Source organism: Oncorhynchus masou, chromosome 18, assembly GCF_036934945.1.
Source record: "Oncorhynchus masou masou isolate Uvic2021 chromosome 18, UVic_Omas_1.1, whole genome shotgun sequence".
In the NCBI taxonomy this organism is placed as follows: domain Eukaryota; kingdom Metazoa; phylum Chordata; class Actinopteri; order Salmoniformes; family Salmonidae; genus Oncorhynchus; species Oncorhynchus masou.
Window position 1 is genome coordinate 29,788,827 of NC_088229.1, and position 229,042 is coordinate 30,017,868.

Consider the following 229,042-nt stretch of genomic DNA (forward strand, 5'->3'; position numbering starts at 1 on the left):
AAGACAAGCACACACACTGTTCTGCCAGTCACTTTGTAGGGCACGAGAGGCAACTGAAATTTTGCCAGTGAGAGAGGATGAGGAAGCTTGCTTTGAAGTGTTGGGCATATTGTTATAACATGCATTATCTGAATTAGGCCCACAGAATTATATCTACGAAGGAGCGTCTTCTATGGAGGAACTTTGAATGTCTTTCCGAGTTGGTTTAACGTTGGACCAGAGCAAACGTTAGCTAGCTAGCTAACATGCTTGTGTGTGCAGAGCAGCACAAGAATTAAAAACACATCTTACCATTTTAAAGTTAATAAACGTGATTACTATAATATCCTTAACTAGCATTGAAAATGTTAATCCATTCTTTTAAACATCTCTCCCTAATTTCGGAATCATGCTTGTAACGTTGTCTGTAGGCTACAATAACCTATGCTTCAGAGGGGAGAGAAAGGTAGCCTACACACACACCCACTGACACAGATTTCCAGCTGGCAGGCAGACGCTGGAATAAGTTTTTTTGAGTGAGAGTAAGGGCCTTGCATAGGCGCTGTGTTGCGATTTTTGTGGGACTGGAAAAAAATGCCCGGAATGTAAAAGAATGTTATTAACCGGTTCCCATGCTTTTAAAATAACAGTTCTGTTCCGGAAGAGGATAAAGCACTTTTTTTCCATTTTGGGTTCTGTTCCTCAAATAATTCCTATATTTTCTGTTTTTTGGTTCTGTTCCCTCAACCGTTCCAACCTTTGGATATAACCAAGCCCTGCTTAGCTATGATATTTGTCACTGACTATTACCAATTGTGCTATCGTTAGAATGATTGTTGAGAGATCTCCACTTAAAAATGAAATAGATTCACTGTTGCTATCGAAGTCATTCCAAAGGGTAGGTTTAACAGACAAAATGAAATGTGACCATACTTTATCACTCATATATCATTAATTATGCTATTTAGGCAGAAGATGGAGACATGAATCCATCATATCAATTATTAATTCATAGACAAACTGGAATTAAAGCCAGACTAAGTCAGTGGCACAGATGGAACTATCAAGTTCAAGTTTATTTATTTGTCATATACACATACACATACGGTGCCTTCAGAAAGTATTAATTTGGGACCTCCCGAGTGGCGCAGTGGTCTAAGGCACTGCATCGCAGTGCTAGAGGAGTCACTATGTATCACAACAGGCTATGATCGGGAGTGCCATAGGATGGTGCACAATTGGCAAAGCGTCGTCTGGGTTAGGGGAGGGTTTGTCTTGTGGGGCTTTACTTCTCTCATCACACTCTAGTGACTCATTGTCACTAGAGTGACAATGAATCACTAGAGACACTGTCCTTGGTCTTCAGTTGAAAGTTTCCTCCGACACATTGGTGCAGGAAGGGTGTTAAGAAGCGCGGTTTGGCGGGTCATGTTTTGGAGGACGCATGACTCGACCTTCGCCTCACAAGCCCATTGGGGAGTTGTAGCGATGAGACAAGATCAAAGTTGGGGATGTAAAAAAATATATTAAGTCTTCATTCAAAACCCCTTGACTCATTACAAATGTTGTTGTGTTACAGCCTGAATTCAAAAAAGATTCAAATATATATATATATATATTCTTGCCCACCTACACACAATACTCCATAATGACAAAGTGAAACCTGTTTTTAAAAATGTTATCAAATTTATTGAAAATTATATACAGAAATATCTCATTTACATAAGTATTCACACCCCTTTGCTATGACACTCCAAAATGAGCTTAGGTGCATCAACTTTCCTTTGATAATCTTTCAGATGACTCTACAAATGAATTGGAATCCACCTGTGGCCAAGTAATTTGCCTGGACATGATTTTGAAAGAAACACACACACACACACACACACACACACACACACACACACACACACACACACACACACACACACACACATATATATATATATATATATATATATATATATATATACTGAGTGTACAAAACATTAAGAACACCTTCTTGATACACATGGGAAACTGTTGCGTGTGAAAAAACCCAGCTGCATTGCAGTTCTTGACACAAACTGGTGTGCCTGGCACCTACTACCATACTCTGTTCGAAGGCACTTAAGTATTTTGTCTTGCCCATTCACCCTCTGAATGGCACACATACACAATCCATGTCTTAATTGTCTCAAGGCTTTAAAAAAATCATTATTTAACCTGTATCCTCCCCTTCTGCTAAACTGATTGAAGTGGATTTAACAAGGGATATCAATAAGGGATCATAGCTTTTACCTGGATTCACCTGTTCAGTCTAGGCCATGGGAAAAGCAGGTGTTCTTAATGTTTTGTACACTCAGTGTAAGGTCCCACAGTTGGCAGTGCATGTAAGAGCAGAAACTATACCGTGAAGTTCAAGGAACTGTCCAGTTTGGTCAGATGGCCTGACTGCATAGAGCTTGCTAAAGTTCCAAAGTCCAGTATTTTGACATGTCCCTCTGTGACTTCTTGGAAGATTTTAACCCATTTATCCCTAACATTTCTCCATGTTTTCACCATAATTGTAAAGTCCTAGTTATGCCCTAGTCATTTTGTTGATTTGACAAAGTCATTTCTGGAGATTATTACTTATTTACTTATTAGTGATTCATTTCTGTCAGTCCCTCATTTTAATGTCAACCCTGTTACGTGAACTGAATTAACATGTTAATATGGATAATATAGAGCTGGCGGGATTTTCCATGCAACGGCAGAACAGAGAAACTACGTCTGGTAAGATGAGGGGTGGGGGTGTGTGTCTATTTGTCAATAACATCTGGTGCGTGATGTCTAATATTAAAGAAGTCTCAAGGTATTGCTCGCCTGAGGTAGAGTACCTTATGATAAGCCTTAGACCACACTATCTACCAAGAGAGTTCTCATCTATGTTATCCGTAGCTGTCTATTTACCACCACAAACCGATGCTGGCACTCAACCAACTCAGACTGCACTCAACCAACTCATTAAGGCCAAAAGCAAACAAGAAAATGCTCATCCAGAAGCGGCGCTCCTAGTGGCCGGGGACTTGCAGGCAAATGCAGGCAAACTTAAATCAGTTTTACCAAATTTTTACCAGCATGTCACATGTGCAACTAGAGGAAAAAAAACTCTAGACCACCTTTACTCCACACACACAGAGATGCAGGCAAGCAACACCGAGAGCACCAGCTGTTCTGGATGACTGTGTGATAACGCTCTCTGCCAATGTGAGCAAGAACTTTAAACAGGTCAGCATTCACAAAGCCGTGGGGCCAGACGAATTACTAGGACGTGTACTCAAAGCATGCCGGACCAACTGGCAAGTGTCTTCACTGACATTTTCAACCTCTCCCTGATCGAGTCTGTAATACAGTACCTACATGTTTCAAGCAAACCACCATAGTACCTGTGCCCAAAGAAGCGAATGTAACCTGCCTAAATGGGGCTGCAGGTAACCTGGTGGTTAGAGCGTTGGGCCAGTAACCGAAAGGTTGCTAGATCGAATCCCCGAGCTGACAAGGTAAAACTCTGTCGTTCAGCCCCTGAACTTTTCCTAGGCCGTCAATGTAAATAAGACGTTGTTCTTAACTGATTTGCCTAGTTAAAAAAAAAATGTATTACCGTCCCGTAGCACTCATGTTAGTGGCCATGAAGTGCTTTGAAAGGCTGGTCATGGATTCACATCAACACCATCCTTCCGGATACACTGGACCCACTCCAATTTGCATACCGCCACAACAGATCCATAGATGACGCAATCACCCTCCACACTACCCTTTCTCACCTGGTCAAAAGGATGTGAGAATTCTGTTCATTCACTACAGCTCAGTGTTCAACACCATAGTGCCCACTAAGCTAAGGACCCTGGGACAAAACATCTCCCTCTGCAACTGGATCCTGGACATCCTGAATGGCCGCCCCCAGGTGGCAAGGGTAGGCAACAACACGTCTGCCATGCTCATCCTCAACACGGGCCCATCAGGGGTGTATACTTAGTCTCCTCCTGTACTCCCTGGTCACCTATGACTGCGTGGCCAAACACGACTCCAACACCTTCATTAAGTTTGCTGACGACACAACAGTGGTAGGCCTGGTCACAGACAATGATGAGACAGCCTAAAGCGAGGAGGTCAGATAACTGGCAGTGTTGTGCCTGGACAACAACCTCTCCCTCAATGTGAGCAAGAAAAAGGAGCTGATCGTGTCCTACAGGAAAAGAGGGTCGAACAGGCCCCTATTAACATCGACGGGGCTGTAGTGGAGCGGGTCGAGAGTTTCAAGTTCCTTGGTGTCCATATAACCAACAAACTCTCATGGTCCAGTTGTGAAGAGGGCATGACAAAACATTTTCCCCCTCAGGAGACTGAAGAGATTTGGCATGGGTCCCCAGATCCTCAAAAAGTTCTACAGCTGCACCATCGACAGCATCCTGACCGGTTGCTTCACCGCCTGGTATGGCTAACGCACGGCAAGCGGTACCAGAGTGAAAGGCTCCTTAACAGCTTCTACCCCCAAGCCATAAGATTGCTGAACAATTAATCAAATGGCCACCGGACTATTTACATTGACACCCCCAACCTCCATTTCATTTTTACACTGCTGCTACTCTCTGTTGATTATCTATACATTGTCACTTCACCCCTACCTACAGTACATATACAAATTACCTCAACTGACCTGTACCCCCCGCACACTGACTCAGTACCGGTACCCCCTCTATATAGCCTCGTTATTGTTATTTTATTGTGTAACTTAATTTTTTTTAAAACTTTAGTTTATTTGGTAAATATTTTCTTAACTCTTCTTGAACTGCACTGTCGGTTAAGGGCTGTAAATAAGCATTTCACAACAAGTCTACACTTGTTGTATTCGGCAAAATTACAGTTTGATTTGATTTAAACTATTACTTTTTTTCAAAATAAACATTGAACATTAAATGGTGAAATCATAGCTAAAAGCAGGTGAGCTTGTTCTCCTCTTTTTGGCCATTTTGTAGTGTTTTGTGGTGGATGAACTGAGCGGTCAACTTAACACGTCAACCGTGTTACCCATAGATAGACAGGCCCGAGATGTTTTATCAATGTAAAAAAAAAAATACGTTTGCATTAAATTGCCCCTCCCTTTGATTTAAGATGTAATCATCAACCCTGTTACGGTCAACCCTGTTACTTTATTTGGCACTTCATAAGAACTTACTATAGTATTTTTTACATTTTACCTCTTGAGATGGGATTTTTTTTATTAAGTTGAACATGTACGCTTTATGACAGAATGTTAAAATTAGGTGAAATAACACATTTTGTTTACAAAGTTACACCCAAAAGGTACTCAATTGGTGGAACAACCCAATCTTCAACTTAACAACAGCATCATTGCACCAATGATATAACAGGTATAATATTTTTCATCAGCTATGTTGTATCGACTGGAGTATACATTGTATAGACACTGCTACTGTACCAAAGTACTGATAAATCCCAGTCATAATTATCCCATACGGATATTCTACAGTGGCAAAAAAAGTATGTGAACCCTTTGGAATTACCTGGATTTCTACATAATTTGGTCATAGATGAAGATCAGATCAAATTTTAAGTCACAACAATAGACAAACACAGTCTGCTTAAACTAATAACACACAAACAATTATACGTTTTCATGTCTTTATTGAACACACCGTGTAAACATTCACAGTGTAGGGTGGGAAAAGTATGTGAACCCTTGGATTTAATAAATGGTTGACCCTCCTTTGGCAGCAATAAACTCAACCAAACATTTTCTGTATTTGTGGATCAGACCTGCACAACAATCAGAAGGAAGTTTGGACCATTCATCTTCACAAAATTTTTCCAGTTCAGCATTATTCTTAGGATGTCCGGTGTGAACCGCTCTCGAGGTCATGACACAGCATTTTAAATCGGGTTGAGGTCAGGACCCTGACTGGGCCACTTGAGAAGGCATATTTTCTTCAGTTGAAGCCATTCTGTTGTTGATTTACTTCTGTGTTTTGGGTCATTATCCTGTTGCATCACCCAACTTCTTTTGAACTTCAATTGGTGGACAGATAGCCTAACATTCTCCTGCAAAATGTCTTGATAAACTTGGGAATACATTTTTCTGTCAATGATAGCAAGCTGTCCAGGCCCTGAGGCAGCAAAGCAGCCCCAAACCATGATCCATGATGCTCCCTCCACCATACTTTACAGTTGGGATAAGGTTTTGATGTTGGTGTGCTGTGCTGTGCCTTTTTTCCTCCACACAGAGTGTTGTGTGTTCCTACCAAACAACTACAATTTAGTTTAATCTGTCCACAGAATATATTGCCAGAAGCGCTGTGGAACATCCAGGTGCTCTTTTACAAACTTGAGACTTTTTTGGACAGCAGTGGCTTCTTCCATGATGTCCTCCCATGAACACCGTTCTTGTTTAGTGTTTTACGTATCGTAGACTCGTCGACAGAGATGTTAGCATGTTCCAGAGATTTCTGTAAATCTTTAGCTGACACTCCAGGATTCTTCTAAACCTCATAGACAATTTGTCTTACTGTGGATTGATGAACATCAAGGCTTTTAGAGATACTTTTGTAACCCTTTCCAGCTTTATTCAAGTCAACAAATCTTAATCTTAGGTCTTCTGAGATCTCTTTTGTTCCAGGCATGGTTCACATTAGGCAATGCTTCTTGTGAATAGCAAACTCAAATTTTGTGAGTGTTTTTTTATAGGGCAGGGCAGCTCTAACCAACATCTCCAATCTCATCTCATTGATTGGACTCCAGGTTAGCTGACTCCTGACTCCAATTAGCTTTTGGAAAAGTCATTAGGGGTTCACATACTTTTTCCAACCTCCACTATGAATTTTTATAATGTATTCAATATAGACAAGAAAAATACAAGAATTGGTGTGTTTGTCTATTGTTGTGACTAAGATGAAGATCAGATCAAATTTTCTAACTAATTTATGCAGAAATACAGGTAATTCCAAAGGGCTCACATACGTTTTCTTGCCACTGTATATTTAACCTGTTATATCTAAAATGGAGAGATACAGAAAATGTATTTGCTACAGTGTTTCTCATTGGAAATATCATAGGGATCAACAATGCTTTGGAAATGAATTTACTTGTCACGCCCTGGTCTTAGTATTTTGTGTTTTCTTCATCTATTTAGTCAGGCCAGGGTGTGACATTGGTTTTTGTATGTGGTGTGTTTTGTCTTGGTTTTTTTTCACATGTATTGGGATGGTAGCTTAGTGGGGTGTTCTAGGTGAATCTATGGCTGTCTGAAGTGGTTCTCAATCAGAGGCAGATGTTGATCGTTTGTCTCTGATTGGGAACCATATTTAGGCAGCCATATTCTTTGAGTGTTTTATGGGTGATTGTCCTTATTGTCCTTTTCCTGTCCCTGTTCGGTGTTAGTTTACACCAGTATAGGCTGTTTTCGGTTTTCTTGTTACGTTTGTTGTTTTTTGTATTTTGATTTGTGTTTACTTGTCACGCCTTGGTCTTAGTATTTTTGTGTTTTAGTTTATTAGTTGGTCAGGCCAGGGTGTGACATGGGTTTATGTTGTATTTCGTATTGGGGTTTTGTTGGTATTGGGATTTGCGGCTGAGTAGGGGTGTTGCATAGGTTTGGCTGCCTGAGGCGGTTCTCAATCAGAGTCAGGTGATTCTCATTGTCTCTGATTGGGAACCGTATTTAGGTAGCCTGGGTTTCACTTTGTATTTCGTGGGTGATTGTTCCTGTCTCTGTGTAGTTTCACCAGATGTAATTAGGTTTCACGTTCCGTTTTGTTGTTTTTTGTATTTGTATCAGTTATTTCATGTACCGCGTTTGTTCCATTAAAAAACATGAGTAACCAACAGGCTGCATTTCGGTCCGACTCTCTTTCAACAAACGAAGAACGTCGTTACATTACTTTTGTTTATTAAACATGGATCGCAAACTACACGCCGCATTTTGGTCCAACTCTCCTTCGCACATAGAAAACCGTAACATTACTGCATATATTTACAGAGAAGCCCCAACTACTGTTTTTTTTGTGACAGCACAGAACAGAACAGAACATTGCCACAGTGTGTTGTGTTAAATTGGACAGATTCCCCATTCAAGCAAGCATGGACAGATCTACAGTATATTCCTTAGACATAGAGAATCATGCAAGGATATATGCCGGTGTTGGAGATTTCAGGGCTCTTATACTGTGGTTGAAAATGACAGTTTTTTACAATCGCTTTCACACTAAAAGTGGTACTTGAGGTATACTCAGTGAAACCATTAACCTCTTACACTTATGGTGGCGCTATTTCATTTTTGGAAGAAAAACGTTCCCGTTTTAAACAAGATATTTTGTCACAAAAAGATGCTCGACTATGCATATAATTGCTACTGTTCGAAAGAAAACACTCTGACGTGTCCAGAAATACAAATATCTTCTCTGTGCGTGCCCTTTAACGTGAGCTTCAGGCAAAACCAAGATGACTTGGCATCCAGGAAATGACAAGGATTTTTGAGGCTCTGTCTTTCATGATCTCCTTATATGGCTGTGAACGCAAGAGGAATGAGTCTGCCCTTTCTGTCGTTTCCCCAAGGTGTCTGCAGCATTGTGACGTATTTGTAGGCAGATCGTTGGAAGATTGACCATAAGAGACCACATTTACCACGTGTCCGCCCGGTGTCCTGCGCCGAAATTGGTGCGCAAAAGTCACCTGCCAGTATTTTTCCATGGGGCACAGAGAGAGAAGCAAGCTTCCATGAACTGCATGTCAATGAAGAGATATGTGAAAAAACACCTTGAGGATTGATTCCAAACAACATTTGCCATGTTTCGGTCGATATTATGTAGTTAATCCGGAAAAAGTTTCACGTTGTAGGTGACTGCATTTTCGGTTCGTTTCGGTAGCCAGGCGCAATGTAGAAAATGGAACGATTTCTCCTACACACAGACGCTTTCAGGAAACACTGCGCATTTGGTATGTGGCTGGGAGTCTCCTCATTGAAAACATCAGAAGCTCTTCAAAGGTAAATGATTTTATTTATTTGGTTATCTGGCTTTTGTGAAAATGTTGCGTGCTACATGCTACACAAAATGCTATGCTAGCTTTGCATACTCTTACACAAATTAGTCAATTTCTATGGTTCAAAAGCATATTTTGAAAATCTGAGATGACAGTGTTGTTAAGAAAAGGCTAAGCTTGAGAGCAAACGCATTATTTTAATTTTATTTGCGATTTTCAGAAATCGTTAACGTTGCGTTATGCTAATGAGCCTGAGGCTTAGTCACAATCCCAGATCCGGGAAGGGGAGTTTCAAGAGGTTAACTCATGTACCTAATCTTCAGACCAAGTCTGCAAAACCGCAAGCACATCATCTGCTTTACACTGAGTTTGCATTTGTAAAACACAGTTTTTGCAAAACACTAAACACAGTTCTCTACATTAGACACATCATTCAAAAGTAACAGGTCTTGGCTTCCGGTGACGCAACTTAGGAAATGGCTGCCTAGTTTTTCGTACTGCACATCGGTTGGGTATTTCCCCCCCTAAATTCAAGCATTTACTATGAGCATTATAATAACTTACGCAAAATGGAAAAGGGGAAAATAGGAAAAGGTCGCAGAGCTACAACAACAGCCCGTAACAAGACAGCAGAAGATATAAACGTTGATGAACCCGAAATGGCTAATGCTAGCGCAAATAAGATAGCAGCAGCAAAATAACCCTCATTTCGTTAGGTGATGAAGGAGGAACTTCGAGAGGATGTAAGAAAATAACTAAATGAGTTCAAAAAGGACATTATCCAGAAACTGGAAGAAAACAAATTACAACTTCACAGCATATCTACAAGAATGGGGGACGCAGAACAGCACATTGGGGAAACGGACATATAGAACTCCGCAGTCAAGGAAATACTTGAAGAGTCACTGAAAAGCCAACACGCACTACAGGCAAAAGTGACAGAACTCGAAGGTTTCTCACGTCGAAACAACATTAGACTTTATAACGTAGTAGAGGGCGCAGAAAAATACTCTCTGTCCAACTTCATGAGGGTCTATTCAAGGGCATACTTGAAGACAACACTGACCTGGGAATCGAGAGAGCACACCGAGCTCTGGCCTCAAAACCCCCCAGCGGCGCCCCACCAAGATCCATAGTAGTACGGTTCTTAAAATTCTCAGTCAAAGAGAAAGTCTTACTTGCAACCTGGAAAAAGCCTGTTAACCTCCAAGGCCAACGGGTGTTCTTTGATCATGACTACGTGTGAGAGATACTGAAAAGAAGGAAAGAATACACCCCCATTAAGAAAGCGCTTAAAGAGAAGGGTATTCAAGAAGGGTATACGAACATGCAGACGAGGCGGCTGAGGACCTGAAGTCAAGTGGCTTCCCAGTGGAGTATACCGCCAGGAGAAAGGCGACATCACCAGCGGAAAGACTCGAGCAAGCTCTCCCATGGATCATTGTTGACAAGCAGGGTCATGGAGAAAGAGGGAAACCATCTCGGGCATTTCCAACGGGAAGATGTAAGAAACTGAATCGGATTTAACAGAATTAATAGTTACCGCGAGCAGTTAAGTCTTTGGGTTTTTACGGTTGACATTACAATAGGTCAAATACATCCCCTATTTTCCCCCAATGCTGAACAAGGGTGAGTAGCCAAAATCATGTGTTCTTTACGAACACACTAAGTACCGTCACGTTAATAACATATATATTAGCTAAGGATTAATGACACATTGACAACGGGCGACAGAAGGGCATATCGAGGGGAGGATTCATGATATCCAAGCATGACCGATATAGTTTTCACCTGTAATTAACCGATTTGTATAAGCGACGAAATAGGAGCCCTTATTATTTTCGGTTCCAACAGGTCTTGTTTGTGACTACGTCACGCATTTTCATATCTGAGCGTGGGGCCCATCCTGCGGACAGGCTCATCTCCTCAAACCCCAGAGGCAAGAGACAGTCCTCTGACATGGGAGTCCAAATACCAAAGTATTTTCCCACTTTGGTTTACTTTTATTATCGTTATTGATTTTTGTTCATTTTTAGGTTCATGATAAGCAGGCAGATATGTTGCACAGGGTTTTTTATTTATATCGATGCATCATCGGGAATTTAAGGTCATAAGTCTCAATGTCAACGGACTGGGGAGTGCCGTCAAGAGAAGTAAGGTAATAGCAAAGATGAAACAGGAGAGAGTTGACATACAATTCTGTCAGGAAACTCACTTATCCACACCTGAACACGAGAAACTCAAGAAAATGTGATATAGGAACACATTTTTTTCTTATTACAAAATGGGTAGAAGGGGAGTTGCAATCTTGATCCCAAATTCAGTTAATTTTGAGTTTGTCAGAAATATGTCAGAAATAAAAGACAAGGAGGGTAGATTTATACTTGTTAAATGTCAACTGGATAACAAGGAAGTTACATTATTTAATGTATACGCACCCCCAGGGAGTGACATGGTCTTCTACGGCAAGGTGTTTGATTTAATTGCCACAGACACCACTGGCACTCTTATCTGTGGAGGGGACTTTAACACAATTCTACACTCAAAATTGGACAGCACAAACCAAATTAGGAACATGAGCCTAGTCGCCAAAAAGATCAATAGGATACTGCAGGATCAAGGACTGCTCGATGTATGGCGTGACACAAACAAGACCGATAAGGAAAATACTTTTTACTCAGCCCGCCACACTGAATACTCCAGGTTAGACTACTTTTGTATGTACAGTGCAGATAGACACAGGCTTAAGGATTGTAGGATAGGGCAGAGCGACTTGTCATAATGGAGTTTACCTAACTCTACACCTTGATAGCAAACCAAGAAATACTATATGGAGACTTAATACAAGCATGCTGAATTATCCAGCATTCAAGGAATCAATAAAGACAGAATTGAACATCTATCTGGAGAATAATGATAATGGGGAAGTATCTCCTGCTATATTGTGGGATGCAGCTAAGGTGGTTATTAGAGGGAAGATCATAGCCACATCATCTCTCAAGAAAAATATTAAAGCACAAAAACTGCTGAAATCACTGGAAACCCTAAGAAACTTAGAACGATCTCATAGTCAATACAAAGACTCTCTTATATTACAAGAGATTCCAAAGGTAAAACAGGAAATAGACCAGATTTATAGAGAAGAAGTAGATAAAAAGCTTAGGTTCCCAAAACAACGATATTATGAAGCAGGTTCAAAGGCAACCGAATTACTAGCATGGAGACTCAGGAAACAACAAGCACAGAATACCATTATCAAAATAAAAGACCCCAAAACAAAAAGGATCACATACAAATGAGATGAAATACAGAATGCATTTGAATCATATTATACAAATCTGTACAAGCAACCAGAGAAGGCAGATGCACAGACAATAGGGCACTTTTTGAACTCACTTGATCTCCCCTCAATTGGGACAGAGCAAAATGATAGACTAACTTTAGAATATCCACCGAAGAAATTGATAAAGCAATATCTCAACAAAAAGTCAGCAAGTCTCCAGGCACTGATGGCTTCCCTTCAGAATGGTTCAAAACCTTCAGAGAACAATTAGCACCTCTATTAAAGGCCTGTTTTAACTGGACTCTGGGGGAGGGGGGTCTCCCACCGTCATGGAGAGAGGCCATCATATCACTAATCCCAAAAGAGGGTAAAGATAAGAAAGAATGCAGTTCATATAGACCTATTGCAATTCTTAACACAGATTATAAACTATATGCATCAATAATAGCCAAAAGAATGGAGAACATAATCCCAGAATTGATTGACGGAGATCAAACTGGTTTCATACAAAATAGGCAGACACAGGACAATATAAGGAGAACACTACATGTCATGAACCACATTACTCAGAATAAGACAAGTGCAATATTAATCAGCCTCGATGCAGAAAAAACATTTGATTCCGTGGGATGGGATTACCTATTCCAAGTTATGGAAAGATTTGGTTTCAACAAAGAAGTGATACAGTGCATCAAAACACTGTATTCATGTCCAACCGCTAGAATAAAGATAAATGGACATTTGACACGAACGATAAAATTAGAGCGAGGGGCAAGACAAGGCTGTAATCTTTCACCCACGCTCTTCTCCTTGTACCTCGAACCATTAGCACAGGCAATAAGATAGGACCCAACCTTAGAGGGAATAACAATAAGAGGCAGTGAACATAAAATATGCATGTATGCTGATGACGTTCTGTTATTCCTTAAAGACCCAGGCTCAGGTGTACCCAGATTGATGGATGTTTTACAAACATTTGGAACATATTCAGGGTACAGTATGTGCTTAACATACACAAGACCCAAGCCCTAGTATATAATTATACCCCACAGGAAGAGCTGAAGAGTAGGTATAACTTCACCTGGACCTCTTCATCCATTAAATATCTGGGAGTAAATTTACCAAAAGATACACCCAAACTTTATTGCATGAATTACGATCACATTAACAAGAAAATATATGATGACCTAGACAGGTGGAATTAACTTCCCTTAGATCTTAGTTGTAGAATTGAAACAATCAAAATGAACATCCTGTCAAGGTGACTGTATTTGTTCCAACCACTGCCCATAGAAATCCCGCCTAAACAGTTTAGGGATAAACGGAAATCAAGGTTTATCTGGAACAGTAAGAGACCAAGAACTAGATATACAACATGACAGTTACCAAAAAACTGTGGGGGTATGGCCTTACCAAACCTAAAATATTATTATGTGTCAGCCCAATTGAGACCTCTGGTGTGTTGGTGCAATTCAGAATACGAATCCAAATGGAAAGACATCGAGACTACTTTTACAGAGACACCCATACAGTCGGTTTTGGGAAATAAGGACATGGTAAAAGAAATATACAATAGACAAAATCAGTGGATTAATTTCTTTCTGAAGACATGGTTTAGGGTAGTTAAGCAAAATAATTTAGACAGAGAGATCAAACTGCTGAGTTGGCCCGCATACGACCCCAGCTTCATCCCCGCAACTCAGGACAGCAGATTTAAACAATGGACGCAGAAAGGCATCACATCATTCAGTACAATTATAAGGAATGGGAACCTAGATAACTTCCAGGACCTAAGTAAAAAAAAAACATGGCTTGGTTAAACAAGATTTTTACAGATACCTACAAGTTCAACACTATTTCTTAAGGGAGATAAAAGTGACTGACCCTCGAGCACATCCAAAATTAATCCAATTATTCACTAACGCATACAACTTGGAGAGTAACAAAAATCTCTACTTGGGTATTCAATCCTCAAAGAAACATTCTACGAACTATATTAAAAAGAAGTGGGAGGAGGAACTTAACATTGACTGAACTTAACTGATGAAACATGGTTGAACATATTAGAGACTTAACAAAGCTCCACCAACTCAAGGTCATGGAGAGAATTCTGGAGATAATTCATAACACCTAAACTGAAATCAAAACAGACTGGCTCACTTCACCCTTGTTGGAGAGAATGCGGTCTATTGAGGGCGGACCACTCTCATATCTTTTGGACTTGCCCCGCAATCGAAACTTACTGGGGAGAAATAAGACCTATCATTGGAAAAATAATGGGATTTGACATAGAACAAACATTCATTTCTTTGTACATGGGTGAAATACCTGATAACTTACACAATAGAGAAAAGTACCTCTTGAAGGTCCTACTGGCAGCCAGTAAAAATGGCTACAAAAAGACCCTTCCACAGTGACACAATGGATAGACATTGTAGAAGAAATACACCACTTGGAGAGTATGACCTTTGCTTCAAGAACTCAACAGGAGAGAGGTCAAGAATACTGGGAAAAATGGGTTTCGTACTTGGAAAAGGTCTAATTCAAAGATGTCAATGTAACTATGATGATATGATGATGAAGGTATGAAGTGCACTGTAACTGCCAGATATTTTTTTGTTGTTCTTTTATTTGACTTTATTTGTACTTTCTTTGTGTTCCTACAATAAAAACAAAGTATTAAAAAAAGTAACAGGTCTTGTGATTTGTTTGGAAAACATTGCCTTTCAAAATGCCACACTCCTTTACCGATTACCTACACCCAGAGCTCACGTGTGAAAACACTTATAGCTAATTTATTCGCTTAGAAATCAGAGCTTGAGCACTATAAAGACAGGCTTCAGGTTGGCTGTCTTGGTTTGGACAACAATGGAGGCCCATTTTGAAGTGAGAGTTAGAGGAAGAGGGGGGTGCGGACAAGGACAAGGGGGCATGCCAGGGCTGGATACGCTACTCCAGATGTTACTTCCCCTGCCTATTTGTTTATCTTCTACCGTATTTATTTTGTCTGTTACTGTTCATCCCGAATTCTGGATGAAAATAAAAAAAATTGAGCAGGAAATACATGTTATTTCCCCCCTTTCATTTCTGTTTATAGTGTAAATATATACTGAATATGCATACATACTGTATATATTTGTACACATACATGTACGTGTGAGTGCTATGACAAACTGCCTTGGACTCCACTGCACACTAAACATGCAAAAGACACAAGATAGTAGTGTTTTACATTTTTCACATCCGTGTGTAGTTGGTGTGTATAAGAGCTAATCATTTGATAGTTTGTGTGTAGTTTTGATGCAAAAACGAATTAAAATAATTTTGAATTAAGTGTTTGGTTTTGCAAGAGATGTGTGACACTTTGCATATTGTGTGTGTTTTTTTGTGTGTGTGTAGGCATAGAAAAGGAGCCAGAGTTTCAGATATCATGTGTAAGCAATTGTCAAACTGTCAAAATTGTCAAACTGTATGTCCTCTCCTTTGACACTGGTCTGAGAAATAGAACAGTGTCCTCTGGTGGATTGTAGTGAAAGTACTGTAGAAGACTTACCCTTCAATCACACTGACAGCGTTTGCATTTTGGTACACCAGAATTGAATTCATTTCCAATGAAACGTTATGTTTGCCTTGCAGCATTGCGTTGCAGGGGCAGTTGCAGTGCGTTCTGTGTTGGATTTATCAAACGTATGTGTCAAACTGTATGTGTAGGCGACTTGACAGAAATGGTAACAGAAGGTGAATGTTGAACTTTTGTTGCATACATATCCAGATGATGCTGCATACTATTTTGCGCAAACGCATTGGTGTGTTCGAACGTTAGGAGGACAGTAGTTCCTCCCATTCCCTGCCAGACCATTAGAATTGGTCCTTCGTGGCTTAGTTGGGATAAGTGTAATGATAACAATAATGTTGTGGTTTCAATTACCACAAGGATCACTTTGGAAAAAGGCAGCTAAGTTGTATTTCATTCCCTTGCGGCCAAACTGTCATTATAGTTTATATATAGCTCTGCCTATGACCATGTATTAGTTATTTTGGAAGGCAGTATCCAAGCTCCAGTTGAAGTCGGAAGTTTACGTACACTTATGTTGGAGTCATTAAATTGACTCTTTCGAGTCAATTGGAGGTGTACTTGTGGATGTATTTCAAGGCCTACCTTCAAACTCAGTGCCTCTTTGCTTGACATCATGGGAAAATCAAAAGAAATTAGCCAAGACCTCAGAAACAAAATGTAGACCTCCACAAGTCTGGTTCATCCTTGTGAGCAATTTCCAAACGCCTGAAGGTACCACGTTCATCTGTACAAACAATAGTACGCAAGTATAAATACCATGGGACCACGCAGACGTCATACCGCTCAGGAAAGAGACACGTTCTGTCTCATAGAGATAAACGTACTTTGGTGCGATAAATACAATTCAATCCCAGAACAACAGCAAAGGACCTTGTGAAGATGCTGGAGGAAACAGGTAGAAAAGTATCTATATCCACAGTAAAGCATTTCAAATTGACTGGAAATGTCACTTCTGTCTTTTTGGCACCAACAAAATCAAGTACTTTACTGTAACCTCATGTCTAATCACTTTTGCTAATGTCTAATCACTTATGTCACATCACTTTTGCCCTTTTTGCACACTGGGTCTACATGTTGTTACACTATATTTCTATATATATATTTTTTGCCTTTATTGCCTTTTGCCTCTATAAAGGTAAGGATTTCAGAATGGTCTTTTTTTCAGTGGATCGAGCTCACCAAGAGCATTCCAGAGCCAGTGATTATGACCAAAGCCTTATATTTTTTCAATTAAATGCTCTGGTCCCATACTCATAAAGTGTCCTAGAGTAAGAGTGCTGATCTAGGAACAGGTTTGCCTTTTAGATGATCATAACTAGACCGGGGGACCAGCGCTCCTAATTTGAGACACTCGAAAACCATACCTGATGATGACAATTGGTTTTAGAGTTGAATGGTGTATAGCTGTCTATGGACAACTGATATCACTAGAGGGCAGAGTTGTACTACAGGAGAATCAGTTGTCTGGTTGGTATTCTTACATAGCCAGACATTCTATTTCCCCATTTGCTCTGCATCCTGGCAAGCAAGGCTATCAAGTTGATCATAACCTTGCTTCATCACCATGACAACAAAACATTCTATGCTGTACGCACTTTTCATTTTGAACATGATTTGAGTTATTTGCTTTACCTCAAGGATGACAGGTCAGCTTTAAACCAGAAGAGCTGTACTTGTGATGGTAGAACACCGTACGAATGTAAAATGGTTTTTCCTGCCATAACTTTTTTATCCCCGCGCTGCTGACGGCTATTTTGGTCTGCTCATACACAAGTAATAAAGGCCCAGTGCACTACCGTTTTGGTTTAAAATTCTGATTCATCAGGGGTTGCTGCAGCACCCTCAGCACCCCTACTTCCTGTGGCTATGTGTAAAAGCTCTCTTTTCAGAGGATAAACATGCTGCAGTAGAACACAAGTATTTTCTAGTAGTAGCATCGTCCCCTACTCTCTGTATCCCCTTGTATCAGTCTCCCTCTATACAGTTCTTTCCGACTGTCACTGTCTGTAACATAGAGCACACTGAGGCAGGGATGCGGATAGAAGAACAAAGTGTATATCTGAGGACATGGGTCAAGTTCAAGTACAGATAATCTCCTGTAGTAATTAGTAATAGCTCCACCCTCAATCACTCCAGGTAAATACATGTATATGCATGACACTGTCCCTCAACAAAACAAGTTTAAAAAAACACAAAAAACCCACAAATGAGTAGTAGATTCCCATCCTTGCTAACAAAATTACTATTTAATATTGATAATGCACCAAATAATATTTAAAGTTTTAAAGCCCTGTGTTCATGGTGGCCCATTTTGATGATTTCATGGGTTGATTTTAATTCTGTACTGAGTGGTAAAAACGGTTTAATTGAATGTGACTAATATGACTAAGTAAGTCTCTCTCATCAGTCATATTATATATTTGACATAGGAGGGCTATAACGTCGCTATAACTTAGGTAAAGAGAGCTGTGACATCTGTGTAATATTTACAATATCTCTTCATCCTCTGTGCTCCGAGTGAGCTTAGTCCTGTAAATTAAACAAAGTTATCTGTCATTGACACAATTCATAAAATAAACTGTATTCTATGGAGTTTGAAAATGTGGGAGCCTATGAAACTAGATTGCTGTCTATGGACTTATTCTCTGCGATTCAAAGTCAAATAATTTGTCATAGAACGTGTGCCACCTCAATCATCTGGTAAGAAGCGTGTCCTTTGTCAAATGCCATCCTCCAATTATTCTCTGTGAATTGAAGTTACTGCAGTATTCGTTGAGATTAGATGAAGAAAATAAATGTCCAGCCAGTATGTGAAATGTCTTTAGATATGTGGAGAGGGCAATAGCATGCCTGACTGAACAATGATTGTCCTCTATAATCACCAATAACACATGGAATTGGAATTTATAATGAAGTTTAGATCTATTTTATTGAATATGCAGTATGCCATGTGTGACCATCCAGGGTTTGAACCTGATCTCCAGCACACCACAAGACTGTATTAGCATGTTGAACTAAAGCCTGGGCACTAGCTTTGGAAGCAAGCAAAATGTTTTACATCTCAGGCAAGGACAAGGTTACTCATCACACTGAAGTGCTTTTTTTGATTGGTATGATAAAAATAGGGTTTTGGTTCATTTAACTTATTATATTAAATTTGGCAGAAATCAAGTAACGAATTTGACAGATCAATGTGATTTTGGGATTTGAATGAAAGCTTCTAAATTGCTTTCAACACCCCGTGCGCAGGCACATTGCACAGTGGTGGGGGAAATATATTGCCAGCTGCCTATACATTAAATATTAGTTTATATTTACCAGTATATTATTTAATCACGTGGGTACCAACGGTACCTGTGATGGTGCTGTATATCGATCTGTCTAACCAAAAGCTGAACGCAATTATCGCAGTTTTTCTCTACAGTTTGCATGACAAGGAGTTGTATTCATTTGTTTCCGATGTATAAATTATGCAAACGTTTGGGTCATTCTCTTGACAACCGGCAAAGTGATTTATGGGGCTAAACTCTGGGGGAGCGCGAGCTCGCTATCATCCAAAGTTGATTGAAGCACCACATGCAAATCATCATTTACGTTGGATTTACTTTTTACTACTAAGGTAAGTATTATTTAACATGCATGGTCTATATTGAAGTGTCAGTGTGATCCTTTTAAAGTCTAGATAATACGTATAAGGCGGTCATCATACTGCATATGATTTTTCGCACAGACTGAAAGTGTTGTATGCGAGTTTCACATTCACAGAACTGTTCGGATGATGTATTATTTTTGTAGCATGAATATGTTCGAACAACACCCATATTGCTGTTGATCGTGCATTATAACGATACGTGTAAATTTGTCATGGAAAATGCACAGTTCCTTTTGCCCATGCCTGTCCTCACGAGTGACTTTATTCAGAGAATGAAACCATCGTGATCTACAGCTGTTGTCGGTTGACTTTTATGTTTGTTTTTTTCTGGGCAGGTTTTTACATGTAATGTGTCACATAAATCTGAGTTAACTTGGTTCTTGCGCAAGTTCTCCACCAAAGGCTTCTTCTGCTTTTTCTCTGTTGTCCCTCTTCATAGGACTATGTGTTTAAATGACCAGTTTTGTTGGATGATATTCCATTCATCCAGCTCAATGTAACATCAATAGGTTTAGGCCACTACATGATACTCAAAATTAAATACCACCTTGCACACTCTTGCCTGCATCTAGCTAGTCTAGGGTGTAATCATTAATTCAAACAGTTGCAAACAAGAGTTTCTATTGGACAAATTCAGGTAGGTTTATCTCTGTTTCATTCTGTTTGCTTACACCCCTGATCACCCACGCACACACAGTTCACTTTCATAGTAGGCTGATACAAACAGCGCTATTACTTTGCTCATTGTTTAATAATTCCTTCTCGCATCTATGCCCCCTCCTCCTCTCACCTGTTACCCTTCACTTGTGGACTTCAGTGCACAACACAGAAGCAGTCTGTGACAAGGCGAAAAAAACTTCATACCACATAACCACTAACCGCTACACACAGCCTATATAATTGTCAATGTCATCATATTAGCTAACGTCATAGTCAACATAGCTACTAGAACTAACGCGTTAGTAATCCCGCTACAATCGTGCAGTACAGTGTACAGCAAGCAGTTTAGCAGTTACACCGGCGGGCCCCGGGTTGAAATAAATGTATAAAACCAAAAGCATACCTTGACTTGGAAGAGTTCCAGTGTTGGATAGCAATAGCAAGTTAGGTAACGTAAATAGCATTCCTTCATTTGTTAAAAACTGTTCAACTATTGTCGTTCTCTCTTTGTCAACGACTCACCACATTTTATTTAGGTTGGAGGACATCCTCCGGAAGTTGTCATAATTACTGTGTAAGTCTATGGAAGGGGGTGAGAACCATGAGCCTCCTAGGTTTTTGTATTGAAGCCAATGTACCCAGAGGAGGACGGAAAAAAAGCTGTCCTCCGTCTACACAATGGTGCTACCCCAGAGAGTGCTGTTGAGGCTACTGTAGACCTTCATTACAAAACAGTGTGTTTTAAATCAGTTATTTGATGACGTGAATATATTTAGTATAGTTTAATCTAAAAAGTATAACTTTTTTTAATGTGTTACTATATTTTTATTTTCATGAAATTCACTGAGTAGGATGGTCCTCCTCTGAGGAACCCTCACTGGTTTGTGTTCAAGCTGTGTTTTCTCTCTATATCTCCTTCAACTGAAGGAGAATAAGAGGAGGTTTCCCAGGGCATTGGCAATGGTCGGTCCTCTGAAGCTTGGCTATTCAGTCCACTGCAGCTTTATACAGGGAAATGGTTTGAGCCTCTTTCATTGTGACCCAACTTGACTGCTATTGGGTAATTGGGGAATCCAGGGATACTCAAACTCCCCGCTGTGCTGTGATGTTGGAGCCAGCGTTCAATTAATACATTTACAGCACAGCACACCAAACTGCTACATAGGAATTAATTTTCATCCAGTCCTGTCTTGCAAACTTCTATCATAGTTCACACGTTGGTATGCTCTCGCAGTTCCTTTCATTGTCATTCATTCACAGCAAACACATAAATCTGCACACAAACACTGTTACAGACTTAGTTTTTTCTCTTGATTGCATTTTTTGCAGTTGTTTCTCTTTGGATGTGGCATACTGATTGGAATCATCCTTGTTGGTCAGGATGTGTTGCACCTGTGCTAGCACAGCTGATATGTAGGGGCTACTGGCCCATTGCTTCAGTTGGAAAAAGAGATGTTGGAAGAGCGACACCTCTGTTTAAGGTTGTTTAACAGAGCCTTTACCTTATTTGTTTTCCCCAATTTTGGTTTCACGAGCTAAGTTGGTGTGTTTTTTTCTTCTTCTTTTAGTTGGTCTGATATCAGAGAAATCCAGTTAGTGTCCATGATGGGCATCTTTTTTAAGACCCAACTGGAGTTTCTTGGTGAGCACTCAGTAGGCCCTCCATGGATGCCTTTCAGAACCCATTTTAAAACCCCACCTGTTTCATTTCGGTTGTCAGTGGCTCATTTGTTAGTTACCTTTTTCTTTGGAGCAAAGTTTTTTTGGTTTCTTATTGGGGAATGTAACAAAATGGGGGCTTGTGTCCCAGGTTTGTTGTTGTCGCTCAAATCACTCTGAAACAAGGGAAGGTTGCATAAACACTAACAAAAAAATCATGGGGTGGTTCTCAATATGCCTACAACCATGCTCCAAGTGCTTTCCCCAAGGATGTTTTCTTGAGTACATTCTTGTGAGAACGAGAGTGTGGAGAACACATAAAACATTACATTTGAGAAGCACTCACGCTCCCCCTGCTGTATTATGTCACACTGCACCTCCCCATTCACTGAACCGAAACGAGATATACACAAAGCAAACTTTTACTTCATAATTATCAGCTAGCTACAATGCATTGCAAAACTATTCATCCCCCTTGGCGTTTTTCCTATTTTGTTGCATTACAACCTGTAATTTAAATGGATTTTTATCTGCATTTCATGTAATGGACAAAATAGTCCAAATTGGTGAAGTGAAATGAAAAAAAATGACTTGTTTCAAAAAAATAAAAAAAGGAAAAGTGGTGCGTGCATATGTATTCACCCCCTTTGCTATGAAGCCCCTAAATAAGATCTGGTGCAACCAATTACCTTCAGGAGTCACATAATTAGTTAGATTGCACACAAGTGGACTTTATTTAAGTATCACATGCTCTGTCACATGATCTCAGTGTATATACACACCTGTTCTGAAAGGTCCCAGAGTCTGCAATACCACTAAGCAAGCAGCACCACCAAGCAAGCGGCACCATGAAGACCAAGGAGCTCTCCAAACAGGTCAAGGACAAAGTTGCGAAGTACAGATCAGGGTTGGGTTAGAAAAAAATATCAGAAACTTTGAACATCCTACGGAGCAGCAATAAATCCATTATTAAACAAATTGAAAGAATATAGCACCACAACAAACCTGCCAAGAGAGCCGCCCACCAAAACTCACAGAACAGGCAAGGAGGGCATTAATCAGAGAGGCAGCAAAGAGACCAAAGATAACCCTGAAGGCGCTGCAACGCTCCACAGCGGAGATTGGAGTATCTGTCCATAGGACCACTTCAAGCTGTACACTCCAAAGAGCTGGGCTTTATGGAAGAGTTGCCAGAAAAAAAGCCAATGCTTAAAGGAAAAAAAGAACACGTTTGGTGTTTGCCAAAAGGCATGTGGGAGACTCCCCAAACATATGGAAGAAGGGGTACTATAGTCAGATGAGACAAAAATTGAGCTTTTTGGCCATCAAGGAAAACACTATGTCTGGAACAAACCCAACACCTTTCATCACCCTGAGAACAACATCCCCACAGTGAAGCATGGTGGTGGCAGCATCATGCTGTGGGGATGTTTTTCATCGGCAGGGAATGGGAAACTGGTCAGAATTTAAGGAATGATGGATGGTGCTAAATACAGGGACATTCTTGAGGGAAACCTGTTTCAGTCTTCCAGAGATTTGAGACTGGGACGGAGGTTCACCTTCCAGCAGGACAATGACCCAAAGCATACTGCTAAAGCAACACTCGAGTGGTTTAAGGGGAAACATTTAAATGTCTTGAAATGGCCTAGTCAAAGCCCAGACCTCAATCCAATTGAGAATATGTGGTATGATTTAACCCTTTCATGCGTGAGTTCCAACTATTTATAATGGTCGCCCCATTGTGAGTTTTTTTATGCACGTGATGTTAGAATGTTCTCTCCATTCCAGAATGTGATTGATACGTAACAGTACATTTTATCCGCGCTGCCCTCAAACTAAAGCACGCAGCCTGTTTATATTTATAGGCTGTTTCAACTTCAATTTCAAATGATTTTCTAACACGTTTTTATTCTAAAAACAGTTTGAATTTAGGTGTGTTCCGCCTCCTCATTCATTCACATAAAAATAGTAATTTTTACTTTTGCGGCCAATTCCATTTTTGAGACATTTCTGACACGGACAAAATTCCCCAAGCACTTCCCAATTGTTTGTGCAGTTCACATCTGCAGACATTTGCTCATCTCCCATCAGGACAGGATCTGCGCACGTGTTCACATTCTCCATTTTCCATTCCACATTTCTATTGTAGCGTACTGTATGTATGGATCATAATATATTTGTGTATTTTCTTTATAACCGTGGACACGTGAGGTAACGTTACTAATTTTATAACCTTTATGGTGTTATAGTCAATCGTGCTTATGTAGCTACATTCTTCTGTTAGCTCTGTAAAACAATGATAATTCCGTCAGAAGTATTATCTTGTGTTGTATTTTGAAGCTACATGGCCTTATGACTCCCAAGTGGTGCAGCGGTCAAAGGCATAGCACATCCGTGTTCGAGGCGTCACTACAGACTCCCTGGTTCAACTACAGACTCCCTGGTTCAAATCCAGGCTGCATTTCTATCAAAGTAAGTGCCTTATTACATTATATTAGTTTCCATATGCCATTTCTGCTGTAGCTTACTGTATGTATGGATCATAATATATTCCTTATAACCGTGGACACGTGAGGTAACGTTACACATTTTATAACCTTTATGGTGTTGTACTCAATCGTGCTTACGTAGATACATTCTATTAGCTCTGTAATACAATGCTAGTTGCGTCAGAGAACTATTAGCTTGTGTTGTATTTTGAAGCTACCCTGGCCTTATGACTCCCAAGTGGCACAGCGGTCTATGGCACTGCATCTCAGTGCTAGGCATCACTACAGACACCCTGGTTCAAATCCACAACTGGCTGTGATTGGGAGTCCCATAGTGCAGCGCACAATTGGCCCAGCGTTGTCTGAGTTTGGCCGGTGTAGGCCATCATTGTAAATAATAATTTTTTCTTAAATGACTTTGCCTAGTTAAATAAATAAAAAATATGGCAATGGTTTGTTTATTTGGTCTATTCAGCATAGCTCTGTTCTGCCCTGCTTTGCCCCCTTGTGGAGCTCAAAAGTTAGTTCCTTACTGTTATAACTCAAATCTGTGATTTTGTCAATGCAATAAACTATTTTTATTATAGCAGTGTTTATTATGTTACTTCTTTGTAGTATTGTTTTTTTGCTATATCCTTATATTGTATTCTAATGAATAATTCCTCTTTATTCTGTACTTTCAGAAACCACAAACATTATTTGCCGATATCATAACTGGAGCTGGACATCTTTGGAGCTGACTGACTGATCACCACCAGCATCTTCAAAGGGACATGCCACTTCGTCAGTGGACAAGGGAGATTCAAATTCAGGGTTCTCAATGGCTATAAGATTGGGGGGCAGCTCCTCACTGTCACTGTCAGAATCTGATTCCTGACTTTTATACTCAGACTCATTGTCAGAATTTTAAAAAACGTGGTTGACTGCTGGCACGGCCACTTGTATCAATAAATCACTATCAGAAAATGTTTTGTGGCAATTATTTGTGTATTTACTGTTTTATTCACGTTTTCAATTCTAGGTGACAAATCATGCATTCTGATTCTTGCACAGATTGTAATGGGCACATATTATGTGTGTAAAATGCTTTTTTGAAAGTTGTACTGATTATGATGAGCTAAGCTAATTCCAGCTGTGTAGCCATGTTTGTTGACATACAATGCATTCTGGGTTTTGCGTCTGTTTGACCGAAGATGTTATAACAATGAGGTGAGTAAGAGTTCACAAATTATTTTGAGGACTTCCGGAAATTAATGGTGGGATGTGAACGACGGTAGATGACACACCCCTTCAACATGCATACTGTAAACAGACCAAACTCATCTCCTCTTCTCTTATTATCTTCGGTTTCTGTGAGGAAAAAATGCGTGGCGGCACGCTGAAACTAATCGTCGGTTTACTTTCGATTTCTATACAGTGTTTTACCTAGTTATTTCGCTTAATGGTGAGCTCACCCGTGATGTGATTAATTAAACATAGTAATTGCTATTAGCTAATTCATATTGTAGTTTGTCAGCCCAGAGTTAGAAAATATGACTGCTTGTGTTGGGTCAATCTTTCCTCAGTTAGCGCTAGGACAAATGTAGCCTACATTTTTCCGGTTAGGATGATTGTGTTATGCTATATATACTTCTGTGAATATCTGAACATTGCATCCAAAAATAAACTGCTCACATTCTGGACATAACTTTGTAAGGACTGTGTTTGTGTAAATAGTTTCTGAAAAAAAGTGGCCAGCTCAAACGCTGATTGTTGCGTCATTTGAAACTGGCCGTTCTAAACGAGCATTCTAAATGAGTGTTCTAATCACACGGGGTGTGTTCGTACACTTCAGGGACCACTGTAGAACGATCACACCCGTGTGATGGTACGTGTGAAAGGGTTAAAGATTGCTTTACACCAGTGAAACCCATCCAACTTGATGGAGCTGGAGCAGTTTTGCCTTAAAGAATGGGCAAAAATCCCAGTGGCTAGATGTGCCAAGCTTATAGAGACATACCCCAATAGAGTTGCAGCTGTAATTGCTGCAAAGTATTGACTTGGTGGTGAATAGTTATGCACCCTCAAGGTTCACACCCCAAAAATATTTTGCATCTTAAAAGTTGTAGGCATGTTGTGTAAATGATACAAATCATACAAAACCCCCCAAATCGGTTTTAATTCCAGGTTGTAAGGCAAGAAAATAGAAAAATGTCAAGGGGGGTGAATACTTTGGCAAGCCACTGTATATGTGAATCGTTATAATCTAGCTAGCCAGCTAGTTAAACAGGCAAAAATGACCTACAACTAATGGTATTTAAGGTAGATGTAACGTTTTCGTGGGTAGCTAGCTACCCATTCTTCATGGATAGCTAGCCAGTTAGCCCTATTGACTTACTATGAACTTACTCATTCACTGAACATTCTTCCAGCCAGGATAATGGCAATAGATATGATATACACAAAGCAGATGTTTTATTTCATAACTATCAGCTAGCTATATGTGAATCTAATAATCTAGCTAACCAGACAGTTTAACAGGCAAAAATGACCTAAAACAAGTGTTATGCGACAATTCTTTGTGGGTAGCTAGTTAACTATTCTTCATGGCTATCCGGCTAGCTAACAGTAGTAGCCCTATTGACTTGAGCTTGCAATCTACTCAGACTAGTGGGTATTATAAGCAGGTAAACATGCCAAAATTAACACAGCATGTATCATGATCAAATATTGTAGTCAGGCAACATATGAGATGTGAATGGTTAACATTTCATTCCGAAGTTGGTGTTTTTTATTTTCTCTAGCTTCAGCTCAAATAGTGGCTGCCATTGATTTCAAGAAATGTTGCATAATTATTTTTACGTGTGAGTCATATTCTGTGCATACTTTCCATTGAAGCTTTCATCGTCGCATGCTTCAAAATATGTACAAATGGTGTACGCATTTGAAAAGTGCCCTCCATGCTCCGTTTTGCATACTTTGATTTAGACTCATACTCCGAACCTCTGTGATCCAATTTGCGTGCTCAGGGCATGGTAGTATGCTTTTTGAGAAACACCTGTGGACTTCGAATGAAAGTATTTGAAGAAAAGCCCACTTGGGAAGTACTAGACCGATGTACCAAAGAGGATCTTACTCTCGAGAAACATGCAGTCCTTGCAGATGAGTTTGTGTTGACGCTTTAAACTACCTTCATAAACAAAGTATACAGTAGTGATCCCTACACAAAATCAATCTAGAGAAGTTCAGCCTTTTCCCCCAGTGCCCGAAAAATATTAGTCAGAAAGGTGGAAACGAAGAACCAGTTATTTGTCATTACTGTCATGAGAAAGAACACATTAGCTGTGTCCAAATACCCATACAGTACTAGTGCACTATGACTTAAACTGCATACCATTTACTCATCGTTGCATACTATTTAGCATGTACTGTTTAGTATGCAGCATGAAATGGCCACAACACACTAGCGGCTCCTGATTGGCTGAGTAGGTGGGGCAGGGCTGAGTGCGGGTAGGGTTTTCCATATTCAACAGAAATGCATTGCATTAACCATTTCCAATTTGGAGTTATAGGCCTACTCAGGCTCGTTATAGGCAGACTATCACATTCAACCTATACTGTAGTAGACCATATAACCTATTTAAAAGTACTGAGACAGGAACCGATAATTTGGTTCCATTTCAACATATTTATTAGTCAAAAGGCACTCGCACAGCTGAGATATCTTTGTTGCAGATGCATGGTGACAGTTGAATAAGATAAGATAAAATAAGAAACCCACACACTGCTCTTGATAGTATCACTGCTCTTTAATAAGCATTAAGTATCGGCCTCAAGGCCTTCGTCAGAGCTTTTGTGAGTAAAAGAAAAAAAGTTGCAGACATAGCTCCACCCACATCCGTTCCATGCATCAAATGAGGTTGGAGTCTAGGGAAATAAATGTTACCAAATATAACAATGCATTTCATAAATATTGTAATAAAGTGTGTACATAAAACATATTAAACACGTCTGTAAAACCACAATGAGGACATCGACCAACCAAGCAAGTTTTCATAAATCATTGGGTACAGTGCAAGAAAAACGTCAAGAGTAATCTGAAATGGTGGCATTAATTAATTTTCACATTTACAACATAACATACATTTCATTATTAAGACCTTGAGGAAATAATGTCTGGAGGGTGAAAATCCCAAAACATTCTCTTTTGCTCAGAGTATTATTTAAATCACCTCCCCTGTCTGATATCTTAAATTTCTCTGTGCCACAAAATCTAAAGGTAAAAATGGTCATTAAAATGTACTGCGACTGGATAATCCCTGTCATTTCTACTGATTGAACATTTATGTTAATTCATTTCTGTTTGCGAGAACGAGAGGTTTTACCTACATAACACAGCCCACATGGACATTTTAATAATTTAGATAACATGGGTGGTGGAGCACGTAATAATGTAATTTATTTGGAACCGTTTTCCTGTATGTGGGTTGCCGAAATATTCACACTTCATCATATTGTTGCACTGTGTGCAACCTCTGCATCCATGGCTACCATTTGGGAGAGGGTGTAAAAGAAAGAGCCTGGCTGATTTTATTTTGTAGCTGGCAGTTGGCGTGGACCAATTTATTGCAGAAATTGCGACCTCTCCTATATACAATAAGTGGTGGATTCTTAAATCCAGCTGGCTAAGCTGGGTCCGATGATTAAACATGGCAGTGTTCCTTGACAGCATCTCCCACTTTGCGCGAGTTGAAAGTATACAGTACCAGTCAAAAATTTGGACACCTACTTATTCCAGGGTTTTTCTTTATTTTTGACTATTTTCCACATTGTTGAATAATAGTGAAGACCTCAAACTATGAAATAACACATATGGAATCATGTAGTAACCAAAATAGTGTTAAACTAACCAAATATATTTTCTATTTTAGATTCTTCAAAGTGGCCACCTTTGTCTTGATGACAGCTTTGCACACTCTTGGCATTCTCTCAACTGGCTTCATGAGGTACAGTGGTTCTTCCTCTAAAAATTGTGAGCTTATGCCATGGGATTTAGAGGTCATTTGTGGTTTAGTACGGTACCCTGCGTCACCACTTCATTGCTTCAGACCAGCAGAAGGGGGAGTTAGATCACTGATTTTGCTTTTGGGTCCTACTGGGTCTATAACAATGATGGGCGACATAAACCTAAATAGAAACTGATAATTGTGCTCGACTTCAGTATTACTTATGTCGTGTCTTTACCATCATTAACTGAAGATTGATCGTTTTTATCAAAGATTCTCTATAATTAGTTACTGTGCGATCAACTGATTAATCATGTAACTAATTAACTAGGAAGTCGGGGCACCAAAGAAAAATATTCAGATTACACAGTTATCATTTCCTAAAATAACTTATTTTATCAGATATTTTCTATCTGATCAATTAAATAGTTGGTTATCTGCACGAACCCAGTTTTCACTGTGTCATCCATACATCAATGAAATTTTATTTATTACTAATTCTGTAAACAAACAAACAAACAAGGTAAATGTAATGATAGGAAAATGCAGTGGGCGTTAAACAAAAAGTCTCATTTAAAATCCTTTACGTCATCAATTGCAATCAATATATATATTTACGCTCAGTGTGTCGTCTTGATCGCTGATGAAAAGTTTGTGTCTTTCGTAGAATTGCCCGTCTCTCTCTCTCCCTCTCTCTCTCTGTCTTGGTTAGAGGGGATAGTTCAAAGTGACATTCGTTATAGAATGGGTGTTTCGGGGGTTGTCGTTCTTCGCATTCTATGATACCGAATTCCTAGCTGCAGACTAGTAATTAGTATCAAAGACTTGCTCTTATTCGGTCGGTATCGATAGTCTAAGAGTTTAACTACGTGGTATGGTTAAAAGATTCTGCAACCTTTAGCCATCTCGTAATTGAGGTAAGCTCGGTCTGGTGATAATTTCTCAAAGTTGGGTTTTATTCGGAATGGCAGAAAAGGTCTGTCCCAGGATGTCTGACCCTAACTGGGCTCAGGGGCGGTCCTCTGATTTAGTTCAAATCCAATTCCCTTTTTGAGTTTTCCTTCATTAAACAGTCCAAAATCATATTGTGTAAACAGTATCATACTCACTCATTCATCTTATACAACAATTAGATGTAAACCTTATATCTGGGGCTATAATATAAACAGCGTTATGGTAATGTGGCCACACCGTCTCCCATGAGCTTCCCAAGTTGTGACAAACGGACCAGTCGTAGCTGGATTCTTCACCGATCTTTTACACTTTCTTCGGAACATGAAATTTGTTCGTACCTCAAGTTCTGTGAGGTGGAAGGATTTCCTTTGTCCTCTGTGAAAGTTTACCCTCTCTCTACTATGTGGCCATGTGGCAGGGTCTTCTCAGGAATTTATGACCTCTGACCACAGATCCATAATAAATTATTATGGGAATAAATATCACTGAATTACAGAAATATCCTCCAATCCTCCATATGTAATTGTCACTTCATATTTTTTGATATACTGTAGGCCTACCGTAGGTGACATGAGTCTCACTAGTGTTGAGTAATGTGCTGTTAAAAGTGGTGTAGGTCTTAATAATTTTAAGGGCATTTTGAAGTTAGAAGCAATAGGATTTGAAGCAATAGCCTACAACTACTTCAGCACCGTTTCGCGCTGCCCTGAGACAACCATGGGGACTGGTCTTGATAAATCAATGAGATTTTTATGTTCACTGAATCTCCCTTTGGGTATTGGTTAGACTAGAATTAGAAAATGATGGTGTAAAAATATTATGCTCTTAGTGTAACCATTATTTAGTTAGGCAAGTCAGTTAAGAACAAATTCTTATTTACAAGGACCGCCCACTCCTTCCTCCCCGTCGGGGAATTGAACCCCGGTCTCCCACGTGCCCTGCCCTCACGACACGGGGATTATTTAGCTAAATAGCACAGTACTGTACTCCCGACCGTCACATTGTACAGCTCCAACTTTTCCATTCTATCCTAACGGAAACCCAGAGGGTTTTTGGTTTTTCTTGGAATAGAAACACCATAATATTAATTAAGAAAATACCATTCAAAGTTAATGAATTGAATTGATTTCAATTGACTGATGAACTGTAAATCAGTAAAATCTTTGAAATTGTTGCATGTTGCATTTATATTTTTGTTCAGTATATTTTTGTTCAGTGTACAGTATATAATGTGACCATGAATTAATTTGATTATTCCTGATTGTTTGAAATGCAGTGTATTCACTGTTAATTGCTCAACATAGCTTATTTAGAGAAAACATTAAAATTGAGATACTGTATATATCATGAATCGCCCATAAGTAAAAAAAAATGTAGATAGGATTTTTAGGCCATATCGCCCAGCCCTACTCTGTAGCCACATGCCATGCAATCTTTGTCCCCACCCTTCCACCCAGCCTGCTAGATAGCTAGAACAGCTAATTACCCCTTAGCTTCCCCACATACTGTAATTGTCTAATTGAACCCTGCTGGGAAGGGTATAGAACCTAGCCAATACCTGACTTTGTAGATGTGGCAGAGGTATTCCATAATGTGCCATTCCAATACCCCAATCATTATACTAGGACTGCATGAGTCAAATGCATTTCAGGAGAAATGCTTGAAAGAATGCTTACATGTGGTGTGATGGTGACACAAAGCTGCAAATGGTGATATGCTGTCAATGTCACAGCCTGTATTAACATCCTTTTTTGTTAGCCATTAGGAACAGCACAGTGCTCTATAAGAGCTTTATCAGGCAGAGAGGTATTCCTGAACCACTTATCAATGTAGCACGGGGAGGGGGGGTAAAGCCTCGTGCCAGTCCAAGATAATCAACACTACAGTGGAAACGATCTGCAGGGCAGGCTGTGTCAAGCCTTAAGATGTTTTCTGCTGAAAGGATAGCGTCTAAATACCCAAAAGCCAGAATAATCCAATTTACTCGTAAAATGGAACTATCTAGATTGCAAATAACCTTGCTTCTTCACCCCTACTATTTCAGGGGGGGATTTCCCAGAGCCTAATGTCTGGGTTTAAATTATGCCAACCGTTTCAGTCTCCCAGTCCCTGCCACTGAAAAACATCCCGAATAAACTGATATACTTGCTGGACTAGTTTGCAGACATGTATTTATTCCTGTAGAAATGTGATTCCAAATAAATGTGAACGTGCAATGAAGATGGCAGAATTCAGATATGACATTGTTTTAGCACCACTAAGTTTTTAAACTACGGCGAGCTATACGGTTCCATGTGCCAATAAATAAGCACAATCTACTTTTTCAGTTTTTCAAATTGCCGCTGTCTTGAAGCTAAAATGTGTATATTGTATACTCTGCAAATGACCATACAGCTAATGACCATACAAAAAAAGAGTAACGGAGAGCAATGTACACTGAACAAAAATATAAACAGAACATGTAAAGTGTTGTTTTATCAGCTGAAATAAAAGATCACAGAATTTTTCCATATGCACAAAAAGGTTATTTCTCTCAAATTGTGCACAAATTTGTTTACTTATCTGTTAGTTTGCATTTCTCCTTTGCCAAGATAATCTATTCACCTGACAGGTGTGGCATATCAAGAAGATGATTAAACAGTATCATTACACAGGTGCACCTTGTGCTGGGGATAATAAAAAGCCACTCTAAAATGTGCAGTTGTCACACAACACAATGCCACACGTCTCAAGTTGAGGGAGCGTATAATTGGCATGCTGACTGCAGGAATGTCCACCAGAGCTGTTTCCAGAGAATTGAATATAATTTCTCTACCATAAGCTTAGATTTAGATTTAGAGAATTTTGCAGTACGTCAACCCGCCCTCAAAACAGAAGACCACGTGTAACCACACCAGCCTAGGACATGCTCATCCGGCTTCTTCACCTGCGAGATCGTCTGAGAACAGCCACCCGGACAGCTGATAAAACTGAGAAGTATTTCTGTCTGTAATTAAGCCCCTTTGTGAGGAAAAACTAATTCTGATTGGCTGTTTCTGGCTCCCCAGTGGGTGGGCCAGGCTTCCAAGTGGGTCAGCCTCTGCCCTCCCAGGCCCACCCATGGCTACACCCTGCCCAGTCATGTGAAATCCATCATATTTATTTTATTTCAATTGACTGATTTCATTATATGAACTGTAACTCAGTAAATTCATAATGTTTTAGCTTGTTGCGTTTAGATTCTTGGAAAATACAAGGAATTTGTGTTGAGTGCATGGGGGCCACAATCTTTATGCACCTCTGCTATTGTGTTTGACATTATCGTGCTTGTAGAATTAGGTGCAGAAAATGGAGATTATGCACTTGCCTAGGTCACAATAAATCTCTCACTTTTGGTGTGAGCAGGCATCACAAAAGGACTTAATGTTTGAGAAAAACAAGAACATGACCAATGCAAAAATGATTGCTTTCCCAGAGAGTGCATTTGGAAAGTATTCAGACCCCTTGTCTTTTCCATATTTTGTTACCTTACAGCCTTATTTTTAAATGGATGGGGAAAAAATCCTCAATCTACACACAATACCCCATAATGACAAAGCGAAAACAGGTTTTTGAAATGTTTACAAATGTATAAACAAAAAAAAAGATAAAGAATCCTTTTTCCATTGATCATCTTTGAGATGTTTATAGAACTTGATTGGATTCCACCTGTGGTAAACCCAATTGATTGGACATGATTTGGAAAGGCACACAACTGTCTGTGTAAGGTCCCACAGTTGACAGTGCATGTCAGAGCAAAAGCCAACCCATGAGGTTGAAGGAATTGTCCGTAAAGCTCCGAGACTGGATTGTGTCGTGGCACAGATCTGGGGACGGGTACCAAAAAATGTCTGCAGCATTGAAGGTCCCCAAGAACACCGTGGCCTCCATCATTCTTAAATGGAAGACGTTTGGAACCACCAAGGCTCTTCCTAGAGCTGGCCGCCCTCCTCAACTGAGCAATCGGGGGAGAACGGCAGCACTCCACCAAACAGGCCTTTATTTTGTTAATATTTGATATCAGTCCTCATTTAACTAGGCCTAAACTGGATGGAATCCCCGAGCTGATGAGGTCAAAATCTGTCGTTCTGCCACTGAGCAAGGCATTTAAACCACTGTTCCACGGGCGCTGAAGACGTGGATGTCAATCTAAGGCAGACCCCCGCACCTCTCTGATTCAGAAGGGTTGTGTTAATTGCGGAAGACACATTTCAGTTGAAGACATTCAGTTGTACAACTGACTAGGTATCCCCCCTTTCCCATTATAAGTAAATGAAGCAGACATAATGGAAATCATGGTCTATACAAATAAACTTCCCTTCCCTCCTCCTTCTTCTCCTCCCTTCCCTCCTCCCTCTCTGCGGATGACTTTGTCAACCACACTGGGTCATTACAGTTATTGTTATTTGTGGCCTTAAACATTATTTTGAGTTAATTCTATGAGGGGGAGGGTGTGCAAGGGTAAGGTCATGTGAAAATATTTTTTATGTTTGGGAGGTGGGTGTATTTTATTTGACAGCCTGATTCTCAGCAATCCAGTTTTCAAGAAGCAAAGTGTAGGATGCCACGTCATGAAGCCTTTTGCATCATATAATGCACCTGTATCTTGAATATTACTGCTGACATGCATACATTTTGGGACTGTATCAACACTGGACTTGGAATTCAGTGACACTCTCTCTAAATTTGAATGTCTCAGCCAACCTCTCTGGCCAGTGGCCTGGACCGCTGTATTCCTGTCACTATGGTTTCTGGACTCCTGCCTGGCAGACCTGTCACCTCCTAGAGAGCCAGGTCAAAGGTCTTAACCGCGCCAACCATCCACTGATTAGTAGTGTAATAAGCACCTTATACAGGCACCACAAATAACTCTGAACCCAGTTGAATAGAGATAGAGACAACCATAGTCTCTCTGGACCAAGACCACCTGGGGAGGGAGAGGAACTGGAGGTTCCGGGTTCAAGGACACCCACGCCTCTACTGTCCAAACCACCTACTCCTCCCCTCTGAAACACCATTGTTGCCTTTCAAGGGGCGCGGGCACCCGCTCAATAGACAATGGCCTGAATTCCTCCTCGCTAGTGAGTAACATGGTTTGCTTGCACTTGAAATGCACTTAAATTAATTCAGCTGAGCTCTTGCTTTTAAACAGTGCATTCACTGTTAGGTCTCCCTTTTTATAGACATCCATCCCTCGTCTCCTCGTTCCATGGTAGAATTGTACTCCCTGTTGACAGTGTGTCTCGACAGTCACGGAGTAAACAAAATCTCCACTTGTGTCCCCTCCCCCTGCCCAATTTTCTCTTGTTGTAACTGGAGTTCGTTGAGGAAAAACCAGATAGTCTTGTTACAAAAAAATATACTAACAGACCGTTTATATCGTACACACGTAGAAAAACACGATAAGTGCAGAATGAAGAAAGAGGGGGATGACACATTGATGCCATGTCCGTACATGTTTCCAGGCTGCTAGGTTGGCTGCTGTGGATGAGCAGAAGCAGGTCCATGCCTTGCACTCAACCCTAATTTGCTTGAACAGAAAGTAGATTTATATTTTGTTCAAATTGGTTTATATAGTACATTATATAGAGAGATGGGACTAAGTTATGGACGTTAATCTTTAGTTGTGTGAACCCCAAAACCCCAGTGCACATACAGTATGTCACAAATTACCTGAATCATAGCTTTTATTGAATTTCACCAGAGATGCACTATAAATGCCTTTAATCTTGTATTTTTTTAATTTCTTTATTTAACCTATATTTAACTAGGCAAGTCAGTTAACCTTCTTATTTACAATGATGACCTACCAAAAGGCAACAGGCCTTCTGTGGGGATGGGGGCCTAGGAAATAAATACAATGTAAATATAGGACAAAATGCACACCACAACAAGAGAGACAGCATTACATAAAGAGAGACCTAAGACAAAAACATAGCAAGGCAGCAACACATGACAACATAGCATGGTAGCAACATAACAACGACATGGTAGCAACACATGGTAGCAGCACAAAACCGTACAAACATTATTGGGCACAGACAACAGCACAAAAGGCAAGACGGTAGAGACAACACTACACCACACAAAGCAGCCACAACTGTCAGTAAGAGTGTCCATGATTGAGTCTTTGAATGAAGAGATTGAGATAAAACTGTCCAGTTTGAGTGTTTGTTGCTGCTCGTTCCTGTCGCTAGCTGGAGCGAACCGAAAGAGGAGCGACCCAGGGATGTGTGTGCTTTATGGGCCTTTTAACAGAATGTGACTGGCAGAACGGGTGTTGTATGTGGAGGATGAGGGCTGCAGTAGGTATCTCAGATAGGGGGGAGTAAGGCCTAAGAGGGTTTTATAAATAAGCATCAACCAGTGGGTCTTGCGATGGGTATACAGAGATGACCAGTTTACAGAGTATAGAGTGCAGTGATGTGTCCTATAAGGTGCACTGGTGGCAAATCTGATGGCCGAATGGTAAAGAACATCTAGCTGCTCGAGACCACCCTTACCTCACGATCTATAAATTATGTCTCCGTAATCTAGCATGGGTAGGATGGTCATCTGAATCAGAGTTAGTTTGGCAGCTGGGATGAAAGAGGAGTGATTACGATAGAGGAAACCAAGTCTAGATTTAATTGTAGCCTGCAGCTTTGATATATGCTGAGAGAAGGACAGTGAACCGCCATACTCCCAAGTACTTGTATGAGGTGACTCTCTCAAACTCTAAACCTTATGTGGGAAGAGGGGCATTCTTCTTACCAAACCACATGACCTTTGTTTTGGAGGTGTTCAGAACAAGGTTAATGGTAGAGAAAGCTTGTTGGATACTAAGAAAGCTTTGTTGTAGAGCATTTTTCACAAAACCCGGGGAGGGGCCATCTGAGTATAAGAATATCATCTGTATATAATTGGATGAGAGAGCTTCCTACTGCCTAAGCTATGTTGTTGGTGTAAATTGAGAAGAGTGTGGGGCATAGGATTGAGCCTTGGGGTACTCCCTTGGTGACTGCACTCTTTGAGAGAGCTTGTTAGTAAACAAGGCCAAAGATCCTCCTTGACACCAATACTCCTTAGCCGACCCACAAGAATGGAATGGTCTACCTTATCAAAAGCTTTGGCGAAGTCAATACAAATAGTCGCGCAATATTGTTTAGAATCAAGGAAAATGGTGACATCATTGAGGACATTTAAGGTTGCAGTGACACATCCATAACCTGAGCGGTAACCAGATTGCATACCCAAGAAAATACTATAGACATCAAAAAAGCCAGTCAGTTGATTATTGACAAGTTTTTCCAACACTTTTGATAAACTGGGCAAATAGAAATAGGCATATAACAGTTTGGATCAGCTTGATCTCCCTCCTAAAATAAAGGACCAGCTGTGGCTGCCTTCCAAGCAATGGGAACTTCCCCAGAAAGGAGAGACTGGTTAAAATGGTTGGCTTGGCAATGATAGGGCAGCAACCTTCAAGAAGAAAGGGTCTAAACCATCTGGCCCAGATGTTTTTGGGGTAATGTTTAATAAGGAGCTCCTTTAGCACCTTGAATACAGTGGCAGGGAAAAACTTTGTAGCGGGGCAGGGGAAAAAGAGGGAGAAGCATCGGGGATAGTCGCATTAGAAGGGGTGGGAGATGGGGAAATGTTCGATAGACAAGGAGGCATGGCTGAGTCAAATAGGAATCCTGACTTAATGAAGTGGTGATTAAAGAGCTCAGCCTTGTGCTTCTTGTCAGTAACAACCACATAATCAACATTAAGGGACATGGGCAGCTGTGAGGTGGAGGGTTTATTCTCCAGGTCTTTAATCATTTTCTAGAACTTCTTGGGGTTAGACCCACAGATAGAGATCTTAATGAGCATTTCTTAGACAATTGTCACAAGAAGGGATAATAATATTTATTTTGCCGGCTCTCTACTTAGTCTCGGGCCTAACACCATACTTGCCAATATATCCTCCAAACCACGGTTTCTCTGGCATTATCACTTAAATATTGTACTGGGCAAGATGTCAAACTGTGAAAGCAATTTTGTGTTCTATAAACAAACAATAAAGCAGGATGTTTGATGTTGTAGAACAGGGGTATCAAACATCTGACCCGTAGGCCCAATCCGGCCTACGGCTGGTTTAAGAAAACAAAAACAAAAAAATAATGTAGAAATTATAATGGACGTACATTATATTCATAAGGTTTCTTGACTGTCCAGCTCGCTAATAATCACTGTACACAATCAATGGACCTACATTCAAATTTAATTAATTTATTATTATTTATTTTTTTTTACAGTTTATTTAGTAAATACTTTCTTAACCTTTTATAACTAGGGGGCAGTATTTTCATTTTTTGATAAAAAACATTCCCGTTTTAAATGGGATATTTTGTCACGACAAGATGCTCGACTATGCATATAATTGAAAGCTTTGGATGGGAAACACTCTGACGTTTCCAAAACTGCAAAGATATTGTCTGTGAGTGCAACAGAACTGATGTACAAGTGAAACCCAGATAAAACTCCAATCAGGAAGTGCCGCATTTTGTAAAACCGCCTGATGCCAATGACTCCTTATATGGCTGTGACTGAGCTACGAATGAGCTTACGTTTGCTACGTATTCCCCAAGGTGTCTACAGCATTGTGACGTATTTTTACGCATTTATGTTGAAGAATAGTCGTAAGGGACCACATTTTGCAAGTGTTCACATGATGGCTCTGGCAGAAAATCTTGCGTAAAGTACACAAGTAGCCATTTTTCCAATCGCTTCTTATGAGAAACCAATTGTCCCTACGGATATTTTATTGAATAGATATGTGGAAAACACCTTGAGGATTGATTCTAAACATCGTTTGCCATGTTTCTGTCGATATTATGGAGCTAATTTGGAAAAAGTTCGGCATTGTAGTGACTGCATTTTCCGGTCGATTTCTCAGCCAAACGTGAATAACAAACGGAGCTATTTTGCCTACAAAAATAATATTTTTGGAAAAAAGGAACATTTGCTATCTAACTGGGAGTCTCCTGAGTGAAAACATCCAAAGTTCTTCAAAGATAAATTATTTAATTTGATTGCTTTTCTTATTTTCGTGAAAATGTTGCCTGATGCTAGCAGAGCCTAGCCATAGCATTATGCCATGATAAACTTACACAAATGCTTGTCTAGCGTTGGCTGTAAAGCATATTTTAAAAATCTGAGTTGACAGTGTGATTAACAAAAGGCTAAGCTGTGTCTCAATATATTTCATTTGTGATTTTCATGAATAGGAACATTTTCTAGGAAGATTTATGTCCGCTGCGTTATGCTAATTAGTTTGAGGCTACGTTACACTCCCGCATGCGGGATGGGTAGTATTTGTTTTTCTTAACTGCATTGTTGGTTAAGGACTTGTAAAATAAGCATTTCACCTATTGTCTTCGGGGCATGTGACAAATAAAATTTGATTTGATTTGACTCTCCAGCTCGCTAATAATCACTAGACCAGTGGTTCTCAACTGGTTTTGCCTCAGGACCCAAATTGAACCATGTTGTCTCAGTCGTGACCCAAAATTCACATTGCGAAAAAATACAATCTGGAGAAAAAAATTCATGCTGTATTGATAGTAAATGTAGCAATTATATGCCAAGGGAACAACATTCCCACCTCTTTCATAGTCAGTAATGACATTTTTACCATGTTTTTGATGTTGGCAGCTTCATTAAATAGTACCCGCAAAACACCAGTCCCAACATCAATAGTGAAGAGGTCTTCTAGGCAGAGTTCCTCTGTCCAGTGTCTGTATTCATTTCCCATCTTAATCTTTTATTTTTATTGGCCAGTCTGAGATATGGCTTTTTCTTTGCAACTTTGCCTGGAAGGCCAGTATCCTGGAGTAGCCACATCACTGTTGACATTGAAACTGGTGTTTTGCGGGTACTATTTAATGAAGCTGCCAGTTGAGGACTTGTGAGTTGTCTGTTTCTCAAACTAGACACTCTAATGTATTTGTCCTCTTGCTCAGTTGTGCACCGGGGCCTCATACTCCTCTTTCTATTCTGGTTAGAGCCAGTTTGCACTGCTCTGTGAAGGGAGTAGTACACAGTGTGGTACAAGATCTTCAGTTGCTTGGCAATTTCTCATATGGTGTAGCCTTTTTTCTTCTCAGAACAAGAATAGACTGATGAGTTTCCGAAGAAAGTCCTTTGTTTCTTGACATTTTGAGCCTGTAATCAAACCCACAAATGCTGATGTTCCAGATACTCAACTATACTCAACTCTAAAGAAGGCCAACAGTTTTCAGGCCCCATCGAAGCAGCGTTACCCATGCAGAGCAAGGGGAACAACTACTAGAAGGCTCAGAGTGAGTGACGTTTGAAACGCTATTAGTGCGCTACCTAGCCATTTCACTTCGGTTACACCAGCCTCATCTCGGGAGTTGATAGGCTTGAAGTCATAAACAGAGCAATGCTTGACGCACAACGAAGAGCTGCTGGCAAATCGCACGAAAGTGCTGTTTGAATGAATGTTTACGCGCCTGCTTCTGCCTATCACCTCTCAGTCAGATACTTAGATACTTGTATGCTCAGTCAGATTATATGCAACGCAGGACACGCTAGATAATATCTAGTAATATCATCAACCATGTGTAGTTAACTAGTGATTATGATTGATTGTTTTTTATAAGATAAGTTTAATGCTAGCTAGCAACTTACCTTGTGTTACTGCATTTGCGTAACAGGCAGTCTCCTTGTGGAGTGCAACGAGAGAGAGGCAGGTCGTTATTGCGTTGGACTTGTTATTGCGTTGGACTCGTTAACTGTAAGGTTGCAAGATTGGATCCCCGAGCTGACAAGGTGAAAATCTGTCGTTCTGCCCCTGAACGAGGCAGTTAACCCACCGTTCCTAGGCCATCATTGAAAATAAGAATGCGTTCTTAACTGACTTGCCTAGTTAAATAAAGGTGTATATAAAATATATATATTTTTTAATTGATTTAAAGTAAGTGTTCATTCAGTATTGTTGTAATTGTCATTATTACAAGTAAATAAATAAAAATTGGCCAATTTAATTGGTATCAGCTTTTTTGGTCCTCCAATAATCGTTATCGGTATCGACGTTGAAAAATCATAATCGGTCAACCTCTAGTTTGGGCACATAAAATGTTTTCTTGAGGCAAGCCGAAGTCATTAGCCAAAGTCTACGCCCCTTCGTCGGTGATTGGTCAACAGCAGGGATTCTTCAATAAAGTCTTTGTTGTTATTCAACAAGAGACAATTTGTTTTCATGCACAATTTTTCATTAAGAAATCCTGCACCAAACATCTTAGTTAGATGTAAAATTGCGCAACTAAGATCTTCTTGGGAAAAGCACCTAAATTAATGACAGTTATCTTAGATTAAATCAGACTATTTTGAGGAAGTGTCTACTGACGACAGCGTCTCAAAATGGAAAAACAGTACTATTTTCTAGTTTTTTTTTCAATGGTTGCTAAACCCAAGTAGAGAAGCATGACAAGAGAGCCCTGTCTATTATTGTAATTATTATGGAAGTGAACTCCTGTAAGTATATCTCAAAAAGCTGGTGCATGTTCCCTTTCGTTCTTCACCAGTGACAACATGCCCATAGAAAGAAAACTCTTGAAGCTATTACTTAGTGGACTGACACTGGTCATAAATCCGTCCTGAGTCAGCGCCCACAGGCTGTAAAAAACTACAGGCAATAATTTGATTTATCAACCAATCTAGAAAGAGAGAAAATTGAGAAATGAATGCGTGACCCCTAATAGACTCTGATCATAGAGATGAACACTGAAACACAGAGTTAGTACAGAACAGCGTTCAACTGCACCTTGAGATTTTGTTGACAAGATTGTATCTGTACAGTTCTAAGGTAATATGAAAAATAATTTTCGCTTCTTTGTCACCCTCTTTAAAGGATTATCTTGTGTAATTTATGTTCATGTACAGTACCAGTCAAACGTTTGGACACACCCTCTCATTCAAGGTTTTTTCTTTATTTTTTTACTATTTTCTATATTGTAGAATAATAGTGAAGATATCAAAACTATGAAATAACAAATGAAATCATTTAGTAACCCAAAAAGTGTTCAAATATATTTTAGATTCTTCAATGTAGCCACCCTTTGCCTTGATGACAGCTATGCACACTCTTGGCATTCTCTCAACCATCTTCACCTGGACTGCTTTTCCAACAGTCTTGAAGGAGTTCCCACTTATACTGAGCACTTGTTGAGTGCTTTTCCTTCACTCTGCAGTCCAACTCATCCCAAACCATCTCAATTGGGTTGAGGTTGGTGATTGTGGAGGCCAGGTCATCTGATGCAGCACTCCATCCCTCTCCTTCTTGGTCAAATAGCCCTTACACAGCCTGGAGGTGTGTTGGGACATTGTCGTGTTGAAAGACAAAATATAGTTCCACTAAGCATAAACCAGATGGGATGGCGTATCACTACAGAATGCTGTGGTAGCCATGTTGGTTAAGTGTGCCTTGAATTCAAAATAAATCACTGACAGTCTCACCAGCAAAGCACGTCCACACCATCACATCTCCCCCTCCTCCAAGCTTCACGGTGGGAACCACACATGCGGAGATCATCCGTCCACCTACTCTGCGTCTCACAACCAAAAACCAAAAATCGCAAATTTCGACTCATTAGATTTCCACCGGTCTAATATCCATTGCTCGTGTTTCTTGGCCAAAGCAAGTCTCAAATCAAATTTTATTTGTCACATACACATGGTTAGCAGATGTTAATGCGAGTGTAGTGAAATGCTTGTGCTTCTTGTTCCGACAGTACAGTAATATCTAACAAGTAATCTAACATTTCCCCAACAACTACCTTATACACACAAATCTAAAGGGGTGAATGAGAATATGTACATATAAGTATATGTATGAGTGATGGCCAAGCGGCATAGGAAAGGTGCAATAGATGGTATAAAATACAGTATATATGGGTAATGTCAGATATGTAAACATAATTAAAGTGCCATTATTTAGGGTGGCATTGTATAAAGTGAAGAGTGATCCAGTGGCCAGTGATTGGGTCTCAATGTAGGCAGCAGCCTCTCTGAGTTAGTGGTTGCTGTTTAGCAGTCTGATGGCCTTGAGATTGAAAAACAGCTTCTGTCTCTCGGTCCCAGCTTTGATGCACATTTACTGACCTCACCTTCTGGATGGTAGAGGTGTGAGTAGGCAGTGACTTGGGTGATTGATGTCCTTGATGATCTTTTTGGCTTTCTTGTGACTTCGGGTGTTGTAGGTGTCATGGATGGCAGGTAGTTTACCCCTGGTGATGCGATGTGCAGACCACACCACCCTCTGGAGAGCCTTGCGGTTGAGGGCGGTGCAGTTCCCATACCAGGCTGTGATACAGCCCGACAGGATGCTCTCAATTGTGCATCTGTAAAACTTTGTTAGGGTTTTGGGTGACAAGCCACATTTCTAAAGTCCCCTGAGTTTGAAGAGGCACTGTTGTGCCTTCTTCACCACACTGTCTGTGTGGGTGGACCATTTCTGTTTGTCTGTGATGTGTACGCCGAGGAACTTAAAACTTTCTACCTTCTCCACTGCTGTCCCTTCGATGTGGATAGGGGGTGCTCCCTCTGCTGTTTGCTGAAGTTCACGATCATCTCCTTTGTTTGTTTTGTTGACATTGAGTGTGAGGTTGTTTTCCTGACACCACACTCCCAGAGTCTCATCATTGTTGGTAATCAAGTCCACTACTGTTGTGTTTGCAAACTTGATGATTGAGTTGAAGGCGTGCATGGCCACACAGTCATGGGTGAACAGGGAGTACAGGAGGGGGCTGAGCACATACCCTTGTGGGGCCCCAGTGTTGAGGGTCAGCGAAGTGGAGATGTTGTTTCCTACCTTCACCACCTAGGGGCGGCCCATCAAAGTCCAGGACCCACTTGCACAGGGCGGGGTTGAGACCCAGGGTGATGAGCTTGGAGGGTACCATGGTGTTGAATGCTGAGCTGTAGTCAATGAACAGCATTCTTACATTGGTATTCCTTTAGTCCAGATGGGATAGGGCAGTGTGATGGCGATTGCATTGTCTGTGGACCTGTTGGGGCGGTATGCAAACTGAATTGGGTCTAGGGTGGCCTGTAAGGTGGATGTGATATGATCCTTGACTAGTCTCTCAAAGCACTTCATGATGACAGAAGTAATTTACATTTACATTTAACATTTAAGTCATTTAGCAGACGCTCTTATCCAGAGCGACTTACAAATTGGTGAATACCTTCTGACATCCAGTGGAACAGCCACTTTACAATAGTGCATCTAAATCATTTAAGGGGGGGTGAGAAGGATTACTTATCCTATCCTAGGTATTCCTTGAAGAGGTGGGGTTTCAGGTGTCTCCGGAAGGTGGTGATTGACTCCGCTGTCCTGGCGTCGTGAGGGAGTTTGTTCCACCATTGGGGGCCAGAGCAGCGAACAGTTTTGACTGGGCTGAGCGGGAACTGTACTTCCTCAGTGGTAGGGAGGCGAGCAGGCCAGAGGTGGATGAACGCAGTGCCCTTGTTTGGGTGTAGGGCCTGATCAGAGCCTGGAGGTACTGCGGTGCCGTTCCCCTCACAGCTCCGTAGGCAAGCACCATGGTCTTGTAGCGGATGCGAGCTTCAACTGGAAGCCAGTGGAGAGAGCGGAGGAGCGGGGTGACGTGAGAGAACTTGGGAAGGTTGAACACCAGACGGGCTGCGGCATTCTGGATGAGTTGTAGGGGTTTAATGGCACAGGCAGGGAGCCCAGCCAACAGCGAGTTGCAGTAATCCAGACGGGAGATGACAAGTGCCTGGATTAGGACCTGCGCCGCTTCCTGTGTGAGGCAGGGTCGTACTCTGCGGATGTTGTAGAGCATTAACCTACAGGAACGGGCCACCGCCATGATGTTAGTTGAGAACGACAAGGTGTTGTCCAGGATCACGCCAAGGTTCTTAGCGCTCTGGGAGGAGGACACAATGGAGTTGTCAACCGTGATGGCGAGATCATGGAACGGGCAGTCCTTCCCCGGGAGGAAGAGCAGCTCCGTCTTGCCGAGGTTCAGCTTGAGGTGGTGATCCGTCATCCACACTGATATGTCTGCCAGACATGCAGAGATGCGATTCGCCACCTGGTCATCAGAAGGGGGAAAGGAGAAGATTAATTGTGTGTCATCTGCATAGCAATGATAGGAGAGACCATGTGAGGTTATGACAGAGCCAAGTGACTTGGTGTATAGCGAGAATAGGAAAGGGCCTAGAACAGAGCCCTGGGGGACACCAGTGGTGAGAGCGCGTGGCGAGGAGACAGATTCTCGCCACGCCACCTGGTAGGAGCGACCTGTCAGGTAGGACGCAATCCAAGCGTGGGCCGCGCCGGAGATGCCCAACTCGGAGAGGGTGGAGAGGAGGATCTGATGGTTCACAGTGTCGAAGGCAGCCGATAGGTCTAGAAGGATGAGAGCAGAGGAGAGAGAGTTAGCTTTAGCAGTGCGGAGCGCCTCCGTGATACAGAGAAGAGCAGTCTCAGTTGAATGACTAGTCTTGAAACCTGACTGATTTGGATCAAGAAGGTCATTCTGAGAGAGATAGCGGGAGAGCTGGCCAAGGACGGCACGTTCAAGAGTTTTGGAGAGAAAAGAAAGAAGGGATACTGGTCTGTAGTTGTTGACATCGGAGGGATCGAGTGTAGGTTTTTTCAGAAGGGGTGCAACTCTCGCTCTCTTGAAGACGGAAGGGACGTAGCCAGCGGTCAGGGATGAGTTGATGAGCGAGGTGAGGTAAGGGAGAAGGTCTCCGGAAATGGTCTGGAGAAGAGAGGAGGGGATAGGGTCAAGCGGGCAGGTTGTTGGGCGGCCGGCCGTCACAAGAAGCGAGATTTCATCTGGAGAGAGAGGGGAGAAAGAGGTCAGAGCACAGGGTAGGGCAGTGTGAGCAGAACCAGCGGTGTCGTTTGACTTAGCAAACGAGGATCGGATGTCGTCGACCTTCTTTCCAAAATGGTTGACGAAGTCATCTGCAGAGAGGGAGGAGGGGGAGGGGGAGGAGGATTCAGGAGGGAGGAGAAGGTGGCAAAGAGCTTCCTAGGGTTAGAGGCAGATGCTTGGAATTTAGAGTGGTAGAAAGTGGCTTTAGCAGCAGAGACAGAGGAGGAAAATGTAGAGAGGAGGGAGTGAAAGGATGCCAGGTCCGCAGGGAGGCGAGTTTTCCTCCATTTCCGCTCGGCTGCCCGGAGCTCTGTTCTGTGAGCTCGCAATGAGTCGTCGAGCCACGGAGCGGGAGGGAGGACCGAGCCTGCCTGGAGGATAGGGGACATAGAGAGTCAAAGGATGCAGAAAGGGAAGAGAGGAGGGTTGAGGAGGCAGAATCAGGAGATAGGTTGGAGAAGGTATGAGCAGAGGGAAGAGATGATAGGATGGAAGAGGAGAGAGTAGCGGGGGAGAGAGAGCGAAGGTTGGGACGGCGCAATACCATCCGAGTAGGGGCAGTGTGGGAAGTGTTGGATGAGAGCGAGAGGGAAAAGGATACAAGGTAGTGGTCGGAGACTTGGAGGGGAGTTGCAATGAGGTTAGTGGAAGAACAGCATCTAGTAAAGATGAGGTCGAGCGTATTGCCTGCCTTGTGAGTAGGGGGGGAGGTGAGAGGGTGAGGTCAAAAGAGGAGAGGAGTGGAAAGAAGGAGGCAGAGAGGAATGAGTCAAAGGTAGACGTGGGGAGGTTAAAGTCGCCCAGGACTGTGAGAGGTGAGCCGTCCTCAGGAAAGGAGCTTATCAAGGCATCAAGCTCATTGATGAACTCTCCGAGGGAACCTGGAGGGCGATAAATGATAAGGATGTTAAGCTTGAAAGGGCTGGTAACTGTGACAGCATGGAATTCAAAGGAGGTGATAGACAGATGGGTAAGGGGAGAAAGAGAGAATGACCACTTGGGAGAGATGAGGATCCCGGTGCCACCACCCCGCTGACCAGAAGCTCTCGGGGTGTGCGAGAACACGTGGGCGGACGAAGAGAGAGCAGTAGGAGTAGCAGTGTTATCTGTGGTGATCCATGTTTCCGTCAGTGCCAAGAAGTTGAGGGACTGGAGGGAGGCATAGGCTGAGATGAACTCTGCCTTGTTGGCCGCAGATCGGCAGTTCCAGAGGCTACCGGAGACCTGGAACTCCACGTGGTTCGTGCGCGCTGGGACCACCAGATTAGGGTGGCCGCGGCCACGCGGTGTGGAGCGTTTTTTATGGTCTGTGCAGAGAGGAGAGAACAGGGATAGATAGACACATAGTTGACAGGCTACAGAAGAGGCTACGCTAATGCAAAGGAGATTGGAATGACAAGTGGACTACACGTCTCGAATGTTCAGAAAGTTAAGCTTACGTAGCAAGAATCTTATTAACTAAAATGATTGAAATGATACAGTACTGCTGGAGTAGGCTAGCTGGCAGTGGCTGCGTTGTTGACTTTGTAGGCTAGCTGGCAGTGGCTGCGTTGTTGACACTACACTAATCAAGTCGTTCCGTCGAGTGTAATAGTTTCTACAGTGCTGCTATTCGGGGGCTAGCTGGCTAGCTAGCAGTGTTGATTGCGTTACGTTACGTTAAAAGAACGACAATAGCTGGCTAGCTAACCTAGAAAATCGCTCTAGACTACACAATTGTCTTAGGTACAAAGACGGCTATGTAGCTAGCTAGCTACGATCAAACAAATCAAACCGTTGTACTGTAATGAAGTGAAATGAAAATGTGATACTACCTGTGGAGCGAAGCGGAATGTTGACCGGGTAGTTGAAGTTCTATTCGGTAGAGGTTGGCTAGCTGTTGGCTAGCTAGCTAGCAGTATCTCCTACGTTAAGGACGACAAATAGCTGGCTAGCTAACCTCGGTAAATTAAGATAATCACTCTAAGTCTACACACTCTAAACTACACAATTATCTTGGATACGAAGACAGCAAAGACAACTATGTAGCTAGCTAACACTACACTAATCGAGTCGTTCAGTTGAGTGTAATAGTTTCTACAGTGCTGGTGGACGTTAGCTAGCTGCTTAGCTAGCTGCTGGGCAGATAGCAGTGTAGACTACGTTAGGACGACGAAATACGATAATTACGCAATTATCTTTGATACAAAGACGGCTATGTAGCTAGCTAAGAAGAAATTGCTAGGATTAGACAAATCAAACTGTTGTACTATAATGAAATGTAATGAAAATGTAATGAAAAGTTATACTACCTGCGGACCGAAGTGTAGATGCGACCGCTCGCTCCAACCCAGTTCAGTTGTCTTTGCTTTCTTGGGTACAAGAACAATGGTAGCTATCTTGAAGCATGTGGGGACAACAGACTGGGATAGGGAGCGATTGAATATCTCCCTAAACACCCCCGCCAGCTGGTCTGTGCATGCGCTGAGGTCGTGGCTAGGGATACCGTCTGGGCCAGCAGCCTTGAGAGGGTTAACACGTTTAAATCAATATGCTGGGCAAATTTAGGTAGCCTTGTTCTCAAATTTGCTTTGTTAAAATCCCCAGCTACAATAAAAGCAAATTCAGGAAGTATAGTTTCCAGTTTGCATATACTCCACTCGCCAGCACCTCGCCTAAATAGGTGTGCGTTTCTTTTTCTTCTAGACCTTCCAGTTTGCATATAGCCTTGTGAAGTTCCTTGATTGCTGTCTTGGTGTCTGCTTGAGAGGGAATGTACACCTCTTTGACTATAACTGACGAGAGTTCTCTTGGTAGGTTAAATGGCCGGCATTTGATTGTAAGGAATTCTAGATCAGATGAGCAGAAGGACTTGTCCTGAATGTTGTTATGGTTACACCATGAGTTGTTAATTCTAAAGCTTACACCCCCGCCCTTCCTCTTCCCAGAGAGGTGTTTATCTCTGTCGGCACGATGCATGGAGAAAAGCCCAGTGGCTGGACCGATTCCGACAACATATCCTGAGAGAGCAATGTTTCTGCGAAACAGAGAATGTTACAATATCTGATGTCTCTCTGGAAGGCAACCCTTGCTCGAATTTAGGCTACCTTGTTGTCAAGAGACTGGACATTGGCTAGTAGTAGGGGCGGTGGGCGATATGCTCGTCTACTGCGCCTGGCCAGGTGGCCACTTCGTCTGCCCCTTCTGCGGCATCGTTGTTTTGTTTTGGGTCGACTACTGGAATTAGATCCAATTTCCTGGGTGGTGGTCCGAACAGAGGATCCGATTCGGGAAAGTCGTATTCCTGGTCGTAATGTTGGTAGGTTGACGTTGCTCTTATATCCAATAGTTCTTCCCAGGTGTATATAATAAGACTTAAGATTTCCTGGAGTAACAATGTAAGAAATAATACATAAAAAACGAAATACTGTGTCATTTCCTAAGAACTCGAAGCGAGGCAACCATCTCTCCTTCTTATTGGTGTCCTTTAGTAGTGGTTTCTTTACAGCAATTCAATCATGAAGTCCTGATTCAGGCAGTCTCCTCTGAACATTTGATGTTGAGATGTGTCTGTTACTTCAACTCTGTGCATTTATTTGGGCTGCAATTTCTGGCTGATAACTCTAATGAACTTATCCTCTTCAGCAGAGGTAACTCTGGGTCTTCCTTTCCTGTGGCGGTCCTCATGAGAGCCAGTTTCATTATAGCCCTTGATGGTTTTTGCGACTGCACTTGAAGCAACTTTCAAAGTTCTTGAAATGTTCTCAATTGACTGACCGTCATGTCTTAAAGTAATGATGGATTGTCATATATCTTTACCTATTTGAGCTATCTTGCTGTAATATAGACTTGGTCTTTTACCAAATAGGGCTATCTTCTGTATACCACCCCTACCTTGTCACAACACAATTGATTGGCTCAAACGTATTAAGAAGGAAATACATTAAACAAATTTACTTTTAACAAGGCACACTTAATTGTATTGCATTCCAGGTGACTACCTCATGGTTGAGAGAATGCAAAGCTGTAATTACGGCAAAGGGTGGGTACTTTGAAGAATCTCAAATATAAAATATATTTTGATTTGGTTAACACTTTTTTGGTGAGTACGTGATTCCATATGTGTTGATGTCTTCACTATTATTCTACAATGTAGAAAATAGTAAAAATAGTAAAGGTGCATTTATATTGGTCCAACACAGACCAATTAAGCGGTCGATTATATGGTTGCGTTTACACAGGCAGATTCTTTTCACATCAGATCTTTTTAATGGCTGATCTGATTGGTAAAAAGACCAATTAGTGCACAAAAGGGCAGAATTGGGCTGCCTGTCACTACCTATGTGAATTGAAATACGGAGCAGTCTGGACTGGAGTCGGATGCTTTTTTTGTTGCCAGATTCCCTTGTCACACTAGGCATGTGCCATGGAGGGTCTTAATCGTCCATATCTAATTTGCTGGTCAGGTGTTGTGAGGAAAATCCTGAGGTGTTGGGATCTGGAGCTCTTCTCCCAACTCCCACAGGATTATGCAAATGTACCCTAAATTATTTGGAGTAAAACTATTGACTAATTGTGAGAACAAACAAGGAGAGAAAATGAGATGAGTGAAATAGTGTGTTTCTGCAACACATCAATAAATTCCTCTCACGTGTGCAGTTAAACCGTATAATATAAGATGTATGAGCTGGGGACATTTTACTGGAAGGCAGCGTTGCAGATATATGAGCTCCTGAGTGGCGTAGTGGTCTTAGGCACTGCCTCTCAGTGCAAGAGGTGTCACTGCAGTCCCTGGTTCAAATCCAGGCTGCATCACATCTAGCCATGTTTGGGAGTGTCATAGGGTGGTGTATGCTTGGCTCAGCGTTGGCTGGTGCAGGCTGTCGTTGTAAATAGGACTTTCCTAGTTAACATTTATTTCATTATCTTTAAAAAATATATATTTTTTAAGTGTTCTGTTTATTATAAAGATTACACAAATCTTTTTTTATTGCGCATAAAATTAACTATTATATTGGAAATCTAATGCAGATGAGAATGAACTATGTCGGCCAAATCTAGTGCAACGTTTGTTGTACCTGGTCCCTGTCAACGACACAAAAAAATAACTCTACACACTTAATCAAAGTCAATACATGCTCTTTGATTTTTAGTTATTCCTACAGTTTTTATAACCACAAACAAATAGGATAAATGGACACAGTCCTGGAACAGATTCCTCTGAGCAGGCCTTTGAGTGCAGTGGGGCCTAATATCTGCAGCACAGGAGAGAGAGAGAGCCATGGGAAGGACTCATTGGCATATGAATCAGATTCCAGATCCAGGAAAAAGGCCCATTGTTAGGAATACCAGCAGTGTGTGAGTGAAACCAACGAGTGATGTGAAGGACTGAAGGTCAGTTAGCACTCCCATAGTTCTCAGGAGCCATGGGAAAATGTGACAGAATATCAAACAAATGCTTAAGTGTGGCTGTGGCCCCTTCTAGACCTAGCTTGTTCTTGGCATTTGAGACTGGTGGGTAGTGTGGGTACACACACTAGCCTTAAGGCATCAGCATGCTTCAGTTCGGCTGGCGGCTAGCCAAAGTCAGATAGGCAAACCGAACGAGTGTGTTCGCAAACTCCCTTTAGGTTAGAATTAGAATGGAATTTGAGTAAAGACGTAAACTTTGAAGTAACTCTTTTTTTAATCATTGCTGTCTTACATTTATTGATAGTGGCTTCAGGCGATGTTGCAATCCCTCATCAGGATCTGTATGTGAGACTGGTTGCCCTCTGTCTTTCTTGAAACATTTATTTAATCCATTGGACGTTCAAAAGTTTGGGGTCAGTTAGACGCTTTCTTATTTTTGAAAGAAAAGCTACAAAAAATTGTCCATTAAAATAATATCAAATTTATCAGAAATACAGTGTAGACATTGTTAATGTTGTTGTAAATGACTATTGTAGCTGGAAATGGCAGATTTTTACACATTTAATATCTACATAGCCGTAAAGAGGCCCCTTATCAGCAACCAAAACTCCTGAGTTCCAATGGCACGTTGTGTTAGCTAATCCAAGTTTATCATTTTAAAAGACTAATTGATCATTAGAAAACCATTTTTACAATTATGTTAGCACAGCTGAAAACTGTTGTTCTGATTAAATACGCAATAAAACTGGCCTTCTTTAGACTCGTATCTGACCTTCTTTAGACTAGTTGAGTATCTGGAGCATCAAATCAAATTTTATGAGTCACATGCGCCGAATAAAACAGGTGTAGACCTTACAGTGAAATGCTTACTTACAAGCCCCTAACCAACAATGCAGTTTAAAAAATGCAGAAAAGAATAAGCGGTAAACGTAACAAGTAATTAAAGAGCAGCAGTGAAATATCAACGTCAAAGCCATGAAGTGCTTTGAAAGGCTGGTCATGGCTCACATCAACACCATCATTCCAGAAACCCTAGACCCACTCCAATTTGTATACCGCCCAACAGATCCACAGATGATGCAATCTCCATTGCACTCCACACTGCCCTTTCCCACCTGGACAAAATGAGCACCTACAGTGGGGAGAACAAGTATTTGATACACTGCTGATTTTGCAGGTTTTCCTACTTACAAAGCATGTAGAGGTCTGTCATTTTTATGATAGGTACACTTCAACTGTGAGAGACGGAATCTAAAACAAAAATCCAGAAAATCACATTGTGCGATTCTTAAGTAATTAATTTGCATTTTATTGCAATACATAAGTATTTGATCACCTACCAACCAGTAAGAATTCCGGCTCTCACAAACCTGTTAGTTTTTCTTTAAGAAGGCCTCCTGTTCTCCACTCATTACCTGTATTAACTGCACCTGTTTGAACTTGTTACCTGTATAAAAGACACCTGTCCACACACTCAATCAAACAGACTCCAACCTCTCCACAATGGCCAAGACCAGAGAGCTGTGTAAGGACATCAGGGATAAAATTGTAGACCTGCACATGAGCTACAGGACAATAGGCAAGCAGCTTGGTGAGAAGGCAACAACTGTTGGTGCAATTATTAGAAAATGGAAGAAGTTCAAGATGACAGTCAATCACCCTCGGTCTGGGGCTCCATGCAAGATCTCACCTCGTGGGGCATCAATGATCATGAGGAAGGTGAGGGATCAGCCCAGAACTACACGGGAGGACCTGGTCAATGACCTGAAGAGAGCTGGGACCACAGTCTCAAAGAAAAGCATTAGTAACACACTACGTCTTCGTGGATTAAAACCCTGCAGCGCACGCAAGGTAATCCTGTTCAAGCCAGCACATGTCCAGGCCCGTCTGAAGTTTGCCAATGACCATCTGGATGATCCAGAGGAGGAATGGGAGAAGGTCATGTGGTCTGATGAGACAAAAATAAAGCTTTTTGGTCTAAACTCCACCCCAAGAACACCATCCCAACCGTGAAGCATGGAGGTGGAAACATCATTCTTTGGGGATACTTTTCTGCAAAGGGGAAAGGACAACTGCACCGTATTGAGGGGAGGATGGATGGGGCCATGTATTGAGAGATCTTGGCCAACAACCTCCTTCCCTCAGTAAGAGCATTGAAGATGGGTCGTGGCTGGGTCTTCCAGCATGACAATGGCCCGAAACTCACAGCCAGGGCAATTAAGGAGTGGCTCCATAAGAAGCATCGCAAGGTCCTGAGTGGCCTAGCCAGTCTCCAGACCTGAACCCAATATAAAATCTTTGGAGGGAGCTGAAAGTCCGTATGGCCCAGCGACAGCCCCGAAACCTGAAGGATCTAGAGAAGGTCTGTATGGAGGAGTGGGCCAAAATCCCTGCTGCAGTGTGTGCAAACCTGGTCAAGAACTACAGGAAACTTATGATCTCTGTAATTGCAAACAAAGGTTTCTGTACCAAATATTAAGTTATGCTTTTTTGATGTATCAAATACTTATGTCATACAATAAAATGCAAATTAATTACTTAAAAATCATACAATGGGATTTTCTGGATTTTTGTTTTAGATTCCGTCTCTCACAGTTGAAGTGTACCTATGATAAAAATGACAGACCTCTACATGCTTTGTAAGTAGGAAACACTGCCGATTTTGCAGGTTATCAAATACTTGTTCTCCCTACTGTATGTGAGAATGCTATTCATTGACAACAGCTCAGTGTTCAACACCATAGTTCCCTCAAAGCTCATCAATAAGTTAAGGTCCCTGGGACTAAACACCTCCCTCTGCAACTGGACTTCCTGACGGGCAGCCCCCTGGTGGTCTAGTGTAGGTAACAACACATCTGCCACGCTGATCCTCAACACAGGGGAATAGAGTGACGAATAGACTGACAAGTTTCAGAAGAATGTCCTTTGTGTCTGGCCATTTTGAGCCTGTAATCGAACCCACAAATGCTGATCCTCCAGATACTCAACCAGTCTAAAGATGACCAGTTTTATTGCTTCTTCAAACAGAACAACAGTTTTCAGCTGTGCTAACATAATTGCAAAAGCGTCTTCTAATGATCAATTTGCCTTTTAAAATGATAAACTTGGATTAGCGAACACAACGTGCCATTGGAACACAGAAGTGATGGTTGCTGATAATGGGCCTCTGTATGCCTATGTAAATATTCCATAAAAAAATCAGCTGTTTCCAGCTACAATAGTCATTTACAACATTAACAATGTATACACTGTATTTCTGATCAATTTGATGTTATTTTAATGGACAAAAAAATACTATTTTCTTTCAAAAACAAGGACATTTCTAAGTGACCACAATCTTTTGAACGGTAGTGTACATACTACCTCAAATAACCGGTTCCCCGACACATTGACTCTATATCGGTTCCCAACTGTATATAGTCTCGCTATTGTTACTTCACTGCTGCACTTTAATTACTTGTTACTTTTCATCTCTTATTTTTATTTGTATCTTTTTGAAACTGCATAGTTGGTTAGGGGCTCGTAAGTAAGCGTTTCACTGTAAGGTCTACCTGTTGTATTTGGCGCATGTGAAATATAACGATTTGATTTGAAAATAGCAATCGCAAGACAATGCTGCGTTGAGTTGTTGCAAGTTGGATTTTTCTGTCAGATTTTTGCAGTTCGTTTGCACGTGACATAAGACATACTTTACAAACCAACATACTTCCTTAGAACTTTCTCCCTTGCACTTTCCTCCCAGCAAGTACAGAACTTCCGACCCAACTTGGAACAAGGCGTAGAACACTACTTAATGGACTCTTTCAATTGAGCACACAAACTAGAACAAACACGTTCATTCATCCCCTTTCCAAAATGCTAATGTGGCAAGGCCTTGAGCCTTTTTAAGGGGCTACCCTGTCATGATACTGTGTAAGGCTGTAGGGAGGTTGCCATTTGTTCAGTAGCCACACAAGGTGATGTCCTCACGGTAACCATCCCATGCTAGTTAGCAATTAAGACTTACCAGGTCGAGTGAGTTTCCTCAACCACCATTGGCAAGGAGCCATCTGTAGCGTTAGCATGACTAGATATAGGAGGGCATACTACTAGGTGAAGCAACCAAATCAGATGCTTGACAATGGCAAGTGCCAACACTGTAATGTTGACACACCTGTCAACATAAGTGTCACTGGAATGCAAATCAACAGTAATGCCATTGAAGCCATTATAAGTCATCTTATCAGGATTGTGGTAGTTCTTTGGAAAGCACTTGGCACTATGTCAAGTACTCAAGTCTTATATACTATAATGAAGAAAAAAATATCATATCTCTTAAGTGTTAGTGTGTTGTCTTTTTAGCAAATTGAAGTCTGACAGTCCAGATAGAGTACAAGGAAGGCTCTTGTCTTGTTTACCTCAGTTAAATGTTTTGTGGCGACCCTGTCAGAGCTTGCTGTAGATGGGGTAATATTTGAGGAATGTGTGTGCTGGTAGGGTGCACTTTGTGGTATAGGGATGACCCTGTGCCGTTTCCAGCATGTTACAACAAAGGTTTTAATTCCCATTAACTCCTAGCTTGTCATAAAAGTGTAGGAAGGATATGTCATCTACCGTATTTAGATGAATATCTGTATTCATTGATTCATCAGATTTGAAATAATTTAATTACTCCATTTGAGAGCTTGTACAATATCAATAAGGTAGGACTTAGGGTACTATGGGGTGAGACGCCGCCTGGGGTAAGAAGCCCCCCCCCTAATTCTCAAACACAATTTGTCACAAATCCTTTTTTCAACAGTTCCTCTGGCTGCTTCTAGTCTTGATCAATCTGTTTCATCAACATTTTTATGTAATTTCCTCAATGATTTTGAGGTAAATGTTTAACATTTTTGGTCATTTAGAAAAAGTTGTAGATATAATCCAATGAAGTTTGATCCTTATTTTTGTTATATATACACTGCTCAAAAAAATAAAGGGAACACTATAATAACACATCCTAGATCTGAATGAATGAAATATTCTTATTAAATACTTTTTTCTTTCATAGTTGAATGTGCTGACAAGCGCCTCCATGCTCTGGACACTACGCTGACAGACACAGCAAACCTTCTTGCCACAGCTCTCATTGATGTTCCATCCTGGACGAGCTGCACTACCTGAGCCACTTGTGTGGGTTATAGACTCCGTCTCATGCTACCACTAGAGTGAAAGCACCGCCAGCATTCAAAAGTGACCAAAACATCAGCCAGGAAGCATAGGAACTGAGAAGTGGTCTGTGGTCACCACCTGCAGAACCACTCCTTTATTGGGGGTGTCTTGCTAATTGCCTATAATTTCCACCTGTTGTCTATTCCATTTGCACAACAGCATGTGAAATGTATTGTCAATCAGTGTTGCTTCCTAAGTGGACAGTTTGATTTCACAGAAGTGTGATTGACTTGGAGTTACATTGTGTTGTTTAAGTGTTCCCTTTATTTTTTTGAGCAGTGTATATATACATGTAGTGAAGCGTAAAGATACATCATTGTCACGTTCTGACCTTAGTTCCTTTATTATGTATTTGTGTTAGTTTGGTCAGGCGTGAGTTGGGGTGGGTAATCTGTTCTTTTTTCTATGTAGTATTTATGTGTTTGGACTGGTATGGTTCTCAATCAGAGTCAGGTGTCGTTCGTTGTCTCTGATTGAGAACCATACTTAGGCAGCCTGTTTTTCCCACTTGAGTTGTGGGTGATTGTTTTCTGTGTCTTCGCCATACAGAATGTTTCGTTTTCGTTTTGGTCTTTCACTTTGTTATTTTGTATTTTCGTGTTCAGTGTCTTCATAAAAAATGACGAACACTTACCACGCTGCACATTGGTCCGATCTGTCATACTCCTCGTCAGAGGAAGACGAATTTCGTTACAATCATCCACTTGTTTAGAGAGAAAAATGTTGATTTTGAGTAAAGTAGTAATATGTTAGGTTAGTATGTTGGACAAGATGCCCCCCCCCTCCAATGGGGCGATCTAGCCCCTTTATGGTTGATAATTTGTTCCTAACTGTAATTTAGGCACTGGATAGCCCAGTTACCTAACTAACAGAAAGTCTGAGGTGAAATAAATTCTAGCCAGCTAGTTAGCATAAGCTAATGTCTGATGGCATAGCCAGCTAGCCCCCAGTTACCAAGCTAGCAACCGCACTAGCAGAAAGTCTGAGGTGAAATAAATGCTGGCAAGCTAGTTAGTGTAAGATAATGTCTGCTAGTATAGTTATCTAACCCCCAGTTAGCAGGAGAAGGATTAAGAATCAGAGTTAGAATAGGGCCATGGTTAGGAATAGATTAGGAGTTAGCATCAGATAGGGGTTAGGTTACGGTCAGAATATGAGTACATTTAGGGTTAGATTAGGGGCTAGTTCTCCACCATTATTCAGATACTTAAAAATATAGTTTAGCAGAAAATATATGATCGTGGTGGCTATGGCGAAGATGCGTCATCATGCGCTGAATGCTATTGAAAATGGACAGGGCATTAAGACAGCTGCCCATTGTTGTAACTTTAATGTGTTACAGAGTTAATGTTTAAGTTAATTCATTGAGCTGTATCTAAAGATATTTCTTTACAGTTATTTACATATGTAATTGTATTGGTTTGTATTGAATTACGCTTTTTGACTGCAAGTTCCAGAATGCCTTTGCGACAGGAATCAGAGAGATAACGCGCCAGTTATGTGCAGGTGCAAAGTGATTAAGCTGACTTTCCGATAGCATCTTACCTGCATTACTCTGTAGTATCTAAAGTTGTTAAATGTAACGTGAACAAGTATTATTACTAAAAGAAGCTTTCATATCAAACCCGACGTCCCGAGTCATTACTATGAAGTCAGTTAATCTAAAATTTGGTGCCGAAACCCGGAATATGAGCTGCAGCGAAGAAGTGGCTGAAATGGCTGAGGAGGAACTTCGGCATGAAGCAGAAAGAATGAGACGAAAGCGGGGTACCATTCGAGGCGCCACAACATGGATTTTGAATCAGATTGACGTGGAAATATCCCAGTCAAATCCGGATACCGATCACTTGCGTACATTGTTGGAATTGCTATCAGGAGGACAGTTCGTTGCGAACAGAGTGGCGGAGATCCAGTCCTTGACCAATCCAGAGTCATGGTCACATATTGAAGGGAAAACTAATCCAGCTGACCTCCCTACAAGAGGACAAACTGTTCGAAACTTGACACAGAGCGAGCTATGGTGGAATGGACCCAGAATTCTGACATCACCCAATCAGTCCGAAGAGACTGATGATAACAAGGTTCCGGAAGAGGTGAATATAGAACTCAAGTCCAGTTTCCAGGTTACTGTCCAACTCAGGAGAATTGGTCATCCATTTGCAGAGGTCCATGCCTGCAATCGACAGCATTCGCTTTGCAGTTGTTGTCACAAGGTAAGCCTCTTCAACATTGCGTGAACTTGCAATGAAGTCATCTACGTAGAGTGACTCTCTCAGTATCTCTACAACTTCTGGTTGTTATGTTTCATATTGTTTCAGGTGCTTCCTGATTGTAGCTTCCAGCAAAAATGGACTTGGGGAAGCTCCAAATACCACTCTTTTCATCCTCAGCACACGCAGCTCCTCTTTATTTTCTCTCCTTGGTGGGCCTGTGAGCCATAGAAATCTCACGGCGTCTCTGTCTCTCTCTGCTAGGGATATCTGCAGGAAAGCTTTCTTGATGTTTGCCATGAATGCGATCTCATGTAGTCTGAACTTTATCAGAACGCTGAGCAGATCCGGATTCAGGTTCGGTCCTGTGAGTAGACAGTCATTGAGAGATGGACAGCCATCTTCATGGGACGAGGCATCAAACACCAGTCTCAGTTTTGTTGTCACCTTATCTTCTCGGAGTACTGCATGGTGAGGTAAGTAGTATTTTACATTGTCTGCACTTGATGCATTGTCCTTGGGCACGTCCTCTGCCATATCTTGTTGTAAGTAGACCTCTACTACTTCATTGTATCTGCTGTACAACGTCAAATCCTTCTTCAGTCTTTTCTTCAGACCTTCAAACCGTTTCTTGGCGATTCTATAGTTGTCTTGGAGTTCTGGCATTTCTAGTTTCCATGGCAACTCCACATGGTATCGCCCATCTTTGAAGGTGGTTGTTTCCTCGAACCTTTGTAGAGCCTCGTTTTCCTCTGGGTTCTGTGTTTTTTTCGCTTAGAATACCCAGAGACTCAAGCTCCCAGAATGCATGCAGTTGCTTGGAGACTAGTGTGTCTTCATCAAGTGGGATGAACATGCAGGTTGCCTCAGCGACACTTGACATGGACACGGGTCCCTGCACCGACCATCCAAAGGTGCTCTCTAAGCAACTAGCGTCTCCGTCAGTCGCTCCACTCTGCCTGATACTATCTGCCAGTAGTAGTCTGCTCCTATCAGGACAGAGAGTTCAGGATCATTGTCATCTCCTGGAAAGTCTGCGAGCTGCAGTCCCCTTTACTGAGCTCATGCTGAATCCGTTCACCAGGAACCTTCATCACAGCTGTGCACACTTGTGGGGTTTCAATTGTTTCTATCTCTATTCTCTGCTGTTTGTCCCAGACATTCTCCAAGATGACTTTCACTGTGTTGCGTTGGGACGTTGCTGGGGCAGAGGAGCCAAACGTGTGAAGAGTGAGTGCCTCTTATCCGATTACTGGTAGCTTCAAGCCCTTCACAAGGTTTTCATGTATGAAGCTTCTCTGACTGCCTCCATCTAGTAAGCAACGAGCTATCTTCCTGCCCGATGGACCTTCTACCCATGCCTTTGCCGTTTGTAGCAACACAGTGTTCTGTCCATCTGGTTTCATCCTCACTGAATGGGGAATAACTGAGGAAACAACAGCATCCACAGAAACAGTAGGGGTTGCACCTCACTCCTCTTACTGGTACACACCGCAATGTGATGTCTGCTTCCACATGTTGCACATGACACATCTTTGACTTTACAGAATTTTGCTATGTGTCTCTGTCCTAAACATACAAAGCATCTTCCCATATTCTTTAGTTTCTCTTTGCGGGTAGCAATATTGTGGTCAGTGCAGTTTTCTGATTTGTGGTCTGCACTGTCACAGAAAAGACACGTTTGTTGTTCCTTCTGGCTGGCTGTATGCAGTGCTGCAGCCGAGGGCATGTTGGGTCTTTTTGTTTTCATTTCATTGGAGAAGCATGACTTGTTCCATGGTTTGCTCTCTTTCTGTTGGTTGCATGATCTTGTCATTTGTAGCGCTCTCTCCCTGCTCTGAACCTCTTTCTGCAGGAAACTGATAATATCTGACACTTTCCATTCATCATCTACTCCCCTCTGATGACTGTAGTCAAGAGCTATGTCCTCTGGAATCATCTGCAGTAAGATGGGGCATAGTAGGCTTCCATAGGTTTCTGACACTACACCCAGTGATTCCAGGCTCCTAATCTGAATTTCACATTCATCATATAGCTGCTTCAATGCATTTAGATCCGAGGATTTCTTCACAGGTGTGAGATTCAGCAGCTTTGACATATGAGCACTAATCACAAGATCTTTCCTTCCAAATCTGCTCTTGAGTAGAGCGATTGCATCATCATAGTTACTGTCTGTTAATATCAGTCCTGCTACTGCCTTTGCAGCTGGTCCAGTGAGATATGTTTTCAGATAGATAAACTTCTCTTTATTACACAGTGAATCATTGTTGTGAATAGCAGTCTCATACTGGCTCCAAAACTCCTGCCACATACTGACATCTCCATAGAATTTCTCAATAATCAACTTTGGTAGCCTTACTGATTATCTCTGTGATCCGTTTGAGTTAGCATCACTCACCCGTGCTGGTAGTGGATTGACGTCCTGTTTCTTCGTTATCACTCTTTGTGCACGGCTCTTCAGCATGATAATGCGTTCTTTATAATCCTCCGTGCATGCAATCTCTGCCTCCAATCAGTCCAAAGGCGTTAACTGTTCAATTCCACAATCGAGTTCAAACAAACTGTCCTCCTTAGCTGATAACAATTCCAACAATGTACTCAAGTGATCGGTATCCGGATTTGACTGTTGAACTGTTTCCAGGCCGAGATGGCCTAGTTAGATCATGTTCAGTTCGTACTGCTTCAGGAACTTTGTTGAGGAGACCTATTCAGTTGATATACTGCCTAGAGATTTAGATGAACACAATTGTTCATGGGGGGGGATGTTGTAACTTTAATGTGTTACAGAGTTAATGTTTATGTTAATTCATTGAGCTGTATCTAAAGATATTTCTTTACAGTTATTTACATATGTAATTGTATTGGTTTGTATTGAATTACACTTTTTGACTGCAAGTTCCAGAATGCCTTGCGACAGGAATGAGAGAAATAACGCGCCAATTATGTGCAGGTGCAAAGTGATTGAGCTGACTTTCCGATAGCATCTTACCTGCATTGCTCTGTAGTATCTAAAGTTGTTAAATGTAACGTGAACAAGTATTATTACTAAAATAAGCTTTCATATCAAACCCGACGTTCCGAGTCATTACTTTGAAGTTAGTTAATCTAAAACCCATGCAGCAAAAACCCCAGGCCACAGCCATTTGGGTGGGTTACCAGTCTTCACTGGCTCTTTTGAATGTGACCTGGTGAGTTATGTCCATGAAATGGAAAGAGTCCTTTTCGGACTTAAATCATGGGATGCCCGAAAACTTGCCTTTTGACTTGGTGTCACAAACGTCGAAATAACATTCGGACCAAGGCGCAGCGTCATATGGGTACCACATCTTTTTATTCATGAAACGCAAAAAAACAATAAAGAGCAAACTACACGTGAAGCTATGGAGTGCTCACAGGCAACTACACATAAACAAGATCCCACAAAAAACTGTGGGGATCATATTTAGGCAGCCATTTCCCCAATCAGAGACAACGCTAAACAGCTGCCTCTGATTCGGAACCATACCAGACCAACATAGAAATAAAACAACCTAGATTACCCACCCTAGTCACACTCCGATCTAACCAAAATAGAGAATAAAAAGGCCACCCAAAGGTGCGGACTCCGGCCGCAAGACCTGACTCTATTGTGGAGGGTCCGGGTGGGCATCTAGCATCGCATCTGTACTTGGGAGGAGATCTTGGATGGGAAGGGCATCGGTGGCGGCTCTGGTGCGGGACAAAGAACCCGCTCATCCCGCGGATCCAGCATCGGTGGTGGCTCTGGTGCGGGACTTTGCCCCAGCCAAGACCACGGGTCCGGTCATGGAGCTGGGTAGAACGCCGTGCCCGGACATGGCCTCAGCGCAGAGGGGGGCCATGGAGCTGGGTTGGTCGCCGCACCCAGACTGGGCACCGGCACCGAGGAAGGCTCCTGCCAGAGAGCGGGACTGGATGCCGTGCCTGGACTGGACACCGGCGCAGAGAAAGGCTCCTGCCATAGAGCGGGACTGGACGCCGTGCCTGGACTGGGCACCGGCGCAGAGGAAGGCTCCAGCCTTGGAGCTGGACTGGACACCATGCATGGACTGGCCACCGGCGCAGAGGAATGCTCCGGCCTTGGAGCTGGACTGGACGCCGTGCCTGGACTGGGCCCGGCGCAGAGGGAGGTTCCTGCCATTGAGCGGGACTGGACGCCGTGCCTGGACTGGGCTCCGGCGCAGAGGAGGGTTCCTGTCATGGAGCGGGACTGGACACCTTCCCTGGAAGCTCCAGACTGTGGACCGTCGCCGGAGGTTCCGGACTGTGGACGGTCGCCGGAGGTTCCGGACTGTGGACCGTCGCCGGAGGTTCCGGACTGTGGACCGTCGCCGGAGGTTCCGGACTGTGGACCGTCGCCGGTCCTGTCCTGCCAGGATTTCCTCCCAAGTCCAGGAACCCTTCCCATCCAAGATCTCCTCCCAAGTACAGGATGCCTTTTCCTCCTGGGCACGCTGCTTGGTCCTGGTGTGATGGGATCTTCTGTCACAAACGTTGAAATAACATTCGGACCAAGGCGCAGCGTGATATGGGTTCCACATCTTTTTATTTGTGAAATGCAAAAAAACAATAAAGAGCAAACAACACATGAAGCTATGGAGTGCTCACAGGCAACTACACATAAACAAGATCCCACAAAAAACAGTGGGGAAATGGCTGCCTAACTATGATCCCCAATCAGAGACCACGCTAAACAGCTGCCTCTGATTGGGAACCATACCAGGCCAACATAGAAATAAAACAACCTAGATTACCCACCCTAGTCACACTCCGACCTAACCAAAATAGAGAATAAAAAGGCTCTCTATGGTCAAGGCGTGACACTTGGCGGAGAGGTTTGGAATCCAAAACACATTCAATAAAGAAAGGCAGGCAGTTGGTTTTATTCCAATAAATTTGCTCTTGAAATTCATTTAAAGAGCTGGAATTTAAAATATTGCCTTATTCAAATGATAATGTGTTTAGTTTAACTGTACATAATGGAGTGTAAGGAAAAGGTAAAATAACAAAGTTTCTTTATGTGCAGATGAGGTAAAAAACATAGGGACACTTCTGTGAATCCCTATGACGTAATCTTCTATTGGGGTAAGTCGCCCCCAGGGGTTGTTGCCGGTCAGGCTGTGTAAGGGCTGTTTGACCAAGAATGAGTGGGATGGAGTGCTGCATCAGATGACGTGGCCTCCACAATCAACCCAATAGAGCATCTTTGGGATCAGAATGGGCGGTTTGCAGCATGAATGTACCACCTTTCAATCTGCAGCAACTGCTTGATGCCATCGCGTCAGCATGGACCAACATCCAATTTCCGACACCTTGTAGAATGCCCTGAAAGATTCAGGCTGATCTGGAGGCAAAGAGGGTCCGACCCTGTACTAGATGGGTGTATCTAATAAACTGTGTGGTGAGTTGTTTCAAGCTAAACTATTGCTGATAGTGAACATGAACAACCAAAATAAAATCTAATGTAAGCCCAGATGTACTGTAGCCAGATGAGACTTGTCTCCGTTGCTACTTTTATTACGGTAAAACACCATTTTCAACATAGTATATGATAAAAATAACCTAGCAAGTTACATTGGTTGACACTCAACTAATAATGCCTAATATTGCCCAAGCCATTTTATGAAGGTGACATGCAGATGTGCCAAATCAGGAATAGGCCTACTTCTTGTTGGTCAACGCGGGAAGCTATGCACAGCACACAGTTTGACTAAGCTACTGATATTGCCTGGGGTTGTTCAGCATGCAAAATCACTTGTAGATCAGTTACTGTCAACATGCTTAGTTCAACATTGAAGGAGAGGACGCAGTTGTCACAAAAGATGAGCAGTATGGGCTCCCGAAAAGAAAGTGGGCTCCGGATGGGCTCCAGAAAGAAAGTGGGCTCCCGAATGCACAGCGGTCTAAAGCACTGCATCACTACAGACCCTGGTTCGATTCCAGGCTGTATCACAACCGGCCGTGATTGGGAATCCCATAGGGCAGCGCACAATTGGCCCAGCATCATCCAGGTTAGGGTTTGGCCAGGGAAGGCCGTCATTGTAAATAAGAATTTGTTCATAACTGACTTGCCTTGTTAAATAAAGTCACTTGAGCAACAAAAAGTCAACGTTTGTATTGATTTTCTGAACAATGCATGCTCCATTTAGTTCGGTTTGGGGTGACAGACCAATGCACTCATATCTTTAACATTTGAACTGGGATCGATGCAAATTGGTGAATTGTTACATCCCTAATAATTACTATGGCTTTCAAATCTGGATTCTGTCAAGTTTTTATAGGTAGCAAGGCTGCAGGTATAAGCCATTTGATGAAATGAGCCTAACGATCTGTCCATTCAATTAGGTCGTAGTGCCTTCTTTACTTTCCTTTGTGCCATAGTTTGAGCAGTGGTGTCATCTCCAAAGTGTGTGTAAGTGGGACAGTGGGAGTGAACTGTATGTGTGTGTTTTGTAAGAATAGAATAGAATGGTTTGATTGCATCCTTTGTCTAAGCCCCTTGATTATGAATCGTAATCCACAAGGATTGAGAAGGAGATCCAACAGCTGTTCATTTCAAACTGGATAAAAGGTTCTTGTCGTGACCTGCCACTAAAGCCCCGGACATCCCTGGAACTTGGCGGCTCCTTCGTTCCTCTGTTTCCTTCTCCTCCTAGCTGATGAAAGGAAAGAGATGAGAGAAAGTGAGTCAGATGCCGTCAACGTGTCAACAGGTATATTCATGTTCAGTTCTCTCCTCTATTGCTCTGTTGTAGAGAAAATAAACCACCAGGAATTTAGAGTTGTAAACCAGTGTCTAGTTATTTTACCGGTGCTACTGTGTTTTGAGAAAACATTTACAGTACATAAAGTGCATATATTGTAAATAACTGAGAAATTGTTGACAGCACATGGATGTTTTGTCTTAAAAAACAAGGGAAACCAAGTCAGGATTAAAATGGGCTAAAAAAAACAAAGAAAATGCTAACAACACAAGCTATAGGATATAGAGTAACACTATTTGAAAGGGGTACATAGTTTGTTTATTTAACTAGGAAAGTCAGTTAAGAACAAATTCTTATTTACAATGACAGCCTACCCAGCCAATCCCTCCCCTAATCCAGACAACACTGGGCCAATTGTGCGCCACCCTATGGAACTCCTGATCACGGACGGTTGTTATATAGCCCAGGATCGAACCAGGGTCTGTAGTGATGCCTCTAGCATTGCGATGCAGTGCCTTAGCGCCACTCAGGAGCTGAAAGTCATTCATAAAGATATCATGCCTGTTTTTAAAAAGGTTATGAAAAAGGTGTTAGTACAGTGTTACCGGATATACTGCATTAGCTTCTGGTATTTGTTGGGGGAATCATTCCCTTATCTCTTTCTCAGCACTGGGGTGGAAAGAGCTGAGGTGTGAAGTGGGTTGCCAGTAGACTCCGAAAAGGGGTCTAGTGTCACCGAGTTTGAGTGTCACTGTCCATATCCCAGTTCTTGCAGCAAACTGATTTAGCTGCTGAATGGCCCTTACATTGTCACTCTCAAGCGCTGCCAAGTGATGAATTCCATGTAGGGGAGATGTGAAAAACCATTATAATTGTTTTGTAAAATGTAATTCCATTGGGGAATAGGATATAACGAAGTCTGAATTCCTATGTATATCCCGAAATGTTTTGTTAACTGTTACAGCTCACTTGGATTATTTCCATATTTATTGTAAAGAAAGAAATCAACAAAAAGGGTAATGAGTGATTAGTAGCCTATCCAAAGTCTTAATTTCCCCCCTCAGAGACCAAGTTTTTGTTTGGTGGTTTAAGTGTTGTAAATACAATACTGTCCTTGCCCAACCAATCACATGCTTCAAAATGAAATTGAGCAAACGGCTCTTCCCATGTCCTCACACAATCCACTAAACTCTTAACCCCTGACTGAATGAGCTCTTTCCCACTCTACCGAATGACACTTTTCACAATATGGCGGGACCAACAATGAGAACATTCACTTTAAAAATAACGGCAATGACAATGGCAATGTTGAAAGGTCAATTGAAAGCATGAGAGCTAAGTTTAGTACTTTAGCATAACAACAATAGCAGTAGCCCTGTACTGTATTCTTTGTCTCTCATTCACTCACCTCTTCAAATGACTGTACATTTGGCATGATTTAATTGAAAACACAGATTGACTGTGGACATGCCCAAAATCCCACAATCGATATTGTCATCAGCTGCAGGTCAATTCAAAAAACTGGGAGTCGCACCAAAAGGGGAGTACACTAATTAGTTGGCTCACATAGACTTCCCCTGTGAGTACAATACACTAATGTTATCTAACAATGCCCACGTGCAGCAGCGTCTCACTACAAGTCAATGTTTTTGTTTTTCCTTTTGAAAGGAGTCTTTGAAATGTGAGAAGTTTCTAGCACGCTTCACTGTAACCTAACAAGTGTGTGTGCGTGTCTGTCAAGTTACAAACCCTGCCCTTACATAATACCGGTAGTACAGGTTGGCTCTTGAAGTCAGAGAGCTGCCAGGTGCTGTCTGTTAGTGTGGAATCGAGGCTGTGGCTGTGGTATCTGTTTAGATACGCACTCCTTTTGAGAGGGCACAAGGAATACATGTTAGGTTTGGCAGGTATTGACCTCAAAGGTAAGGCCATGTCTCTTTCTGACCTTTGCCGGTTATGACACATTGAGAGACTACTGTTCGTGCTGTTGAGAAATGCAGTGCTGTCCTGTAATGTATCCCTTTTCAGCAAGGCTCAATGGAAGTGTTACCCAAGGAGCTTAGTTTTTTTCAGAAATATGAAGGAAAAAGGTATCCTTGGAAACTAAGTTAACATCCAGTGGTGTGATCTGAGGCACCCTCTTTGTAACATTTATAACAGTTAATTATTTTATTTGCATTGCTCTTGTTGACTGCATAAATTGATAAAAGAGATGGCTAAAGGGATTAGTGCTTTGGCCGCATAACCATAGATCAAATGATAAGAGAGTCATCTTTAATTTTACTTACCACAGTGAAATATGCCAAGATAGCAGAATCTCACTGGGATGTGATTAACATTTGCAATCAGTGGAAGGGTCGTTCCACCAATTCGGTGCCCTTTTGAGAAGTGTGACTTGGTCCAAATTATTATTATTATTTTTTAGATATCCCATCTCAAGAGATTAAATACAAAATTACTATAGTAAGTGCCTATTAAGTGCAGATTAAAGTAACAGGTTAGACTGTAACAGGGGTTGACAATTTCTTCTTAAACCAGCAAAAAATCCCCTTGTGACAGGGAGAAAGGAAACTTGTTGTGTGCAACAGGGTGTGGCAATTGAATGTAACCTGAAATGGAAAATGAAATTGTTAAAACATTTCTAGCCTGTCTATCTATTGGTAACAGGGTTAACGTGTTATGCTCGACCAGCTCATTTTCCCACCACAAAACACCAGCATAAGAAACAATGTCTTTTTAGCGTTTTTTTCCCCCTAATCATAGTCACACACCTCATGTAGCCTAGACCATAAGCCTATAAGTTTGATACAAACCTTATTAAAACACAAGTAGCCAAATAAATTCTTAAAATTAAGCACATGAATCTGCTTCACAAGTGGTGTAGAGCCTAACTGGCATACATAAGCAGTGCGTAAAAATAAAGAAAAACACTTGAATGGGTAGATGTGTCCAAACTTTTGACTGGTATTGTGTATCGCACAGCTGAGAGTCAAGTGGAGGCAGGTTGCTGACAGGTGTATAAATAAATCACAGCCATGCAATCTCCATAGACAAACATTGGCAGTAGAATGGCCTGTACTGACGAGCTCAGTGACTTTCAACTTGGCACCGCCATAGGGTGCCACCTTTCCAACAAGTCAGTTTGTAATATTTCTGCCCTGCTAGAGCTGCCTCGGTCAACGGTAAGTGAAGTTAATGTGAAGTGAAAACGTCTAGGCACCACAAGTTCACAGAATGGGACCGGCGAGTGCTAAAGCATGCAGCTCATAAAAATGACCTGTTCTCGGTTGCAACAGTCACTAAGTCACAAACTGCCTCTGGAAGCAACGTCAGCACAATAACTGTTTGTCGGGAGTTTTCTGAAATGGGCTTCCATGGCCGAGCAGCCGCACAAGAGTAAGATCACCATGCGCAATGACAAGCGTTGGCTGGAGTGGTTTAAAGTTCGCCGCCATTTCGACTCTGGAGCAGTGGAAACATGTTCTCTGGAGTTATGAGTCACACTTCACCATCTGGCAGTCCAACGGACTAATCTGGGTCTGGAAGATGCCAGGAGAACGCTACCTGCCTGAATGCTAAGTGCCAACTGTAAAGTTTGGTGGAGGAGGAATAATGGTCTAGGGTTGTGTTTTTTATGGTTCAGGTTAGGCCCCTTAGTTCCCGTGAAGGGAAATCTTAACTCTACAGCATACATTGATGTTCTAGACGATTATGTTCTTCCAACTTTGTGGCAACAGTTTGGGGAAGGTCCTTTCCTGTTTCAGCATGACAATGCCCACGTGCACAAAGCGAGGTTCATACAGAAATGGTTTGTCAACATTGGTGTGGAAGATCTTGACTGGCCTGCACAGATCTCGGACCTCAACCCCAGGCCTAATCGCCCAACATCAGTGTCCGACCTCACTAATGATATTGTGGCTGAATGGAAGCAACTCCCGCAGCAATGTTCCACCATCTAGTGGAAAGCCTTCCCAGAAGAGTGGAGCAGGTGTCCACATACCTTTGGTCATGTAGTGTATGTTTTTTTAAACCGTTGGTATTTCTAAACACCCAGTATACAGTATACCGCCCAAGCCTAGCTGATATTGTGTAACAGACAGCTCACAAAAAGGCCCATTATGTGTTGATGATACAAGTAGCCTATTGTGCCTAAGTTTTCAGACATGTAAAACCATGCAGTTAGTGCAATGTATGTCCTTCTCTAACAACAGTATCCACCCCTCAAGCCAGTGCAGTACACAACTACAAAAGATGAGGCTTGATGAAAGCAGATGTCATCCACCGCTCCACTCTCTTCAATGGAGCGAAGACCCATTTGTATTATAATCATTAAAATAGGGTGGGTGTAAATGGGTGTCATCATGCACATGTTTAGTGAAGGGAGGCATGGGGTGGTAGTGCAGGGTGAGGAGGGGTATGGACAGAGAGGCATGCCTGTACTTCCTCTCCCCTCATTCTTTAATGCTCTGTGAATAGCCCTGTGGCTGTGGCTTTGTCCAAGTCATTGTCGTTCGGCTTAGGAAGCCTCTTTGCCAAGTGAGAGGCTTTGCCGACATATGTCACTTCAGTGAATCTCCCATAGCTCCTTTAGCCGCTTGAGTGGAGGGGCGGACGAGAGGCGTTCACTGGGCGAAAAATAAGCAACGTAAAGGGTGAGCTGGAATGCTCACTGTCTGTTCCTGTCCGGTGTGCCTGAACTTGCACAGCACAGATTTCTGACGCATTTAAATGGACTTTCAGTGCAGGTGATTTGCTCACAGCCTATAGGCATCCACAGTTGAAAGATTTCAGTGAGTATACTCTAATTTCCATGCCATTTACTGTATGTTGTTGCTCTTTTGGAAAGGAGTTTTTTTTAATGGATTGATGATTAATCGTATGTTTGGAATTTCAAGTCAGTAAGTAATGAGGTACAATACAATGTGTGTTTTGAGTTGCTGTGGTAAAGGGATTAGCAGGGTGGTGGACCCACACTCATTCCTCGGCTGACTATTGGTCATGTAAACACAATCCCTGGCGATTGGAGGGTTCAATATCCTGACGTGGTCTGGTAATAGATCCCTCTGCTTCCAAACAAATGTTGGGAGCATGTTACCTGTTTATATTCCAAAGCCTTGCGTTTCTTCAATACTGCAAGAATGGACTTTATCACGTTAATGAATGAATTGACGTTTTATTTCATCCAACTTTGGCTATTTGAGTCAATGTAAACTGGGAGGTTGTTGCATGATCTTCCATGTACATACTGTACCCTGATGAAGCCTAATCATTTTCCTAATCCAAAAGGTTATTTATGTATACAAAACAGAGGCTTTGTTTAGCTTGAATGAGTTATATCCTTGGTAAGGTCAGGCATGATGTTGATTATTTGGTGTCAGGATCAACAAAATCTGGAAAAGGGTCAAATTGTTAATTTAAGCAAGGTTGCCTGCATTTTATGGACTGTTTTACACATATATATATATACAGTGCCTTGTGAAAGTATTCGGCCCCCTTGAACTTTGCGACCTTTTGCCACATTTCTGGCTTCAAACATAAAGATATAAAACTGTATTTTTTTGTGAAGATTTCAGGTCTGGACTTTGACTTGGCCATTCTAACACCTGGATGTTTATTTTTGAACCATTCCATTGTAAATTTAGCTTTACGTTTTGGATCATTGTCTTGTTGGAAGACAAATCTCTGTCCCAGTCTCAGGTCTTTTGCAGACTCCATCAGGTTTTCTTCCAGAATGGTCCTGTATTTGGCTCCATCCATCTTCCCATTAATTTTAACCATCTTCCCTGTCCCTGTTGAAGAAAAGCAGACCCAAACCATGATGCTGCCACCACCATGTTTGACAGTGGTCATGGTGTGTTCAGACTGATGAGCTGTGTTGCTTTTACGCCAAACATAACGTTTTGCATTGTTGCCAAAAAGTTCAATTTTGGTTTCATCTGACCAGAGCACCTTCTTCCACATGTTTGGTGTGTCTCCCAGGTGGCTTGTGGCAAACTTTAAACAACACTTTTTATGGATATCTTTAAGAAATGGCTTTCTTCTTGCCACTCTTCCATAAAAGCCAGATTTGTGCAATATACGACTGATTGTTGTCCTATGGACAGACTCTCCCACCTCAGCTGTAGATCTCTGCAGTTCATCCAGAGTGATCATGGGCCTCTTGGCTGCATCTCTGATCAGTCTTCTCCTAGCATGAGCTGAAAGTTTAGAGGGACGGCCAGATCTTGGTAGATTTGCAGTGGTCTGATACTCCTTCCATTTCAATATTATCGCTTGCACAGTGCTCCTTGGGATGTTTAATGCTTGGGAAATCTTTTTGTATCCAAATCCGTCTTTAAACTTCTTCACAACAGTATCTCGGACCTGCCTGTTGTGTTCCTTGTTCTTCATGATGCTCTCTGCGCTTTTAACGGACCTCTGAGACTATCACAGTGCAGGTGCATTTATACGGAAACTTGATTACACACAGGTGGATTGTATTTATCATCATTAGTCATTTAGGTCAACATTAGATCATTCAGAGATCCTCACTGAACTTCTGGAGAGAGTTTGCTGCACTGAAAGTAAAGGGGCTGAATAATTTTGCACGCCCAATTTTTCAGTTTTTGATTTGTTAAAAAAGTTTGAAATATCCAATAAATGTCGTTCCACTTCATGATTGTGTCCCACTTGTTGTTGATTCTTCACAAAAAATACAGTTTTATATCTTTATGTTTGAAGCCTGAAATGTGGCAAAAGGTCGCAAAGTTCAAGGGGGCCGAATACTTTCGCAAGGCACTGTATATTTTCTTCAATGAAAAAAATGAATTAATCACAAGATTTCAGTATGTACAGAAATATTGGAGTCTTTTTTGTGTCTTTTTTTGTTGTTGAAATATATGTGGTACATCGTGTGATGCTGTGACAGTTTTACCATACCGTAGTTGCTTTATCATGAATTAGGTTTATTTCTGTCGCAAAAAGGCAACGAACTATTCAATTCCAAATGAAATTCAATTCACAAATTGAAAACTTAACCTCACTGAGAATATTGGACAATTTCCAATGTGTTACTTGACTCTCAATTCCATTGTTGAATTAGACTAATCCTAGCCCTGGTGTACAGTAATTGCCAAATTAACCTGCATTTACCCATATTACTAACTAGGACCAACCGGCAACGTTACACTCCATTGTGGGAGGTTGGCGGGAGATACATCATTGGTTTGTGTTTGGACAAGGCAGACTCCCGCTCCTGTGACTGAGTGATTCGTTTGTAGAGTGAGCACTTTGGCAGTGCCACTGTTCCCACAGGCTGAAACCCACAATACCCACAGGCTTACTACTATATACAAACTTAAGTCTACCCACTCTAGCAATCATCCATAGCAGCATCTTATATTATGTGCCAATAAGGTTTTCTGTAAGCATGCCATTTGATGCTGCCATCCCAGTTTTACAATCAAATCAAATCAAAGTTTATTTGTCAAGTGCACCGAATACAACAGGTATTCGGTATTCACCTTACAGTGAAATGCTTACTTACAGGCTCTAACCAACAGTGCAAAAAAGGTATTAGGTGAACAATAGATAAGTAAAGAAATAAAAACAACAGTAAAAAAGACGGTGATAAATAACAGTAGCGAGGACAAAATTCAGATAGCCTGGTTAGCCAATGTGCAGGAGCACTGGTTGGTTGGCCCAATTGAGGTAGCATGTATAGTTAAAGTGACAATGCATATATGGAAAACAGAGAGTAGCAGCAGCGTAAAAAGAGGTTTTTTTTGGGGGGGACACACAATGCAAATAGTCCGGGTAGCCATTTGTTGACCTGTTCAGGAGTCTTATTGCTTGGGGGGGTAAAAACTGTTGAGAAGCCTTTTTGTCCTAGACTTGGAGCTCCGGTACCGCTTGCCATGCGGTAGTAGAGAGAACAGTCTATGACTGGGGTGGCTGGGGTCTTTGACAATTTTTAGGGCCTTTCTTTGACACCACTTGGTGTAGAGATCCTGGATGGCAGCAGGTTAGCTCCAGTGATGTACTGGGCCGTACGCACTACCCTCTGTAGAGCCTTGCGGTCGGAGGCCGAGCATTTGCCGTACCAGGCAGTGATGCGACTAGTCAGGATGCTCTCGATGTTGCAGCTGTAGAACCTTTTGAGGATCTGAGGACCATGCCATATCTTTTTAGTTTCCTGAGGGGAATAGGCTTTGTTGTGCCGTCTTCACGACTGTCTTAGTGTGTTTGGACCATTCTAGTTTGTTGATGTGGACACCAAGGAACTTAAAGGTCTCAACCTGCTCCACTACAGCCTCGTCAATGAGAATGGGAGTGTGCTCTGGCCTCCTTTTCCTGAAGTCCACAATCATCTCCTTAGTCTTGGTTACGTTAAGGGAGAGGTTGTTATTCTGGCACTACCTGGCCAGGTCTCTGACTTCATCCCTATAGGCTGTCTCGTCGTTGTCGCTGATCAGGCCTACCGCTGTTGTGTTACATTTACATTTAAGTCATTTAGCAGACGCTCTTATCCAGAGCGACTTACAAATTGGTGAATTCACCTTCTGACATCAGTGGAACAGCCACTTTACAATAGTGCATCTAAATCATTTAAGGGGGGGTGAGAAGGATTGCTTTATCCTATCCTAGGTATTCCTTGCAGAGGTGGGGTTTCAGGTGTCTCCGGAAGGTGGTGATTGACTCCGCTGTCCTGGCGTCGTGAGGGAGTTTGTTCCACCATTGGGGGGCCAGAGCAGCGAACAGTTTTGACTGGGCTGAGCGGGAACTGTACTTCCTCAGTGGTAGGGAGGCGAGCAGGCCAGAGGTGGATGAACGCAGTGCCCTTGTTTGGGTGTAGGGCCTGATCAGAGCCTGGAGGTACTGCGGTGCCGTTCCCCTCACAGCTCCGTAGGCAAGCACCATGGTCTTGTAGCGGATGCGAGCTTCAACTGGAAGCCAGTGGAGAGAGCGGAGGAGCGGGGTGACGTGAGAGAACTTGGGAAGGTTGAACACCAGACGGGCTGCGGCGTTCTGGATGAGTTGTAGGGGTTTAATGGCACAGGCAGGGAGCCCAGCCAACAGCGAGTTGCAGTAATCCAGACGGGAGATGACAAGTGCCTGGATTAGGACCTGCGCCGCTTCCTGTGTGAGGCAGGGGCGTACTCTGCGGATGTTGTAGAGCATGAACCTACAGGAACGGGCCACCGCCTTGATGTTAGTTGAGAACGACAGGGTGTTGTCCAGGATCACGCCAAGGTTCTTAGCGCTCTGGGAGGAGGAAACAATGGAGTTGTCAACCGTGATGGCGAGATCATGGAACGGGCAGTCCTTCCCCGGGAGGAAGAGCAGCTCCGTCTTGCCGAGGTTCAGCTTGAGGTGGTGATCCGTCATCCACACTGATATGTCTGCCAGACATGCAGAGATGTGATTCGCCACCTGGTCATCAGAAGGGGGAAAGGAGAAGATTAATTGTGTGTTGTCTGCATAGCAATGATAGGAGAGACCATGTGAGGTTATGACAGAGCCATTGGTGTATAGCGAGAATAGGAGAGGGCCTAGAACAGAGCCCTGGGGGACACCAGTGGTGAGAGCGCGTGGCGAGGAGACAGATTCTCGCCACGCCACCTGGTAGGAGCAACCTGTCAGGTAGGACGCAATCCAAGCGTGGGCCGCACCGGAGATGCCCAACTCGGAGAGGGTGGAGAGGAGGATCTGATGGTTCACAGTGTCGAAGGCAGCCGATAGGTCTAGAAGGATGAGAGCAGAGGAGAGAGAGTTAGCTTTAGCAGTGCAGAGCGCCTCCGTGATACAGAGAAGAGCAGTCTCAGTTCAATGACTAGTCTTGAAACCTGACTGATTTGGATCAAGAAGGTCATTCTGAGAGAGATAGCGGGAGAGCTGGCCAAGGACGGCACGTTCAAGAGTTTTGGAGAGAAAAGAAAGAAGGGATACTGGTCTGTAGTTGTTGACATCGGAGGGATCGAGTGTAGGTTTTTTCAGAAGGGGTGCAACTCTCGCTCTCTTGAAGACGGAAGGGACGTAGCCAGCGGTCAGGGATGAGTTGATGAGCGAGGTGAGGTAAGGGAGAAGGTCTCCGGAAATGGTCTGGAGAAGAGAGGAGGGGATAGGGTCAAGCGGGCAGGTTGTTGGGCGGCCGGCCGTCACAAGAAGCGAGATTTCATCTGGAGAGAGAGGGAGAAAGAGGTCAGAGCACAGGGTAGGGCAGTGTGAGCAGAACCAGCGGTGTCGTTTGACTTAGCAAACGAGGATCGGATGTCGTCGACCTTCTTTTCAAAATGGTTGACGAAGTCATCTGCAGAGAGGGAGGAGGGGGAGGGGGAGGAGGATTCAGGAGGGAGGAGAAGGTGGCAAAGAGCTTCCTAGGGTTAGAGGCAGATGCTTGGAATTTAGAGTGGAAGAAAGTGGCTTTAGCAGCAGAGACAGAGGAGGAAAATGTAGAGAGGAGGGAGTGAAAGGATGCCAGGTCCGCAGGGAGGCGAGTTTTCCTCCATTTCCGCTCGGCTGCCCGGAGCACTGTTCTGTGAGCTCGCAATGAGTCGTCGAGCCACGGAGCGGGAGGGGAGGACCGAGCCGGCCTGGAGGATAGGGGACATAGAGAGTCAAAGGATGCAGAAAGGGAAGAGAGGAGGGTTGAGGAGGCAGAATCAGGAGATAGGTTGGAGAAGGTATGAGCAGAGGGAAGAGATGATAGGATGGAAGAGGAGAGAGTAGCGGGGAGAGAGAGCGAAGGTTGGGACGGCGCGATACCATCCGAGTAGGGGCAGTGTGGGAAGTGTTGGATGAGAGCGAGAGGGAAAAGGATACAAGGTAGTGGTCGGAGACTTGGAGGGGAGTTGCAATGAGGTTAGTGGAAGAACAGCATCTAGTAAAGATGAGGTCGAGCGTATTGCCTGCCTTGTGAGTAGGGGGAAGGTGAGAGGGTGAGGTCAAAAGAGGAGAGGAGTGGAAAGAAGGAGGCAGAGAGGAATGAGTCAAAGGTAGACGTGGGGAGGTTAAAGTCGCCCAGGACTGTGAGAGGTGAGCCGTCCTCAGGAAAGGAGCTTATCAAGGCATCAAGCTCATTGATGAACTCTCCGAGGGAACCTGGAGGGCGATAAATGATAAGGATGTTAAGCTAGAAAGGGCTGGTAACTGTGACAGCATGGAATTCAAAGGAGGCGATAGACAGATGGGTAAGGGGAGAAAGAGAGAATGACCACTTGGGAGAGATGAGGATCCCGGTGCCACCACCCCGCTGACCAGAAGCTCTCGGGGTGTGCGAGAACACGTGGGCGGACGAAGAGAGAGCAGTAGGAGTAGCAGTGTTGTCTGTGGTGATCCATGTTTCCGTCAGTGCCAAGAAGTCGAGGGACCGTGTTGTCTGCAAACTTAATGATGGTGTGTGTGTTGGAGTCATGCCTGGCCATGAAGTTGTGGGTGAAATGGGAGTACAGGAGGGGACTGAGCATGCACCCCTGAGGGGCTCCAGTGTTGATGATCAGCATGGCAGATGTGTTGCTACCTACCCTCACCACCTGGGCACGGTCCGCCAGGAAGTCCAGGATCCAGTTGTAGAGGGAGGTGTTTATGTTGATTGCATCATCTGGAGATTGCATCATGGATATTGCATCATCTGTGGATCTGTTTGGGCGGTATGAAAATTGGAATGGGTCTTGGGTTTCTGGGATAGTGGTATTGATGTGAGCCATTACCAGCCTTTCAAAGCACTTTATGGCTACAGATGTGAGTGCTATTGGTCTGTTGTCATTTAGGCAGTTTGCCTTCAGGGACTAAGGTGGTCTGCTTGAAACATGTTGGTATTACAGACTCAATCAATCATGTTGAAAATGTCAGTGAAGACACTTGCCAGTTGATCAGTACATGCCCAGAGCACACGTCCTGCTAATCCGTCTGGCCCCGCAGACTTGTGAATGCTGACCTGTTTAAAGGTCTTACTTGCGTCGGCTACGTAGAGCGTGATCACACAGTTGTCCGGAACAGCTGATGCTCTCATGCAAGCCGCCTAAGTGTTGCTTGCCTCGAAGTGAGCATAGAAGTGATTTAGCTCTTCTGGTAGGCTTGTGTCACTGGGCAGCTTGCTGCTGTGCTTCCCTTTGTGGTCTGTAATAGTTTGCAAGTCCTGCCACATAAGACTAGTGTTGGAGCCAGTGTAGTACGATTCAATCTTAGCCCTGTATTGACACTTTGCCTGTTTGATGGTTCATCAGGGGGCATAGCAGTGTTTCCTGCTTTTTGTTTGTCTTACATAAGATATTACAGTTTTTGATGTTCCGTTGGTAGGATATTCGTGATCGTACCTCATCTAATCTAATCAAGGGTAATCCCAAACCACTGGCATGTTTTACAACAATGATGTACCAATGAATTACACCCGTTGAGAGAGGATGTGTGATATGGGACATTACTGTTCAGAAGAGAGTAAGGAAAGACATGGTGATTGCCTAGCCGGGTTGCTTCAGTATTTGCTCGGGCAATGGTGCTGTATTTAGATTATTTTAGGCTGTCTGAGGGGTAGTCTATCAAACTGTACCCAGTGCATTTTATATATGATTTTACTAGTACATATAGGCAATTTAACCATTTCGCTTCCGTTTATTTACTGATTTGTATAGGCAAAGCAAATTGTCCCTCGGGCAATTCAAGATTTACTTTTCTACACTAAAAGTCAGTATAGGGATGCTGTTCATGTTGCCGAAACGGTCTATGACTCTGTGATACAGTACACACTTTTATTTTTTGTTTTCCTAGGCTACCTGGCAAAAATGCTTGCTCACGAGCCCAACTTCCTTTCATGAACAATGATGCGCCAGGCCAGCTAGTTAACATCAGCCTACTACATCTAGATACATATTGAACTTCCATTCTCTCAGGCCAGGGGCACAATGTAGGAATTCATGGTTGGATCAGAATTACTGTTTATAATCGTTTGCCAATAAGTAATACCACAAGTTCAAATCCCTATCTCCATCCATGGCTAATTTAGGAAATGGACGATTTTAGTTAGCTAGCCACCGGAGGACAACGGCACAACAAGATGTAACAATTAAAGGTTGACCGATTAATCGGAATGGCCGATTTAATTAGTGCCGATTTCAAGTTTTCATAACAATCGGTAATCTGCATTTTTGGACACCGATTGTGGACGATTACATTGCACTACACGAGGAGACTGCGTGACAGGCTGACCACCTGTTATGCGAGTGCAGCAAGGAGCCAAGGTAAGGTGCTAGCTAGCATTAAACTTATCTTATAAAAAACAATCAATCTTAACATAATCACTAGTTAACTACACATGGCTGATGATATTACTAGTTTATCTAGCTTGTTCTGCGTTGCATATAATCGATGCGGTGCCTGTTCATTTGTCATTGAATCACAGCCTTTTTTTAAATGTTTATTTTACCTTTATTTAACCAGGCAAGTCAGTTAAGAACAAATTCTTATTTTCAATGACGGCCTGGGAACAGTGGGTTAACTGCCTGTTCAGGGGCAGAACCAAGATTAGGCTGGCAATACTAAAGTATCTATTAGAACATCCAATAGTCAAAGGTATATGAAATACAAAGGGTATAGAGAGAAATAGTCCTATAATAACTACAACCTAAAACTTCTTACCTGGGAATATTGAAGACTCATGTTAAAAGGAACCCCCAGCTTTCATATGTTCTCCTGTTCAGAGCAAACTTAAACATTAGCTTTTTTACATGGCACATATTTCACTTTTACTTTCTTCTCCAACAGTTTGTTTTTGCATTATTTAAACCAAATTGAACATGTTTCATTATTTATTTGAAACTAAATTGAGTTTATTGATGTATTATATTAAGTAAAAATAAGTCTTCATTCAGTATTGTTGTAATTGTCATTATTACAAATATATATATATATAAAAAATTGGGCGATTTAATCGGTATCAGCTTTTTTTGGTCCTCCAATAATCGGTATTGGAATCGGCGTTGAAAAATCATAATCGGTCGACCTCTACTAACAATTTAAGTTTTTCTGTAAATTCCGTTCTACTTTTGATGTGATGTGATTGGTGTGAAGACAAGTCCAAACTCGCTTCCCTTTTAAGTTTTATTTTGGTGCACCAGGACAATTCACAGTTGAGCTCACTCAGTTTAGCTCAATGCTGATTGGCTATTATTATTATTTTATTTTTTATTATCAAGGGAGGCTAAATGCTGGCTGGCTTCCGTTGCATTCAATGAGGCAACAATGTCATTCTCAATTTTACCAGACAGCATCAGATAGATGGGATACACATACTGATGCTTTCTCCAGTGAGATATATTCAGCCTCTCGCAAATTGAAGGAACATGACTTCCCTTGCCTCCATGAGTACATACCACTGGGTTACTGACAGTTTTTATAATTCCCTGTGTCTCTGCACATCTAGGTCCTATCCCTCTAAGTGTTGACAGCTATCCGCTGATCTAGTGGGTCAAAGCTGTGGTGCTGTCAGTAGTGTCGCCTGCTCTCCTGGACAGTCTCTGCTCAACGGCGGTGGAGTGATGAGGTCGCTGTGGAGCTTGGGCCTTGCTTTCCTCTTGGCCTTGACCTCCAGGGCCGGAGGACTCGATATCCCCCTGGAAGGTAAAGTGCAGTATTGGCAACCTACACTGAGTGTACAAAACATTAAGAACACCCCACCCTTTTGCTCTCAGAACAGGGATGCAGCTGTGTCAAGATGGCTGGATGTCCTTTGGGTGGTGGACCATTCTTGATACACAAGGGAAACTGTTGACTGTGAAAACCCAGCAGCGTTAAAGTTCTTGACACAAACCGGTGCACTTGGCACCTACTACCATACCCCAAAGGCACTTCAATATTTTGTCTTGCCCATTTTCCCTATGAATGGCAAACATACACAATCCATGTCTAAATTGACTAAAGGATTAAAAAACCTTCATCTACACTGAATGAAGTGGATTTAACAAGTGAAATCATTAACGGATCATAGCTTTACCTGGATTCACCTGGTCAGTCTATGTCATGGAAAGAACATGTTCATAATCTTTTGTACATTCAGTATATTTCATAGTCTATAGGGGCGGCAGGGTAGCCTAGTGGTTAGAGCGTTGGACTAGTAACCGTAAGGTTGCAAGTTTGAATCCCCTAGCTGACAAATCTGTTGTTCTGCCCCTGAACAGGCACTTAACCCACTGTTCCTAGGCTGTCATTGAAAATAAGAATTTGTTCTTAATTGACTTGCCTAGTTAAAAAAAAATAGGGGAATGTTTTAGACACACCCTATGCCCATGATGGACAGTGAAGAGAGAGTATATGGTCCAGCTGTCAGAGACATGGACTGGCTAACTAAATTCATGCCTATGACGGGTCATTTACTTCAGGCATGTGTAACATGCAGTGCAAGATTGTTGGTTTAATCGCTGTCTGCACTGCAGTTCATTATTAGCTAAGACATGTGGGCAAATAGAGCTAGTTTCTCAATATTAATCTTCCAACAAGCATAAGTTATACATTTCCTGCTGTACATTGCACAAAACATGACCAAATCCCCATAATGGTAGTCAAGTTGTTAAAGTGTTTGATTGATGAAAGCAATATGGAGACAAATGTATGATTTCTATCTTTTCATCCTGCAGTGGAGCAGCTACCGACCATAACAGTGCAGACCGCTGGCCCTGTCATTGCCTTACCCTTTGAAGGCAGTTTTTCCATGAGATGTGAAGCCAAAGGCAACCCACAACCAGTGTAAGTGAGATGACTGCGATTCGTCCTAGGATCTTCCTGTTTTTTGCCCTTATGCTTATGGATTGTTCACACTATCAGCATTAACCCAATGCTTATTGTTGCATCTCAAGCTAAATATCATAACTGTAACCAAGCATTACAAAATGCTTCATTGCCCCAACAGATACAGATGGACAAAAGATGGCCAGGCCATAGATCCCCTCTTCGACTTGGGGGTCAAAAAAGAGAGAAACAATGGGAGTTTTGTGATTCATAGCGGGCTCCTTGCGCAGTTCCAGGGGATGTATCAGTGCTACGCTTCAAACAATCTGGGAACAGCAGTATCAGAGGAAATTGAACTCATTGTACCAAGTGAGTGCCACTCTCATGTTGTAAGAACCTAGCATAGTGAACAGTTTTGCATCTTACAGCAAGACTGTGAGTGTTACATTTGGAATCCTATCTAAAGGTGTTGACATGAGTAAAACATGCCTAACCATTGCACAGGTACCCCAAAGTTCCCCAAAGAGAAGATTGCCCCAATAGTTGTTAAAGAGGGCCAGCCTGTGATTCTGGAATGCAATCCACCACAGGGGATCCCTCCACGAAAGATCTACTGGATGACTATTGGTGAGAAAATAGACCACTAGTTCAATCTTTACAGCACCATCCAACTGAAACAGTTTAGAAGGAAATATGTCACTTTATACACATTTCAATTGAAATAGAGTACAGTAACACTTTACATTAGGTTGCTCCTATACCTTTGTTGTAATATTGTTATAATATTGTTATTACTCAAGTCACAAAATAGTATTGACATGTTCTTATGTAGTAATTCAGTAGTTGTTTTAAATTGGCATAGTAATGGGAATGAGCTTTTTTGTTATTACACAAGAAGAATTAGGGCCGCTCAACATAGATCCCTTTAAATTTTGACATTTTGTCACCTTTTTCTCACCATAGCCAAAAGAGGGTCTAATGACATTACAGCACTGTATGAAGTAGTGCCTCAATGGGGATAAGGCCATATGCTTAGGCTCTCAGCCGTTCTAGTTCCATCTAGCCAAATCACACACTTTTCAATTCGGCAAGGAGCTCAAAAAGAAATGCTTGTTTTTTAGAGCTGAGAGCAGCTTCTCATAAAGTGGTCCAAATAAAAGAAAGAAATTAAATAAGAATTCTAAACTAGAAATTAGAAAATGAAATTTCATGAAGAAAATCTAAGGTGAGTCAGTCTGTACCAGAGCTAGTTAATGCGGACCAGAGCTAGACCAATGATCCAAGCTATGCCCTGGACCAGAGCATTGACCAGAGCTAGTTAGTGCGGGGACCAGAGCAAGCTAGGTGCTAGTTACGCCCTGGATCAGAGCTGGACCAGAGCTAGTACGGATCAGACCTAGACCACAGTTAATTCTTGTCCGCTCTAGTTTTGGGCCAGGTCTGGTCCAGGACTTAGCTAGTAGATAGCTAGCTAGCTAGTCACTATTTACTATTGAAACCACTGGAGCGTTTATGCACATATTAAATGGTTATCGTTTAAAAGGCACAAACTCAGCAAAAAAAAGAAACGTCCCTTTTTCAGGACCCTGTCTTTCAAAGATAATTCGTAAAAATCAAAATAACTTTACAGATTTTCATTGTAAAGGGTTTTAACACATGCTTGTTCAATGAACCATAAACAATTAATGAACATGCACCTGTGGAACGGTCGTTAAGACACTAACAGCTTACAGATGGTAGGCCATTAAGGTCACAGTTATGAAAACTTGGAACACTAAAGAGGCCTTTCTACTGACTCTGAAAAACACAAAAATTAAGATGCCCAGGGTCCCTGCTCATCTGTGTGAATGTGCCTTAGGCATGAGGACTGCAGATGTGGCCAGGGCAATAAATTGCAATGTCCGTACTGTGAGAGGCCTAAGACAGCTGATCGTACGCCCAATTTTTCAGTTTTTGATTTGTTAAAAAAGTTTGAAATATCCAATAAATGTCGTTCCACTTCATGATTGTGTCCCACTTGTTGTTGATTCTTCACAAAAAATACAGTTTTATATCTTTATGTTTGAAGCCTGAAATATGGCAAAAGGTCGCAAAGTTCAAGGGGGCCGAATACTTTCGCAAGGCACTGTAAGTTTGAACATGTCAACATTGGTTTGGTGTTTGTAGCTTTAAAGATGCACTCCAGCTATTTTTGAACTTGTTGACAACAATATCCCACATATAAATAAAGTAATCATCACACACACAAAAAAATATGTTTTCAGCATAATAGTGTTTTTGCAAACTTTATGGAGTAGGCCTGATTTGGCCCTCTGATGACATCGGCCTTCCCCTGCTTGAATTTTTCCCATTCAATTATATGTCAAAAACTATGAATGGACAGACCAAGCCTACTTCTATAACCCCACTCTTACCTAATAGCTATCCAACCAAATACTCTCCCTACATTGCTCTATAAAGGGAAACACTTGGGGAAATCGTTCTTAATGGCTGCCATATTTAAAGCCACAGTATGGTCAGTCATGTCATGTGACCCTAGTTCTTCCTTTACACTTCCAATAAGAAACACACATTTTCGCCTTGTTCAATATTAAACACTAATTGTCGCTTTCTGTTGCAAAACATTTTCCATTGTGTCTTAATGAAAACGATATATTGTTTCCTCCAGGTCTCCAACATATTGAACAGGATGAGAGGGTGTCCATGGGCCATGACGGCAACCTCTACATCTCCAACGCCCTGGAGAAGGATAGCCGGAGAGACTACTGCTGCTTCGCTGCATTCTCCGTCATACGGACCATCGTTCGGAAGACAGCCATGTCGGTGGTCGTCAAGAGCTGTAGGTTGACAGTGTAATGCCCTACATCAATGTTTCTCAACCTGTTTTATACCAGGAACAGGCAAACTATAGTCCTTCCTCTAAACATTAGACCAAGAGGACATCCTCATATTCTAAGTGCAACATTAAGGCTCCGATACACTTACATTACAAGTAGCACTTAATCCGAAAAAACGTATTAAATAGGTGTCTGTAAGACCGGTCAGCAACATACTACTCCCAGGTTGAAATCCCTGCCCTACATGTTGAGTATGCATTGAAAGGGCATGTTCAGGACACTAGATGCAGTGATGGTGTAAGGAGAGGGAGGAGTGCTGTCCCCACACATGTCAAAGACAATTGTCAGATTCAAAAGTCTATCAACATTATATATGGTTTTATTTTACAAACGTGCAGTGTGTAGGTGAAAAAAGGTGCAGGCATGTACTTCAGATCAGAGGAATAGACATGGCTCCATTGGATCAAGGTGGGTCTTCATATTTAGTTTACATTTCAGTAAAACCTGCTTGTGAGTTAGATGACTGAGAGCAGTGGGGAGTTGCTTTAACATTATATTTGACTTTAACGTGAATGATAATATCCCATTACAGTTCACAGTATTTGACTGACTAAAGGCTCAAACGTAGTTATAGGAAAAGTCAATACATGTTTAATATGCACACGTTGAATGAGATTCATCTATGTAATTTTATCAGTACCAGTCAAAAGTTTGAGCCACCTACTCATTCCAGGTTTTACATTTTTTTAAACTATTTTCTACACTGTTGAATAATAGTGAAGAAATCAAAACTATGAAATAACACATATGGAATCATGTACTAACCCAAAAAATGTTAAACAAATAAAAATAAATGTTATATTTGAGATTCTTCAAAGTAGCTACCCTTTGCCTTGATGACAGCTTTGCACACTCTTTGCATTCTCTCAATCAGCTTCATGAGGTAGTCACCTGGAATGCAGTACAATTAACAGGTGTGCCTTGTTAAAAGTTAATTTGTGGAATGTCTTTCCTTCTTAATGTGTTTGAGCCAATCAGTTGTGTTGTGACAAGGTAGGGGTGGTATACAGAGGTAGCCCTATTTGGTAAAAGACCAAGTCCATATTATGGCAAGAATAGCTCAAATAGGCGAAGAGAAATGACGGTCCATCATTACTTTAAGACATGAAGGCCAGTCAATCCAGAAAATGTCAATAACTTTGAATGTTTCTTCAAGTGCAGTCGCAAAAACCATCAAGTGCTATGATGAAACCAGCTCTCATGAGGACCGCCATAGGAAAGGAAGACCCAGAGTTACTTCTGCTGCAGAGAATAAGTTCATTAGAGTTATCTGCCACCCAAATAAATGCTTAATTGAGTTCAAGTAACACACATCACAACATCAACTGTTCAGAGGAGACTGTGTGAATCAGTCCTTCATGGTCGAATTGCTACAAAGAAAACACTACTAAAGGCCACCAATAAGAAGAAGAGACTTGCTTCTTCCAAAAAACACGAACAATGTACATTAGACCGGTGGAAATCTGGAGTACAAATTTGAGATTTTTGGTTCCAACCTCTGTCTTTGTGAGATGCAGAGTAGGTGAATGGATGATCTCCGCATATGTGGTTCCCACCTTGAAGCATGGAAGAGGAGGTGTGCTGGTGTGGGGGTGCTTTGCTGGTGATACTATCTGAGATTTATTTAGAATTCAAGGTACACTTAATCAGCATGGCTACCACAGAATTCTGCAGTGATACTTCATCCCATCTGGTTTGGGCTTAGTGGGACTATGACTCAAAACACACCTCCAGGCTATGTAAGGGCTATTTGACCAAGGAGAGTGATGGAGTGCTGCATCAGATGATCTGACCTACGCAATCCCCAGACCTCAACCCAATTGAGATAGTTTAGAAGGAGTTGGACTGCAGAGTCAATCAATCAATCAATCAATCAAATGTATTTATATATAAAGCCCTTTTTATATCTGCCGACGTCACAAAGTACTGTACAGAAACCCAGCCTAAAACCCCAAACAGCAAGCAATGCAGATGTGGAAGCACAGTGGCAAGGAAAACCCCCTGAGAAAGGCAGGAACCTAGGATGAAACCTAGAGAGGAACCAGGCCCTGAGGGGTGGCCAATCCTCTTCTGGCTGTGCCGGGTGGAGATTATAACAGTACATGGCCAAGATGTTCAAATGTTCATAGATGACCAGTAGGGTCAAATAATAATAATCACAGTGGTTGTAGAGGGTGCAACAGGTCAGCACCTCAGGAGTAAATGTCAGTTGGCTTTTCATAGCCGAGTGAAGGAAAAGCAGCAAACAAGTGCTCAGCATATATGGGAACTCCATCAAGACTGTTTGAAAAGCATTCCTCATGAAGCTGGTTGAGAGAATGCCGAGAGTGCAATGGTGTCATCAAGGAAAAGGGTGGCTGCATTGAATAATAAAATATTTTGATTTGTTTAAATGTTTTTTGGTTACTACATTATTCCATATGTGCTATTTCATAGATTTGATGTCTTCACTATTATTCTACAATGTAGAACATAGTACAATATTAGGAAAAACCCTTGAATACGTAGGTGTGTCCAAGCTTTTGACTGGTACTGTGTATATATATACTAAGAGAGTGTACCAAAACACTCAAGTGCGGACAAACACCTACTGCAGTTGCTCCTATGGTTTCAGAAATATACCTACTATACATCTCTTATGCCTGTCATTTTCTGCCCATGGAAGCCTATGCCATTCCAGAGAGAAGACCGAGCCTTCTGGTACCCTCTGGTGTTCAGTCAGAGGTACGGCTGCTGAAAGGAGAGGAGCTGGTGCTAGAGTGTATAGCAGAGGGATTGTAAGTGGAGTCTAATTATTTCTCAAATTAGTATGAAGAATATTTATTCATAACTTCAGTGACTGGATGAACATGTTGTATTACATTTTATAGAATAATGTGTGTGTCATTTTTCACTAATCATATCTCGTTTTCTCTCATCTTGTTACTCAGTCCAACTCCTGTGATTGAATGGACAAAAAGGACAGAGAAGCTACCGAAACGGGCAAATCTAAAAAACTATGGGAAACGTTTAACCATTAATAACATTGAAGAGGAGGATGATGGGAAGTACACGTGTGAGGCGAGGAACTCTGTCGGAGACACAGTCCACTACTTCAACGTCATGGTGGAGGGTAAGTAGACTGAGGCAGGTTATACTTTCAGTGTGTCCCCCACAAAAAAGTTTGTTGTCCCCTTTACAATGTCCAAGTGAAGCCTTTGCCCTTCTTTATACAGTGTACGTTTAACAGTTTAATACCTTTTTAAAACCTCTCTTGTGCTGTTGTGTTCACTTACAGCAGCTACATTGTCAAAGGAAAACATTGATTTCTTATTAGAGCCTAAAGCATTCTAGAAGGGGTCATTTATCATCTTTCCAATGATGGACAAATCTCCAGGTGACCGTCTTTGTTAGATACAAAGGATTATGGTTGCCATTACATAGGTTGTGCTCCCCTGCTCAGACATTAGATGAATCAACCAATGGCTGCATGCCACGTCATGGATTGTGCCGCCAGGTACCAGAATGCTATAACGTATGGTTTAGTTAGCTGATACATAAAAAATACCTTTCCAGGAGTTGTAAGATGTGGCATGGGTCAGCAACGTCTGAGCAGGGGAACACAACCCTAGACTGACTAAGACTCTCTTTACAGTGCATTAGGAACGTATTTAGACACCTTAACTTTTTCCACATTTTGTTTCATTACAGCCTTATTCTAAAATGGATTAAATTGTTTTTTTCCCACTCATCAATACACACAATACCTCATAATGACAAAGTAAAAACAGGATTTTACATTTTTCTTCAAATGTATATAAAAAATAAAAAAAATAATACATTTCTGTAAGTATTCTGACCCTTTACTCAGTACTTTGTTTAAACACCTTTGGCAGCGATTACAGCCTCGAGTCTTCTTGGGTATGATGCTTCAAGCTTGACACATCTGTGTTTAGGGAATTTCTCACATTCTTTCCTGCAGATCCTCTCAATCTCTGTCAGGTTGGATGGGGAGTGTCGCTATACAGCTATTTTCAGGTCTCTCCAGAGATGATTGATGGGGTTCAAGTCCGGGCTCTGGCTGGGCCACTCAAGGACATGAAGTGAATTGCTTACTTACAAGCCCTTAAACAAAAATGCAGTTTAAGAAAATACAACATAAAAGTAAGAGATAAGAATATCAAATCATTAAAGAGCAGCTGTCATGGCTGTTGAAAGGAGAGGACCAAGGTGCAGCGTGTTGAGCGTAAATTTTAATTTATTAATCAAAATGACGCCAAACAAAACAAATAACACTACAAAAACAAACTGTGAAGCTCAAAGGCTATGTGCCCTAAACAAAGTCAACTTCCCACAAAGAAAGGAGGGAAAATGGGCTACTTAAGTATGGTTCCCAAACAGAGACAACGGTAGACAGCTGTCCCTGATTGAGAACCATACCAGCCAAAACATAGAAATACAAAAATCATAGATAACAAAACATAGAATGCCAACCCCAAATCACACCCTGACCTAACCAAATAGAGACATAAAAAGGCTCTCTAAGGTCAGAGTGTGACAGTACCACCCCCCACCCCAAAGGTGCGGATTCCGGCCGCAAAACCTGAACATATAGGGGAGGGTCTGGGTGGGCATCTATCCGCGGTGGCGGCTCAGGTGCGGGAAGCAGACCCCGCTCCACCTCTGGCTCACCCCGCTTTGGTGACGCCTTTGGTGTGGGGAACCTCGCCGCCGCCCCCGGACTGGGCACCCTCGTTGCTGCGGGCCCCGGACTGAGCACCCTCGTTGCTGTATGCACCGGTCTGGGCACCCTCGTCACTGCGAGCCCCGGACTGGGCACCCTCGTCGCTGCGGGCCCCATACTGGGCACCCTCGTCGCTGCGGGCCCCGGACTGGGAACCCTCGTCGCTGCGGGCCCTGGACTGGGCACCCTCGTCACTGCGGGCTCCGGACTGGAGGCTGTCACTGGGGGCTCCGTGCCATGGATCATCACTGGAGGCTTCTTGCCATGGATCATCACTGGAGGGAGGAGACATAGGAAGATTAGTTCTGGGCGCAGGCACAGGACTCACCAGGCTGGAGAGACATACAGGACGTCCTAGGCAGAGGACTGTGCAGACGCACTGGAGACACATTGCGCAGAGCCGGCGCAGCAGTAAATAACAATATTGGGGCTATATACAGGGTGTACCGGTACAGAGTCAATGTCAATATGCGGGTGCACCATTGACGAGGTAATTGAGGTAATATGTACAGTTGAAGTCGGAAGTTTACATACACTTAGGTTATAGTCATTAAATCTCGTTTTTCAACCACTCCACAAATTTCTTGTTAACGAACTATAGCTTTGGCAAGTTGGTTAGAACATCTACTTTGTGCATGACACAAGTCATTTTTCCAGACGTTTCAGAAGTTTACATACACTAAGTTGACTGTGCCTTTAAACAGTTCGGAATATTCCAGAAAATTCTGTGATGGCTTTAGAAGCTTCTGATAGGCTAATTGACAATTTGAGTCAATTGGAGTTGTACCTGTGGATGTATTTCAAGGCCTACCTTCAAACTCAGTGCCTCTTTGCTTGACATCATGGGAAAATCAAAAGCAATCAGTCAAGTTCTCAGAAACAAATTGTAGACCTCCACAAGTCTGGTTCATCCTTGGGAGCAATTTCCAAATGCCTGAAGGTACCATATTCATCTGTATAAACAATACTATGCAAGTATGAACACCATGGGACCATGCAGCCGTCATACCGCTCAGAACAACGGCAAAGGACCTTATGAAGATGCTGGAGGAAACAGGTACAAAGTATCTATATAAACAGTAAATCGAGTCCTACATCAACGTTACCTGAAAGGCTGTTCAGCAAGGAAGAAACCACTTCTACAACTGCACATGGGGACAAAGATCGTACTTTTTGGAGAATTGTCCTCTGGTCTGATGAAACCAAAATACACTACTCAAAAAAATAAAGGGAACACTAAAATAACACATCCTAGATCTGAATGAATGAAATATTCTTATTAAATACTTTTTTCTTTACATAGTTGAATGTGCTGACAACAAAATCTATGATCAATGGAAATCAAATTTTTCAACCCATGGAGGTCTGGATTTGGAGTCACACTCAAAATTAAAGTGGAAAACCACACTAAAGTCTGATCCAACTTTGATGTAATGTCCTTAAAACAAGTCAAAATCAGGCTCAGTAGTGGTGTGTGTGGCCTCCACGTGCCTGTATGACCTCCCTACAACGCCTGGGCATGCTCCTGATGAGGTGGCGGATGGTCTCCTGAGGGATCTCCTCCCAGACCTGGACTAAAGCATCCGCCAACTCCTGGACAGTCTGTGGTGCTACGTGGCGTTGGTGGATGGAACGAGACATGATGTCTCAGATGTGCTCAATTGGATTCAGGTCTTGGGAACGGGCGGGCCAGTCCATAGCATCAATGCCTTCCTCTTGCAGGAACTGCTGACACACTCCAGCCACATGAGGTCTAGCAATGTCTTGAATTAGGAGGAACCCAGGGCCAACCGCAACAGCATATGGTCTCACAAGGGGTCTGAGGATCTCATTTCGGTACCTAATGGCAGTCAAGCTACCTCTGGCGAGCACATGGAGGGCTGTGCGGCCCCCCAAAGAAATGCCACCCCACACCATGACTGACCCACCACCAAACCGGTCATGCTGGAGGATGTTGCAGGCAGCAGAATGTTCTCCACGGCATCTCCAGACTGTCACGTCTGTCACGTGCTCAGTGTGAACCTGCTTTCATCTGTGAAGAGCACAGGGCGCCAGTGACGAATTTGCCAATCTTGGTGTTCTCTGGCAAATGAAAAACGTCCTGCATGGTGTTGGGCTGTAAGCACAACCCCCACCTGTGGACATCGGGCCCTTATACCACCCTCATGGAGTCTGTTTCTGACTGTTTGAGCAGACACATGCACATTTGTGGCCTGCTGGATGTCATTTTGCAGGGCTCTGGCAGTGCTCCTCCTGCTACTCCTTGCACAAAGGCGGAGGTAGCGGTCCTGCTGCTGGGTTGTTGCCCTCCTACGGCCTCCTCCACGTCTCCTAATGTATAGGCCTGTCTCCTGGTAGCTCATCCGTGCTCAGGACACTACGCTGACAGACACAGCAAACCTTCTTGCCAAAGCTCGCATTGATGTGTCATCCTGGATGAGCTGCACTACCTGAGCCACTTGTGTGGGTTGTAGACTCTGTCTCATGCTACCACTATAGTGAAAGCACCGCCAGCATTCAAAAGTGACCAAAACATCAGCCAGGGAGCATAGGACCTGAGAAGTGGTCTGTGGTCTCCACCTACAGAACCACTCCTTTATTGGGGGTGTCTTGCTAATTGCCTATAATTTCCACGGGTTGTCTATTCCATTTGAACAACAGCATGTGAAATTTATTGTCAATCAGTGTTGCTTCCTTAGTGGACAGTTTGATTTCACAGAAGTGTGATTGACTTGGAGTTACATTGTGTTGTTTAAGTGTTCCCTTTATTTTTTTGAGCAGTGTACAACTGTTTGGCCATAATGACCATTGTTATGTTTGGAGGTAAAAGGGTAGGCTTGCAAGCCGAAGAACACCATCCCAACCGTGAAGCTGTGAGGCCAAAATTCACCAAACTTATTGTGTGTGTGTGTGTGTGTGTGTGTGTGTGTGTGTGTGTGTGTGTAAGTAAGAGCGTGAGTAAAGAAATAAAACAACAGAAAAAAAGAGTAGCATGGCTATATACAGACACCTGTTAGTCAGGCTTATTGAGGTAGTGTGTACATGTTGGTATCGTTAAAGTGACTATACATATATGATGAACAGAGAGTTAGCAGAAGCGTAAAAAGAGGGGTTTGCGGGTGGTGGGACACAATGCAGATAGCACGGTTAGCCAATGTGTGGGAGCACTGGTTGGTCGGGCCAATTTAGGTAGTATGTACATGAATGTATATTTAAAGTGACTATGCATATAAGATAAACAGAGAGTAGCCTACAAGAGGGGTTTGCAAATAGTCCGGGTAACCATTTGGTTACCTGTTCAGGAGTCTTATGGCTTGGGGGTAAAAACTGTTGAAAAGCCTTTTTTGTCCTAGACTTGGCACTCCGGTACCGCTTGCCATGCGGTAGTAGAGAGAACAGTCTATGACTGGGGTGGCTGGGGTCTTTGACAATTTGTAAGGCCTTCCTCTGACACCGCCTGGTGTAGAGATCCTGGATGGCAGGCAGCTTTGCCCCAGTGATGTACTGGGCCGTACGCACTACCCACTGAAGTGACTTGCGGTGGAGGCTGAGCAAGTGCCGTACCAGGCAGTGATGCTCTCGATGTTGCAGCTGTAAAACCTTTTGAGGATCTCAGGACCCATGCTAAATCTTTTTAGTTTTCTGAGGGGGAATATGCTTTCTCGTGCCCTCTTCATGACTGTCTTGGTGTGTTTGGACCAACCTAGTTTGTTGTTGATGTGGACACTATGGAATTTGAAGCTCTCAACCTGCTCCACTACAGCCCCTTCGATGAGAATGGGGATGTGCCCTGTGCTCCTTTTCCTGTAGTCCCCAATCATCTCCTTAGTCTTGGTTACGTTGAGGGAGAGGTTGTTATTCTGGCACTACCTGGCCAGGTCTCTGACCTCCTCCCTATAGACTGTCTCGTCGTTGTCGGTGATCAGGCATACCACCGTTGAGTCGTCAACAAACTTAATGATGGTGTTGGAGTCTTGCCTGGCCATGCAGTCATGGGTGAACAGGGAGTACAGGAGAGGACTGAGCATGCACCGCTGGTGAGCTCCAGTGTTGAGGATCAGCGTGGCAGATGTGTTGCTACCTACCCTCACCACCTGGGGGCGGCCTGTCAGGAAGTCCAGGATCCAGTTGCAGAGGGAGATGTTTAGTCCCAGGATCCTTAGCTTGGTGATGAGCTTTGAGGGTGCTAGGCTGTAGAACGCTGAATTGTAGTCAATGAACAGCATTTTCACATAGGTGTTCCTTTTGTCCAGGTGGGAAAGGGCAGTGTGGAGTGCAATAGAGATTGCATCATCTGTGGATCTGTTTGGGTGGTATGCACATTGGAGCGGGTGTAGGGTTTCTGGGATAATGGTGTTGATGTGAGCCATTACCAGCCTTTCAAAGCACTTCATGGCTACCGAAGTGAGTGCTACGGGTCTGTAGTCATTTAGGCAGGTTGCCTTTGTGTTCTTGGGCCCAGGGACTATGGTGGTCTGCTTGAAGCATGTTGGTATTACAAACTCAATCAGGGACATGTTGAAAATGTCAGTGAAGACACCTGCCAGTTGGTCAGCACATGCCCGGAGCACACGTTCTGGTTATCCGTCTGGCCCCGCAGCCAGTATGTTAACCTGTTTAAAGGTCTTACTCACGTCGGCTACGGAGAGCGTGATCACACAGTTGTCCGGAACAGCTAATGCTCTCATGCATGCCTCAGTGTTGCTTGCCTCGAAGCGATCATATAAGTCATTTAGCTCGTCTGGTAGGCTCGTGTCACTGGTCAGCTCGCGGCTGTGCTTCCCTTTCCTTGTGCTTCCCTTTGTAGTCTGTAATAGTTTGCAAGCCCTGCCACATCCGACGAGCGTTGGAGCCGGTGTAGTATGATTCAATCTTAGCCCTGTATTGACGCTTTGCCTGTTTGACGGTTCGTAGCGTGATTTCTTGTAAGCTTCTGGGTTAGAGTCTCGCACCTTGAAAGCGGCAGCTCTACCCTTTAGCTCAGTGTGAATGTTGCCTGTAATCCATGCCTTCTGGTTGGGGTGTGTACGTACAGTCACTGTGGGGACGAAGTCCTCAATGCACTTATTGATGAAGCCAGTGACTGATGTGGTGTATTCCTCAATGTCATCGGATGAATTCCGGAACATGTTCCAGTCTGTGATAGCAAAGCAGTCCTGTAGTTTAGCATCTGCTTCATCTGACCATCTTTTTATAGACCGAGTCACTGGTGCTTGCTGCTTTAATTTTTGCTTGTAAGCAGGAATCAGGAGGATAAAGTTGTGGTTGGATTTACCAAATGGAGGGTGAGGGAGAGCTTTGAACGCGCCTCTGTGTGTGGAGTACAGCTGATCTAGAGTAGAACTGATCTAAAGTTACCCTGCATTAAAGTCTCCGACCACTAGGAGCTCCGCCTCTGGGTGAGTGGATTCCTGTTTGTTTATTTCCTTATACAGCTGTCTGAGTGCGGTCTTAGTGCCAGCATCTGTCTGTGGTGGTAAATAAACAGCCACGAAAAGTATAGCTGAGAACTCTCTAGGCAAGTAGTGTAGCCTGCAGTTTATCACAATATACTCTACTTCAGGCGAGCAAAATCTAGAGACTTCCTTAGATTTCATGCACCAGCTGTTGTTTACAAACATGCACAGACCGCCACCCCTCGTCTTACCACCAGACCGTCACCCCTCGTGTGTTGTTCTATCTTGCCGGTGCAGCGTGTATCCTGCTAGCTGAATATCCATGTCATCATTCAGCCACGATTTCGTGAAGCATAGGATATTACAGTTTTTGAAGTCCCGTTGGTAGGATATTCGTGATCTTACCTTGTCTAGTTTATTGTCCAATGATTACACGTTGGCGAGTAATATTGACGGTAACGGCAGCTTTCCTAGTTGTCTTCTGCGGGTCCAGACGAGGCATCTGGCTCTTCGTTCTCTGCGTCTCTTCCTTTTGCAAATAATTGGGATGTCTGCCCTGTGGGGTGTTTGGAGAATATCGTGTGAGTCCTGCTTGCTGCTGTTGTTGTTGTTGTTGTTGAAGAAATCTTAGTCTAATCCAAGGTGAGTGATCGCTGTTCTGATATCCAGAAGCTCTTTTCTTCCGTAAGATACTGTTGCAGAAACATTATGTACAAAATCATTTACAATTATCTCGACAAAATTGGTTTGGAGACCGTAAAACGGCGGCCATCTCCTCTGTTTCCATCCTCTGTGTTCCCATATAAGAGCAACGTCAACTAACCAACATTGCGACCAGGAATACGACTTTCCCAAAGCGGAACCTCTGTTCGGACCACCACCCAGGACAATGGATCTGATCCCAGTAGGCGACCCAAAACAACGGCGCCACAGAAGGGGCACATGGAGCGATCTTCTGTTTAGGCTCCATAGACGGACTCACCGCTCCTGAGTATACTTCTCTCCAATGTCCAGTCACTTGACAAGAAGGTAGATGAAAATCGAGCAAGAGTTGCTTTCCAGAGAGACATCAGAGATTGTAAAATTCTCTGTTTCATGGAAACATGGCTCTCTCGGGATATGTTACATTTACATTACATTTAAGTCATTTAGCAGACGCTCTTATCCAGAGCGACTTACAAATTGGTGAATTCACCTTCTGACATCCAGTGGAACAGCCACTTTACAATAGTGCATCTAAATCATTTAAGGGGGGGGGGGGTGAGAAGGATTACTTTATCAGAGTCGGTACAGCCACCCGGTTTCTTCACGCTTCGCGCCGACAGAACCAGAAACATCTCTCTGGTAAGAAGAAGGGTGTGGGCGTATGCCTTATGATTAACGACTCGTCGTGTAATCATAACAACATACAGCAACATAAAAGTCATTTTGTTCACCTGACCTAGAATTCCTTTACAATCAAATGCCTACCACATTATCTAACAAGAGAATTCTCTTAGATTATAATCACAGCCGGTATATCCCCCCCAAGCAGATACCTCGACGGCCCTGAAATAACCTTCACTGGACTCTATGTAAACTGGAAACCATATACTCTGAGGTTGCATTTATTGTAGCTGGAGATTTTAACAAAGCTAATCTGAAAACAAGGCTCCCTACATTTTGTCAGCATATCGAATGTGCGACTCGAGCTGGCAGCATTCTGGATCATTGCTACTCTAACTTCCACGTCGCATACAAAGGCCTCCCCCACCCTCCTTTCGGCAATCTGACCACCACTCCATTTTGTTGCTCCCATCCTCTAGACAGAAACTGAAACAGGAAACGCCCGTTGTCAGGTCTGTTCAAGGCTGGTCTGACCAATCGGATTCCACGCTTCAAGATTGCTTCAATCACGTGGACTGCGATATGTTCCGCATAGCCTCAGACAACAACATTGATGTATACACCGACTCGGTGAGCGAGTTTATTAGCAAGTCCATTGGTGATGTTATACCCACGGTGATGGCAGCATTCATGCAAAACTGAAAATGCGAACCACTGCTTTTAATCATGGTAAGGCGACCGGAAACATGATCGAATACAAACAGTGCTGCTATTTCCTCCGCAAAGCAATCAAACAAGCTAAGTGTCAGTATAGAGACAAAGTAGATTCGCAATTCACCTGCTCAAACACAAGATGTATGTGGCAGGGTCTACAGTCAATCACGGATTACTAAAAGAAAACCAGCCCCATCGCAGGCACTGACGTCTTGCTGCCAGACAAATTAAACAACTTCTTTGCCAGCTTTGAGGACAATACAGTGCCACTGACACCAAAACCTGTAGGCTCTCCATCACCGTAGCCAATGTGAGTAAAACATTTAAACTTGTTAACCCTCGCAAGGTTGCTGGCCCAGACGGCATCCCTAGCCGCATCCTCAGAGCATGCGCAGACCAGCTGGCTGGTGTGTTTACGGACATATTCAATCAATCCCTATCCCAGTCTGCTGTGCCCACATGCTTCAAGAGGGCCACCATTGTTTCTGTCCCCAAGAAAGCTAAGGTAACTGAGCTAAACGACAATCGCCCCGTAGCACTCACTTCTGTCATCATGAAGTGCTTTGAGAGACTAGTCAAGGATCATATCACCTCCACTCTACCTGATATCCTAGACCCACTCCAATTTTTCAACCGCCCCAATAGGTCCACAGATGACGCAACCGCAATCACACTGCCCTATCCCATCTGGACAAGAGGATTACCTATGTAAGAATGCTTTTCATTGACTATAGCTCAGCATTTAACACCATAGTACCCTCCAAACGTGTCATTAAGCTCGAAACCCTGGGACTCGACCCCACCCTGTGCAACTGGGCCCTGGACTTTGTGACGGGCCGCCCCCCAAGTGGTGAGGGTAGGAAACAACTTCACTGATCCTCAACACTGGGGCCCCACAAGGGTGCGTTCTCAGCCCTCTCCTGTACTCCCTGTTCACCCATGACTGCGTGGCCATGCACGCCTCCAACTCAATCATCAAGTTTGCAGATGACACTACAGTGGTAGGCTTGGTTACCAACAACTACGAGACAGACTACAGGGAGGAGATGAGGGCTCTCGGAGTGTGGTGTCAGGAAAATATCACCACACTCAACGTCAACAAAACAAAGGAGATAATCGTAGACTTCAGAAAATAGCAGAGGGAGCACCCCCCTATCCACATCGACGGGACAGTAGTGGAGAAGGTGGAAAGTTTTTTTAAATTCCTCGGCGTACACATCACAGACAAACTGAAATGGTCCACCCACATAGACAGCATGGTGACGAAGGCGCAATTCGGCTCTTTAACCTCAGGAGGCTGAAGAAATGGGGCTTGTCACCTAAAACACTCACAAACTTTTACAGATGCACAATTGAGATCATCCTGTCGGGCTGTATCATCGCCTGATACGGCAACTGCACCACCCACAACCACAAGGCTCTCCAGAGGGTAGTGGGGTCTGCACAACACATCACTGGGGGAAAACTACCTGCCCTCCAGGACACCATCACAGGAAGGCCAAGAAGATCATCAAGGAAAAACACCCACCTGAGCCACTGCCTGTTCACCCCGCTATCATCCAGAAGGCGAGGTCAGTCCAGGTTTATCAAAGCTGGGACCGAGAGACTGAAAAACAGCTTCTATCTCAAGGCCATCAGACCTTTTAAACAGCCATCAGTAACATTGAGTGGCTGCTGCTGACTCAAATCTCTAGCCACTTTAATAATTGGATGGTATAAATGTATCACTAGTCACTTTAAACAATGACACTTATAATGATTATGTACCCTACATTACTCATCTCACATGTATATACTGTACTCTATACCATTTACTGCATCTTGCCTATGCCGCACGGCCATCGCTCATCCATCTATTTGTATGTACATATTCTTATTTATCCTTTTACACTTGTGTGTATAAGGTAGTTGTTGTGAAACTGTTAGATTACTTTGTAGATATTACTGCACTGTCGGAACTAGAAGCACAAGCATTTCGCTACACTCACATTAACATATGCTAACCATGTGTATGTGACCAATAAAATTATATTTGATTTAGAGACTTGTCCCGAAATGTTGTCTTGGCTGTGTGTTCAGGGTCGTTGGATGGTGAACCTTCGCCCAAGTCAGGTCCTGAGCGCTCTGGAGCAGATCTCTCTCTGTACTTTGCTATGTTTATCTTTCCCTCGATCCTGACTAGTCTCCCAGGCCTGCCGCAGCATGATGCTGCTACCAGCATGCTTCACCATAGGGATGGTGACCAGTGTCCTCCAGATGTGACCCTTGACATTTAGGCCAAAGAGTTCAATCTTGGTTATAGAGCAGAGAATCTTGTTTGTCATGGTCAGTGTCCTTTAGGTGTCTTTTGGCAAACTCCAGGTGGGCTGTCATGTGCCTTGTACTGAGGAGTGGCTTCCCATCTGGCCACTGTACCATAAAGGCCTGATTGTTGGAGTGCTGCAGAGATGGCTGTCCTTCTGGAAGGTTCTCCCATCTCCACAGAGGAAATCTGGAGCTCTGTCAGTGACCATCGGGTTCTTGGTCACCTCCTTGACCAAGGCCCTTCTCCCCCGATTGCTCAGTTTGGCAGGGCGGCCAGTTCGAGGAAGAGTCTTGGTGATTCCAAACTTCTTCCATTTAAGAATGATGGAGGCCACTGTGTTCTTGGGGACCTTCAATGCTGCATGCAATTTTTGGTACCCTTCCCCAGATCTGTGCCTTGACACAATCCTGTCTAGGAGCTGTACGGACAATGCCTTCGACCTCATGGTGTGGTTTTTACTCTGACATGCACTGTAAACTGTGGGACCTTATATGGACAGGTGTGTGCCTTTCCAAATCATATCCAATCAATTGAATTTACCACAGGAGGACTCCAAGTTCAACCCCAAGCTCAATTTTGAGTCTCATAGCAAAGGGTCAGTAATATTATGTAAATAAGGTATCTGTTTTTGTATAAATCTGCAAACAATTCTAAAAACTTGTTTTCACTTTGTTATTATGGGGTATTGTGTGAAGATTGATGTGAAACATTTTTTAGTCCCTTTTAGAATAAGACTGTAATGTAGCAAAATGTTGAAAAGTTCAAGGGGCCTGAATACTTTCTGAATGCACTGTATGTCTCACAGAGCCACCAAGATGGCAGCCGGAGCCACCCAAGGGCCAGTTGGCTGTTGTTGGCTCTGACGTGCACATCAAGTGCTCTGCCTCGGGAAAGCCACGGCCGGTTATCTCATGGAGGAAGAACGGACAGCCTCTGGACGGTGAGTGAGATGACCTCTAACATATGAAACCTGACCTCTGTCCTTGCCGGTTATTCAGTGCCCAGTCCACCCACTTCACTTGACTATATAGGATACAATATTATCTTTGTAGTTTTGTGTAATACAATAGTCATTCCACTGTGTTGCATTTGGTCCAGTTGTTGTTCAGCATCCTATAAATCAAATCACATTGATTTTGTTCACATGCGCTGAGTACAACAGATGTAGACTTTACTGTGAAATGCTTACATACGAGCCCTTTCCCAACAATGCAGTTAAAAAGTAAGAAAATTAAAATAGATAAAATAAAATAGTAACCCAATAAAATAACAATAATCAGGCAATATACAGGCCAGATACAAAGACTGCCAGTACTATAGAATCTGCATTCGTGTTTGGTTTTAAGCATTTCTTTCTGGTTCTTTCAGATGGCCCGTCATCGAACAGACAAGTGCTTGATGATACCCTAGTGTTGCACAGGGCCAGGCCTGAGGACAGTGCCGTCTACCAGTGTGAAGTCTCCAACAGACATGGCACCATCCTGGCTAATGCTAACATCATGATCATAAGTCAGTACTGGACATTAGCACTTTGTGTGTGTGTGTGTATTTGTATTTATTAAAGAAGCAGCTACTCTTCCTGGGGTCCAGCAAAATTAAGGCAGTTTTTACAATTTTAAAACATTACAATACATTCACAGATTTCACAACACACTGTGTGCCCTCAGGCCCCTACTCCACCACATAACTACAGTACTAAATCCGCGTGTGTGTGTGACTGTATGCATGGGTCTGTGCCAATGTTTGTTGTTTCACAGTCCCCACTGTTCCATAAGGTGTTTTTTTCGGGTTTTTTAAAATCAAATTTTACTGATTGCATCAGTTACTTGATGTGGAATAGAGTTCCATGTCGTCAAGGCTCTATGTAGTACTGTGTGCCTCCCATGGTCTGTTCTGGACTTGGGGACTGTGAAGAGACCTCTTGTGGCATGTCTTGTGAGGTATGCATGGGTGTTCGAGCTGTGTGCCAGTAGTTTAGACAGACTGCTCGGTGCATTCAACATGTCTCATAAATAAACCTCTCATAAATTAAAGTAGTGATGAAGTCAATCTCTCCTCCACTTTCAGCCAGGAGAGATTGACGTGCATATTATTAATATTAGCTCTCTGTGTACATCCAAGGGCCAGCCGTGCTGCCCTGTTCTGAGCCAATTGCAATTTTCCTAAGTCCTTTTTTGTGGCACCTGACCACACGACTGAACAGTAGTCAAGGAGTGACAAAACTAGGGCCTGTAGGATCTGCCTTGTTGATAGTGTTGCTAAGAAGGCAGAGCATCGCTTTATTATAGACAGACTTCTCTCCATCTTAGCTACTACTGCATCAATATTTTTTGACAGTTTACAATCTAGTGTTACTCCAAGCAGTTTAGTCATCTCAACTTGCTCAGTTTCCACATTATTTATTACAATATTAAGTTGAGGTTTAGGGTTTAGTGAGTGTTTTGTTCCAAATACAATGCTTTTAGTTGTAGAAATTTTTAGGACTAACTTATTCCTTGCCACCCACTCTGAAACTAACTGCTGCTCTTTGTTGAGTGTTGCAGTCATTTCAGTCGCTGTAGTAGCTGATGTGTATAGTGTTGAGTCATCCGCATACATTGAAACTCTGGCTTTACTCAAAGTCTGTGGCATGTCATTAGTAATAATTTTAAAAAGCAAGGGGCCTAAACAGCTACCCTGGGGAATTCCGGATTCTAACTGGATTATATTTTATAGGCTTTCATTAAAGAACACCCTCTGTGTTCTGTTAAACAAGTAAATCTTTATTTATCCACATTATAGCAGGGGGTGTAAAGCCATAACACATGTGTTTTTCTAGCAGCAGGCTATGATCAATAATGTCAAAAGCTGCACTGAAGTCTAACAAGACAGCACCCACAATCATTTTATCATCAATTTCTCTCAGCCAATCATCAGTAATTTGTGTAAGTGCTGTGCTTGTTGAGTGTTCTTCCCTATAAGCATTCTGAAATTCTGTTGTTTGTTTACTGTAAAATAGCATTGTATCTGGTCAAACACAATTCTTTCCAGAAGTTTACTAAGGGTTGGTAACAGGCTGATTGGTCAGCTATTTGAGCTTGTAAAGGGGGCTTTACTATTCTTGTGCAGCAGAATGACTTTAGCTTCCCTCCAGGCCTGAGGGCACACGCTCTCTCGTCGGCTTAAATTGAAGATGTGGCAATTATCTCTGCTATTATCCTCAGTAATTTTCCATCTAGATTGTCAGATCATGGTGGCTTGTCATTGTTGATCGACAACAATATTTATTTGACCTCTTCCACACTGACTTTACGGAATTCAAAAGTACAATTCTTGTCTTTCATAATTTGGTCTGATATACTTGGATGTGTTGTGTCAGCATTTGTTGTTGAAAGTAGTTTGCAATATCAGTGGGCTTTGTGATGAATGAGCCATCTGATTCAATGAAGGAGCCGAGTTGTTTTTTTTCTCCAAAAATTTAATTTAAGGTGCCCCAAAGCTTTTTACTAACTTTGTTTCATAGTGTAGTTTATTTTTATTTAGTTTAGTCACATGATTTCTTAATTTGCAGTATGTTTGCCAATCCGCTGCTAGACTTAATTGCCATACCTTTTGCCTCATCCCTCTCAACCATACAATTTTCATCAATTCAAGGGGATTCAACACTTTTTTTCTTAATGGGTGCGTGCATATTAGTAACTGGAATAAGTAGTTTCATAAATGCTTTAAGTGCAGAGTCTGAGTCCTCATTACACACCACAGACCAGCAAATATTCTGGTCTTATTTTCAATGACGGTCTAGGAACAGTGGGTTAACTGCCTTGTTCAGGGGTAGAATGACAGATTTTTCCCTTGTCAGCTTGAGGATTTGATCTTGCAATCTTCCAGTTACTAGTCCAACACTCTAACCACTGGGCTATCTGCATCCTATGGATTTGGATACTGCTTTAAAGCAAATATCTTCAGCGTTAGTAAAACTGTGATCAATACATGTTGCTGATTTAATTCCTGTGCTGTTTGTGCCTACCCTGGTAGGTTGACTGACAACCTGATTCAGGTTGCAGGCACAGGTTACAGTTTTTTCCTGAGTGTGTGTGTGTGTGTGTGTGTGTGTGTGTGTGTGTGTGTGTGTGTGTGTGTGGCTATAGCACACAGCCCTGGTTCACCCAGAAGTCTGATAGGGAGTTTATGGATGTCATATCCATACAAATATATTATTAAACATTTATACAACGGGTGGTTTGGAATTCCCATTGTTAGAGCTTCTCCTGCCCATGATATGAGACAACATACATGTACACATGGCCACGTTCATATAAAGTGGCATCGTTTACGTCATTACCTAGCAACCTACTACCACTACTACTTTTACAATTTTAAGTCTTACCACCTGTAAGTCATCATGGATGATCTTAAAGTTACTTTTGATTTGTTTTATCCACTAACATTTGAAGAATGGTGCCAACGAGAAGAGGAGGAGGATATGAAAGAAATGAAGCAAGAAGAAGTGGACCAGCAACCTGAGACTAGCGTTAACGTTAGACATGCAGAAATCAGTAGCACTGCTATAGACGACATAGAAAAGGAGAGACATTGGGCAATGAAGTGCTTTCCGGAATGGCTGTCAGAAAAGGGGATAAACATCGATCTGGCAACTGTTTCAAAACAGGAGTTGGGTAATATTCTCTGGGGTTTAAACACCGCTAAGGTAAGAAGACCGATATGGAATCAGCAGCTTCGCTGAACTGCGGGAAGGCCTCAACCGCAACTTAAATGAGCCTCCATTGAGACGATCTTGGTGTCAGAGATACTGAGTTCCTAAACGCAAACAATGTCTTTGCTTGTATCATAAAACAGAGGAGAAAGGAGGGCAGGGACAGAACCAGACACCACCCAGCTACAGTGGCTTGTGAAAGTATTCAACCCCCTTGGCATTTTTCCTATTTTGTTGCCTTATAAACTGGAATTAAAATATATTTTTTGGGGGGGGTTGTATCATTTCATTTACACAACATGCCTACCACTTTGAAGATGCAAAATATTTTTTATTGTGAAACAAACAAGAAATTAGACAAAAAAACGGAAAACTTGAGCATGCATAACTATTCACCCCCCCAAAGTCAATACCTTGTAGAGCAGCCTTTTGCCGCAATTACAGCTGCAACTCTTGGGGTATGTCTCTGTAAGCTTGGCACATCTAGCCACTGAGATTTTTGCCCATTCTTCAAGGCACAATTGCTCCAGTTCCTTCAAGTTGGATGGGTTCCCCTGGTGTACAGCAATCTTTAAGTCATACCACAGATTCTCTATTGGATTGAGGTCTGAGCTTTGACTAGGCCATTCCAAGACATTTAAATGTTTCCCCTTAAAGCACTCGAGTGTTACTTTAGCAGTATGCTTTGGGTCATTGTTCTGCTGGAAGGTGAACCTCCGTCCCAGTCTCAAATCTCTGGAAGACTGAAACAGGTTTCCCTCAAGAATGTCCCTGTATTTAGCGCCATCCATCATTCCTTCAATTCTGACCAGTTTCCCATTCCCTGCCGATGAAAAACAGGGTGTTATCAGGGTGATGAAAGGTGTTGGGTTTGTGCCAGATATATTGTTTTCCTTCATGGCCAAAAAGCAAAATTTTAGTCTCATCTACGCAGAGTACTTTCTTCCATATGTTTGGGGAGTCTCCCACATGCTTTTTGGCGAATACCAAATATGTTTGCTTATTTTTTCCTTTAAACAATGGCTTTTTTCTGGCCACTCTTCTGTAAAGCCCAGCTTTGTGGAGTGTACAGCTTAAAGTAGTTCTATGGACAGATACTCCAATCTCCGCTGTGGAGCTTTGCAGCTCCTTCAGGGTTATCTTTAGTCTCTTTGTTACCTCTCTTAAGGGGCTTCATAGCAAAGGGGGTGAATTTCCTTCGTTGCCTCTTCGGCCAGAGTGCAACTGGAAAACAAACCACACCTTATTCAGTTATCATATGGGGCGTCAGGGTGGCGTAGTGGTTAGAGCATTGGACAAGTAACCAGAAGGTTGTAAGTTCAAACCCTTGAGCTGACAAGGTACAAATCTGTCGTTCTGCCCCTGAACAGGCATTTAACCCACTGTTCCTAGGCCATCATTGAAAATAAGTCATTCATTTCTACTACATATAATAATATGATTAAATTATGTCTTTACATTAATATATTTCCTTTATAAGTCCAAAAATGGATCTAACAACTACAGATTGCCCCTTTAAGTCTATCCAAAGTGTGTGAGTTTGAGCATGTGTCCACTAGGCCTATGGATGTAATTTTTTTTATCAGCATGAATTTAATTTGAGCATTAAAAGCCCCACTTTTATTCCATAGGCCGGGATCCGCACTATGCAGATGTTGCAAGCGTACATTTTTCACTAGCTGTCTGTCACGTTGTATAGTGATTGGAGACAGGCGCACGAATACGACATAGGGTCTTTCAATTTCACTACCCAAAAGCGTACGTCATGAACAAGTCCAAAACAAACACGTGTATATGTATATGTGTCTATATATACACGTGTGTGTGTGTACGTACATACATACATACATACATACATACATACATACATACATACATACACACATACATACACACATACATACATACACACATATACACAGTTGAAGTCAGAAGTTTACATACACTTATGTTGGAGTCAATTAAACTTGTTTTTCAACCACTCTACAAATTTCTTGTTTACAAACTATAGTTTTGGGAAGTTGGTTAGGACATCTACTTTGTGCATGACACAAGTAATTTTTCAAAAAATTGTTTCCAGACTTTCACTTATAATTCACGATCAAAGCTTATTGGTCAGATACACATACGTATCACAATTCCAGTGGGTCAGAAATTTACATACACTAAGTTGACTGTGCCTTTAAACAGCTTGGAAAATTCCATAAAACGATGTTATGGCTTTAGAAGCTTCTGATAGGCTAATTGACATAATTTGAGTCAATTAGATATGTACCTGTGGATGTATTTCAAGGACTACCTTCAAACTCAGTGCCTCTTTGCTTGACATCATGGGAAAATCAAAAGAAATCAACCAAGACCTCATAAAAAATGTTGTAGACCTTCACAAGTCTGGTTCATCCTTGGGAGCAATTTCCATACCCCTGAAGGTACCATGTTCATCTTTACAAACAATAGTGCTCACTTATAAACGCCATGGGACTACGCAGCCGTCATACCGCTCAGGAAGGCGGCTCGATCGGTCTCCTAGAGATGAACGTACATTGGTGCGAAAGGTGCAAATCAATCCCAGAAAATCAGCAAAGGACCTTGTGAAGGTGCTGGAGGAAACCGGTACAAAAGTATCTATATCCACAGTAAAACGAGTCCTATATCGACATAGCGTGAAAGGCCGCTCAGCAAGGAAGATGCCACTGCTCCAAAACCGCAATAACAAAGCCAGACTACGGTTTGCAACTGCACATGGGGACAAAGATCGCACTTTTTGGAGAAATGTCCTCTGGTCTGATGAAACAAAAATAGAACTGTTTGGCCATAATGACCATCTTTATGTTTGGAGGAAAAAGGGGGAGGCTTGCAAGCCGAAGAACACCATCCCAACCGAGAAGCACGGGGGTGGCAGCATCATGTTGTGGGGGTGCTTTGCTGCAGGAGGGACTGGTGAACTTCACAAAATAGATGGCAACAGGAGGAGGAAAACTATGTGCATATATTGAAGCAACATCTCAAGACATCAGTCAGGAAGTTAAAGCTTGGTCGCAAATGGGTCTTCCATATTGACAATGACCCCAAGGATATTTCCAAAGTTGTGACAAAATGGCTTAAGGGGAACAAGGTCAAGCTATTGGTGTGGCCATCACAAGCCCTGACCTCAATCCTATAGAACATTTGTGGGCAGAACGAGCAAGGAGGCCTACAAACCTGACTCAGTTACACCAGCTCTGTCAGGAGGAATTGGCCAACATTCACCCAACTTATTGTGGGAAGCTTGTGGAGGGCTACCTGAAACGTTTGACCCAAGTTAAACAATATAAAGGCAATGCTACCAAATACCAACCGCACCAGCATATGGTCTCACAAGGGGTCTGAGGATCTCATCTTGTTACCTAATGGCAGTCAGGCTACCTCTGGCGAGCACATGGAGGGCTGTGCGGCCCCCCAAAGAAATGCCACCCCAACACCATGACTGACCCACCGCCAAACCGGTAGAATGTTCTCCACGGCATCTCCAGACTGTCACGTCTGTCACGTGCTCAGTGTGAACCTGCTTTCATCTGTGAAGAGCACAGGGCGCCAGTGACGAATTTGCCAATCTTGGTGTTCTCTGGCAAATGCCAAACGTCCTGCACGGTGTTGAGCTGTAAGCACAACCCCCAACTGTGGACATCGGGCCCTCATACCACCCTCATGGAGTCTGTTTCTGACCGTTTGAGCAGACACATGCACATTTGTGGCCTGTTGGAGGTCATTTTGCAGGGCTCTGGCAGTGCTCCTCCTTGTACAAAGGCGGAGGTAGCGGTCCTGCTGCTGGGTTGTTGCCCTCCTACGGCCTCCTCCACGTCTCCTGATGTACTGGTCTGTCTCCTGGTAGCGCCTCCATGCTCTGGACACTACGCTGACAGACACAGCAAACCTTCTTGCCACAGCTCGCATTGATGTGCCGTCCTGGATGAGCTGCACTACCTGAGCCACTTGTGTGGGTTGTAGACTACGTCTTATGCTACCACTGGAGTGAAAGCACCAACAACATTCAAAAGTGACCAAAACATCAGCCAGGAAGCATAGGACCTGAGAAGTGGTCTGTGGTCCCCACCTGCAGAACCACTCCTTTATTGGGGGTGTCTTGCTAATTGCCTATAATTTCCACCTGTTGTCTATTCCATTTGCAAAACCTTTTAGGCGAAAATGTAAAAAAAGGGGCTAATCTTAAGAGAGAACTCGTGGCTTCGCCTCATGGCTATGACCACATCACAGCCATGATAAAAATGTTATAACACATGGCCTCATGTATTATTGCTTAATTTGACTAATGTTTGATGAATCTGACAGTGATTTCTCCGTAAGATGTACAGTATAATAGTGAGTGTGCTGGCATGTGGGAATGCATGCAAGTGTGTTTATTGTACTGTTGCAACCTCTGCTGGCCACAGAACACACACACAACCAGTCCTATCCGAGAAGCAGAGCAGCATAGCACAAACAGATCCTGGACGAGGCTATGCTTGGACATTCCAAGCTAACAATTACTTTCTCAAACTAGAACAGCTTACCTAAAACCACCCAAATTCTTCCTCATGATAGTATCACCAATAAACCAATCATTAACCTATACCATGGTTGATAGCTTTATGTTTTTGCTTCCCCCACAGATCTCCCACCTCAGATGCTGACTAAGGATTACCAGCAATATTCAGTAGTGCAAGGGAGGAACATCATCATGGACTGCAAAGTATTCAGCTCCCCTCCATCCACTGTTTCCTGGTGAGTTGAGCCACCAGCCTATTTCTCCTCCACTGCTGTTGTTGGTGAACACCTGTAGTGACTGGTATGGAAAGCACTGCAAAAGGTTATCTTCAATAATGAATGTATTTGCCATTACATTTTGACAATCACTTTTTGGTGTGCTGTTCATTTAATTTACTATGAACAAGGATTCAGCACGCATCCAGTTTTGAAGTCAAATTTGTGAGTGAGTGATTTGTTTTTTATTATTGTTTTTTATTGTTTATTATTTGGGTGGTGAACAATGCCCAAATCATCCTTAATTCTTTCTCTCCTGCTATTTATATATCATACATCACCCTATTCTTCATTTGTCCTCCATCTGGGCAGTTCTGTGACACTTTTCCTCCGTTCATCTCCTTATATTCTGATTATCTCTTTCACTAACATCACCCCTAATCCTTCTCTTTTGGTGTGTTTAGATAGGGAACACTCTCTTAGACCCATTGACATTGACCCATTCAAATTTCATATAGGACTCATGAGTTCCACTAACAAAATGAGGAAGAGTGCAAACCAACCCTACTGGAAGTTCCACACACAATTCCATTTGCAATTTTAACATGACATGTTAAATGACTAGATAAACTGTTTTCCAAAAGTGTAATGAATTTAGGAACTAAAATTTCACTTCAAACAGGCTTTTCAGGTGTCTTTGAAAGCAAAGACGGGTGGAATGCATTTACAACGTATTAGAATTGAATTTGTGTTGCAATGAAATGTTTTTGTGTAATTATTGTATATCCAAACGCAGTTTTAAAATGTACATGTCCAGGAGGAAAACAACAAATGGCAACTCTGAAATGATTGTCTTCTAGGAACAAGGATGCCACTACGGAATCTGTTGAGGGGGAACGATTCTCAGTTTTTAAGAATGGATCGCTGCAGATCAACCAGGCAGGGAAAGAAGACAGTGGGGAATATGTATGTTTCGCAACCAATTCGGAGGGAAAATCAGCCATCACAGCCTTGTTGGACGTCAAAGGTATTTCAGCACCTTAGACAGCATTGAATGGCTTATCATTAGCTTTTTTCATTTGCACTTTGAAGGAAACTGGGTTTAGGACAAATAATAAGGATGTTGGCTTTCAGCCATATTCCTTTTATTCATCTAGTCCTTTCAGATAAGTGGTGACAGGAAAGGTAGCAGGGAAAATATGGCATTCATTATCCTCCAGACATAGTTCAGTTCAGCCTGTGTAAAATGTCTGTAACTCTCTCTCACCGGACTTACATAGCTAGCATGAGACTTCAAATATGGCCCGCAAGACCTTCAAATGTAACTGAACATCAGAAGAGTTTAAGATCTTGTTTTATTCACCCGGTAAATGTATTTGTATGTTTCAGATCCCACCCAAATCGTGGAGCCGCCGCAGGACCTGCACATATTAAGTGGAACCACAGCCCAGCTTACATGCCAAGCAGAGTATGATATATCTCTTAGGAACGAGTTTCAAATAGTCTGGAGCAAGGATGGGGAAGAGATACCCCCATTCACAGAACAGTCCAGGTAAGATACCCTAATGGGATTGTTACCCCATTTTGTATTCATCACTATACTATTACAAGAGTGTAGGAAGTTGGATCACCTCACAAAGATTACGGAAATATTCATAGAAACCACCTATTAAGATTGACAGCTTTACCAATGATACAAGTGAATGTATTATGAGTCTCTCTTTATAAATGTGATTTTATTATTAGATATTTTCTGGATGATGGAATGCTTCAAATTATCAATGTAAACCAAAGCGACAAGGGAACATACACATGTACCGCCAGAACCAATCTAGACCAGGACACCGCCTCTGCACTTGTTACTGTACTGGGTAAGAAGCATCACCGCCAGTTTCAGTAATGCCATTGTACTACGTCCGTAGTGCTGAAGTGCACAATTCAGGCCCTGGAGGTCCGCAGTCCAGACGGTTTTGATTTATCTTTGGAACCTACGGTGCTTAATAGGGATCTTACTGATTGGCTGAAGAGTGCACCAAGAGTTCACCAAACGGAAGAATATAGACTGAAAGAGGGAAGGACTACCTGGACAAAAATGTATAATTTTAGTTTTCTTTTGCAAAACAAAACATTTGTTATTTTTTTTCCATTGCATGCCCCAATGAACATGTCCCAGGTGTCACAGGTAGTCATTCCCTAGTTACTATATAAGGCGGTCAAAGACGAAATGTAGCAGGAATGCGGTCCTCAAATGACTGAAACTGTGCACCCCACCATCATAATGTCATTACAATGTTGCTGTTATGTTGTTTCAGATGTCCCTGATGCGCCAGAGGATGTGAAGCTGTCTGAACAAAAGAGCTGGAGTGTCCGGTTGGCCTGGGTACCCGGTGACGACCACAACAGCTCTGCCACTGGTAGGCCTGGCTACCACAGTCAGCTGTCATCACCCTCAATCTTTTGCTATAGGAAGGAGGGATGTCCTCAAATGTACCTGTGGGACTAGAAAGAGAATATCAAATGTGGTCCCAGTTTCAGCATACTACAAACATATACTGAACAAAAATATAAATGCAACATGCAACAATTTCAAAGATTTTACTGAGTTACAGTTCATATAAGGAAATCAGTCAATTTAAATAAATAAATTAGGTCCTAATCTATGGATTTCACATACAGATATGCATCTGTTGGTCACGGATAAATAAAATAAAAAAGTTTGGTCGACACCAGTCAGTATCTGGTGTGACCACCATTTGCCTCATGCAGCGCGGCACATCTCTTTCACATAGAGTTGATCAGGCTGTTGATTGTGACCTAGGGAATTTTGTCCCACTCCTCTTCAATGGCTGTGCGAAGTTGCTGGATATTGGCGGGAACTGGAACACGCTGTTGTACACATCGATCCAGAGCATCCCAAACGTGCTCAGTGGGTGACATATCTGGGTATGCAGGCCATGGAAATGTTCCGCTTCCAGGAATTGTGTACAGATTCTTGCAACACATGGGTCTGTGCATTATCATGCAGGAACATGAGATGATGGCAACGGCAATGGATGAATGGCACAACAATGGGCCTCAGGATCTCATCACGGTATTTCTGTGCATTCAAATTACCATCGATAAAATGCAGTTGTGTTCGTTGTCCGTAGCTTGTGCCTGCCCATACCATAACCCCACCGTAACCATGGGGTAGTCTCTTCACAGCGTTGATATCAGCAAATCGATTGCCAACACGACACCATACATGTGATCGGCGGTTGTGAGGCCGGTTGGATGTACTGCCAAATTCTCTAAAACGACATTGGAGGCGGCTATGGTAGAGAAATTAGCATTCAATTCTCTGGCAACAGCTCTGTTGGATATTCCTGCAGTCAGCATGCCAATTGCAGGCTCCCTCACGTTTAACATCTGTGGCATTGTGTTGTGTGACAAAACTGCACATTTTCGAGTGGCCTTTTATTGTCCCCAGCACAAGGTGCACCTGTCTAATAATTATGCTGTTTAATCAGCTTCTTGATATACCATACCGGTCAGGTGGATGAATTATATTGGCAAACGAGAAATGCTCACTAACAGGGATGTAAACAAATTTTGTGCAAAACATTTGAGAGTAATTCACCTTTTGTGCGTATGTAAAATGTCTGGGATCTTTTATGTCAGTTAATGAAACATGGGACCAGCACTTTATATGTTTTGTGTTTTTAATGTACTAAAAACATTGATTGTCATGTAACACTTGGGGGTGTTCTTCCTCAATATACAGTATTATAACCCCTTTCCTGAAACTGTAAAAAGAGATTTCTATAATGTGAAATATATGCACAGACAAGGTACACTATTGTGAAGTTGAAATGTCTAGGAGCAACAACGGCTCAGCCGTGAAGTGGTAGGCCACACAAGCTCACAGAACGGGACCGCCGATTGCTGAAGCGTGTAGCATGTAAAATTCGCCTGTCCTCAGTTGCAACGCTCACTACCAAGTTCCAGATTGCCTCTGGAAGCAACATCAGTACAATAACTTTTCGCTGAGAGCTTCATGAAATGGGTTTCCATGGCCGAGCAGCCGCACACAAGTGTAAGATCAACATGTGCAATACCAAGCGTCAGCTGGAGTGGTGTAAAGCCGCCATTTTACTCTGCAACAGTGGAAATGCGTTCTCTAGAGTGATGAATCACGCGTTCACCATCTGGCAGTTTGACGGACAAATCTGGTTGCCATGAGAACCCTACCTGCCCGAATCCATAGTGCCACCTGTAAAGTTTGGTGTTGGATGAATAATGGTCTGTGGCTGTTTTTCATTGTTTAGTCTTCCTTTTTCCAGTGAAGGGAAATCTTAACGCTAAAGCATACAATGACATTCTAGACGATTCTGTGCTTCCAGATTTGTGGCAACAGTTTGGGGAAGTTTCAGCATGACAATGCCCCCGTGCACAAAGTGAGGTCCATACAGAAATGGTTTGTCGAGATCTGTGTGGAAGAACTTGACTGGCCTGCACAGAGCCCTGATCTCAACCCCATCGAACACCTTTGGGATGAATTGGAATGCCGACTGCGAGCCAGGCCTAATCGCCCAACACCAGTGCCCGACCTCAATAATGCTTTTGTGGCTGAATGGAAGCAAGTCCCCGCAGCAATGTTCCAACATCTACTGTGGTGGACAGCCTTCCCAGAAGAGTCGAGGCTGTTATAGCAGCAAAAGGGGAACCAACTCCATATTAATACCCATGATTTTGGAATGATATGTTCGACGAGCATACTTATATACACATAGTGTATTTCGATATTTCCTAATGTAGACATACAATGTAGTACTTTTTCAGTAAACAGTATATTTATTTCTGAATGGCTAATTTATGATTTTGTATACTGTACGAGCACAGAGTTCATAGTGGAGTACGAGGAGAGTCAGTGGGATCCTGGGACTTGGCGAGAACTCCAGCGAGTCCCTGGCAACCAGGTCACAGCTTTGTTGACATTACACGGCCACCTGAACTACCAGTTTAGAGTGTATGCAGTTAATGGCATTGGGAAAGGGCCACCAAGCAACCCCACAGACCGATATAAAACCCCTCCTGCAGGTTTGACTTTCTCTGTAACCTGTTATAATCATCTTATTATACGTTTATAACTGTGTACTTTATTTATAGGTTAAGAAGATTTCAAAGTTTTCAATGAACTGGCCATTGTCATGTGAAGAGTTATTTTGGTCATATGCGCCCTTAAGGAATTGTCTCAACACAAAGCAAACTATATAATAATGCATATGTCCTCACAGCTCCTGATAAAAACCCAGAAAACATCAAAATTCAGGGTCATCTGCCCCATCAAATGGATATCAGTTGGGAGGTGAGAGAGACTCATAACTGCATCTATAGCTACCCTTAAAGGCAGCAATATGCTGTATGTCTTAGATACAGGTAGAGTATGTTGTAGATACCTTTATGTGTTTAATGATGTACTTTCTGTTGTGTTGTCCTCTGTCACAGCCACTATTGCCTGTGGAGCACAATGGTCCAGGCCTGGAGTACAAGTTGAGCTACAGGAAACTGGGAGTAGAAGATATCTGGAAAGAGCATTTTGTCAAGAGACACACCTTTGTCATCAAGAACACCCCCACATTCATCCCCTACGAGATCAAGATCCAGAGTCGCAACAGTCACGGCTGGGGCCCAGAACCCAAAGTAGTGACAGGGTACTCCGGGGAAGACTGTGAGTAACAGACCACCAGAGTTTTTCCTTTAATCCCGTGAACTTCATACATATGGCCTCTTTTTGGCAATGTCCCAATTATCAGTCCCTCGTCCCAAAGTGTGTACGTTCACTTCCCTTATATGCAGTTGAAGTCAGAAATTTACATACACTTAGGTTGGAGTCATTAAAACAAGTTTTTCAACCACTCCACAAATTTCTTGTTAACAAATTATAGTTTTGGCAAGTCAGTTAGGACATCTACTTTGTGCATGACTAAAGTAATTTTTCCAACAATTGTTTCACTTACAACTTACTGTATCACAATTCCAGTGGGTAAGAAGTTTACATACACTAAATTGACTTTGCCTTTTAAACAACTTGGAAAATTCCATTAAATGATGGCATGGCTTGAGAAGCTTCTGATAGGCTAATTGACATAATTTGAGTCAATTGGAGGTGTACCTGTGGATGTATTTCAAGGCTTACCTTCAAACTCAGTGCCTCTTTGCTTGACATCATGGGAATTCAAAAGAAATCAGCCAAGATCTCAGAAAAACAATTGTAGACCTCCACAAGTCTGGGTCATCCTTGGGAGCAATTTCCAAATGCCTGAAGGTACCACGTTCATCTGTACAAACAATAGTACGCAAGAATAAACACATGGGACCATGCAGCTGTCATACCGCTTAGGAAGGAGACTCGTTCTGTCTCCTAGAGATGAACATACTTTGGTATGAAAAGTGCAGATCAATCCCAGAACAGCAGCAAAGGACCTTGTGAAGATGCTGGAGGAAACAGGTAGAAAAGTATCTATATCCTAAGTAAAACAAGTCCAATATCGACATAACCTGAAAGGCCGCTCAGCAAGGAAAATGACACTGCTCCAAAACTGCCATAAAAAAGCCAGACTACGGTTTGCAACTGCACATGGGGACAAAGATCGTACTTTTCGGAGAAATGTCCCCTGGTCTGATGAAACAAAAATAGAACTGTTTGGCCATAATGACCATCGTTATGCTTGGAGGAAAAAGGGGGAGGCTTGCAAGCCGAAGAACACCATCCCAACTGTGAAGCACGGGGGTGGCAGCATCATGTTGTGGGGGCGCTTTGCTGCAGCAGGGACTGGTGCACTTCACAAAATAGATTGCATCATGAGTCATGAGGAAGGAAAATTATGTGGATATATTAAAGCAACATCTCAAGACATCAGTTAGGAAGGAAGTTCAAGCTTGGTCGCAAATGGGTCTTCCAAATGGACAATGACCCCAAGCATGCTTCCAAAGTTGTGGCAAAAGTTGTGGCAAAATGGCTTAAGGACAACAACGTCAAGGTATTGGAGTAGCCATCACAAAGCCCTGGCCTCAATCCTATAGAACATTTCTGGGTAGAACTGAAAAAGCGTGTGTGAGCAAGGAGGCCAACAAACCTGACTCAGTTACACCAGCTCTGTCAGGAGGAATGGGCCAAAATTCACCCAACTTATTGTGGGAAGCTTGTGGAAGGCAACCCAAAATGTTTGACCCAAGTTAAACAATTTCAAGGCAATGCTACCAAAATTCCACTGGGAATGTGATGATAGAAACGAAAGCTGAAATAAATCATTCTCTCTACTATTATTCTGACATTCCACATTCTTAAAATAAAGTGGTGATCCTAACTGACCTAAAACAGGGAATTTTTACAAGGATTAAATGTCAGGAATTGTGAAAAACTGAGTTGAAATGTATTTGGCTAAGGTGTATGTAAACTTCCGACTTCAACTGAATACAGTATTAATTCAAAGTTTCTTCACTGATTTGAAAGGAACTAGTGAATGAGTACGCACTTCAGGAGAAAGGAGATATTATTGCATGTACACTTTTAAGGCTGGATAGGTGTATAATAATGTGCGTTTTACCAAGCCCACCCAGGGGAGGCATGTTTCTCCTCTATGTGAATGAAAACAATTTTTCTACTCTTAGTTATATACAGTATATAAAGCAAATAATCATCATTGGTTGTATCATACATTTTCCATTTCCATTGTTTATCTACTGTTCTGATGTGCAGATGGTGTTGTAGTGTATCCTAGTACTACTCTGTTAAGTGACCCAACTGCCATTTTTGACAAAGAGACCAATATTATTAATTTATGTGAACATTGCATCTCCCCCATTTTCTTTCTTCAGTTGTCTTTTGGCATTGTTTTCGGGATAATGTATCAGGTTAAGTTTCTGTCATTTTTTTTCTGGATATCACCTCAGTCCTATGTAGGTGTAGTTCAAGTAGTCCCCTCACATAAGAAATTGGAACCGTTGCAGAGAGTTTGCAAGTCAAATTCTCACCTTTGTCTGAGCAAAATGTGAGATTTGACACATAATGACACAAAGGATAATGGATTTTAGTTTTGTTTTTCACACCCTCCATACTATAACCCCCCTCCCCGCCCTCTACATAGACTGTACTAATACGTACCCTCCATAGTTTCAGACAGAAGTGGAAATGCTTTTGTTTTATATAGTGTGTTTGTTCCTTCTTGGTGTTGTATTTCTTTGTAAATATGTGCTACCTACCCTTTGTCTAGTGTGTGTGCGTGTGCGTGCGCTTGTGTGCTTGTACTATTGCTACTGATTGGTGCCTGTCCTCTCCAGTGCCTACAGCTTACCCACAGGACGTGGCAGTGGAGGTGTTGAACACCACCCTTCTCAGAGTCAGTTGGACGAGGGTTGCCCAGGCAACATTGCGAGGTCATCTGGGAGGCTACAATGTGAGTGTTCAGGGTTGTGTTCATCAGGTACCAAATGGAAGAAAATGGAATGAAATAGGGAGGAACTAGCTTGTCCGCTTTCCATTGTATGGCCTAATGAGCATTATCCAAGTTTCTCTATCAGGATTTTACTTGAGGTGGGCCCATCTGCCTAGCTCTGTTGCTCTTCTTCACCCAAAGGAAGGCCATTACATCTCACTTAATATAAATACTGGGTCACCTGTACATATCCCTGGGTAGCCTACTCCACAGGCTGTATTCCTATTTGAGAAACAAAAATGTGGAATATTAAGGCTGATTTTAAGGTTGCCTGTGTGTTTTTCAAGTCAGGGTACTCTGTGTAATCTACCATTTTGTGTACATTATGTGCCCATTGAGCATAGCATGTTTTACATTGAAGTTAGTTAGCAGTTAGCATTAATTATTGGTCGACAAACCGCATTTTACATTATACAGTTAATGCACGAACCGGTTTGGATTTTTACTTTACGTTTGGTAAATGTTATATAAATGTAATAACTGAGTAATGAAACTCTAAAAAGTATGGCAATCGTCCGTTCTTATCACCAGTAAAAGACTGCTAACAGTTGCGAGCGGCTAATTTGCTAGCAGAGCTTTGGGTGTGCACATGTACTTTACACTGCCTTCAGAAAGTATTCACACCCCTTGACTTTTTCCACATTTTGAAAAACTTTGCTTAACAAGTCACACAATAAGTGTACTCTACACATACAAGTATCTGCAAGGTCCCTCTGTCGAACAGTGAATTTCAAACACAGATTCAACTACCAAGATCAGGGAGGTTTTCCAATGCCTCGCAAAGAAGGACACCTATTGGAAGATGGGTAAAAATAAAAAAGCAGACATTGAATTTCCCTTTGAGCATGGTGAAGTTATTAATTACACTTTAGTGTATCAATACACCCAGTCACTACAAAGATACAGGCGTCATTCCTAACTCAGCTGCCGGAGAGGAAGGAAACCGCTCAGGGATTTCACCATGAAGCCAATGATGACTTTAAAACAGTTACAGGAGAAACATATGGATGGATCAACAACATTGTAGTTACTCCACAATACTAACCTAAAAGACAGAGTGAAAAACAAGGAAAACCTTCCAGAATACAAATATTCTAAAACTTGCATCATGTTTGCAGTAAGGCACAAAAGTAAAACTGTGAAAAATGTGGCAAAGAAATGTACTTTGTCCTGAATACAAAGCATTATGTTTGGGGCAACAAGTATGGTTGTGGTTGCATAATTGTATGGGTTCGCTTTTCATCGACAAGGACTAGGGAGTTTTTTATGATACAAATAAATGGATTAGAGCTAAGCACATGCAAAATCCTAAAGAAAAACCTTGTTCAGTCTGCTTTCCAATAGACACGGGGAGACAAATTCACCTTTCAGCAGGACAATAACCTAAAAACACAAGGCCAAATATACACTGGAGTTGCTTACCAAGATGACATTGAATGTTCCTGAGTGGCCGAGTTACAGTTTTGACTTAAAAAAGCTTGAAAATCTCTGGCTATACATGAAAATGGCTGTCTATCTAGCAATGATGAACAACCAACTTGACAGAGCTTGAAGAATTTTAAGAAGAATAATGTGCAAATATTGTACAATTCAGGTGTGCAAAGCTAATTTCTAAAAACATGTTTTCACTTTGTATTGTGTGTAGATGGGTGACAAACAATCAATTTAATACATGTTTAATTCAGGCTGTAACACAACAACATGTTGAATAAGTCAAGGGGTATGAATTCTTTCTGAAGGCACTGTATGCCATGAATAGTGCCTGTGAGAGCGCGGGCACCAATGAGTTAGTGCGGGTGCCGAAAGCATCTTAGAAAATTGCACAATTTACCTTGTGGCGAAAGTATGAACTGTCGTTGAATCCATACATGGTCATAGAGGACAATCATTATTATGATAAAGGAAAATGGACTTTTTCACAAAACAGAGGCATACAAAGACAAATAAATGTTTTACAGCGTGGAAATAATAAATGAGTGAAGTAAATGTATGAAAATGCGAAACATTTATTTTTGGGTGAAGTTTAATTGAACAGTATAAAACAATCAGAAGAGAGAAAGCCCCATTTAAAACCACTTAGAATGTATTTGTTGCCTCCCTGGGGATATGCACTACTCATGAAGCATATTTAGAACTTGTATTATTAAAAAACAAAATATTGTCAAATACCCATACCATACATTTTTTTAAATGTGATATGATATTTTGGCCATATCACCCAGCCCTAGTTATCATTAGTCAGTTCATTCTCAATGGCACTTGAGTCATTATTGAGTTGCAATGGATTTTGGCATGGAATTTAGAAAAAATATCTCATTCATAGATTTTATTTATTTAAATGTATTTGGGTGGGTCTTCCCATTTTTAAATCTATTTATATGGCAACTTAATGACTTCAAATGCTCTATTTTATTGTGATAACCAGTCCTTTCCTTTCATCAAAATAGAGTAACACCAATTACACTTTATATTTAGTAACACCAAATCATTAGCCTGAAATCTAGAACCTGTTTTGCTAACATTCCACTCATTGTACTCCATGTCATGCTAAACATGCTATGGGTAGCATGACAATGTGTGGCAAGGAGTGGAATGAGAACTCAAAGACTGGTACCCAGGTTACCAAATCATAATTGAAATCCTCAAATGTATGACAAACTATAAGGGTGTGATTAACAAATAATTGTATGTCTTTGTAAGAAGTGGTTTGTATGTCAGTAACACCAATGGCATAAAACTTAGACACATATTTGTAAAAAATAAAAAAGGAATTTTAAGTATTCTTTGTTTTAATACAATATATTAAATACTTTTTTCATTTTCTAGCATTCAAAATAATAAGTCCCCAAAACATGTCACTACAACTCTACTAGGAAAAACAAATTTGCTTGCACTAAATACATTAAACAATAGATAAACAGAACGTGTTTCAGTTTCAAGGACTTGCATGATGTTTGATCATTGATAAACAGTTCAAATTAAACAAAAACATGAATGATGCGTTTAACTCTTTGCCATTTTAAAGATTTTTTCATGGTTGCACAGTTGACCAACCCCCCTTCTCAGGCACTGATTCTTCTGGCGTCCTTTTCGTTCTTCTTCAGATAGCTTTACAGTTCAAAGTGGATGGCCCATGATAATGTCCAATTTCAATGTCTCATCTTTACCACTCATTATGTCTTGTCCATTCGTCAACCAATATACCAGAATCATAAGAAAAGGTTAGAACAGATCTCCCTCTATGCTTACTCCATGTGGACTCTTCTCTCACACTCCTGAGAGAAGCATGAAAGAAAAGCAGTTGATAGCTTAGATCTCATACTGTACATCGATTTCTGGCTTGGTTCCTTTCTCTCGGTAGAAGTGGTTCAGAAGGCCTTCTTGAATGCCTTTGTCACTCTTCTTCAGTCAGTTAGAGAGGGTTTTGAGATACACACACTATTCGGTCCAATTATCTCTTCCATGCATTAAGATACCGTCTGATGTCACTTTTCAAGATCACCTCGAAAGAACAGATCAGAACAACAGTTTAGTTCAGTTCATTAACTACATGATAAAACATTAATTTGACCAATTATTAATACATATATCTAAACATATTTCAAAGCTTATACTCCCCATCTCACTGTCAACTCCACCGTAGAGCCAAGGATCAAGAAGTTAGACAATACCCCTCCGGAATAGAACCAAACAAACACAACAATACAATACACTCAACAATACAATACACTCCTTCACATATCACCCAAGGTGTATAAACTTCAATTCAAAACCTCAAACTGAATCCTCCCCCATGTTTTACACATATCTCTCCATGAGAGTAATGTAAAAAAACAAAACTACTAATGGAAAAAAATTAAAATAAATTCAAATAACCTTTTCAAATTATAATCACCAAACTGAAAATCCCCCACAAATAAAAATGATTTAACCACTATGGTCATAGGAAAATAGACTTAAAGCAGCATATCCTTAGTTAAAAGCAATGCCCTCTCCTTCTTCACAGTGGTCTAAATTACAAATATGGCTAAGAACTATAAACTCAAACATATTTATCAATTACAGGAATTTTCTTGAAAGCAGTATTACAAATTACCATAAATTCATTATCCAAATGGCCTTACGATGCAGGTGATCAAGCCACAACGGAAGGTCATTATAGAGGTCATAGATCATACAAAACCCTTCAAAGAAGTGTTTTTTACTATATTAGACAAATTGCAAACAATAGTCAAATAGTTCCTACATGTTGTATCCCGGGTTCCCAGAACATTCTTTTATCAAAAGAATTAACGTGTTTAATTAAACTCATTAAAATTCCATGTGCGTGCATGTCCCTTTAAGATACCTTTGCACTAAAACAAATGGAAAACTCACCAAACCCAAAGGAAATGTAAAAAAAATCAAACATAGTATTTTAAAAACACCAACAAATAGTCATAACAAATGTTTTAGATAACTTCCATCCGTCCCGGAAGAAAGAATCCTACTCAAACACATCAGATAATACAATGTTTAATTAAATAAAATCAACACCTAAAAACAATAAACAGTAAATAAATAAAGAAACCACTTTAATCAGCAATCTAATAATTTCAACCTGTTGATATAAATTTAGTAAAAACGAAATCTAAAATCTTTCAAAAGTTAGCGATGTCTCATCAGCATAAAAATCAAAACAAACTTTTTTCCACTTATATCCACAAGATTTTCATTCCCCAAAGGTCAATACTGTTCAGCACATACTTTAATGATCTTCCTTCTGTCTGTACAGGGTCTGAAGTTCCAATGTATGCAGATGATACAGTGATAAATTCATGCAAATAACAAACTACACAAGAACTCACTACTATAATGGTTCAGATGACAAACTTGCTCAGGGACTCATGTTTACATATCTCAATAAAATAAAACACAATCAGCATGTTTCTCAGAAAACAACAACTGATGCCCCTGAGTTAGATGTCTATGTATCAGGGGAAAAGCACAAATAAACACATTTAACCTAGCTAATTTCCCAAAACATATGAAATTCTTTTGACTATAGAGGTAACAAAACTAGAATTAAAATCTATGATACTCCCCACTTAACATACTAACTTACTAGTTTGACCCAAGCATGCTTTTCAACATTAATACCCATTCAGTCTTCTGCCAACAGGCTCTCAAATTATTCAACCTGCAATCAACTTTAATGACCTGACATTGTTCCACATAATGGAAACCGATTCTAATGTTAGTCTACATGAACTTTCCTGCTCAAATTCACTGGTGTTACCTAAACAATCAAACCAAGAATCAATAACCATTAGAATACATTAGCACAATGTTTCCTTACTCACACCTACATCACTTTCAGCTCAACAGATCCTATTTATTTTTCCCAGTGGGCAAAAATATATAACCCCTCTCATTTCAACATTTTTCCTTGCCTCTATCTTAAGCTTTAAAATCAAACTTTATAACTTCCTCTTCACACAATAACACGCGCAGCTCCAAAATTATAACACGTGTCAGTCAATCTATAAGAATGAAAAACATTTCGGTGGGCACCTCTCTATCTCCATTATCTCTCCGCTATTATTTAGAATTTCTTTAATTTAGGCAACTGTCTCCTCTATTGATACAGTAATTTAAATACGACTCAATTCTCAATACATTATTCCAGCAGATAATTTAGTGAACAGACATCGTCTGCATCAAAATTGGCTTCGTTATTATTTTTAGTTGAATGAATTCGTCTATCAATTTAACCTGAACAATCTATCAAAAAAAGTTCAATTTATCCCTTCTATCAATTTGAACCAAACAAGCTATTAAAACGTTCAGTTTATATCTTATACAAACACTAGCGACCATAACTTTCCAGGCAAAACATACAAATAGTTTAATTACAATCAAAAACTCGGGACTCCAGCTTGGAAGGCAGCTATGCTCAATACTATACCACCAACGCTATGTAAATGATTAAGATTCTCTGCAAATTAATCCACTTTACAAGTAAAATCATGACACGTCACAATTGGTAATTCCCAGAAAAATAGACCTAGTTTTAAAGGTCCAAGCGTTACTCCGGCTATGATTCTCATATGCCAAATGAATAGATTTGCAATCAAAGAATAAAATCAACATTTATTGACTAGGAAACAGATCTTGCGCCTTTTAATAAAAGTAGATTATGTTTACTTATGCAACGTATTTCAATTACTTTACTACATCACGCAATGATAATTAGTTTGATGGAAAACCTTAGGCTTTGTACGACATTATAAATTACTTTGAGATTCCCTCGAATTCTCTCTAACTTTATGGAAAAAAGTTTATTCAATAAATCCCGCAACTTCTCTCATACTGGGAAGAAAAATATAACATTATCAGACCTTAAGGGCAGTTTTATTTCAAATGTTGTACCCAGACGGAGATAATCAATATGCGTTTTATAGTTACATCTTTAGGGTAAGATAACCAAAAGTTGACACACACTAATCAGTTTCTAGAGCTCAATTTCCCAGATTTTGTAGACTAGTTTAATAGTGCTTAAACCCACATCTTAATCAAATTATCCATTGAAGATACGAACTCAAAACCTACATACGTCTACGAATGGGTGGTTTAAATTGTTTCTAATTATATTCTCAGCATTACTTTATCAAATCTCTAGTAATTGATTATACAAACATACAATTTATCATCATTTCAAATAATTCACAGAATCTATATAAAACATAAGAAATCTTAGGTACTCACACAGAACTTTAAGGATCATCCACACAGGATTGGTCAGATGTTCACATAGAACATCAGAACATACTTGAAAGGTTACTCACACAGAGTCAACCTACCCCGCTCACCCAGAACGCTCCGGCAAATATTACCTAGTGATCCCATAACAAAATACTCACACAGAGTAACCCAGGGCATACCTGGCTAGAACATTTAAAATAATTGGAATTCACCACCTCTGAGGGTCACTTAGACAATAACACAGACACACAGAATTAGGTCCTTCTTCCAATAGGGGTTCACCAAGTACCATGTTTCACACAGAACAGACAGTTACCCTGGCCCCTCACCCCCACAGACCACACCAATCCCCACTGTCATCAATTCAGTGTCAGGACAGCTCTTGGTCACTCGCAACCGGACAGTGGCAGAGTATCTTTGAGTCCACAAACTCTCAGATTACTCTCCTCTGACTCGGCCCTGCTTACACCTCCGAGATGCGCTCCTTACAAAGGAATTCACACTTAGAATATACGTAACAGAGGCATATTTAAAAAAAACTTGACTTCAAGTGTGTGGTTCGCTCACCTCTTTAAAAAAAAACTCAGTTCGAGATGTGGTATCCACTCGGCTCGCTTACTCTCAGATCAAAGGTTGGTCCATCTGCTTCGTTTCCGAAGTGTGGTTTCCCTAAGATCCCAAGTTTGAGGGATCACTCGTGCATGATTTATTTACATAGATCGTCAGGAATGGTCACCGAGTGAAGATTCATTATCCTATCCTATCCTATCCTATCCAAATGTCGTAGAAATTTCCTGTATTACCAAATCACGAGAGAGCAAACCACACACAAGTCAGAGTTATCATAAAGTCCATCTTTAATTATATGAGCTTCACCATATCCCTGTGACTCTCAGATTAATTTAGCAAAGACACCCACCTAAACTCACATGACAAATAACAGATCTTAGGAACATTACACAAAGAACCTTTTACTTAAAAAAAGGAGTATCCTATAGCCAGACAGCATTAGCTATAAATTATCGTTTAGTTTGCTCTCCTAAAACAAAGTTCTTATCTCGTTCTTGGTACCACTTAGGACCAAAACATTACCTCATCCAATGGCATATATCAATTGTCAATCCTAGATACTCCCATAAAAAATACAACCCCCCCTGGACAAGCTTATGGAGAGGAGTGACTGGCACACAGACATTGTGGAGCCAAAAGATAATTGGTTCCCCCTCAGTAATCCCTTCACAAGGTTTAAAAGATACGTTTACATATGAAGACAAGCCTGACCTCTCCCCTCTCTGGGCCCCAAGTAACTTTTTCCACATAAGCATACTTATGAAAATTGATAAAACATCTTATTTATCAATGTTACCTAATGAATTCTGATTCCGCTACCACAACATTCACCCCAGTCTAAGGTTCTGGGTGCTTTGGAGAAAGGTTTTCATCAAGGATCTCTCTGTACCTTTCTCCGTTCATATTTGCCTAGATCCTGAATAGTTACACAGTCCCTGCCACTGAAAAACATCCCCACAGCATGATGCTGCCACCACCATACTTCCCCGTAGGGATGGTGCCAGGTTTCCTAAAGATTTGGCACTTGGCATTCAGGCCGGACAAAGAGTTCAATCTTGGTTTCATCAGACCAGAGAATCTTGATCCTCATGTTCTGAGAGTCTTTAGGTGCCTTTTGGCAAACTCCAAGCGGGCTGTCGTGCCTTTTACTGAAGAGTGGCTTACGTCTGCCCACTCTACCATAAAGGCCTGATTAGTGGAGTGCTGTAGAGATGGTTGTCCTTCTGGAAGGTTCTTCCATCTCCACAGAGGAACTCCAAAGCTCCCTGACCAAGGCCTTTTTGCTCAGTTTGTTTGGCCGGCCAGCTCTAGGAAGAGTCTTGGTTCTAAACTTCTTCCATAAGAGTGATGGAGGCCACTGTGTTCTTGGGGACCTTCAATGCTGCAGACATGTTTTGGTACCCTTCCCCAGATCTGTGCCTTGACACAATCCTGTCTCTGAGCCCCCAGGACAATTCCTTCGACCTCATGGCTTGGTTTTTGCTCTGACATGCACTGTCAACTGTGGGACCTTATATAGACAGGTGTGTGCCTTTCCAAATCATATCCAATCAATTGAATTTACCACAGGTGGACTCCAATCAAGTTGTAGAAACATCTCAAGGATGATCAATGGAAACAGAATGCACCTGAGCTCAATTTAAAGTCTCATAGGAAAGAGTATGAAATACTTCTGTAATTAAAGTTTTTTTTATTTTTAATACTTTTGTAAACATTTCTAAAAGCCTGTTTGCTTTAGCATTATGGGGTATTGTGTGTAGATCGCTGAGGATTTTTGTTTAATTTAATCCATTTTAGAATAAGGCTTTAATGTAACAAAATGTGGAAAAAAAGTAAAGTGGTCTGAATACTTTCCGAAGGCACTGTATTTGGACAGTGAAGCAACATTTTTGAATTTGTCTCTATATTCCAGATTTTGGGATTTGAGATCAAAGGTTTCACATAAGGTGACATTACAGAATGTCACCTTTATTTGAGGGTATTTTCATAAATATATGTTTTACTGTTTAGAAATGAAATCACTATGTATCTATTCCTCCCATTTGAATAATTCATTTGAACATATTCACTTATAACGTATTAAAGAAGTCAAAGTGGAACTTTAAGCAAAACATAATAAATGGACATTGAAACGTGACTTTGTGGTGTACAAACACAAAACAATATCCCACAAAGCAGGTGGGAACAGGGAACCCCTAAGTATGATCCCCAATTAGAGACAATGAACATCAGCTGCCTCTAATTGGGATGCATACCAAGAGCACCAACATAGAAATATATAACCTAGAACGCCCCCTAGTCACGTGACAACTACATCAATCTTGCGACTCTACAAACTAATTTGCAGTTTGTTTTGATTGTGTTTTGGGTTATGTTTTGTCCATTAGTAACTGAATGATGACTAGAGTTATTTTCTTTAAGTGAATAGGTGAGATGTTTCTGATCCCATGATTAAGAAAAATAATGATGAGTGAGATGCCGTTCAGAGGCGGCAACAAAAAATGGGGGTTATGATTTTTGTGCCTCTGTAAGCTTCTCTCTCATCCTTATTCACAATTCATGATTATTCATAATCATGGAAGCATCCACATGGATGTAAAAGTGCTCCGAAATATCTTCTATTCTTACTTGCAATAAAAGTGACTCCAAAATTTTGCAAGACATGCTGACATTCTGTACTGTCGCATAATATGAAACATTCCATCTCAAATGCTGGAGTATAGAGCCAAATTAAAATGGTTCGCTTCACTGTCCAAATACATATGGAGGGGAGTGTATATGTCCAATAAAAATATATAATTAATAAATAAAAACAGGTCCTGTGAAACCATCTCCATCACAAACAAAACTTTTCTCATTTGAATATCATCTTCAAAATGGCTGCCATATAAGTCTCTTCATTTTCTATCCCTCCCTCAGGTGCACTGGCTGAGGAAACGGAGTCTCCTACATTCCAACAGAATTCCTGAAGAGAGACATGTCCTGACGTTCCCAGGGAACAGGAGCCATGCCATGGTACCTGGCCTCAGACCCTTCTCGGAGTACAGACTTACCGTCAACGTCTTTAACAAAAGGGGCAACGGCCCCAATAGTGACCCCGTCACCTTCCAGACTCCAGAAGGAGGTAAATATTTGGCAGAGGAATGTGTGCACTCACAGGTTTACTTCAAGGCATAACAGTACAACAATGCAAACTTTGTGTAGCAGATGTGAGACAGTTAGCTGTGTCCTGTAGTAATAGCCATTGTGCAGTGACATCACCTGCCCTGAGAACTGTGGTGTTGTCACAGAACACAACATGTTACTGTAAGTGTGAGTGTTTGTCTTATACTGTGTATTTTGTTTGTTTGTTTTTCTATGTTTTGACAGTTCCCGAACAAGTGCCCATTCTGACAGTGTCAAACGCCCAGAGAGACTCTATCACCCTGGTGTGGGCACCCCCCTTTGAGGCCAACGGCATCCTTACGGGATATCTCCTGCAGTACCAACTCAGTATGTACACACATGACCACCCTAGTATTACTTGATGAGTATGTACTCATAAGACCCCTCTAGTATTACTACAGTAGATGAGTATGTACACACAACTTCACCACAATTTTACCAGCTGAATATTACTCTTGACCTACTATTACCTAGCGGTCAGTTTAGACTGGTCATTTACTGTAGTACAGTTTGCTGTTGTTCCAATAGCTGCACTATCAAAACCTGCACTAGATGGTGCTGTTTAAATACTCAATGGTCAATTGGGTCCTCTCTAAAGCTCAATTATTGGTATTGCCCACTGGCAGAGGGTTACCTCTATAGGCATATCAAATGTAGTTGCTGTTTTTCCCCTAATAGAATGGGAACATTTACTAAATCAAAAGAAGACATGGCTAGTGTTCATATGTCATTATATGCTTTCTATCACATGGAATTGAAATGAAATCATTCACATCTTATATGAAGAGAACACTTATCTTATGGAGAGAACACTGAGGTAAGAGGCTTTCATCACATTCATTACATTTTCCTTTTACCTGCATTTTTTTTTTGCCTGACATTTCTGGAGGCATTGTGTGAAATGTTATGGGAGACCCTTCTCTGCAGTTGTTCTAGCACCCACTGAGCCAGTCAAGCCTCTGAATGCAGCCAGCATGCCCTTTTCGGTGCTTGTCATCAGATATAAGCATTTCACTGATATTAAAGTACAAGGAGCCAGTGGGAATATAAGCATTACAATAGAACTGGTTCAGAGAGCCTAACAGGCTGGCAAATATACAGTACTACAACAAAAAATAAACAAGGAAATCTTATTAAACCTTATCATTGTATAGAGGTATCTCTTTATGTACATGCTGCTTCAGAGCAACGTCTTTAGGAATAACATGGAAATGCACTAATACAGAAAAAAGGGAGGCAGTGAATTGTAAGTGCAGTAATTGGAATCTGTAATCGATGGGTAAAATACTATAACACTAACATCTCCATTTATTTACCACGAGACCTGACAATGAAAACCTCTGGAGCCTAATTACAGCATATGAGTAGGCCCCAGACTCTTAGTCAAGTCTTGTAACTAGAGTCTTGTTTTCCTCGTCAGCTCACAAAAGTCATGACCTGTGTCATGTGAATGTTTGACTATGAGCTCTGCTCCAGCCTCTCCAAACAAATTTGTATTTTTGTGTATGTGTGTGTGTTTATCTTCTTCTTGGGTGGTCCTCTGTACCTCAGTTGGTAGAACATGTCGCTTGCAACGCCAGTATAGTGGGTTTGATTCCTGGGACCACCCATACGTAAAACTCGGGCTCCCGAGTGGCGCAGCGGTCTAAGGCACTGCATCTCAGTGCTGGAGGCGTCACTACAGACCCAGGCTGTATCGCAACCGGCCATGATTGGGGAGTCTCGTAGTGGGTCACATAATTGGCCCAGGGTCATTATGGTTTGGCCGGGGTAGACCGTCATTGTAAATAAGAATTTGTTTGTCACTGACTTGCCTAGTTAAATAAAGGTTAAATAAAAAATGTAAACAATTATGCATGCATGACTGTAAGTCGCTTTGCATAAAAGCGTCTGCTAAATGGCTTCAATTATTTTCTTCTTCTATAGTAAATGAGACGTTGGCGATGGGGGACATGCAGGAGGTGAACGTCAGCAGTGCCGACACCACCCAGTGGCTCCTGCAGGGCCTGGGGGAGATGAGCAAATACATGTTTTACTTGAGCGCCTGCACCAGGGTGGGTTGCGGACCCCAGCGTATGGAGGAGGGTAGCACGGTCACAGAAGCAAGTGAGTAGCCAATCCACAGGGGGATGGATCATGGTTGAGTGAGTTGATGGCTGTGTTAAACTCAATGATTACTTTACGCTACGGAACAAAACACTACGCAACGCAGCTACGGTTGCTTGTAGTAGGTGTCGGTACGCTTGTAGCTCATAACCAAATATAATCTCAGCGACTCTTCAAACAATAATCCAAACAACATTGTTGATTTATTAGAGTCCACAAAATGCTTTTTGTTTGGAAGTAATAATAACTGTGTGATTCTAGGCTATTTTAAAATGGAAACGATGGTAAAGTTTTTACAGACGTTTTCTGCTATCTCACAGTGAGGAAGAATTCTGTTCTATTTTTTGCTGATATGGGCATGAACGCATTCAAGCAACATATCAAACTGGGATAATGTTGTAGGTTACACATTGTTATATCATATGGGGGAGATGTGGGAAGTTAAAAGGCTAGCTTGTTTTTTTACAACGAACTAGTAGACAAAACAAGGTAATAGTAAATAACCCTAAACTTTCTCCTACAACTGCAGACATGGTTTTGAAATTGCATCCATTCGTGTCAAGCCACATACTACTACACATGTATAGTTTACACTGTGCAAACAAATATTCAACAACAGCTTCAAACCCTTTTGTTGTTTTGTGGTTGACATCTAGATTATGAGACAAACTGTATATTCTGACAACTTTTAGCAAATATCAGGCAGCCACGTTGATGAAGCTGAATGAGAACTCATTGTTGAGACAACCAGTTTTTGAAGTGTCGAAGGGAGTTGTAGTCCGTGCTTGGAGTCAGTGCTCCTATTGGGACATTATAGTGTCTGTCATTACTGAACATGGTAGAGTATATGGCTCTGAATGGAGATAAAAGGGCCTATTGGGCATGTGTGCCTTCTGGCCAAGTCAGTCATTGTTATCTACAATAGGCAATAGGGGAGCTGGAACGCAATGAGTTCGGAGACATTGATGGGAGGTGATAGAGAGTATGGAGTTGATACTACATACAATGGAACATTCATGGCACTGTGAGATGCATCCTGGGAATATGGGAAAGTGTGGGTTGTGTGTTTTTGTTTCTGTTTGTATTTGAGTGTGGGTGGGTGGGTGCCTGTGAGCGAGAGAGAGAGGATGAGAGAGACTGACATGCGTGAGAGAAAGAAATAAGTGTATAGTACAAAGGAAATAGAAAAAGAGAAACTACTGAGAAACTAAACAAGAACAACAGCTGTGATACAAGGACACAACAGCAGTGATATCAGAACAATGTGTTGGGACACTTCAACTGGTCTAAAACCATCTATTTATGTCTGTCTCCTCATGGTGTAGCAAAAAAGTGAGAAAAAAATGTATGTTGCATTTAAGACAGATAGCAAAACCTCCTACCAAAAATCCCTTAGATAAACAGTGTATCACCAGAGATTCAATTACACTGAGTGCACAAAACATTAGGATCACCTGCTCTTTCCATAACATTGACTGACTAGGTGAATCCAGGTTAAAGCTATGGTCCCTTTTTCTTTTTTTAACGATTTCATTTGATATTTTATAAACAATACAAAACATACACTTATTGTACAAACGACTACATTGTACAAACATCAACTACATCACACCTGACCAGACCCACTTGCACACCCACCCTGATCTCCGGCGGCCGCATCACTTTCCGCCACATGGCCTGAAACTGCACCATTTTGTTTCTTTCCGTAGCCCACACACTTTCAGCATTTAAATATTAAATAATTTGATTTTTCCATTGTGTTAATGATGGCGGGTTTCAAGATGAGTGATGAAGAAAATTGTCCAACCCATCGGGTATCTCACTACACCCCCACATGCCATGCCTTGAAATTTGAAGACAGACGGATTAAAGGCAAGTTTGCATTGTAATACTTCTGACAGCCAACTTTCTAGCTACGCCCACAATTTCTGGACTTTATATCGTTCCCAGAAAGCATGGATTATTGAGTCATTATTCGTTTTACACTTAAGACCTGACTCTGGCCTTGTGCTGTAGAATTTGTGAATTTTGTCTTTTGTATAATAAATTCTATACACTAGTTTATACTGGATTAAGCTTTAAAATTATCGTTAACTGTAATTTCCTTAGTTATGCTCCAACTTTCCCTCCATCTTGTGCCAGTTCTTCATCACTTCTTTTTAAGTCTTGGTTCCAATAGTTATATTTTTTTACTGATTGTCAGTTGGACATGCTCTCTGCAAGGTTTTGTATATCTTCCCTATCATATGAAGATATTTTCCTGACTCAAATTGTAACAAAGTGAGCTGAGAGTCGCGAAGCAAATTCAGGGAGTGAATACATTTAATAAAGGAACGGAACTTTAAAACAAGAAACACGAGCAGCCTGGTGACCTAGAGGCCGGAGAAGGGAGCACACGTGACACAAATAAGATTCCCTCAAGGTTGCTCTGATGTCCAAAAGATTTCAAATCGAAATGTTGTGTTAAGTAACTTTTAAGTTGCATGTATTTGAAACTATCTACATTGTTCAGTCCAAAATTACTTTTTAATTCTGTCATGAAAACAAATGTATTTCCTGTTACCAAGTCATTAATGGTTTCTATGCCTTTAGTTTTCCAATGTGGACAAATTTATCAGTGAATTCTGAAAAGCTATCCAAGTATTGTTCCAAAAGATTGTGTTTTACGGAGTGATATTGTTACGCCCTGGTCTTAGTATTTTGTGTTTTCTTTATTTATTTGGTCAGGCCAGGGTGTGACATGGGTTTTTGTATGTGGTGTGTTTTGTCTTGGGGTTTTTCGTATGTATTGGGATTGTGGCTTCGTGGGGTTTTCTAGCATAGTCTATGTACATGCATATGAGAGGAGTAATGCAAGATATGTAAGCATTGTTAAGTGAATGAGATGCCGTAGAATAGTTTAGCCTGTCCGGAAGCAAGATGTCAGTCTCAGTGACGTGGCTGGTTTTCCTGCCACATACATCTCATGTCTGAGCCATTGAATTGCGACTCCACTTTACCTCTATACTGACATTTAGCTTGTTTGATTGCCTTGTGGAGTGAATAACTACACTGTTTATATTACCAGTCGCCTTGCCATTGTTAAAGGCGGTGGTTCGCGCGTTCAGTTTTTGCGCGAATGCTACCATCTGTCCACGGTTTCTGGTTAGGATAGGTTTTAAAAGTCACAGTGGGTACTCCTATACAATTCCTTCTCCTATACACTTCCTTATGAACTCAGTCACTGTATCCGTGTATGCGTCTAGATTATTTTTGCATGCTACCTGGAACATATCCCAGTCCACGTGATCAAAACAATCCTCAAATCAAATTGTATTTGTCACATACACATGGTTAGCAGATGTTAATGCGAAATGTTGTAAAAGGAAATTCAGCCATGTCACCAAGACCGACGTCTTGCTTCCGGATAGGCTAAACTATTCTACGGTATCACATTCACTTAAATAAATAAGGTTAAATAAAAAAAATAAAAGTATGTGACCTATACAATTTGATTTGAATCACTTGGCCAGTCTATGCCATGTTGTAGTGAAATGCTTGTGCTTCTAGTTCCAACAGTGCAGTAATATCTAACAATTAATCTAACAATTCCTCAACAACTACCTAATACACACAAATCTAAAGGAGTGAATGAGATTATGTAAATGTAAGTATATGGATGAGCGATGGTCGAGCAGCATAAGCAAAGTGAAATAGATGGTATAAAATACAGTATATACTTGTGATATGAGTAGTGTAAGATATGTAAGCATTTTTAAAGTGCCATTATTTGGAGTGGCATTGTATAAAGTGACTAGTGATCAATTTATTAAAGTGGCCAGTGATTGGGTCTCAGTGTAGTCAGCAGCCTTTCTGAGTTAGTGATTGCTGTTTAGCAGTCTGGTAGCCTTGAGATAGAAGCTGCTTTTCAGTCTCTCGGTCCCAGCTTTGATGGGACTGAGAGCGTGGATTCCGATTGGTAAGACGAGCATTGAATAGTACAAAGCACGGGCACTTCCTGTTTGAGTTTCTGCCTACAAGACGGGAGGAGCAAGATGGATTTGTGGTCAGATTTGCCAAAAGGAGGCCTGGGTGGTCCTTGTAAGCATCCGGAAGTTTGAATAGCAATGGTCGAGAGTCTTAGTAGTGCGAGTAGGACAGTCAATATGTGGTTGAATTTCGGCAGCCTAGTCCTCAGATTTGCTTTGTTAAAACCCCCAGCTACAATAAATGCTACAATAAATAAAAGCTACAATAAATCATTTTGTCTGTCGTAGTTGAAGTGTACCTATGATGAAAATTACAGGCCTCTCTCATATTTTCAAGTTGGAGAACTTGCACAATTGGTGGCTGACTAAATACTTTGTTGCCGCACTGTATGTGATATTTAGAATCCAGGTGAAAGCTATGATCCCTTATTAATGTCAGTTGTTAAATACACTTCAATCATTGTAAATAAAAGGAAGGAAACAGGTTAAATAAGTATTTTTAGGGCTTGACACAATTGAGACATGGATTGTGTATGGGTGCAATTCAGAGTGTGAATCGGCAAGACAAAAAATGTAAGTGCCTTTGAACGGGGTATGATAGTGGTGTCAAGCGCACCGGTTTGTGTCAAGAACTGCAACGCTTATGTTTTTCACGCTCAACAGTTTTCCGTGTGAATCAAGAATGGTCCACCACTCAAAGGACATCCAGCCAACTGTGGGAAGCATTGGAGTCAAAATGGGCCAGCCCCAAAGAATTGACGCTGTGCTGAGGGCAAAAGGGGGTGCAACTCAATATTAGAAAGGTGTTCCAAATGTTTGGTATACTCAGTGTATAAGCTCTTCATAAAGCACATTTCATAATTTCAGTTGTTTTGAAAAGATCAATACCTGGCTTTAGTGTTGTGCTTTGTGTAATCCCTTGCATATGTCTGACTGATTAAAAATGTACCATTTGGCTGTCATTATCATTGATATATGATGGTTGTAGTTTTTTATGTTGTGCGTATTGATGGATTATGGCTGTGTGTGTATGTATGTGTGTGTGTGTACGTGCATGCATGCATCGGTGCTTACGTACAAATGTGTATGGTATTTGGTGTTTGACTGTGCCTGGAGACTAGCTTTCCTCATGTTTGTGACGTGGTGCCTAATTTGAACTCTTCTCCCTCTGAAGATTTCTCCTCCATTCCAGCTGTGGCACCCACTGAGAGGACTATGTATCCATAGGCTTCCTGGATAGAATTCCAAATACAGATAGCGGTAGTTGTGGTAGTAGTACCTTACCGGAAATCTACATAAAAATGCGTTGGAAATACATGAATTACACAATAACACGTTTTATTGTAACACATTGAATTATAACATGTTGAATGTAAAAGGCATTCTACCCTATCTTTGCTTCAACAATTACCTTAAAAGCTATAGTTTGGAGTGGATTTTTAGATCCTTAATACATTTCAAATGTTTTGGAAATAGTTTATGAAGTCATTTCCCATGCCATTGGAACATGTTAGAATTGCAAACGGAATGTGTTAATTGTGTGGGATATTTTAATAGGTTAGTAGTGTGATGATCATTGCCCTAACATTAGTAACAGTATACCAGTGGTGTCATGCCCATCGAAACTAAAGAGGCACATGCCCCCTTCCCAGCGGGCAGAACAGGTTGAAATTGTCATTAGAATTAGTTATACATTCATTTTGACATCATTTCAACCAGCTTTGCTCGCTAGGCTAATTCTGGGATTTAGGCTTGTAATTCCAAATAAGATATGGAATTAATGCAAAAATGTAGTGGCCCTTCAAAAGAATGTGTTGAATGACGCCACTATAGTATACAGTAGTGGTAGTAGCGTCATTTTTAACCATAAATAGGCATTTGTAATTGGTGGCGAGATGTCAATTTGTAGAGCCTGGACACAATTGTTTCAGCATTCAATAACACTACATTGATACCTAGCACTGAGCCTACCATTAGTAGACCTCCGTTGTAAATGTTGACAAAGTACAATTTGAAATGGGTCATTACGTAAACAAGACCGTTGTAGAAATGTAGAAACTGTTTCAATGGGTACACTGGAACTTGAGGTGCGTCTTTCATTTCAGGGCATAACTGCTCTCTCATTCCTCCCAGCTCGATTCCTGTGAATGCAACTCCTTCCTCCTTAGGTATACTACCTACTCACGCTTCTAATATGATGCTCCTTTGTTTTTTGCTCTATTTCTATTATGATGAATTTTCCACTCTGTGTCTCTGACAACAATACAATTTCCAGACATTAAGTAGTCGGATCTATTTAGATATTATTGCATGTGGGATGTCATAAATGGCAGCTCAGAAGGCTTGCCTAAGTTATATATCTCCCTGTACTCCAAACCCAATTCCACACAATCAAGTAGAGGATGCCTGCCTTGCTTTCTAACAGTCTCCTTGAAGGGTGCCTAGTGGCTGCAGTGTTCTTTACTTGGGGGATCCGATTTGGCTTCACTAATCCTCTCTTCCCTGCCTCTCTTTTCTTTCCCCTTCCTTTCTTCTCTCTTTATCAGTCCCAGCCCTGTTTAACATAAGCTCCTATGTGAGTGACACCTTTGTAAAAATCAGCTGGACTGCCGGGGACAAGCAACAGGACTCTCAGCTTTATGTCACTTATATGAATAACCGTAAGCTACTCTCTAACCCCCACAGCTTTTTAAAAAAGTAGCACATTGCTAGTGTATTACTCTTTTTTTAAATGGACGCATGCAGTTATATGTCATAAGTAGGGCTGTTACGGTGACCATATTACCCCCACACCGGCGGTCACGAGTCATGATGGTACTCAAATTCCATGTGACCGTTTAGTAATTGTAATTAGGCTTCTCCAAGCTTTGATGCTGCTGATGGTCATTAGTAGCTTACTGAACTGGCGAACTACTCTATTGTCCCTCTAATCACTCTGACATCAATGCAAATGTAATAAAAAATCGAATCAAACACTTCATGGGAGCCTATGAGCTAATGTTGCTCAACAATTCTATAGGCTATCTAATTGCGTGAGAAAACAGAGTGATGGCCTCTATTAAAAAGAGGATGATCCCATCAGCTTTCTATAGGCTAGACTTACTATATTTATTTCTCCACCTTCGTAATATTAAGCAAATTGCTTCTCTTTAAAACAGGAGTAAAGTCTACCTGGCTGGCATGAAAATGAATCACGGGAAAGGCATCCTTCATTCGCGACTTAAGTGCACAGATGACATGTTTTTTCCCCCCGCTGCCCCTGTTCAATACAAGTGCATGATAATGGTCCATTCTAAATTAAAACTAATTTCACACATATATTATTTAGTATATGTAAAGACAAGACAAGACAATATTAGCCTATCACTTCTGAATTATATATTATCAATGATGCCCAGCTTAAGAATAACTGTGCATGCATTTTTTTGTAACTTTTTCAAATCATAATCGCACACCTCATGTAGCCTAGCCCATAGGCATATGTGTTATGATAAGGTTTGTATCACAACTAAAGTGGCCAAATAACTTCTTAAAATGAAGCACATGAATCCGCTTTACAATGGGTGTAGTACCTAACTGGCATACATACGCAGAGCGAGTGTTTTCAAGTTTGGGGAAGCTAATTTTCACCATAAAAATGCACCTTTATAATAAAATCATTACATGCATAATTGCATTTGTGGTGTTTTCCTGCTAATGGAACATTTGCGCCTTCTGTGTGTGCGCATTGCTGTGAAGAAATAGCCTATTCGTTTATCAACATTTTAAGCTAAAGTTCTCATCTGTTGCGTCGGGCTCATTGCTTAAAACAGGTTTTTTATATGCTAGTGGTTGTATTACATTTGGACCTTTCACATCCCACAATTGTCCCAGACTATGTTTGGAATATTTATTTCTCGCACAGAATGTCAACTTTTGTACTATGGGGATAGTAGATTGACATATTCTAGTGCTTCTTCTGTTTGTTTGGCCTACTCATCTTGTTGGCTGATGAAAAGTAAATGTGGAAAGTTCTTCCAATATCTTCAATATGCGCCTTGGAATTGGATAAGGATGCACGCAGTTGCGTCCCCGATGTGTCGGTCTTCACTTGTAGCCTGTGAGGAAGACCCAATCATGTGACTGAGAGCCATGTGAGTGAGAGGTGCTTCGGGCAGGCAGTAGGGAGAAGGGATTTATAATTATTATATTCAGCGAAAGGGCATAACGGCTACTGGCCGCAAAATACATTATTCTTTTTAGGGAAATTAGGGACACACAAATGGGATGCAGCCTGGAAATCCGAGGCATTATCAAGTGCTTGTCAAATTGTGAATGAGAGACTGATGAAGTGTGTGCGGCCTGTGCAAGTAACAAAGCAGAACTCTTGCCTTTCATGGAACTTTTTTCAAATCATCATTAGAGTCACATCATACAGCCTTAGAATGTATTAAAAAGCTAAACATATAGCCCAACATTTGTATCACAATTAAAGTTACATAAATAACTAAATTAAGCATATAGGAGTACCTGTTTCTTTGTTAACCGCTCCACACAGAATGCATGTGTGGAGAAAAGATCCTTTCTATTTTATTCAACTAGGTTCAATTGTATTCTTCATACTATAAAATAATATAAAATAATGTTACGGAATTCTAAGCAAATCTTTTCTCTTAAATGAACTAGTGTAGCTCAAATCTATATGGCATAGCCAGATCAGGACCATGCAGAGTATGCTATTCTGTTCTTCTGAAATAGATTACATTTTCTTCATATCTTTAGACCTGTCTAAAATAAATACTGGATTTATTGTGATGGTGTAGGCTATATTGCATGGATTTATTTGACTTTTTAAAATGTAGATGTTCTAAAGGTCTGCATCAGTAACTTGTAGGCTATGTGTGGAAGACAGGAGATGCTAAATGTGTTTATGTTAATTAACGGTCAATTACAGTGCGACCGGTAGTTTTTTGCTTGACAATCAGCAGCTGACAAAATTTCATGACCGCCACAGCCCTAGTTATAAGGATATATAAGGCTTGACTGTACTGTATGCACAAACTGACTTATATTGCATTTCAGTAACTTACAATTATTTATACTTTGTTTCCATGATCTGAAATGTAAACAATGTATTTTTCAGTGTTGTTGTTGTAGAAGTAGCGTTTAGCATGGCGATAGTCCTTACCATGTGCTGCTAGCCTGACTAATAACACCTGATGGTTGTGCGAATCCTGTAGGTGAAGGTAACTGGAGGATTTCAGAAGCAGTAAACACTTCTAAGAATTTCCACTTGATTGACGGGCTGGAGCCTGGGACGGTGTACACTGTGCGTCTCTTGGCTAAGTCACAGCTCGATAATGCTAGTATTTTCGAAGACGTTATACAGACCAGTGTTAAAGGTAAGAGAGAATAGTCCCATGTTGTGCAATTGGTAGCCATCAACTGTCCATTCCACTCACAACAACAGAATACCAGATTGACAAGCATTTGTTGACAATTATCGACAGCGTCTGTGGTGAGATGTGTTTTCATTTCCTGTGTCCTTTGTTTTATATTATTTTATAAGTGATTGACAAATGTTATCAGGGGAAAGTGAAACAATCAAACAATAGGGGATATCATTGTACTTTTGAGGTCTGTTGAGGAAAAAAAGTTATTTTCATGACCTCAACGGACTTCCATATGGTTCACATGCCAATCTGTTTTCTAATGTACTCGTTTTATATGAGTTGTTTAGGGCATGGGGCAAACTAACCTCATTTGTCTGTTTGGGGTGGGTTAGGTTTGGCCAGTCTTCACTTGGGAGTTTCTACCCAGGGCTGGTTCATCGGGATGATGTGCGCTGTGGCTCTTCTCACCCTCACCGTGCTCATCGCATGCTTCGTGACCCGCAACAAGGGTGGCAAATACGCAGGTACGCCACCTCACCCAAACATGTCTTCCAGTGTCCAAGGTCAGTTTTGTCTTTGAACTTCGCTGGTTTTGGCATCTATTTAATTCTATAGAGGAAATAAATTGCTTTTCAACTCACCAACCGAACATTAACCTATTGTTTTCAATGGTGATTTTTGTATTTACTAACAAATTTAATGCCTGTTAATTTCCTGATTTGAGTGAACCTGGCCAACAGCTTCAGCTTTGTTGTAGTGAGGTGCGTACTGGCGGCTGAGAAGTCAGGCGCAGGAGAGCGAAAACTGATTTACAGCGGTGTCGTTTAATATCCATAAACCACCGTCAACAGAACAATACAAATAAATGGGTCAAACAAAACCCGGTAATACCAGCATACCGTGCACAAGCACTACAAGAAAACAATTATGGACAAGGACATGGGGAACAGAGGGTTAAATACACAACTTGTAATTGATGGAATTGGAACCAGGTGTGATGGAAGACAAGAAAAAAACAATGGAAAATGAAAAGTGGATCAGCGATGGCTAGAAGGTCGGCAACTTCAACTGCCGAACACCGCCCGAACTAGGAGAGGGACCAACTTCGGCGGAAGTTGTGACGTGTGGGAATGCTCTTTGCATAACGTGCATGCCAATCAGTCCATGCATGTGGGAAATCAGACAAACCCCATTCAACCATGTGTGTGAAACATCGGCAAGGTGCTAGAGGCCTTCTTTCATTCCCAATTGTCCCTCCTCTCTGTGCTGTGGCCCTCGTGTCCCAGCCCGGCACCACTGATTACTGGGGTTGTCAAAAAGACAGGTTGGAATCAGCCAGCTTTGTTCCCCTTCTCCGCCTTCACCTGGACCCGGCCCTGGCTCTTCTCGAGCCTTTGTGCACCCGTCTCGGCCTCACAAAGGTGTTGCTGTCTCACCCACTCTCTTTCGCTCTCACCATTTCCGCCTGTGGGAGCTGTTAACATGAACACTGAATATTTCATCACCCCTGTATTCCCTCCTTTACTTGTCCTGATGCTTTTCATGAAACCCCTCTCCTTTGTATCTCGCAAAAGCCCCTTTATTTTTTAATCATATTTACACATAGAGCTGTTGGAAATCGCTTTGAACAGACGCACAAAAGAGCACTCAGGATGGTTGAGGAGATATTTTTGTTGTTCATATCCTTCTGTGGTTTCAACTGAGAAAATTACACATTTGTGTTACATACGTGTTGTGAAATAAAGGACACACTAACATTTGGTGCCGTAATAGGGTGTCGGGCCACCACGAGCTGCCAGAACAACGTCAATGCGCCTTGGAATACATTCTACAAGTGTCTGGATCTCTATTCTTCCACAAGAAAATCCCATAATTTTGTGTTTGGTTGATTGTGGTGGAAAGCGCTGTCTCAGGCACCGCTCCAGAATCTCCCATAACTTTCAATTGGGTTGAGATCTGGTGACTGAGACGGCCATGGCATATGGTTTACAGTGGGTTTCATGCTCATCTAACAATTCAATGACCACTTGTGGACTGGGGCATTGTCATCCTGAAGGAGACGACTCCCATCAGTATAGAAATTCTTCATCATCGGTTGAAGGTGATCACTCAGAATGGCTATTTATTGGTATTTTTGTTTACTTTTTGTTTGCCCTCTTGAGTGGACCTGCGACCCACACTATACCAGCTCAAACAACTGAAGTGTTTCCTTTATCTTGGCCTACAGTAGAACCCTCTATGAATGGTTCTTCACATAACCGTCTATGAAGGGTTCTACAAAAAAGGTTTTATCTAAATTAATCCAATCTGTTAGTAGTTAGACTTATTTCACCTTTTACTGAGATGTCTTTTCCAGTTTAGATGATTTAGGTAGTCTCACGAATTAATCTTCCCTACCCTGTCAGTCATTCTGAATGTGGGTTGCAGGACTTGAATGCCTGATGTGGCTTGTAAACCAGGAGATTCAGACTACTGCGATAGAGTATAGCTAGGCCCTCAAAGAAAGGCCTTTAAAATGTAACTTTTTATGACAATACATTACATATATCAAAGGCTAATAAGGCTGGTTGAACTGTTCATACAGGGTTCTAAGAAGAACCCTTCAAAGATAAAACGGTTCTCAATTTAAATCTTCATAGAAAGTTCTAGAAAGAACCTTTAGATGATAAAAGGGTGATTAGTAGAACCATTTTGTTGTGTGAAAGTTGAATGTAAATTATGCATGTTCTCAGCTTAGTTTTATTGTTGCCTTGCAACAATAAAGGAAGAACCCTTCATACAGTAGAGGGTTCTAGGTTGAACCCTCTGAAAAGGGTTTACCTAGCACCAAAAAGGGTTCTCCTATCGAGACAAGCTGAAGAACCCTATATGGTTCAACTAAGCAGAGTACCTTTTAAAGGTTACCTTTTTAAAGGTTCATCCTGTCACTCGATATTTCAGGGATGGAATGCAATCAAACATGTACACCTGAAAACCACACTGACTCTTCCTGGTACATGTCATTTGATCAATCAAAATAATACTGTTTTGTACTGAAGGTAGGACTGCTTTTTCTCAATGCAGGGACAATGTTACTTTCTCACAACCGGGATCTGCCACAGTGTCGTTTTGAAAGATGTCCGGTCACATTTTCTATTAAACTTCATGAATAAGACAATATAAATGCTTATAAATGCTTTATTCACTATAATAAATGTTCCTAATCTTTATGAATGGTAATGCTTATGAATGTTTATGATTATATAAGGAGGAACTATTTATCAATTATTTATACATTTTTCATGAAAATGTTGTGAAGTGTTACGACAATCTCCTTCCCTTAAATGTAATTGAATGAAAACATTCTGAGAGTCTGTATAGAGCTTTCTGGTACTAGGCTAATAGAACATGTTTCAATCTTGCAGTAAAGGAAAAGGAGGATCTCCACCCTGAAGTTGAGTCCCAGGGCATGAATGATGACACATTCTGTGATTACAGGTGAGCCATTTGCTATTGTTCTTGAGAATGGTGAGATTTAATATGGAAGTGCTTACATTGACAGCAATATGTATTTTCACTATAATGTATTTATGATTGAGCTTTGTGGCAATGAGATTAGAAGAACTTCTGTACTTTTCATGATTTTCTTACTGTACATCTCTCTTGTCCCGAAAGAAAACCTTATATGCATGCGCTTTTCTTGGATCAGCACAGAAATGGAAGCAGCTAAGTAAACAAAAAATGTAGGTAGTTGTTAAATTGATAAGGTAATGTAGAGTAGGATATTGTGTACAGTATATGTTTTGTCAATGTGTGTCTGGGTGGGTGCATGTGCACTTCCGTAAAATCTCAAACACATTTGTTGTACGTTGCTCCCTATGTAGTAGATGTGCTTTAAAACGTGATTTATTCTGAGACATGTAGGACAAAATACTTCCTTCAAAGCTGGAAAAAAAACTAAACGGGCGGTCAAAGGCGAGACATCTTTTGATGACCAAAGTCATCAAAAATCAGTGATGTACTTCCATCTCTGTCATGTCTGTGTGACCACGCATTGCCCAGTTAACTCCTCTCTCAAAGAGAGCAATGCGCTGCAGCTGAGGTCGAGGAGGAAGTTGGATTCAGATTCAAAACAGGCTGCCTAAGTATGGTTCTCAATCAGAGACAACGATTGACAGCTGCCTCTGATTGGGAACCATACCAGCCCAAAACCAGAAATACAAAAACATAGAACAACACATAGAATGCCCACCCCAACTTACGCCCTGACCAAACTAAAATAGAGACATAAAAAAGGAACTAAGGTCAGGACGTGACAATAGCTGTGTTCGAATACTCATAACCGTACTATTTGTGACATGAATTGAGTAAATAGTATGCCTATTGGTCATAGTATGGATATAGTTAGTATACCAAATGTTCCTGGATGCCGTACTAAACTTGGCAAAATACGAACTATACACGCATAGGACACTATTTCCGTACCTTTAGGGCCCATAATGCAATTCTTCAGAAAATGGCCGTGGCTTCACAACATTTTCAGATTTGACGAAATTGGTGGAAAATATGCAGCCAAAGTCCGACGAGCGAAAACAAATTCATTGAACTAACTAATGACAAATGTTAAGAAAATGTTGGGCAGTGTAATAAAGTAATGACTTTTCAATCCTTACGAGCCGCATAGCATTACAGCAGTATGTACTAGTATGTTAGTTAGTTACCTAACGTTAGTTGGATAATAATACATCGAACTTGCCAGGCAGTATATTAACTATATGCTATCTCAGGTTTATTGACTTGATTATTCACATTCTTAGCGAAGTGGTATAGTTGTTGTGCGTTTCAATGGACATTGTTAATTCATTGTTAAATCATCAATGCTCTGGATAACATAACAGCCTAACCAGCTCTGCTATGGTGAGTAAAATGGTCAGTGTGAAGTGTGTCATTTGTGTCTGGAAGTAGCTAGCCAACGTTAGCCAGTTAGCTTGGGTGCTTGACTGCCGTTGAACGCTCGGATCAACCCTACTCCTTGGCCAGAGAGTTCAGGGTGTGCTTTGAACGCTCTGAGAGCGAAACACTCCGAATTTACAGTCTGACAACGCTCTGGATTTACGAACGCCGAGAGCGCACTCCGACACTGCAGATTGAATTTACGGACACTCACAAAATCGTAAAATGTTTAGCTAGTCATTTGTTATGCTAAAAAGCTAGCAAGAGGTTCCATAGCAACAGCATCAACTTCCGGTACACAGGTAAAGCTCTAGTATGCTCAACTAAAATAATACCGTTAGTTTACAGTATACTAAAATGAACTAATAGTATGCAGTATATACTCATTAAGTATGTAGTATACAGTAGGTTTAGTATGGGTATTCGAACACAGCCCATGATGGGTCGCACCGGCTGCCGCACTTCACCAATAAACATAACACTTCGTGTTATATAGGCACTTGTTTGCCAGCTCTGATGTAGAAAAAAGAAAGAGAGATTGGTAGCAATTCAAATGAGGCCAGTGTAAACTGAAACATTACCGAATATCATACTGATATGAGAAGATTAATGTTGGATGATTTAATAGATTGAAAATTATTTCTTAAAGGCCTGATATGTAAATCTTCACATCTTTAACTTAATGCTTCCCCGAATCAATTGTCTCATGTTTGTGTTGACTATTCAGTGTGTACAACCATTTGATAAATTATCATATCACACTGAATTATGAATGCTAAATGGGACAGAGATAATGTAGAGTATTACCACATATTGATGGTCCTGGGCTTTAGTGAGGGTGATAAGAAATCCTTGGTACTGAGGTGACCCTTTGTCTTGTCGAGAGACACCTGCAAGCTGGCCATGTGCCCAGTCTTAAATTGGCATCTAATCTCCTTGGCCCCGGCGTGCTCCCATGGGAATACCAGGAATGACAGGCTGTTTGTCTGGGATTGCATATGGCCACTCTGTACGGAATGAGCAGCACTCGGGCAATTTCCATCTAAAGAGATTTGAAATTGCCTTCCGTCCTGAAGCCTTGGCAATTAGCAATTAGTGAAGTGAAGGGATTGTACGGTGGTAGCCTCACCCCGCCTCCCTTGCCCCCCCCATCCACCCTTTCCCCATCAAAACCACACCCCCACCCGCTATGTTAAAGCCATGCTAGCTGTGTGTGTTTCCGTGTGCATGTACGCACACGTCTGTGAGTTTGTTTGTGTGAGCATGTCTGTGTGCGAGTGTGTGTGTATATCAGTGTTAAAGCTGCAATATGTCACTTTTTGGGCGACCCAACCAAATTCACATAGAAATGTGTGTTATAGATCTGTCATTCTCATTGAAAGCAAGTCTAAGAATCGGTAGATATGTTCTATATCCACTATTTCTATGCCTCCCGTTTTGATGTTCAGTTTTTGCATATTTTACTTTCAGTTTTGTACACCAGCTTCAAACAGCTGAAAAGACAATATTTTTGGTTATGGAAAATATATTTAGCAGCGGTTTAGATCAGGGATGGGCAACTTTGATGCGGGTGGTATCCACAAAAAAAATTAACTCATCATGAGGGGCTGCAGTGGCTCGTGGGTCAATGTAGCCACATCCATACCTCCCCACCCATTGTAGTTACGCCCCTTCGTGATAGCAAAGAAAACAAAACATTTATTTTAGTTAATTTTCTGCTAAATATTGCCGTTTTAAATCAAGTTTGCTGCAATTCTACACCTTTTGCATTGCGGCGGAGAGAAGATTTTGCAATTTCTAACAAATTTCATGCAATTCTACTCATTTTGCCATGGGATGGAGAGAAAACAATATCTGTTTTACAATTCATTTCATGTAATTCTACACATTTTGCCATAGTGGGTATGCAAATGTTTACAATTTTTAATATGATAACTGATGATCAATTGGCATGTCACGTGATCAATTGGCATGTCACGTGATCTGGGTTTGGCATCTTTTATTCAGTGAAACACACAAAACATTAAAGAATAACGAAAGGTGACGACAATGGCGTGCTGACATACAACTACCCATAAACAATATCCCACAAAACACAGGTTGAAACAAGCTACCTAAATATGATCCCTAATTAGAGACAACGATTACCAGCTGTCTCTAATTGGGAATCATACAAAATCACCAACATATAAAAAAAATAGAACCCCACATAGAAAATATAAACTAGACTAACCCCCAGTCACGCCCTGACCTACTCTACCATAGGAAATAAAGGCTCTCTATGGTCAGGACGTGATAGGACACCACCCCAGTCGGTAATTCTGCCATGCTTACTACAATTTTAGGTAGTTTGCCGCTAGACTAATTTTACCAATCTAAACAATTTCCTGACATGGGCAAATTGAGTGACTGCTGATGCACAACCACATTTTGAAATTTTGCCTTGTGTTGAGACCCCAACTGAGTTCCCAAAAAATGTAATAAATATATTAAAGAAACTACAAAAGGGCGCCAGTTGCCCATCCATGGTTTAGATGGTACAATAATTCTCTACACTATACTTGCTTGTTTTGTCACCAACTGAAATTAGATACTATTTCTACATAGTGCATATTTAATTTAGTCAACTATAACTACATTTTACAAAAAAATATTAATTTAATTATCTATTTTCCCTGAACAAAAACGAATGACGATAACGAGACGAGATATATAAATATAACAAATTATTTTTCATTTCAGTTGAAGAAAATGTGATGGGACAAGAGTTCCACGAGACTAATTGTAACGGTTTTCATGCGATGAAAGAGAGTCGGACCAAAATGCAGCGTGTAGATTGCGATCCATGTTTAATAAACAAACGTAAACACGAATCAATACAAATACTACAAAAACAAAAGAACGTAACGAAAACCGAAACAGCCTATACTAGTGTAAACTAACACAGAGACAGGAACAAGGACACTAAGGACAATCACCCACGAAGCACACAAAGAATATGGCTGCCTAAATATGGTTCTGACTGACAGCTCCTTGCAGACTGACAGCTCCGGCTGCGCTAAACAGGCGGGAGACTCCAGCAGCGCTGTAGAGGAGGAAGGCTCTGGCTGCGCTAAACAGGCGGGAGACTCCAGCAGCGCAGGAGAGGAGGAAGGCTCTGGCTGCGCTAAACAGACGGGAGACTCCAGCAGCGCAGGAGAGGAAGAAGGCTCTGGCTGCGCTGAACAGGCGATGCGCACAGTAGGTCTGATGCGTGGTGCTGGCACTGGTGGTACTGGGCCGAGGACACGCACAGGAAGCCTGGTGCGGGGAGCAGCCACCGGAGGGCTGGTGTGTGGAGGTGGCACAGGATAGACCGGACTGTGCATGCGCACTGGAGCTCTTGAGCTCCGAGCCTGCCCAACTTTACCTGGCTCAATGCCCACTCTAGCCCGGCCAATACGAGGACCTGGTTGGTATATACCGCACCGGGCTATGCACCCGCACTGGAGACACCGTGCGCTCCACAGTATAACACGGTGCCTGCCCGGTCTCTTTAGCCCCCCGGTAAGCACAGGAAGTTTGCGCAGGTCTCCTACCTGGCGTAGCCATACTCCCTGTGAGCTCCCCCCCAAGAAATTTTTGGGGCTGACTCTCAGGCTTCCTTCCGCGTCGCCGTGCTTGCTTCGCCATCTCCATTCTCATATACCCTTCTTCGCATTACCAAAGTAAATCCCAGGCTTCTCCTCATACCAAAGCCTCTCAGCTCTCGCCGCCTCTAGTTCTTCTTTGGGGCGGCGATATTCTCCAGGCTGATCCCAGGGTCCTTCTCCAAACAATTTGTCCTCCCATGTCGATACCTCCTTTTGTTGCTCCTTGGGGCGGCTACACTCCCCTGGTTTAGCCCAGGGTCCTCTCCCGTCGAGGATTATCTCCCAAGTCCAAAAGTCCTTTTTACGCTGCTCCTGCTGCTGCCTTTGCTGTTTCTCCTGTGGCTCCTGCCTGTTGACACGCTGCTTGGTCCGTTTGTGGTGGGTGATTCTGTAATGGTTTTCATGCATTACATTTACATTTACATTTAAGTCATTTAGCAGACGCTCTTATCCAGAGCGACTTACAAATGCGGTGAAAGAGAGTCGGACCAAAATGCAGCGTGTAGATTGCGATCCATGTTTAATATACAAACGTAAACACGAATCAATACAAATACTACAAAAACAAAAGAACGTAACGAAAACTGAAACAGCCTATACTAGTGTAAACTAACACAGAGACAGGATCAAGGACACTAAGGACAATCACCCACGAAACACACAAAGAATATGGCTGCCTAAATATGGTTCCCAATCAGAGACAACGATAATCACCTGACTCTGATTGAGAACTGCCTCAGGCAGCCATAGACTAACGCTAGACATCCCACAAAACCCCCAGACAAAAACACACCACAATAACCCATGTCACACCCTGGCCTGACCGAATAAATGAAGAATAAACATAATATATTTTGACCAGGGCGTGACACTAGTGGACATTACATTTGCCATGAAGTGTCTTTTTATCTGTTTTGTTCAGGCATACGCATGCATGCCTTTGCAGAATATTTTTAAAGTAACTGTCCAGTGAAAATCTCACTTTTAAAAGTTCATATTCTGTTAACTCATAACCAAATAATGTTGACTCGTCCTTTGTGACCAGAGCACACGTTTTAGAAAAAACACTTCAAAAATCCAACCTCAAACTTGTATCAAACCAGCTGTTTCAAAAATGCCTGCTATTTACTTATATAACGTGACGTAATGTTGGCTCATTGGCTGAGCTGGCCAATCAGCTGTTTACTTTCATTAATATTTTTAATGACCGGTATTCGCCTTCACCATTCTGTTGTTGGAGTTACGGCTGTGCGATGTACCGTATTTAAGTACTAAAGTCCAAGTTGGTTGCGGTATATGACCTATATACCACAGCTAAGGGCTGTTCTTATGCACGACGCAATGTGGAGTGCCTGGATACAGCCCTGAGCCGTGGCATATGGGCCATATACCACAAAACCCAGAGGTGTCTTATTGCATTATAAACTGGTTATCAATTTAATTAGAACAGTAAAAATACATGTTTTGTCATACACGTGGTATATGGTATGTTATAAACTGTGTGGTTCGAGCGCTGAATGCTGATTGGCTGACAGTCGTGGTATATCAGACTGTATGACAAAACATTTATTTTTACTGCTCTACTTACATTGGTAACCAAAGTCTGTTAAAGTCTGTAAAGAAATAATAATATCTCCTCTCTTACTTTCATATTGGCCATTTTTGCTCTGATCACGTCAGAAGCTGCATTGCCATGTTGCAGTGGCTTTTTCCCAATTTTTAAAATACGAATGCTATTTCAGTATTTATTTGCCAGATCCACAGGACATAACAAGTGTAAAACAGTAGAGGAGAGTGGGGTAAGTTGAGTATTTCATTCAGCATCACTCCGTCAATGGAAATATAGTATTCTTTCTAACAATGATATCTATATACATTTCAGGATGTTGTGAATCCCTGGAAATAATTAGAATTAATGTAAACAGTACAGTTTTGAAAATAGCTTGTTCAAAAAAATTGTATTTTGACAAAACCTACCCCTGGTATGGACAGGAGCAGTTAAGCTGCCTACAAATGTCTGTAGTGAATTAAATATTACCACCACCCTTTTAAAACTTTAGTTTCCAAGATGGCATAGCAGTCAGACGTCCTTTGTCCTCGTCTTGTCGTGTCCCGTGTATATACAGTGGGGGAGGGAAGTATTTAGTCAGCCACCAATTGTGCAAGTTCTCCCACTTAAAAAGATGAGAGAGGCCTGTAATTTTCATCATAGGTACACTTCAACTATGACAGGCAAAATGAGAAGAAAAAAAATCCAGAAAATCACATTGTAGGATTTTTAATGAATTTATTTGCAAATTATGGTGGAAAATAAGTATTAGGTCAATAATAAAAGTTTATCTCAAAACTTTGTTATATACCCTTTGTTGGCAATGACAGAGGTCAAATGTTTTCTGTAAGCATTCACAAGGTTTTCACACACTGTTGCTGGTATTTTGGCCCATTCCTCCAAGCAGATCTCCTCTAGAGATTTTCTATGGGGTTGAGATCTGGAGACTGGCTAGGCCACTACAGGATCTTGAAATGCTTTTTACGAAGCCACTCCTTCGTTGCCCGGGCGGTGTGTTTGGGATCATTGTCATGCTGAAAGACCCAGCCACGTTTCATCTTCAATGCCCTTGCTGATGGAAGGAGGTTTTCACTCAAAATCTCACGATACATGGCCCCATTCATTCTTTCCTTTACATGGATCAGTCTTCCTGGTCCCTTTGCAGAAAAACAGCCCCAAAGCATGATGTTTCCACCGCCTTGCTTCACAGTATGTATGGTGTTCTTTGGATGCAACTCAGCATTCTTTGTCCTCCAAACACGACGAGTTGAGTTTTTACCAAAAAGTTATATTTCGGTTTCATCTGACCATATGACATTCTCCCAATCTTCTTCTGGATCATCCAAATGCTATCTAGCAAACTTCAGACGGGCCTGGACATGTACTGGCTTAAGCAGGGGGACACGTCTGGCACTGCAGGATTTGCTTCCCTGGCGGCGTAGTGTGTTACTGATGGTAGGCTTTGTTACTTTGGTCCCAGCTCTCTGCAGGTCATTCACTAGGTCCCCCCATGTGGTTCTAGGATTTTTGCTCACCGTTCTTGTGATCATTTTGCCCCCACGGGGTGAGATCTTGCGTGGAGCCCCAGATCGAGGGAGATTATCAGTGGTCTTGTATGTCTTCCATTTCCTAATAATTGCTCCCACAGTTGATTTCTTCAAACCAAGCTGCTTACCTATTGCAGTTTCAGTCTTCCCAGCCTGGTGCAGGTCTACAATTTTGTTTCTGGTGTCCTTTGACAGCTCTTTGGTCTTGGCCATAGTGGAGTTTGGAGTGTGACTGTTTGAGGTTGTGGACAGGTGACTTTTATACAGATAACAAGTTCAAACAGGTGCCATCAATACAGGTAACGAGTGGAGGACAGAGGAGCCTCTTAAAGAAGAAGTTGCAGGTCTGTGAGAGCCAGAAATCTTGCTTGTTTGTAGGTGACCAAATACTTATTTTCCACCATAATTTGCAAATAAATGATTTTCTGGATTTTTTTCCCCCATTTTGTCTATCATAGTTGAAGTGTACCTATGATGAAAATTACAGGCCTCTCTCATCTTTTTTTTTGCCCCACTGTATATATTGACATCTTTTCTTTGTATATCTTTATATATATCTTTATATATATATATTTTTTTTTTTTTTTCTAAAAACTCAACTTCAAAACATTCTACCTGCAACCCGCCTCACCAATTTATATATATAAAAAAAAGTATTATTCACCTCGAAATCTGAAATCCACAACAGAAGCTAGCCAGAAGCTAGCCAGTTCACTGGCTAATGTTAATATTCAGCTAACCACGGTTGTCGGTCATCCTATCCTTTAGCTCGAAAAGCTATCGCCAGTTTTGTACAAAGCAACTCAAACCAGAGCATACAGGACCTATTTTCTCTCCATATTCCCGGATTTCTATCGCAAGCTCTGGACATTTACACCTGGATCTTGCAGCTAGCTAGCTGCTATCTGAGTGACTTACGTCGGTCCCGGAGCAAACATGAATTATTCTGGAGCTAGCCAGCTGAAGAGTTCTGTCAGCCACTCCTGAGCTACAATCACTTATCCAGACCCGTTTTACTGCTGACGCAGAGCCCCACCGGGCCTTCACGACTGGAACACCAACGTTATCTGCCTGAGGGAGTTATCCAAAAGGCCCCTCTGTCGCGACATTACCTGAACGCCCATCTGCGGCCCGCTAATCGTTAGCTGTCTTATTGGCTGCTATCTGAATGGGGCAATCGGACAATTTTCTTGGGTCACTATAACTATGTCTATTTTGCCAATTGGATTGGTCCCCTCTACCACACGGAACCCCACTAATCTACAGATGGAAACGCACGAGGTGGCTAAAAACAGACCTCCATCATCTGCCAGCTTGCTACCCATGGCCCGGCTAGCTGTCTGAATCGCCGTGACCCCAACCATCCTCACTACTCACTGGACCCTTATGATCACTCGGCTAAGCATGCCTCTCCTTAATGTCAATATGCCTTGTCCATTGCTGTTCTGGTTCGTGTTTATTGGCTTATTTCACTGTAGAGCCTCTAGCCCTGCTCATTATACCTTATCCAATCTTTCAGTTCCATCATCCACACATGCGATGACATCACCTGGTTTCAATGAAGTTTCTAGAGACAATATCTCTCATCATCACTCAATACCTAGGTTTACCTCAACTGTATTTATATCCTACCATACCTTTGTCTGTACATTATACCTTGAAGCTATTTTATCGCCCCCAGAAACCTGCTCATTTTACTCTCTGTTCCAGATGTCCTAGACAACCTATTCTCATAGCTTTTAGCCGTACCCTTATCCTACTCCTCCTCTGTTCCTCTGGTGATGTAGAGGTGAATCCAGGCCCTGCAGTGCCTAGCTCCACTCCTATTCCCCAGGCGCTCTCTTTTGATGACGTCTGTAACCATAATAGCCTTGGTTTCATGCATGTTAACATTAGAATCCTCCTCCCTAAGTTTGTTTTATTCACTGGTTTAGCACACTCTGCCAACTCGGATGTCCTAGCCATGTCTGAATCCTGGCTTAGGAAGACCACCAAAACCTCTGAACTATCCATCCCTAACTACAACATTTTCAGACAAGATAGAATGACCAAAGGGGGCGGTATTGCAATCTACTGCAGAGATAGCCTGCAGAGTTCTGTCCTACTATCCAGGTCTGTACTCAAACAATTTGAACTTCTACTTTTAAAAATCCACCTCTCTAAAAACAAGTCTCTCACCGTTGCCACCTGCTATAGACCACCCTCTGCCCCCAGCTGTGCTCTGGACACCATATGTGAACTGATTGACCTCCATCTATCTTCAGAGCTCGTGCTGCTAGGTGACCTAAACTGGAGCATGCTTAACACCCCAGCCATCCTACAATCTAAGCTTGATGCCCTCAATCTCACACAAATGATCAATGAACCTACCAGGTACCACCCCAAAGCCGTAAACACGGGCACCCTCATAGATATCATCCTAACCAACTTGCCCTCTAAATACACCTCTGCTGTTTTTAACCAAGATCTCGGCGATCACTGCCTCATTGCCTGCATGGTTCAGCGGTCAAACGACTTCCACTCATCACTGTCAATCGCTCCCTGAAACACTTCAACGAGCAGACCTTTCTAATCGACCTGGCCCCGGGATCCTGCAAGGATATTGACTTAATCACGTTAGTGGAGGATGTCTGTTTTTTTTTTAAATGCCTTCCTCACCATCTTAAATAAGCATGCCCCATTCAAGAAATTTAGAACCAGTAACATATATATCCCTTGGTTTCTCTCCAGACCTGAATGCCCTTAAACAACACAAAAACATCCTATGGCGTTCTGCATTAGCATCGAACCGCCCCCGTGATATGCAACTTTTCAGGGAAGTTAGAAACCAATATACACAGGCAGTTAGAAAAGCCAAGCCTGGGGCCTCCCGGGTGGCACAGTGGCCAAGGGCACCATACTGCAGCCACCAGCTGCGCCACCAGAGACCCTGGGTTCACGCCCAGGCCCCGTCATAACCAGCCATGACCGGGAGGTCCGTGGTGCAACGCACAATTGGCCTAGCGTTGTCCGGGTTAGGGAGGGTTTGGCCGGTAGGGATATCCTTGTCTCATCACACACCAGTGACTCCTGTGGCAGGCCAGGCACAGCTCACCAAGTGCAACCAAGGTTGCCATGTGCATGGTGTTTCCTCCGACACATTGGTGCAGCTGGCTTCCAGGTTGGATGCGTGCTGTGTTAAGAAGCAGTGCGGCTTGGCTAGGTTGTGTATCGTCTCTCCCGAGCCCGTACAGGAGTTGTAGCGATGAGACAAGATAGTTGCTACTAACAATTGGATACCACAAAATTGGGGAGAAAAAGGGGTAAAAAAAAAGAACAAAAGCCAAGGCTAGCTTTTTCAAGCAGAAGTTTGTTTCCTGCAACACAAACTCAAAAAAGTTCTGGGAAACTGTAAAGTCCATGGAGAATACGAACACCTCCTCCCAGCTGCCACTGCACTGAGGATAGGAAACTCTGTCACCACCGATAAATCCACTATAATTGAGAATTTCAATAAGCATTTTTCTACGGCTGGCCAGGCTTTCCACCTGGCTACCGCTACCCCAGTCAACAGCACAGCACCCCCCACAGCAACTTGCCCAAGCCTTCCCCATTTCTCCAGCTGATGTTCTGAAAGAGCTGCAAAATCTGGACCCCTACAAATCAGAAGGGCTAGACAATCTGGACCCTTTCTTTCTAAAATTATCTGCCGAAATTGTTACAACCCCTATTACTAGCCTGTTCAACCTCTCTTTCGTGTCATCTGAGATTCCCAAAGATTGGAAAGCAGCTGCGGTCATCCCCCTCTTCAAAGGGGGGGAGACTCTTGACCCAAACTGCCACAGATCTATATCTATCCTACCCTGCCTTTCTAATGTCTTCGAAAGCCAAGTCAACAAACAGATTACCGACCATTTCGAATCCCACCATACCTTCTCCGCTATGCAATCTGGTTTCAGAGCTGGTCATGGGTGCACCTCAACCACACTCAAGGTCCTAAATGATATCTTAACCGCCATCCATAAGAAACAATACTGTGCAGCCGTATTCATTGACCTGGCCAAGACTTTCGACTCTGTCAATCACCACATCCTCATCGGCAGACTCGATAGCCTTGGTTTCTCAAATGATTGCCTCACCTGGTTCACCAACTTCTTCTCTGATAGAGTTCAGTGCGTCAAATCGGGGGGCATGTTGTCCGGGCCTCTGGCAGTCTCTATGGGGGTGCCTCAGGGTTCAATTACAGGACCGACTCTCTTCTCTGTATACATCAATGATGTCGCTCTTGCTACTGGTGAGTCTCTGATCCACCTCTATGCAGACGACACCATTCTGTATACTTCTGGCCTTTATCTGGACACTGTGTTATCAACCCTCCAGATGAGCTTCAATGCCATACAACTCTCCTTCCGTGGCCTCCAACTGCTCTTAAATACAAGTAAAACTAAGTGCATGCTTTTCAACTGATCGATGCCTGCACATGCATGCACGTCCAACATCACTACTCTGGACGGTTCTGACTTAGAATATATGGACAACTACAAATACCTAGGTGTCGGGTTAGACTGTAAACTCTCCTTCCAGACTCACATCAAACATCTCCAATCCAAAGTTAAATCTAGAATAGGCTTCCTATTTCGCAAACAAAGCATCCTTCACTCATGCTGCCAAACATACCCTCGTAAAACTGACCATCCTACTGATCCTCGACTTCGGCGATATCATTTACAAAATAGCCTCCAATACCCTACTCAATAAATTGGATGCAGTCTTTCACAGTGCCATCCGTTTTGTCACCAAAGCCCCATATACTACCCACCACTGCGACCTGTACGCTCTCGTTGGCTGGCCCTCGCTTCATACTCGTCGACAAACCCACTGGCTCCAGGTCATCTACAAGACCCTGCTAGGTAAAGTCCCCCCTTATCTCAGCTCGCTGGTCACCATAGCAGCATGCGCTCCATCAGGTATATCTCTCTGGTCACCCCCAAAACCAATTCCCCCTTTGGCCGCCTCTCCTTCCAGTTCTCTGCTGCCAATGACTGGAACAAACTGCAAAAATCTCTGAAACTGGAAACACTTATCCCCCTCACTAGCTTTAAGCACCAGCTGTCAGAGCAGCTCACAAATTACTGCACTTGTACATAGCCCATCTACTGTATAATTTAGCCCAAACAACTACCTCTTCCCCTAATGTATTTATTTATTTTGCTCCTTTGCACCCTATTATTTATATTTCTACTTTGCACATTCTTCCACTGCCAATCTATCATTCCAGTGTTTTACTTGCTATATTGTATTTACTTCGCCACCATGGCCTTTTTTTGCCTTTACCTCTCTTATCTCACCTCATTTGCTCACATCGTATATAGACTTGTTTATACTGTATTATTGACTGTATGTTTGTTTTACTCCATATGTAACTCTGTGTTGTTGTATGTGTCGAACTGCTTTGCTTTATCTTGACCAGGTCGCAATTGTAAATGAGAACTTGTTCTCAACTTGCCTACCTGGTTAAATAAAGGTGAAATTAAAAATAAAAAAATCATATCATGTCTCCTTTTTTCCCCAAACACAATTCCATACAATCACAATAGCTTTTTGTCTTTGAATAATTGTAAGCATCTCTTAACACAGGCTTAACACCTAACAACCACGTTGTACTATTTAAAACACTTTTAACATAGTCCAGGCCCTGTTGTTACCTCATATCCCAGCGATAATGCCTTGAATTACGCCTGGGAAGAAAACACTTCAATTTGCTCAACTTGCCATTTGCTCAACCATTGGCTCAATTTAACTCATGGCCATTGGCTCGACTTACCCCAAGGCAAACATTTGGACTATATTAGCCCGCATAGTGCTAATATACACTTTCATGCTAGGTTTATTGAAGCTTATAGAGATGCCAACTGATGTATAGAACAATATTATCTACTTTGGTTTAGGTACAATACATTCTTTTGACTTAAAATCTGTTTTTTTGGACTTGCTTTCCACTTTTTCCATGTGGTTTCTTCCTTCACAGACTCAATGAAAATGATGACCACTTCCTAATAATTTGGTCAAATTATACATTTTGTGTATGGTTTCCTAGAAACAAGGGAGGCTCAACTTAACCCTTCGGCTCAACTTCACCCTTCGGCTCAGCTTCACCCTTCGGCTCAGCTTAACCCTTAACCCTTAACCCTTAACCCTTTATACATAAAAAGTGACTGGTAGTAGGATATACATGTGAACTGAGCTGAAAAGTGACTGGTAGCAGGAATATATAACTATGCATGGTAATATATACAGCTCATTTGGAAAGTATTCAGACCCCTTGACTTTTCCCACATGTTGTTACGTTACAGACTTATTCTAAAAATGATTCAATTGTCCCCCCCTCAATCTACACACAAGACCCCACAATGCCAAATCCAAAACAGGGTTTTAGACATTTTTGCCAATGTATAAAAAATGTAATATCACCTTTTACATACTGTAAGTATTCAGACCCTTTACTCAGTACTTTGTTGAAGCATCTTCAGCAGCGACTACAGCCTCGACTCTTCTTGGGTGTGACGGTACAAGCTTAGCACAACTGTATTTGGGGAGTTTCTCCCATTCTTCTCTGCAGATCCTGTCAAGCTCTGTCAGGTCTCTCCAGAGATGCTCAATCTGGTTCAAGTCTGGGCTCTGGCTGGGCCACTCAAGGACATTCAGAGACTTGTCCCGAAGCCACTCCTGCATTGTCTTGGCTGTGTGCTTTGGGTCGTTGTCCTGTTGGAAGTGAAACTTCGCCCCAGTCTGAGGTCCTGAGCGCTCTGGATCATCAAATATCTCTATGTACTTTGCTCCATTCATCTTTCCTTCGATCCTGACTAGTCTCCTGGTCCCTTCTGCTAGACAACTTGCCACCACCATGCTTCACCGTAGGGATGGTCCCAGGTTTCCTCCAGATGTGACGCTTGGTATTCAGGCCAAAGAGTTCAATATTGATTTCATCAGACCAGAGAATCTTGTTTCTCATGGTCTGAGAGTCTTTATGTGCCTTTTGGCAAACTCCAAACGGGCTGTCATGTGCCTTTCACTGAGGACTGGCTTCCGTCTGCCTACTCTACCATAAAGGCCTGATTGGTGGAGTGCTGCAGAGATGGTTGTCCTTCTGGAAGATTCTCCCATCTCCACAGAGGAACTTTGGAGTTCTGTCAGAGTGACATTGGGTTCTTGGTCACCTCCCTGACCAAGGCCCTTCTCCCCCGATTGCCAGCTCTAGGAAGAGTCTTAGTGGTTCCCAACTTCTTCCATTTAACTGTGTTCTTGGGGACCTTCAATGCTGCAGAAATTGTTTGGTATCCTTCCCCAGATCTGTGTCTTGACACAATCCTGTCTCTGAGCTCTATGGACAATTCCTTTGACCCCATGTCTTGGTATTTGCTCTGACATGCACTGTCAACTGTGGGACCTTATATAGGCAGGTGTGTCTCTTCCAAATCATGTCCAATCATTTGAATTTACCACAGGTGGACTCCAATCAAGTTGTAGAAACATCTCAAGGATGATGAAAGGAAACAGGATGCACTACACTCTCAAAGCAAAGGGTCTGAATACTTATGTAAATAAGATATTTCTGTTTTTATGTGTTAATATATTTGCAGCAAAAAACTGTTTTTGCTGTCATTTTGGGGTATTGTGTGTTGATTGATGATGAAAATGTTTTGTTTAATCAATTTTAGAATTAGGATGTAACATAATATATTGTGGAAAAAGTCATGAGGTCTGAATACTTTCCAAATGTAAACAGGAGTAATAGTGACCAGTAGCAGGATAAATAGATAAATGTTATTGGAAATTGATAGTCAATGGACAGCAGCGTAATGGGGTAATACATCTCATCAATAATATTTTTAGCAGCAGCGTAGGTTGTGTCTGAGCGGGTAGAGATCTGAGGATGGGCATATAGTCAGTGTGGATAGTCTGTGGGAGAGGGAGAGCAGTAGTTGTTAGCCATTTAACGGTCTTATAGCCAGGGGATGGAAGCTGTTTAGGAGTCCGTTGGTCAGAGCCTTGATGTACCACCTACCGGACGGGAGCATGGAGAAGAGTCTTTGTCAATTTTTCAGGCCTTTCTAAGACAACGCCTGGCATATACTATTTGCTAAATAGTATTGCTGTAATAATTATGTCATTGTTGGAAAGCTCAGATACTTCCCTCTTTAAGTGAATAATTGATCCCCCTCAGATGGTGATGACGAGGAAAGAATTGGAGCTATAAATTGTTTCAACTTTATCCAGCTATTTAACCACAGCCAGAATTGACCATAGAGTATGCTACAATCTACCACAATAGCAATGTTGCCAACTAAGATATAGGAGGTTATTGTAGGACAAGGCTATCTGAATTTATGCATCTCTTAACACAGGAAGTTAGAGGTAAATATCAATTATTCAATGAAAAAAATTACTGACTGAAACTAGACTAAAACGGTCCAGACTTTTAGTCGACTGACAATAACATTAAGGATTCTTCAATAAAGTCTTTGTTGTTCATTGAGAAATAGTGCACCAAAAATCGAAGTTAGATATAAAATTGTGTGATTAAGATCTCCTCTGCAAAAAGGTCTAAATTAATGACAGGAAGCTTGAGGAAGCGTATACTGGCTACGGATTCTCAAAATTGAATAACAGCACTGTGGCTGCTTTTTTCTCGTATTTGAAGTGAATGTCTTAAGGGAGTATGCGTTCACGCCAGCCAGACTGAAGCATACTGACGCCTTAAGACTAACATGAAATCTAAAATAGCAGCCAAAATTGTGTGTGTGTGTGTGTGTGTGTGTAACCAAAATGAGCCTCTGTCCTTTGTGCTGTGTGACAGTGAGGAAAACCCACTGAAGGCTAGCCAATGTTCCCTGGATCAGGGCATGGGAGGGGACAGCGACTATGGGGACGAAGAAGAATGCCAGTTCAACGAAGATGGCTCATTTATCGGTGAATACTCTGGCCACAAAAACAGAGGCTCTGTAAGATCCAGCCCAGTCACTACGTGAAGAGACAAATGCTTCCTTCGGACTTCCCTCTGAAGGGTGTGTGACAGCAAAAGGAAATGAATGGCATCATCTATGTGATGCATGCCATTGATCAGAAATGTTAAATTCCTGTAAATCACAATTGTATATGATACATATTTATATTGTACCTCCACATTGTGACGGATTCATAAGGAAATGTTTTCACATTCTTGTAGACAGGATTGGACATCTGCCGTTTCAATATACAGTACCAGTCAAAAGTTTGGACACTTTATTTTCACTATTTTCTATATTGTAGAATAATAGTTAAGACATAAACTATGAAATAACACATATGAAAACATGTACTGTAGTAACCAAAAAAACTGTTAAACAAATCAAATTATATTTTCTATTTTAGATTCTTCAAAGTAGACACCCTTTTCCTTGATGACAGCTTGCACGTTCTTTGCATTCTCTCAACCAGCTTCACCTGGAATGCTTTTCCAACAGCTTTGAAGGAGTTCTCACATATATTGAGCACTTGTTGGCTGCTTTTCCTTCAGTCTGTGGTCCAACTCATCCCAAACCATCTCAATTGGGTTGAGGTACGGTGATTGTGGAGGCCAGGTCATCTGATGCAGCACTCCATCACTCTCCTTCTTGGTCAAATAGCCCTTACACAGCCTGGATGTGTGTTAGGCCACTGTGCTGTTGAAAAACAAAATATAGTCCCACTAAGCGCAAACCAGATTGGATGGCGTATCGCTGCAGAATGCAATGGTAGCCATGCTGGTTAAGTGTGCCTTGAATTCTAAGTAAATCACTGACTGTGTCACCAACAAAGCACCATCACACCTCCTCCTCAATGCTTCACGGTGGGAATCACACATGTGGAGGTCATCTGTTCACCTACTCTGTGTCTTAAAACATGGCGGGTGGAACCAAAAACCTCCAATTTGGACTCATCAGACCAAAGGACAGATATCTGCCGGTCTAATTTCCATTGCTCGTGTTTCTTGGCCCAAGAAAGTCTTTTCTTGTTATTGGTGTCCTTTAGTAGTGGTTTCTTTACAGCAATTCGACCATGAATGCCTGATTCACACAGTCTCCTCTGAACAGTTGATGTGTCTGTGACTTTTATTTAGGCTGCTTTCTGAGGCTGGTAACTCTAATGAACTTATCCTCTGCTGCAGAGGTAACTCTGGGTCTTCCTTTCTTGTGGCGGTCCTCATGAGAGACAGTTTCATTATGGGGCTTGATGGTTGGGGCGGCAGGACTAGTAACCGGAAGGTTGCAAGTTCAAACCCCCGAGCTGACAAGGTACAAATCTGTCGTTCTGCCCCTGAACAGGCAGTTAACCCACTGTTCCTAGGCCGTCATTGAAAATAAGAATTGTTCTTACCTGACTTGCCTGGTTAAATAAAGGAAAAAAAGAATGGGTGAACTTGCACTTGAATAAACTTTCAAAGTTCTTGAATTGTTCTGTTTTGACTGACCTTTATGTCTTAAAGTAATGATGGACTGTTGTCTCTCTGCTAATTTGAGCTGTGCTTGCCATAATATGGACTTAGTATGGGCCATCTTCTGTATTCCACCTGTCATGGTTCCTCCTGGCACCAGAGGGAGGCAGGTGTGTCTTATTATTTCATAATTGTGTCCCTGCTTAAAGAGGAGTGTTTTCTGTGGTCCTTTGCAGAAGCTTAAATTGTTTACTGTGTGCATTTTGTTTCAGTCAATTTTCGATACTTAGTGTTTGTTGTTTTTTCTGGTCTCTTCTCTGCACCTGGGTCCAACCTTACCACGTCACACCACCCCTACCTTGACACAACACAACTGATTGGCTCAAACGCATTAAGAAGGAAAGAAATTCCACAAATTAATTTTCAACAAGGCACTCCTATTAATTGAAATGCATTCCACGTGACTACCTCATGAAGCTGGTTGAGAGAATGCCTAGAGTGTGCAAAGCTGTCAAGGCAAATGGTGGCTACTTTGAATAATCTCAAATATAACCTGGATTTTGATTTAACAATGTTTTGGTTGCTACTTTTTCCATATGTGTTATTTCATAGTTTAGATGTCTTTCTTATTCTACAATGTAGAAAATAGTAAAAATAAAGAAAAACCCTTGAATGAGTAGGTGTGTCCAAACTTTTGACTGTTACTATAAATACACTATATATATCTTTAAAAAGAAAAGGTAGACAGCAGACACATATATCATTAATAACGATGCATGATTTCTTATGTTTTTACTTTCTTAGAAAAGGTCAACAGATATGAGGCATAAACATTCTTTATACCACGGTATTGTTGAATACTTGTTTCTGATTGGCTTGTATGACATTCTAGAGTGTGTATTATGTAAGGAATAATCAATGAGTTGCTCTGCGTTCTATGGAAAATAATGAAGGACCTGGAAGTTGTGTTCCACGATATGCAGGGTGGAATTGACCTTCCACTGAGTTGGATTATTTTCCAGACAACCCCGAGTTGATAATCCCTTTCATACCAGGGCTATAATTTAGCACATTTGCCACTAGAAATGTGTTCATTTGCTGGTATACATTTTTTTATTAAACTTTTGCTTTCAAAACCTTTACATGTAAGACATGTAAGACTTAATTATAGCCATCGAATTCTACCGAGATAATATAGCGTGGGCGACAAGGTCTAATCGTGAATGCTGATTGGTTAAAACCGTAAATGGTGTCTATTCCACCATTTACCATCGGCTAAATCTATGATGTTAAAATGCCTATATTTGTGGCCAAAAGTTTTGAGAATGACACAAATATTAATTTCTACAAAGTTTGCTGCTTCAGTGTCTTTAGATATTTTCGTCAGATGTTAATATGGAAAACTGAAGTATAATTACAAGCATTTCATAAGTGTCAAAGGCTTTTATTGACAATTACATGAAGTTGATGCAAAGAGTCAATATTTGCAGTGTTGACCCTTCTTTTTCAAGACCTCTGCAATCCACCATGGCATGCTGTCAATTAACTTCTGGGCCACATCCTGACTTATGGCAGCCCATTCTAGCATAATCAATGCTTGTGGGTTTTTGTTTGTCCACCCGCCTCTTGAGGATTGTCCACAAGTTCTCAATGGGATTAAGATCGGCGGAGATTCCTGGCCATGGACTCAAAATATTTATGTTTTGTTCCCCGAGCCATTTAGTTATCACTTTTGCCTTATGGCAAGGTGCTCCATCATGCTGGAAAAGGCACTGTTCGTCACCAAACTGTTCCTGGATGGTTGGGAGAAGTTGCTCTGTGTTGTGTTGGTACCATTCTTTATTCATGGCTGAGTTCTAAGGCAAACTTGTGAGTGAGCCCACTCCCTTGGCTGAGAAACAAACCCACACATGAATGGTCTCAGGATGCTTTACTGTTGGCATGACACAGGGCTGATGGTAGCGCTCACCTTGTCTTCGCCGGACAATCTTTTTTCCGGATGCCCCAAACAATCGGAAAGGGGATTCATCAAAGAAAATTACTTTACCCCAGTCATCAGCAGTCCAATCCCTGTACCTTATGCAGAATATCAATCTGTCCCTAATGTTTTTCCTGGAGAGAAGTGGCTTCTTTGCTGCCCTTCTTGACACCAGGCCATCCTCCAAAAGTCTTTGCCTCACTGTGCGTGCAGATGCACTCACACCTGCCTGCTGCCATTCCTAAGCAAGCTCTGGTGGTACCCCAATCCCACAGCTGAATCACATTTAGGAGACGGTCCTGGCGCTTGCTGGACTTTCTTGGGCGCCCTGAAGCCTTCTTCACAACAATTGAACCACTCTCCTTGAAGTTCTGGATGATCCGATAAATGGTTGATTTAGGTGCAATCTTACTGGCAGGAATATCCTTGCCCGTGAAGCCCTTTTTGTGCAAAGCAATGATGACGGCACCTGTTTCCTTGCAGGTAACCATGGTTGACAGAGGAAGAACAATGATTCCAAGCACCATCCTCCTTTTGAAGCTTCCAGTCTGTTATTCGAACTCAATCAGCATGACAGAGTGATCTCCAGCCTTGTCCTCGTCAACACTCACACCTGTGTTAACAAAATAATCACTGACATGATGTCAGCTGGTCCTTTTGTGGCAGGGCTGAAATGCATTGGAAATGTTTTGGGGGGTTCAGTTCATTTACATTGGTAAAGAGGGACTTTGCAATTAATTGCAATTCATCTGACCACTCTTCATAACATTCTGGAGTATATGCAAATTGCCATCATACAAGCTGAGGCAGCAGACTTTGTGAAAATTAATATTTGTGCCATTCTCAAAACCTTTGGCCACAACTGTATTTACTCTGTTCCATCTGACTGCTCAATCCACTGTCTCGTCAGCCCAGCCAAGCAATTTATAAACTTGATCTCCACTACATTATCTCACATTTCTTTTAGACTAACATTTTGTTTTCAACAGCGGAGATTTGTATAAACTTTGCTGTCTGACATTTGCAGCATTGTTTCAATATTCAAATTCTATCTCCAGCTGTCTCATAGTAATGAACATGTCAGGAGTCGAAAAGAGACAAAGGCATTATAGCCGTGGTATAAGTGGGATAATCAATCCTGAGCTCTATGCATTCTATGGAAAATAATGTAACTCCGTGGAAGGTTAGTGCCACTCTGCTGCGCACCTTGGCACACACCTTCCACGTTGTGTATTATTTTCTATAGACTGCCTATCCCCTCGTTGATTACCTTTACATAATTACTTGATCCTACTTGTGTATATTTAATTTTCACAATGTTAAGTGTTTTTAATTGTATTTTTAAATCATCACTGTATGTCTAATACATCACTGTGTTTGTTTATTTCATGAAAATAACTCCAAATATATTTTTTGTCATTTATTTCCCTGAGCCTCCTTTCGACATTGAAATTCTCAGTCTGATCGTTTGGGCGTTGATACAAATTAAAATATATTTACTATAAATTCACAGCCCTGATTGTCGGATATAATTGTCTAGACCCCTTCACTCAACTCTGGACCTCGAAGACAGTTCCACTGTGTTTTTTAAATTATAGGAGAACAATCAGGGACTGATTTAGACCTGGGACACCAGGTGTGTGCAATTATCAGGTAGAACAGAAAACCAGCAGGCTCTGGACCTCGTAGGGTAAGAGTTGAGTACCCCTGCTCTAGAGCCTACTCAGCTTACCCCTTCAAAGTAGGAGGATTATGCATGCAAATAAAAGATGATTGGTCCTTGGTCAGAATAATAAGATCTGATTGTGATGTCATGATCTTGGTCAAAAACTTCATCCCACCTGAACAGGCTGAAATTCCAGACATTCTTTAAAAAAATCTGTTACATAATTTTCACAACTTCATGCTGTTATTCGACCTCAGTGTGGAAATATCATCAGAATAACAGGAAATCAAGTTTTTCATGGCACTGCCCTTTTAATACTTCACAACACTGTATATATTGTAGAAAACAAAAGTTGGCTTTGTATGCAATGTGTGAATGTTACTGTGGTTGATTGCATTTTATAATGTTAATACTAATGTCTAATGTGTTTTTGTAAATGATAGGATCAAACATATTACAGGTGTTTCCATCCCTGCTTTGGAAAACTGTCTACTAGTAAATTAAATGTAAAAGACTAATTTAATAATTGAAATAATTATATGCTAGTGAAATTCAAAAAAATGTAAATACAAATTATAATGAAATCACCATATGCACATCGATAGTACAGTAGAAGGTGTACAAGCTGTGTATGCTGTAAAATCGTGTTCGGGCATTGGTCGAATTTAGGTCAGTTTTCATTTTAATTTCCTGTCAAAATCATGGCATGAACCAATTTCATTCAACAGAAGGTTGGCATTCCTAATAAATTTCTTAGGTTGCTGCAGTTGTTATAGTATTCAAGATAATGATATTTTTCACTCTATCACTTGTCAACATTTAAAAATTTACACCAGCAGCATACCACCCTGCATACCACTGCTGGCTTTCTTCTGAAGCTAAGCAGGGCTGTTCCTGGTCAGTTCCTGGATGGGAGACCAGATGCTGCTGGAAGTGGTGTTGGAGGACCAGTAGGAGGCACTCTTTCCTCTGGTCTAAAAAATATATATATAGGTTGCTGTCTTTCAGATGTGCTGTTATACAGGTGTCCTGACTCTCTGAGGTCATTAAAGATCCCATGGCATGTATTGTAGGGGTCTTAACCCTGGTATCCTGCTAAATTCCCAATCTGTCCCTCAAACCATCATGGTCACCTAATAATCCCCAGTTTACAATTGGCTCATTCATCCCCTTACTATTCCCCAGGTCGTTACTTCAAATGAGAATGTTTTCTCAGTCAACTTACTTGGTAAAATAATGGCTAAATACATTTTTTTTAAACAACTGCTAGTTGGCCATTCCAAGAACATTCTATCGTGCCTGAATGTAAGTGTGCATCCCAAATGGCACCCTATTCCCTATATAGTGCACTAATTTTGAACAGATCAGTGCACTAGGCCTAGATGGGGAACAGTGTGCCATTTGGGACAAATCCTAACTGTGAGTGGTTCCCACTAAACAGGAGATGAGTCGATTCTTCCCATCTCTATTGGTTTGGAATTCCGCTTCATCAAAGGTGCAATTTTCCGGAAAATTAAAATTGGGGGAGGAATTACACTGAACAAAAATATGAACGCAACATGGAAAGTGTGGTTCCCATGTTTCATGAGCCAAAATAAAAGATCCCAGAAATGTTCCATACTCACGATTTATTCTCATTTTTTTTGCCACAAATTTGTTTACATCCCTGTTAGTGAGCATTTCCCATTTGCCAAGATAATCCATCCACCTGACAGATGTGGCATATCAAGAAGCTGATTAAAGAGCATGATCATTACACAGGTGCACCTTGTGCTGGGGACAATAAAAGGCCACTCTAAAATGTGCAGTTTTGTCACACAACACAACAGATGTCTCAAATTTTGAGGGAGTGTGCAATTGGCATGCTGACTGCAGCACACCAATTACATTTTCCATCACTTTCCCTCCTCTTATCACTCAATCTGTGATTATCATTACATTTTAAGGTAAGCATTAGATTATAGTTTATATCAAAAGTTTCTATACTTCTATTAAAGTAAGGGAAATCAACCCATAAAAGCAGTCACTTCATCATTTCAAACCCTTTATTCTGGGTTATACAATCTAATTAGTATGGTAATACTGTCATCATACTAAAGGTTATACTATTAATGGGTGTGAGAGAAAAGGCAGTTGATAGCTTCGACTGGATGCTGTGTACAGGTTTCTGGCTCGGCCTCAGGTCTCACGGTAGAAATGGTGAAGGACATGGCCATAGTGAACACCATTGTTACCATTACTTCCGCCGGTTAGACGGGGTGAGGCTCACACTGTTCTGTCAAATTATCCTTCCATGCATTTAGATCTACTCACTCTACTCTATTTAGTTTAGGGCATTTATGATTCAGTAAATCCAGACAAATTATTCACTGTATGACGAATGTGACCGACTGGCTCGATTCGGTTTGATGTAGAAAAATGTTGTTGTTTTTTACATTGGATAACAGTAGGGACTCAGAGCTAGGAAAGGGTATATCATCAACTACAGTTGAGAAACAATGGGAAAGGAATTCTGCTTTGAAAGCTTCTCACTTTTGACAAAATTGCCTTTGAATGTTTTGGTACACCTACTGGAGAGCTCTTCTTTGTCAGCATCTTTCACACCCTCTTAAGCTTTAGCCCCACCCATCTCTTTAAGGGTTGATCCGAGTGTTCTGTCCTAACAACAGCAGTCAAGCAGACAAGCTAACTGGGTGATGTTGGCTAGCTTGCTAGCACCTTCCAGACACAATCGAGAGAACAGCTCACTCTGGTCATTTTACTCGCCCTAGCAGAGCTGGTTATCCAGAGCGTTGGTGACTGCAACTGTGCTGCCGGCAACAATTTACGCTTTTTTTACCAATGTTTACTGACACAAGTCATATTCAACATGCGTGGAGCGCTCTTAAATTTGTCAGTTATTCTGCGCGCTGGCAAACTCAAATGAGAGTGCTCTGAAATCGGAGAAGATAGCCAGAACAAATTTACCAGCTACGTCTATCAACAGTTGTCACAAGGACATCATTAATGTTCTATTGAAATTATTACTTGCATAGTGGAGTATTTTGTTAAGACAGGTAGCTAGTTAGCTAGCTAAACAATGAACTATAATCCCAACTCATTATGTTACTAGCCTGCATTAATCTTCAGGTAGCTAACCAACCAGGTTCAGTGTTAGCTAGTTAGTATTAGGCTATAACTAGCAAAGCAAATGTCTCTGAGATATGAATAATATTACTACACAGATCATACACATAATGTTAGCTAGTGAGCCAGCCAGCTAACTTTAGCTAGCTAGCTAACCGTACACTTTAACTTGAAATGAAAATTACTTTATGACAAAATTAGAAATGTGGAGTGTCTGAAAATGTAGCTAGCTAGACTATCTTACCCATATACATGGATGGACACTTCTCCCTCTGTCACGGATGCCGTGGTTGCCCTTAGTTTAAAGACGTAATCCGGAGACAGGTGTTTTCTCTATCTCTTTAGCTATTATACTCTAATTCCACTGATTTCATATTCTGAAATAGTGCTCCTTTCATATCTCCATACAGAATCCCTGTATAACGTTATAAATCAACTTAGGTATTTATATCCTCACCACCAGCAACAATCACAGCGCAGCAGCCCGAGAGGTACACATATCGTGTTCCCGAGGAAATCTTAGTGTCTGGGGGCATCCATGAACTTCATTGTTACAGCCCTTACCAATCTCAGCTCTTACTGCCCATACTGTTACCCTATCAAACTTTTCAATGACTTCTCCTGTCAGTACTCACTACATGTAGATCAACGGGAGGTTGTGGACAGAACCCCTAGATAAAGTTATAGATTAAAAAACTCAGCAAACAGAACTGGTTCGGGTATTCATTACAAATCCTCAATAATCTCCCATATTGCCTCTCTCACACCGGATTTAGTCCCATGATAGCTCTCATTCAAGCAATACTTAGTTACATTTCAATCATCTTTTTATCCAAATTTCAATCAGCTTAGTATCCTAATTTCAATCATGTCCTTTCCACACATGCACCACTCTCACAAGCTGGAGAGGTCAGAGTCAAATTTAGATGCATAAAGTATCGGTCTGAAGTGAGCTCCGTCGGGACAGTCCCATTAGATCTTTTATATACTGCTTATAGACACATTACATAGGCATAGTTCGTAGGGTTGGTTCCGGCATGTGTTTGGCACAAAATACATTACAGACAACATACTTTTCATACATTTAAAAACCTTAATATGTGGTGTGTGTGTGTGCGCATCCATCAGTTACACATATATGTCAGTACATACACACAACAAGTAGGTCACATGGGGGAGAGGCATTGTGCCATGAGGTTTTGCATTATTTGTTTTTTGAAGCCAGGTTTGTTGTTCAATTGTGCTATATAAGATGGACGGGAGTTCCATGCACTCATGGCTCTGCATTATACTGTACATGTTGTAACGTCCGTCGTTCAAATGAGACCAAGGTGCAGCGTGGTAGGCGGATATTTTCTTTATTAAAATGTTCCACCAAAAATACAATAAACTCAACGAACGAAAAGCTTAGGAGTGCAACTCATGCAACAAACAAAGACAAGATCCCACAGCTGAAGGTGGGAAAAAGGACTGCATAAGTATGATCCCCAATCAGAGACAACGATAGACAGTTGCCTCTGATTAGGAACCATACTAGGCCAACAAAGAAAAAGAAAATATAGATATACAAAAACTAGAGTACACACCCTAGTCACACCCTGACCTAACTAAAATATAGAGAATAAACAGGGATCTCTAAGGTCAGGGCGTGACACGTACTTGAATTTGTTCTGGTCCTGGGGACTGTGAAAAGACCCCTGGTGGCATGTCTGGTGGGGTAAGTGTCTGTGTCAGTGCTGTGTGTAAGTTGACTGTGCAAACAATTTGGGATTTCCAACACATTAATGTTTCTTATAAAAACAAGAAGTGTCAGTCAGTCTTTCCTCAACTCTTAGCCAAGAGAGACTGGCATGCATAGTATTAATATTAGCCATTTGATTACAATGAAGAGCTAGACGTGTGCCTCTTTTCTGTTCTGGGCCAGCTGCAGCTGCAGTAATTATTTGCCTCACTTTGCTGGACAATATTCAAGATAAGATAAAATTAGAGCTTAAAGGACTTGCTTTGTGGAGTGTGGTATCAAAAAAGCAAAGCATCTCTTTATTACAGATGGAATTCTCACTATCTTTACAACCATTCAATCTATATGTTTTGACCAAAACAGTTTACAGTCTAAGGTAACATCATCAAATTTTTCAACAGCCACAGCATTCATTACCAGATTCAGCTGAGGTCTAGAATTTAGGGAATGACTTCTACCAAATACAATGCACTTAGTTTTAGAGATGTTCAGGACCAGTTTACTACTGGCCACCCATTCCAAAACAGACAAACTCCTGTTTGGAGTTTCAGGGTTTCAGTGACTTCATTAGCTGTGGTTGCTGATGCGTATATGGTTGAATCATCAGCATACATGGACACACATGCTTTGTTTAATGCCAGTGGTAGGTCATTGGTAAAAATAGAAAAGAGTAAAAGGCCTAGAGAGCTGCCCTGCGGTACACCACACTTGACATTAGAGAAGCTTCCATTAAATAAACCCCTCTTTTCTATTAGATAGATTGCCATCACGTGGATTCAGAGCTGAGGTTCAAAAGCCATAACACATACGTTTTCTCAACAACAGGCTATGGTCAATAATATCAAAGGCTGCACTGAAATCTTCTTATTATATATTTCTTTCAACCAATCATCAGTAATTGTAATGGTCTTCTTCCTCCTCTGACGAAGAGTAGTAGGAAGGATAGGAGGACCAATGCGCAGGGTGGTAAGTGTCCATATTTTTAATAAAGAAATTGAACACTGAACAAAAACAACAAAGTGCACGAACAAAACCAAAACAGTTCTGTCTGGTGCAGAATACAAACACTCAACAGAAAATAATCACCCACAAATCAAGGGTGAAAACAGGCTGCTTAAGTATGGTTCTCAATCAGGGACAACGATTGACAGATGCCTCTGATTGAGAACCATACCAGGCCAGACACAGAAATAACAACTCATAGAAAAACAACCAAAGACAACCAACCCAACTCACACCCTGACCATACTAAAGCAAAGACATACAAAAAAAGAGGTCAGAACGTGATAGTACACCCCCCCCGCAAAACCTGTACCTATAGGGGAGGGCCTGGGTGGGCGTCTGTCCGCGGTGGCGGCTCTGGCGCGGGACGTGGACCCCACTCCACCATAGTCTTTGTCCGCCTCTTAACCCACCTCCGTGGCCCCTTTTAGAACGGCCCGACCTCGGACTGGGGACCCTAGCAACGGGTCCCGAATGGACGGGAGATTCCGGCAGCACCGGACAGGCAGGAGTGACAGGCGGCTCTGGCAGCTCCTGACTGGCGGGAGACTCTGGCAGCTCAGGACAGAAGGGAGACTCTGGCAGCTCAGGACAGACGGGAGACTCTGGCAGCAATGAGCAGGCGGGAGCACCTGTAGGGAGGAGATGGAGAGACAGCCTGTTGCGGGGGGCTGCCACCGGAGGCCTGGTGTGTGGAGGAGGCACCGGATAGGACGGACCATGGAGGCCCACTGGAGGTCTCGAGCACCGAGCCTGCACAACTCTTCCTGGCTGGATGCTCCCCGTAGCCAGGCCAGTGCGGCGATGTGGAATAGACCGCACTGGGCTGTGCTGGCGAACCGGGGACACCATGTGTAGGGCTGGTGCCATGTACCCCGGCCCGAGGAGACGCACTGGAGACCAGATGCGCTGATCCGGCTTCATGGCACCTGGCTCGATGCCCACTCTAGCCCGGCCAACACGAGGCGCTGCTATGTAACGCACCGGGCTATGCCTGCACACCGGGGACACCGTGCGCCTCACGGCATAACACGGTGCCCGCCTGGTCCACCTCTCTCCACGGTAAGCACGGGGAGTTGGCTCAGGTCTCCTACCTGACTTAGCCACACTCCCCGTGTGCCCTCTCCCAATACATTTTTGGGGCTGTCTCTCGTCCCAGCCGCGCTGCCGTGCTAGCTCCTCATAATGCCACCTCTCGGCTTTTGCTGCCTCCAGCTCTGCCTTTGGGCTGCGATATTCTCCCTGTACCCAGGGTCCCTTGCCATCCAAGATCTCCTCCCAAGTCCAGGAGTCTTGAACCCGCTGCTCCTGGGTACCACGCTGCTTGGTCCGGTTGTGGTGGGTGATTCTGTAACGACCGTTGGTGGAAGAAGGTGAGGACCAAGATGCAGAGTAGTAAGTGTCCATATTTTTAATAAAGAAATTGAACACTGAACAAAAACAACAAAGTGAACGAACGAAACCGAAACAGTTCTGTCTGGTGCAGAATACAAACACTCAACAGAAAATAATGAAACCGTCTGCCTAAGTATGGTTCTCAATCAGGGACAATGATTGACAGCTGCCTCTGATTGAGAACCATACCAGGCCAAACACAGAAATACCAACTCATAGAAAAACAACCATAGACAACCCACCCAACTCATGCCCTGACCATACTAAAACAGACATAACAAAGAAACTAAGGTCAGAACGTGACCGTAATTTGTGTCAGTGCAGTACCTGTTGAGTGCCCTTCCCTTTAAGCATGCTGAAAGTCTGTTGTTAATTTGTTCATAGAGAAATTGAAATGTAGTTGGTCAAACACCATTTTTTCCAACAGTTTGCTAAGGGCTGGCAGCAAGCTGATACTGTAAGTCTGCTGTTAGAGCCAGTAAAGGCAGCTTTACTACTCTTGGGTAGAGGAATGACTTTGGCTTCCCTCCATGCCTGAGGACAAAGACTTTCCTCTAGGCTCAGTGAGCCACCATTGCCAAATGTGCGTCCTTTAAAGAAAAAAATAATGGTTAGCCTGGTCAAAAGACTCGCCGGCTTTAAAATAGGCATGAACAATCAGTTACCAAAGGAAATCGCAGAACGACACTAGACTAAAATGGAGACGTGCAGCTCTCGTAGTCGACAAGCTAGACATTGATAACCAACTGTTCCAAGACACCAAGACCACTCCATTGCTATTCTAAATAAAATGTAACATCCAACACTATTAATGTATTCCTGGTCTTAATGCTGGTGAATTACCGTCATTCTGATATCCATAAGTTATTTCTGGCTGTATGTAATATCACAAAACATTTTATGGGCCAATAATGTAAGAAATAACACACACAAAAACAAAATACTACAAAGTTACTTCAGAGCGAGAAGCAGAGCTCCCATATCAGAGATCCCATATTATTTTACTGTTGAAATAGAAAGCTGGTTGCAATTTCAGGTTAATCCACCAGAAAAGACCAATATTATGGTTCATATTTTGTATGCTCAAGGATTTCAGTTTATTTTGACTGCTATATGAGTGTAATAAAACAAGTGAAGAAAATGTTTTATGCAAACATTTTCATTCCCCAATTTCACACAATCAAAAACAATGCCTGGGTGTTGTATTGCTCCTCTATGTATAGCCAACTGCTATTGTTGTACAGCAGTTTTATTCAATCATTTTAACTATGGAAATAAATGAAACCCAATTAGAAGGACATTTCAGGACTGTAATAAGTCAAACACTTTGATGGCATTATGTAACGCAACTTCAACAATCATGGTTACATGATAATACCATTTAAGTTTCACAGTTAATAAGCAAATTATTATAAAATAAAGAGAAACCCCATACAACCTATTATCAAAACTGAACAATCAATAATACCCCTTCAAAACACCAGTCTCAACGTCAACAGTGAAGAGGCAACTCTGGGATGCTGGCCTTCAAGGCAGGGTGTCTGTGTTCGTTTGCCCATCTTAATATTTTATTGGCCAGTCTCGGATACGGCTTTTTCTTTGCAATTCTGCCTAGAAGGCCAGCGTCCCGGAGTCGCCTCTTCACTGTTGACGTTGAGACTGGTGTTTTGAAGGGGTACTATTTAATGAAGCTGCCAGTTGAGGACTTGTGAGGTGTCTCTTTCTCAAACTAAACACTAATGTACTTGTCCTCTTACTCAGTTGTTTAACAGGACCTCCCACTCCTCTTTCTATTCTGGTCTTTCTATTCTCCCTTCACAGAACAGCCAGTTTGCGCTGTTCTGTGAAGGGAGTAGTACACAGCGTTGTACGTGATCTTCAGTTTCTTGGCAATTTCTCGCATGGAAAAGCCTTCATTTCTCAGAACAAAAATAGACTGACGAGTTTCAGAAGAAAGTCTTTGTTTCTGGCCATTTTGAGCCTGTAATCGAACCCACAAATGCTGATGCTCCAGATACTCAACTAGTCTAAAGAAGGCCAGATTTATTGCTTATGTAATCAGAACAACAGTTTTCAGCTGTGCTAACATAATTTCAAAATAGTTTTCTAATGATAAATTAGCCTTTTAAAATTATAAACTTGGATTAGCTAACACAACGTGCCATTGGAACACAGGAGTGATGGTTGCTGATAATGGTCCACTACACCTATGTAGATATTCCATAAAATATCTGACGTTTCATTTACAACACTAACAATGTCTACACTATATTTATGATCAATTTTATGTTATTTTACTGGGCAAAAAAATGTGCTTTTCTTTCAAAAACAAGGACATTTCTATGTGACCCCAAACTTTTGAATGTTAGTGTACCTGTGCCTGTCACCTGGGCCGGTGGGGGGTTTTACAGTCCTGTGGGCGCGCTCCACCTCAATCTTCCTGTGGTGCATCTTTAGTTTCTCTGAGATAATTTACCTCACTTTGTCCTCAGATTCCATCCAGGTCTCATGTGGAGATTCTGCAATTCCATCCACAACCATGTTCTTCTGCCTGGATTGTCCCTCGAGATAATTTGATTTCTCTGTCATTGTTATCATGAATTTATATTCAGAACTGATGTCCTCTATAAATGACTTATAGATTGCTGCCATTTTGCCGTTCTCCTGTTTAAACTCATTGAGCTAACCTTGGGAGAACTGCAAACTCTTTCTTCAGGACCTGGACATCTCTGGTCTGGTCATCCATTCTTTTATTAGTCGACTCCACCAGTATTTGGACACAATACTTGAAGCTATTTTCTTGTAGTTGTAACTGCTAGTAGGAGCCAAAGTATGGAGTCTTCTCTTCTCCGGTGCTGAACTGGACACATTCTGTTGAATGTAGAAATAAACTTAAAAATGAAATGCGGTTCACCCTTACATCCCATGTTATTACCACAGTTTAAGTACGATTGTGGAAGAGGTCAAATCTGAATTTTATTTGCATTTCTGTCCTTAATCAATATTTCCGTATTACTGTATGCATAATGCATGTATATTCACTATATGTTTTTTAGTGATAACGGCTAAATATTTGGAGGATATGTTTGTTATTATACTGTATTCAGCCACATTTATATGATTTGTTTCTCCTTTTACACAACTCTATGAATGGTGTTATTCGTATTGTTGCGAATTTAGCATATTTCACTTTTGAGGAAAGCACGTTATCCATCCCCTGCTTCCAATAGGCCATAGTGTGCTTAAAGTATATCTGCCTGGGTATACTATGGCAATGACTTTGGATAGCTATAAAAGAGAGTATACCAATGATCTACCATAATTGTATCTTTAAGTTTGACTAAATTATCTCACTTGATCACGTATGTCCCTAATCTACTTGACAATTATCCCACAGGGGGTTGAGTGATACAAATGGAGACAAACTGTGACAGCGGTCTAGGCAAGTGGCAAGTGACAAATTGAGAAATCGAAGGCAAACATAACATACAGTAAATATGAGCATGAACATTTGCTTTAATTTCATATTCCCAATTGAAAACCTTTCAGATGAAAGCTCTCTATTTGACATGTTTCTTTAATGAAAATTGCATCCAAGAATGTTGTGAATCCTGACACTGCATCCAAGTAAATTGCTACTGTGATCATGGTTTTGATTTCAAGAGGACAGCCATTTCTGATTAAATACGCAATGTCTGTGTCTTTATGTATCCAAAGTCAACACTCCTTAACAACATATTGGTGAGTTTTAACTGGTTAAAAAAACTAAGTCTTTCTGAAAACTGACAGCAAACCTTCAAAATCTTGTCACAAATCCTTACTCTTCCTTTAATGGACTTTCTCTGAGTCTTCACAATACCCTGCCGCCCATTATCTTGTGGTTTGCATACAGTATTCTGCCATTTGTATACCCATAGCCCTGCAAGCTTAAATAGGCACTCTAGCAGTAATCAAACAAGACTAGGGGCAGTGCAGTTGAAAAGCACTTGGGTGCCTCATGGCAAGATAAAGGTCATTTTAAGAGATAATCCTGCATTGTAGGGGATTACCCCTTCATCCGTTTTAAAATTGCTTTCTCGGTGGAACGCTAAAACCACTGAACAACAATAAAAGATTATTCTACTCAAAGCCTCGCAGAGGAAGGCCTTGAGTATCACATGAGCTGTTTTCTACCCCCCCTCCCCAAGCTCAACGTGCAGTTTAACTAGAACGGAATAAGATCAAGCCCTAACTGTGCGATGTAGTAGGGAGTTGTAGTTTCCAACAGGCCAATATTCTGCATAGTTTAGCGCAGAAAATGTGGTAATTAACTATAATGACCGTAATCCATTGCTCGCCTACTTTTCTGGTCAGTGTGGGCAGAGATCTGTAATATACATAAGTATTCAACCCAGCAATTACAGATGTGAGTATTTCTGGGTAAGTCTCTAAGAGCTTTGCACACCTGGATTATACAATATTTACACACAATTATTTTTTAAATTCAATCTCTGTGAAGTTGATTGTCGATCATTGCTTGACAGTCATTTTCAAGTCTTGCCATAGATTTTAAAGCTGATTTAAATCCAAACTGTAACTAGGCCACTCAGAAACATTTAATGTCATCTTGGTAAGCAACTCCAATATATATTTGGCCATGTGTTTTAGGTTACTGTTCTGCTGAAAGGTGAATTTGTCTCCCAGTGTCTGTTGGAAAGCAGACTGAACCAGATTTTCTTCTAGAATTTTGCATGTGCTTAGTTCTATACCGTTTCTTTTTCCTCAAAAAAACTACCTTGTTCATAATTATATGTGTGGGGTACAGAGATGAGGTAGTCATTCAAAAACACTATTATTGCATACAGAGTGAGTCCATACAACTTATTATGTGACTTTTTTTACTCCTGAACTTATTTAGGTTTGCCATAACAAAGGGGTTGAATACTTAATGACTCAAGACATTTCAGCTTTACATTTTTTATTCATTTGAAAAATTCCAAAAAACATAATTCCACTTTGACGTTATAGGGTATTGTGTGTATGCCAGTGACACAAAATCTAAATGTCATGCATTCTAAATGCAGGCTGTAACACAACAACATTTTTAAAAAGCCAAGGCGTGTGAATAATTTCTGAAGGCACTGTGTAGGCTGAGCTGTATCAGTAATTTCATTATTTTGTATGTTTCAGTCAGTGTCGATTTTAGCATGTACATCTTGAAGGGGCCCCCAAAAATGGGTAATGCCAGCAAAGCCACAACACAACACTAAACAATACATTAATTGTATATAAAGGTGACAAACGGTGTCCACAAACTGTTAGGGCCTACATAAAGTTGTCCCAACAGCAGTCCCAACACCTTACCACTACTACACCTGGCTATCAGCGGAGCCTTGTCTGGCAGCGAAACAGTTCATTCAGCCTAATTTACTGCCTTGAAAAAAATATGTGTGGTTTCGATTAGGACATTAATGAGCGAGTTAGGACGGACGTAGTCAATATAACTATTTGTTCAGCAATGGGTGGGCATTCTATGTTCTTTTTTCTATGTTTTTGTATTTCGTTGTTTTGGCCGGGTATAGTTCTCAATCAGGGACAGCTGTCTATTGTTGTCTCTGATTGGGAACCATACTTAGGTAGCTTTTTCCCACATGGCTTTTGTGGGTAGTTGTTTTCTGTTTAATGTTTTGCACCTGACAGGACTGTTTCGGTTATTCACTTTGTCATTTTTGTTTCAGTGTTCTGTTTAATAAAAAGTCATGAACGCTTACCACCCTGTGCTTTGGTCCTATTCCTCCTCTTCAGAAGACGACAACCATTACAGAACTACCCACCACCAACAAACCAAGCACCGTGGTATGGAGGAGCAGAGGGTTCAGGACTCCTGGACATGGGAGGAGATATTGGAGGGAAAGGGACCCTGGAGACAGGCTGGGAAATATCGCCGCCCGAAAAAGGAGCTGGAGGTAGCTAAAGCTGAGAGGCGGCGATATGAGGCAAGGCAGTGCAGCAGGCACGAGAGGTAGCCCCCATTTTTGGGGGGGCACACATGGAGATTGGCGGAGTCAGGCGATAGACCTGAGCCAACTCCCTGTGCTTACCAGAAACAGTGTGGTACTGGTCAGGCACTCTGTTATGCGGTAAAACGCACGGTGTCTCCAGTGCTCGCTCATAGCCCGGAGCGCTATATGCCAGCCCCCCACAAGTGCCATGCGAGAGTGGGCATCCAGCCAGATGGGCATCCAGCCAGATGGCGGATTGTGGCAGCTCAGCGCGCTTGGTCTCCGGTGCGCCGTTTCGGCCCAGGGTATTCGGTCCAGGGTATCCGGCCCAGGGTATCCTGTTCACTTGAACAGGAAGGTGGCGCTGCGGTCCTTCGTCTGCAAATTCTGTCATCAATGTCTGGCATTCTCTGGATTTATGGTGCTTTCAAGACTGAGAACTGGGAACAAAAAAAAAAGTTGGATCATGATGACATCCGTGATCTTCAGGTCGTAGCTCTAGAAAGTGACCAGAGTTCCAGAATTATAATTCCAAGTTGTATGAAAGTTCAAAAGTTTTTTCCCAGTCATAGCTCGTTTTTTCCCCCGAGTTCCCAGTTGTCTTGAACTCACTTATGTCAGATTTTGCAGTTCAGAGTTCATAGTTGTTTTGAGTGTGGCTGAAGTCATGTTTCATTGAAAGCATTTAAACCAGGAAAAGAGACCCTTAATCTTGGGACTGGGACCACACAGCCACTACACTGAATAGAAGGCTAATGATTGCTTTGTAATTCTTGCAGTTAGCCACTGATTCCTTCCAAACCACTCATTGTTGAATTTGCGATTTACAGCTCGTTGTGTAATGTTTATGTCCAATGGCCGATGAGCACCGATACGTTTTAGCTATAATTTCTCTTCATATGACCAGGGTTAGAAAGGATTTGCCAGTAGATTGTCGACTTGATTCTTAATGATGACTGCTAGCTAAGATTATGAAAGAATGATGTTGTATGATCAGTCCAATCAAAGCCACTGTAGATATAACATGATTTGACATAATTTTATCTGTGGCCAATGACCTTGAGCCTTCTGGGATGGGCACTTGTATGTAATGTAACTCTATGGCAGCTCCCAAGGGCTTGAATTTTAGAGCTCTATCCTTAGACTTGGCAGTGACGTAGTGTCCCCATGACTGACAGAACACTGAGCCAATCATGGCACAACGCTCCATATTTTCTGCTGCTTGCCCAACCAGCTCAGAAAGCACTGAGCTAGGCTGAAACACCTGCATTTTGGAGATGCCTTACTTAAGAAAACAAAAAAGAGACCATGTTTGTATGCGGCTTTATTAACTCATTGATATATTTTTTTCCATTGCTTGCAAACTGATATGTGACACTGATGTATGGCTGGGGGCAGTATTGAGTAGCTTGGATGAATAAGGTGCCCAGAATAAACTGCCTGGTACTCAGTCCCAGAAGCTAAGATATGCATATTAGAAGTTAAAAGTTTCTAAAACGGTTTTAATGATGTCTGTGAGTATAACAGAACTCATATGGCAGGCAAAAACCTGAGAAAAAAATCCAACCAGGAAGTGGGAAATCTGAGGTTGGTCGTTTTTCAACTCATTCCCTATTGACTATACAGTGGGATATTGGTCATGTTGCACTTCCTAAGGCTTTCACTAGATGTCAACAGTCTTTAGAACCTTGTTTGATGCTTCTACTGTGAAGTGGGGGCGAAGGAGAGGGGAATGAGTCAGGGCTCTGGCAGAGTGCCATGAGCTCGTGACGCTCATTCACATGAGAGCGAGCTCTGTTCCATTGCATTTCTACAGACAAAGAAATTCTCCGGTTGGAACATTATTGAAGATTTATGTTAAAAACATCCTAAAGATTGATTCTATACTTCGTTTGACATGTTTCTATGGACTGTAACAGAACTTTTAGACTTTTTGTCAGCTCCTAGTGAACGCGCGTCATGAATTTTGATTTGTGAACTGAACGCGTTAACAAAAGGAGGTATTTGGACATAAATGATGGACATTATCGATCAAAACAAACATTTATTGTGGAACTGGGATTCCTGGGTGTGCATTCTGATGAAGATCATCAAAGGTAAGTGAATATTTATGTTATTTCTGACTTCTGTTGACTCCAACATGGTGGATATCTGTTTGGGTTGTTTTGGTCTGTGAGCGCCGGACTCAGATTATTGCATGGATTGCTTTTTTCCGGAAAAATGGCTGTGTTTTTCTGTGACTTGCCTCTGACCTAACATAATTGTTTGTGGTGCCTTCGATGTAAAGCCTATTTGAAATCGGACAATGTGGTGGGATTAACAAGAAGTTCATCTTTAAAATGTTGTGAAATACTTGTATGTTTGAGGAATTTTAATTATGAGATTTCTGTTGTTTGAATTTGGTGCCCTGCACATTCACTGGCTGTTGTCATTTCGATCCCGTTAGCAGGATCTCAGCCATAAGAAGTTTGCCAAAATAACATGCAAAACAGGCAAGTCCAAAAATAACATGTCCTGAATGAAGAGTCACCACTTGTTTCAATTTCACTCCATTTCATCTATGAAACACTTGAGGTTTATGGAATCCTATCCCTGACTGGTTCAGTTTTTGAATGGAGTTTGGCTGGCCTTCAAATTACGGTTACATAATAAGAAGACATGATATGGACCATTGGCTGAAACAGCTCAGCATTTGGGAATGTAAGGACCACCATAGTAAAGCAATCAAGGCGCAGAATATACTTGCACGTGAGCTGGAAGGTAAGAAGACAAAATTCTATCATGCAATTGACTGTTTAGTTTAAGGAGCCTGTTGGATAGGAGCCACTGGAGGAGAAAGTGGCATGTTTACTGTGAAATCCTAATAAATAATAGACGCCCTGTCTTAGGTTCACAGCGAGGGGAAATTTGACAGGTGTTTCTCGTGATGCACTTAGATCTTCGAGGAAGCGCGCTTCTATGCAAGCTGAGAAGCATTCACAACAGAGAATAGCATAACACTCCTGCTTTTTAATGGCACACATCCATACAGAATACATTTTTTTCATGAAGAGCACACAAACACTCTGAAGGGGGGGCTGAAACCACTTCTGTAGAGAGGGGGGGTTAAAGAGGGCAGAATTTGAGGTTATACTGCTGAATATTTGATTGAAAACCTGGCGGCAGCATTAGCAGCCTCCTTCATTGTGGAAAATGGAACGCCTTTGCTAGGCATGGACTTAGTTACGACCTTGGAGTAGGAATTTTGCTGGCAATACAGTGCTGTCCTCTCCTATGCCTGTTAAGGTACAGCACCTAGCAACTCCCAGCATGCCGAAACTAGGGTGTGCCAAAGGGTTCATTCACCGCGTGGAAGTCAAAGATGACGTTATTCCTGTGCAACAAAAACTACCTTGACTACCACTGTCTGTTAAAAAAGCAGTCACTGCTGACCTGGTTCATTTACTAAACTCTGATATCACTGAGAAAATCGATGCCTCCCTGTGGGTTTCACCCACCCATAGTGGTTACCAAAAAGAAAAATGTGGATACCCGCATGTGTGTGGATTTGCTCGTGCCAAACAAAGCAGTGATTATTGACAGTTATCCACTTCCTCACATGGAAGATCTCTTTGCTGAGAAGCAAGGCATTACTGTATTCTCAACCATTGATTTGGTTAGTGCCTACAATTAGATACTCCTTCATGATGAGAGCCGTGACTTGAGAGAATTCATTACGCACAATGGCGTTTTCAGATTTCGCCTTTCTGCTTTTCAAAATATGATGTTCTCCCTGCTGCAGAACATACAAGGTGCACAAGCCTGCCTGGACGACATCATAATATATGGAAAAACGAAAGAGGAACATGTCCACAACTCGCAAGTTGTTCTCAGTACTTTTGATAGCTCTGGTCTGCTGCTAAACAAAGAAAATAGTCCCTGCTCCTTTCGCTGCTACCACCCTGCGCTCCTTCCTTGGCTTAACTAGGTGGTACTTCAAATTTGTCTGCAACTACCTTACAGAGGTTGAGCATATGCGTGCCTGCCTCAGGACAGATGACCCTTTCACATTCGACAGATGTTGCCCAGGAGAGCTTTGAGAAAGTCAAGCAGCTGATTGTCAATAGCTCTATCCTGGCTATATTCGACCCTGCTATTCCTACCCCGGTGTCCACAGATTGGGTGGTGTGCTTAGGCAAATAAATCTATATGGTACAGAACACATAGGGGCGTCTGCATCCCGTTTTCTCTCTGCAGCCAAGCACAAACTACTCTATAGTAGAAAAGGCAGTGCTTAGCTGGCCCAAAATGAGAACCCCCCCCCAAGAACTGGTACCTTACTTTCCCATTTGGGATGATCTCTCTGTTCAAGACTGTTTAGTGTTCCGTGGTCCAAACCGCCTCCTAGTGCCCATTATGCTGCATCACAGACTGGTCGCTGTACATTTCAAAAGTGCTAAACAAGTAGTTATATTGACTATGTTCGTCCTAGCTCGCTCATTAATGTCTTATGGATTCCCTCTTATCTGCTTGTCATCCCCATATGCCATAGTTTGTACAATTGTTATTAGAAACCACATTTGTTGAAGCAAGTCAGCCATAGCAGATATGTTTTTTTTAAAGGCAGTAAATGAGGCTGAATGAACTGTTTTGCTGCCAGACAAGGCTCCGCTGTAGCAGTGGTGGTAAGATGTTGGGACTGCTGTTGGGACAGCTTTATGTAGGCCCGAACAGTTTGTGGGCACCGTTTGTCACCATTATAGCACAATTAATGTATTGCTTGGTGTTGTGTAGTAGCTTTGCTGGCATGCATCCCACTTTTTTACCCCACCACGATTCGCATGCTATAATCACCACTGCTTCGAGAGAGCTTTACTTCAAATCAAATTTTATTTGTCAAATACACATGGTTAGCAGATGTTAATGCGAGTGTAGCGAAATGCTTGTGCTTCTAGTTCCGACAATGCAGTAATAACCAAAGAGTAATCTAACCTAACAATTTCACAACAACTACCTTATACACACAAGGTTAAAGAATGAAGAGTATGTACATAAAGATAAATGAATGAGCGATGGTACAGAACGGCATAGGCAAGATGCAGTAGTGGTATTGTTTAAAGTGGTTAGTGATACATTTTTACATACATTTTACCATTATTAAAGTGGCTGGAGTTGAGTCAGTATGTTGGCAGCAGCCACTCAATGTTAGTGGTGGCTGTTAAACAGTCTGATGGCCTTGAGATAGAAGCTGTTTTTCAGTCTCCCGGTCCCAGCTTTGATGCACCTGTACTGACCTCGCCTTCTGGATGATAGTAGGGTGAACAGGCAGTGGCTCGGGTGGTTGTTGTCCTTGATGATCTTTATGGCCTTCCTGCGACATCGGGTGGTGTAGGTGTCCTGGAGGGCAGGTAGTTTGCCCCCGGTGATGCGTTGTGCAGACCTCGCTACCCTCTGGAGAGCCTTACGGTTGTGGGTGGAGTAGTTGCGGTACCAGGCGGTGATACAGCCGACAGGATGCTCTCGATTGTGCATCTGTAGAAGTTTGTGAGTGCTTTTGGTGACAAGCCGAATTATGCTCCCGAGTGGCACAGCAGTCTAAGGCACTGCTAGAGGCGTCACTACAGACCCTGGTTTTATTCCGCTCTGTATCACATCCATCCGTGATAGGGAGTCCCATAGGGCGCCACACAATTGGCCCAGCGTCGTCTGGGTTAGGGGAGGGTTTGGCCGGGTTAGCCGTCATTGTAAAATAAGAATTTGTTCTTAGCTGACTTGTCTAGTTAAGTAAAGGTTAAATAAATAAAATTAAATACTTTCACGAGGGGGAATTATGTTGATCTGCTTCACTACCCAAGTTTACCACTAGAGACATACAGCTATTTTATTCTACCAATTCTGACAGAACGTAAGTACAATGAGAACAGGATTTCAGATAGGGAGAAAATAGTATGCATGTGCTGATGATGAGGCTGTGATGGACTGATAAGTGTGCCGAGTAAATTTACCCTTAATTATATCCATTGTGTCCCTTATGTTACTGAGCCTACTACACAACAAGGGGTTAGCCAGTGTCTGACAGCAAAGTCAGTGCAGAGCTGCATCCTTTTTTCATGAAGCCGGGTTGCAATGCCTGTAACCCGTGATCGGATTGGAAAGAATCTTGACCTTAGTCCTTTCAACAATGTGTTAACACTCTTAATGGGCAACAATGTACACCATGGTCTGATGTAACTGTCTTGCGAGGAAAGAAGCCAGGAAAGCCTGTATATTCCACCTCTGCGTAGTACAGTATATTATGTGATACAATGTTAGCTGAAATAAAGTACAAACAATATGTAGCTCTGTTGTTTATGAAAAGAGTTCCCCTTTTAATATTATGCCCGCATCCTTAGGCCAAAGTAGTTTGATTTCACTCCAACTTGACTAGGCTACATTGTGAGGATTAGATAAGAGACTTTAAAGTGGTGCGTAGGATGTGAATAATTATCACCTTGTCTGTTGAGCCTTGGGCTGACAAAGCAAGAAACTGGCACATACACTTTACGCCATACTTGTTAGAAAGATTATCAAACCCTCAATAGAATATCCAACTGGTATCTAGCTTTTGCCAATATCATTATTTGTCATCATTCTCCATTGTTTCTTTGCTGAACATTTTTATTTATTTGAGAGTACTTCACGGTATATCAAAATCAATGGGAATATTGTATTGTTACGCAATTGCACCTGTTTTGAGTGTCCAACCATATACATATGTGAGAATAACAATTTGCAGACCTTGCAACCTTGCATACTGCTCATTTCTGGAGCCATAACCTCTCGACACAAAAGGCCAGTCCACAGTGCAATGAAAACCCAACCTGATGATCTTTCAGAGAACTGTGTTGGGCTCATAGGTGGCAAGTTAAAAGTGGACAGTTGGTAAAAGAACTCTGATATTCCTCTATGTAATTATGTGTGAGGCAGTTTTACTTGAATGTGATGCAGTTTTACTTCAAAGTGTTGAGGTTTTATTAATAAGCAACTGATGAGCGGGGCGATATCAAACAGAGGGGGATATTCAGTCGTCAAAGGTTTTTTTCAGTAATTTCTTTTCTATTAATTTGTTGCTGCAGTGCAACCTATTCATGAAATATTCATGATGCCTTCATTAAACACCTCTATTTGCATATGATGCAGAACTGTATAGGGCGCATTACGCTTTTTGATCCTGTTGTCCATGTGAAATTATTTAATACAGAGCCAGATAGCCAACAAACCACAGTTTGAAAAAAAACTACCCAAAAGTGTAAAAAACCAATTGAAAATAGACCCACGCCAGAAAAGTAAAGTTCAAAGGCCCAATGCAACTGTTTTTGTATCAATATCAAATCCTCTCTGGGTAACAATTAACCTTTCACTAACTAATTGACCTTTCACTGACTTTTTCAAATCAGAAATTATAATTTTGTTACATTATTTGCTAGCTTAGCTGGTTAGTTAGCTCTCAGTCTCATTGAACACCAAGCGTTGCTAGTGCTAGCTTAACATACTGTGCTAGCTTAATAACTTAATATAACTTGTTTTATTAATGTATGTTAGCTAGCTAAGTTAGCAATGTCATGAATATAACTCCCATCTGATGTCAACATCATGATATGATTTGAGAGCACTAGTTAGCTCCAAAAGTTATAGCTTTGACTGCATGCTAACATTGAATTCAGAGTCATTCAGTGGCTTGCAACTGTACACTACAAACATTTTACCAGGTTCCCGTGAAGCAATTGTAATGACAGTCCACCACAACATACCCAATAGTTCCCTGATTAGCAAGGTGTAGTCTGTGTTTAATTTCATTCTGTGTTAGAAACACAGTTTGAGATCATTGCGAGGGGATATTACCAGTGGTTGAATGGGGAATTGGACTTCCCGGGAAAAACCTATTTCTCAAGCAATAGGAATTTTGCTGGGATTGTATGGGAGTGGTTTGGAGCTCTCTGTTTAGAACTTTCTTTGTTATTGGTCTATTAACCAATTTACTGCATGGTGATGTCACCATAGAAACCCGAAACTCCCATGCAAATCTGCTGATTAGAAGGTCCTGTGTAGATTGTATTCGCAACCAGCAACTATCAGGAAATAACACTGATCAAATTTTTCCACACTTTTACATTGTTAGTTTCATCACAATAACACAATTTCTACTGCACTAGGCCTTTAAAGTAAAAAGAAAACCATATCATGTGGAGATGAAAGAGGGACGCCTTTGGTGCAATAGCCTACTTCATTAGAGAGGTGGATGAATACATATAGTAGCTGAGTTGAGGACGTTTAATTAAGGTCTCTTTCGGAACAGCAATAAAACATTTCACCTCAATCAGGCCAAGTTCACACATACCAAGAATAACAATCCAATCGCAACACATTACACTTTACAGCAATGTCTTTTCTCTTTCGTTGTGTACATTTTAACGGTTATGGCTGACACATCTGACCTAGCTGTCTATCTTGTCCCTGTTCAATTAAAGGCATAATAAGTTATTTGTTGTTCAGCAAAATGTCAGTCCCACCACTTTTCTATTATAAAGCTGAGGGATGGGGCTGGAGATTTGTTACCACTCTTAAATTCATAAATATAGCTATGGATACAAAGCCATGTCCATGAGTTGAAAATCATGGTTTTAAACATATTTTGAAGCTTTGTGCATTTGTTTGTTTGCAATACATTGTTTAGATATATAAGATAACAGGAAAACAATCTTATATTTTGGGTTTTGATGTGACATCAGTTATATTCTTCAAGAATCAGTATATCATTGTAAAAATGACCATGGAACAGCTGCAAATATGGCAGATTGTAGATATATCAACAACAACAACAAAAAACATTTTCAGATCGTATATATTCACATCTACATATTTGTGCTTTTACAAGATCCAAACATTTTTGACTGGTGTTTACTCGTATTTGTATACCTATATGTACAGGAACATAATGATAATTTAGCTCTTCTGATCTTGGATCAAATTTTTAATAAGATCTTTACTACAACATCAAAACAACAATATATGCTTAATACAGTGTAAAGCTCATCTCAATAATATCTCAGGGCTCTCAGGCACAGAGTCACATTAGTAGAAATCACATGCAGCTGTGTTACAAGATTAAACACCGGGATGTGTGTTGATTAAGGTGATATAAATCCTTATTATTTAGTTTAATAATATTTTTATTAGAGTGTAATTATTTCTATAGTCTGTAGTAGAGGTCGACCGATTAATCTGAATGGCCAATTTAATTAGGGCCGATTTTGAAGTTTTCATAACAATCGGTAATAGGCATTTTTGGACACCGATTATGGACGATTACATTGCACTACACGAGGAGACTGCGTGACAGGCTGACCACCTGTTATGCGAGTGCAGCAAGGAGCCAAGGTAAGGTGCTAGCTCGCATTAAACTTATCTTATAAAAAACAATCAATCTTAACATAATCACTAGTTAACTACACATGGTTGATGATATTACTAGTTTATCTAGCATGTCCTGCATTACATATAATCGATGCGGTGCCTGTTAATTTATCATTGAATCACAGCCTTCTTCGCCAAACGGGTGATTTAACAAGCGCATTCACGAAAAAAGCACTGTTGTTGCACCAATGTGTACCTAACCATAAACATCAATGCCTTTCTTAAAATCAATACACAAATATATATTTTTAAACCTGCATATTTAGTTAATATTGCCTGCTAACATGAATTTCTTTTAACTAGGGAAATTGTGTCACTTCTCTTGCGTTCTGTGCAAGCAGAGTCAGGGTATATGCAGCAGTTTGAGCTGCCTGGCTCGTTGCGAACTGTGTGAAGACCATTTCTTCCTAACAAAGACCGTAATTAATTTGCCAGAATTCTACATAATTATGACATAACATTGAAGGTTGTGCAGCAATATTTAGACTTATGGATGCCACCCGTTAGATACAATATGGAACGGTTCCGTATTTCACTGAAAGAACAAACATTTTATTTTCAAAATGATAGTTTCCGAATTTGACCATATTAATGATTTAAGGCTCGTATTTCTGGGTGTTATTATATTATAATTAAGTCTATCATTTGATAGAGCAGTCTGACTGAGCGGTGGTAGACAGCAGCCTCGTAAGCATTCATTCAAACAGCACTTTCCTGCATTTGCCAGCAGCTCTTCGCTATGCTTTAAGCATTGCGCTGTTCATTACTTCAAGCCTATCAACTCCCGAGATTAGGCTGTCAATACTAAAGTACCTATTAGAACATCCAATAGTCAAAGGTATATGAAACGAAAATGGTATAGAGAGAAATAGTCCTATGATAACTACAACCTAACACTTCTTATCTGGGAATATTGAAGACTCATGTTAAAAGGAACCACCAGCTTTCATATGTTCTCATGTTCTGAGCAAGGAACTTAAATGTTAGCTTTCTTACATGGGACATATTGCACTTTACTTTATTCTCCAACACTTTGTTTTGCATTATTTAAACCAAATTCTAACACGTGAGATATAAGGAGGGGGTCATTTCATGACAATAACCACAAGAGCAGCCGCTCACCGATTTGACAGCTCCAACTCAGTTTCAATCTAGTACAGGCTTAACGGAATGAACAACAAAGACAGAATACAATATGACATTTTATTAAATAGTTTGGGGAATGATCTCATCTCCGAGGATTGATCCTTGGAGCCAGATGCTGTTGACAGGTAGACCTTTGCTGGGCTGCTGGCATCGAAACCCCCTGCTGGGAATGGAGTTCCAATGAAATTAAGGTTATTAAAGCTGGTGGTGGTGGGAAGGTGTAGGGCTGTGGGTAGCTTTTGTTGTTACACACAAGTGAGCGAACATGGGTAAGTTTGACATATAAATACACCCCAAGATATACACCCATTGGTTGAGTGAGAGAAAGGTGATTATTTCAAGTGCTCACCCATAGGTTAAACAACAAGCATGAGTGAATGTGCGTTATTGTGCCATGCTCATAGGCTAAAAGGTAAATAGGTGAATTACGAGTAAACACCAGTCAAAAATGTTTGGATCTTGTGGCTAAATTGAAAAGAGAGGAAGAAACAAAACGCTATGCTGATGGTACATTTGTATACGTTCCCACTATGCTCTTAGAATAGGAAATGTGAATCGTTATGCTTACTGGATAAAGTTAAAGCGAGCATTCAGGCCAACCTTATTGATTTAACCTAAACAATCGACGCCGCGTAAACAAAAGCAATGATAAACTATGCGTTTGGCGTAATGCTGATCTGATTGAATCCTAGCCTAAGATACAGTGTCAAAATTAATTAAGTTGTATTTTTATGCATGCTCAGTTATAGTTATGTTACTCTTATTTGGTTACGGGCTCTCCATAATGTTAAGTCTGCATCTTTTAGCCTAAATAATATAATTTGTTCTGTATGACTTTGAGGCTGAATTTGTCCTCCCATTGTCTCTAGACATTGATACACAACATAGGTGCAACTCTCTCAATTAGTGGTCAGTCATCCCACTGTGGAATCCATCAAGTCTGCCTCATTCACTTTCTGTTCTTTGCAGCCATCTTCTACACATTTCTGCCTGTGAGAAATCTCTCCTAACAAGCATGATTACTCGAAAGCCTCTTACTGTCCTTTCCCATTATACTTACTGAGCTGTGATAGACCATATTATATGCCAAAGAATTCTGAGTGTTAAAAAGATGCTCTCTTTTTTCTATTTAATGTATGCTAGGGATTTTTTGGTCATGACGTTATTATGTGCACCCTCATCAAAAATCTACTTCTATTGTCCTGTTGCCAAATTGCATAAGAATGTTAATTATGAGGTTGAAAAAAATATATATATTGTTAGTAGTGATTAGTATATAATTTATACGATATTGAACAGTAGTATAGTTTGTATTATGTAAAAGATTTTCAACAAAGAGCACACTAAAACTAGACAGCAAGTGCAAAAGAAAACAGATTTATGTCTTTTCAACTTTTTGCCACAGCAAATATCTTTATTTCTCTCATCCATTTTAAGTAATCATTAATTTATTATGATTCCTGGGTGGAATCATAATATGTAGCATGTAGAGGCTGAGTGCCATCACTTAAACCTCTGGGAAAATGCATTTTCTAAAACATTTAGCAGTTGGTTGCACCTCTATCGAGTCAAGTATTTGAAAAGAACTCTAATATGCAATTTACAAAGACAGTTGCATCTAATTATTCTAATGTATTTTTGAGAGAGCATTTTTTTCTGGGTCAGTTGATGTGTGCAAGGGACAAACCATCCCACTGTCATCTTGCAGACCAACCAAGAGAAAGAAATTATATATTTTTTAAAACTAGAGTCATGTAAGAAGAGCTAGTTGTTTAGAATAGTTAAACATTATATTGTTGAGGTTATAAAAGGAGTGAACTGGGGTGTAATCATTAGTCTAAAACTTTGCAATGGAAACCCTTTACTCCAAATGGAAAACAATTTGCAACGAAAATGAGAATTTCTATTAGACAAATTCAAGTAGGTCCCTCCCGGTTTTGTTCTGTTTGCTTACTTTTGGTTCCTAATGAATACACTGCTGGTGTGGGGAAGTGTATTAGCTAGGAAAGAGTATTATTCTCTTCAAGGACTTTGGATGAGGAGCATCAATGAAGCTTTACAGTTTTCTCATATTTCAATATTTCATATTCTGTCTACTTCATAGCTAGCTGACAATAGCACATATCATCTTGTGTAGTACCATACAACACAACACAATACATTACCTGCATAGGTAGTCAGTTGGATCCAAAGAGATAGGCATGTTTGCTGGCATCATCCCCAGTCTCTTACAATGAACATGGTAAATCTTATTGTCACTTCTATTATCTTTTATTGAGGGCACATGGGTTTTGCACTGCCAGGTAGCTCAATGATATACTGTTTCTGGACACCTTCCATGTACTGAGTAGGGTATAATCAGAAAACAACACAATGGGCCATAAACATCCCACATCTGTAGTGTTTTTGCGGACATAACTATAGTATACTGTATTATTTACTGTAGTGCTTTTGCGGACATTAATGTAAAAAACATTAATGGGTAGCTTTCCACCATTTTTTCAGTGGCTGCGTATCACCACATTAATTGTGTACATGATTGTCATTGCACAGTAGAGTAATATTGATAAATAAATGCCAGTAGTTACAAAGTTATCATGGTACACATACATTTATTTGTAGGACTACAATAGTACGCACCATGGTATACTATGGTAAGCTATAGTAAACTATAGTACATCCTATAGTACACTATGGTAAAATATATGGGTAGTCTATTGCCATTTAGTACAACATTCTATAGTAAGTGGTTTTACAGTTTTTTTCCATTACGTAAAAGCATTTTTTTTTAACAATGTACATTTTCAAACTCTGTAGCCATTTGCAAAACATGAATACATTCATCAAAATGATATTAAAGCGTCAAAATTGCTAATACATCAAAATAACACTGCCTGTAAAAATAATTACGCAACCATACTTCTCTGTCACACCCTGATCTGTTTCACCTGTCCTTGTGATTGTCTCCACCCCCTCCAGGTGTCGCTTTTTCCCCCTGGGGTATTTATCCCTGTGTTTCCTGTTTCTCTGTGCCTGTCACGCCCTGGCCATAGTTTACTTTGTATGTTTCTATGTTTTGATTGGTCAGGGTGTGATCTGAGTGGGCATTCTATGTTGGATGTCTTGTTTGTCTATTTCTGTGTTTGGCCTGATATGGTTCTCAATCAGGGGCAGGTGTTAGTCATTGTCTCTGATTGGGAACCATATTTAGGTAGCCTGGGATTCACTGTGTGTTTGTGGGTGATTGTTCCTGTCTCTGTGTTTTGCACCAGATAGGGCTGTTTTCGGTTTTAGTACGTTTGTTATTTTGTTAGTTTATCATGTATAGTTTCCGTATTAAATAAAATGAATCACAACTACGCTGCATTTTGGTCCGCTCCTCCTTCCCACAACGAAAGCCGTGACAGAATCACCCACCACAACAGGACCAAGCGGCGTGGTAACAGGCAAAAGCAACAGCAGGAGCAACAAAAGAAGGAATGGACATGGGAGGACGAATTAGACGGAGAAGGACCCTGGGCTCAGCCTGGAGAATATCGCCGTCCCAAGGAAGAACTGGAGGCGGGAAAAGCGGAGAGGCGCCGGTATGAGGAGGCAGCACGGCGAAGCGGGTGGAAGCCCGAGAGTCAGCCCCTAAAATTTCTTGGGGGGGGGGAGCTCAGGGAGAGTGTGGCAGAGTCAGGAGTCAGACCTGAGCCCACTCTCCCTGTTTATCGTGAGGAGCCAAGGAGGAGACCAGAACCAGAGCCGGTGTTGGAGGTGAGCGAAACAGAGACTGTGAAGGAGTTAATGGGGAAATTGGAGGAGAGAGTAATGAGGGAGTTGCTTTGTTGGTGCTTTAAATATGGAATTCGCCCGATGGAGCGTGTCGGGGATTTGATGGCACCTGGGTCAGCGCTCCATACTCGTCCTGAGGTGCGTGCTAGTCGGCTGGTGAAGTTGGTGCCAGCCTCACGCACCAGGCCTCCTGTGCACCTCCCGAGCCTTGCACGTCCTGTGCCAGCACTGCACTTCCAGATCCGCCAGTCAGCCAGACTCTTCCACATCTGCCAGTCAACCACACTCTTCCAGATCCGCCAGTCAGCCAGACTCTTCCAGATTTGCCAGTCAGCCAGACTCTTCCAGATTTGCCAGTCAGCCAGACTCTTCCAGATCTGCCAGTGAATCAGACTCTTTCAGATCTGCCAGTCAGCCAGACTCTTTCAGATCTGCCAGTCAGCCAGACTCTTTCAGATCTGCCAGTCAACCAGACTCTTCCAGATTCTTCCAGATCTGCCAGTCAACCAGACTCTTCCAGATCTGCCAGTCAGCCAGACTCTTCCATATCTGCCAGTCAGCCAGACACTTCCATATCTGCCAGTCTCTTCCAGATCCACCAGTCAGCCAGACTCTTCCAGATCCACCAGTCAGCCAGACTCTTCCAGATCCGCCAGTCAGCCAGGATCTGCCGGAACCGTCAGTCTGCCAGACTCTTCCAGATCCGCCAGTCAGCCAGATTCTTCCAGATTCTTCCAGATCTGCCAGTCAGCCAGGATCTGCCAGAGCCTTTCTCCTCTCCTGCGCTGCCGGAGTCTCCCGCCTGTCCGGCGCTGCTGCCGGAGTCTCCCGCCTGCCCGGCGCTGCTGCCGGGGTCTCCCGCCTGCCCGGCGCTGCTGCCGGGGTCTCCCGCCTGCCCGGCGCTGCTGCCGGGGTCTCCCGCCTGCCCGGCGCTGCTGCCGGGGTCTCCCGCCTGCCCGGCGCTGCTGCCGGAGTCTCCCGCCTGCCCGGCGCTGCTGCCGGAGTCTCCCGCCTGCCCGGCGCTGCTGCCGGAGTCTCCCGCCTGCCCGGCGCTGCTGCCGGAGTCTCCCGCCTGTCCGGCGCTGCTGCCGGAGTCTCCCGCCTGTCCGGCGCTGCTGCCGGAGTCTGAAGAGCCCCTCTGTCCCGAGCTGCCCTTCTGTCCCGAGCTGCCCCTCTGTCCCGTGTTGTTAAGTAGGGTTGCCGTGACTGGGAGGTCACGGAAGCGGACAAGGTGGGGGAAGACTGCGGTGAAGTGGGGGCCACGTCCAGCACCAGAGCCACCACCGCGGACAGATGCCCACCCAGACCCTCCCCGATATGTTCAGTTTTTGCGGTCGGAGTCTGCACCTTGGGGTGGGGGGGTACTGTCACGCCCTGGCCATAGTTTCTTTGTATGTTTTATTTTTTGATTGGTCAGGATGTGATCTGAGTGGGCATTCTATGTTGGATGTCTTGTTTATTGTCTTGTCTATTTCTGTGTTTGGCCTGATATGGTTCTCAGTCAGGGGCAGGTGTTAGTCATTGTCTCTGATTGGGAACCATAGGTAGCCTGTGTTTCACTGTGTGTTTGTGGGTGATTGTTCCTGTCTCTGTGTTTTGCACCAGATAGGGCTGTTTTTGTACGTTTGTCATTTTGTTAGTTTATCGTGTATAGTTTCCGTATTAAATCAAATGAATCACAACTACGCTGCATTTTGGTCCGCACCTCCTTCCCACAATGAAAGCCGTGACAGTGCCAGTTCGTCTTGTATGTTCAAGTCAACCAGCGTTTTTTCCCCGTGCTCTTACTTTTCTATTCTCTTCTACTAGTCCTCCCGGTTTTGACCTTTGCCTGTTTTCTGGACATTCCCGTCTGCCTGACCATTCTGCCATTCTGTACCTCTGGATGGTTTTAACTTTTTTTCCTGTCCACGACCATTCTCTTGCCTACCCCTTTTGGATTGTTAATAAACGTCTTTGACTCTAACCATCTGCCTCCTGTGTCTGCATCTGGGTCTCACCTTGTGCCCTTATACTTCTCTTGAGTCCAAGCAGACAAAACAGAAAGTTAGTCTCTGTTTGAAAAATCCCATGAGATCAATACATTTTCTTTGCAGTCACTAAATCACGATGATCAAAATTGGAAGTACTATCCAAAGGTGCAGAATTATGAGCAATTACTCTCATTTTATGCATATTTCACCAAACAATTGCGTACACATCAATATTAATTCAGATTTTTTTTAAAGAAGCACAGGATTTATTCATAATTATCATCTCAATCCAATTCCATGTATTCAATACAAAGGTTGGTTTGCTCATAGTTTTGTAGAATTTCAATTAGTGCACAGAAACACAATCCACATTAGAAACAAGGAAAAGTGAATATAATAGAGGTGTAAAGACCAATGCTGGGAGACGAAAGCAAGTTTAGGGAGTGAACATTTAATGGATAATAGACAAGAAACAAACAAGGACAGTGGCTGGACAGGGGAAAACGTTAACGACATCAATGCTGACCCAGAACAAACTGAGGAGCAGACAGAGGGGCAATCAACAAAGTAATGGAGTCCAGGTGAGTCCAATATTGCGCAGATGAGCGTAATGATGGTGACAGGTGTGCGTAATGATGGGCCGCCTGGCGCCCTCGAGCAGGAGCAGGCGTGACAAGAAGAACACAACTGATATGAATGTATAGTCCTAAATCCACACAAAGACTAAGCTCTATAATGGACGGGCACAATGATGGAAGGAGTAACCCAAAATTATTAACCCAATTTTTCTGCATCTCAGCATGTCTGCAATATTGTAAAAAAATAAAAAATAATTAGGCAGTCCACACTGCCTAGATCTTAACATATATTGTACATGGTGTGACACTAATGGGATGATTTAGAATGTCTTGCAGTAGTGGTAATTGATTTGCCGGAAATATCTAACACAATTGCACACATTTCACTTCTGATGAAAACAAGGTGTTAATATTCTGTGATCAAAACACTTAACAGGGAATTCTGTATTCATTGATTACATTAGTATTTAATATTTTGCAAAAGGTGGTTTAAGAGATACAAGGCAGGTACTAAGGCAAGAAATAATCAGAAGCTCTCTAAATGTATTAACACATTTGATCATTGCTGTTCTGCTATAGGTACATTTCAACACAAATCCAAGAATTGCTTGTTCATGATTGAAAAACTGTAATGACTGAGAGGTACTACAGTCTGTAGTGTATTCTACAGTATACATGTACTACAACATTCTTTAATACATACAGTAGAGTATGCTACAAAATTCTATAGTAACACTACACATTCAAAGAATACTCCATTGTGGAGTACGTTATTCTACACAATACTACATAATTCTGTAGTAAGTACTATAGTAATCTAGAGTAAGTTTGTGGGAGCAGACAGAGGGCAATTTCTTCCATTGTCTATTCTGTAGTCTCACACGAAAAGTTGCAGGTACACTGTAAAGGGTTTATAGTTTAACCACTTGTTGGTGGAAGGTTCCTCTCTTGTAATACTAATTACTCTTTTCATCAATAGACTATCTAAGACTTTGGGTGTGTTTCTTTTGCACCTTTCTTTTTGGATTTCATCCATGTAGCTGCCACTCAAACTGTAGGGATCGACACTTGTAGACGAGAAGCAGGTACAGGGAGAACATTAATAAGCAACGGACATGAAACGGAACAGCGTCTGGACAGGGGAAAAATAATGACATCAATGCTGACACGGAACAAACGCGGGAGCAGACAGCTATAGAAGGGGTAATCAACAATGTGAGTCCAATATTGCGCAGCTGTGCATAATGATGGTGACAGGTGTGCGTAATGAAGGGCCAGAGAGGGAGCTAGCGTGACACAAACAGATCAAATGCAGCTAAACCGCATGCATGCCTTCATGATGAGTATTTTGTCATAATGGTTTTGAAGTCAGCCATGTCGTCATAAACATATATGTTTTATTTAACTAGGCAAGTCATGGGACTCCCAATCATGGCCAGATGTGATAGAGCCTGGATTTGAAACAGGGACTGTAGTGACGTCTCATGCACTGTGATGCAGTGCCTTAGACCACTGCTCCACTCAGGAGCCCATATCCAGCCTGCCCTTCTCACGGGGTTATAATGAGGGCATTAAGTCACTGCAATAAAAACCAATTGTTTGATTTGAAAGAATCTAATACTGATGTGGTCTTCAGAAAGCGATACTGTTGTAATATGAGTTGGAATGGAGTGTTTGTAAGGTATTTTAGACATATTCAGAAGGAGCTCTATTCAACAAAATATGATTAATGGGCGATTCCAAATTAATCTGGTCCAAGAATGGTTGCTTCCTCAAATTAAATCCATATAACGGTCCTTGAAGGGGAAGGATGTTTGGCATACATTTGAAATCTGTATCCAAATGAATTCAAGTTTGGACATTTCTGACATTTTGGCCTTACCCAGGCCTCGTACACTAGAATGATTAATCTAGATGCTACAAAGCCAGTCTTGGTGTCATTTGAATCCTTACTCTGTGTGTTCTGAAATTTGAATAGTGCTTAAAATAAGAAGACAATATCCTTCTTAAATTAATTTATGGATACTTCAAAATATAAACATGAATATGTTAAATATCTAGAATATTGTGCTAATTTTTAGACATTGTTTTAAACAATACTGTACAGATTTTTTAGTGGAACATCTCTTCAATTGGAATGGCGGTTTGACTTTTGAGTACCATGAGTCTTGATGATCTGTGTGTTTGAGTGTCATTAAGCTGAGGATCAATGTGTTAACAAAGCAGAGGTTGGCCCACAGCATAGACTTGTGGCCCACAGCATAGACTTGGGTGTTTTCGACGAAGCTGGATAGTGGAGTTGGTGAGAGAATTTTTGTGAATTCTGAGGTCAACTCGGCACACTGTTGACACGAAGGTGGCTCACCTTTTAGCCAGGTAAATGTCTACTTTACTTATTTTAAATGTAAAACCTCACACACAGTAAAACTTTTGTATGAGTTAATACAATTATTTTATCGATAGGAGTAGGAAAAAGTGCTTGTGCATTGATAAGCACACAAATGTACGCAAGAGACGACTAACAATACGTGTAATGAAAGACGGCTCTTCTAATAACCTTTGCCCACCACAACCCGCTAAATTTGCAAATGTTGATTTCTGCAAAAATAAAAAATATGGCACTGACCCGGCCACTGATTGCTGTTTCAGCGTTGTTTCAATGATAGTTTGAAGTTCGATTTGCATGTGCAGTTACAAGCTTGGCTTGAATTAGCGGCAGCCGCAGTATCAATATCCACCTTCGGAACATGGAAGAAGCCTGAGCTGGAATGTGCTGCTAACTGAAGATGGCTAGCTTTAAACAATTAGATGGCTAATGGTTGGGTGTTTTAGAATAGTTATTGAATATCTCTCTCTCTCTCTCTCACACACACACACATGTAAGCACGCACACACACAATATATTTAAATATTGGAGCATATAATGTATTTGTATGATCACACAGGGTTATTTTCTGAGGAGTGTTCCTCCCCAGCATTTTAGGTGACCACGCAACATCTCATCATTTCAGTTGAGGTGTCCCACTTTCAGACAGAGAGAATTATGGGAAGTGATCAATGGGGGAAGAAAGTCCTGATACAATAGAGCTGGACATCACAGAAACAGTCATTCACTTAATGTATTATTCATTGCTGCTGTAAGATGAGGTATGTGAGGGTTCAAAATTATTTGCACTTGAAACATCGTAGTGCAACTGCCAGCCTGTCCTAGAAAACACAAAGGCAATACCTCAGCATTTGAAAAGAGAACAAAACACTTCGCGTTGTAGCTCTCCTAGAATCCTAAAATGTTTTTCACTTATAGTTGATACTGTAAGTAAACAGACTATTATAATGGTGGACCATCATAGCTGACCTATCGAGACACAGCATAGAAAAACTGTTGGAGTGGAATCGAAAATGCAAAACACAGTAACTAAAGCTGTAAAGCCGTGGCCATCCCATGTTTATTAGAAGAGGACAGAAGGCAATGTTCTGTTTGTGGGATATTTTTGTGGGGGAGTGTCTGTGCGTCCGGCCTTTTACATTCATTATGGTGATTATCAGTGGCAGCAGCGATGACTCCAGAATGCTGTGTCCACGAAGCTAGCGTCAAAGAGGCACATGGTTCACCTACTGTGGCCTGTATAACAGGCACAACCATGTGTGTACAATTCTGCTACACCACAGACTCTGCCTGAATACATAAACTGAGATTTGTCTCTCTGCTGTGACTTGTTACTGGGTGTTGTGTTCAATTCTCTGTGGCTATAAGCATCAACATCTCTACATCCCCCACTTGAGAGTGAGAACGAGGAATTATCAGCCAACTCCAACTCAACTCCAATATTCTCCTGAGAATCCAAAGTTGCTTCTGTAAAAATACTTTCAAACAGCTGGCAAAATATATATCCTCTGCTTTTTAAAGGGGCAATCTGCGAATGGTGCATACATATAACCATTGATTCTTGAAGAACATACATTTTAAATGCCTCATGAGCTTAGTTCAACTGTTGTTCCCCACAGCACAAACCCAAATATAAGCTTGTTATATTGCTTTGTTTGTAAACAATGTGATTGTAAACAAACACTGTACAGACTCAAAACATGATTAAAACTATTATTATGCTCTCTCTGTCTATGTATTTGAGAGTGGTTACATTTCACCAGCCCTATTCCTCAGCTGATTTTCCTAATCAGTGGCGTGGGGACCGTGTTGTTGTTGTTTGAAACTTGCAATCGAATTGGTCATATTTACTGCTGTTCAATGGCATTTCAAAGAGTGATCTATATCCATTGATTTTTGTGATTCTCCGTATCATAAGCCAACATATATTCGTTTTTTAAAACCGTGTAAAACAGGACAACTATGATCAAATGGTTTTGTTCTACTGTATTATTGACTGTATGTTTTGTTTATTCCATGTGTAACTCTGTGTTGTTGTATGTGTCGAATTGCTACGCTCGATCTTGGCCAGGTCGCAGTTGCAAATGAGAACTTGTTCTCAACTAGCCTACCTGGTTAAATAAAGGTGAAATTAAAAATTAAAAAAGACATTTGTAGAACGTCTCATTATTTTTTCACCTTTGTACCTGAATTGCATATCTTAGACCCCCTTTTGCAAAACATGAAATACAATTGTCATTGATTCCTATGTATTGTTAGATATTACTGCACTCACTGTTGGAACACAAGCATTTTGCTACACACAGCAACAACATCTGCTAAGTATGTACAGTATGTGTGACCAATAACATTTTATTTGATCAGAAAATAAATGTGTGCAAATGTGTTCACTGTTTCCAGCAATCAGTAAATACTAGTGCACAAAATAGTAAATGGTTCTGTCAGTGTAAATTAAAGTACAATATAGGGAAAGATCTAGACAATGGGGCCACTGAATGACTAACAGAATTTTTTTCAAGCATTTTTTGGAAGTGTGTTTTAACATACCTATAGCTGAAAACCTATTAAATGCTTCGTTTTTTTCAATCGTTTTGGTATCTTTTTACAAATGTAAGTGGTATATTTTCTGAAATCTCATTGCAAAAATCCAAACTGATGACACTTGTAAACCCCCATTTTATGATCAGAAACTTTTATTGTGCATTACTTGGATCTGAAAAATCCTTCATCCCTGAGTCATTCATGCAAATAGATCAGATCACCAATACATCAGATAATGATAGGCTCATCGTTTGGTAATTTTAACTAACATTTACAGTTTTTCTAAATCGCGTACAAGCATGTTTCGGAACTGTGGTAAAGCGTACCAATAGCAGAATAATAATGATTGTAATGCTTAAATGCATTTGCATAATGTCTGATCATTTTCTTGCATTTGTACCTGGATTGCATATCTTCAACCAACTTTTTCAAAAATGTAAATATAATTTTTAGTTTTATTATATGGCTTTGGATCGTTTTTCAAATCTAAGCGGGATGCTTAAAAAACTAGAAGTACAAAACTCTCAACTGATAACGCTTGTAAAACTCCCTGTCTCATGTTCAGAACCATTGATTGTGTATTAATTGGAGTTGAACATATCTTTCACCCCTGAGTCATTCATGCAAATACATTGTTTTTGGTGAAATACCATGAAAACATTTCTTTAGTCACCAATACATCTGATAATGACAGGCTCACTAACATTTAATCAAATTGCAAAGAAAAATACAAAAGAGCATTCTCTTTGCTTGATTAAATGTATTAGATTACAGTGTATATGTCACGCCCTGACCATAGAGAGCCCTTGGTTCTCTATGGTATAGTAGGTCAGGCATTACATCGTGACTAGGGGATGATCTAGTATATCTATGTCTATGTTGGTTCTAATGTGGTTCCCAATTAGAGGCAGCTGTTTACCGTTGCCTCTGATTGGGGATTATGTTTAGGTAGCTATTTCCCCCACCTGTTTTGTGGGATATTGATTGTTTGTTAGTGTGTTTGGGCACTATGTCCTCACGGTCTTTGTTAGTTTAACTTAAATAAATATGTGGAACTATACTCACGCTGCGCCTTGGTCCGCTCATTTCCAAGAACGTGACAGTATAAATGAAGTTCAGATAATGAGTGGAATATGTTGTTACGATTTGGTTTTACCTTCCAAAATAAATTGATGTAATAATATTTAACTTTACAGTGTTCAGAAGTTTTTGAACTATACGTTAACTAGGCATTACATAATTTTGGTTGAGTTATCAGTTTTGAGCAGTTTGATTAAGTAATAATTAAATGTATTGTTAACAAATGACAAGAAAATCGTATCAAAAGTTATGTGAATATTTCATTTTGAAAAGCAGATACTCTGATCGAATATGTATCCAAATTGAAAGAGGCAAGGTAAAGTATCACAAATAGAGCTAGATAAAGCCAGAAGAATAATACAGTTGTTGAACATACAGATAACTGCCAAAATAAAGGAAACACCAACATAAAGTGTCTTATTAGGGCGTTGGACCAACACGAGCCACAACAGCTTCAATGCACCTGATTTCTTTCCAGGTCCAGCTTCAATGCACCAATGCATAGATTCTACAAGTGTGTAAAACTCATTCCTCCACAAAAATTCCATAATTTGGTGTTTTGTTGATGATGGTGGAAAACACTGTCTCATGCGCGCTCTAGAATCTCCATAAGTGTTCAATTGGGTTGAGATCTGGTCACTGAGCCATTTTTTTCATAGTCATCAAACTATTCAGTGACCACTCGTGCAATGGGTGGGGGCATTGCCATGGTAGCCAAAATAATGGCCTGCCAAGCAATTTTTATACATGAACCTAATCGTGATGGGATGTTAACTGCTTAATTAACTCAGGATCCACACCTGTGTGGAAGCATCTGCTTTCAATATACTTTGTATCCCTCATTTACTCAAGTGTTTTCATTATTTTGAGATTTACCTGTAGCTATAGCCATCAGTCTTGAGTGTTTTCATGTCCATCATTCACTCACTGTTTAGTTTGTCAAGGTCCTGACTTTAGCGTTAGCTATCCTGCTACAGAGCTGTTTGGTGCTGGGAAGCGTATGAATCACTTGAACGTGACTTATGTTTTGGAGCAATAAAAATGTCTCAACAGGCAAAGCTACAGGCAATGGAGGCTATCTAGTTTTTTACAACATTGCGAACATGTAGGGATGCAGAAAATAAAGTAGAGTTACTAAGTCTCCAACTTTGACCTTCCGTTACAAAACTGTCCTTTGGTGTGGCTTGAGGCCTTTACATTATGAGTTGTGTTCCTCCACTGTAGTCACCTTTCCTTATTTCTATTGGGAATTGTGTTTCTGCTTGCCGATAGAAAGGCTACAAACCTATAAGGAGACCAACCTATGTGTTGAATACATGGAATTGGATTTTGATGATACCGATGAATGCACACAATGTGCTTATTTTCTGTTTTCTTTTTGATCAGTAATAATAGTTGATGTGTATGCATAAAAGGAGAGTAAATTCCCATAATTCGGCACCTTGTTGTATTTGTAGTTCTATTTCCAATTTGAAAAACAAATGAAGGCTTGTGGTTTTATAGCAGGGAAGTTGCACAGATTTAGTCAGTGACCGTTTCAATGTGCTTTTACATCTATTCCTGTAATATCCTGTACATGCTATGATAGCCTTCATTATGGCAATTTAACATACTAATCATTGTGCCTCTCTTGGCCTACACTGATATGAAGCCTACACGTGAAGGGCGTACTGATTGGCCTCCAGCCCAAGCTATGGGTGAATTTTCATTTTATCAGAGAGGGCAATATAAGAGTCCAGTTTGAGAGTGAGTCACTTAATCAGTGGAATTATTATGAGTTGACTAATGCTAATTCCACTGGGTTGTACAGATATAGGCACCCTTTGTCTTGTTTCAGTGTGAAACATGAGTCATGGGTGTATGGCAGCCTATAAATGTAGTAGGCCATCTGCTTCACACTTCATTGCATGGCGCAAAAAAAGGCCTATGCAACATTTAAAGTTGCTCATCCTTATACTCATCCCTGAATCCTGTTTTAGGTATTTGTCAATTTAGTTGGCATTTTCCATCCCTTTTCTCCATTTTCCACCCCTTTCGCTAGGTTTGGCAACTAACTGTCTACCTTCAATTTGCTTGCTCTGAGGTGGGAGTGGCAGCAATATTTGAGGTGTGTCCTTAAACTAATGCAAAAGTGGCAATTTCATTCAACGCAAAGGGGGGGATTTAAGACTTAGCGATAACGTTGTTGGTTATGGCATGGATTTTGACAGAGGAACCGTAGCCTATCCAGCTGTGACACACAGTGCCCATATGCTAAAGGAAAACCAGTCCCGTCACGATGTCTTGCTCCCAGACAAACTAAACAAATTCTTTGCTCACTTTGAGGGCAATACAGTGCCACTGACACGGCCCGCTACCAAAACCTGCGGGCTTTCCTTCAGTGCAGCCAATGTTAGTAAAACATTTAAACGTGTTAACCCTCGCAAGGCTGCCGGCCCAAACGGCATCCCCAGCAGCATCCTACAGAGCATGCGCAGACCAGCTGGCTGGTGTGTTTATGGACATATTCAATCAATCCTTATCCTAGTCTGCTGTGCCCACATGCTTCAAGAGGGCCATCATTGTTCCTGTTCCCAAGAAAGCTAAGGTAACTGAGCTAAATGACTATTGGCCCGTAGCACTCACTTCCGTCATCATGAAGTGCTTTGAGAGACTAGTCAAGAAACATATCACCTCCACCCTAGACCCACTCCAATTTGCTTACCGCCCCAATAGGTCCACATACGACCCAATCACACTGCACACTGCCCTAACCCATCTGGACAAGAGGGATACCTATGTAAGAATGCTGTTTATCGACTACAGCTCAGCATTTAACACCATAGTACCCTCCAAACTCGTCATTAAGCTCGAGACCCTGGGTCTCGACCCCGCCCTGTGCAACTGGGTCCTAGATTTCCTGACTGACTCACCCAGGTGGTGAGGGTAGGAAACAACATCTCCACCCCACTGATCCTCTACACTGGGGCCCCACAAGGGTGCATTCTCAGCCCCCTCCTGTACTCCCTGTTCACCCATGACTGCGTGGCCATGCACGCCTCCAACTCAATCATCAAGTTTGCAGATGACACTACAGTGGTAGGCTTGATTACCAACAACGACGAGACGGCCTACAGGGAGGAGGTGAGGGCCCTCGGAATGTGGTGTCAGGAAAATAACCTCACACTCAATGTCAACAAAACGAAGGAGATCAGGAAAGAGCAGAGGGATCAGCCCCCTATCCACATCGACGGGACAGTAGTGGAGAAGGTGGAAAATTAAGTTCCTCGGCGTACACATCACGGACAAACTGAAATGGTCCATCCCTCATCCATATAATTTATGTACATATTCTTATTCATTCCTTTACACTTGTGTGTATAAGGTAGTTGTTGTGAAATTGTTACATTACTTTGTAGATATTACTGCACTGTCGGAACTAGAAGCACAGGCATTTCGCTACACTCGCATTAACATCTGCTAACCTTGTGTATGTGACAAATAAAATTTGATTTGATTTGAACAAGAGAGATGTGCCTTTTGTGCCCATGATCCTCATATTTAGAAACATAAAACATTTGTTTTTCCCATTTATTTTCATTTGATTAAAAACCAAGCATAGCCTCCCCTCAATAAAGGCTTTTTTAAATTGTTTCCCAATGTATTCGCCAAGTAGCCAAGACTACCAAAAAAGGGTTTGGCTCGTTAAACCGATTGGATATAAATATTAATCACCAAAGCTTTATTAAAAGATAAAGTTTGGGAGCAGCCAAACAGTGAGCGGACATCCCCTTTTTATCTATGTATTGTACACTGAAGGAAAATATAAACGCAACATGCATCAATTTCACAGATTTTATTGAATTACAGTTCATATAAGGAAATCAGTCTATTGACATAAACTCCTAATCTATGGATTTCACATGACTGGGAATACAGATGTTGGTCACAGATACCTTAAAAAAAGTAGGGGTGTGGATCAGAAAACCAGTCAGTCTCTGATGTGACCACCATTTGCCTCATGCAGCACAACACATCTCCTTCTCAAAGAGTTGATCAGGCTGCTGATTGTGACCTGTGGATCTCCTCTTCAATTACTGTGCCGAAGTTGCTGGAGATTGGCGGGAACTGGAACACGCTGTCGTACACATCGATCCAGAGCTTCTCAAACATGCTCAATGGGTGACATGTTTGGTGAGTATGCAGGCCAGGGAGAACTGGGACATTTTCAGCTTCCAGGAATTGTGTACAGATCTTTGCAACATTGGACTGTGCATTATCTTGCTGAAACATGATGGCAGATGAATGACATGACAATGGGCCTCAGGATCTCGTCACGGGATCTCTGTGCATTCAAATTGCCATCAATAAAAAGCAGTTGAAACCAGGATTCATCCATGAAGAGCACACTTCTCCAGCATGCCAGTGGCCATCGAAGGTTAGTATTTGCTCACTTAAGTCGGTTATAACACTGAACTGCAGTCAGGTCAAGACCCTGTTGAGGATGGCGACCACGCAGATGAGATTCCCTGAGACAGTTTCTGACAGTTTGTGCAGAAATTCTTTGGTTATGCAAACCCTCAGTGTTATCAGCTGTCCGGGTGGCTGGTCTCGGATGATCCCGCAGGTGAAAAACCCGGATGTGGAGTTCCTAGACTGGCATAGTTACACATGGTCTGTGGATGTGAGGCCGGTTGGACAAACTGCTAAATTCTCTAAAACGACGTTGGAGGCGGCTTATGGTAGAGAAATGTACGTTAAGTTATCTGTCAACAGCTCTGGTAGACATTTCTAAAGTCAGCATGCAGATTGCATGCTCCCTCAAAACTTGAGACATCTGTGGCATTATGTTGTGTGACAAAACTGCACATTTTAAAGTGGCTTTTTATTGTCCCCAACACCAGGTGCATCTGTGTAATGATCATGCTGTTTAATCAGCTTCTTGATATGCCATACCTGTCGGGTGGATGGATTATCTTGGCAAAGGAGAAAAGCTTGCTAACAGGAATGTAAACAAAGTTGTGCAAAGAATTTCAGAGGAATACTTCTGGGATCTTTTAATTCAGCTCATGAAACATGGGACCAACCAACATGTTGCGTTTATCCATGATTTTTGTTCAGTGTACATTAATTTTGCCAACTGTAGTTATTATTTTGGATGTGCATAAAACCCCCTCTGTCGGCCCATTTGCCCATCATGGAACAACAGATGAGTTGATGGCAGTGACCCTCATATTTATATATATTTTTTTCCTGTAACAATTGCTTGTTTTCCTTTTTATTAGATTAAAAACCAAGCCCTTAGTAGGCTACCCCTACCCTACTATAACGGAAGCTGGTTCCACAGCAATGCGTCGGGTGTCTTTCATATCCTGGCCATGCATTAGCCAAGTAGTATATCCAAAAAAGACTTCTAAAAAGTATTCTCGTCAGGCTTTTTTATTATTCTCAATTCCCATATGCCTACATGCATACTCCATTTCGCTTGTATCCATCCATTTCCAAAGGGCGCCTCTTATCCAGTTACCAAAGACCCAGTCTTCCAGACTTATTCAAATTATTCAGTCCTATAATGCCATATCAACAGTGGATAGGCTTAGGCTACATATCATTTTAAAAGGAGCTTAATTGGCACAATGTTGACTGCTAGCCTTACACACAAACTGGATATATTTGACTTTTGCTATTATTCGTTACTGTAGCCTATGCTATTTAATGAATAATCAGACTAATAAATGGACACCCCCGGACCTATAGAGCTACTACCAGCAGTAAGATTTACCATTATATTATGTTTAGCCTTTCTAACACACTGGCCCAATATTTTCCCTTGAGGCCTCTACAGTGGTAGGTCTGATTATCAACAATGACGAGACAGCCTACTGCATGGGTGTCAAACCCATTCCATGGAGGGCCTAGTGTCTGCAGGTTTTTTTTTCAATTAAAAAACCAGGTGAGGGGAGTTATTTACTAATTAGTGACCTTAATTAATCAATCAAGGGAGGAGTGAAAACCTGCAGACACTCGGCATGCCGTGAAGGGAGTTTTATGCATGTGGCCTACAGGGAGGAGGTGAGTTCTTGGTGGAGTGGTACCAGGAAAATAACCTCTCCCTCAAAGTCAACAAAATGAAGGAGCTGATCGTGGACTACAGACAGCAGAGAGAGCACACCGCCATCCACATCGACGGGGTCACTTTGGAAAGGGTCAAAAGGTAATCAGCATGCACTTCACTGACGATCTGAAATGATCCCTTCACACAGACAGTGTGCTGAAGAAGGCATAACAAAGCCTCTTCAACCACAGGAGGCTAAAGGAATTATTCTTGGCCCCTAAGACACTCGCAAACTTCTACAGATGCACCATTGAGAGAATCTTGTTGGCTGTATCACCACCTGGTACGGTAATTGCACTGTCCGCATCCACAAGATTCTCTAGAGGGTAGTGCAGTCAGCCCAACTCATAATCGGGGCACACACCAGCCAATAACTAAGCCACGGCCTGTTCACCCCGCTGACGACGGTGGAGAGTCCAGACCAGGTTTCCACTGTGCGCATTCCCTCTGAATATGCCGATTTGGCTATCGCCTTCTGTAAAAAGAGTGTGACCCAATTACCACCTCATCGACGAGGGGATTGCGCGATAAACCTCCTGGAAAACGCTGCACTTCCCAGGAGTCACGTGTACCCGTTGTCCCAGGAGGAGACAGTGGCGATGGAGACATACGTCACTGAATTTCTGGGACAGGGGTACATTCGGCGCTCCACGTCACCCGTCTCCTCGAGCTTCTAATTTGTGAAGAAAAAGGAGGGAGGTCTGCGTCCGTTTAATGATTATAGAGGTCTAAATTCCATCACAGAGGAGTAATTTTTTTTTTTTTAGTTACCCACTACCTCTCATCGCCACGGCGGTGGAATCATTTCACGGGGCACGTTTCTTTACAAAACTGGACCTTAGAAGTGCGTATAATTTGGTGCGTATCCGGGAGGGAGATGAGTAGAAGACCGCGTTTAGTACCACATCTGGCCATTATGAGTACCTCGTCATGCCGTATGGGTTGAAGAATGCCGTTTCCTTCGCATTTCCACCTCTGGGGTGGTGATGGAGTATGACTGCGTTACCGCCGTGCGTAATTGGCCGACTCCGACCACGGTAAAGGAGGTGCAGTGGTTTTTAGGGTTTGCCAATTACTACCGTTTCTCCGGGGTTTTGGTCAGGTGGCTGCTCCCATTACCTCACTGCTGAAGGGGGGGGCAGCGTGCTTGCACTGGTCAGCAGAGGCGGGCAGAGCTTTCAGTCGTCTGAAGGAGCTGTTCACTGACGATCCCGTGCTGGCTCATCCGGACCGCTCTTTGGCGTTTATAGTGGAGGTGGACGCGTCCGAGGCTGGGGTGGGAGCCATGCTATCACAGCGCTCGGGCGCGCCACCAAAGCTCCGCCCCTGCGCTTTCTTCCTGAGGAAGCTTGGTCCGGCGGAGCGGAACTATGACGTGGGGAACCGGGAGTTGTTAGCTGTAGTCAAGGCTCTGAAGGTGTGGAGACATTGGCTTGAGGGGGCCAAGCACCCTTTCCTCATCTGGACTGACCTTCGTAATCTCGAGTACATCTGGGCAGCGAGGAGATTGAATCCAGGTGGGCCATGTTCTTTACCCAATTTCGTTTTACGATTTCCTATCGGCAAGGCTCCCTTAATATGAAGGCCGGCGCGCTGTCCCGCCTATATAACACAGAGGAGCGGCCCATCGATCCGACTCCCATCCTCCCAGCTTCATGTCTGGTAGCACCGGTGGTATGGGAGGTGGACGCGGAGATCGAGTGGGCATTACGGTTGAAACCTGCACCCCCTCAGTGTCCAGCAGGTGTTCAGTATGTGCCACTTGGTGTCCGTGATCGGTTGATTCGATGGGCCCATACACTACCCTCTTCGGGTCATCCTGGGATCGAGAGGACAGTGCAGAGTCTTAGGGGGAGGTACTGGTGGCCCACTTTGGTTAAGGATGTGAGGTTTTATGTCTCCTCCTGTTTGGTGTGCGCTCAGAGCAAGGCTCCTCGACACCTGCCTAGAGGGAAGTTACAGCCCCTCCCCGTTCCACAACGTCCGTGGTCGAACTTGTCGGTGGACTTTCTCACCGACCTTCCCCCATCTCAGGGAAACACTACGATCCTGGTTGTTATGGATCGTTTTTCTAAGTCCTGTCGTCTCAACCCGTTGCCCGGTCTCCCTACGGCCCTACAGACTGCGGAGGCCCTGTTTACCCATGTCTTCCGGCACTACGGGGTGCCTGAGGACATCTTTTCTTATTGGGGTCCCCAGTTCACGTCCAGAGTTTGGAGGGCGTTCATGGAACGGCTGGGGGTCTCGGACAGCCTGACCTCGGGTTTCCAACCCAAGAGTAATGGGCAGGTGGAGAGAGTGAACCAGGATGTGGGTAGAATTCTGAGGTCGTACAGCCGGGACCGGCCTGGTGAATGGGCAAGGTACGTCCCATGAGCGGAGGTGGCTCAGAACTCCCTGCGCCACTCCTCGACTAACATGTCACCGTTCCAGTGCGTGTTGGACTACCAGCCGGTCCTGGCTCCATGGCATCATGGGGCGGCAGGGTAGCCGAGTGGTGAGGGTGTTGGACTAGCAACCGGAAGGTTGCAAGTTCAAATCCCCAAGCTGACAAGGTACAAATCTGTCGTTCTGCACCTGAACAGGCAGTTAACCCACTGTTCCTAGGCCGTCATTGAAATAAGAATTTGTTCTTAATTGACTTGCCTAGTAAAATAAAGGTAAAATAAAGGTTAAATAAATAAATCAGAGCCAGACCGAGGCTCCTGCGGTGGAGGAATGGGTGCAGCGCTCAAAGGACACCTGGACAGCCGTCCAGGAATCATTAAAACAAGCTAGTGAACGGCAGAAGAGGAGCGCTGAAACCCCAAACAGCAAGCAATGCAGATGTAGAAACACATGCCTCTATAGAAGGTATGAATCAAAGGGGGCGTTCATAAATTCACTCTGGCTATGTACTCAGGTTTCAGAGCACTCATCTGAGTGTGCCAGAGCGCAGATAGTGCTTGAGGCGTCACTACAGACTCGGGTTCGATCCCAGGCAGTGTCACAGCCAGATGTGACCGGGAGACCCGTGAGGCGGCGCACAATTGGCCCAGTGTTGTCCGTGTTAGGGGAGGTTTGGCCGATGGGATTTCCTTGTCCAATCGTGCTCTAGTGACTCCTTGTGTTGGGCTTGGCACCTCCAAGCTGGCTTGGTCGCCATCTGGACGGTGTTTCCTCAGACACATTGGTGCGGCCGGCTTCCGGGTTAAGCAAGCAGTGTGTCAGGAAGCAGTGCGGCTTAGCAGGGTCGTGTTTCATAGGATGCATGGCTCTTGACCTTTACCTCTCCTGAGCCCGTAGGGGAGTTGCAGCAATGGCACAAGACTTTAACTATCACTTGGATATCATGAAAACGGGGTAAAAGCATAACAACAACAGAAGAAGACTAACCAAACGCTGGTCTTAGTGGTAACAAGGTCATGGCATGGATTTTGACAGCAGAAGCGCAGCCTATCTAGCTGTGACGCGCAAAGGCCATATGCGCATGGAACAAGACATGTGCTTTTTGTGCCAGTAACCTTCGTATTTAGAAACATCAAAAAAGTTTTTTTCCCCATTTTGTTTAATTTGATTAAAAACCAAGCATAGTCTACCCTCCTCTAAATGAACGCTGTTTTTTTGTCCTGTCAAATGCATTCATCAAGTCGTCAAGACTATCGATAAAGGGTTTGGCTCGTGAGACCACTTTGAAAAAAATCTTAATCACCAAACCTTTAAAATATATAATTAATAAAAAAGTCAAAAATATAATTTTCGGGAGCAGCAAAACAGTGAGCAGGCATCCCCTTTTTTATGTGTATAAAACATCATCCATGTAGGCTACATGTCCATATGTCCATCATGGAATCGAAAGATGAGATGATGCCGGTGACCCTCGTATTTAGAAGCATTTAAGTTATTTCCTGTAACAGTTATGTTTTCCATTAAATTTGATTAAGGATCAAGCTCTCAGTAGGCTAAGCTTACCCTACAATAACGAAAACTGGTTCAACAGCAATGCGTCAGTAGTCTTTCTTCTCCTGACCATGCATTAGCCGAGTAGCCTATCCATTAAAGCTTTCTTGTTTCAAATATTTTTTATTAAACACACACAAGAATGGTGTATAGGTATACAAGACAGGTATACAATTATTATCTAAACATAAAAGAGCATTTAGGAACAACAAGACCCAGAGCCTTGGTGCAAAACAAATAGTACAAGACACGACATACAAAACAAGGACACGTAGAAAGAAAGAGGGAAGATGTCCCCCCTATTCCCCCCCCCCAAACTGCTCGGGTGGCAGGGCCAGCACATGCTGCCCAAAGGTAGATTAAGATATTACAATTGAGAGTGCGTTAATAAGTACAAATTCACAGCGCCGACTCGTCCAAGTCAGAGAAGAAAGGCTGCCAGATTTGATCAAATGTTGATAATTTATTGTTCAGAATATATCTAATTCTTTCTAAGTGTAGAGTGTTTGCCAATTCACTGAGCCATAATTTGGTAGAGGGCGCTTCCCTCCTTTTCCAAAACAACAAGATGAGTTTTTTTGCCGAAATGAGACCGTACGAGATTAGTTGTTTTTGGGGGTTGGTTAATCCGTTTAGGGACTCAGATGCTCCCAGGATTATCAGAAGTGGGTCTGAATCTATTGAAGTCTCCAAAACTTCAGAGAGGATCCCAAAAATTCCACACCAATAACCATGCAAGCTAGAGCATAGGGCAGAGCAGTGGAGTAGTGTACCCTTCGCAGCCTGACATTTATCACATGTAGGGGATGTATCAGGAAATATCCTATGCAGTTTAGTTTTGGAATAGTGTAATCTGTGTAATACCTTGAATTGTATGAGACGACGTCTGTAATTAATGGAGCATGTGTGGATATACTCCAAGCTCTCTTCCCAGTCTGCCACAGAAATGTCAGTCCCTAGTTCTTCCTCCCATTTTGCCTTGATGGCATCTGTAGAACGGGTGCTAACAGATTGAAAAGCATCATATAGACGTGATATCAGTTTATCTGAGGTGGGGCATATTTTTATGCATCCGTCAAACATGGAAGGTTTAGCATTCCCAAATGTTGGGAGGTGTTTTCTAACGTAGTCTCTAATTTGTTGGTATCTGAAAAAATTACTTTTTGGAAGATTATAAGTTTCCCTCAGCAACTCAAAGGAAGCAAAGGTCCCTTCTATGTATAAATCCCCAGCTCTCCCCATCGCTCAAAGGTGTTATCAAGGTTAGAAGGGGCAAAGGAGGGATTCCTGGCGACAGGGAGCTGTCACGCCCTGGTCTATATTTATTATGTTTATCTTCATTTATTGGGTCAGGCCAGGGTGTGACATGGGTTTATTTGTGGTGTGTTTCGTCTTGGGGTTGTGTGGGGTGTATAGCATAGTCATTGGCTGCCTGAGGCGGTTCTCAATCAGAGTCAGGTGATTATCGTTGTCTCTGATTGGGAACCATATTTAGGTAGCCATATTCATTGTGTGTTTCGTGGGTGATTGTCCTTAGTGTCCTTGTTCCTGTCTCTATGTTAGTTTTACACTAGTATAGGCTGTTTCGGTTTTTGTTACGTTCTTTATTTGTATTGATTCGTGTTTTACGTTTTTTCATTAAACATGGATCGCAATCTACACGCTGCATTTTGGTCCGACTCTCCTTCGCCTACAGAAAACCGTTACAGGAGCATGAATGACATTGGTCTAAGCTCAAAGTGGACTTTAATTTGCTTCCAGATTCGGACTGTGCTATGTATAATAGGATTGTTACAATAAAGTGACATCTCCAGATTGACAGGCGACAAAATCACAGCGCCAATAGAGAAGGGGTGACACTCATCACGCTCCATAGTAAGCCAGCTGGATGCCGGAAGTGCGTCATCCAGCAGAAACGTAACAACGAGGAGGTTAGCGGCCCAGTAATAAAATATACAATTTGGGAGAGACAATCCTCCTTCCATCTTGGATTTACAGAGGTGTTTTTTACCTATCCTGTGTGTTTTATAATCCCAGATGAAAGGATTGATAATTGAGTCCAGTTGTTTATGAAAGGATTTAGGTATGAATACTGGGATGTTCTGATATAGGTAGAGCAGTTGTGGGAGGAAGACCATTTTAATGGCATTAATTCTTCCAAGCAGAGAAATTGGGAGAGTTCTCCAAAATAGTATGTTTGCTTTGAGTTTTTGTATCAGAGAGGGGAAATTTTCTTTAAATAGTAAGGAGTATTGTTTGGTAACTACAATTCCTTGATAGATACATTTTTCTGAAGATGTTCTAGCCAGGAGGTGTTTTGCGACCGTATGGGCATTAATTCATTCTTGTTCCAATTTATTCTGTATCCCGAGAAGGTACCAAACAAATTGATCACATCAAAAATAGCTGGGATACTAGCCTGGGGTTCTGTTACATAGAGGAGGATGTCATCTGCATATAGGGAAATCTTATTTAGAGTATCTTTAGTATTATAGCCGTGTATTGCTGCATGAGATCTAATCGTCTGAGCGAGTGGTTCGATAAATAGGGCGAAGAGCATAGGTGACAGCGCACAACCCTGCCTTGTCCCCCTGTTAAGGTTAAATCGGGGCGACAATGATTGGTTAGTGAGTATTCTGGCACAGGGGTTCCTATATAAAAGATGGATCCAATTTATGAACTCATCTCCAATATTAATTTCTGTAGGACCTTGAATAGATCGGGCCACTCAACTTGGTCAAAGGCCTTTTCGGCGTCAAGAGATATGACGGCAAGGTCCACGTTGGGTAACCTCTGAGAATACATAATATTGAAGAGGCGCCTGAGATTGAAGAATGCGTCTCTGTTAGGGATAAAGCCGGTCTGATCCGAATGGACCAATTTGCCAATTAAAGTGCTAAGCCTGTTAGCCAGAGTTTTTGCAAAAATCTTTTGGTCTGTATTAAGGAGAGATATTGGTCTCTATGACCCTACCTCTTCTGGATCTTTACCCTTCTTATGTACAACTGTAATGAACGCTTCGTCCAAAGTAAAAGGGAGAGCTCCATCCTCATTGGCCTGAACCAACATTTTGTGCAGGTAGGGAGAGAGCATGTTGCTGAATGTTTTATAGAATTCACCAGGGTATCCATCTGGGCCCAGGGTCTTGCCACTCTTTAGAGATTTAATTGTTTCTCAAATTTCACCAAGAGTTTGCATAATTAAGGGGTAAGGATCCGCTTTAGTTGTATAGAGAATCTCATAAAACTGCCGGAATCTGTCATTGATGTCTTTGGGGGAAGAGAGTAATTCCCCAGATGCAGATGTAATTTTGTGAATCATTCGGTCACTCACATTTTTTCAAAGTTGTCTGGAGAGTAATTTGTGTGGTTTGTCACCAAACTCAAAATATTTTTGCTTGGCATAGAGAAAAAATGCAGCAATTTTAGCTGAGAGAATCTGATTATATTCACATTAAATCTTTCTAAATGGTAAGGCTTTTGCGTCATACTTTTGGATTATTCACAATTCACATAGGCCTACCTGCAGTGCACACTCCATTTGGCTTGTACTGTACCTATCGCCATTTCCAAAGAGAGCCTCTTGTCCTGTTACCAAACATATTCCAATTATTCAGTCATTCCTTTAACACCATCACCAAAATGCCGCTGGAGAAGAATGCAGACATTTTACGTGTCCCCAACTGATTGTATTGTTTTGTTTGTTTATTTGCGTTTTTGCAACTTATTTTTTTACTTGTCTTTTTTGACCTGAAAATAACTTATGGACATTATGACTGCGATTACTCACCATGGACTGGCATAATAATTATTTTTCCTTTAACGAGTCTGACGAGCCCGACGTGAACAATATCCTGCCTTCTCGGGAACAGGCCCAGGACTTTAAAAACTGTAATATCTTATGTTTCACGGAGTCGTGGCTGAACGACGACACTATCAACGTACAGCTGGCTACGCTGTACTGGCAGGATAGAACAGCGGCGTCTAGTAAGACACGTGGTAGCGGACTATGTATTTTTGTAAATAACAGCTGGTGCACGATATCTGAGGAAGTCTCGAGCTATTGCTCGGCTAAGATATCTCAGGATAAGCTGTAGACCACACTATTTAACTAGAGAGTTTTCGTCTGTATTATTCGTAGCTGTTTACATATCACCACAGTCAGAGGCTGGCACTAAAGACAGCATTGAATGAGCTGTATTCCGCCGTCAGCAAACAAGAAAACGCTCACCCAGATCCGGCGCTCATAGTAGCAAGGGGACTTTAATGCAAGGAAACTTTAAATCCGTTTTACCTCATTTCTATCAGCATGTATATTGGTTAGGGGCTCATAAGTAAGCATTTCACTCTAGTCTACACCTGTTGTATTCGGCGCATGTGACTAATAAAATGTGATTTGATTTGATCAACGGTAGCCCTAAGCTATATCTTTCTTATTGAGAACGTACCTCACACATACAATACAATTCACGGGAAGCTGGTATTTTTTGAGGAGAAGTGCAATATTTTTATTTGGACCTTTATTTAAGTAGGTGAGCCAGTTAAGATGAATTCTTATTTTCAATGATGGCCTAGGAACAGTCTTGTTCAGGGATAGAACAATAGATTATTTATCTTGTCAGTTTAGGGATTTGAGTTTGCAACCTTTTGGTTAGTAGTCCAATGCTCTAACCACTAGGCTACCTGCCACCCCAAGGGGAGGGGAGAGTTGGGCCATTTTTTACTTTCAGCATCACTCTGTCAAGGGAAATATGATATTCTTTCTAACACAGATATCCCATATATTCAGGATGTTGTGTATGCCAGGAAATAATCTGTTTTTCCTCACACCTGGTTTCAATTCCCTCATTATCTTGTTCTGTATTTAACCCTCTGTTCCCCCCATGTCTTTGTGTGAAATTGTTTATTGTAGTGCTTATGCACGTTCCCCTGGAGCGCACGATGGGTTATTTTGTGGCCATTTATTCTTGTTGTTCTGGATGCCGTTGGTTTTGCTTTATACATATCCGGTTATTACCAAGTTCTGCTCTTCTGGGCCTGACTTCTCTGCCGGCCATTACGCACCCCGCTACAACCACTTTTTCTGATGTGGTTACTTCCTCCAGAGACTTCCTCTACCTAAATATTTGGTCAAATTATTACATTTGTGTATGGATTACTAGAGAAAAGGACTGCTTGACTTTACCCCTTTGGTTCAGTTTACCCCACTCCCGTGGGCTTATAGTTGTTGAAGCCAATTACAACAATGTTGACTGTCAACATTCGAAATATATTGAGCAAATACTGGATGTTGTTATTTTACAAATGTTATTACTTGTTACTGTAGCAGCCTATGGTATTCAATAAGTATCACACCACAATGGACTAGGAAGAGAATTTTCCATGCCCCAAGCCGAATTGGAGTGGATGGCAATGCAAATAACCAACCATAACCCATAGAACTTGAAACAACAGCAGTGCGGTCAAAAACATTTTTTCTGTGTTTTATAGGTATATCAATGATGTCGCTCTTGCTGCGGGTGATTCTTTGATCCACCTCCATGCAGACAACACCATTCTGTATACATCTGGCCCTTCTGTGTGGACACTGTGTTAACAAATCTCCAAACGAGCTTCATTGCCATACAACACTCCTTCCGTGGTCTCCAACTGCTCTTAAATGCTAGTAAAACTAAATGCATGCTCTTCAACCGATCGCTGCCGATTGCAAACAGTTCTATTTTTGTTTCATCAGACCAGAGGACATTTCTCCAAAGATATGATATTTTTCCCCATATGCAATTGCAAACCACAGTCTGGCTTTTTTTATGGCAGTTTTGGAGCAGTGGCTTCTTCCTTGCTGAGTGGCCTTTCATGTCGATGTTATGGATACAGGTATCCTGTGTGTGTGTATCCTGTATTCTTTTCTCTCCTCACAGATGAAAATCATCACTCCCCAATCAGTCACCAATCAATCATCAATCAGAAGACACACCTCCTCCTGTTTCCTACCCAATCACAGTTCCTTTCCCTTGGTTTAAAAACCCTGTCAGTTGTTTGCTCTAGAGCTTAATCTCTCTGTAAATGCCATGTCTGTAGATCTCGCTGACCAGGTTGATAAAGACGGCTGCACAGTACTGTCTGTTATCGATGGCGGTTATGATATTGTTTAGGACCTGAGCATGGCTGAGGTGCACCCGTGACCAGCTTGGATACTGGATTGCATAGCGGCGACGGTATGGTGGGATTTGAAATGGTTGGTGATCTGTTTGTTCTCTTGGCGTTCGAAGTCTTTAGAAAGGCAAGGCAGGATGGATTTAGGTCTGTAACAGTTTGGGTCTAGAGTGTCTCCCCCTTTGAAGAGGGTGGATGACTGCGGCCACATTCCAATCTTTAGGAATCTCAGACAATACGAAAGAGGTTGAACAGACTAGTAATAGGGGTTGCAACAATGGCGGTGGATAATTTTAGGAAGAGAGGGTCCAGATTGTCTAGCCCAGCTGATTTGTAGGGACCCAGAATTTGAAGGGAGGGGTTTGCTTGTGCCAGTTGCTGGGGGGGAGCAAAACTGTTGGCTGGGGTTGGGGTAGCCAGGTGGAAAGCATGGCCAGCCTTAGAGAAATGCTTATTGAAATTATTGTGGATTTGTCAGTGGTGACTGTGTTTCCTAGCCTCAGTGCAGTGGGCAGCTGGGAGGAGGTGCTCTTATTCTCCATGGACTTTACAGTGTCCCAAAACTCTTTGGAATTTGTGCTGCAGGGTGCAAATTTCTGTTTGAAAAAGCTAGCCTTTGCTTTCCTAACTGACTGTCATGAACAAATGGTGAGTAAATAAACAACTGTAAAATGACAGTGAAAATAAGAGTAGCGAGTCTATATACAGGTTGTACCGGTACAGAGACAATGTGCGGGGGCACCAGTTAGTCGGGCTATTTGAGGTAATATGTACATGTAGGTATAGTTAATGTAACTATGCATAGATGATAAACAGGCTAGTAGCAACATAAAAGAGGGGGTTGGGGGGTGGCAGGGGCGGTGGTTAGTCAGGCTAATTGAGGTAATATGTACATGAATGACGGGGGTGGTCGGGACACAATGCAAAAATTCCGGTTAGCCATTTGATTACCTCTTCAGGAGTCGTATAGCTTGGGGATAAAGCTGTTGAGAAGCCTTTTGGTCCTAGACTTGGTGCTCCGGTACTGCTTTCCATGAGGTAGCAGAGAGAACAGTCTGACTGGGGTGGCTGGGATCTTTGGCAATTTAAGGCCTTTCTCTGACACCGCCTGGTGTAGAGGTCCTGGATGGCAGGCAGCTTAGCCCCAGTGACGTACTGGGCCGTAAACCCTACCCTCTGTAGTGCCTTTCGGTCGGAGGCCGAGCTAATGTCGTACACCAGGCAGTGATACAGCCAGTCAAGATGCTCTCGATGTTGCAGCTGTAGAACCTTTTGAGGATCTAAGGACCCATGCCAAATATTTTCAGTCTCCTGAAGGGGAATAGGTTTCGTCTGCAAATTTAGTGATGGTGTTGAAGTCGTGCATGGCCATGCAGTCGTGGGTGAACAGGGGAGTACAGGAGGGTACTGAGCACGCACCCCTGAGGGGCTCCAGTGTTGAGGATCAGCGTGGCAGATGTGTTGCTACCTACCCTCACCACCTGGGGGTGGCCCATCAGGAAGTCCAGGATCCAGTTGCAGAGGGTTGTGTTTAGTCCCAGGATCCTTAGCTTAGTGATGAGCTTTGCGGAACGCTGAGCTGTAGTCAATGAATAGCATTCTCACGTAGGTGTTCCTTTTTTTCTAGGTCGGAAAGGGCAGTGTAGAGTGCAATAGATTGCACTCTGTTGATCTGTTTAAGCGGTATATAAATTGGAGTGGGTCTAGGGTTTCTGGGATAATGGTGTTAATGTGAGCCATTACCAGCCTTTCAAAGCACTTCATGGCTACGGATGTGAGTGCTACGGGTCTGTAGTCATTTAGGCAGGTTAGCTTGGGCACAGGGACTATGGTGGTGTGCTTGAAACATGTTGAAGACACCTGCCAGTTGGTTAGCACACGTCCGGAGCACACGTCCTGGTAATCCGTCAGGCCCAGCGGCCTTGTGAATATTGACCTGTTTATAGGTCTTATTCATGTCAGCTACGGAGAACGTGATCACACAGTCACCAGGAACAGCTGATGCTCTCATGCATGCCTCAGTGTAGCTTGCCTTGAGACGAACATATAAGTGATTTAGCTTGTCTGGTAGGCTCGTGTCACTGGGCACCTCGCGGCTGTGCTTCCCTTTGTAGTCTGTAATGGTTTGCAGGCCCTGCCACATCCGACGAGCGTCGGAGCCGGTGTATTATGCTTCATTCTTAGTCCTGTATTGGCGCTTTGCCTGTTTGATGGTTCGTCAGAGGGCATAACAAGATTTTTTTATAAGCTTTCAGGTTAGAATCCCACACCTTGAAAGCAGCAGCTCTAGCCTTTAGCTCAGTGCGAATGTTGCCTGTAATCCATGGCTTCTGGTTGGGAATGTATGTACGACATCCTTGATGCCCTTATTGATAATCCGAGTGACTGTTTTGTACTCCTCAATGCCATCAGGGGAATCCCGGAACATATTCCAGTCTGTACTAGCAAAACAGTCCTGTAGCTTAGCATCTGCATCATCTGACCACTTTTTTATAGACCATGTCACTGGTGTTTCCTGCTTTTAATTTCTGCTTGCAAGCAGGAATCAGGAGGATAGAATTATGTTCAGTTTTGCCAAATGGAGGGCGAGGGAGAGCTTTGTACGTGTCTTTATGTGGGGAGTAAAGGTGATCTAGAAATGTTTTCCCTCTTGTTGCGCATTTAACATGCTGATAGAAATTAGGCATAACTGATTTAAGTTTCCCTGCATTAAAGTCCCTGGCCACTGTGAGCGCTGCCTCTGGGTGAGTGGTTTCCTATTTGCTTATTTCCTTATACAGCTGACTGAGTGCGGTCTTAGTACCTGCATCTATCTGTGGTGGTAAATTAACAGTCACAAAATAATATATAAACTCTTTTGGCAAATAGTGTTGTCTACTTCAGGCGAGCAAAATCTAGAGACTTCCTTAGATTTCGTGCACCAGCTGTTTACAAATATACACAGACCGCCCCCCCTTCGTCTTGCTGTTTTATCTCGCTGGTGCAGCGTATATCCTGCCAGGTGAATGTTATCCATGTCATCATTCAGCCACGATTCGGTGAAACATAAGATATTACAGTTTTTGATGTCCCATTGGTAGGATATTTGTAATCGTACCTTGTCTAATTTATTGTCCAATGATTGTACGTTGGCAAGTAATATTGATGGTAAGGAAAGATTTCCCACTCGTCATCGGCAGATCCTTACAAGGCACCCCACCCTGTGTCCTCTATACCTGCGTCTCTTTCTCTTGCCAATGATGGGGATTTTGGCCTTGTCGGGTGTCTGAAGTACATCCTGTGCGTCCTGCTTGTTGAAGAGAAAATGTTCTGTTCTGCTGTTCTGATATTTTTGCCGTAAGATACGGTGACAGAAACATTATGTACAAAATAAGTAAAAAAATAACACAAGGCCTTACGGGTGGCGCAGTGGTCTAGGGCACTGTATCGCAGCGCTAGCTGTGCCACCAGAGACCCTGGGTTTGCGCCCAGGTTCTGTCGCAGCCGGCCGTGACCAGGAGGTCTGTGGGGCAACACACAATTGGCATAGCGGTGTCCGGGTTAGGGAGGGTGATGGGTGAGAATTGTCTGTTAATTGAATGATTAGAATATTCTGCCCTGAAACATATAATTGTGTGGAATTGATTAGAATGTATAAAATCATAATCAATAAATGTGTAGTCAGTCAGTATTAGGGTAAAACAATATGTCTTCATGTTATTTTAAACACAGACTGTCTGAGCTTGGTGCCAACCTGACTAGAGCTTTGGGAGAGAACGGGGAGTACGTCTCAAGGACAAGGTCACTATCTCTGTCGGCTGGGTAGTAAGACAGACAGTGTATGTGTGGGCGTGAGAAGTCAGTATAAAATTAATTGATTTGTATTCTTGACTTTAGAACGTTCCTGTGAATAAACATTTAACTGTGGTAGACTGGGCCTCTGTCTGTTTTCATTTCTATCAGTATCTTACAAATCCTGATATAGCAGACTGAGAAATCACAATTGAATTGGTTAATGAACACGAGAACATAATTATCCTATCAGAGGGCTTGGCCGGTAGGGATATCTTTGTCTCATTGCACACTAGCAACTCCTGTGGCGGGCCGGGCGCAGTGCACGCTAACCAGGTCGCCAGGTGTACAGTGTTTCCTCTGACACATTGGTGCAGCTGGCTTCCGGGTTGGATGTGTGCTGTGTTAAGAAGCAGTGCGGCTTTGTTGGGTTGTGTTTCGGAGGATGCATGGCTTTCGACGTTCGTCTCTCACGAGCCCGTACGGGAGTTGTAGCGATGAGACAATTGGATACCACGAAATTGGGGAGCAAAGGGGGTAAAATAATAATAATGCGAAAAAACCCACATAATAGCACAATTGGTTAGGCGCCCGTAAAACAGCTGCCATTTCTTCCGGTGCCATTTGTTTGCACACTCTTGTCATTCGCTCAACCAGCTTCATGTGGTAGTCACCTAGAATGAATTTCAATTAACAGATGTGCCAAGGTCATTTGTGGAATTTCTTTCCTTCATGCATTTGAGCCAATCAGTTGTGTTGTCACAAGGTCGGGTTGGTATACAGAAGATAGTCCTATTTGGTAAAAGACCAAGTCTTGTGGCAAGAACAGCTCAAATAAGCTAAGTCAGTCAATCTGCACAAGCATTTCGCTACACTTGCATTAACATCTGCTAACCATTTGTATGTGAACAATAAAATTAGATTTCATCTGGAACTATGAAGGTCGCTTCGAATGCAGTCGCAAAAACCATCAAGTGCTAAGATGAAACTAGCTCTCATGAGGACCGTCACTAGAAAGGAAGACCCAGAGTTCATTAAAGTTAACTGCAACTCAGATTGCTGCCCAAATAAATGCTTCACAGAGTTCAAGTAACAGACACCTCCCAACATCAACTGTTCAGAGGAGACTGCGTGAATCAGGCCTTCGTGGTCGAATTGCTGCAAAGAAATCACTACTAAAGGACACCAATAAGTAGAGACCTGCTTGGGCCAAGAAACACGAGCAATGTCCATTAGACCGGTGGAAATCTGTCCTTTGGTCTGACGAGTCCACATTTGATATTTTGATATATTTGTCTTTGTGAGATGCAGAGTAGGTGAACGGATGATCTCCGCATGTGTGGTTCCCACCGTGAAGCATGGAGGAGGTGTGATGGTGTGGGGGTGTTTGCTGGTGACACTGTCAGTGATTTATTTGGAATTCAAGGCACACTTAACCAGCATGGCTACCACAGCATTCTGCAGCAATATGCCATCCCATCTGGTTTGCGCTTAGTGGGACTATAATGACCCAACACACCTCCAGCTGTTTGACCAAGAAGGAGAGTGATGGAGTGCTGCATCAGATTACCTGGCCTCCACAACCACCCGATATCAACCTAATTTGAGATGGTTTGGGATGAGTTGGACCACAGAGTGAAGGAAAAGCACATTGATCTCGACAAACCATTTCTGTATGGACCTCACTTTGTGCATGGGGGCATTGTCATGCTGAAACAGGAAAGAGCCTTCCTCAAACTGTTGCCACAAAGTTGGAAGCACAGAATCGTCTAGAATGTGATTTCCCTTCACTGGAACTAAGCCCCAGACCATTGTTCCTCCTCCACCAAACCTTACAGTTGGCACTATGCATTTGGGCATGTAGTGTTCTCCTGGCATCCGCCAAACCCAGATTTGTCACTCCAGAGAATGCATTTCCACTGCTTCCAAAGAAGCAGTTTGGATGGTGATCTTAGGCTTGTATGCGGCTTCTATGCCATGGATTCTCATTTCATGAAGCTCCCAATAATAGTTATTGTGCTGACGTTGCTTCCAGAAGCAGTTTGGAACTCGGTAGTGAGTTGCAACAGACGATTGTTACAAGCATCAGCACTTGGCTGTCCCGTTCTGTGATCTTGTTGGAAAGGTGGTATCCTATGACAGTGCTACGTTGAAAGTCACTGAGCTCTTCAGTAAGGCCGTTCTACTGCCAATGTTTGTCTATAGAGATTGAATGGCTGTGTGGTCGATTTCATAAACCTGTCATCAACAAGTGTGGCTGAAATAGCTGAATCCACTAATTTGAAGGGGTGTCCACATACTTTTTAAATATACAGTAGTGTATCTATCAGGCTCTGCGACCTCCGTCTCCTTGGGGGATGCACAACCCAAATGGGCACCTCCCGAAAACATTTAAGATTCACAGAAGCCAGCCTACATTCTATTTTGACATAGAAGTTGACATTTTGTTGGAAATCAAATGGTAACAATTATTATAGATCTCCTACTCTACTATCATTCCAAAGCCTAATTCTGAGGCCTAAAACATTTGAGAGATTTTAACTTAAAATGGGAGTTTAAACATACAGTTGAGAACACATTTATTTTGTTAAAGTGTGCAATAAAATGATAACACTTGTACTGGAAAAACATTGCTATGCCACCTCCATGAATATATTGGAAGTTTACACAAACTCTTGTGAAATCTTCTACTCTCCATAGTTTTTTGATAGGTTACTTACTTACTCACTTCACAGTTATTACTTAATTACTTCAGTGTTATTAGACAGGACCACATTAATTGCTGCAGTTAGGGAACCATTGCAATGCTGTTACAATGTCAAGATGTATGAGCTCCTTGAACTTCTACTGCATCTTCTGTCTCTTATCTTAGCCTATAAATAAATAAATAAATACTGCTTTATCATTAATGCAATTCCATTTCCTAACTTTATTTTTTATAATAATAATGGGAAGCTGTTTGGTTCACTCTATAAGGGTACAGGATTAATCATTTTGTTTTGTGATACGACCCCAAAAACTTTAACATGAAAATCAAATAAAAAAACATGGCGTTGCTATGGAAACTGTGAATATATGCTGTATGTGACTGAACTGTATTGCAGGCATGGTGTCCTCCAAACCATATTGATACCATTCCTTATCATCGCCCTTTCTACTGAAATAAATGTTGTTATTCCTCTGTCTGATTCTGTCATCAAGGCACTTGATGTTTCCTGATGCTCAAGCCATTGAGCTCACTGAATGAGAGTGATGAAGGTCTTCTCACATTCCTAGAAACAAAATGAAACCTAATTGGCATTACTCTATTACACTATCGTCAGAGACCGAAATATCTATACATTTCACTTATTAGGAATGTTTGTATTTTAGTTTCTAAATCATGTTCTCTTCTTCCCATCTTCAAAAGACACAAATATATACTTTAGTTTTTACAGCTTTTTTTATATATCACACTTTACATATACATTTGACACACATGGTACTTGTATATACAGCATAAAATACATTCCTGATCAGGAGCTCTTTAATCCCACCCCTCAGCCGCTCTCACCCCATCCCACCTATCACCATAGACCACCCTCTCATCCCATCCTACTCTCTCCATAGACCACCCTCTCACCCCATCCCAACTATCACCATAGACCACCCTTGTTTGATTTCCATGTGACTTATTTTTCAATTGTGCTGTGTTTTTTTTTACATGAATTTGAAACCTTTCTAATCGTATAGTATCCACAGATACTAATTGATTGGCTATGGCTTGCCAAATTGCCTAACACTGGTATTTGTAAGGTTCATTTAAAGTGAATATTGTGATTGTTAACCATTCCTGAACCTGTAACCAGAAACAAGCTACTACATAGGGGCATGTAGTGATTCTGTCTCTTCGCAGAAAAATCTACAGAGCTGAGATTGTTGTATGCCCCACATATTGTGTTGGTGGCAAGACATTTGGAAAATAATTTAAATACAAAAATTGATTCACTATCAGCTGTCAACAAGTTTGTCCTCAAATGAATCTGGTATGTTTTTCTATTTATGCCACTTGTTACGGATATAGTTATCCTGTGTGTATCCTGTGTGTTTCTTTTCTCTCCTTCTCCCCTCACAGGTGAAAATCATCACTCCCCAATCAGTCAACAATCAATCAGAAGACACACCTCCTATCACAGTTCCTTCTCCATGGTTTAAAAACCCCATCATTTGTTTGTTCTAGAGCTCAATCTCTCTGTAAATGCCATGTCTGTAGGTCTCTGTGTTTCACTCTCGCTTTGTGTCTTAACCTCTCTTTTGTTTAAACACCTCATAGCACTTTGTCATCACCTGTGAGTATTGTTTTTGGTTATGGTGTCTGTTTGTTGCTGGTGGGAAAAGGGGGAAACCAAGACAAGTCGCCCATGGGCATACACTACACGTAGGTGAACTTTGTTAAATACACTAGTTAGAACTGGGCGAACCACCCACTGTATTTTTGGTTAGTTAGTTAGCTGTTGTTAAAGTAGGCTAGTCTAGCTTAGGGGTGTTTTTGAATACTTATTGTTTCTTTCCTTGGGTCCAGCTCAGCCCCTTTTCCTGCTCCCCCCATTACTGTGTGTTTATAAATAAACCTGGAGTTTGACGGTAGATTTCTGTTGTCGTGGTTATTTCGTTCACACTTTTACTTTGTCACAATAATAATTTGCATGAGTTATGTTACGGGTCTCATTACCATCCCCCCCAAGACTGTCGGGCCAAAAGGGATTCGTAACATAAGTGGGGGCTCATCCGGGATATGTCATAACTGACACCCATGCCGCTCATGTAGATTGTTGTAGTGGTATAGTTCAGTGTTGAGCTGGCACAGGATTATCCACGTGTTCCCCGCTTGTGCTGTCACTCGTGCTCAGGCACGACAAGAGGGTGATGAGAGATTTGTCGAACACTGTTCTGTTCAGAGGTTGATCAAGAGGATGGATTGTGTGAAACCTCTGAGAAGCTGATCACCTCTGACAAACAGCCCAGGAAAGAATCAAAGAACATTGAACTTATTGCTGATGCAATACAGTTACCAGTCACTCGTGAGCAGCTGATTGCTAACCAAAAGGTTGACAACAAGCTTGCTAAATGTTTTTCTAGTGTTGGCTCATTGGAAGATGTGAAGAAGAAGAACGTGGCTTACTTCATTGATGGTAATCTCCTCATGCGTAAATGGAAATCCCATGTTGACGCGGATGGAGTTTGGAATGCTGTTTACCAAAAAGTGATTCCTACCCCCTTTCGACAAAATGTGTTATTCCTTGCTCATGATCACCAGTGGTCTGGTCATTTAGGAATCACAAACTTATGATCGGATCCTTCGACATTTCTTTTGGCCGGGTTTAAAACAAGATGTTGCTCAGTTCTGTAGGACATGCCACACATGTCAGATAACAGGAAAACCATATCAGGTTATTCCTCCCGCTCCTCTTTGTCCCATACCTGTCATAGGTGAACCATTTGAGCATGTGGTGGTTGATTGTGTCGGACCGTTACCGAAGACAAAATCGGGTAACCAGTTTTTGTTAACGATAATGTGTATGGCTACATGATACCCCAAGGCCATTCCTCTGAGAAGGATTACAGCCCCGGTAGTGATTAAAGCCTTAATAAAATTCTTCACGACATTCGGGTTACCTAGGGTGGTACAAAGCGATCAAGGTACCAATTTCCTATCCAAGCTCTTCAGGCAGGTGTTAAAATCCTTGTCAATTACGCACCGTGTGTCAAGCGCCTATCACCCAGAGTCTCAGGGTGCACTTGAAAGATGGCATCAGACACTGAAGTCTATGCTACGTTTGGAATCTGAGAAAGATTGGGATGAGGGAGTTCCTCTAGTTTTGTTTCCTGCTCGTGAAACTGTGCAGGAGTCCCTAGGTTTCAGCCCGGCTGAACTGGTGTTTGGTCACAGTGAGAGGACCAATGAAAGTCCTTAAAGAACAGTTCTTGTCCCAAGAGTTGTGTACCAGAGATGAGAATGTGTTGGACTAAGTTAGTCGCTTTCGTGAGCGCCTACACCAAGCTTGTGCTCTCGCAAAGGAAGCTCTGTCTTCCTCACAGAGGAGCATGAAAAGACACTATGATAAAGAGGCTGTTTCTCGTCCACTTCAGCCAGGTGACCAAGTACTGGTGTTATTACCTGTTCCAGGATCTTCACTGTCAGCTCGTTTCTCGGGTCCTTATTTAATTGAAAAGAAAATAAGTGAAACTGACTGTGCTTCAAACTCCTGATAGACAACGCCAATCTCGTGTGTCACATTAACATGTTGAAAGCTTACCACACCCGACCCATCACACAGTTAGAGTTCAAAAACAGAGGAAGGTACTGCTGTCTCCTCTGCTACTACTGCTATGATAGTGGACTGTCATATTGATGATGTTGATGGCTTGGAGTTGCGCAATACTCAGCAGCAGTGTGTTAGATTGCCCAACTCAGAAATGCTGCTGTCTATCCATTCTGGTTCATTTAACGGATGAACAGGCCAATGATATTTGAGGCTACCACAGTTTTCCATGTCTCTTTAATGACGTTCCTACTCGCACAAATGTGTTGGAACATGACATTAATGTTGGAAATGCTACACCTATCAAGCAACACCCATATCGTATCAACGGTTCCAAGAGGAAGATGAGGAATGAAGTGAGATATTTGTTGAAGAATGACCTGGCTAAGCCAAGTTCAAGCCCTTGGAGTTCTCCTTGCATTTTGGTTCCTAAACCTGATGGTATGTCCAGGTTATGTATGGATTATCGAAAGGTAAATTCTGTCACAATGCCAGATTCGTTCCCGTTACCCCGACTGGACGACTGTATCGACACTATTGGTGCTGCTAAGTATGTAACTAAGTTAGACCTCTTAAAAGGTTAACTTCACGTGCTTCTGAGATTTCTGCCTTTGTGACCCCAGACAACTTCCTACAGTACTCAGTCATGGCTTTTGGGATGCGAAATGCACCAGCCACTTTCCAACGACTGGTTAACTCCGTATTAGCTGGCGTTCCTAATTGTAGTGCATACCTTGATGACCTAGTGATTTATTCGTCTGAGTGGTCAGATCATGTTGACTCGCTAAGGGTAGTATGTGAACGGTTGGCAGCTGCTTCTCTAACCGTGAACTTGGCAAAGTGCGAGTTTGGGAAGGCTACTGTTGGCCAACCTCTTACCGAGATAGGTATGGACAGGTGCGCCCTGTTGATGCCAAGGTCTTGGCTATAACTGCATTCCCTGCACCTACCACCAGACGAGAGCTACGCTGCTTTTTAGGGATGGTTGGCTACTACCGTAGCTTCTGTAAAGATTTCTCTGCGGTAGTTGCTCCATTGACCGATTTGCTTAGTCCGGCTAGATCATTTGTGTGGTCCCCTGATTGTAAGAGCTTTTGAATCAGCGAAAGCACTCTTATGTAGTACACCTGTACTTGCTGCTCCAGATTTTGAACAACCGTTCAAACTTGAGGTAGATGCTAGTGCCAGAGGTGCTGGTGCTGTTCTACTGCAGCAGGACAAGAGTGGAGTGGATCATCCCGTTTGTTATTTTTCACGTAAATTTAATAAATGTCAAACAAACTATGCGACAATAGAACAAGAAGCTCTTGCTTTGTTGTTGGCTCTGCAATACTTTGAAGTATATAATGGTTCCAGTGCCCTACCCGTGATTGTATATACTGACCATAACCCCTTAGTTTTTCTCCACCGAATGTACAACCAGAACCAGCGCCTTATGCGTTGGGCGCTGATTGTACAAAATTATAATTTGGAGATCCGCCACAAAGGGTTCTGATAATGTGTTGGCAGATGCTTTGTCTCGTGTGTGAAAATGATTTCTGTATGTTTTGCAAGGTTGTTGCTTTGTTGTGAGTATTCATTGAAATACTGTAGTCACAACCCCTAGGGTTGCTCTTTTAAGGGTGGGAGTGTTACGGATATAGTTATCCTGTGTATCCTGTGTTTCTTTTCTCTCCTTCTCCCCTCACAGGTGAAAATCATCTGTCATAATATAATAGAGACAGTAGATCTAGCTGGTCTGTCATAATATAATAGAGACAGTAGATCTAGCTGGTCTGTCATAATATAATAGAGACAGTAGATCTAGCTGGTCTGTCATAATATAATAGAGACAGTAGATCTAGCTGGTCTGTCATAATATAATAGAGACAGTAGATCTAGCTGGTCTGTCATAATATAATAGAGACAGTAGACTAGTTGATAATATAATAGAGACAGTAGATCGACCTGGTCTGTCAAATTAGAAAAGAGACAGTAGATCTAGCTGGTCTGTCAAAATACAATAGAGACAGTAGATCTAGCTGGTCTGTCATAATATAATAGAGACAGTAGATCTACCTGGTCTGTCAAAATATAACAGAGACAGTAGATCTAGCTGGTCTGTCATATTATAATAGAGACAGGAGATCTAGCTGGTCTGTCATAATATAATAGAGACAGTAGATCTAGCTGGTCTGTCATAATATAATAGAGACAGTAGATCTAGCTGGTCTGTCATACTATAATAGAGACAGTAGATCTAGCTGGTCTGTCATAATAAATTAGATCTACTGGTCTGTCATAATATAATAGAGACAGTAGATCTA

At 41.9% G+C, this 229,042-nt stretch overlaps 1 protein-coding gene across 5 annotated transcripts; it reads left to right on the forward strand.

Moving 5' to 3' along the window:
• The first annotated feature begins 19,272 nt into the window (after positions 1-19,272).
• Positions 19,273-165,935, forward strand: LOC135504380 (neural cell adhesion molecule L1-like protein). Of its 5 annotated transcripts, XM_064922931.1 has the most exons (28): positions 67,484-67,614; positions 80,088-80,284; positions 81,298-81,406; positions 81,570-81,757; positions 81,893-82,015; positions 84,057-84,227; positions 86,951-87,062; positions 87,216-87,397; positions 99,555-99,689; positions 100,118-100,258; positions 108,092-108,203; positions 109,043-109,209; positions 109,572-109,734; positions 109,929-110,053; positions 110,495-110,596; positions 113,064-113,261; positions 113,459-113,529; positions 113,670-113,892; positions 116,505-116,620; positions 126,893-127,097; positions 127,343-127,465; positions 129,065-129,244; positions 134,387-134,420; positions 135,754-135,872; positions 138,432-138,593; positions 138,977-139,108; positions 141,989-142,061; positions 159,081-165,935. In XM_064922931.1, the coding sequence occupies exons 2-28, from the start codon at positions 80,203-80,205 to the stop codon at positions 159,250-159,252; spliced, it is 3,720 nt and encodes a 1,239-aa protein (XP_064779003.1). In that variant the 5' UTR covers positions 67,484-67,614; positions 80,088-80,202; the 3' UTR covers positions 159,253-165,935. The 5 variants fall into 5 exon arrangements, with proteins under 5 accessions (XP_064779001.1, XP_064779003.1, XP_064778998.1 ...); XM_064922929.1 differs by lacking the exons at positions 67,484-67,614; positions 134,387-134,420; positions 135,754-135,872; positions 138,432-138,593 and adding an exon at positions 19,273-19,476 and having other exon boundaries at positions 159,081-165,934; XM_064922926.1 differs by lacking the exons at positions 134,387-134,420; positions 135,754-135,872; positions 138,432-138,593 and having other exon boundaries at positions 159,081-165,934.
• The last annotated feature ends 63,107 nt before the right edge of the window (positions 165,936-229,042 follow it).

What these genes read in the sequence shown, in the direction of transcription:
- LOC135504380 (XM_064922931.1), top strand. Translation starts at nt 80,203, where the DNA reads ATGAGGTCGCTGTGGAGCTTGGGCCTTGCTTTCCTCTTGGCCTTGACC. An exon ending in TGCTAACATCATGATCATAA is followed by an intron (nt 100,259 to 108,091) that starts GTCAGTACTGGA and finishes CTTCCCCCACAG; the next exon opens with ATCTCCCACCTCAGATGCTG. An exon ending in TGTCACTTATATGAATAACC is followed by an intron (nt 135,873 to 138,431) that starts GTAAGCTACTCT and finishes CGAATCCTGTAG; the next exon opens with GTGAAGGTAACTGGAGGATT.